The 285608-nt window shown below is 41.4% G+C and overlaps 1 protein-coding gene, 4 long non-coding RNA genes, 1 other non-coding gene and 2 pseudogenes across 21 annotated transcripts in view; 2 read left to right on the top strand and 6 right to left on the bottom strand.

Moving 5' to 3' along the window:
* Positions 1-2003: 2003 nt before the first annotated feature.
* LOC140628162 (ubiquitin-like protein FUBI pseudogene) lies at positions 2004-2342 on the bottom strand (annotated as a pseudogene).
* A 39753-nt stretch (positions 2343-42095) lies between these two features.
* On the bottom strand, positions 42096-76359 carry LOC140628107 (uncharacterized). Of its 2 annotated transcripts, none has more exons than XR_012026507.1 (2): positions 75820-76359; positions 42096-43037 (listed from the first exon to the last, which is right to left on the bottom strand). It is a non-coding gene; the product is annotated as an uncharacterized lncRNA (long non-coding RNA). The 2 variants fall into 2 exon arrangements; XR_012026508.1 differs by lacking the exon at positions 75820-76359 and adding an exon at positions 43179-43612.
* LOC140628864 (U6 spliceosomal RNA) lies at positions 61375-61477 on the bottom strand. Its single transcript, XR_012026797.1, has one exon. It is a non-coding gene; the product is annotated as a U6 spliceosomal RNA (small nuclear RNA).
* Positions 76359-167581, top strand: PLS3 (plastin 3). Of its 12 annotated transcripts, none has more exons than XM_072816998.1 (19): positions 76426-76513; positions 80083-80163; positions 100509-100651; positions 122169-122252; positions 125860-125940; positions 138182-138345; positions 146121-146250; positions 146752-146884; positions 148481-148562; positions 149509-149674; positions 152879-153021; positions 156143-156238; positions 161150-161345; positions 162315-162393; positions 163168-163282; positions 163491-163624; positions 164557-164680; positions 164899-165023; positions 166334-167581. In XM_072816998.1, the coding sequence occupies exons 5-19, from the start codon at positions 125868-125870 to the stop codon at positions 166464-166466; spliced, it is 1893 nt and encodes a 630-aa protein (XP_072673099.1). In that variant the 5' UTR covers positions 76426-76513; positions 80083-80163; positions 100509-100651; positions 122169-122252; positions 125860-125867; the 3' UTR covers positions 166467-167581. The 12 variants fall into 12 exon arrangements, with proteins under 12 accessions (XP_072673090.1, XP_072673093.1, XP_072673096.1 ...); XM_072816990.1 differs by lacking the exon at positions 100509-100651 and adding an exon at positions 155839-155865 and having other exon boundaries at positions 76437-76513; XM_072816989.1 differs by lacking the exons at positions 80083-80163; positions 100509-100651 and adding an exon at positions 155839-155865 and having other exon boundaries at positions 76359-76513.
* Positions 167582-206974: 39393 nt separating this feature from the next.
* LOC140628721 (uncharacterized) lies at positions 206975-217559 on the bottom strand. The gene is made up of 4 exons (XR_012026726.1): positions 217443-217559; positions 217028-217148; positions 209641-209745; positions 206975-207224 (listed from the first exon to the last, which is right to left on the bottom strand). It is a non-coding gene; the product is annotated as an uncharacterized lncRNA (long non-coding RNA).
* An 8864-nt stretch (positions 217560-226423) lies between these two features.
* LOC140628322 (uncharacterized) lies at positions 226424-278168 on the top strand. Of its 2 annotated transcripts, XR_012026615.1 has the most exons (4): positions 226424-226622; positions 254479-254599; positions 277119-277306; positions 277642-278168. It is a non-coding gene; the product is annotated as an uncharacterized lncRNA (long non-coding RNA). The 2 variants fall into 2 exon arrangements; XR_012026614.1 differs by lacking the exon at positions 226424-226622 and having other exon boundaries at positions 254341-254599.
* The window catches only part of LOC140628320 (uncharacterized), a 110769-nt gene continuing 63083 nt past the window's right edge, over positions 237923-285608 (bottom strand). The window contains exons 5-6 of one of the 3 annotated variants that reach the window (XR_012026609.1): positions 277759-277870; positions 237923-238122 (exon numbers count right to left, since the gene is read on the bottom strand). This is a non-coding gene — a long non-coding RNA (uncharacterized lncRNA). Of the gene's footprint in view, positions 238123-268330; positions 277871-285608 lie in introns of those variants that run through there. The other 2 variants (XR_012026611.1, XR_012026610.1) reach the window with 2 other exon arrangements.
* Positions 253687-254299, bottom strand: LOC140627799 (ferritin heavy chain pseudogene; annotated as a pseudogene).

Genomic DNA, 285608 nt, shown 5'->3' with positions numbered 1-285608 from the left:
TGTACTCTTTTGACACGAGGCCAAAAGCTGGATGTAAGGCTGGTCAGCCATGATTTGAGTAGGGATGGGGGCAGGAGGAGGGGATAGCTGAAATGTGGTTCATATTAATTCTGTACAAATGTGTTGTTAAAATGATGCTAAGGAGTAGCTGAGTTATATAATATCAAACTATTTTTAGGAGAGAGTCTAGATCAGAAAAAAAATACTCTTGCACGTGCCAGATTGCTTGCACAGGACCAAATGCATGCATGGCAAATTACAGATGGAAAATATCAGAAAAGCAAAAATGGAGGTTTGAAAGGTGCCCTTTTCAGGGAAGGACTGGTCAGTAGGGAGGCAGAGGAAGGGATGGAGCAGTTTATGCTGTGGGGACGGATTAATTTTTCTGTTGCGGAGGCTTGGGGGAATGAGACAGATTTGTCCTTCGGCTTGCAGATAAAAAAAGACTAAACAGTTCTGGGGAACAGAGCCAAGTGTCACAAAATACTTAAAACAGTCATAATCCTTGTTCTAGGGGAGCTAAGCTCATCATGTGGAAGGGAGAGAGATAGGGGTTTTGCTGCTTGATGGAGCTGTTAGAAGTCTAACTCAACAGCCAAAACGGTAGAAACAGCACAAATATTCATCAATAGATGAATGAATAAACAAAGTATGGTGTACACATGCCGTGGAATATGATTCGGCCACACAAAAGTAATAAAATACCGATAGATACCTGCTACAACATGGATGAACTTGATAACAGTGTTTAGTGAAAGAACCAGACACAAAAAGATCACATGTTGTAGGATTCCACTTCTATGAAATGTCTAGAATAGGCAAATCTGTACAAACAGAAACCAGATTAATAGTTGCGGTGTGGGGGGGATGGGAATTTGGGAGTGACCATTTAATGGGGATGGGATTTCCTTTGGGCTGATGGAAAAGTTTTGGAGATGGATAGCACCAATGGGTATACAGTATTGTAAACCACTTAATTGTTCATTCTCAAATGGCTAATTTTATGTGAATTTCCTCTCCGTAGAAAAAATTTTTAAATTTTGCTCAAACTCTAACATTCAATATTGAAGGTTAGTAAGTTCTTTTAAATTGGAGTTACATCAAAATCAGAAAAGAATATTGAAGTGTTAATGAGAACCATAGCTAATTGTTTTTATTTATTTATTATTTTTTTTACTTTAAATTCAGTATAGTTAACATACAACGTTACATAGGTTTCAAGTATACAACGTTGTGATTCAACAATTCTATACATGACTCAGTGCTCATTATGGTAAGTTTACTCTTAATCCCTTTCACCTGTTTCACCCATCCCCCTGCCTCCCGTCTGGTAACCACCAGTTTTTGTTCTGTGTAGTTGAGTCTGGTTTTGGTCTTTGTCTTTGTCTTTTTTTTTCTCTCTCTGTTCATTCTTTCTTAAATTCCACTTATAAGGGAAATCATAGGATATTTGTCTTTCTCTGATTTATTTCACTTATTATTATACTCTCTTTCCATTCATGTTGCAAATGGCAAGATTTCACTCTTTCTTGTGGCTGAGGAATATTCTATTGCATATATATACCACATCTTCATTATCCATTCACCTATCAATGGACAGACACTTGGGCTGCTTCCATATCTTAACTATTATAAATAATGCTGCAGTAGATATAGGGGTGCGTATGTATTTCTGAATTAGTGTTTTGTATTCGTTGGGTAAATACCCACTAGTGGAATTACTGGATCATGGGGTAATTCTTAATTTTCTGAGGAATCTGCATACTGTTTCCCATAGAGGCTATACCAGTTTGCATTCCCATCAACAGTGCACAAGTGTTCTTTTTTCCCCACATCCTTGCCAACACATGTTGTTTATCGTGTTTTTTATTTTAGCCATTATGACAACTGTGAGGGTACCTCATTGTGTGTGTGTGTGTGTGTGTGTGTGTGTGTGTGGTTTGGTTTGGTTTTTTTGACTGGACTAAGTGGCTTTACTGAGGAAAGCCAGGCTTATAATGGATTTAAGAGTTGGTATTGAGGTCTTTCTTGCCAAAGGTGGGCACAACAGTGACAAAGTGCCGGTGGTACTGAATCCACCGCTTGGCTCGGCCTGTCTTCTTTTTCTGTTTCTCCTGTTTGGCCACCTTGGGAGCCTGCCCTCGGACTTTCCCATGTGGAGCCTCCACTCCACACTGACCCAGGGTAGCCTCATCCTCTAGGGGTATGCCTGCCAGGAGCACTACTTGATCTTCTGGAGCGATGCCCTCCAGGGAGGCTACATGAGCCTTCATTTGGGCCACCATCTCCTGGCCAGTCACCTTGAGGGTGTGTAGCTCCTAGGTGTGGACAAAGAGCTGCATATCAGACACTGAGCAGCTGCTACCACCTCATAGTGGCTTTGATATGCATTTTCCTGATGAGGAGGGATGTTGAGCATCTTTGCATGTGTCTGTTGGCCATCTGGATGTCTTTGTTACAGGAATGTCTGTTCATGTTTTCTGTGCATTTTTAAATGGATTATTTGTGGGTTTGGTGTTGAATTCTAGAAGTTCTCTTTTTTTTTACTTTTTTTCAGTTTTGTTGGTTCTTTTTTTTAATATATTTTATTTATTTATTCATGAGAGAGAGAGAGAGAGAGAGGCAGAAACACAGGCAGAGGGAGAAGCAGGCCCCATGCAGGGAGCCTGACGTGGGACTGGATCCCGGGACTCCAGGATCAGGCCATGGGCCAAAGGCGGCGCTAAACCGCTGAGCCACCGGGGCTGCCCTAGAAGTTCTTTATACATTTTGGATACTAACCCTTTACCAGATATGTCATTTGCAAATATCTTCTCCCATTCGGTAGGTTACCTTTTAGTTTTGCTGATTGTTTCCTTGCTGTACAGAAATCTATTTTGAGGTAGTCCTGGTGTTTATTTTTGCTTTTGTTTCCCTTGCCTTGGGAGATCTATCTAGAAATATGTTGCAATGGCCAATGTCAGAGAGATTACTGCCTGGGCTCTCTTCTAAGATTTTTATGGTTTCAGGTCCCACATTTATGTCTTTAATCCATTTTGGTCCAGTTTCATTCTTTTGCATGTGGTTGTCCAGTTTTCCCAGCACCATTTATTGAAGAGCCTTTTTCCCATTGCATATTCTTGCCACCTTTGTGGCAGATTAATTGACTATATAATAGGAGGTTTATTCCTGGGCTTTCTATTCTGTTCTATTGATATGTGTGTCTATTTCTGTGCCAGTAGCACACCTGTTTTGATTACTACAGCTTTGTAGTACATCTTGAAATCTGGGATTGTGAGAATCTCCCATTTTTTCTTCTTTTTCAAGATTGCTTTGGCTGTTTGGGGTCTTCTGGGGTTTCATGAAAATTTTAGGATAATTTGTTCTAGTTCTGTGAAAAATGCTGTTGGCATTTTGATAAGGATTGCCTAAATCTTTAGATTGATTTGAGTAATATGGACATTTTAACAATATTTGTTCTTCCAATCCATGAGCATGGTAATATCTTTCCATTTGTTTGTGTCATCTTCAATTTCTTTCATCAGGGTTTTATAGTTTTCAAAGTACAAGTCTTCCACCTCCTTGGTTAAATTTATTCCAAGGTATTTTATTGATTTTTGGTACCATTTTAAATGGGATTGTTTTCTTAATTTTTCTCTCTGCTGCTTCATTATTAGTGTATAGAAATGCAATGGATTTCTGTATATTGATTTTATATTCTATGATCTTACTGAATTCATTTATCAGTTCTAGTTAATTATTTTTAAACCCTTCTACTTCTATAAAATTTGGTTAACTTTTCTGCTTCAGTGAAAAAAAAACATTTTACTTAATACAGAATATGTATAATCAGTAGTGATACTCAAAATATTTAACAACTTGTACAGCATGGACACTGACCAATGAGATACAATGCCAGCTATCAACCACCAAGGGACAAATGTCTTACTTTCTTTATCTCTAATAACCAAATGTGATTATTAATTTTATATGTCAACCTGATAGGATCATGGGGTGCCCACATATCTGGTTAAACGTTGTTTCTGGGTGTGTCTGTGAGGGTATTTCTGGATGAGATTAGCATTTGAATTGGTAGACTGAGTAAAATAGATTGCCCTCCCCAATCATTCAATCTGTTGAAGGCCTGAATAGAACAAAAAGCAGAGGAAAGGAGAGTTTACCCCTTCTCTGCCTGACTGCATGAACTAAGGTATGGGTCTTCTACCCTCAGACTAGGAATTAAACTGTTAGCAGCCCTGGTTCTCAAGCCTTCAGTCTTGGACTGACCTATGCCAATGGCTTTCCTGAATGTCCAGTGTGCAGAGGCAGATCATGGGACTTCTCAGCCTCCATAATCATGTGAGCTAATCTCTCCCACTAGTTGAATAGACAGACAGAAAGATAGAGACAGATAGATATCTCCTCTTGGTTCTGTTTCTCTGGGGAATTCTAACTAATACACTGAATTAATAGAAAGCTTAACTGAGCAAACAATGAAGACAGAACTACGGCTCTACTACATCCCCTATGACACTGCATCTGATTTACACACCTAGTACCAGGGGAAAATAAATAGTTTCATGAGCACTGGTTTTAAAAGCCAGTCATGATTGGATAACAATATGAGCACACTTAATACTATTAGCTATGCACTTAAAATGATTAGATAATAAATTTCAGGTTATGTCTTTTTTTCCACAATTAAAAGTGTTTGATTAAAAACTGCAAATGATCAGGCGCCTGGCCAACTCAGTGGAGCATGCAACTTTGATCTTGAGGTTGTGAGTTAGAGACCCACATTGGGTATAGAGGGTACATAAGAATAAAATCTTTATAAATAAATAAATAAATAAATAAATAAATAAATAAATAAATAAATACAAACAAACTACAAATGTTTTTAAAAGCCAGTCCTATGTTTGTAAAGTATAACAGACCAAATGTTTGTGGCCTCTCAAAATTTATATATAATGAAGCCCTAACCTCCACTGTAATGGTATTTGGAGAAGGGGCCCTTGGGAGATAATTAAGGTTCGATGAGGTCACAAGGGTAGGGGCCTGGTCTGATGGGATAAGTGCATTATTAGAGGAGACACCAGAGGACTTGCTCTACCTTCCCACACCCACTCTAACACAAAGAAATCCTGTGAGTGCAGAGTGAGAAAGTGACCATTGGCCTACCAAGAGAAGTAGACTCAAAACAAAACCTATCTTGTCAGTACCTTGATGTTGGACTTCCAGAACTGTGAGAAATAAATTCCTGTTGTTTAACCAAGTCTATGGTGTTTTGTTATGGAAGCCTGAACTAAGACATAAGGATTCCAGCTTTTAGGGGCACCTGAGCAGTTCAGTCAATTAAGTGTCTAACTTTTTTTTTTTTAAGATTTTATTTATTTGTTCATGAGAGACACACACACAGAGAGAGGCAGACACAGGCAGGGAGCCCGATGTGGGACTCGATCCCAGGACTCCAGGATCACAACCTGGGCCGAAGGCAGGCGCTAAACTGCTGAGCCATCCAGGGATCCCCAAGTGTCTAACTTTTTATTTCAATTCGGGCCAGGATCTCAGGATCATGAGATTGAGCCCCACATGGGGCTCCACATTGGGCATGGAGCCTGCTTGAGAGTTCTCTCTCTTCCTCTCTCCCCTTCCCCATTCCCCTTCCTTTCTTAAAAGAAAAAAAAATATTCCAGTTTTTAATTTTTTTTCATTTATATGAAGTCTTTATATTCCTTATGTTTAAGGAGGTCAAAGGAAGATTCATACCCCCATCCTGATGGCATTCTGTGTATGAGCCCCTTTTCTACAGTACTTTCATGGTTATTTTGAATATTGAGTACCCTGATGTGGTAACAAAACAGACCCTTGAGCATTTATCCAAAGAATGATAAGAAGATAAACTGATCTTCTCTTTCAATATTTTTGGAACTCTAAGTGACCATGTTAATATTTGTTACTGACAAGTTGTAGATAACATAGGGGCTTGTTTTGTCATTCCTAAAGTTATTTAGGAACTTTGAGGTCTTTATTTTTCAAGTACATTGCTTTGAAGAAGCTTGCTTTGACCTCTCTAACATATTAGTGAATAGTTTATTGCCTGATTTAAATGTTCTAGCGCTTTTCCTTGCATGGTCTGTAACAGAAACAATCACTGGGCTGTACATCATGCCCCACTTTGTATTGTCAAATACAGTCAACAAATGCCAGGCAAGGGCCTCCCCAGACTCCTATCTGAGATCAAAATATGCAGACATGCCACATAAGACTGAAGTGATAAATTTGGATGCCTTTTTAAAATCATCTTTTCTTTTGTTTTGCACTTGTCTCAGACAAAATACATTTATGCTATGATTCCCATGGTTGAGACTTGGATCGAGATGACCTGATTTGCAGCAATCTGACCAGGGACAGACAAATTCCATTTAATCTCTAGAGCTTAGAATCCTTTACCCTACAAAAATAAAAGAATGAAAGTCTTTATACTTGATTTGTCTCCTACATCTTCAAGACCCAATTCCCTTTCTGTAAGGAAGAAGCAAAATTTTGGCCAAAATCTGTAGAGGGTAGACTTGCTACATATAGAACAACATTAGTTTTGTATAGATTTCTGAAGTTAGCTTTCATCTAAAGTGCTTTAGGGGTGCCTGGGTGGCTCAGTTGGTTAAGTGTCTGCCTTCCCTCAGGTTGTGATGCTGGGGTCCCAGGATAGAGCCTGGCATCGAGTTCCCTGCTCATCAGAGAGTATGCTTTGCCCTCTGCTCCTCACCCCTCATGCTCTCTCTCATAAATAAATAAAATATTTAAAAACAATAAAATAAAAAATAAAAAAAGAAATCAAGGAGACATAGGGTGCATGGCTGGTTCCATCAGTAGATCATGTGATTCTTGATCTCAGGGTTGTGAGTTCAAGCCCAACGTTGGGTGTAGAGATGACTTTAAAAAAATAAAGTCTTAAAAAAAAAACAAAACAGGGAGTTGTGGGGCTCAGGTAAGTGATTTAACTTCTTCATTCCTCTATTTCTTCATCTGTAAAATGGAGATGATAATGGTACTACTACTACTACTACTAATAATAATAATAATCAGAAGTATCACTGGAGAATCTCAGTAATATTGTCGCGTTGTTTTTTATTTACCGTATTTGCCTTATGCTTTTCTCTGTACCACCCCCTTTATTTTTCTTATTCATCCTTTTAGTTCTTTTTAAAAATTTATTTATTTATTTATTTATTTATTTATTTATTTATTTATTTATTTTAGAAAAAGAGTGAGCAAGGGGAGGGGCAGAAGGAGACTAACTCACGTAGACTCCCCACTGAGTATGGAGCTGGACACAAGGCTCGATTCCAGGACCCTGAGATCATGACTTGAGCCAGAATCAAGAATTAGACACTTAACCGACTGAGCCACCCAGGTGCCCCTATCCTCTTAGTTCTTTTTAATGTATTATTTATTTACTAGTTTGATTTACCAATGTTATGTTTATCCTCAAGGGGTGTTGCTTCCTTTCTATTCCACCTTTCTCTTCATCCCCTCTCCTCCAATCTCCAGCCTTTCATCTGCTTTTACTCAAACCTGGATTATTCTAGGAGCTAGAGCCTCTGAGGCATGGTTAGTGTTTGATAGGTTCTTGTTCAGAAGCTAAAGCCCTTCAGAGGAAAGGCAATATATAAATGAGGTGAGACATGTACATTACTTTAGTGATGTGACTGGATTTTTTTTTAATTTTTTGGATTTTTTTTAAAAAACACACATGCCAGAACTTATGTTTTCAAATAAGTGTTGTTAGAGTCAAAGTAGTCAGTGTGGGATTTCATCCATTTGTCTGAAATGGTATAACTTATTAACAACGTGGGTCTTGGGCAGTAAGTATATCATGCTCTAGCAAATGTGTTGTGTACCCCAAGTCAGGAGAACCTTTTCAACCTTTACACTCCATCAATCAACTGCCTTATGGTCCCACTTCCCAAATTCCCCATTACAGGGACCAGTCATTATAATCACCTCCTCACATTCAAGCTGAACTAGCTTACCCCTTGCTTCGTCTTACACACTTGGAAAAGCCCCAGTTTCCGTTAAATCTAACTTTCTGCCTCTTCCACCCTTGCACCCCTGCTGCTGAATGTAGATGGAGAAAAAAAAAACCCACAACCACCCACCTCAAATAGATCCTCAATGCTGTTCCAGAATCAGATTACATTTCCTAGTGCGTTCGTTCTCTGCCTCTCGTGAATATTTCCCATTTGTACTCTCCTCAGACTGTCAACATTTCTTCCTGCCATCATTATTCTCACCAAAGAGAAAATGGAAAATAGAAAAGTAGACCCACAATCACCACCATCACATTGATGCAGCTACATGCTTTGGAACTGCGCTGAAGTTCCTATCTAATGACAACTCTTCCACTAGACCCCACCCCCATTCACTTACTCCAGGACATCACTGCAGCCATTCAGCCGTCTCTCTCCTACACCTTCCATTTTCTACTTTCTACTGAATCATTGCCATCATTATTTTTAAATCTATTCTTTCTCTCATCTGAAAAAAATTCTTTATTCCACATCTGCCTCTACCAACCCCTCCCCTCATTCTCTATTCTGTAGCAAAAAATAAAAACTGCCCATAGTCCTATTCTCTTTTGAGAAGCCACTGCAGAGAGAGAGAGAGAGAGAGAGAGAGAAACCACCGCAGTCAGTCCACCATCATTCCACAAAAACTATTCTTTTCAAAATCATCGATGGCCTTGACATTAACTGATTCGATGTTAAAATCTCAGTTTCAACCTTATTGGCCTTATAAGTAGTAATTGCTATAGTTGATCACTCACTCCTGAATGGCTCTCAGGACCCCACACTCCTCTGTTTCATTGGCCACTCATTTTTTCCTTTACTGTGTCCTCTTATTAACTCAACTTCTAGAATGCCTAGGGCTCAATCCTTGGTCCTAGTCTCTTCGTTATCTGTTGAACCCCAGAGCACTCTTTAGTAATCTCACTCATTCTTTAAATACTATCTGTATGCTGATGACTTCCAAATATATATAATCAGAAGTCTCTTCTGAACTCCAGACTCACATACCCAACTGTTTACCTACCCTCTGTACTTGGATGTCTAAGAGGCAACATGCCCTTCACAGACACAAAATCAAATTCCTAATATTTCCCCTCGAACCTGTTCTTCCCACATTTTTTCCTTATCTTAGTAAAAAGCAACTCCATCATTCCAGTTGTCCAAGCTAAAAAAAATCTGCTATCCTTATTCCTCCCTTTTTTCCACTACCCACATCTTATCTATCTACAAGCCCTGCCAACAATACTTTCAAAACATATCTAGAATGCAACCACTTCCACTGCCATTGTCTTAATGTAAACTATTATATTATTTGGTCTGGATTACTACAATAACCTCCTACCTGGTCTCCCTGCCTCCACTTTTGCTCACCACCCCACAGAGCCTACTTTCAACACAGCAGCCCACGTGATTCTGTTAAACATAAGTCAGATCACATAACTCATTTTCTCAAACACCAAATTTCTCAGAGTAAAATCCAAAGTTGTTATGATGACCTATAGGGCCCTACCGGATCTGATTCTGTTTTCTCTCTGAATTCATCTCCAGGCACTCATCCCTTGCTCTCAGGTCATCTACCCTGGTCTCTTATTTCTAAAACCCTCCAGTCATTTTCCTACCTCAGAGCCTCTCCCCTTGTTCTCTTTACTTGTAATATTCTTCCCACAGGCATCCACATGACTCACTCCCTCACTTCTTTCAAGTTTTTCAATGTGACTTTCTTTGTCCTCTGACTACCCTATCTAAATAGGATAGTCACCCTTTCAACCACACTTTTGCTGAATTATTTTTTTCTTTATCACGCTCTAACATACATTTTACTTATTTGTGTTGTTTAATGCCTACTCACCCACCCCCAACTATAATGTAACTTTATGAGGCAGAAATTTTGCCTGATTTGTTCATTGTTATATCTGCAGGATGTAGAACAGAGCCCAGCACATAGAAGGTGTTCAATACGTTTTGTTGGATACATGATTTCTGACCTAAAGACCCCCAACAGACAGCCCTCTGTTCTGAAATTTGGCATACTTATCTGAGATTCTAGGAAGGGCAATGTTAATTTTAAAACAACAAATAAAAAAATTGGAAGTAAGATAAAGGAAATAACAGAATGAGATTCCAAGTAGAAGGAACAGGGAGAAGAATAGGCAGTGAGGGATGAACAGCGTGAACCTTTGATAGGGATGTAATCAGTCATCAGGCTCCTAAGTCTTTGGTCTGTTTTCACTGGAGTGAACATAGTCCAGATTGACAACTGGGTGGGACCAGGAATACACTGATAAAGTTAGAAATATCTGGGAACGTATCCCAGTACCCACTTGAATATGAAGATTTCCTACTCTTAATTGTGAGTTCTTGGTTGGTGGAGCCATTGAAAAAGTTACAGACAATAGAGAGGGTCTGAGAGGATTGCATTGTACAGTGAGTAGAGAAATCATACCATCTTGGATTTGTCTTTGAATTCAGAGCTTTAGAAGCCCATTAAAAGCTATTTGAAGGAAAAAGAATAATTAGGTAGGAACCCATGAGAATGTCTCCAAGTGCAGGTTTGATGGTAGAAGAAGAGGTATTTGATTGGTAGATGTATGAATAATAAGCAATAATCTTAGGGCACCTGGGTGGCTCAGTCGGTGAAGCATCTGCCTTTGGCTCAGGTCATGATGTCTGGGTCCTGAGATCAAGCCCCGCATCAGGCCCTCTGCTCAGCAGGGAGTCTGCTTCTTTCTCTCCCTCTGTGTTCTCTCTCTCAAATAAATAAATATATAACCTTTTTTAAAAAGCAATAATCTCCCTCTCTCTTGTGCTACATAAATGGTGAGCAGAGCCAGCTTGTTTTGTATGACTCAGTTTTGGCCCCACACTACTAGATTCCTTCAGTGCCTGACACCTTATCTATTGTCTCTGGGTGAATGGTAACAATCCTCAAGAATCTTAGATTCTGGGCAAAAGGTCCAAAATCATTGCAGTGGAGAGTAGGGAGATAGGGGGCCAAAGGCCTTTTCTCAGCTGATGAGACTAATAAACTCATTAAAGCTAGGTGCTGTGGATACAGCAATGAATAAGATACAACCCCTGCACTTGAGTTCACACTCTAGCTGGAATTGGGGTTGGGAGATATGGTCATATAAATAGACCATAATAATACAATGTGTTAAGAGCAAAGACAAAATACAGGATGCTATAAAAGAACAACAAGGCGGGAAAATCTAGGTTGAGTGGGGTCAAATAAATCTTTCAGGAGGTAATGCCTGAACTGAGGCCCAAAGAATATGTAGGGGGCAACCCTGGTGGCGCAGCGGTTTAGGGCCACCTGCAGTCCAGGGAGTGATCCTGGAGACCCTGGATCGAGTCCCACGTCGGGCTCTCTGCATGGAGCCTGCTCCTCCCTCTGCCTGTGTCTCTGCCTCTCTCTCTGTGTGTGTCTCTATGAATAAATAAATAAAATCTTAAAAAAAAAGAATATGTAGGAAAACAGTATAGAAGGAGAAGGGGTATTTTAGGCAGAGAAGGCTATGAGCAAAGGAATGGAAGTGAATAATGGCATGGTGCATTCCAAGGAACTACATAGCATTCATGGTTGCTGGATAATGAAATTTGAGTCAGGGAGTGATGAGGTATGAGGCTGGAGAAGTAAGAGGGAGCCAGATCAAGGAAGCCCTGTGTTCCAGCTTAAAGATTTTCTACTGTAGGGTCACCTGGGTGGCTCAGTGGGTTAAGCGTCTGACTTCTGCTCAGGTCATGATCTCAGCCTCCTGGGATCAAGCCCTGAGTCAGGTTCCCTGCTCAGCAGAGTCTGCTTAAGGGTCTCTCTCTCTCCCTCTACTCCTTCCCCAGCTCTCTCTCTCTTAATATTTAAAAAGAAAAAGACATTCTCCTGTAAATAATGGCTGGGGGGCAAGGGTTTTGAGCATGGAAGTAATATGGTCAGCATTACAGAAAAATCTCTCACTAGAAAAGTTAGGCTGCATTGAAAATGGCAAGACAGGAGACAGGAAAAACAGCAAGAAAATAGTTACTGTAACTCGGGAGAGAGAAAGGTTATTTAAAATAGGATGATGATGGACTTAGAGGCTATTATGCTAAATGAAATAAGACTGAGAAAGACAAATACCATATGATCTTACTCATATGTGGAATCTAAACAAAACAAATGAATAAACAAACAAAACGCAGAATCAGACCATAAGTACAGAAGACCAACTGATAGTTGCCAGGGTCGGGGGGTATGGGTAAAATGAGTGAAGGGGAGCAGGAAATAGAGGCTTCCACTTATAGAATGAATTAGTCATGGGGCTAGAAGGCACAGCATAGGGAATATAGTCAATGGTATATTGTAATAGTGTTGTATGGCTACACTTGTGGTGAGCATAGCATAGGTATAGAGTTGAATCACTAGGTTGTACACCTGAAACTAATCTGTAATTTTTAAAAATTTATTTAAAAAAACAAAGTAGGATGACAGTGAGGTTGGAGAGAAGAATTGAAGAAACGTTTCAAAGTGAAAATAACAAGGTCTTTGATAATCGACTGGAAGTTAGAATGAGAAAAATGAAGCTAGGATAATTTCTAGCTGGGGCACCTGCTTTGGAAGGGGGTATCTTACTATGAAACAGAAAATAAAGGAAGAGGAGCCAGCTATCAAAGAAGGTGCTGAGAATTACTGGACTGGGACTAAGAGTAGGAGACTTCTATTAAGAAACTGTGAGAGCAGCTGAATCCAGGGGTCAATGAACAGTAAAAAGATGAGTGGTTGGGGCGCCTGGATAGTGCAGTCAATTCAAGTGAACAACTCTTGGTTTTGGCACAGGTCCTGATCTCAGGATTGTGAGATCAAGCCCTTCATCGGGCTCTGTGCTGGGCCCAGAGACTGAGTCTCTGTCTCCCTCTCCCCGTGCCCCTCCCCCTCTTCATGCTCTTTGTCTCTCTCAAATAAATAAATAAATAAATAAATGTTTTTTAAAAAAGATAAATGTTCAGGGGGTGGGAAAGATGAATAGGTAAAACACAGGTAAGATTTAAGGTAGTGAAACTATTCTGTGTGATACTGTAATGGTACATATATGTTATCACGCATTTGTCAAAACCCATAGAACTGAACACAAAGAGTGAATCTTTATGTAAACTATGGACTTTAATTAATAGTGAAGTATCAATATTGATCCATTAATTGTAACAAATGCACCTCACGAATTCAAGATTTTGATAATAGAAGGAATGGTGTATGTGTGTCAAAGTGTGTATATGGGGATTTTCTATATTCTTCGCTCAATATTTCAGTGTCACATACGCTAAAATGGCTATAGTTAAAAAGATATAATAACAGGTGCTGGTGAGGATGTGATAAAACTGGATCCTTCATAGATTGGTGATGAGAAGTCAAAATGGTGCAGCCATGTTGGAAAAGCTTGACATTCCCTCATAAAGTTAAACATAGATTCAATATAACACAGCAGTCCCACTCCTATAGATATATTCACAAGAACTAGAAATACATCCACTAAAAACCATGGCCACAAATGCTCATTGCAGCATTGTTCACAATAGCCAATAGTAAAAACAACCCAAATATCCATCACCTACTGATGAACAGGTAAGTAAAATTGGTATCTATTCCAATGAAATATTATTTGGCCATGAAAAGAAATGAAGTATTGATGCATGCTATGCTGCAACATGGATTGACCTTGGCAATACGCTAAATGAAAGAAGCCACTCACAAAGACTATATTGTATAATTCCATTTATTTGGTCATAAGCATGATCAAATGGGACCATTAAATGGAACTATTCTGCCTTGAAACACTTCCTCCCTTTCCCACTGCTCCTTCTTTCCCCTCTTTGGTGGCTTATCTTTCTCTTCCCATTCATGACTATAGATATTCCCCTGAGGGTTCAGTCCTTACTCTCTGTAATGGATGTGAATTTGTGAGGGAGAGCAGCAAAGGGAAGACTGCAGGGTGCTGAATAATGGGCTCCCCAAAAGATGTGTCCTCATCCTAATCCCCAAAACCTATGAATATTACCTTATATGGCACATGAGTGGATAGCAATATTATAAAGCAAAAGATTCCATTAAATGAAGGATCTTGAGAGGAGGAGTTATCCAGTATTATTTGGCTGGTCCCTAAAGGCAGTCACACTTATCTTGATAAGATGGAGGCAGACAGAAAAGAAAAGAAAAAAAAAGATAGAGGCAGACAGAGTTTGGGAGCAGAAGAAGAAGAAACACAAACATAGTAAGGCAGAAGAGACAGAGATTGGAGTGATGGGGTCATAAACCAATGAGCTTCTAGAGCCACCAGAAGCTAGAAGGGGCAAGGGCCGGATCCTCCCTGGGAATCTTAAGAGAGCAACTCTGTAAACTCCTTGATTTTGTACTTCTGCCATCCAGAACTGTGAGATAATAAATTCTTGTTGCTTCAAGCTACCCAGTTTGTGGTAATTTGTCACAATAACCAGAGAAAACTAATACGCTGCCTTTTGGAATTTTGTGGACTCATTCCCTTGCTGAAGATGTCATAGCTTATGGGCTCTAAGTCTCCAGGAGCCAGCAGAATTATGGCAAGGAGTCCTCAGATCCTTGCATGAAACAAGCCTGGTATTAGGTCATATACATGTACCTTGCATACACATCTAGTATTTTTTTTCAAACATGCCCATATATGGTGTTTAACAGACTGTTAACTCGTAATATATTACTAAAGTTCTAGCAGTGTTCTGTTATATAATGTCTCCAATAATGGACATTGAAAGTAATACCATTATGTAAGCTTATAAATATATTTTTATTTAAGTATTTTAAAAATATTTTATTTATTTGTTCATGAGAGACAGAGAGAAAGGGGCAGAGACACGGGCAGAGGGAGAAGCAGGCTCCCTGCAGGAGCCTGATGCAGGACTCGATCCTGGTACCCCAGGATCACAACCTGAGCCAAAGGCAATGCTCAACCACTGAGCCACCCAGGTGTCCCTTTTTATTTAAGTTTTATTATAAAACAAACAACATAAAATTTACCTTTTAAACCATTTAAAAATGTACACTTCAGTGGCATTAAAGTACATGCACAATGTAGTGCCATCATCCACCATCAAGTTCCAGAACTTTTTCATCACCCCAGAAAGAAACCCCTCACCCACTAAGCGGTCATTCCACAATACTTCTCCCCACAACACCTAGCAACCACCAATCTGCGTTCTATCTCTATGGATGTGCTTTTTCCAGATATCCCATTTCAGTGGAATTATACAATATATGTCCTTTTTTGTCTGGCTTCATTCACTTAGCATGTTTTCAAGATCTACCCATGTGGCAGCATGCATCGTAATTCTTCCTTTTCATGGCTGAGTAACAGTCCATTGCATGATGAAGGGAGGAAGAAATTTTCCTAGGTTGGAAATTTCCAAGAAATTGTCCAAGTTTCCTCTAGGTGGATTAAGAATTGAATTTACATGAGATTAACAGGAGAAAAAAAAAGTTTCGCTACTTGCGTACCAAGGCCCAATGATGAGAAATGACTAAGGCCTAAAGAAATAACTAAGGCAGGCAGTTCTTACTCTTTTTCAAGTAAAGAATTCTAAACAGAATTTGAGCTGGACTAGTAAATTAGTAAAAAGTAACAGGATGTGTTTTATACAGCCTTCTTGGCTCTAAATTCCTCATCTCTGGTAATAAGGATGTCTCTTTACCTCCTGGTACAGGGAGGGCACCTTTCACACGAGATGTATTTCCTTTCTTCAGGAGGACAGAGGAAGCTCTGAGTGTCCTCCTTGCACAGACTATTTTTTAAGTAGCTTTAATTCATAATAATCAAAATGCCATCATGGCACATTTGGGGGCGACCTGTGCTTGGCCCCTACAATGGATATACTAATTTTGTATATCCATTCATCCACTGATGAATCTTTGTGTCGTGTCCATGTTTTGCCAATTGTGAATAGTGCTGCTGCAAACTTGGGTATACATGTTTTTGTTTGAACACCTGCTCTCAATTCTTTTGGGGATTTATCTAGAAGTAGAATTCCTGGGTTATATGGGAATTCTATGTTGAATTTATTGAGAAACTTCCAAACTGGTTTTCATAGTAGCTGTGCCATTTTACATCCCCACAGTAATGTACCAAGTGTCTCAATTACTCCACATCTCTCCACATCCTTGTTAACACTTACTGTTTTCTGGGCTTTTCTTTATATTAGCCAATCTAATGGGAGCAAAGTGGTGTCTTAATGTGTTTTGATTTTCATTTCCTTAATGATTAGTGATGTTGAGTGTCTCTTTGTGTGCTTGTTGAGCATTTACATATGCTCTTTGGAGAAATGTATGTTCAAGTCTTATGCCCGTATTTTAATTGGGTTGTTCTTTTTGTTGTTGAATTATAGGAGGTCTTTATATATTCTGGATCCTCCTCTAATCAGGTATATGATTTTTGCAACTATTTCCTTCCATTCCGTGGATTGCCTTTTCACTCTCTTGATACTGCTCTTTGTTGCAGAACAGTTTTTAATGATGAAGTCCATTTTATTTATTTTTTCTTTTGTTGATTATGCATCTGGTATCATATCTAAGAAATCTGCCAAGTCCAAGGCCATGAAGTTTTACCCTTATGTTTCATTCTAAAAGCTGTATAATTTTAGCTCCTATATTTAGGCCTTTGATCCATTTAGAGTTAATTTTAGTACCCAGTGTGAGGTAGAGAAACAGTATCAATCTTTCTCAAGTAGATACCCAGTTGTTTCATTTTTTGTTTGATATTAGAAAGGGATCCTTAAAGAAATGATGTGTTCAGTGATATTCACTGCAATATTCTTTATGGTAGGAAAAAACTAGAAATACCATACATACTCAACAATAGATTAGTAAAATAAATTGTGATATGCTCTTGTAAGATAATATTACACAGAAATAAAAATAGTACTGTGGGTAAATATTATAATGGAAAGTTCATAAAAATATCATAAGTGAAAAATTAGAAGTGACTAAAATGCAGTAACTGCAAACATATATGTGTGTGTGTATGTGTACATATATCAACTGCATATGCATTGAAAATTTTTTTTTGAAAAATATTTTATGGGATATACCCCCAAGGACCCAGTTGTGGCATCTCTGGTGGTGATGTGTGTATTTTTTATTTTTAAAAGTTTTAGATAATGAACAATTTTTAAATTTTTTTCAGAAAGTTATTGTCTTATGAGTAATGAGTAGTTCTCATCCTCTAAAAGGTCAGATGATTATTCTAGTCTGTTCAAGCCTCCAGTACCAACCAGTTCTAGCCTGTGTTAGCTGACTTTTCAATCCCTGGCATCTTGCCTATCTGATCTCTAATTTCTCTCTGATGCTTCTCCTTAAAGCAAGGCTACACTGTCAAGTCAAGTTATTCTACCATACAGCTCTCTTTTTAAAGATTTTATTTACTTATTCATGAGAGACACAGAGAGAGAGGCAAAGACACAGGCTGAGGGAGAAGCAGACTTCCCACTGGGAGCCCGATGCAGGACTCGATCCCAGCACCCCGGGATCACATCCTGAGCCCAAGGCAGATGCTCCACCACTGAGCCACCCAGGTGCCCCACACAGCTCTTGTCTGTTGAATGTATCCAGCGAGAGGCGGTGTGGGGTGGGCTCCAACCGTGGCAGTGCCCATCCCCCAGCTTAGGTTAGCCCTCATTTCTCTTCTAGGTCTGTGGGTCAGAAGATCAGTCTTTTATTTTTTTAAGATTTTTATTTATTGGGATCCCTGAGTGGCGCAGCGGTTTGGCGCCTGCCTTTGGCCCAGGGCGTGATCCTGGAGACCTGGGATCGAATCCCACATCAGGCTCCCGGTGCATGGAGCCTGCTTCTCCCTCTGCCTGTGTCTCTGCCTCTCTCTCTCTCTCTCTCTCTCTCTCTGTGACTGTCATAAATAAATAAAAAAAATTTTTTTTTAAAGATTTTTATTTATTTATTCATGAGAGACACACACACAGAGAGAGGCAGAGACACAGACAGAGGGAGAAGCAGGCTCCATGCAGGGAGCATGAGGTGGGACTCGATCCAGGATCCCCAGTATCAGGCCCTGGGCTGAAGGCGGCGCTAAACCGCTGAGCCACCCGGGCTGCCTCCAGTCTTTTTCTGAGCACACCCTCACAAACTGTGGCATTGTGACTAGTGACTAGTGGAAGTATGGCAGAAACTTGCAGAAGCTGAAAGGCAAGAACAGAAGTAAAGCATAAATGTCCCACCAAGATCTTTGTTTCTGGTTAAGACTGACATATGAAATCCAACATATGTAGTAGCAACAGTTGCTCTCTAACCTAGCAAACTTCTGTTCTTGCTATTTTTATGAATGCTGATTATGAAATTTTATTGCTGGATCTGCTTGCTCTTAAACAGTTCTACTCAAATCTTTGGATATAGCATGCTGATCTGCAACCAACATTTAGATGCTTTTCTCCTTCTTTGTGTTTAATGGATTCCAGGAGGCCTGATCTCTTGCCAATGTTTTCTTTGTGATTCCATCCAGTAACTATCAAGCAGACACAGAGTCAATTTCTCAGAATCCCTCTCTCTCTTTCTCTCTCCCTTCCTCCCCTTCCCCCCCCCACCCTCATTCTCCTGCAAAAAGATTTTATTGATAGCATAGGCTTAGAAGTTCAACAGTGTGTAATTTTTTATTTGTTAAAAGAGATTTGTTTTTCTGAAATGGTATCTCTACTATTTGAATTCATAGCTGGGATGTCAGAGTACATTAATCAGCAGTTTGTATCTATTTGGCCCCTTTTCCATTTTTTTTTCCTTCTGTATTACCACGGGGTGCTTCTTCCTGTTATTCGCATCTGTCAGAATCTTAGTCACAACATTTCTAGAAAGTTCCTTTTTAGCTTAAGCTCTATTCAGCCAACATCCAGTTAACTCATTTGAAGTAAGCAAGATCATCTTTGATATCTGATCCTAAATGAACTTAAACTTGTATACAGCTTATACTCTTCATTGAGTTTCATATTCCCAGAAATCCACAAACTTTAGTTTTAGCTCAAGAACCATTTTTCCATTTTTTTCTACCCTTTGATCTTCTCCTGTGCCTGCTTGAAAATATAGACATAATATCTGTGTCCCTGTGGATATTTCCCTCCTGAAGTTATATTTCTCTCTCCTTTAAAAGAGAATCTAATTCTTTTTGTTGAGTCTCAGTGTGTTTGGCACATGTGGGCGCTAATAAATCATAAATAGGGAGCCTAATTCTCCTGTCTAAGAAAGGAAAATAGTTTGTCATATGCCTGTGGAAAATACCCAGGGCATTTCTCCATAACCTTTATTAGATTCGAGAAGAGAATAATCTTTCTCCACGTTGCCCCAGTTCTGTGGATGTAGCAGAGCCACCTTGCCAGTTTATTTACACTCTATAGTTCAGCTACAAGTGTAAGAGCATGAGGGGTTGCTGACTAGAGAAAATCTTATATGTGGCACCCTTTGGTCTTCATCTTAGAGGATCATAGTCTCCTTGAAACAGTCTTCCTGGGCTGCCTGGGTGGCTCAGTCAGAAGAGCACATAACTCTTGATCTCAGGGTCATGAGTTTGAGCTCCACATTTGGTGTAGAAATTACTTAAATAAATAAAACTCTGAGAAAAAAAAAGGAACACTCTTCCCTTCATTTCAACCCTCTTTCAGTTTTCTTCCTTTTATCTAGTCATTCCTCCAGTATCTTTGTTGGTGCTTTCATTATATTTATATTGTTGATTCTTCTGTTTTGATTGAACTTTAACTGTTGGAGGGCCTCAGAGAATGGCCCTTTCTCCTTAGATAATTTCACTCATTCCCAGAATTTCAGTGACACCATCCTACATTTTCATACTGAACTTAAAAGTTGCCTACCCCAGGTATCGACAGGCACCAAAAATATCTAATATATCTAGTGACTTTTTTAAAATAAATTTATTTGAGAGAGAGAGAGAGAGAAAAAAAAAACGAGTGCCTGCATGCGCATGTGCACAAGAGAGTACCAACAGGATGGTTGGGCAGAGGGTGAGGGAGAGAAGCAGACATTCCGCTGAGTGTGGAGCCCCATGTGCCCAACGAGGGCTCAATCTCAAGACCCTGAGATCATGACCTGAGCTGAAACCAGGAGTCAGATGCTTAACTGAGTCACTCAGGTGCCCCTTTAATGATCTTTTAAATATGTAAATCAGATTGATTCATTCTTGAACATGAAAACCTTTCAATGATTTCCTATGGCTCTTAGGGTAAAATCCAAATTTTCGCCCTTACTCACTATCCTTGAACTAGCCTGGCCTTCTTTTACATCCTCCAACATGCCAAGTTCCTTAGTAGCTTAGATTCCGTGCATATGCTCTTCTATTTGGAATATTCTTCTATACTATAAATTAATAGTTTAATTTTCAAATGAATGAATGAAAGAAGGAATGCCACTAGAACCGATAGTATATAAACTATGGATTATAGCAGTTCAGGAATTCTGTGGTTTACCTAGTAGCAAACACACCAAACAGAAAAATATAGAAGTCCTATAGAAAGTCCTTTCTGTTAGGCCTGCCTACCTTAGTATGAATTAACATAATCAAACCTCGTTGCTTTTTTCGGTATGGCAATAATCTCTTCTATACAGAGAAATGAATAACTGAAAAAGGATGTTTTTGCAGTGTCCACATGGCTACAGTTAAAATGTTGCATGAAAAATAGAAATTTTATTGTCATCATGTAGACATAAATCCAGATTTTTGACTGAATGTTTCTATTTTATTCTAAATATCTATGGTCGTCTGTACACATTATCTCTTTTATTAAGCTATCCACTTATTTTAAGGGATCTTTAAAATATGGTACTTAAGTTATCAAACTAGAGTCCTGTGGATCCTAAGCCATCTGTGAGGCTAAAGATGAAAGAATTGTTTTAGTAACATCTGGACAATAAGGTTTCTCGATATTATATTTAATGGCGAGACAGGACATCGCAAAAGGATAACAGTGAGATTGCATTTGAATTGGACAGTGAGCAACTCAATTTTCTTTTTTCTTACATTATTTACATTTCATACATATATTTTAAAAGATAACTTGCTTTTGCTTTGTGTTTATATATATAAAACTATATATATACATATATAAATATATTTCTTTGTCCAGTAATACAGAAAGGATATTGCCAATAGGAAATGTTAGAACAATGCCCCATCTCATCCAAATTTATCCCTAGATTTCTCAGAGTTTAAAATAAATAAGAGGCAAATTGTCCCAGGCATGTAACCGGATACTGTCCAAGGCCTGTCTCCTACTGTAACAGGTGTGCTTTCAATGGCCTTTTATTGCTCTTTTTATCCCTTTCTTGTTCTGTTGTCCCCTAGAGTCAACAGCTGTGACTACTGTTTCATCTCCATAGCACCAAGATTCCTTTCTCCTGTAGAGTTTCATCGATCTTATTTTCCTAATGTCTTTGTTTTACTATTGATTATGCCGCAGTGTATACTGCAGTGGCTATTCGACTCTGAAGCTCTATTTAAACCTAGTTTTAATACCAGTAACTCTAAGTGTGTGTAAATTACACTGAAGCTAACTCTTTCTGGGTATAGTTGAGAAATAACCTGGCTCCCTAAGTCATGTTCGATAGCCTTGTGGCCTCTTAGTTAAGAATGACCCAGGACACCAAATAAAACAGTTACCCTAAGCCTGCCCTAGGCCAGGCATACTTCTCCTCCTCAAACATTAATTCCTGACTCATTCGAAAACTATTCATTGAACAATGACTTTGGGCAAGGCATTGTGCTAGGAAATAGAGACAAGAGATGGTTAAGATATAGTTCATGCCCTTATAAGGCTTAAGTCTTGGGGAGCCTGGGTGGCTCAGTTGTTTGAGCATCTGACTCTTAATTTCGGCTCCAGTCATGATCTCAGAGTCATGAGATCAAGCCCCATGTTGGGCTCTGTTCTGGTTGTGGAGCCTGCTTAGGAGTCTCTCTCTCTCCCTCTGCCCCTACCCCTGCTCATGCTCACTCTCTCTCTCTCTCTCTCTAATAAAGAAATTTTTTTAAATAAAAGATTTTATTTATTTTAGTGAGAGAGTGTGAGTAGGGGGAGGGGCAAAGGAAGAGAAGAGATATCCTCAAGTAGACTCCCTACTGAGAGCAGAGCCTGATGTGAGGCTTGATCCCAGGACCCTGAGATCATAACCCAAGTTGAAATCAAGAGTTGGATGTTCAACCTACTGGGCCAGGCACCCCAAGACTTAAGACTTATGGTACAAACAGACAAGTAAAGATGGAAGAGAACTATAGGATCACAAAAAGAAAATAATTTAGTGTCAAGAAAGCTTCCCAGAGGAAGTAAAATCTAGGTGAGGGTCTAAAGGATCTACAGGAATTAACTTCACTAAATACTAGAGAACAGCTATCTCAAGTAGAAGAGGCAGCATTTACAAAGGCACAAAACCTTGAGATAACATGGCTTATGGGGTGAATTATCAGTAATTCCTCACAGCTGGACAGAATTTCCAAGGGAAGGGTAAAGGAAGTAAAGGAAGCTGAAGAAGAAACCAGGCACAACTTAGCTAGACCAAGAATCATGGGCTGTGTCATTTAGGGCAATGGAGATCCACAAAATGTTAGAAGTGGAGGCATGATAGAATCAGAATAGCACCTTAAGAATGGTAGAAATATAGAAAAATAGATAGGAGTCACAACTAGATGCTGTTGCAATGGTCCACATGAGAGATGAGGATAAACTGAACAAAGGCATCGGTAGAGGGAATGCAGAAGACACGTTCAGATAGTAATTAGAAAGTTGAATCACCAGTATATGTAATAATACAGCTATGATACAACATGGGAAGCTCTATAATAACAGTAAATACAAAATATTATCTAAAAGAGACAGCAAACATTCTCTGGAAGGGTTAGCTGAGACTCTAATAAGAAGATGAACTTTCATGTTCCCAGGCAGAAGAAATAACATGTGCAAGGGCACAAATGACTGAAAATTAAGTGTGTGTTCAGTGAATGGCTTGAGTGGTACACATGTATACACATACGTGTGTGTGTGTGTTCAGTAACAGCATTTTTTCCCAACTAAATCTTTCTCTAAACTTTAATATTTAAAATAGGCAGAAATGAGGAATCAATTCCTCAGGCAGTTTAAATATTTTGATAATAGGTCATAGTTTGCAGAACTCTGAAGCACGCCACCTTATCAATCCTCATGGAGCCCAGTGGAACGCTTGCTGGGGCAGAACTTAGACTACTGAAGCCCAGACCACTGAATAAAGCTTAATGTGGATCATTAGACTAGAGAAAGAGGAATTACACGAGCTGCCTCCTATAGGTCCGTTGTTCCCTAAATCCAAGTCCTGTGCCACATACTACCTAAAGCACTTCAAAGAGATGTATTCAAACCCTGTAGTTATGAAGAATCTTGGAAACCATGTAAATGGCCAACTTCATTTGTGGTATTCATCCTCTTTCCTGTACTGAGTTCCTTGGACCTTTAAAGGGTCAAATGCATTTCTGCAATCCTCCCCTACCTCTGTATCAGTCTTCTACACATTAGTCTGAATATAAGTAAACAAATGCCTTGTCCCAAGGATATGAGTAATGAATGCAGGCTGAGTTCTAGATTGAGTATGAGTTTTGGGGTCCTATATCACAATGACTCAACACTGACTCCTTTTTTAAAGATTGATTGATTTGAGAGAGAGAGAGAGGGGGGGGGGAGGGACAGAGAGAGAGGGAAAAGAGAAACTTTAGCAGACTCCACGCTCAGCATGGAACCTGACATGGGGCTTCATCTCGACCCTGAAATCACGACCTGAGCTGAAACCAAGAGTCAGATGCTTAACCAACTGAGCCTCCCAGGCGCCCCTCAACACTGACTCTTCTAAAAGTATATATTACAGTGTCTGCATGGGGTCAATATGGACAATGCCTTCCTCCCTACTGCAATCCCCTGCTTTTCATATTTTTCGGTTTTTTTTTTTTTTTTTTTTTTTCGGTTTTATGGATCAAAGTTTTTCAGAGTACACATACTTCTAGGAAACATGAAGACTTTAAAGAGACACAGAGGCAGGTCTTGTTTGTGTGTTTGATTTTAACCAATTACCAGATTTATAACTTGCATTGGTTCTCTTTCCTAAACTTGATCTGCATGAGAACATACCCGATGGTTCTGCTTTCCCACCGTCACTTGTCCCACTCTACAAAAGAAAGGCATGTCTCTAATTCATCTCAAGGCTCCCCCTGATATCCAAGGTGAAGAAACCCCCTGGGGACCAAACAAAGGCATCATTGGAAATATTGGCACTGAGAAAGTGCATTACTTTAATGATGAGATAACAAATACTTTGAAAAGTCTGGTAGTTTTTAATACCTTGCTATCAACAGAATCAGAGGAGGGCATAACCAAGTTGTCATTTGGTAGATACTTACATATAATTTTGATGATAGGTCACTAAAATAATTTTTTGGGATATTATTCAAAAAGTGCTCATTTGAATATTGTTTTAAATAAACGTGATTCATTCCCATCTAATTATATTAAAAATGATTTCTCAACACTTTTTTTCTCTTAAAAATGCTGATTTGGCATGGAGGGCACCTGGAAGGCTCAGTCAATTGAGCATCCAACTCTTGGTTTCAGTTCAGATCAGGATATCAGGGTTGTGGAATCGAGCCCCATTGGGCTCATGTTCAGTGCGGAGTCTATTTGAAATTCTTTCCTCCTCCCTCTCCTTATCCCTCTGGCCCTCTCCCCTCCCCCACTGACTCATGCTCTCTCTCTAAAATAAATAAATAAAATTTTTATTAAAAAATACTAAACTGGCAGCCCGGGTGGCTCAGCAGCTTAGCACCACCTTCAGCCTAGGGTGTGATCCTTAGACCCGGGATTGAGTCTCACAGCAGGCTCCCTGCATGGAGCCTGCTTCTCCCTCTGCCTGTGTCTCTGACTCTCTCTCTCTCTCTGTGTGTCTCTCATGAATAAATAAATAAAATCTTTAAAAAAACAAAAAAATACTAAACTGAATGCACTTGGGTAGCTCAGTGGTTGAGGGTCTGCCTTTGGCTCAGGTGGTGATCTCTGGGTCTCTAGGATTGAGTCCTACAACGGGCTTTCCACGGGGGTCTGCTTCTCCCTCTGCCTATGTCTCTGCCTCTCTCTCTGTGTCTCTCATGAGTAAATAAATAAAATGTTTTTAAAAATGCTGAACTGGGGCAGCCCCAGTGGCTCAGCGGTTTAGCACTGCCTTCAGTCCAGGGCGTCATCTCGGGGACCCAGGATCGAGTCCCACATCGGGCTCCCTGCATGGAGCCTGCTTCTCCCGCTGCCTGTGTCTCTGCCTCTCTCTCTCTCATGAATTAATAAATAAAATCTTTTTAAAAAATGCTGAACTGAAAATAAGCAACATTCATCCATACATAAACTACATTTTTTAAAAATCCTCTTCTACCAGGGTGCCTCGGTGGCTCAGTCGGTTAAGTGTCTAACTTTGGCTCAGGTCATGATCTCGGGGTGCTGGACTGGAGCCCGGCATCAGGCTCCCTGCTCAGAGGGGAGTCTGCTTCACCCTCTCTCTCTGCCCCTCCCCTACCACTTCTGTTCTCTCTCTCAAATAAAAAAATTTAAAAAATAAATCCTCTTCTACCACTTAAGTGATATATTCCCAACAATACTCTGTTTTATGTTTATTAATTATAAAGTTTTATTTCTGTGTTAGCTTAATCAGTTGTGTACTACTGGTTATAATGAAAACAGTCCCAAAGGCTCAAAAGCCTTACAGTCACAGGAAATGAGCATTTTTTTTTACAATGTGAGTTTATACATGTTTTTATGGTAGAAATTAGGTTGTGATGATCAAAGACTTCCAAGAATAAAAACATATTGCATTAGGATACAATTCTGTGGGGTAGAATGAAAAGGGTTCAAGAGAAAAAGGTAGGATATAAAATTTCTGACTGTTCTAAAGGAGTTTGTTCGTGTATCTTTTAAGTGGATCATGGTGGATATCAAACCACTATGGTATTTGGTTCCACTTAATACATTTCAAAGAGGGATGTGACAGTTTTATTTTCTTAATGTCAGTATTTGTTATATTTAAACTTTCATAAATCCCTCCATAAAAAGTTGTTAGTTGTAAAGTTAGGTTATGGGGCATATAGTTTTTCCAAAATTCCTTTAGAGGCTATGGAAGTGAAAACGTTTGAAGACCACTGTCAAAAATTAACTGGGGCTGCTTAAACCCACCTGCAGCTTGGGGGGGAGGTGGCTCTTGGCCCCAAGAGTTGCCGAATATGAAGCAAACTAGAGCCAATTGTGTCACTAATTTATTCCCTTTGCAAGTCAGGAACAGGGACTCTTTGCAGGCCAGGCACAGGACCACGTTTCCCACCCACTTCTCCAGGGTCTCTCCCCTTAACCTCCTCCTCGTCACCTGCTCCTTCACTGCCACTGAGCCCCATCCCACTGAGCCCCCTCTCAGCTCTGCCTGCCTCCCCTCTCCTAATTCGAACTTCCAACAGAGCCTTCCCTCCTCCCTTTGCCTGAATAAAAATGCGCCTATAGTTAGGCAGAGGACAAATTCAAAGAGCTATAAGTTGCCATCCCTGGAAACATTTACAAGCAGCTGCTGTGAGTGTGGGGGCTGAGGGCTCACAGCTGCCTCAGTTCTCTGGAGAATTGCCTGGGGCTGATAGGAGCCGCTGAAGAGGGTGGCCCACCCCCCCACCCACCCTCACACCCCCCCGCATTTGTAAGTGGCCCCTAGCCAGAGATTGGTAAGAGCTTCAAAAGGCTCTTCCTTCCCCTCTACAGCAAGCAGCAGTGCTGTGTGGTTTATGCTCCAGAATCTTCTGCCAAAGGTCAAGTCAGTGTGGGGCTGCCCTTCTCAGCTCAGAAACCAAACACACATGGCTCCTTGTTGTTGATATGTTCTATCAGGCATCTTTTCCCCAAACAGACCAGTTTTGAATACATTGGAAATCTGTTAAGATAAACAGCTTTTCCCCATGCCAAAACCCTATGATCTCAATAGTAGCTGCTGTCTCCAAGACCTCTAGCAACTGTGTTAGCTCTTCACCACCTGATCTTACTTTTGAGTGTAAATTCGAAGTCCTCAAGGGCGTCTGGGTGGCTCGGTCGGTTAGGTGTCGGACTCTTGACTTCGGCTCAGGTCATGATCTCAGGGTCCTGAGATCGAGCCCCCTGGGCTCCATGCTGGGAGTGGAGCCTGCTTAAAATTTCTCTCTCCCTCTCCCTCTGCACCCCCCTCTCTTTCTCCCTCTCAAATACACACACAAATACAGTACTATACATGTATTTTTTCTTTCTTATGATTCCCTTAATAACATTTTCTTTTCTCTAGCTTACTTCATCATAAGAACAGAGTAATATAATACATATACAAAATACATGTTAATGAACTGTTTATGTTATTGGTAAGGTCAACATTAGGCTATTACTTTTTTTATTTTATTTATTCATGAGAGACACAGAGAGAGAGAGAGGCAGGGACACAGGCAGAGGGAGAAGCAGGCTCCATGCAGGGAGCCCGATGTGGGACTTGATCCCAGGACTCCAGGATCAGGCTCTGGGCGTGAAAGGCAGGTGCTCAACCACTGAGCCACCCGGGTGCCCCATGGCTATGAGTAGTTTGGGGGGAGTATAAAGTTATTGGCAGATTTTCAACAACAGGGTGGGAGTGGGGGGTCAGTGCCTAACCCTTGAGTGGTTCAAGGGTCAACTGTACTCGGTATGTGTCAGAGACTGTTCCGAGCTCTTAGGATAGATATATCAGTGAACAAAGTAAAGATCCTTGCCCTCAAGGAGCTTATATTCTAGCAGAGGGGGAAGAGACAATCAACATTATAAATAGATAAATTATATATTGTAAGGAAATAAGTGCTATAGGAAAAGAAAAGATAGAGTAAGAGAGATTGGGAGCACCAGGTACGAGATAGGAGGTAGGAGCTGCAGTATCAAAATAGGTCATCATTTGAATCGATGCAAAAACAAACCTTTTCATCCACAGCATTTTTTGTATATTTTTTTATTGGAGTTCGATTTGTCAACATATAGCATATCACCCAGTGCTCATCCTGTCAAGTGCCCCTCTCAGTGCCCATCACCCAGTCACCCCAATCCCCCACCCACCTCCCCTTCCACTACCCCTGTTCATTTCCCAGAGTTAGGAGTCTCTCATGTTCTGTCACCCTCACTGATATTTCCCACTCATTTTCTCTCCTTTCCCCTATAATCCCTTTCACTAATTTTTTATATTCCCCAAGTGAATGAAACCATATAATGTTTGTCCTTCTCCGATTGACTTACCTCACTCAGCATAATACCCTCCAGTTCCATCCACATCAAAGCAAATGCTGGGTATTTGTCGTTTCTAATGGCTGAGGAATATTCCATTGTATACATAAACCACATCTTCTTTATCCATTCATCTTTCGATGGACACCGAGGCTCCTTCCACAGTTTGGCTATTGTGGACATGGCTGCTAGAAACACTGGAGTGCAGGTGCCTCAGCTCTTCATTGCATCTGTATCTTTGGGGTAAATCCCCAACAGTGCAATTGCTGGGTCGTAGGGCAGGTCTATTTTTAACTCTTTGAGGAACCTCCACACAGTTTTCCAGAGTGGCTGCACCAGTCCACATTCCCACCAACAGTGCAGAAGGGTTCCCCTTTCTCCGCATCCTCTCCAACATTTGTTGTTTCCTGGCTTGTTAATTTTCCCCATTCTCACTGGTGTGAGGGGGTATCTCATTGTGGTTTTGATTTGTATTTCTCTGATGGCAAGGGATGTGGAGCATTTTCTCATGTGCTTGTTGGCCACGTCTATGTCTTCTTTTACATTTTTTTTAATTTTTTTTATTTATGATAGGCCCACAGGGAGATAGAGAGAGAGAGAGAGAGAGAGAGATTGAGAGAGAGAGAGAGGCAGAGACACAGGCAGAGGGAGAAGCAGGCTCCATTCACCAGGAGCCCGATGTGGGATTCGATCCCGGGTCTCCAGGATCGCGCCCTGGGCCAAAGGCAGGCGCCAAACCGCTGCGCCACCCAGGGATCCCTGTCTATGTCTTCTTTGATGAAATTTCTGTTCCTGTCTTTTGCCTATTTCATGATTGGATTGTTTGTTTCTTTGCTGTTGAGTTTAGTAAGTTCTTTATAGATCTTGGAAACTAGCCCTTTATCTGATACGTCATTTGCAAATATCTTCTCCCATTCTGTAGGTTGTCTTTTAGTTGTGTTGACTGTTTCTTTTGCTGGACAGAAGCTTTTGATTTTGATTAAGTCCCAGTAGTTTATTTTTGCTTTTGTTTCCCTTGCCTTCATAGATGGATCTTGCAAAAGTTGCCATCCACAGCATTTTTACCATGATTAGCTTTTGAGTTTTTCAACAAACATCTAACCTAGCCTTCTCCTCAATTAATATTATACTAATAGGCACATGTCGCTGATGCTGGGCCCTCAGTCCTTTGTTCACAAGATTTCCATTTCCTCAATTAATTTGCGGCTCCTTAGGGCACCTGGCTGGCTCAGTCAGTGAAGCATCTGACTCTTGATTTCACCTCAGGTCATGATCTCAGGATCATAGGATCAGCTCCCCCATCAGCAGCACGCTCCATAGGGAGTCTGCTGGAGATTCTCTCCACCTCCCTCTGCCCCTCCCACAATGCACACTCCAGCCTTCTCTCCCTCTGTCAAATAAATAGTCTTTTTAAAAAATTGTAGCTCCTGGGCAGCCCGGGTGGCTCAGCGGTTTAGCACCACCTTCAGTCTAGGGTGTGATCCTGAAGACCCGGGATCAAGTCCCACGTTGGGCTCCCTGCATGGAGCCTGTTTCTCCCTCTGCCTGTGTCTCTGCCTCTCTCTCTGTCTCTCATAAATAAATTTTAAAAAATTTTAAAAAATTGTAGCTCCTCTCCCTGATTATTGTGGATCACAAAAGTGCAGAGCTTCTTACATCTGCCATTGTTTGCTCTTTATCACACACAATTGTTCCTATCACAGAAGTCATCCCATCACACACTGGTCATTTCTCACCAATTTCAAATTTTTTACTCTCCAACATTTTCAATTAATTAATTTTATTTTTAAATGTTTATTCTTGAAGTATAGTTGACAATGTTATGTTAGTTTCAGGTATACAACGTAGTGATTCAACAAATCTATACATTACTCAATGCTGATATGGTAGCCATCTGTCACCATTCAACATTATTACAATATTATTAACTATATTCCCTTATGCTGTACTTTTCATCTCTGTGACTTATTTATTTTATAACTGGAAGTGTGTACCTCTTAATTTCCTGCACCTATTTCATCCATCCCCTATCCCCCTCCCCTCTGACAACCACCCAGTTTGTTCCCTATGAGTCTGGTTTTTTTTTTTTTGTCTGTTTTGTTTTGTTTTTTAGATTACACATATAAGTGAAATTGTATGGTATTTGTCTTTATCTGATTTATCTTACTTAGCATAATACCATCTAGATCCATCCATGTCACAAATAGCAAGATCTTATTCTTTTTGATGGCTGAGTAATATTCCATTGCATACCACTTCTTTATTCATTCATCCATCAATGGACACTTGGGCTACTTCCATATCTTGGCTACTATAAATAATACCGCAGTATATGTAGAGATGCATACATCTTCAAATTAGTGTTTTCATTTTATTTGCGCAAATACCCAGTAGAGGAATTACTGGATCATATGGTATTTCTATTTTTAATTTTTTGAAGAACCTGCATACTGTTTCCCACAGTGGCTGCACCAGTTTTATTCCCACCAACCGTGCATGAGGGCTCCCTTTTCTCCATACCCTTGCTAGCACTTGTTATTTGTTGTTGTTTTCATTTTAGTCATTCTGGCAGGTATAGGATGATATCTCATTGTGGTTTTGATCTGCATTTGTCTGATGATTAGTGATGTTGAACATCTGTTCATGTGTCTTTTGGTCATCTGTATGTCTTTAGAAAAATGTCTATTCAAGTCTTCTGGCCATTTTTTTTTTCTGGCCATTTTTAAATTAGATTGTTTTTTGCTTTTTTGGAGTGCTGACTTGTATAAATTCTTTATATATTCTGGATATTAACCCATTATCAGATATATCATCTGGAAATATATTCTCCCATTCAGTAGGTTGCCTTTTCATTTTGTTGATGGCATTTGTTACTTTTATTTTCATCATGAATACACCAATCTTGACACTTAGAGCACTTTTTCTACATTTACACTTATGATGATATAGGATTTGCGTTGCCAGATTTAGCAAATACACTAAAATTATTTTTTTAAGATTTTATTTATTTATCCCAGAGAGACACAGAGAGAAGCAAAGACATAGGCAGAGGGAGAAGCAGGCTCCTCACAGGGAGCCCGAAGTGGGACTTGATCCCCGGACCAGGATCACACCCTGGGCCAAAGGCAGATGCTCAACCACTGAGCCACCAAGGCATCCCACAAATACACTAAAATTTAAATGGGAATTTCATATAAACAATAATTTTTTGTAGAAGTATGTCCTGTACAATATTTGGGACATATTTATACATACTTTGTATTTACATTATATTTATATTTACATATAGATATATATAACAGTTATATTGTATTTATACTACAAATGATTTTTTTATGAAATTAAAATTTAACTGGACATCCTAGATTTTATCTGGCAATTCTATGCAGGATTTAATTAAATGCAACAAGGTTGATTGAATGTCCATTATGAGACATTATTCTATATAGACCAGTGATTCACAAAGTGTGATCCTGAGACTAGAAGCATTGGCATTACCTGGGAACTTGGTAGGAATGCAAATTCTTGGGTTCACATCAGGCAAGTCAAATGAAGCAGAAACTCTGAGTCTGGGACACAGCAGTCTCTGATTTAACAAGCCCACAGGGTGATTCGGATAGATACTAAAGTTTGAAAACAACTGATATAGACAGCTCTGTTAGAGCCCCAGCCAAATCTCACCAGTGCACCCTATTGTGGCTGCTAAATAAAGAGTTGGCCGCTAACCTCTCACTGTTGGCCCCCTTGCTCTGTAGAACTGCCCTTTGCTTGTCAAGCGTTGCCTCTTCCAGGAAGTTATGTCCCCTGTGGGGGGGGGGGGGGTGTCCCCTTGCTTCTGAACCACTGATAGAGGTATAAAGGGATGACATCTTCACCAAAATGAGGACAGTTCTGCAGGGTACTTTATATTCCAGGGCCCTGACCTCATTGATCAGACCAAGACTGGACTTCTGAGACCACATCTTTTCCTAGTTCTCTCCCCTTCCCTGTCCTGCTTTTCTCACTTCCTTCCAGGTGTTTCCCAAAGAGCATACCCTCAACATCATCTGCAACCAAACCTCTGCTTCCACAGAATCTGACACAAGATAGATGGAGCTCATTAATAATGTATGTAAAATACTATAAAGTTACACCTAAACACAGCAAATTCAGCAAGCTGACTAAAATGATCACATGTAATCACTGACGCTCTTTGAAGACAAGGAAAAGCTATTACAATATCTTAAACACCAGATTTTAAAAGCCAGGATTTAGATAACAGAAAGTAGAAAAGATGATGAATCTAACACATTAAAAAAAAACATTGGCAATATTATAATTTATTGTTTTCTACATGCCTTCGTGTAAATCAGGTAACGGTACAACTCAGAATCTGGATATAGAGCCCTCAAAGAACTAGTACCCAGCCCTAGCACTGTGCACAGTATCTGGCTCATGGTAGATGCTGATCAATACATGTGCAATGGAAAAATGTTGCGTGTCCAAGATGACACCAAGATTTTGAGGTGGGAAACATAGATGAATACAATCAAGAGGAAGAGAAATCTGGGAAAACGATGAGTTTATCTTTAGCTAAAGGGTTCAAGGTGACCCAAATTTGAGAAACTCAAATAAAGACTGCTATAGACAGCTAAAAACACAGACCTGGCAAAAAAGTGAAAGGGCAGGGTCAAATATATATTTTAGAGAGTGGTTTTCTGTGATTACGTTGTCATTCATAAAAGCTCAGTCTTCATAATTTGGCATGAAGCCTAGGCATCTGATCACAGTTTCAAAATTCTAAAAGGAAAACTGCTAAACACAAACGTCTAGCTGCTTTTTCTTCTGAATGGTCTTTTAGAAATTTTATTTAAAGGAGGCTTTTTGGTAAAGCACTTCCAGTCTAACAAAAGATTCTTCAGTGTAGCAAGCCATTCAATGAAAGAAAGTCATTTTCACCGGGCTGCAACTTTGACAAGATTGCAACCAACCAGATAAGATGCCATTGGTATTCAACTTTTTCCCTTGGGAAAACTTTGTATTTCAATTACCCTGTGTTTTCACAACTTTTTTTTTTCTGACAAGTTAGGTTCCCAGTAATGATTTAAAACAATAACTTTATGAGCCCACCACACTGAATATTCGCACTTAAAAGTAAGATTTTCAATTCATTGCTTGAGATTTTTAATTTTTTTAATTTAAAAAATTTATTTATTTATTTATTTGCTTGAGATTTTTTTCAAAGTGCTGTTTTTAAGGCTAAGTTAGAAAAGAGACATTCCCTATAACACCCTTTCTCTCTTCTCAGGGTTTTAGTGCACATGTAAATGGTCTGAAACCTCAGAGGCTTGTTTCTTTGATATTATGTGCCAAGGACATTATGCGCTGATGTGATGACCCCTGCCTCCCAAAAGCCATCTGTATTGTCTATGGATCTCCATTTTATCCTAAGAAAAGCAATTTTTGTATGTTGAAGAAAATGCAAGCAATATAACTACTGGCTCATGGATGAAAAAATACAAATGTGTAAGCAATATAGAATTTAAGAGGATCCTGAGTCCGGTGTAAACCATTAAGAAGACAAGAAGAGAAAGGACTGAAGTGACAAGAACGGACTTGGAGAAAAAGCAAGATGGTAAAACTGAGCAGTTGACTCAAGAGCAGCTCATGTAACCAACCTGACCTAGGTCAAATGTTCAGGCTAAGGTTTTTTTCAGGGTGTTTGGAGGAAAGCAGTCCAACTGGCCTGTCAGGGCAACTGCTATGTTCTAACTGCTTTTGAATCTTAGGCTTATGCGTAAAGTCCAGTCACAAAGACCTGTTTTTCTGTAGTTACCAGGGGCTTAGTGGTTGCCTGGTTGGCTTGAGGGTGAAGGAGGTTGAAACTAAGAAGACAAGGGGGAGCCTGAGTGGTTCAGTCGGTTAAGCAATCAACTCTTGATTTCAGCTCAGGTCATGATCTCAGGGTCATGAGAGGGAGCTCTACATCAGGCTCCATGCCAGGCGTGGAACCTGCCTAAGATTCTCTCTCTCCGGGATCCCTGGGTGGCTCAGCGGTTTGGTGCCTGCCTTCGGCTCAGGGCGTGATCCTGGAATCCCAGGATGGAGTCCCGTGTCGGGCTCCCTGCATGGAGCCTGCTTCTCCCTCTGCCTGTGACTCTGCCTCTCTCTCATGAATGAATGAATAAAATCTTTTAAAAAAAATCTTTAAAAATCTCTTCCTCTGCCTCTGCCCTTCCCCCTTCTCTTTCTAAAGAAGAAAGAAGGAAAGAGGGAAAGAAAGAGAAGGAAGGAAGGAAGGAAGGAAGGAAGGAAGGAAGGAAGGAAGGAAGGAAGGAAGGAAGACAAACTTAGGCTTGGCTCTGGATTGATCTGGACAACTATCATTTGTTTCCCTGGGCATGGTTTGGAACCTGAGACTTTTCAGTGTGGCTGTTCATGCATCATTCATGGTGAGGCATAATGGTCAATTCTGAGAAGACATACTAACATCCAGAAGGAGAAAATCTTCATCCTTGATTTGCTGAGAGATGAGAGAGATGATGAGAAATGACAAAAAATGGGGACTGACTCTTCTGTTACTTGAGTAGTTCTGGCATTTTGGCCAAAGAAGTGTGTTAAAAGAAAAGTCTCAGACACCCTTCTAGTTAACATCTCCAATATTCTGCTCTTTAAAACTGTGAAGATCTCAAATTTTGTGAAGGGATTTGAAAAAGAATGATTAAAATAAATTTGCTATTCAAAGAACAGTTTCTTGAAGTAATCAAAAGTACACCCTTAAGAACACCAATTTTCAGGGTGCCTGGGTCGCTCAGTTGGTTAAGCGTCTGCCTTCACTTTCAGGGTCCTGGGATAGAGCCCCGCATCTGGCTCCCTGCTGAGCAGGGAGTCTGCTTCTCCCCCTCCCTCTACCTGCAGCTCCCCCTGCTTGTGCTCTGTCAAATAAATAAAATCTTAAGAACAAAACAAAACAAAACCACCAATTCTCTTTGCCTTCTCGTATTAGCTGCTAATGGCAAAGGATACATCATTTGGTGTCAACTGATGGTTTTAAATGAACCTCTGAGAGATGAGGAAGTATAGCTAATTACTGTAAACAAGCCCGAGGGAACAAGACGGCTGTTGCTCTGGTGTGCAAAGGAGTATTAATAGAAATACTCAGCTGAACATTTGTATTCATCAGCTCTTTGGTGTGACTGAATCCATACTCTTGAGGATATATTTTATACTGTCCACTTGTCATATATTCATGTTTTCTATTAGCAAGATTGTTCATAAGGGGAGGCAATAGACACAGTAGTTACTATCACAAACTTTGACATCCAGGATGCCAATTTGGTTTCTGTCACTTCCTGGTTGTGTGACCCTACTCAAGTCTCTGAATGTCTCGGAGCCTCCATCTTCATGACTGGCCGGGCACATCAGGTTTGCTAAGGTATAAAGCTTAACAAGCCTCCAGGGAAATAAGTCATCCAGAGTTAAAAAGATGCCACGTAATTTGATTGAAGGGCAATTGCACCAGTGTTAGGGTGTGGGCTAGATTTCTAGCACGGTGTCGGCCACAGAGATCATCTAGCCCAGGCCCGGAACTCATGCCCGAATCTTAGAGCAGAAGATCTCTAATAAAAGAACAAGTGAAAATGAAAGAACTTTATTGTAGTGTGGCAGCAACCTGAGTGCCAACAGTTTTGGCAGCACCCGAGATGATCGCACCACTGGCTTCTGCAGCTTTGGAAGACAGCACAATTTTTACTGGGCACTGACGGTGTGTGCATGGACACTGCTGGCCACGGTGCCTCCTTGGCACCACCAGGAGGAGACTTGCTTTTGATGGCCATTGGCCACAACAGCATGTATACCCAGAGCAGGCTATAGAAGAAAAGAAGAGAATGAGAGATATACAGCAACCCTGAGTACCAGAGCCCAGAAAACTTGTGAGATGTCTTCCTGGTTTCACAGAGCATCATTTTTTTTTTTCCCTGAAAGGGAAAGGAGCAGGAGAGAGGACATAAAGGAATGTGTGGGTATGGAATAAGGAGCGAAGTTCCTAGACAATGCATGAGATGGGAGCCCAAAAAACATTGACTTGTGACTTTCCCTTTCCTTACAAAGCTAGTATGATCATGGAAACCCAGGTGCAGAGCAGTAATATTTACTCTCCCTGAAGATGCTGTACTTCATTACCCTCTGACCTAGGGATGTGAATTTTTCTCCCAGCAGTATCTTTCCTCATGTGGCTTTCCTCCCTGAAGACTCCTCTTCGTGGCTTTTGTTTATCCAAAGGTTCACTTGTAGTCCAATTTTCTTCTAGTGTGTAGTATCTTGGATGCAGGCATAGGCTATGCTATACTAGGCTGGCAGTTCTCAAACTTCCTCAAGTGTCAGGAGGACTTGGAAGTCATGGTGCTCTCTGCAGGACGTTGACAAATGATATTTTTTCATTTGATTCCATCACTTAATGAGAAGAATAAACTAATAGCAGTATCCCAGCACCAGCCATCTAGGGGCACTTACTATGTACCAGGCACTCTGCTAATTCCTTTCCATGTATGGCCTTACTCACCTCTCCCTATAACCCTATTTCATGCGTGGTATGTGAAGATGGAGGCTCACAGACATTCAGAGACTTGATCCCCTGATCCAGGAAGTGATAGAAACCAAATTGGCATCCTGGATGTCAAATTTTGTGATCTTAACTACCATGTCTATTGCCTCCCCTTATGAACGATCTTGCTAATAGAAAACATAAATATATATGACAACAGCACCCCAGTTCAGGGCATTCCTAAACTGGGGCTGGTATTCATTTGCATGAGTTATTTTTCTGGGAATAGATCCACAGCTTTTATCGTATCAAAAAATAGTTGGGAATCACTAATTGAATTATTGTCAGACAGACATAAGGTTTAAGTCTAGCCTCAGGCACTGACCAGCTGTGTAATTTGGAGCAATTAGTTAAATTCTTGGAGGTTCTCATTTCTTATTTGTAAAATTTTTTATTTATTATAGACCATCTCTTGGGATCAGGTCATCCCCTGAATGTGTGACTCTACTTCCAATTTGAGATCACTGAGAGAGTCGTAGCCTCTGTTTTCTCCCTGTTCCCCTAAACCAAATGTAACCAACTTCTCATATTCTTAGACTGCATTTGTGCCTGGACCACAGGTGAAACAAACTGATACATCCATACAATGAAATAGAACCAGCAATAGGAAGGAACTGTTTATCCATGCACCATTGTGGCTAGATCTCAAGGGTCTTATGCTGAGTAAGAAAAAGCCAGACTCAAAAGACTACAGTATGTATTGCATGATTCTATCTATATGACATTTTGGAAATAAAACAATACGGACAGAAATCACATCATAGGTTAACAAAAGCTGAGATGGAACTAAGAGATGGAAACTCTAAGTTTCGAGAAACTGAATTTTGACTCCCATGACCTTCAACTTGGTTTGACACCCATGAATGTGTTCTGTTATATGGCAAAAAGGACTTTACAGATGTAATTTAGGTTACTAATCAGTTAACCTTAAAACAACAAGATAAATCTGGATTATCTAGGTAGGCCTAATGTGATCACATGAGCTCTTAAAAGCAGAAGAGGAAGAGAGATTCAAGGAACAAGAAGGATTCAGCATTCTGTTGCTGCCTTGAAGATGGAGAGAGTCAAATGCCAAAGAAATGAGGACCTCCACCCTAGACCCACGCTGGGAGGAATTATGCCAATCATCCAAATGTGCTTGAAAGTAGATGTTTGTACCCAGGCCTCCAAAAAGGAATTTAACCTGGACAACCCTTTGATATCAGCCTTGTGACACCCCGAGCAGAGTCCCCCACACCATGCTGGACTTCTGACACAGAAGTGTTAGAAAATAAGTGGGGTGTTGTTTTAACCACTAAGTTTGTGTTTATTTCTTTTGGCAACAATAGAGAACTAATACAAAAGAACATGAAGGAACTCTTTTGGATAGAGAAAATGCATTTTTTTCTGGCTTTACTGGAATACAATTAACATATATATTTAAAGAGTACAATGTGATGATTTGATGTATGTGTAGACAGCAAAATGACATGACAATAACAATGAGGTTAGTAGATACATTCATCATCTCACACAGTTACCTTTTTTTTTTTTTTTTTTGCCTTTTTTTGCCTGGTAAGAACTTTTAAGAGGTACTCTCTTAGCAAATTTCAAATACTCTAGATATTGATTGTGGGGGTGGTTCCATGACTGAGTAAGTTTGTCAAAATTTATAGGACTTAAAAAGCATGAAATTTAATGTATGTGAATGATACCTCAATAAGCCTATACAAATAAAATTAAAATTCATCAAATTGTATTTAAATGGGTAAGTTTTACTATATAGAAACTATACCTGTTTAAAGGTCATCTATTAGAGAACTTTTCCCTTATTGTCATCTTCCCCTGCTTTATTTTTTTTTTTTTAGATTTTATCTTTTAAGTAAGCTCTACACCCAACATGGGGCTCAAAGCTACAGCCTTTGAGACCAAGAGTTGCACACTCCACCGACTGAGCCAGCCAGGTGCTCCCTATCTTCCCCCACTTTAATCAACTCTGCTTCCCCTCCACACACTACAATTGTATTTTATTATTTATTTCTATTTTTCTTCTATTACTATATTGTCATTTTGAATTATACCTGTATTACTAGTAGACTCAGTTCAGGGACAGTGTCTTCAACTCTGTATCATGAGTTCCCTGAATATAGTAGGTGTTTTATCATTTTTATTTGATTTACATTACTGTACATGAACAGTAAAACATCTTTTTTTTCAAACATCTTTTTCAGAAATTTTCTGGCTAGATCTCTTCCTGGGAGTAATAAATTCCACATATTTGTTACTGGGTAAAGCTTTTCAATTAAAAAAAAAGCTTTTCGGGATCCCTGGGTGGCGCCGCGGTTTAGCGCCTGCCTTTGGCCCAGGGCGCGATCCTGGAGACCCAGGATCAAATCCCACGTCGGGCTCCCGGTGCATGGAGCCTGCTTCTCCCTCTGCGTGTGTCTCTGCCTCTCTCTCTCTCTCTCTCTCTCTCTGTGTGTGTGTGTGTGACCATCATAAATAAATAAAAATTAAAAAATAAATAAAAAAATAAAAAAAGCTTTTCAATTTTTAAAAAATTTCAAAACCACTTCTTTAAATTTCAAGGGAGTAGTCCCCTATTTCTGGTATTCTTGAGGATAGTGAAATAGTCTATGTGTATCTCATTTGTTCTCCATAGAGTTTGCTAACTTAGGTACAGTCTTTCTAGGAAATAATCCAGTTAAAAATGCCCTTTCAACAATATATATGTCCATCATAGTCGAGTTGCCAGATAAAATACATAAGTCCCCATTAAATTAGAATTTCAGGGACGCCGGAGTGGTTCAGTGGTTGAGCATCTGCCTTTGGCTCAGGGCATTGTCCCGGGGTCCTGGGATGGGGTCTTGCATTGGGCTCCCCTCGGGAAGCCTGCTTCTCCCTCTGCCTATGTCTCTGCCTCTCTCTTTGTGTCCCTCATGAATAAATAAATAAAATCTAAAAAATTAGAATTTTAGATAAACAACAAACAATTTTTATTATTATTATAAGTATGTTCCCTGCAGTATTTAACTGGACATCCTTTATTTGGGGGAAGGGTGGCTAAGTCGGACAAGCCTAATCATAGCGTACACCCACCTGTTGAAGCAAGAGTACAAGAGTAATGTTAATGTAAATTTGTGTTTTAAATACGCTGACATTTTACAAAGTGACAATCAGCTACATTATAGGCCTGGGAGACAAGATGTATGTATAGACTGCTTTGAGGAAAGGAATGAGGAGAAAAAGGAAATGTCAATAACTGGGTCTGGTAAGAAAAGGACTTCATGATCTAGGAGGGCTGCAAGAGTGGCCAGAAAATTGTACATTAAGGAAAGTAAGAGATTGCCACTTAGGAAAATTTGTTCAAGTGGATAGGACTTGGGGGAGAAATATTTCATGAGGGACCAGAAGGATTCCACAGGAAAGTAAAAAGTTCAAAGAGTTGGGGAAATGCCTCCAGAGAAAGTAGTTTTAATCCATTCAAAAAATATATCTTGAGCACCTAGTGCCAGACACTGTTCAAGAGAAAAGCCCCTACCTTCGTGGAGTTGACATTTCAGTTTAGGACAGGGATACCCACAGAATATTAAAAAAAAAAAATGAGGAAAACATATGTCACTTGATGGTTACTGGTATGGAGAAAAATTAAACAAGAAAGGAAGACGGGGGTGCCTGGGTGGCTCAGATGGTTGAGCATCTGCCTTAGGCTCAGGTCATGATTTCAGGGTCCTGGGATTAAGACCCCCATCGGGCTCCCTGCTCTGTGGGGAGCCTGCTTCTCCCTCTGCCCCTCCCGTCACTCGTGTTCTCTCACCATCAAATAAATAAATACATCTTTTAAAAAAGAAAGGAAGAGAAGAAATGAGGACAGGAGAAACTTAGACGATGCCTCAATGAGAAAGTGTCATTTGAGCAGGATCTTAAATAGGCAAGGAAGAAAGTCATGCTTATATCTGGTATCACGTAGTCCAGCAAAGGGAATATCTATGCAAAAGCCTCATTCTGTCTAGGAAAAGCAAGGTGGGGGCACCTGGGTGGTTCAGTCAGTTAAGCGTCTGCCTTTGGCTTGGGTCATGATCTCAAGGTCCTGGGATCGAGCCCCACATCTGGCTCCTTGCCCAGCTGGGAATCTGCTTCTCCCTCTCTCTGTTCATGCTATCTCTCTCTGTCTCTCTCGAATAAATAAATAAAATCTTAAAGAAAGAGAGAGAGAAGAAAGAAGAAAGAAGAAAGAAGAAAGAAAGAAAGAAAGAAAGAAAGAAAGAAGAAAGAAAAGGAAAGAAAGAAAGAAAGAAAGAAAGAAAGAAAGAAAGAAAGAAAGACAGACAAGCAAGGAGGTCAATGTGACTGAAGCTCAGTAGAACTAGCAGGAGAGAATGTCATGGGGAGAGAGATGCAGAGCCTTCTTATGAGGCCTTATAGAATAAGGTCAGGACTGTCTTTTTTTTTGGGGGGGGGGAGAGGATGGAGGGGAGAAGCAGAGGGAGAGAGAGAATCCCATGCAGGCTCCACGCCCAGCCTGGAGCCCAACTCAGGGCTCAATCTCACGACCCTGAGATCATGATCTGAGCCGAAATCAAGGTTCAGATGCTTAACCTGTTGAGCCACCCAGGCAGGTGCCCAGGACTTTGTCTTTTAACTTGAGTGTTAACCTCTAGAGATTTTTAAGCAAAAGTGTGGCTTTGTAAAAGGGTCACTTCGGCTGCCATATAGACAGTAGAATGTAAGGGGGCAAGGCCAGAAACAACATGATCAGTTTTTTTTAATTTTTTAAAAGATTTATTTATTTATGATAGACAGACAGAGAGAGAGAGACACAGAGAGAGAGAGGCAGAGACACAGGAGGAGGGAGAAGCAGGCTCCATGCCGGGAGCCTGACGTGGGACTCGATCCCAGGACTCTAGGATTGCGCCCTGGGCCAAAGGCAGGCGCTAAACCGCTGCACCACCCAGGGATCCCAACGCGATCAGTTTTAAGACTTCATGAGGAAGAGACTGAAGTTTCCTTCTTTGAATTGTGGTGAAAAGTGATTAAAAAAATAAGTTTTTATTAAACAGTAAATGAGGAGCACCTGGCTGGCTCACTCAAGCACTCGACTCGATCTCAGGGTTATAAGTTTGAGCCCCGTGTGGGGTATAGAAATTATTTAAAAATAAAATCTTAAAAAATTAAAATTAACAGTAAAATGACACCAAGATGCCATTCTTTTATTTAAGCAAGAAATGGTTTTGTACAGCAGAGTCCTCATGGAACAGTAGCTCAGCTACATGATTTATTACAGGGGTATTGCCAGCTAATCGCCTATAAATCATATAACTCGTCTAAGCCCACATTTCACCCCAGCTTCTGCCTAACCCGAGCCTCCTACCTCCTGAGGACTGAAGCCTGTAGTCCCTACAGAGCAAATCTCCAGCACACCTAGTGCCATTATCTCAACCCTGACAAATCAGAACTGCTTACAATACATTTCATCTGTTGAGCCTCAAAACAGCCTCAGAATCCTTCTCAACATCATGTTTTGTTTTGTTTTTTTGGACAGCCATGATCGGTTCATCGGCGCTGGCACAAGAATTCAGCTTATTTAGCTTCACTAGTCTCACAGCTGCTGTTATTCACGGCACCAGGGCACACTGAATGAGACGGGGCGGATTTCCAAATCCTGCTCTGTTCTTCAGGGGCTGGGCCTGTGGGCTGGGAGTGTCTTTTCTTAAATCACACGAAGGCACGGTATTGTATTAGGAGCAGCAGCTCTGTTTTCGGTGAATAAGCAGGGGGAGGGGGGGGTCACTGGTTATAATTGTTCACAGATAATAAGAGAATATTTAGACGGGTGACGAGAGATGAATGAAAGCATTCATCTTTGAAGAATGGCCAAGATGTCATTTTTTCTTTCTATTGTGTGTAGGCAGCGATTTGTATCATGACAAGGTTAGCGTGGAAAGGGACTAACTCAGCTACATGTTGTAAGTAGAGAGTCGCAGAAGCAGGATCGTAAACAGTGGGGGTTGGCCTTGCCCAATGCAGATGCTTACGTCAGCGGTTATTTGCCTCTGCCTCTTGGCAACCGACGGAAGCCAACCTTGGCCTCTGAGCACGTTCAACGACCGATGCCTTTCTGTCCAAGAAATCTAAAAGAACGTGAAAGCAAAAGCAGTTGTCTATTTACCGAGGCGTTTTCATTGCTTGTTCAATCGTGTTCCGTATTAAGGAAACACACAGATGACATTCTGATTTCACACAATAGATCAATTAAGCGCTAAATTACTCACAGCGCCACAGTTCCCCGGGTGACTCTGACGTATGGAACTTGGTTGAAACGCACGGAGCCTGCAAAGGCAGTCAACTGGCCTGGAGGGGGAATCCAACCAGAACCATTTATGGACGATAATGAGCGCCCCAGCCCATTAAATAAGCCGCTTCGCCTGCCCCCGTCACCGGTCCGTAAAGACGAGCGGCCGTTCCCCACCCTGTAATGAGAAACTCCTGCCAGGGGAGGCTGTGTCGGGGCGGGCGTTTCGGGGGAACAACACAGGGAAAATGGGAAGGACAAAACTTCAGCCCAAGGCTGAGGCCACGTGAGGGAGCAGCTTGAGCACGCACGCTCTGGCAGGATGCCACGCACGAGGATCGCCAGCCGCCAAGCTCCCGGGTGGCACTTCCCTGCGTCAGTTTCAGGAAGAAAACTTGTCATTTTCTGCGTGACCTGTCCCCGCCCCTGCCTTGCTCTCTATAATCCCCTCCGCTGGGGATCCCTGGGTGGCTCAGAGGTTGGGCGCCTGCCTTGGGCCCAGGGCGTGATCCTGGAGTCCCAGGATCGAGTCCCGCGTCGGGCTCCCGGTGCATGGAGCCTGCTTCTCCCTCTGCCTGTGTCTCTGCCTCTCTCTATGTCTATCATAAATAATAATAATAATAATCCCCTTTGCTGTAGGAGCTCCTTTCCTCTGCACCTTCTCCAGGCCTATTTCTCTGCTCTGCCCAGACCCGAACTACAAAAGCAGCCCAGGTGCAGACACCCCCATGGTGAACGAGTGGGATGACTGCCTACTGGGTCCCGCGTCCCGCCCCCCCCGCCCCCCCGCGCCCTGCTATTTTTCCTAAGGAAAACACTTGGGCAGCTGTCCTCGGGGGACTAGTGCCCAAGGCCTTTGGACCCCCTCTCCTTGGATGTGATGTGACAGCTCAGAAGTGATCATTTTCAAACATGCTTGAAGAGATGGGGAGAGGGAGGAAATTGGAGAGGTGGAAATACAGGTGTGCTTTGGACAACCAAGCGGAATAGAGACGATTTGTCGGGAACATTCCTTTGGGTGGCCATGTGGAGAAAACACTTCGGGTGTGTGTGATGCTTTATGGGTAAAACGGGTCTTTGGGGCAGTCCCGTTGGCGCAGTGGTTTAGCGGCCGCCTGCAGCCCGGGGTGTGATCCTGGGGACCCGGGATCAAATCCCACGTAGGGCTCCCGGTGCATGGAGCCTGCTTCTCCCTCTGCCTGTGTCTCTGCCTCTCTCTCTCTCTCTCTCTCTCTCTCTCTGTGACTATCATAAATGAATTAAAAAAAAAGAATCTTTTGAATGAATGAATAAATATTTTTAAAAATTAAAAAATTAAAATAAAAAGGGTCTTTCTCATATTTTGGCCCTTAGCCCTCGCAGTCACTCTGATCTGAAGGGTGAGAGGACTTTTCCAATCCTGCATAGTAATTGTGCAAGGAAGCCAGTAAATGTCTCCTTATTTCACACAAGGCTGCTTTATTATTTATTATTTGTGAGGATCCCTTGGGCTCCCTTGACCTCACAAAACAAACTGTACATTTTAGAGACATTTTTATTTGAAGGAAAAATATCTAAAAGTTGTAGGGTGACATTATAAAGAAATGTACTAGACGGAGGGTAACCAATGGAGTAGGCGTGATAGAATGCCCACCTCTCACCATCTGAAGAAATGTAGGGCTTTCTTTGTGACTGCCCCAATTGTAAATTTAATCATGTTTCAGGCTCTAAAACCATAATGGTCAAACATACTGCAAGGACCCAAGGGGATTTTTATTTAAGAAAACTGTCAAAAGCAGCTACAGATGGAGGCCTTCTATGATTCTACATCATCTATGATGAAAGATATTTTCATTTCAGGCTGGGAGCTGTTCTTTCTCCATCATTCAGATTACTTTATGAGCCATTTGCTTTGGAAGTAGGTATTTTTGCTCTTTTAATGGAATGAAATGGTATAATGTTAAGGCTCATTATCAAATTGGAATGCAGAAATAACATTGGCCCACAGTTTAAATTTGCCTCTGTAAAAAATTGTAAAGAAGAAGAAAAAAATACATCTATATAATAAAATGAAGTTTCTTACCCACAGAAAAACACTATGGAGACCTAGATACGTACAAAGCTGTCAACATGGGCAGCCCGGGCGGCTCAGCAGTTTAGCGCTGCCTTCAACCTAGGGCCTGATCCTGGAGTCCCGGGATTGAGTCCCACGTCCAGCTCCCTGCATGGAGGCTGCTTCTCCCTCTGCCTGTGTCTCTGCCCCTCTCTCTCTCTCTCTCTCTGTGTGTGTGTGTGTGTGTGTGTGTGTGTGTGCCTCATGAATAAATAAATAAAATCTTTAAAAGCAAACAAAAAACAAAGCTGTCAACACGAATGAAATATTCAAATTCACTAAAAACATGCAAGTGAAGCAACACACTTTGTATTTCATATTTCTTGAAACTTTAACTGTCCAAAAGGTTTTGATCAGGGGAACCTGGGTGGCTCAATGGTTGAGCATCTGCCTTTGCCTCAGGTCGCGATCCCAGTGTCCTGGGATCAAGTCCCGCATCGCGTTCCCCACAGGGAGGCTGCTTCTCCCTCTGCCTAGGTCTCTGCCTCTCTCTGTCTCTCATGAGTAAATAAATAAAATATTTTTTAAAAAAGTTTTGACCTCTCTGAATATAAATAATCTCCCTGTCTATAGGTGTCTATGAATATTAAATCACTTAGCATTAGCAAACTATATATAAGCAAAATTTTACCACCAGATACAAGTAGCTGAATGGGACAAATCAACCGATATGAGTAAATAAGAGGCTCATTCTAAATTTTAAAAAAAGAACAATTATGTAGCACATCACCAATTCCACGATTCATATTCTGTATGGAATAGTGCATGCTACGTCACTTTCTGTTCTTTTTTTGAATTTTTTTCATTTGAATGTAGTCGACCCACAGTGTTACATTAGTTTCAGCTACACAAAATCATGATTCAACTCCTCTATACATTACACTCTGCTCACCACCAGTGCAGCTCCCATCTGTCACCATACAACACTATTACAATACCATTGACTATATTCCCTATGCTGTGCTATTTATTCCCACGGCTTCATTCCATTACTGGAAGCCTGTATCTCCCGTTCCCTTTCACCCATTTTGCCCCTTCTCCAACTGCCTTTCCTCTGACAACCATCAGTTCTCTGTATTTACAGATCTGATTCTTGTTTTTAATTGTTTATCCGTTTGTTTTGCCATGGTATTTGTCTTTCTTGGTTTGACTTATTTAGCATAATACCCTCTTGGCCCATCCATGTTGTTGCAAATGACACACTCTCATCCTTTTTTAATGGCTGCACAAACTTCCATTAGATAGACAAATAGATGGATTGATATAGGGACAGATCTCACATCTTCCTCATGCATTCTTTTTTTAAAGATGTATTTATTTGAGAGAGAGAGCAAGCAAGCACATGAACAGAGGGAGGGGCGGAGGGAGAGGGAGAAAATCTCCAACAAACTCTGCTCCTCTCCACAGGGCATGGAGCCTGATACAGGGCTCCATCACACAACCCCGAGATCATGACCTGAGCTGAAACCAAGAGTCAGATGCTCAACTGACTGAGCCACCCAAGGGCCCCTCCATTCTCCTATTAATGGACACTTAGGTTGCTATCTTGGCTACTGTAAATAATACTGCAATAAACATAGGGGTGCATATATCTTTTCAAATTAGTGTTTTCATTTCCTTTGGATAAACGCCCACTAGTGGAATTATTGGATCCTATGGTGTTTCTATTTTTAAATTTTTGAGGAACACCCATACTATTTTCCACAGTGGCCGCACCAACTTACATTCCATACTCATGGATAGGAAGAACAAATATTGTTAAAATGTTCATACTACTCAAAGCAATCTACAGATTCAATGCAATCCCTATAAAAATATCAACAGTATTTTTTCACAGAACTAGAATAAATGGAACTAAAACTTGTATGGAACAAAAATTAAAACCCCGAATAACCACAGCAATCTGGAGAAAGCTGGAGGTTTCACAATTCCATATTTCAAGATCTACTACAAAGCTGTAGTAATCAAAAGAGTGTGATACTGGCCAGAAAAAAAATAGACACATTGATCAATAGAACAGAATAGGGAGCCCAGAAATAAACCTACACTTATATGGTAAATTAATCTATGACAGAGGGGGCAAGAAAATACAATGGGGAAAAGACAGTCTCTTCAATAAAGAGTGCTGGGAAAACTGGACGGCTACATGCAAAAGGATGAAATTGGACCACTTTCTAACACCATACACAAAAATGAAATCAAAATGGATTAAAGACCTGAATGTGAGACCTGAAACCATAAAAATCCTAGAAGAGAGCACAGACAATAATCTCTCTAACATTGGCCATAGCAACAGTTTTGTAGCTATGTCTCCTAAGGCAAGGGAAACAAAAGCAAAAATAAGCGATTGGGACTACATCAAAATAAAAAGCTTTTGCACAGTGAAGGGAACCATCAACAAAACTAAAAGTCAACCTACTGAATGGGAGAAGATATTTACAAATGATATATCTGATAAGAGGTTAATATCCAAAATATATAAAGAACTTACACAACTCAACTTCAAAAAAATCCAAAGAAGAGATACGTATGGTCAACGCACACATGAAAAGATGTTCAACATCACTCATCATCAGGAAAATGCAAATCAAAACCACAAGGAGATAGCACCTTATACCTGTCAGAATGGCTGAAATCAGAATGAAAAGAAATAACAAGTGTTGGTGAGAATGGGGAGACAAAGAAATCTTCAAGCACTGTTGGTGGGAACTTTTTGTTCTTTTGAAAAAATATAAACATATTCAAAGAAAAATATTGATTTTAGATTACAACACCTGAATGTGCTAAAGAAACCATTGTAGGGAAATAAAAATAACATTGTCTGGTAAAGCATATAAATTGGCAATTTGGCTATTTACTTGGTTATGTATAAAGCTGTGTGTGTCCTTGAAAGAGAGTCCAACGAGAGAAAAAACTGTATGCAGTTTTTTAAAATTGCTATTTTAAAGGCCTTGCAGTGATCAGTTTGTAGTCTGCCCTATGAAAGCCAGGAAATCTAATCAGACCATAGAAACTAGTACTTTTATTTTTCTTAATCATTTGATTTGGAAAAGTGCAAAATTTGGGGGATTTATTTGATTTTTAAAAACATTTTATTTGTTCATGAGAGAGACAGAGAGAGAGAGAGAGGCAGAGACACAGGCAGAGGGAGAAGCAGGCTCCATGCAGGGAGCCTGATGTGGGACTGGATCCCCGGTCTCCAGGATCACGCCCTGTGCTGAAGGCGGCGCTAAGCCGCTGAGCCATCCGGGCTGCCCTATTTGGTTTTTTTTGTGTGTGTGACTAACACACTGTGGATAGATCTATAAGACAATTAAGGCAATTATCTGAAATGATTCAGACAAAAAGCTCACTCCTGCCTACATTTATGAAGCATTTTACTCTGCTCTTTGACGTTGCTGTTTGCACTAGTATCCTAAGTTTTTTTTTAATTCATGAGAGACACAGAGCGAGAGCGAGAGCAAGAGAGGCAGAGACACAGACAGAGGGAGAAGCAGGCCCCGTGCAGGGAGCCCGATGTAGGACTCGATCCAGGGTCTCCAGGATCACACCCCAGCCTGCAGGCGGCACTAAACCGCTGCGCCACCAGGGCTGCCCGTATCCTAAGTTTTTTTTTTTTTTTTTTTTTTTTTTTCGTATCCTAAGTTTTTTATGATAATAAATTTAATGTTAAACTCTCTATGACTTAGATAATAAGTATTAGAAATGGGACAGGAGTATCTATTAACATTCTTACAGAGACTCTTATATAAGGAGACTCCTCCTAACTCAGGGAAACAAAGGGCTGCAGAAGCGGAGGAGGGTGAGGAGATGGGATAACTGGGTGAAGGGCACCGAGGAGAGCACTTCATTGGATGAGCACTGGGTATTATGCTATATGTAGGCAAATTGAATTTAAATAAAATATTTTTAAAAAAACATTCTTATTTCATGCGTGGGGAACTCAAGCCCAGAGAGGTGAAATGACTTGTTTAATATCACAAAACTAAATGCTGGCCAGTTGGAGCCCAAGTAGGTCTCCGTTTTCCAGTCTAGTGCACTTACGATTTCAAGAGACTGTCTCGTTTTAATTGGTTACTGCCAGAAGTATATAATGATCTCTGTTTTATAGAACTTTTTGATTTTCAAGTGATAGCAAGAATAACAACTCACTGAGTGCCTGGTAGGTGCCCTCTCTCCGCACTACCTTTATATTATTTGGGAGAATTGCTATCATGATACTATTGAGTCTTCCAACCAATGAAAATGGTATATCTCTCCATTTGTTGTTTTAGACAATATCTGACTTCCTTTTGCCAGCTAAGTAAAATAATTTCTCTCTGATGACAGATTCCTTGCCCTCAAACTATTCCAGCTTTTCAGAACACTTGCTAGGCCATTCTGCTCTCATTTTTTTTTTAATAAAATAAGATAAAAACAGAAAGGGAGGCAAACCATAAGAGACTCTTAACTCTAGGAAACAAACTAAGGGTTGCTGGAGAGGAGATGGGTGTGGGGAATGGGTAACAGGGAGATGGGTATTAAGGAGGGCATTTGATGGGATGAGCACTGGGTGTTATATGCAACTGATGAATCACTAAATTCTAATCCTGAAATTAATAATACGTGATATGTTAACTAAATTGAATTTAAATAAAATTTTTTAAAAGATGAAATAATAACCAGTAAAAATCAGGGAAAGTACAATGTGTTCATTCAGGGGAAGCCTTGTCATTTGGCTCCAAATTAACATAAAAATGCCAGCAAGACAGTTAAATGACATTCACTGTGAAAGCTTTTCAGGAAAAAATATCATAAGCTGATATTTTATTTTTCAGCAACTTTATTAGGATATAACTTGACAATCAATAAACTGAATACATTTAAATTGTACAATTTAGTAAGTTTTGACACATGCATATATACACAAAAATCATCATCACAATCAACATAGTGAACAAATCTACCACCCCCAAAAAGTTCCCTGTGCCCCATGGTAATCCTTTCCCCATGCTCAATCCTCATCTTCCACATTCCCAGGCAATCACTGATTTGCTTTCTGTCATTATAGATTCATTTGAACATTATAATCGTTTATGTATACATAGCATCATGTAGTCTGAACTCTTTTTTGTCTAGCATTATTATTTTCAGATTCATCCAAATTGTTATTGTGAGGCACCTGGATGGCTCAGTCAGTTAAGTGTCTGCCTTCGGCTCAGGTCATGATCCCAAGGCCCTGGGATGGAGCCCCGTGGCAGGCTCCCTGCTCAATGGGGAGTCTGCTTCTCTCTCTCCTTCTGCCCCTGCCTGCCCCCTGCCCCCAACCCCTCACTTGCATGCTCACTGTCTCAAATAAATGAATAAAATCTTTAAAATAATTTTTTGCATGTATCAAAAGTTCATTTCTTTTTAGTGCTGAGTAATATTCTATTGTATACATATTCCATAATTCACCGTTTTGCTGTCGATGGATATTTGGGAAGTTTCCTATTTGGGGCTATTTTACAAATAAAGATGTTTTCAACATTTGCATACAAATCTTTGGACATATACTTTGATATTTCTTAAATAATTACTTAGGATTTGAATAGGTGTATCATATAGTATGGGTATATTTAACTTTTTGAGAAGCTGCAAAACTGGTTGCCAAAGTGGTTGTACCATTTTACATTCCCACAAGCAGTATATGAGCATTCCAGTTCTTCCACATTCTTGCCAACATTTGGTATGGTCAGTCATTTCCATTTTATCCCTTTTAATAGATGTATAGTGGTATCTTATTGTTTTTAATTTTCATTTCTTTGATTACTAATGATAAACATCTTTTCATTTGTCTATTTGCCATTCATATATTTTCTTCGGTGAACTGTTCAAATTTTGCCCATGTTTAAATTGGGCTGTTTTATTATTCCGCATTGAGAGTTCTTTATGCATTCTGCATGAAAGTCTTTATCATCTACAATGCAAACATTTTCACCCAGTGACTTGTCTTTGCATTCTTTTAACAGTAACTTTCAAAGAGCAGGATTTTAAAATTTTGATGAAGTCCATTTTATCAATTTTTTGCTTTTATGGATTGTACTTTTGGTATCATGTCTAAGAAATCTTTGCCAAATCCAAGGACACAAGTATTTTCTCCCGTATTTTCTTCAAGGAGTTTTATAGATGTAGATTTTACATATAGATCTATGATCCATTTTGAGTGAATTTTCATATATAATAAGAGGTATGAACCTATATTCACATTTTTGCATATGGATATCTAATTGTTCTGGCACAGTTTGTGGAAAACACTATCCTTTCTCAACTGAATTGCATTTGATTGATTGTTGAAAATTAGCTGTCCACATAGATGTGGGCTTATTTCTGAACTCTCTATTCTGTTCCATTTATCTACACGTTTGTAAAAATATACTGCTGTAAAGACACTAGTATCATAGTTTTGATTACTATAGATTTATAATGAGTTCTGAAAACAGATATTCTTACTCCTCCAACTTTGTACTGTTTTTTTCAAGTTCTTTTAGCTCTTCTAGATCCTTTGTATTTCCATGTGAATTTGAATATATATGGATCTATATATCAACTTGGAGAAAATAGACATAATGACGAAACTGAGTCTTCTGATCTGTGAACACCATATATCTATTTGTGATTTATTTTTTCTCAGTAGTGTTTTACAGTTTTCAGTATTCTGGTCTTGAACATCTTTTGTTGGATTTACACCTATGTATTTTATGGGTTTTTTTTTTTAATGCTGTCAATGGTATTTTATTTAAATACAATTTTCAATTGTTAGTTGCCAGTATATAGAAAGAACATTGATGTTTCCATTTTTATCTTGTATCCTGCAAACTTGTTAAACTCCCTTATTATATCTGACATATTTTTTGTAGATTCCATAATCTTATGTGGATGATCACATTGTGTGTGAATAAATAGTCTTACTTCTTTCCTTACAGTCCGAATGCCTTTTCTTTCTTGCCTGATTACACTTGCTAGAACATCTAGTACATTGAAGGGAAGTAGAAAGAGCAGACCTCCTCATCTTGTTCCTGATCTTGAGCAAAGCATTCATTTTTTTACCACTGCACACGATGTTATCTACAGAGTTCGTACATGGCTTTTGTAAAATTGAGAGTTTCTTTTTACTCTTAGCATTCTAGTATTTTATAAGAAATGAACCTCTTTGTTGTTGAGTTGTAACAGGTTTTTTTTTTTTCTAATTTCTGATTACTGGACCCTTATCAGAAATGTGATTTGCAAATACATCTTCCCATTCTGTGGCCTGTCTTTTCAAACTCTTGATAGTTCCTTTGTTTTGTTTTTTTTGTTTTGTTTTTTAATTTTTATTTATGATAGTCACACAGAGAGAGAGAGAGAGAGAGGCAGAGACACAGGCAGAGGGAGAAGCAGGCTCCATGCACAGCCCGACGTGGGATTCGATCCTGGGTCTCCAGGATCACGCCCCGGGCCAAAGGCAGGTGCTGCGCCACCCAGGGATCCCCCTTTGTTTTTTTATAAAGATTTTATTTATTTTAGAGAGGAGAGAGAGAATGCATTGCAAGTGTGGGGGAAAGGCAGAGACAGAGGGAGAAGCAGACTCTCCCCTTATCATGGAGCCCATGCAGGGCTTGATCCCAGGACCCTGAGATCATGACCTGAGCTGAACCAAGAGTCAGACGCTTAACTGACTGAGCCACACAGGTGCCCCTGATAGTGTCCTCTGACGCATCAAAGATTTTAGTCTTGATGAAATCCAATTTATATGCTTTTCCATTTTGTTTCTTGTGCTTTTGGTGTCATATTTCAGAAACTACTGCCAAATCCAGGGTCATAAAGATTTCATTTGTTTTCTTCTCAAAGTTTTATAGTTTTATTTTTTACATTTAGGTCTTTGATCCATTTTGAAGTAATTGTTTAATGTGAGATGAGGATCCAATTTTATTATTTTACACGTGAATATCTAATTGCTCCAACACCATTTGTTCAAGACTCCTCTTTCTCCATTGAGTAGCATTCTTGGCATCCTTGTGGAAAATCAATTGACCATAAATGTGAGGGTTTACTTCTGGACCCTCTATTCTACAATTAATTTTATTTAGCATGTTGGCCTCATGTCCTGTAAGTTCGCTGAATTCACTTATTAACTTTAACTTTTTTGGTAGATTCTTTAGGATTTCCTACATATATAGTGATGTAATCTGGAAATACTGATAACTTTACTTTTACCTTTCCAATTTGGATGCATTTTATTTCTGTCACCCAATTGTTCTGACTAGAACTTCTGGTTTGTTAAAATATGTGTTTTTTTATGTTTGTTTTATTAAGTTAAACCAAGCTAATGAATTTTTCATGCAAAGCTCTGTCAAGATTTTTTTAACTGAAAAGAATATTCTATAATCAACATATTAATATGTAATGTGTGTGTTTAATATATTTAAAACCTTGTTAAGCTGTCTCAGGATTTCATAAAAAGATTTTCTTATGTTAGAATTAAGTAACTACTGGGACGCCTGGGTGGTTCAGCGGTTGAGCGTCTGCCTTGGGCTCAGGCCGTGATTCCAGGTCCAGGGATCAAGTCCTGCATCGGGATCCCTGCAAGGAGCCTGCTTCTCCCTCTGCCTATGTCTCTGACTCTCTCTTTATGTCTCTCATGAATAAATAAACAAAAATCTTAAAAAAAATGATTAAGCAACTACTGAAAGTCTATAATTTTTCTTACAGTTTTTGTTTAGTATTTGATGCCCTTCTCAAAACGTTATAAATCTAGAGAGGAGCCTACCTTATTCATATTCACTCAAACAACTTGTCTACTTAGAATCTGTCTTCAGTGATAGCCCAAGGTGCAGGGAACCAATCTCCCTTTTTTTTTTAAGTAAGCTCTATGCCCAAAGTGGGGCTTGAATTTACAACCCTGAGATCCAATCCCTCCAATCTCCTTTTGAGATAAGAAGCAATTAAGTAATCCTGGAAGCTGACATCCAGTATTCAACTGTGAAGAAGATATATCTTTATGTGTAAAATTAATAAGAGCTAAATGCAGAATTTTTCATACTTTTTTTTTTAACTCTCTGATGGAAGTGGGAATTGAATGTTCACTGAAATGATCAGACAAGAGTTACTATTTGGAGAAGTGAGAGTCTTTAGTTAAAGGAAAATCCCATGGTGAGCTCTACATTTTGGCCCACTGCAGGTTCCTTTTGGGTGTTTTCCAAATTCTCACTTAAAATAGTTCTACTGGGATCCCTGGGTGGCGCAGCGGTTTAGCGCCTGCCTTTGGCCCAGGGCGCAATCCTGGAGACCTGGGATCAAATCTCACGTCGGGCTCCCAGTGCATGGAGTCTGCTTCTCCCTCTGCCTATGTCTCTGCCTCTCTCTCTCTCTCTCTCTCTCTCTCTCTCTCTCTCTCTCTGTGACTATCATAAGTAAATAATAATAAAATAAAATAAAATAAAATAAAGTAAAGTAAAATAAAATAAAATAAAATAGTTCTACTTTAGGGCACCTGGATGGCTCAGTTGGAGGAGTACGCAGCTTTTGATCTCAGGGTTGTGAGTCTGAACCTCACGTGGGGTTTAGAGATTACTTAAAAATAAAATCTATTAAAAAATTTTAGGGATGTCTGGGTGGCTCAGTGTGGTTGAGCATCTGCCTTCAGCTCAGGGTGTGACCCCGGGGTCCTGGGATCAAAGTCCACCTCGGGCTCCCTGCATGGGGCCTGCTTCTCCCTCTGCCTATGTCTCTGCCTCTCTCTGTGTGTCTTTCATGGATAAATAAACATAATCTTTAAAAAAAATTTTTTTAATTAGTTCTACCTTTCTGACTCAGTTCCTAGGCTTCCCCCCTTCCCCACCTCAGCCTCATCTCCATCTGGCTGAGCCTTCAGACCAAGAGCAACAGAAAGTTGAGACTCATACTGGAGGCTCTACTCTAAATGATGGAACCCAGATCAACAGGTGAAGAGCAATTGGGACAACACAAAAAAGGGGACAAAAAGAGGCTTTTTGTCCACTTTTTTTTTTCAGAGTGGTGGAAGGCTTTAAAATTATTTATTTTATTTTTAAAGATTTTATTTATTTATTCATGAGAGACATACAGAGAGGGAGAGGCAGAGACACAGGCAGAGGGAGAAGCAGGCTCCATGTAGGGAGCCTGATGTGGGACTCAATCCTGGGTCTCCAGGATCACACGCTGGGCTAAAGGCGGCGCTAAACGGCTGAGCCACCCGGGCTGCCCTAAAATAATTTATTTATGAAATGAATAGTCTTCTTCAGAGAAGACCTTTCCATTCATTCAAAGAAATCTTGTATGTTGAGGAGACATGCAGAAATAGGGAAAGATGAAAACTGCATTTAAAAGCAAACCAGGGGGTGCCTGGGCAGCTGAGTTGGTTGCCCTGTCAGACTCTGTTTTGGCTCAGGTCATGATCTCAGGGACTTCAGATTGAGTCCTAAGTCAGGCTCCCCCCTCAGCAGGGAGGAGCTTGCTTGAAGATTCTCTCCCTCTGCCCCTCCTCACTCTCACTTACACACTCTCTTAAAAAAAAAAAAAAATACAGCCAACTTGCCTCCTAAAATTTCACCAGCTCACTGGAATATTATATAATCAAGCAGCAATGTCCCCTAAGGTTAGGATTGTAGGATATTACATGGGTCATAATTATACTAAAAAACTATTTGTTGTTTATCTCAAATTCAAATTTAACTGGGCATCCTATAGTTTTGTGGGGGTTTCTTTGTTTTTGCTAACTCTGGCAAACCTATTGAGGTGCTACTCCCTCACATCTGTGGCATTTAAAATTTAGAGTCAGGTTTTATAATTTAATATTCTTTAAAGAATAAATACTTTTGGGGCACCTGGATGGCTCAGTTGGTTAGGTGGGGAGCCTACTTCTCTCTCTGCCCCTCCCTTTGATCATGCATATGTTCTCTCTCCCTCTGTGTTTGTAGCAAATAAATAAAAAAGTCTTTTAAAAAAATAGACTTTTTACACAGTTAGGTGTAGGAAAAATAACTTGTTTCCTTTACTGTAAACAGAATTTGAAATCTAACTCTTCTATTGCTTTTCTAAAGGTTAAGACAGTAATGACTTCACCTACAAAACTAAGAGTCTAAGTTCTATGCAGTATGAATATCAGTGTCACAGTAAATCCTAGGTTTAAAAATTTTCTGGCTTTCCGTGGATTCCTGGCCTTCTCAATCAAGGCCTTATATCTATTGATACCAGACTTTGTTTCAGTGAACTTGGGAGACAGGGGAAAATTCAAGGAACACTCCCTTGCTATTTGTCCTGGCTCAGTGAGCACAATGTGGGTTCTATGTCTGCTTCATGCTTGCTGAGCAACAGAGAGTTAAAATCTTTTTCAACATTGCCACTCAAATTGCTGTTTACCATCTAAAGTACAGGGTACAGAGTGAGGAGAAAGGCCACAAGGGTCATTATGCTGTGGTGGCAAAAGACCTATCATTATTTTCATTCTATTCAATGCCAACAAACCATTTATTAAAGGACAAAATTGGAAATTCTCCACTTTGCTCTTTTTGAGGACTTTTTATTTTATTTCCACAACCTGAGGAAAAGAAAGAAGGCTTTACAGATGAAGCACTGCAATTGTCAGGGTCTTCTGATGCCCACAGGCTGTCCTCATCCAATGACACTATGCTCATTGTTGGGACAATCGAATTTCATTTTTTCCTTACATTGACTTGAAATATTTCAAAATCTTGTTACTAAAGCTCAGCTGGCTTCTTGAGCCTGAAATATTTGGTCAATCAGTGGGGGAAACGAATCACATGAGGTATTCAGCCTGGAGGAAACCCTCCCTTCTCTGAAGATACATTCTCTTTCATTAGTACCATGCACACAACACTCATCCCTTTATGCCACGTAGCAGGGGCTGCTTGTAGCTTCCCTTCCTGTCTCGACTCTGTCAGATCCCAGCGGGCTTTCATTTAATCAATTCAATTTCACTCATCTTAATCCTCTCATCAGAACTTTACATTGCATATCATAGGTTCTTGATGAATATCTGTTAAACAAATGAATGTGGGAACTGTTTTTAGGTTGTACTAACTCTCACACCTTCGTACCAGAAGTGTGGGGCTTAGAAAGGAGTTTCTTCCCTTTTCACCAGCTCAAAATAAAAGATGTTTACAGCTCTATTATTGACAGCTGCTTGGAGGCAGAGAGAAAGAGAAGAGAGGTTTTGGGATTTTTCCCTGCTGACCAAGTCTAAAAACTGAGTAGCGCTCAGCAGTAACTCCTTGGCCCCCTATGGGTCAATAGAGAGGTTTAGCTAAAGTGAGTATTGACCATAGCGCAGTGTATTCTAGAGTCTTAGAACAGGTCTTTTGTCATGGGCTCAAAATCAAGTGGTGAAAGCTCTAGCCTGGTTAGGATATCTTTCCTCATTAGTTAGATTTGAGGTCAGCGTGTTCTTTCACATCTGTAGGAAGACTTGAATGTAGCCAGAAGAGGATGACAAAACCTGGAGGGCTACAAAAAGTTACTCTGGAATAAGGAGGGCAGGAGACCTTAAAAAACCGGATATACAAAAGCAGAATAAATGATGCAAAATAAGCAAGCTTGAGGAAGGGCCAGGAAAAAAACGTGGGAGGCTAGTTGAAAGAGATTCCTGAGTAGAAGAATGGGAGAACATATTCAGTACTTAGGAGGCTGAGGACAGAATTTTCCATCTAGAGAGAAATGGCCCTAGATTCCCGAACAAAAAGAACCTCACTTCCTTAGAAGTCAAGGTCGGGGTGGGGGGACGCCTGGGTGGCTCAGTGGTTGAGCGTCTGCCATCGGCTCAGGGTGTGATCCCTGGGTCCCCGGATCAAGGCCTGCATCTGGCTCCCACAGGGAGCCTGCTTCTCCCTCTGCCTCTCTCTCTCTCTCTCTCTCTCTCTCTCTCTCTCTCTCTCTCTATATATATATATATATATATATATATATCTGTGTCTCTCATGAATAAATAAATAAAATCTTAAAAAAAAAAGTCAAGATGGGAAGGAGGAAAAAACACGAAAGAGAATGAGAAAAGCTGGGTGATGCAAGGAAAGCTGAAAACAAGAAAGAATTGTGGACCCCACAGGATGAGGACTAAAGCAAGGAGTTGAGGCACGATATGAGAAAATCAGATAAGAATTACTGAAATTGAAAAAAACAGTGATTGAAATTTGATTAACCAACTAAAAAAGGACACTGTGCACTTACTGTGTACCAGTCAATACATCAGGTTCTTTCCCTATTTATATCTGAGTCCTCAAATAACTATTCAAGTAGAAATTTTTATCTTCTGTTTCTAGATGTAAAAGATGGTGGCTCATAGACATCTTATTCAAGGTCAAACAGTAAGAAATTGAGAGGGAATTCCAACTCAGAAATAATTCAGGTGGTTCCCAACAGACTGAATCCCATGCTTTTTCCACTAGACTTAATGAATGGAGTTTGCATTAGGCTGGTTCAAATAACTATGTATATCGCTATTTACTGTGATGTAGTCTATTTATTACCCACTGAGATTTAATAACTCTGGAATTTATTAACTTTGCAAGAAAGGCAACTGAAATCCTATAGGGAAAAGAAGTCAAAAAGGAAATGAGATGGGACGTCTGGCTCAGCAGTTAAGCATCTGCCTTTGGCTCAGGGCCTGATCCCGGGGTCCTGGGATCGAGTCCCACATCGGGCTCCCTGCATGGGGCCTGCTTCTCCCTCTGCCTGTCTCTGTCTCTCTCTCTCTCTGTGTCTCTCATGAATACATAAATAAAATCTTTAAAAACAATAACAACAACAACAAAAAAGGAAGTGAGACTGTTCAGAAGACATACTTCTCATTTCCTGAGGTTGTAACAACAAAAAAAGGAGATACTTCTTGAATCCTTCCACTTTCTCTCAACCCCCATAGCTTCTAATCCTAATTCTATGAACCAGTTTAATGGTCACCTCCTCTGGGTGTACTTTCACCTCATACCCTGACAGGATCCTGGCTCTAAATGGGGAAGAGAGAGTGGAGAAGGAACTTGGTGGCTATTAGTCACATCACTCAGGAAGACGGAGACCCTTGAAAGAGCCTGACAGCTCTGGTCCTTCCAATGTGGGTCTGCCTATAACCTGTGCTCCTGCCAGAGCCTTCACTTGATGTCCTGCCCTCTCCCTCCCCTCACCAACCCCCACCCCCACTTCAAGTCCTTTCAGGGACAGGATTTCTTGACCCTGAACTCTATACCTGTCAACACTGAGTCTCTGATACCTGGTACCACATCATCCAGATGCTGACCACCACCCAGCACTTCCTCTGATTCTATTATTAACGACAAAACCTATGAACTTTACAAATGTTAAATTCATATTTCCCCTGGCCTTTACCATCTTGTATACTTGGGTACAAGTGTTTTTTCTCATTTTAAAGATAAGAAGCCTGAAGAGTTATGACTTGCCTGAGGACACAGAATATTAAGTGATTTTTTTTTTTTTCTGCTGAATGGGACCAGGCTTTCACCTATGCCCTGTTGCATTCCAACTGTCCCTTCTGCCTACTGGGTTCATATATGGGCTTGAGATCTGTGACTTTAAGGTCTCACATGCTTGCATTTTATTCTTTGCCTCCACAGATCCACTTCTATTTTTTTTAAGATTTTACTTATTTATTCATGAGAGACAGAGAGAGAGAGAGAGAGAGAGGCAGAGACACAGGCAGAGGGAGAAGAAGGCTTCCCCCAGGGAGACCAATGCGGGACTCGGTCCCAGGACCCCAGGATCACGACCTGAGCTGAAGGTAGACTCTCAACCACTGAGCCACTCAGGCGCTGCCCCCCCCCATCCACTTCTTAAAGGAATGCTCCTTCCTAGCCCAGAGATTCTCAAAGTTTAGAGTTCACAAGAATCACCTGGGATGCTTGTTAAAATGCAGATTCTGAGACCTCAGACACTACCACTCCCCAATGGATCAGATTTAGGATGTTTGGAGGGAGGACATAGGAATCTCCATTTTGAAAAGGAATATAAGTGATTGTGATGCAGGGAGTCCAAAGATCACCCTTTGAGAAATGCTGTTGTAGGTATTCTGAAATAAGAGAATCCTCAAAGTGAAAATTGCTGGGGGATTCTTCAGTTTAAGTGTTGTGTTGCCTTGAGTTACAGAGTTCTTACACAATGTGAAGTGAATAATGTGGAACATTCAATCAACACAATTGTTCACTGCCATAAAATGTCAACATTTCAGATCTTTTTTTTTTCCAAAAGACTTCTTAAGAATCCCTCTCTCCACACAGGGTCATGTTTAAAAGGAATTACAGCTGCTCCTACTTTTGTAACTAACACTTCCAAGTCTATGTAGAAAATATTTAAAAAGAACAAAGAGCAGCAAGAGCTATATTTGCAGTCATGTAGAACAAATCCATTGCCTTCAAAATTATAAATCTGACTAATTAAAGCTAACCAAAAAAATCTACTGCATAAGAGTGGAATTTTTAAGCATATAAGCAGTGGAAGAAACCGCAAATGGAAAAATCAATAGATTTGGACTACACGAAAATGGAAAAAAATTGAAGCTCAAAAGCCATTACTAAATAAGAAAACCTAAAAGACCAGCCACAGGCTAGGAAAAATAGTTGCAATAGACACTAAAAAGAAATGATAGATTTGAAATATTAAAAAGCTCACAAAAATCAAAATGGAAAATCCTAAAGAACAGGAACAGAGATAAACACAAACGATACAAGTTCAAGAACCTAGTGAATATATTTTTTAAATGTTCAATATTTTAGGGATGCCTGGGTGGTTCAGTGGTTGAGCATCTGCCTTGGGCTCAGGGCCTGATCCCGGAGTCCCAGGATGGAATCCCACATCGGGCTCCCCGCATGGAGCCTGCTTCTCCCTCTGCCTCTCTCTCTGCCTCTCCCTGTGTCTCTCATGAATAAATAAATAAAATCTTTTAAAAAAATGTTCAATATTTTAAAATACCAGTGATAAGGATGCCTGGCTGGGTCAGTCGGTAGAACATGGGACGTGCAGGGTCGTGAGTTGGAGCCTTGTGTTGAGCATAGAGCATACTTAAAATAACATACCAGTGATAAATACCATTTTTGTCCATTAAATTAAGAACTTTTAAATGATCATTTGGGTGTCATCCTTGCGTAGGGGTCATGCTAATCCTCTCTGTATCGTTCCAATTTTAGTTTACGTGCTGCTGAAGCGAGCACTTAAATGATCATTTGGGAGAGAATTCAGTGAAATGGACAGGCACATTCAAATACTGCTGGTGGGCAGGTAAATTAATAGAAACTTTCTTTAAATAATTTAAAAATTATTATCATGAGTGTATTTTTTTAAGTAAACTCTACCCCAGATGAGGGGCTCAATATTATGACTCCAAGATCAAGAGCTGTATGCTCTGCCCACTGAGCCAAACAGGTGCCCCTCTTGAGTGTTTTTTGAAAAAAAAAAATCATACACTTAGACCTAGTAAATCCCTTTGTAGGATTCTAGTCTAATGAAACAGATATTCAGACAAAGATTAAGCACAGAATTATTTTTAAGATGGAACAATTGGAATCATACCAAACGTCCAACAATAAAAGGATGTTCTTTTTAATAAACAACACATGGTATAGTCATGTGACAAAATGTTACATAGCAATTTAAAATGCTTTCAAATACTTAACGGTACTTGAAAATGTTTCAGATATAAGGACACTTTGAAAACCCAAGATATAGCATTTTTATATATAATATAATGCCAATAAAAATATTTCATAAGCACATTAGAAAGCTGTAAGTAAAAAAAAAATAAAATAAAATAATAAAAGAAAGCTGTAAATAAATACAACAAAATGCTAATAGCTGTTATCTCTAGGTGTTGAGATTTTTATTTCCCTCTTAGTACTTTTCTGTACTGTCAATTCTCTGTAATGATCACATTACTATTACAATCAGAAACTGCAACAAATGGTATTTCCAAAGTTCCTCTGAAAGCATAACATAAAGAAGGAAAAGTTGTCAACTTAATTAATTTATAGTTTGCAAGTGACAGAGAACACTCACCACTTGTTTCTGTGGCAGGCGCTGGAATCCACTTATGGAATGCCAGTGACCTTATATTCTCAAGACAACTGCTTATCTGTCTCCCTAATTGAAAGACGCGCGGATATGGAGTAGAGACGACAGTCTCTGGGAACAGATGTCCGAAGGGAGATAAAACAAGTATTGGGATAAAGTAAAAGGCAAATTTTACTAACAATCCTTAGTCTAACTACATTCTCATTTGGACTCTTAGACTAAAACCTTTCTCTTTGTACAATCTGATACATCATAACACCATTAATATTTATGAGGGTTTTTTTTTTTAACAGAAAAGGCTCTCCTTCAAGAATTGAAAATTGTAATCATAAGAGAAATGTCTTACTCCTTTCTTGATGACACATGCTAGGATACCTGACCCAATCAAACACCAGCTTTGCAGGAGACAATACTGAGGAATCTTAGGCATCCATCTTAATTTTGTATTGGTCACTGGTCAATTTTGTATGGATCAGATTGACAGACTGCTAAAACAGATAATTCTGGGACACTATTTGCTAGCTAAATACCCATCTAGAACACAAACTTCTTCATATTAAAATCAGTGTGTAAAATGATCCCTTCTTGGTTGCTGGGCGAACAAAAACAAAGTGGGGGTCACCTTAGGTAATCTGAAAGGAAGGTAGGACCAAGATTTTTCTCCTCGCTCCATAGGAGATTATTACTCGAGCATTCCCGAGCTCAGAGCAGGCAATTAGACTTGATGAGGTTAATTCTCTATATTTAAAAGGACAAGTTCAAAACCGAGAGATTTCACAGGTCGGTGCACTATCTCTAACTCACCACACCTCTCTGCCCAGGGCTAGACAGGCCAACTAACACACTGGATAGTCACCATATGCAATGTAATTTGAAAGATATTTTAAGGATTATGCATCCAAATTTCTGCTTCCTCCCAAACAGGCTGTCCTGAAGCCAGATATAACATCATTTGCTGGGACATTTACATTAGAGCTGGATTGAGGCACCGATTGGGAAGAGAGAGCAAGGAGTTAGCTAACGAAACTTAGCAGAGATGAGTTTACCTAATTCAGACCTATCTTTTGGTACTTAGCAAAAGAAAGCAGAAACTAAGAACAAACATGAAGAGACAGATATTTTAAGGATCCTGCAAGGTGGGAGGAGAGTTATTCAAATCAAGAATCCGTGAAAGAGCCCTAAAGGCAGATTTTCCCTGCATTAATGCAACAGACGTTTATTGAGTCAGGCCCCATTTCAGTGTTACAAATAAAAGGAAAGAGTCCTTCCCTTAGATTTCATGGTCTAGGGGGGTAAATATGTGAATTAAAAAGTATAGTCAAGGGGTGCCTGGCTGGCTTGGTTGGTAGAGCATGCAACTCTTGATCTTGAGTTCAAGCCCCGCCATTGGGTGTAGAGATTCCTTAAAATAAAAAAAGTCCAATCCTATGTTCTAACAAAGCTCTGTTAGACAACTCAGTCTCTTCATCTTTCAACAAACATTTAGTCAGTCGCTCTATCATATACCTGAAACTCTGTTAGAAAACAGAGACACAAAGCCCAATAAGGTGGAATCATGGCCCTAAGGGAATGGACACCTAGTTGAGGAAATGGACAGATTACAATGGCAACACAAGCTCTGAGAAGTAGGTGTAAGATGCTATGGAAATGCCAAGATAGAACCATTCAGTCTGCCTGGAGGGGCGGGAGAAATCATCTCCAAAGACACATCATTTGATGGGGGACTTGAAGAATGGTTAGGGATTTGCTAGTTTACAAAGGAACATGACAGCAGAACTCACGGGGGACAGAAGAGAAATGGTAAGAGGTACTATCTACCGATACTATTGTAAACATTATAGTTGATCCTTCATTCAGTAACAGTGATCTGAGCGCATGCTATATACCAAACACTGTGCAGAAGTACTAATTCTCTGAATTTTCATAAGAGGATACAAAGGCATACAGAGACTAAGTGATTTTTCCAAAGCCACACAGATAAGAAGAGGCAGATTCAAACCAAGTTCTGACTCTCTCCTAAACACACATGTTTTCCATTCCACCCCCAAAACTGGATTGTATAGGTATACAGGCATATTTGGGAAATGATGAAATTTCTGGTTTGGCTAGAATAAAAGAGAATGTGGGGAGGGGGTGGGAAGTGGCAGCAGAAAATTTGTGGAATGTTTCACTAATTTGCATGTTAAGGTTTACATATCTGATCATTTGCATTTGATTTTAGAAAAAGGGAAATCGTTCTTTTTTTTTTATGCCTTTCCAAGAAGGTCCTGGAACAGGTACAATAATAGCTTTTTAAAGTTTTTAGAAACTTATGACCCCATAATGTGGAGATGGAAAAAAAAAACAAGAAGGAATTAAAATTGATTCTTAATGCAACCATTTTTTACTTGCAATTACTTTAAAATAACATGAATATCTATCACTCAGCTTTCCAGACAATATGCCAGAACCCAAGCAATGATAAGGGAACAGCTATCTAAAGCACATACGGAGAAAAGTACCAAATAAAAATGGCAACCTTGACATTGTGTCATCACTGTATTGTGTTTATGTAGTTGCATGTTTACATATCCCAAAAACATTGTCAAGATCTGCATATACCTTGAAAACTTGTTTCTCACAAAATGAAATCTCATTACACAATCTAAAATTATGTTAAGTGGTGCTACCAAAGAAAATGGCAATAAAAATTGAGTTGCTGATAAAATACTATATGTTCATTAGTTGATTTTATTTTTTTAAAAGATTTTATTTATTCATGAGAGACACAGAGAGAGAGGCAGAGAGACAAAGGCAGAGGGAGAAGCAGGCTCCATGCAGGGAGCCCAATGTGGGACTCCATCCCAGGACTCCAGGATCACGCCCTGAGCCGAAGGAGGCACCAAACCACTGAGCCATCCAGGGATACCCTTTTAGTTGATTTTAAATAAATTTTTTTTAAAAGATTGAGTTGCTGAGTAGTGCAAACCTATAGTCACTTCATGAGACTTCTGTTTTGCCTTCAGAGCAATCATTGAAATGACCGATCTTAGTGGTCATGGTAAAGAATTGTACCCAGCACTGAGGCTTAAGATGTTGGCTTTAAGTTTGTAGACATTAATGTTTAAGCAAATATATCACTTCTGTGGTGCACCAAAGCATTATCATTAATTTAAGGGCTCTTAATAGGAATAACGGAAAACAGAGGAATTAGCTCCCAGCACTGCACTTTCATTTTAGATAAAGTAATTGAAAAAATCCTACTAATGGTTATGCATTTCTTGAATTTATATAATATTTCATGCTTTCATATGTGTCATACACATTGTTATAAATTATGCACCAATTTCCTTTTTAGAAATTGAATTTGTATTTCTACTTATTTATAAAATGCTATGAGACATTTGGGAAAAATTATACTATTACTGATAAGCATTCAATTAACCCAATTTTCTGACCTGCACGTTGAAAGCTGAGCTGTTCCATCCTTCAGAGGATTTTCTTTCCTCCACATACTCAAAAACTGGGTTGATATAAATATTAATGGCAGTATTGATTCATTTTTGAAAATTTTACATTTAATTCAAAATGGAAAATTAGGCATAGGAAAGACCTTAATGTTCTGAATCATTTCTGGTAAAAAGAATGATGTATATTACTTACTATTTTTAAATATTCCAAGACAAATTTTAAAGAAGAATCCCCAACAAGCAATTCTAGTCCTGCACATCCATTCTGTGCATCTGGGGAGCTCCAACACATAGTCATATGTTGCTGGCAGGTTGGAGAGGCTGGTATTCATATTTGGGTTTCATCTTTCCAATTCTTTCTTTTTTTTTTTTTTTTTTTCAATCTGTTACCTATACCTCGCTCCTTGGGATTTTCTGCTCCGCTGAAGTTGTACCCTACAATGAGACAGAATGATGAGTCCGTTTTCATGAGCAGTACATGCTTCCATCAAGGTAAAAAAAATAAATTGGAAAGAATGAAGAATCTCTTTTTCAGGTTTAATGAAGACACAGGGCTTCATTGTCCTTTTACAGAAGAGAGTCTTAGAGAGCCAACAATAAGGTAGGGGAGAGAAGAGAATGAAGGAAGCCAACTAGATGAAGTCCCTCCATTGTGTGGCAGAATGACCTGACCAGTGACCTCTTTGCAGACACGGACTTGCTGCTAATGATATAAATACTTTCCTCCAGCTTCCCAAGGAAAAATGTACTTCCTTCCATGCCTCTCAAATCAGGGTAATTAACTAGAGGACACAAATATCAGTCCAAACTATCTCTCTGCTTAGTTACAACTCAGGTTTTCTTTACCTTTACCCAGCCTTCTCGTCAAGCACTCAGATTATTAGGTCCTGGGATCCCTGGGTGGCACAGCGGTTTGGCGCCTGTCTTTGGCCCAGGGCGCGATCCTGGAGACCTGGGATGGAGTCCCACATCGGGCTCCCGGTGCATGGAGCCTGCTTCTCCCTCTGCCTGTGTCTCTGCCTCTCTCTCTCTCTCTCTCTCTGTGACTATCATAAAAAAAAAAAAAAAAGATTATTAGGTCCTTAACGCTTGGATTTTGCATTTGTTTTGGTTAACTGAGTGCCTGGCCTTGGTCAGTCCTGGCTCTAGGTTTGCTCTGCAAGGTGCAAGGCTTTGGAGACCCACTTACAGCCTGCATGCTGTTTGACTACAGCCAGTACCCTCTTGTTGACTTCCTTTCTCCAGGAAACGAATAGCTGGAAAGGACCTCACCCTGCTACATGGCCCAAGTGATGGCACTGTCACTGCAATGCATCTTTATTTAGCATATTTGCAAATCCACACTTGAAGTTGAGTTACATAGAAAGAAAAGTATAATCCTCAAAAAGCCACCCTAGCTCTTTCGTCTGGGTTGCCGACATGCCATCCAAACTAAGGAAGGCCCAGAACCATTGGGGCCACGGGAGCCATGGCACTGCCTCACAGGCAAGCACCAGAAGCCCCCAGAGGGCCAAGGTAATGTTGGTGGCATGCATCACCACGGGATCAACATTGACAAACATCACCCAGGCTACTGTGGAAAAGTCGGTATGAGGCATGACCACTTAAAGAGGAACCAGAGCTTCTGCCCAACTGTCAACCTTGATAAACTGTGGACCTCGGTCAGTGAGCAGACACAGGTAAATGTTGTCAAAAACAGGACTGGAGCTGCTCTTCCCATTGATGTGGTGCGACGGGCTACTACAAAGTTTTGGAAAGAGAAGCTCCCAGAACAGCCTGTCATGGTGAAAGCCACGTTCTTCCTTCAGTAGACACATTGAGAAGATTAAGCATGTGGGAGGTGGGGGTGCCTGTGTCCTGGTAGCTTGAAGCCAAGGAGAGGGAGGTTCATTAAATGCCAACAAGTGCTTTTCTCTTCTAAAAAGAAAAGTGCCGCCCTAAGGGAACTTTATAAAAGAACTTTGAAAGAACCAAAACTTAGGGCCAGTCATTTTGCTTCTGTGGACCTCAGTTTTCCTAATCTGTAAAGTGAGGGAGATGGTCTATAATATTTCTTCTGGGCAGCCCAGGTGGCTCAACGGTTTAGTGCTGACTTCAGCCTAGGGCCTGATCCTGAAGACCTGGGATCGAGTCCCACGTCAGATTGCCTGCATGGAGCCTGCTTCTCCCTCTGCCTGCGTCTGTGCCTCTTTCTCTGTGTGTGTCTCTCATGAATAAATAAATAAAATCTTAAAAAATAAAAATAAATAAAATATAATGTTTCTTCTAATACAAAAATTCTATATTAATGATCAAATTATTTTGGTACTTAAATGTGATACTTCAAGAGGCCCTATGTTAAATAAAATGTCAGCTCTATGCTATGGGAGATTTTTTTTTTTAAGATTTATTTATTTTAGAGAAAGAGAGAGAGCACATGCACACAAGAAGGTGAGAGGTAGAGAGGGGAGAGAAACCCAAGCAGATTCCACACTGAGAGTGAAGCCAGGCGATCTCATGACCCTGAAATCACGACCTGAGCTGAAACCAAGAGTCGGATGCTTAATGAGCTCTGCCACCAAGATGCTCTTATGCGATGGGTGTTTTTTTTTTTTTATCAACACTTATCTTAGAATATGCTTCAGCTGCTTAAAACTACCCCCCATAAACACAATGATTTGTGTGACCTGTAGTTCAGAGTTCATAAGGTAAGACAACTTGGGCTGTTAATAGTGTATTTGGGGGATCCCTGGGTGGCGCAGCGGTTTGGGGCCTGCCTTTGGCCCAGGGCTCGATCCAATCCCACGTCAGGATCGAATCCCACGTCAGGCTCCCGGTGCATGGAGCCTGCTTCTCCCTCTACCTGTGTCTCTGCCTCTCTCTCTCTCTGTGTGACTATCATAAATAAATAAAAATTTTAAAAAAATAGTATATTTGGGGGAAAATTTGATAAATTATGCCTCTGTCTTTATCCTGCCTAGCAGATAAACTGAAAATCTGCTGTTGTTTTGTGTTTGTAACAAACAACTAGTTTGATAAACTTTTCACTAAAATTACCCTAGATTTTAAAACCCTGTAGAATATAGACTCAAAACACCCTTTGCTTCCAGTCTTCATAATATTAAAACATCTTTTTAAAAATTTTTTTATTTATTTGAGAGAGAGAGAGAAAGCATGAGCAGGGGCAGGGGCAGAGAGAGAAGCAGACTCTGCTGAGCTGGGAGTCCGATACAGGGCCCGATCCCATGACCCTGGGATCATGATCTGAGCCAAAGGCAGAAGCTTAACCCACGGAGCCACCCAGGTGCCCCATAAAAATATTTATTATTAGTCCTAGACATCACCTACAAATATTACAAAAGACGAAGATAGGATTATATTCTTCCTGCTGCCATCGGCATACATTGCTATTACATGGATCCACTGACCTACTCTTTAAACTTGACAGTGCCATTTGGTGGAAAGAAAACACCTTGTATAGAATTATGAAAATAAATGCATGCCTAACATTAGATTAGGCATTACTGTAATAAACATGCCTGCTTACCTGTGAGATTTACTCCTACTGGGCTAGCCACTTTTCCATAGAAATGAGAAGAAGGGTGAAATACTCAGTAGTGCTCTTGTGCTTTATTTCTTGGGATAAAGCAGGGAACATTGCCTGTAACACTGTGGTTCTGATCACAGGCTGCAAAGATAGAACACTCTCCTGCCTACTCTCACACCTGCACCCCACTCCTGCATTACAAGCCAGGTGACCTGTGTAAAAGTTTACTTATTCTGTAAGCCTTAGCTTTCTCGTCTTAAAATGGGGATATATGCCCATTTGTGGAAGTTATTAGCATTAAATGAGGCAATATACGTAAAGTTCCTAGTACAAATCCCGCCACGTTGAAGAACTTAATAAGGGGTAACTGTAGATATTGTCATTTTTCCCCTTGGTGAAATTTTGTCATTGTGTTTACATTCGAATTTGAAAAGTGGAAAAGAAATGACAGTAGGATATAACCATCTGTCTATTGCTTAGTATTAAGATTGTGAAGATCTAAGATTGTGCTGAGGGAAGGGTGCTAATTTCCGTTTTAACTTGTTTCGTATCTCCAGCTGTGAACCAACTGGGTTTTTTTTTTTTTTTTACAGATTTTATTTATGTATGTATTTATTTGAGAGAGAGAGAGCACAAGTGGAAGAGAAGAGGGAAAAGAACAAGCAGACTCTGCACTGAGCACAGAGCCCAAAACAGGGCTCAATCCCACAAACCTGAGATCATGACTGAAGCAGAAACCAAGAGTCAGACGCTCAACCTATGAGCCATCCAAGTGCTCCATCAACTAACTCTTACTTAAATACCCCTTTAAGAACACAAATACACCCAGATGCCAAATCCCTATTGAAGCAAACACAGGAAACTAGCCAGGGGTCCATTGGCAAACTACAGCAGCAAACCTAATCTATTGCTGCTTATTCTTAAAAATAAAGTTTTACTGGCACACCACCATGCCTGTTTATTTAGTGTCTGTGGTTCCTCTTGTACTACAACAGCAGAGTTGAGTATTTGCAACAAAGACTGTATGATCTGTATGCCAAAAATATTTACTATCTGGCCCTTTTAAGATAATGTTTGCTGACACCTGAGCCAGAATAGTCCTTAAGAGTCTGATCTCATTTCACATAATGTTCTTTCCAAAGGACTCCCAAATATTTAAACCTTTTTAAAAAGCTTAGTTTAGTTAGATGCCTACTTCATTCCATCTACTAAATGAGATGTTGTTTATACGACCCTATGGCATTGATAAAGAAACACACAGGTGAAAGCATTCTTGGTCTTGAATTATCCAAGAAATGTTTGTTGATTCAAAATGAAACTTCTGTGACACTTTCTAAGGAACCCTTTGGTTATTTAGACCAGATCTTCTAACTGCAATTAGTTATTAAAACCTTGTCATGGTTTAAATCTTTAAAGCAATATAGTCATGTACTTAAACTTTTCTAAAAGTATCAGAAAAGGTATATATCATCTTTTGCTATCTGGGTTCTGTTTCTGGCTTGTTTAAAATGTTTTTTGCAACATGTAACTCTCTTTTGTGGTATATTGACAAAGTACTTTGTCCTTTTTCTATGAAAGTGGCAAACAAGGGCTCACGCTTGACCAGGACATAGAATCCTTTATGGTCCAAAACCCTTTTGATTTCTGAGGGTAGTTTGTCTCTTCCAATACAGATCCTTATAACAACTTTTTTCTGCCATCGCATGTCATATCCTCATTAGTATGAGTTTCCTGTGTTTAAACAGCCTGTGTCAATCTCTCTTTTAATACAGCTTTACTGAGATATAATTCACAGTCATTATTCAAGTCACCTGCTTAAATAATACCGATCAGTGGTTTTTAGTATATTTAGAGTTGTGCAACCATTATTGCAATCTATTTTAGAACATTTTCATGACCCCAAGAAGGACCCCTGTTAGCAGGAACCTCCCCCATTTTCCTCCATGGATGTCTCTACGGATGTTCCTTTCTTGTGCATTTCATATAAATGGAATCACATAAATGTCCGGATTCTTTCATTTAGCATGTTTTCAAAGTTCGTTCATCTTGCAATACTGTCAATTACTTTTCAAAGCCACATTTTGCATATTTAGTAGACACCCAAATATTTATAGCATTTTAAAATCTGATTATATTCTCTACACACACACACACACACACACACAACCAGACACACAAACACATGCACACATGCACTCACACACTCCTAAATTCACCAAAATCTAGCCTAACATTTGAGCATCAAACAACCAAACATAATAGGCTAGACATGACTGTTTCTTTTAGGAGCCTGATTAGTGGTGTGGAAAATTATGGATAATCCTTATGAATTTTGAAATATGCTCTACAATTTATTCTGAAAGCTCTCTAGTATATCTCTAAAAGACCCTTCTCATAGGAAACTTTCAGTGTTTGGAATTATATTCTGATGCAGATTGAATATTCCATCCAAAAGAATGCTCTTATAACCCAGACACACAAAATAGTGAAGCCAAGATATGCATGGGAGCTAGTGCACTCACCTACCTGCCCTGTAATTTACAGGCGTGTTTTTCCTTCCAAACCAAAAATGTGACATGTGCTAATTAGTTATGTAAACTTCATGGGAGGGACTAACATAGCAGTATCTAAAGCAACTGTCAAAATTGCTGTAACCAAAAGCAAGACCTCCTGTAATTTGCAATTTAATCACTGTAAAACAAGGTTCAGAAGTCTGTTCTATCTCTAGAACAGGAAGTATAACAGATATTTTATCTTCGAAGTGGATTAAATAGATGTCAAGCCACTTTCTGATTGATGTTATCACTGGACCTTTATAATGGGCAAATTCAAAGCTTTTGTTTTGCAGATAGGGAAGTGGAAGCCTGTAAAGGAAGTCCAATCCCAGAAACTCACCCAAATTTCTTTTGCTTTCCTCCTTGAAATGGAATGCCTTTCATTTCCACTTAGCCTTATCACGTTTTATGCATCTTTTAAAGCCTAACTCAAGTACCATTGCACAAAAGATGCCTTCTCTGACTGCTTCAGCCTAATCATTCCCATTCCAGAGCATCCAGAGTTACTATAGCATCCCTTGTATATTCTATCTTGTTGTCTCAGTATTTCACCTACATTGGTTTTGCTATTGAATTATTCAACTATTAATTCCATGTGTGTTGAGACCATACTTTTTCTACGTTGCATATAATTGATTTTTAAAAGATGATTTATTTGAGGGAGGAGGGGCAGAGGGAGAGGAAGAGAGAAACTCAAGCAGACTGACCAGAGTCCAACATCCCACAACCCTGAGATCACAACCTGAGCCAAAAATCAAGAGTCAGATGCTTAACCCCAGCGTGCCGTATTATTTAATTCAATGCCCAAAACATAATAGGTGCTTAAAAGAATATTGTCCATTAATGATTTGACAGGAAACCTGAGGGTAACAGTTTAATTCTGAGCATTTCCTGTGATGGAATAGTGACCTTCATTGGATCTACATAATAGAAGTTTACTGTTGATCAAATATATCCTAATCCTAGTAAAGACATTTCATTGGACTTTTTTTGGCCTTTTGTTTTTCTTTTTAACAAATGAAAATATGTGGGGCACCTGGGTGGCTCAGCCGTTGAGCTTCTGCCTTCAGCTCAGGCCCTGATCCTGGAGACCCGGGATCAAGTCCCATATCGGGCTCCCTGCATGGAGCCTGCCTCTCTGTGTGTGTTTTTCATGAATAAATAAATTTTTTTAAAAATGAGGTAATCCCTGGGTGGCGCAGCGGTTTGGCGCCTGCCTTTGGCCCAGGGTGCGATCCTGGAGACCCGGGATCGAATCCCACGTCGGGCTCCCGGTGCATGGAGCCTGCTTCTCTCTCTGCCTCTCTTTCTCTCTCTCTGTGTGACTATCATAAATAAATAAAAATTTATTTTAAAAAAATGAAAATGTGAAAACACTCTTGGACATGTCACAATAATTTCTTTATGAAAATATGCTTATAAGATCATTGGCAAGGGCACCTGGGTGGCTCAGGGGTTGAGCATCTGCCTTTGGCTCAGGTTGTGATCCCAGGGTCCTGGGATCAAGTCCCACATCGGGCTCCCCATGGGGAGCCTGCTTCTCCCTCTGCCTATGTTTCTGCCTCTCCCTCTGTGTCTCTCAGGAATAAATAAATAAAATCTTAAAAAAAAAAAAAGATAATCGGCAGGTTTTAGCAGTCATTCAAATTGATAGTAACTGCTAAGACTTGAGAAATATTTTAACACGCCTATCCAAAGAGTTAACATTCATGTGTTATACATGCATACATTTTGAGTTGGCAACTTGAAAACCACCTTCACTTAGTAAACAATGGAAATAACTTTGCAATTATTATATTCTGGGTCAAAAATTTTTAAGACGTTTCCAGGTCTACCAAGATCACCCTCATGCTTTAATATTTAAGGATAAGAGAAATCTTTAAAATCACATTTTTTTAAATCACAATTGAAAAGTTGTATGTCACTATTTGCTATGGATATTATCATATGAGCTATATTTTTAACCACATATAACATGTTGAATAAAAAAAAGGAATCAAGGATCAATCCAAGAACATAAAAATATCATAACATGAAATAGAATTATCATACTAAAACATAAGATGAAAGCAAAATATATTGGTTCCTGGAAATTAACTGATAAATCATAAAGCAATTAATTAAAATAGATTGGTACACAATTACACATTTAGACAGTGAAGAGACCTTTTAGATTTGGGGCAACACAAAGGTAGCTTAGTTACATCAAAATGCCTATTTTAATAATATCCATCAAAATGCAGTTCTACCTGGATTATACTGTTGAGTTTGTTACATAGGAATCTCAACTAGCAGGTTCCTGGGTGGCTGAGTTGGTTAACTGTCTGCCTTTGGCTCAGGTCATGATCCCAGAGTCCTGGGATAGAGCCCCTGCATCTGGCTCCATGCTCATTGGGGAGTCTGTGTCTCCCTCTGCCTCTGTGTTCTAACAAATAAATAAATCTTAAAAAAAAAAAAAAAAGTAGGGGGAATCTCAACTAGATCCAAATAGGTGGTTCCATGTTTAAGGTATATTTTTTCTGTTGGAGACTCTTGAGGCCATGAGTAGTGCCACCACTTGGGCACCCTGCAGCTTTGAAACTATAGACCACTGCGCTTCCATTAAAGTGACACTTCTCACCAACAAACTCAGAATTCTACATCCTCACTGTTAGTGGTGAACAAAGACTTTTATTAAACTTTCAACATAAGCTTTTCTGATTAAAAAAGAAAGCAAAAGTAGCCTATGCATAGGATTCTTAATATTTTGACATCCTCTAAATTCCAAAACTTGAAAAATAAACTGAAGTCGAAAATTAACTGAGACAAATATATCTATCCTCGAAAACTTAGCTTGCCGAGTTCCTTCACACTATTGCTAAGTCTGTCAGTTTAAGTCGGAAAGCAGGTGGAAGCTTTTCCGGGGTGACTTACAGGCAAAAGGTAGAAAACCAAAGTACCATATTTAGCGTGTCTAGAAATTCTGTGCAAAGCATTCCAGAAACCATACCAAAACGCGGGACAACTACTGGAAGCCAGAGATCTCCTTCTGGAGCCTATTGTAAATGTGTGTGGCAGTGCACGGCTGCCCAGTCACCCTAACAGCAATGCGTTGAAATCCATATTTTTGTGGTGACCCCAACCTGACCCAGTATGAAATCTTATAACAGAAATGTAATGTTTCTGAAAGCATGATTGCCCTCTCATTTCTTTTTCACCTTCCTGTGCCTTTCATAAGTCCTTCTGGTTGGTTAATCATTAATAAATATTTAACAAGTCTTTTTTTCCCCAGTGCCAAGTCCTTCTCTGCTTATCTACCTTTTGGGCAGTCTCTGGACTCCCCTACACCTTCCCATTTAAGAAGTCCTGGCACCCACTACAGATTAATTTCTCCAAGGGAATTCATAATAGCAGATCAAATGGGGGTCTCTTTACAAGAGCGTTCAATCTTTCAGGCCACTCTTAATTTAGCATTTTTCCTAAAACACATGGAAAATGGGATGGAACTGAACCAATTTTGTTTGTAAAAAAAAAAAAAAAAATCAAGGACACAGTTCTGGAACCAGATGGTTGCCACTCGAACGGGAAAGGGCTAAAACTTTCCCTTCGACAGCTGTCCCACAAGCCAATCACTTGACCTGACCCTGGAGAGTGCCCTCAGATTCCGGCCCTCCGAGCTGATTTTGGATCTGGAGTGAGCCATAGGATCGGAATGCAGATACGGAGGGAAACCTCCCAGTGTATTAATGGAAGAAGCCAGCTCTGACCTGGAGGCAATCTCATGGGCAAAGAAGAAAAGCTACTCTGGCAAACAGAAGAGGTACTCTGGGAAGTAGTAGCACGTCTGCAAGCTTTCTCTGGTGGAAAGAGATTGATGAGAATTGACATCCATTTCCAGTCGAACGAGTGGAAGGACGTTACTTCCACCATCCCGAACCACCGCGACCTCTCACCCCTTTCCGCATGGACAAACCTACCAGACAGGTGGTCTTGCTCCACGACTAATTCACTTGGCACGAAACCAGACTTGAGAGCCTTGTCCTGGTCCATATTCTGATCCCTGGACCCCGGAAGGGAAAAGGGAAGATCGCTAAGGTCTCACACCTGGGCTCATCCGCGCGGACGAAACTACGAGTAACGTCCCTCCTTGCGCCGGGCTTATCTTCGCCGTTCCAGGGGTGGGGGGAACGGTTCCCTCGGGCTTAAATAGGGGCTTGGTGACTCTCAATCTCCCATTCCCAACATTCCCATTTATCTCTTCCACTTTTTTTTTATTTTAATTTTTACTTTTTTTGCATATGACTGAGCCAGGCACCGTGGGCTTCTAATGCCTTGGTAGCCGGGGAGAGGGAGCTGCGGCGCGAGGGACCACTCTCCGCTCCGGCCGCGGGGTTAGAGTCCCCATCCCGCCAGGGTGCCCATCCCGGGGAGCCTTCTCCCGGCTCCCCACCCAGTTGATGTGACAGGCTCGTGGCCCAATCCCCTTCCAGGTTCCCAGGCCGACTGTTAGCACCACCCGAGCCAATGGCGGCGGCCGAGGGGCGGAGGGGGCAGGCGGGGGGAGGGAGCGCTGCCTTTAGAGCCGCCGCCGCCAAGATTCCAAGAGGCAGAAGTTGTCTGAGCGCGTCGGTCGGAGGCTGCCGTGCCGGGGCCGGGACTCTGCGACTCCTCGTAAGTGCTCTGGGGGCACGCAGGGCCCGGCGGGAGCGGGCGCCCGGGGCGCGGGCAGGCGTGCGTCCAGGGGAGAGCATCTCCCGGAACTTGGGCTGGAACGTGCCCAGCGCGGGGGGACGCGGGGCGGAGAGGGGGCTGCGGACATTTCCGTCCTGGACCTTGGGCGCCGAAGCGGTCCTCGCACCCAGGATGGGTGGGAGTGACAGCGTTCCCACGACCGCCCGCCGCAAACACGTTTTCTGCTCTTAACGATCGGGGTGGTGGTGTTTCGCTAGTTGCTCCCAACTTGTTGCCTACCTGGGGCCGCGGTCCTTGACGCCCACCCTTGCCCTTCTCCCCGCCGTGGCGGCGGCCCCGAAGTGGGAACGGGGCGGCTAACTTCCCTTCGCCGTCCTCCCCCGGCCCCTGCCCCTGCCCCCCCGCCCGGGCCTCGGGAAATCCCGGAGCCCGCAGCCTGCGACGCCTCCGGCCCCCGCTCGCCCGCCCCGGGTGACCTCCGGGCTCAAGCCAGTTCCGGGTCCCCGAGCGGCTGCCTTGGCCCAGGGAAGGAGCCGGGTTCCGACTGCCGGCCGCCCGCTCGCTTCCCTGGCCACTGGCGAGAGCGCCGCTACCGCGCCGCGTCTCCTATGAGTAAGCACTTTTTTCTCTTCAGTAGCACAAGCTCCGCGGGCCGTGGGGGCCGAACCCCTCGGTCCTCCTCTCCCCGGACCCCGCGCCTCCCGTGCGCTCCTTGCCCGGCTCCTCCGGTTCTGCAGCCGCGAGCGCGCGCGGCCCGGGCGGCGGCAGCCGGGACCTCCCGCGGCTCCTGGGGAGGCTGAGCGTCGGGCGGAGCCCGAGGGGGGTGATCTCCCCTCCCCCGCCCCCCAGCTGCACTTGCCGCTGTTTACTTTCCTCCGCCGCAGCACTTAAGCGCGCTAATACGAGGCGGGGGGACGCTGAGCACCCCCGCCCTGGCTTCTCGCCAGTCCCAGAGCTGCAGCCGCTGCTACCGCTCTAGCGCGCGGGCGGCTCCAACCGCTCGGCTCCGGGACAGCGGCTGGTCCCAGGCGGGGGGCGGGGGGGGGGAGTGGGGTCACTGCTGTCTGACACTTGCCCGACGCGGTGCTTCTTGCCGCTCCCCGGATCTGCACCCCACCCGCAGGGGCGCAGGCTGAGCCTAGAACTGTTGGCGAGCCTCGCCTTTTAGGATCCGACGGACGGGATGCTGGCGGGGGCGGGGGGATGGGGCCGAGCGCCTGGCTGGCCTCGACGTAGGTTGAAAACGTCAAGTGAAATGACAGACTCCTGAGAGAGAAGCACTTAGCGCCACTTTATTGATGTCACAATGTGTCTTGGGAGCCTCAACTTGATCCTGGAGACGCGATTTACAGTGAATTCCAGCGAAGTGGCCGAAGTCCCACACTTGCTGATTGGCATCACGTGCCCCAAGTCTCTGATGCCCCTAGGGTAATGGTCACATGACTTCTTTTGCCTTGAAAACTGGAATGTAATGGCTGAAGCCCATTTTCCAAAACTACCACGACAAAAAAGGAGAGGGGGAGTGTGAACTAGCCTCTACTCCAGGGAATTCTACTTGGATTTGGAGGAGGGGAACAGAAAGGGAATTTGGTGCTCCGATTTTATCCGAAGTAAAAACGGGAGCTGTTTTTAAAATAACTATTTGAAATATGTTTGTGCTGGGATATATATCTCCCCAGTGGCTCTCCTAAATTTAAAAAAATCTTACTAATTATTTGGTAGGGAAGCCGTCCATTAGTTCACACCCACTTCATCCCTAAATGATAGTTTTGAAGCCATATTCCGTAAGATAGTGTCACAAAAAATTAGGATTTACCCATATTCCTGGTTCTGGCCTATATTCTAATTGAACTGTTCTCTTTAATAGACATCTACGTGAAGGTGGTGGTTCATTTCTTGACTAAAATTAACCACCAGTAATTTGTAGTTTGGAATTAATTGGATCAGAAATCAGCTACAAAAACAGTGGATTCTAAATCTGATAAATCGAGTTGGTTGGGTTTTTGCCTGTTAGTATCTAGATGGAATGATGAGAAGCCCCTGAAACAACTCGGGTGACGACCAGTACTCGCCCATGTGGCCCAAGTTAAGATTGCTGTTGGAAAAACGTGGCAGTTCTGATATTCAGATTATATTGTGCTGAGTATAGAAATGGGCAGGGCGGGGTGGGGGAGAGAAAAATGGGCAGAGGAGTCTCTGAGGTTAGGAGTTTAAAAACTTATTTACAAAAGTGGATCCAGTTGATACATATTCAGCCTTGAAACTAGGGCAGCTATAAATGAAAGTGGGAACATTTAAGAGATTTTTTGGCTTTGTAGGCATTAGCCAAAAAAAACCCTCTGTCTACTGCAGCAACCTCGGAATGACTGGAGCACTCCATTTTTGTGCTGTGCCTGGGTTTCTGAGCCTAAAAACTAGAACTACTTAAAGCAGGGCTAGCCTTGTGGCACAGATTTGCTCAAAGTGGGATTAAGCCACACCTGAGTCGTTGGAGTTAACTACACTGGTAGATAGACCCCCCTAGTGGAAGTGAGGTGATCATATATTTTAGATTGAACTCCTAATACGTATCTTAACCTCAAAGAGAGAATACAATTATCCAACCAGGTTAAAGTGATGGGGACATAAGCTCTTTTTAAAATATTAACACATCAAAATAGTATCATCGCTAGGCTCTCAGTCGACCAAGCATTTCATTTCATTGTCTTCAAATGTACACTCCTTTAAAACCACTGACTCTGTTACTGACTTAATGTGGGGGGGGGGGGTATCATTTAATGAACTCAGGTTTTTCTTAAGATTAGGAGGTTGTGAGTCTAATTCTTAATGTCTACTGTTAGATCTAGCAATTTATCAACCACTCTCTTTCCCCGGGGTGGGGAAGCCAAACAAATTATGCTCTGCCTTGACTTAGTGCAGACAGTCAGCGCTGAAGTTGAAGGGTCTCCAGTCTGATGCCATCATTTAGATTCCATAGCTAAAAACGTCTGGGCTTATGGCATTTGGGGTAGAAGGATTAATTATAACTGGTGAGTAATATTTTGGTTGAGATTACATCTCTTCTACAAATGGTTACATGCACATTAGACTTGACTATTTATACTGGCAGACTGTCAGTATCCAGGGCACTATCAGAAACCAACTGAAATTTTGCTCCTAGGCAAACCGCATGACTGTTACTAAAAAGAAGGGGGTAGCTTGGCCATGGTACTCGAGAACTAAAGTGATTCTTTTTGGTGAAACCGACAGGGGTGAAAAGGAAGAAAGTCCGCTTTCCATTGGCTTTAGGCATCATTTCTCCTTGCCTTTCCAAGAAATTTACTGATATGATATTTTTACCACATATGATAAATTCAGGAATCCGCTCTTCTGTTTCATGGAGCTCAGCCTAGGCAAAATGCGAACACTAAACTTTTTGCTGGTCAGTACAGATTCCAAAAGTAGCTGGTATAAAATTAAAAACCATCATCTATCAATATACAATTCAGGTATCTCTTTTTAAAATTGTTTCATATTTGCTCACGTGATCGTTTTTCTTTTGGTTGAAGGTAATCCAGGGAGGGAAAAATTTGATCTGTGAAACTAATAAAACACAGTTTGGATGAAAACAGATCGTGTTTTGAGTCTGTGTAAGTATTCTAGAAAGTGATCTGCCATATATATGTACATTCAGTGTGTTGGGAGGTTTCAAAAGCTTTTTGGATACATTATACTGTTGGAAGTTCTCAGACACCAATGGTCAGGACTAGCTGTTTTTTGTTATACAGCTTTGGTTACAGTTATGGCTTAGAAATACAAAAAACTGTCTAATCATGAAATGTCAGGCTCAGAAGGTCATAACTCTTGGGCCAACTTACTGTAGTTATGAAGGTAAGGCACTGTCAAAAAAATTCAGTATGTTTAATAATACCTAATTTGCCTTAATCTTGGCACTTGAAAAAAAAAATCTTGGCACTTGAAAGACAAATGTCAGTATTTGATGTTTTAGGGATGAAAAAAAAACATGCTTTTAAGTGAAAATTGAAATACTAAGGGAAAAATATATCTACCTTCAGAAGAGCTCAATTTTATACGTCTCAGCTACTGACTGACTCCTAGTTTGACCTGGGGAAAGTTACTTAAAATTACTATATTGAGGGGTGCATGGGTGGCTCAGTTGGTTAAGTGGCTGCCTTCAGCTCAGGTGGTGATCACAGAGTTCTGGGATCTCAAGCCCCTACCCCCGCCCCCCATGGGGCTCTCTGCTCAGTGGGGAGTCTGCTCCTCCCTCTCCCTCTGACCCTCCCTCCTAGCTGGTGTTCTATCTCAAATGAATAAATAATCTTTAAAATATTACTGTATTGATAATGCACATCGAGTACATTATATATCTTCTCATTTATACAATTGTGGGCATGGCTCAAGGTTTTGGGTTTGCCGGGGATTTTTCCCCCCCAAATAGTTGTAGTCTGGCTTATTTCAGTTTTATTAGTTGATTTTTCAAGTTTTAATGCCCCCATACAGAACCAAACTAACTACCTCGTTGGCACTTTGGTAGCTATTCAGGAAGATGGTCACCAGTGGCCCATTCTATGACTCGTGTTAGCTCTTTAAAATATAGAGGTACTGTTAACATCATTCTGAGCAAGGATTTTGGCACATTAAACCCTACTGATTTTGTATTACGAGAAAGCTTAATTTTTCTTACTGTTTGAGGAAAGGAGGTGGTGTCGTTTATTGGCAAAGGCAGTGAGCATGGAACCCAAGGGCTCTTAGTCCTCTACAGTTTGGACATAAAGGCCATTGTAGGTAAATCACACACATTCTCTGTGTTCATATTTGGATTTTACTTTATTAAAGCCATCTGTTTCCAATCTGTCACAGCCATGCTGAAAGGATAAGTGAGCTATGGATAAGTGAGCCTTGGCTCTTCAGCAGACAGGTGCTATATAAAATCAAAGTACTGTAGTAGTAGGTCACAGGCACACTAAAACTTTTAACAAGAGTCTACGGAAATGGTAGACTCCTCATCACTTCAGTCTCCGCCCCATTTTTGCTTGCCGGCAAATGTTCTCCGGCCATCCAGTTTTACGAGCATAGGAGAAATAGAGCCAGGCATAATCTAATGCAAAATAAGGAGAAACGGCAGATAACAAGAGAACCAAAACCTATATGTAATGCTGGAAGCAATTACTGTGATCGTTTTTTTTGTTTGCTTGGTTTTTTTTTTCTTCTCCTTCTCAAGTAACTACTGAGCAGTATCGTAGTGTTTGTTGGTAATCTTACGGAATCCAATGGCTTATCCAACTTCATAGTTTTGTGACTGCCCATAATGGAGGGGCCCCAGCTGCTCCCGAAAAAGCCAATGCTTCTCCTTAAATTGCCCTTTAGAGGAGTACAGGTTTGCAAAAGCTTCTAATGGAGGAGATAATCTGTGGTATGTTCCTGGTAAGCCCTCATGAACACGGAAAGGGACGTTAATGTAGATCTGCATTTGAGAAGCCCGTTGGATAGCCGGCTGCTGAGGGGTCAGAGTTAATGCCCACCCTCAAAACCATTAACCTTGAATTAATTTTCAGTGTTTATTGTCATCTTGCCAATTACAAGACAGTGTTAACTCTGTCATTCTTTGAGCTACCATGCATTTTTATTTCGTCGGTTTTACTTCTGAATTCCAGTATGTTTAACATACAGTGTTACACTAGTTTTGGCTGTACAATATAGTGATCCAGCAGTTGCTCAGTGCTCATCACCATCAATGTACTTTTAACCCCCTTCACCTATTCCGCCCCCCCCACCAGGTTGTTGTCTATATTTAAGAGACTTCTTTTTCGTTTTTCTCTTTTTTCTTTGTTCACTTGTTTCTTAAATTTTCTTAAATTCCACACATGAGTGAAATCATAGGGTATTTGATATTATTTGTTCAAATATCATTGGTAAAGTGATAGTACTGAATTAAAATGAAATAAGCAGAAACCTCTGAGTTAAAGGGCTTTTGAAATAACCTGGTATCATGTGACTGGTTCTGAAGAGTGGATTCTTTTTGTTCATGGTGGTCAATTTCTTTTATAAAGTCTGATCTCTTGTTTCTACTATCTTTGGTTTAAAAGATTCAATAGCAAGTTATTTTTGTAAGCCATTTATTGAAAATCTAACTCAGATCTTTTAAGCTGCTTATATTATGTGTGTGTATAATAATTTGCATAGAATACATATTTTTCTCTACAATAAAATTTGTGAGGTCAGTGTAATAGCTTTGAATATTTATTATATGCTCTAATTACATAGTGTTGCACTCAGATTGACATTTCTGCTATTGACACTGAATAATACACTATCTTTCATAAACTAATGTAATTTGTAAGCTTTTTTCCTGTATTTAACTAGCTTGTTGTGTATTTCTGGTTTTGTCCTTTCTTATTCTTTTTTGATATTTTGGGGCTTGTATTTCAGGTCAGAGAGAATTAGCATTATAGACTGCATAGTGTTTTCTAGAAGTGATCACGATAGGAAATGCTACAATAGTCAATATGTATGATTTAGTTAATCTACTAGAAACCTATCTTAAGTAGTGAATACTTAAAATATTTTTAACCACTTTGGGTTAAAAAGTTCAAAGTAATCATAAAAATTTTAGAGGAAAATATAAAAGGATTTATAATGAAGAAAATAAAAATTACTCATAATTGTACCACCTGTTCATATTTTTAATCTATTTCCAGTATAGAAAGTTATATATTTTAAAAATTGGAATCATCCTGTATATATAGTTTGTATTCCATTCTTTTCACTTACTTACTATGTTTTCTTGTAATCAAGTATTTTTTTTTTTAGAGATTTTTATTTATTTGAGAGAGGGAGAGCACAAGCAGGGGGAGGGGCAGAGGAGGGAGAGGGAGAGGGTCAAGCAAACTCTATGCTGAGTATGGAGCCAGAAGCTGGGCTGGATCACAGGATCCTGAGATCATGACCTGAGCTGAAGGCAGACACTTAATGGACTGAGCCACCCAGGCACCCGTGTAATCAAACATTTTTGAAAATTTTTAAAATTACTATGATATTCCATATAATGGGTATTTCATAACTTTCACTAATTCCAGGTTGTTGCAAGTTTATGGTGTTCCCATATTTTGTAGATAATGCTTCACTGAACATCCTTGAGCAAAAACCGTTTTGCAACTCTGATTATTTCCTTGAGATAAATATTGAGAGGAGAAATTGCAAAGATTTTTCTCTTTAAAGTCCTCTGCCAATCGCTGAAATTTAAACATTGGCTTAAGCAAAAAGAGGCCTTGATTTCAAACAGTGGTATTCCAACACAAAAAAAGGACTGTTCTTTATATAGTGTATGGTATTTGACTCTAAACTGAAGCTGATTTAGGTAAAGTATATGTCTTGGAAATATTTTGGTTTCCTCTGATCTACTTAACAGGTGCAAAGCAGGATAAAGGAGAATCGTGTGGGGCATACAATCATAGGAAGTCTATTTTTAAAACGGAACTGTTAATGGGGGAAGGGAGACAGGTTTGTTTTTAACTTGCCCTTAGATTTCAGGTTGCTATAAAACTCAGTTCAAGTATCCAGAGCTTATTTGTGACCATAAACCTTCAGTATCGTAAAGGAACTTTTATTTTTTTTATTTTCTTAAGATTTTATTTATTTATTCATGAGAGACCCAGAGAGAGAGGCAGAGACATAGGCAGAGGCTCCCCATGGGGTGCCTGATGCAAGCCGAAGGCAGATGCTCAACCACTGAGCCACCTGGGCATCCCTGTAAAGGAACTTGTAATCCTGGAGTTGGTTAAGTATATTTGTTGATAGGCTTTTCTCCGTCTCAGGCTGGCTGTCCCTTAAATTACCTTGAGATCACTCAATAAATTCGAAGTTTTGTATTTCATTCACATTGCTTAGATAACTCTGCAGAGATTTCAATAGTGGTGGAAACTGATGCTACTACTTAATTTGTTCTAGTATATGGTGACTCCCCAGATTACAAACACTTGATTTAAGAAATAATTCGTATATTTGAATGGGTCATTGTACACTGCATGTACCTCTCAAAACTTGTCCCGTGCTGTTTCACAGACCCTTCCCTAATGTTTTTCTCCTTCCCCCAGGTCGCCAGTCTCACTAGGGACCATATTGGTCTGGGTGTAGCAAGATGACCCAGAAGTGATAGAGAAAATTTGACTGACCTGGGGGTGCCTGGGTGGCTCAGTCAGTTGAGCATCCGACTCTTGGTCTCGGCTCAGGTCATGATTTCAGGGTCCTTAGATTTAGCCCCACGCCAGGCTCTGCCCTCAGTGGGGAGCCTGCGTGAGATTCTCTCCCCCCTCTCCTTCTACCCCTACCTCTACTCACACGTGAATGCTCTTTCTCTCTCTTTAATAAATCTTAAAAAAAAATTTTTGTCTGACCTGACAACTCATTCCTACCATCTCCATTATTTTTTCTTTTCAGAGAGATCATCTACAACTATACTTCATAGTCAGAATGGATGTTAGCATAAAATATGGGTTCCAAGGGCTTTGCTATTTTATGTCTCTGTGACATTAGAGAAGTTCTGTAACTGCTTCAAACCTCAGTTTCACCATCTGTAAAATGGGGCTAATACCCCTTGTTTTCAGTGTTGTCCGTAAAATGAAATGAGAACATTAACAATGAAGCTAGCCAGTAGTAGGTACTCAATAAATACTTCCCTTTTACAGGTGAATGTTTCCCCTTAGATGACCTTGTCAGATATCTTTATCCACCTGTTCATTTTCCTCTGATTCAGACACTTTTTCTTTAAGTATCACTATTCTAGATAAACCAGATAGTTTATTTTTTTCTGCTTTATTTAATGGTGTTGTGAAAATATTGCCTTCCATTGCTTTTTATTGTGGATAGGTAAGATTTTAACAATGTTCCAGGTTGAAAAAGATTCTTGACTTAGCTAGGAAACCTGCTTACCATTTAATTTATTCTTTTGTGACAATATTGCCACCTAACAGTTTAAAAAATTCGCCTTCAAAGGAAAATTGGAAATGTGACTCTATACATACATTACAGAAACCATTATTAAGCCCATTGTGGCTAACAAATACAGCTTAGGGGTGCCTGGGTTGCCCAGTTGGTTAAGCGTCTGCCTTTGGTTCAGAGGGTCTTGATCCCGGGGTCCTGGGATCAAGCCCCGCATGGGGCTGGGAGCCTGCTTCTCCCCCTCCTTCCTGCTTGTGCTCTGTCACTATCTCTGTCTCTCAAATAAAATCTTTTTAAAAAAATACAGCTTAGATCAGAGTGAAAGGTAATGATAGGTAATGTTGATGCTTGATGGGGAGGTGGGGAGGGAAAAAAGCTTCAGCGTCTTCAGTGCTTCTGCAGTAGGAGGAATAGAAATGTGAATGTTGGGAAGTTTACCTTTGTAAAAATAGGAGACAAGAAAATAGTGAAAACTTAGTGTTGGGGAATGCAGAGAGGCAAAGGGTTATAAACGAAATCAGCATCTTTCCAAGATGACATGTAGCCTTTGGAAAATGGGTGAATCCAAAACATGTTAATCTTAAATTTATGATGCCCCTTGTTTCCTCTAGTGGAAGTTTTCAAAAGCAAAAACCAGGAAATGATGAAGGACACTGACGCATTCAACAAATATTTTGAGCACTTTGTGGGTCTCCAGTTTAAAGCTACAGTTGGAATCATTTTTACATGTGACCATGAATAATTCAAATTTATATCTTATGATTAAAAAACAAATATAACCAAATTAGTTAGTGTATATAGATCACCAAAAAGTAATACTGACAGATTTACATGTTTAAAAATATAAGCCAGCCCACACATTTGGTGTCTGATCCTAAATCAAAGCGTTCCAGCATTTGTTGGCCCTCTGGGGGGAGGGGGGGGGAGAAAAAAAGAAAGAAAAGGCAAACTAGAATCTATTCATAGGTGCAAGCCAAAGATGGGAAACTTCCCTAACCAGAGATTTGTGTAAAGAGGAAGGGAAGGAGGATTTGTCAAGTCCCTCAAGATATCTAAGAATTACATAAAAGAAGGCCTCTAGGCCAGTTATTTGTTATTTTTCAAAGATGTTATTTATATATTTGACGAGAGAGAGAGAGCACGAGCAGAGGGGAGGGGTGGGGGGGGAGAAGCGGACTCCCTGCTGAGCAGAGAGCCTGATGTGGGGCTTGATCCCAGGACCCTGAGATCATGACCTAAGCCCAAGACACACGCTTAACCCACTGAGCCACCCAAGCGCCCCCTAGGCCATTTATAAATAGATGTAAACTCAGGAAAACTTTAAAATGTGCCCATAGTTCCCAAATATATATTGAGAATAGTATAAACTCCAGATGAAGTACTAGTTAACCAGGGATAGTAACATAGATGATGCCTTAATTACTGAGTTTGTGGGATGGTTTCATCATTCAACAACAACAAAAATATGTAACAAAGACTTTTAGATGCCATCACTGTAAAGGTGGGTAAGATACACCTGCAGCCTAGTAGAAGCAAAAAATACAAAATATTGGATTTCATGAAAGCTAAAAATATTCTTCCATGTAGAAAATGAACTTAAATATGGCCCTTTCTCTCAACATAAAATAATTTCTAAATTTAAACCTTGTGTGAACAAAGACATTCATTTATAACCCAATATAATCAAATCTAAACTAAGAACAAATCAAATTTAAACATTGTTATTTCTTTGCAATAATTATTGCATCCTAAAAAACAGTGCCCACTATGAGTTAATTTTACTTAAATAGAACATTGCTCAGCCTATAAATGAAGGTCAGCAGACAGCAGTGTCTTGGAATAAAATAGCCCTTTGGCAAGAAAATGAGCCACACCCCATTTAGTTTTTACAAAAATAAAATTCTTTCCAGCTTTACTAAATTGTAGATGTTGTGCACAGCATGGAGCTCTGCTGTCGTTGGAGCCACAGCTGTGGAAACAGCCATGTGTGCAGAAGCCCCGAGAAACATTGATAAGCCGTTAGTTGTACCTGCAGTTCTTGGGCTTTCTGTAGTACAGTATTCTGTTAAGTTTTATCTGACTCCAGAAGAGTAGTGAGTACCTACACCTTAATTTCCTTCCTTGAACTTCTTGATTGTCACAGACTTTACAATGAGCAGGAAAAGCCCGAATTCCAAATCTCATCATCATTTCATTTTGGTGGGAGAGCATCAGATGCTCTGTGGACTATGTCTGGGTGTACCATGGAAAGAACTGTGTTTCTAGAGAGAAAGGAAGAGGAACTCTGAGGGGAAGCCCCATTCTTCTAGTTCTTTCACTGTACCTAGCACAAGGCAGATCTCCATACATACATAACATTTAAAAGGACAAAAAAGATGGGATGCCTGGGTGGCTCAGCGGTTGAGCATCTGCCTTCAGCCCAGGGCGTGATCCCAGGGTCCTGGGATTGAGTCCCGCATCAGGCTCCTTGCAGGGAGCCTGCTTCTCCCTCTGCTCCGCTCTCTCTCATGAATAAATAAATCTTTTTTTAAAAAAACAAAAAAGAAATGGCTGTGAATGACCTTTACAGATGAAGATTAAATTTGAAAACCTAACCAGCATAATTTGTAACTTAGGAAACACACCAAATAAAATACATAATCGGGGATCCCTGGGTGGCGCAGCGGTTTAGCGCCTGCCTTTGGCCCAGGGCGCGATCCTGGAGACCCGGGATCGAGTCCCACGTCGGGCTCCTGGTGCATGGAGCCTGCTTCTTCCTCTGCCTGTGTCTCTGCCTCTCTCTCTCTCTCTCTCTGTGTGAATATCATAAATAAATAAATAAAATTAAAAAAAAATAAAATACATAATCATGTGAACCTACAAGAAGACTAAGCCAATGGTTTCCTTGGTTTTCTTTCTCATTCAGTTGTTTTAAACAAATAGGAGTTAATGTTATGGCTGGCATTTGCATTGTGATAACTGCTTAATTTTTGACTCAAAGAAGAAAATGGGACATACTAATTTTTTATTTTATTTTATTTTTTACATTTTGAAGTGGTTTTATTGAGTAAAGTGTACAGCTTCAGCGGATTTTGGCATATTCAGAGATACGGATAATCATCACCATGGTCAATTCTTAAACATTTTCCTCCCCTCAGAAAGAAACTTCATGCTCTTGAGTTATTACTCTCCCCCGCCCTCTATGTCCCTAGCTTCCCCCTCCTTATTCTTCAGCAACCGCTAATCTACTTTCTGTCTCCATCAGTATCCACATTCTGACTTTCATACGAATGGAACATAGAGCCACATGGTCTTTTGTGACTGGCTTCTTTCACTTGGTATAGTGTTTTCAAGGTTTAGTCACACTGTAGCATGTACCAGTACTTCATTCCGTTTTATGGCTGAAAAATATTCCATTGTATGGATGTACCACCTTTTGTTTGTCCATGTATCCATTTGATAGACATTTGGGTTGTTTCCACTTTTTGGCTATTAGGAATAATGGACAATGCTGATATTAAATGACTAACCACAGGTCAGCTAATGATGTAGAAGTGGTACTGACAAGATGCCGTTTCACTTCTCACTACTCTATTACTGTAAATCTTTGCTTTGATTGACTCTCAGCAGTACTGATTTTTACGTCTCAAGGTAGCTGAATTTTGGTTTCCTAATGTTTAGTTGCGTATTATCACCTTGTTGCCAATTCCTTTTTCTTTAGTAATATTTTCACTCGAATAATTGAAAGCCTGTGCAAGTTGTATAATCACCTTTTCTAAAACTCACTGTAAAATAAATAAAACTCACTGTATAATAGATCTATACAGAATTTCTTGTTTATACACATTTATTGAACACCTATTAAGTATTGAGCACAGTGGTTTCAGCTGATCTAAAGCATTATTGAACACATCTAATATATTTCTTTAATTTATTTTTCAAATATGAAACATTCACAGAACAAAATTCGAAAGCTATAAAAGGACATAAAAGAAAATGAGCCTTCTGCTCCAGACCTGAACCTCCATTTCCCTTTCCAAGAGCTGACCATTAGAACCTAGTTCCTTGTGTATCCATCCAGAAATAATATTGAGTACACTTAACGCTTGATGTTTTCGGAAGAGCATGGTGTTCCACATTTGGAACTGATGTTAAGGTTGAGGAATTCTTTACTTTCTGCCTTAAATATGAGAATGAGAGATTATCAAAGAATGATTAAAAGAATCGCCTTTAGTTTCAGATCCGTTTTTCTTTCAAGCACCCTTGACCACCTCCAATTCACCTGCATGGTATCAGGTCAAAATAGCTAATGATACTAGAACTGACTTCTGCCATTGTGTTCTGGATTCAACCCATAGAGACGTTTCTAGACCCAGTCTCCTTAGTCTTTTTTTTTTTTTTTTAAACATTTTATTTATTCACAAGAGACACAGGCAGAGATACAGGCAGGCAGAAGGAGAAGCAGGCTCCCCAGGGGGAGCCTGATGCGGGAGTCGATCCCAGGATCCCGGGATCACGACCTGAGCTGAAGGCAGACACTCAACCACTGAGCCATCCAGGCATCCCTTTTTTTTTTTTTTTCTTTTAAGTAGGCTGCAGGCCCAACGTGGAGCCCAGTGTGGGGCTTGAACTCACAACCCTGAGATCAAGACCTGAGCTGAAATCAAGATTCAGACGTTTAAAAAAAAAAAAAAAAAAAAGAGTCAGACGTTTAATCAACTGAGCCATGTAGCCCCCCCCCCCCCCAGTCTCCTTAGTCTTATGGATGGTGTATACCTAACATAAGGATAGCCCTCCCTGAGGGAGGAGGGTTGTAGTTCAGCTAAGAAAAGCTATAATTTCCGGGAAAGCCATTTAGAACTTGCTAGATAATTACTTAATTCATTTAACAGGCCTTTATTAATTATAAACAGTGTGCCAGGCACTGGTATCACCAAGAGAAATCAAACAATGGCACATTGTTTGAAGAGCTCAGAGTCTAATCTGGCCACTGATTTTTACAGATGAGGTGACAGGTTTAGTTGATTTTGACTTGCCCCAGCATCCAGTGGTCGAGGACAGGGATGGAATGTAGAATGTAGAGTTGCCTGTTACCTAATTCATCACATTTCTCACCATGAATTCAAACACCACATCCAGAATCCAACTTTGTTTACTAGGAAAGCCTCTTCCTCTCTGAATTAGCTTATACTAAAGGGCGTTTTCCTTCAAGTGTTAAGAAAATGGCAGATGCCAAGTCATTCAACTTGACAGGAACTGAGATACACTTCACCTATAACTTAAGCAGCTTGGTTTAACTCGGCCAGCGCTTTGTCACTAATGGAAATTCATTAGAAATGGCTTTACAGTGGTGGATTATTTTTCTAGGTCATACATTTAGTCCAGACTACTCTTACACTAACAAAACTGCAGTCCTGATTACTGATCTTAAGAGAGTTTCCTATATTGTGATGTATCCAAAAGATTTTGAAAACTCTAGTGTCAATATATTGGATATACATTATGAGATTGATCACTCTTGATTTCTTTTGAAGTGGTTTTTGTCACTCTCTGAGAGCTGGTATTTCCTCTTTGTCTTATTACACACACACACACACACACACACACAAACAATTCCATTTCATTCATTTATACAAATATTTACTGAGTGCCTTCTATAGGTCAGGGGATGTCCTAGGACACTGGCAATGATAACTTTGAATGAAACAAACAAAGGTTACCATCCTTATGAGGCTTACATCCTACTAGGGAAAGATAGAAAATAAACGATAATATAGTGTATTTGTTGGTAGTGTGTTGTGAAGAAAATTGCAGCAGGATTAAAGATCCAGGGAGTGGTGATGGGCACTGAGGGGGGGCACTTGATGGGATAAGCACTGGGTGTTATGCTCTATGTTGGCAAATTGAACTCCAATTAAAAAAAAAAAAAAAAAAAAAAGATCCAGGGAGTGGGAAGAGGGGCATTGCTATCTCCAAGTCAGGTGGTCACAGAGGCTTCACTGACAGGAAGATATGTGGGGCAGGACATGAAGGAGATCAAGGAAGGAGCCATGATCAGTTCCTGATCTGGGGCGAAGTGCCAGTTAACTAAATAATTCCAATAACGGGGGATCCCTGGGTGGCGCAGCGGTTTAGCACCTGCCTTTGGCCCAGGGCGTGATCCTGGAGACCCGGGATCGAATCCCACGTCGGGCTCCCGGTGCATGGAGCCTGCTTCTCCCTCTGCCTATGTCTCTGCCTCTCTCTCTCTCTCTCTCTCTGTGTGTGTGTGTATGTGTGACTATCATAAATAAATAAAAATTTTAAAAAACTAAAAAAAAATAATAATTCCAATAAAGGGTACCTAAATTATCATATACTGATGGGTTTCAGCCCTGAAATTCTCCTTTATTTCAGCTTCTTATTTTGGTATTGAACAGAAAAAGAAAGTATCTTTTACCCAGATCAGATACTCTAATAGAGTCATGAATTGACTGTCTATGGTAAAGCTGTTAATAGTTATGTCAATAATGTTTTGGAAAGATTAGTGGGAATAATGTTGAAAACGGAATATGGTATTATTGCAAGTAGATTTTATTCTCTTTTCCTTATCAATTTAATTATACTATATTCTGTGTTTGTCTGAATTCGATTTTTTAAAAATGTTTACTTTGCCATAATCATAGACTGTACCTGTAAGAAAGAACCTGGAGGGATGCCTGGATGGCTCAGTGGTTGAGCATCTGCCTTCCACCCAGGGCGTGATCCTGGAGGTCCCGGATCAAGTCCCACATTGGGCTCCCTGCAGGGAGCCTGCTTCTCCCTCTGCCGGTGTCTCTGCCTCTCTCTGTGTGTATCTCTCATGAATAAATAAATATAATCTTTAAAAAAAAAATGAAAGCACTTGGAAAGATCTTGTATACCCTTTACCCAGTTTCCCCCAATGGGAACCTCTTGTAAGACCATAGTGCAGAATCAAAGTGAAGTTCCATCAGTGCTAGAATCCCTTTTGTTAACCTTTTAGAACAACACATACCTCCTTACCCCTGCCCCTGTCTCTACCCCTGGAAACCATTCATCTGTTCTGCATTTCTATAATTTTGTCATTTCAAAAGTACTATATAAATGAAATCACAAGGGCACCTGGGTGGCGCAGTTGGTTGAGCAACTAGCTTGGTTTCGGCACAGGTCATGATCTCAGGGTTGTGAGATCGAGCCCTGCATCAGGCTCTGCTCAGTGTGGAGTCTGCTTGAGATTCTTTCTCCCTCTCCTTCTGCACCTCTTGCTTGTGCTCACTCTTAATCTCTCTCTCAAATTAATAAATCTTTTTAAAAAATTAATGAAATCACAGAATTTGTAAAATCTTGGGATTTTTTTTCACTCAGCATAAGTTTCTGGAGATTCACCCAAGCTGTCTATATCAACACTTCCTTTTTATTGCTGAGTAGTGTTCAGTGGTGTAGATGTACTACAGTTTTGTGAACCATTCACCCACTGGAGAACTTCTGAGCCATTTCTAGTTTTGGCTATTACAAATAAAGCTGCTGTAAACATGTGTGTACAGGTTTTTGTGTGAATGTTAAGTTTTTATTTCTTTAGGATTCGTGCCCAAAAAGTGCAATTTCTGAGTTGTAGGAGAGTTGCATATTTAGTTTTGTAAGACACTGCCAAAACATTTTTCCAGAGTGACTGTGCCATTTAATCTCCCACCAGCAGTGTATGAGTGGTACAGTTTTTCCACATCTCTGCCAGCATTTGGTGTTGTCACTTTTTTTTTTTTAAAGCCATTCTGATAGGTGTGTAGTGATTTCTCATTGTGGTTTTATTTTACATCTCCCAGTGGTTAATGATGTTGAACATCTTTTTATGTGCTTCTTTCCTATCCATGTATCCTCTTGGGTGTAATATCTGTTCATGTCTTTTGCCTATTTTTCTTAATGGGACTTTTTTAAATGTTGAGTTGTAAGAGGTCTTTTATATTCTAGATAGTAATCCTTTGTCCAATATGTGGTATACAGCTATTTTCTCTTAGTCTGTAACTTGTCTTTCCATCCTCTGAACCAAAGGCGTTCAGAGAACAAAGGTATTTATTTTGACGAAGCCAAATTTGTCACTATTTCTTTTTATGAATTGGCTTTTTGATGTCATGTCATGTCTAACACCCCTTCACTAAACATGGTTCTGAAAGAGTTTTTCTAAGTTGTTTTCTAAAGTTGTATGGTGTTATGTTTCACATTTAAGTCTGTGACCCATTTTGAGTTAATTTTTGTGTAAAAGTGTGAGGTTTAGATTGAAGTTCTTTTTTTTTTTTTTTTTAATGGTTGTCCAATTGCCCCAGCACCACTACTTCACTGATGCACTTCTACACCCTTGTCACAAATTGGTTGAGTATACTCGTGTAGGTCTCCTTCTGGGTTCCTTGACCTGTTCCATTGTTCTGTGTCTGTTGCTCTGCCAACCCCACATTGTTTTGATTCCTGCAGCCACAAGATAGGATTTGACACCAGACAGACCCACTTTATTTTTCAATATATTTTACCTGTGGCAAGACCTGCTTGTTTCCACATAAGTTTTTAGACTAAGTTGGTCTGTGACTACATAAAACTATGCTAGGATATTGATAGAAATTGCATTAATGAATTAGAATTTTGAGATTGCATACGTAATGTTAAGTTAAAAATTGTAATTCCAATAAGGAAGGCAATTTAATTTTTTCCGTGGTCTCATGCTAGGTCTTACTTTCTACAGTGGTCCCAATTTTTATGATTTTAATTTTTTATCTTTTTTACAGATTTATTTATTCATTTAAGCAATCTCCACACCCAATGTGGGGTTCAAACTCACGACACTGAGATCAAGAGCCACATACTCCACGGACTGAGCTAGCCAGGCACCCCAACTGCTATGATTTTTAAATCATTGAAAGAATATTAGTTGGTCATTTCTTTCCAGACATAACTTAGATGCCTTTTTTTGATTGCCAAAGTTAGAAGTTTCCTTTTTTTTCAAATGAATGTCACATTGATATATCTTGATTTAGATATATAACTTTCAGGTTCTAAATCATTGATCTAATTTTCAGTTTAAAACTTTTTTGAAGGCTTACTTCCAGATTTTTTTTTTTAAGATTTTTTAATTTATTCATGACAGACACAGAGAGGCAGAGACACAGGCAGAGGGAGAAGCAGGCTCCATGCAGAGAGCCAAATGTGGGACACCATCTCGGGTCTCCAGGATCACACCCCATGCTGAAGGCGGCACTAAACCCCTGGGCTACTGGGGCTGCCCTTCCAGAATTTTTAAACCCCCCCCCCCACATTAGATTTTTGTGTACAAGTTTCCTAAACCTATCGTTCTACCTTAAGGAGATTATGGTTTACCTTTCCTGTTGTTTTAAACAAATGCGTTTCCTCAAATAGCAAAACAGAATATGCCACTAAAGCAATGGGATTTAGGGTATTGAAGTTTGGAATGTGCTTGTTATTCACAAATAGTAAACCAAGTTTTAAAACTTTTGGTCATTCTCATGTTTTGATTTTTGATTCTGCAAAATAAAATCTTAAAAATTACAAAAAGAACCTGGTAAACTTCTTAGTTTAAATAGGACACTTGGAAACTTATTCTTAGGTGTAAAAAAAAAAAAAAGAGGACTGTTAAATTGATTAGGGCTGAAGAAGAATGGAAGAGAAAATGTCACCTTGTTGCTTTTGGGTAAGGGAAAGTGAATGAGATCATGCTCTCATTTCTGTCTTGCTTTCTCAAGATAAAATTTTTCCACTCTTCTTTCTGCTTAATGAGGGTGGAGGCACCAAAAAACCTCTGGCTATCTTTCCTATCCTGTTTATATTCTAGATTGGCTTTTATTGCTTTAACAGAATGTATCACTGGTGGCCTATAACATTATGTATGTGGTATTAAGTAGTTAGGCTTAGACAGGAACTTGAAAATCACAGTCCAAGGATACTACCTTGATAAGTACAGTTAGCAGAATTAATTTCCCAATAATGAAAACTTCCCTAAGTTAGAGCCTATGGCTCAGTTTTAGTATAATCATCATAGTGAAATTTACTACCACTGATTTCACCCATTGTTTCTCCCCCCGCCTCACCTATAACTAACTTTGTTTAGGTAATGGTCAAGCTACCCCATAATCTTCCCTATAATTGGGGAAAAAAGTGTAATTTAAGGAAGAATGCAATAAAATAGTGCTTATCATAAACAGATATTCCAATTTCTTATTTTCACATGTAGGTTATCTGCATTTGTTTTTATTTATTTGGTCTAATGAGAGACTTAAAAGTACCTTCTTTAAAGCAGTGAATTCTCAGAATCATTAAGCCTATGACAGTCTACCCCATCAAAAGAACACTGCTAATGGCTTTAGCCAACCTCTAAGGTAACATAGTACCAGGGAGAGGGATAAACTCAGAGAAGGAGGAAGTTACTCTGGTGTGGGTGACTTTTTGCTAACAATACGATTTTTAGCAAGTGAAAGCCACACAAGCTATTTGCTTTGTGGCAGAATTATAATGAGACTTTTTAGTTTAACCAGGTAACAGATTGCCAAATAAAATACTGAGCAAGCAACACTGGTCAGTTAGAATTCAGGCTCTAAAAACCGGAGCCAGTGTAGTGTAATGTTTACAGATTCAACTTCATTTTCAAAGAAATAAAATTGGGGCATCTCAGCAAAACTATAATTAATAACATTTATGGGGCATCTCCCACATGTTTGAGCAGTATGGGCAGATAACACTTTATGAGCCCACAGTATTTTTGCACCCAATCTTAAGGATAACCCTACATTGTGTTCAGGATTCTGTATTGGGCTAAATTTAACAAATGACCATTATGTGTGGAAAATAGCAACCATTGTTGTTGAACTAAACTCTCTCTGGAGGGCAGCCTTTGTGGCTCAGCGGTTTAGCGCTACCTTCAGCCCAGGGCCTGATCCTGGGGGACCGGGGATCGAGTCCCACGTCCCGCTCCCTGCATTGAGCTTGTTTCTCCCTCTGCCTGTGTCTCTGCCTCCCTCTCTCTTTCTCTCTCCTCTCTCTCTCTCTCTCTGTGTGTCTCTCATGAATAAATAAATAAAATCTTAAAAAAACAGCTCTGAAGATCAAAAAATCTTTTAATTAAGCTACTAAAAATTAATGACAACATAACCAAAGAAATTAATCATAAAAGAATGGATAGAAGCAGAAAACCTCGTGCAATTGTTGAATGATACCTAGTAAAGGAACTCTAAGCTGGGGGCTGTTTACTTATCTAAAAAGTTCCAAAGGTATATATATACAGAAAAATTTTTAAGCTTAGACCTTCAAGCTGGCTGTTCATGACAAACTCCCAGTGAACCGAAAGTAATTTGTGTTGTATTTCGAAAATGTATATATGTGCTTGCAAGAATTACATGGGAGAATTAGATTTACCTAGAGTACCTGGTGGTTCTTATAGGAAATATTGGCAGTCTTAAAGACGTTTTGTTAGACAATGAGGCAACAATTTTTTTTTCTCTGGGAATGTGTCTCCACAGTAATAGCGGAAGTCAGAAATTATTTCACATGCAAATATATCTGAACCTCTTCATGAATGCATTTAACACTTTGAAGTGATGGCAACATCTGGTAACAAGTAGAAACCAGCGTCTTATAAACTAGAGGTTCATGTTACCACTTCATCTGAATTAGTCATTTAAAGGGGTTTTATATGTCTTCCTAAGAACTGACAAGGTTAATCTTGTTCTAGGGCAGGCAGGCAGGAAATGCTAAAGCCGCTCTTTCTTTTGAAGATTTCAGTATTCCTTGTGAGGTCGAAATGTACTCGTTTTAAAGTTTAGAGAACTAGAAGCAGTGGTATCTTGACAGCTAAGTGAGATTTTTCTTTCTCTCTTTGTGTGGTAAATTTGAGGGAAAAAATAAAATTCAGAGTTCTTTATACTTTCCATTTTACTTCTTTTCTCTGAAGTGCCTTGATTTTCTCAAAGTGGAGAATTTTAAGAATCCTTCCCTTCATATTTCACTCAAATGTGATCATAGATTCAGTGCCACTAGGAAGATGTAACCTACGATTTGTGTTGCTAGATTGGCTCTCAGGAATCCTCTTATTTGGGATCCCTGAGTGGCTCAGTGGTTTGGCGCCTGCCTTTGGCCCAGGGCGTAATCCTGGAGACCCGGGATCGAGTCCCACGTCGGGCTCCCGACATGGAGCCTGCTTCTCCCTCTGCCTGTGTCTCCGCCTCCCTCTCTCTCTCTATCATAAATAAATAAATAAATCTTTAAAAAAAAAAAAAAGGAATCCTCTTATTTTGTAGAGTTACCCAGTGTGATAAGAAAAGACACCTTTTGTGTTTATATTTATTTGGTACGTATTACAAGCACTAAAAGTTTGCCCTTGGTTATGTAATAACCCACTATAGCAAATGAGTTTAATTCCCTTTGGATGCAATGTCATTATCATATATTATGTGTGCCAGGCACTGTTCTAGATGCTTGAGATAGATCGGTAAACAAAGCAGACCAACCACTGCCTTCATAGACATTAGCTAATATTAAATATTGAAGCAGTTGAGCAATTTTAAATCATTTAATGCTCTCAGCTTTTTTTTTTTAAGATTTTGTTTATTTATTCATGAAAGATAGATAGAGAGAGAGAGAGACAGAGACAGAGACAGAGACAGGCAGAGGGAGAAGCAGGCTCCATGCAGGAAGCCTGATGTGGAACTCAATCCCTGGACTCTGGGATCATGCACTGAGCCAAAGGCAGGTGCTCAACTGCTGAGCCACCCAGGGATCCCCACTCTCAGCTTTTAAAGACTTTCATTGCATGAGCTTTGAGAACTCTTATACATTTTATCTGAAGTTTGAATAGGGAAAAATTGACAATTTGTTTGGAATATATGGCACTAAGCTGGAACCTGATAAGTAAATAATTGATTTTTTGGTTATCGCTTTTATTTTTCATTTATTAATGTTATAATCAGAACACTTTAGTAACTGAGGACTGTTACCAGTCGAACATGTGGATTTGTTCTTCAGGATGGGCTTAGTTTGTGTGGAGGGAGGTGGTGAAAAAGACACAGTAGCCCTAGAAATTAACGTATGCTAACGTATGGCATTTATAAATGTTGCCTTCAGTCATTTGAAGGATTCTAGAATTCTTAGTGTTCACCATGGAAAATGAATGTATCACTCAGTTATTTTTGCCTATGTGAGTAGTACAAGAGCTGACTCAAAGGATATGACATGATGGTTCCTGTCCTGCAGTGAAATAAGATGATGGCTTGTGGTGGAAACATGATGTGGTCATGCCCATATTCGTTCACATCCCTTGTTCGTTTCCTTTTAGAGAGGAACATCAGAGAGACTTTCTCGTTTCTTAGTTTCTTGGTTTCTTTTTTGTATTTTCTTTTTCTGCCGTTTGTCCTTTCTCTTTTCTGAAAATTGCATTGTGATGACTGGCAATTCAGTTGGCCCAGTGTGTGCTTTGCAATAGTGTAAGTACCCCTGAGGATGGTCGTGGCAGAGGCATTATACCCATTTTAGGGAATTCATGACATATATGGGCACAGACACTCTGAGCCCTTTGGGTGTGATAGGCATGTTTCATAACCTTTGTATTTCCTGATGCCATCTAGGACAGTGCCTTTTACAGAGTGGATGCTCATTCGGTATTTGTCTAAGTGAATTAGTAGAAGCCAGGAATTTATTTTTGCTTGCCAGTGTACTAAATACTCTCTTATAAGCACATGGAGTTTTTTAAAACTTATTTTCATGGAAATTCTCAAACATATGAAGTAAAATAGGATCGTGAAACCCCCCCTCCCCCGGCTTCAACAATTATCAATATTTGATGTTCTTTTTTTTATAGTAATTTCTTTTTAATTTATTCATTCATGAGAGACAGAGAGGCAGAGACACAGGCAGAGGGAGAAGCAGGCTCCATGCAGGGAGCCCGGCGTGGGACTCGATCCCGGGCCTCCAGGATCACACCCTGGACCAAAGGTGGCACTAAACCGCTGAGCCACCCAGGCTGCCCCAATATTTGATATTCTTATTTTATCTTTTTTCTCCCCTTTTTATTTGTTGTTTGGGATTTGCTTTAAAATATGCCGTATATTACCCATAAGTACTATAGCACACCCAGTTTTTGTTTTTATTAATTTATGTTACAGAGAGACAGTATGCACACATGCGAGTGAGGGGAGGGACAGGAGAGAATGAATCCTCAAGTAGACTTCCCTTTGAGCCTGGAGCCAGCATGGGGGCTTGATCCCCACCCACGAGGTCACAACCTGAGCTGAAATCAAGAGTTGAAACTTAGCTGACTGAGCCACCCGGTGCCCCATAGCACACCTAGTTGTCTTTGGTTTTTTTCAAGATTTTATTCATGAGAGACACAGACCAGTAGAGACATAGGCAGACTTCCCGGAGGGAGCCCAATATGGTACTCAATCCCAGGACTCTGGGAGCATGTGCTGAGCGGAAAGCAGACACTCAACCACTGAGCCACTCAAGTGTCCCCACACTTAGTTTTTAATATTTTATTTTTTTATTTGTATTTTTTTAAAGTAAACTCTAGGTCCATTGTGGGGCTTGAACTCGCGATCTTGAGATCAAGAGTCACATGCTCCACTGACTGAGCCAGCCAGGTGCCCCTAGTTTTTAATATTTTAAAATAGTAATAATGTCTGCACTTCACACAGACTTTTTTAACTTTCAAACCCTTTCTATTTTAGTTTATATCTGAGAAACACTGTTAATCTGATTTGCTACCCATGAGCTGGATATTTTGAAACAGTTTTTAACAAATATATTGCCATTAATCTTTTTATTTTTAAAAAAATGTTATTTATTCATGAGAGACACACAAAGAGAGAGGCAGAGACACAGGCAGAGGGAGAAGCAGGCTCCATGCAGGGAGCCTGATGTGGGACTCAACATCGGGTCTCCAGGATCATGCCCTGGGCCAAAGGCAGGTGCTAAACCGCTGAGCCACCCAGGTGTCCCTGCCATTAATCTTTTAAAAAAATTTATTAAAAGTTTCTGAACTACACTATCATAAATTTATGTCTTTCAGACATGAACCTGATTCTGCAAAATGTGCCTTGGAATGGATAAGCTGTATAATGGTCCTCTCAGAATTGATATCAATGCATTAAGTTTTCTTTTCATAATTCAATAGCCACAGAACTCCCATGAAAACCTACCTATGCAATTCTGGTAATTGTATTCTCAGTTTTGAAATTTCTTGTCAAAACCTACATACCTGGGGCACCTGGGGTGGCACAGTCAGTTGAGAGTCTGACTTTTGGTTTCAGCTCAGGTCGTGATCTCAGGGTCGTAAGATGGAGCCCCGCGTTGGGCTCCATGCTCTGCACGGAGTCTGCTTCAAATTCTCTCTCCCTCCCTCTCTCTCTCTGCTTGCTCCTCCCACTCATGTTCTCTAAAATAAATAAATAAATAAATAAATCTTTAAAAACAAAACAAAACCTACACACCTTATGTGTTTTATCTCTCAGAAATTCGATGACTCCATGATAAATGTTAATAAATAAAGCACCAGTTCTCAAAAAAAATGTTGACCTATAAGCCTTTGGGGATCAAAATGACTTGGATACTGACACTAGGATGTTATTTGCTTTTTTATCTGTGTTGACATTTGTACCAGTGGTGCCAAAGCAATGGTAGTAAAACTACTGGTGCTTCTTAGCAAGAAGCAAGGCAGCACCACCACCACCCTGTATTAGTAGTCATTGTATGCAACCCCACATACCCTTACAGTTAGATAAAAACCTACAATGTGTGTTTCATTTATGAGTGTCCTTAATGAAGCAGGAAAAAATAATTTTATTAAGTCTGAAGTCTTGGGCACACATCTTTTAATATTCTGTATGATGAGATGGGAAACATACATAAAGCTTTTCTACTGTATATACATGTACACAGGTTATCCTGAGGAAAAGTACATGTGCAGTTGTTTGAGTTGCAAGCTAAATTAGCCGCATTTTTTAAAAATAGAAAACTGTCTTTAGGGCAGCCCCGGTGGCGCAGCGGTTTAGCGCCGCCTGCAGCCCGGGGCGTGATCCTGGAGACCCTGGATCGAGTCCTGCGTCGGGCTCTCTGCGTGGAGCCTGCTTCTCCCTCTGCCTGTGTCTCTGCCTCTTTCTCACTCTGTGTCTCTATGAATAAATAAATAAAATCTTAAAAAAAAAAAAACTGTCTTTACTTCAAAGATTGAATGACATGTTACCTGATTATCCAGACCTGAGTATTTGGGAGATATGTCATCAAAAATGAACCAAGTGAGCCTCACTGGCTCGGTCAGGAGAACATGTGACTCTTGATCTTGATGTCGTGAGTTCAAACCCATGTTGGATGTAGAGATTACTTTAAAACTTCTAAAAACGAACCAAGTGTTCCTGTTACTACAAGGCAACCACTGAGAGTATTTGTTGCCAGTGATAAAATTGGAGCTTTCAGGCAAAAATTCAAAATCTTGAAAACTTGCATCAGCCATTAAGTGTCAATACTTAGATTTTTCTGAGATTGGTGGTGTTTTTAGTGAAAGTGATTTGTTAGGGACGCCTTGGTGGCTCAGTGGTTGAGCATCTGCCTTCAGTTCAGGGCGGGATCCCACGGGGAGCCTGCTTCTCCCTCTGCCTATGTCTCTGCCTCTCTCTCTGTGTGTCTCATGAATAAATAAAATCTGTTTTTAAAAAGTTATTTGTTAGATATTGTAAAACGAAGTGGGACATTTGGAAGATCTGTATTAGTCAAACAATATTGTTCCAGGTGACCAATGCTTGATTGTTACATTTGATGTGCAAGGTAGTCCAGGGAGTTTTAATGTAACAGGGTAGGAAAAATTCATCTGTATGATACCAGATTCCACACTGCAACCAACATTTAAGAAGCTACTAATTCTCAAGTTTTGCTGTAGCATTATAAGGAAGAATATCCATAATTATCTGAAAGGGCTCTTAAAATACTTCTTTCAACAGTGTATCTGCAAGGCCATATTTTCTGAAGACGCTTGAACCTAAAACAACATTGAATGCAGAGGCAGACATGAAAATCCACCTGTCTTTCTATTAAGTTAAATGATAAAGCTGTTTGCAAAAATATAAACAATACACTGCCCATTTTGGGGGGAAAATTTAGTGATTTTCATTAAAAATGTTACTTATGTTAGCATGTAATGGTTTATTGTTACTTTAAATAAATGCCTTAAAATTTTCCCAGTTGTAGTTTCTAACATGATAAATGCATTCGTAGATCTACCCTCATATCAAAAAGCTCTTTGGTGTCTTCAGGTCCTGAGGCCAAAAATTGAGGAATTGCTGAGTTGAATTTTTCTTGTTTCTAGTCCTTTCCTTTTTCCTCTCCCATTTCCTTTTCTTTCCTCTTTCCTTCTTTTTTTGAATGAGAGACCCTCAGGATAGAAAAGCGTAGAGGATCTGAGTTGTTCCTTTGTATGGTTTTACTAGCTGTGAACAGAACACAGATGGCTTTTTTTCCCCAGTGTTATTGAGATGTAATTGACATTAACATTGCATTAGTTTCAGGGGTACCACATAATGACTCGATATATGTATATATTGTAAACTGATCACAATAAAAAGACTAGTTAACCTCCAACACCTCATTTCTTATGATGAGAACTTTTAGGATTTACTCTCTTAGCAAACTTCACATACACTATTCAGTATTAACTGTAGTCACGACAGCTGTCTTTTAAATCTGTTCCTTGCCCTGTCTGTAGTTCAACTATTTCTGGAAGACTCGAATGCTTCAAACTACCTTCTATTTATGTCAACCTTTTTGTTTTAGTGCATTAGGACAAGGTATATAATGTATAATAGGACATTCTATTTTAAGATTCTGATTACTTTGTTACACAAACACTGAGCTAATAAATCCTTACTATTGAGGAGACTTCCCTTGGAATTAAGATATATTTGTGGGTTATTTCTGCCTCAAATATGAAAAGAATGATAACATAAACCAGACACGCTTGATTGTTAAAACGGACATATCCATGCTGCAGGAAGACCATGCACCTACTACTACTCCTGGTATAAATATCCTAAACTTTGAAATATAGTCCAAAAGACAGTAGCAGTTGCCTATATGTTAATTTCTGGACGATCCCCTTGCTGTGATGCTTCACTCACTGTGGAAGTTGTTATTTATTTGTTTGCTTTATAAGTCACGCAGGTGGGTAGAAATCCTGTTTCATTAGAGGACAATAGGTCAGTGTTACCGAGGTGTGGGAGGGGCACAGTGGGAGGGGCCCTGGTGTATATGTCACACATGGAAAGAATATACCCGGTATGGGTGCGGTGGGGAGCACAGTGTTTCAATGAGAGTCACCCTGATACATTGGTGAAACTCTCAGGAAACTTCGGGTGTGCCTCTTTCCTTCCTTTCCACTCTTAGGGGTGTGTGTGTGTGTGTGTGTGTGTGTGTGTGTTCAGAGGTGCGTGTGTGTGAACTTTTACTTTACAGATTTGTTTGTACCACCTGAACATTCATCATGATGAATTTTGGAATACAGCAGCAGAGTAGGTTTTCATCCTGTGACCTGCTGAGAAAAGACATGACCTGTCTTCCACAACTCCTGCCACCATGTCCTATTCCCACACCAACTTTCAGCAGGTTCTGTTCCCACGCGGCGTCACACAGAGGCGCTCACAGCAACCTGCACACCCACACATACTCAGATGAGGAGACATGTAGGTTACAAAATGGGCCGCAGACTAAAACTGGTTCAACGACTGATGCGGTAGAGCAGTCTTTTAGAAAATGGCCTCGTATCTCCTAAGGAGAAGATGTGCATTTTTGAAGGGAGTAGCCATCCATTCCTGGCACTTTCACAACCTCACGAGGTTTCGCAGTTTACAAAGTTCTATTATGCTGTGAGTGGACTTTAAAACCAATGACCGGGGCGCCTGGAAGCGTCTGCCTTCGGTTGAGCCTCGCCTTCAGCCCAGGGCATGATCCTGGAGTCCTGAGATCGAGTCCCACATCGGGCTCCCAGCGTGGATTTCTGCTTCTTCCCTGCCTGTGTCTCTGCCTCTCTCTGTGTCTCTCATGAATAAATGAATAAAATCTTTAAAAAAAAAAAATAATGACCAGCTGTTGATGGGATTTCCCTGTGATCAAAGATTAGTCGTGGAGTTCACGAAGCTAGCAAGGAGATGCACTCCATCTGATAGCTTCTGAAGGGAAGGTCAAGAGAAGCTGATTCCAGGTACCATCATTGAAGAGATTAATAGCACTTGAGGCAGACCCTTCTAAGTGGTTGGAAGTGACAAGGATGGCGCAGAAAAGGTAAGGCTGGGAAAACCCAACACTTTTTTCTTTTTTAAGATTTTATTTATTTATTCATGAGAAACACAGAGAAAGGGGGAGAAGCAGGCTCCCTATGGGGGAGCCCGATGCAGGACTCGATCCCAGGACCCCAGGATCATGACCTGAGCCAAAGGGAGAAGCTCAACCACTGAACCACCCAGGTGCCCCAAAAGCCAACATTTCTGGTCTAATAGTGATCCTGTCCTCTTACTGAGGCGATAGTCTGCACCCTTATTTCCTCCTATCTGTATGATGCACGATAACATATACGAGTATCTCCTTCTTTCCAGTTAGCTTAAAGTGTTCGGAAAGTACTTACTGTCATATATTCCCTGGCAGGCCACAGGCAGATAGTGCTGTACTTATTTTTTACAAACAGTGAAATTGAGACTCTGGAAAGTTGAAGGGGCTTCACAGAGTGAGTCAGCAACAGAGACAGATGGAAAAACACATCGTCTGGCTCCTGCCGCTATATTCTTTCTGTTCCGGATTTGTTGCCTTTTGATATTTCATGCAGTTTTTGTGATTAATGAAATAAAGTGCTTCCATTAAGGAGACAAAATGTTATGCAGAGTATACTAATGGTGGTTAGTGATGAGGACAGGAGAACACTCTGTCTCATGACGTGGACCATCCTGAACCCTTTTACAAGCGAGTGCAGTAAGAGTTGCCTCCTTATTTTAAGAATTCAATATGTTGTCAGAACATGCCTCGGTTTGCTTTCTATTATTTACAAGGGACTGGAGTTTCTCTTCTCTCACTTTCATTCATATTAGGTAGATAGGGCAGATGGTAGTAGGCATGTTGTATCCCAGAAAGATTATAATAAGGTCTGCCGCTTAGCACCTTGCTGGAGCCAAACACTCTTATGTATTTCTGTCATCTCCTTTAATCATTATAGTAACCCAGTGAAGTATGTGGAGTTAGCTCGATTTTACAGATACAAACCTAGGGCTCAGAGAAGCTAAGTAGTTGTTCGAAGTCAAACAATTCAAGTCTGGCAGACTCCTAAGACCCTAATGCTTGCACCATGCTCCATTTCCTTTCAAATGATCGACTTGCCCCATGTCAGTATTGGAAATGATCTCTTAAGGTGCGCCTGGGTGGCTCAGTCGGTTAAGCGCCTGCCTTTGGCTCAGGTCATGAGCTCAATGTCCTGGGATCAAGCCCCGCATTGGGCTCCCTACTCAGCGGGGAGTCTGCTTCTCCCTCTCCCTCTCTCTCTATCCCTCCACCCACTTGTGCTCTCTTTGTCAAATAAATAAAATCTAAAGAAGTGGTCTCTTAAGCCTAGCACAGTACCTCTATGAATTTTCTGTTCTCTCTCCTAAAAGGCACCCCACAGAGAACCAGTTGCTTCATTTAGCAATTGACTGGTTAGAATTGCTTGATTGGTTTAAAAGCAAATTTCAATAGGAAGAATTCCAGTGATCCGCGTATCTAACGCCTGCCACTGGCCGGGATATGATCTCAAGTTATGTAGAGGCACAGGAGCTGAGGCAACTCTCGCCCAAGGACTCACACAGCCCTGAACTACTCTGCGATACTGCCTCTGAGTAGAAGATTATTCAGTTCAGCCAAGTATTGGCTTAGTTCCTATGCGCTGTGCCTGTAGAAAATATAATTCCCACACTTAACAGCTGACTTTTCCAAAGAGAACAAGACCTAGATCCTCAGTGATAAATGCTACATAACGCCTAGCATAGGGAGCATAAATGTATGAATAGGTATAAATTGAATTGAACAATAGAGAAACGTAAGTGGTCTGAGACACTTTATTTGCCTTTCTAAGTAATGTACTTTCCTATGGACGAGTGACTTGGGCACTTGGGAGAAGCTGGTTCCATGTGTTCTAAAATAAGCAGGTTACTTGGCTAATGTTCAAGCTCTAAATAGGTATGTGGGTTGTAGCTATTTGACCTGAACCAACTTTTAAATTCCCTTGTGGTCTCGCAGGATTTCAGTGGAGCCGGAATCTTTAAAAATTAACTTTTCACTGAATCTTGTAAAATTAGAATTTATTAATATTTGGCAAAATACCGTAAGGCTGTCAGGAAGAGGATTCATAAGTATTGTATCATTCCTTTGTCAGGGTGTTCTCTTTTTCTAGCAGGAAGTGTTATGACTTGCTCTCTAAAGTTGCAATTGTAAGAAGAATGTTGGGTTTCCAGATTGGCTTTCTGGGCGTGGGAGGTTCCTTCTATTAGTGCTGGGAGAGAGAAAGAAACAGGTTTGCTCTCGTCGCAGAAGGGTAACTATTTTATTATTATTTTGTTAGGCTCTAGCTTCTAGGTGACTGAATATTTAAGCAGAAATTTATTTAAAAACCTTGAAATTCTTACTGTGTGTTTGGGTAGTTAAACATTTGGAGATGCATTCTAAACCTTATTCAAAGAGAACCAAATAAGAGAGAAAAGTTTTGAAGTTTTAGAATCTAAAATTTTGTCTTTATATTCTACCTTTTTTTATTATTTGAGGAATATTCTAGGAACTTTGTACTTTCTAAAAATTGGTTTTGAAATCTTAATTATATACCTGTATCTATCAAATGAGAGGCCCGAGGTTTAAATGACAGAAGCTATTACTTTATATCTTGTCAGGGTGGAGGGGAGTGGAATTTCAAATGCATTTGATGCCTTTGATCCATAAATGGTTTTTCAAAATTCTGTGGAAAAGATGAGGTAGCTGTCATGATAGAATAGGTTATGATTAGGCCAGTATTCTGCTCATATAAAATGACTTATGACAAATGTTGTGTTACTATTTATATTTTACAAGATACATGAAAATCAGTGATGAAATTTTGGTGCTGTTATTGTAACGCGGTGGTGATAGTGCATTCCAATGCCCACAAAAAGTCCTTTGGGATTTCCACCCATTGGTTATCATATATTTCTCCTTATTTCAGCAGAGCTAGCTATCTGCCTCTGATAGGCGTATGAAGTAAGAAGTGTTTTCTCCGTTAACAAGTACTATATCTCAGAACATATAAGCAGGGTATGCAACACTGTAGGAGGCACTTTGAGTACGTTTTCAGTTTTTCAGCGTAGCTCAAAGCCTAAGCTAAAATTGTATCTCTAGTGACTTCTGAGTTGTACATCATAATATTTTGGTTTGAATTGAAGCATGGTAACTAGTCTGACCTTGTCTTGTGATGTGTGTGTATGTGTGTATATATATGTGTGTGTGTGTGTATGCACAGAAGCCCCTGAAGGTTGTCCTTGACTTCCATGTTAATTTTCATAGGAAAGGACAATGGAGGGCAGCCCAGGTGGCTCAGTGGTTTAGCACTGCCTTCAGCCCAGGGTGTGATCCTAGAGACCCAGGATCGAGTCCCACGTCAGGCTCCCTGCATGGAGCCTGCTTCTCCCTCTGCCTGTGTCTCTGCCTCTCTTTCTCTCTGTGTGTCTCTCATGAATAAATAAATAAAATATATTTTTTTAAAAAAGGAAAGGACAATGGAAATACCCCTCGGATGTGAAGCTTAATTAATTTCATTAGCAGCAAATGTATTTTTTCATGAGTTAACTCAGATATCTGAAGAAAGTGTCAGTGTTCACTTAGGCAATATAGACAAGCTTAGATTTTTGCAAAGGAGAATGTGCTGTGTTGTTTTTTTTTTTTTTTTTAAGATTTTATTTATTCATGAGAGGACACAGAGGCAGAGAGAGAAGCAGGCTTCCTGTGGTGAACCCGATGAGGGTACTCGATCCCAGGACCCCGGGATCACGACTTGAGCTGAAGGCAGATGCTCAGCCACTTAGCCACCCAGGTACCCCAAGAGGGTGCTGATTCAGTCCAAGGAATTAATACAAGCTTAGCTTTGTAAAGGTGGGAGGAGGAGAGGGGCTACTTTGTTGTTTGATCTTTGGCTTTGTTATAGTATTCTTCATCACATCAAGAGGGGCTTTTAGAATATGATGAGGACATACCTTAAATATCTGTAAACTCTTGACTGGTAAGAATGTAAAGAATGTCTTCAATCTGACTAGATTGAATTGAATGTTTCCATTATTGGAAAAGTAACCAACTTATTTTTAAATAGCCACTACTTTAAGGTCTTATCTCTCTCTCTTTTTTTATTAAGTACACAAAAGAAAAAACATTTACTTTAAATGGAAGTATTTGATATTCCTCCAGGAAATGACACAGGATTGGGCACCCTTTAGGGTTTAAGTGACTCATAAATATTGGTACTTGAAAAAAAAAAAGATCAATTAGAATCTAGCTTATGCCGGATTCTAGAATACAATAGAGGTATTTCCAGAAAATGAACTCATTTCTTAAGAGAGCTATGTAGGGCAAAACCATGAGATGTCTGGGGTTTGCTTTAAAATAATTCAAGAGAGAAAGAGACAGAAAAGGGAAGGGGGTGGGAGGGGAAGAGGAGAAGGGGTGAAGCAGGGTGCGGGGAAATCCTGATCAATGTACAGTCTGGGTGAGGGTTTATGAGTGTTTATAGTACTATTTTCCCTTTTGTGTATATGGAAAATTTTCATAATAGAACATTCAAGTGGGCAGCCCTGGTGGCGCAGCGGTTTAGCACCGCCTGCAGTCTAGGGCGTGATCCTGGGGTCACCGGATCGAGTCCCACATCGGGCTCCCTGCATGGAGCCTGCTTCTCCCTCTGCCTGTGTCTCTGCTTCTCTCTCTCTGTCTCTATGAATGAATAAATAAAATTAAAAAAAAAAAAAGAACATTCAAGTATAGCTTTATTTACGTTTATTTCCAAACATTACTTTTACCTATGACTTATGGATTTGTCAAAGCATGATTGGTGCCCGGTATGTATTATTAGAAAGGTGAAATGTGCTGCTTGGTTGTCAAAATTGTAGCAAGTAAAAACTGTTCCTGGGGAAAAAAAGAGAAAAACCTTTCTGTTTGACTTCCAGCTAAATTCAAAGGACAGGCTGCAAACATCTTGAGTAGTTTTGTAGTATCTTGAAGCAGTAAACAAGAGTAAATAGCTAAATGCTAATAGGCTAATTGCATGTGAAGAATATGGGAACATTATTTTGTCTTGACTATTTTGTTCACAGCTTTCTCTAATAGATTATGCATTTTTAAAACCAAGGAGACAACTATTTAGCCTACTTTATGTTTAAGTATGCTTGCTTTCCCTTCTTGCCTCCATCGGAGTTCATTTATTCAACACACATTTTTTAGTAGGGGCTTATTACAAGATACAAGATACAGATATAAAGATATATAAAGATACAAAGATATACAAGATACAAAGTCAAATAAGATACCAGCCTTGCTTTCAAGGAGCTCCCAGACTGGCGGAAGAAATAGAGAAGTAAGTGGTCATCCTATAGTGAGAGGGGACGGGGCTACAGGAATTGGGGTGGGGGAGTTAGTGGTTAGCAACTAGGGCTCTGTGGTGCATCTCTTTTAAAACGATGGAAAGAAGAGGCTCCTGGGTGGCTCAGTGGGTTTAGTATAGTCTGCCTTCTACTCAGTTCAGGTCATTCTGGAGTCCTGGAATGGAACCCCCCACCCCCTGCTCAGTGGAGAATCTCTCCTCCCTCTGCCCCACCCCCGCCTCACACGTGTGCACTCTAAATAAATAAATAGAATCTTTTTTTTTTTTTTTTTTTTTTAAGATTTTGTTTAGGGATCCCTGGGTGGTGCAGCGGTTTAGCGCCTGCCTTTGGCCCAGGGCGCGATCCTGGAGACCCGGGATCGAATCCCACGTCGGGCTCCCAGTGCATGGAGCCTGCTTCTCCCTCTGTCTGTGTCTCTGCCTCTCTCTCTGTGTGACTATCATAAAAAAAAAAAAAGATTTTATGTATTCATTCATGAGAGACAGAGAGCCATCTCTGCTTCCTTGCACTTCTTAATAAAGCCTTTATACTTCTCTCCTACATCTCAAGGGTTGTTGGAGCAGCGTACCTGCAGGAGATAGCAATCTCTTCCTCACATTAAATAGTAAGCTAATGTTTAAGTCCTTAAACATTCAAGGGTACATCCAAGGCAGAGTTGCACTTGTGTAGGTGGGCCACTATGTGGGGTGGGGTAGAGTTAGCCTCTGGTCACTGATGAGGCTTCTAAAGTTCATTTCTCCATCGATTTGGAGTTTGAAACCCGTTGTGTCATGGAAGTAGTAGGTAAGGTTTTTCAGGTCACTTCACAAATGTTCCTGAAATGATCTACTTTGTTACCCGAAGTAATATATTGTTGTGTTCATGTTATTTTAATCTAAATGAATTATAGAAGCATAGTTTCTAAATATAGCCAGATTTATGTTCCATCAGCCAGTTGCTTTAGTCTGGAGTCCTCAATCCTGTATGACCTAATACCATCTACAACACTGCCTCATGGGAAAATGCTGTCAGTTTTATTTGGGGTCATCTAGCCGTGTCCTCTGTTCAGTTTGACCAGTTTGTGGCAGAAATATCAAGTAGAATTAGCAGCAGATCTAGGCCTGACAAACAACCTCACTGAATCAAGTATGCTGTACTTGTTGAATGTTGCTTTCGTAGAACTTTGCTCTCCACATCGGCTATCGGAAGCAATTTGTCATAATGCTGAGGTGCTGGGACAATCGACAGTAAAATCTGTCACCACTTTCTTTCTGCTCTGACCTTTCCCAAACTCTCAGGACTAGGACCCTGTGATGGGGGAGGGCATTTAGAGTTCAACTCCCTTGTTTTGACTTTCAGAGCAACAAATCATTAAACTGAGAAAGATGCACGTAACCACTTAAGCTCTCACAATTAATTATTCCTATACCAAGATTCCACCGAAATTTTCTTTTTTAAAAAGGATTTTGGGGCAGCCCAGGTGGCTCAGCAGTTTAGCTCTGCCTTCAGCCCAGGGCCTGATCCTGGAGACCCAGGATCGAGTCCCATGTCGGGCTTCCCTGCATGGAGCCTGATTCTCCCTCTGCCTGTGTCTCTGCCTCTCTCTGTGTGTCTGTCGTGAATAAATAAATAAAATCTTTAAAAAAAAAAAAAAAGATTTTATTTGAGAGAGAAAAAGTAGAAGTGTGGGGAGGAGGTGGGGGGGTGCAGAGGGAAAAAGTGAAGCAGACTCCCTGCTGAGCAGGTAGCCTAGAGATGTGGGGGTCAATCCACAAACCCCCAGATCGGATCATGACCTGAGCTGCAGGTAGATGCTTAACCGACTGAACTACCTTGGCGCCTCTCTGCTGAAATTTTCTAAAAGAAAGCACACAAAACTCCAAACTGCTTGCCCCTTGAGAAAAATCAATTGTTCAGTTTAAGAACAAATCACACAAAACAAAGAAACCGACTATGGGTGCCGTAGTGATGACTTACATATAAAAAAAGATCCTTAAAATAAAAAGTAAATCCCGTAGATACTTGAGTCTTTGGTTATGTTTGTACTAAGTTATTAGCACTGATACAGTGGGAGTGGTTGTTCACAGTACTTAGCATTTAAGAGGGTGAAATGAAGTATTAAATCCAGTGAAGCATGAGCCTATCTTATAGAGGAATGAATGGGCCACAAGAGAAAGTAAGCATTGGTGTCCTTACTTCTTAAAAGTATGGTGTGGTTTTGTTTTTTTGTTTGTTTGTTTTTGTTTTTAAGATTTATTTATTCATGATAGACACAGGGAGAGAGAAAGGCAGAGACACAGGCAGAGGGAGAAGCAGGCTCCATGCCGGGAGCCCGACGCGGGACTCGATCCCGGGACTCCAAGATCGCGCCCTGGGCCAAAGGCAGGCGCCAAACCTCTGAGCCACCCAGGGATCCCCAAAAGTATGGTGTGTTTTATTGTCGGTACCCATTTAACATGAATGTTTTGAAGAAAGAACTTGTAGAATTCCATAGTATATAGTGTTTACTGAACCTGTGTCCTGTCTGTATTCTGTATGTTTCCATAATAGGTTTTAGTGATTTCAATTCAAGTTGAATTGAATTCAAAGTTACCCTTTAACGAAAACAAGTTAGTATTGGCTAGGGAGTCATTGTCTACGTTTTCTGGTAACTGCATATTTTTCACTACCATGGTCACATTTGTTAAGAAACTTTCGGTGATCTTGGGTAGCCACTATAAGGGCATGAGCCTTCTTTTCAAAAGCAGTGTGTAGCCCCTTTGTTTTTGCTTTTACAGTAAGAGTACTTCGTTACCTTCACTCACACACACTCTTCTAATTTTACACTTGTGGTACAGCTTTGCATCTTGGGTAAAATCATGTAACTACCCTAGGCTCTGCTTTCTTAAGACGGTTTCAGTAGTGGTTGGATATTGAGCATGCTGGGAATCCTCACTACCCTCAAAACCCTGCAGTCAGTTGAAATATTTTTTTTGAGCCACGCCTCTACTCAGGATCCGACAGTGGATCATTATGGTGGGAGTATGGAAGAGGAAGATGGAATTAAGACTCTGTTCTTGAGATATAAACAATCTTTGAAATGAGACTAGCAGAGCAAGTAGTTAGACAAGTATTTGTGTGCTTTTATCGAAAGAAGGAATCCCTTTTATTGGGGAAGAATATTCTCGAAGCGAGTTGGAGGAGCTATATGGAGGAGGGGGCAGGTGAAATGAATCAACTAAGATGACAGATGTCCCAGCCAGATGGGCCTCATATGCACTTTTGTAACTAAGGGAGGAAGGCTGTAATGAAATTGCCAGATTTTGCTATAAGATTTGAAAGCCTGTAGGATTTGAAGAGGAAGGGCTACAGAGGGCAGAGTCACTGGGAAACATGCTCTGGAAGAGGGTGAGGCTTCTGCTAAACTATGAAGGCTGAGTACGATTTGGATAGGGAGAGGAGGAAAGTGACGAGGGCATTCTAAGTGTGAGAGGTGGACACAGAAGAGAGCCTTAGTGGGAGAGAGGGAAAGAGGAAGGGGCAGGATAAAACAAAAGGTACTTATGTAGGAGTTAACAGGACACATTCAGGAGGATAGTTTTGATCAAAAAGCTAACTGAGTGTTGCTGAAATGTAAACCTGGTGAGGTATGTCCGGTAGGACCATTCCAGAGGACCTGAATATCAGGCAGAGATTAGACAAGCTCTTTTATTTTTTTTTTAAAGATTTTATTTGGGATCCCTGGGTGGCGCAGCGGTTTGGCGCCTGCCTTTGGCCCAGGGCGCGATCCTGGAGACCCGGGATCGAATCCCACGTCGGGCTCCCAGTGCGTGGAGCCTGCTTCTCCCTCTGCCTGTGTCTCTGCCTCTCTCTCTCTCTCTGTGTGTGTGTGTGTGTGTGTGACTATCATAAAAAAAATAAATAAATAAATAAATAAATAAATAAATAAATAAATAAATAAGATTTTATTTATTTATTCATGAGAGACACAGAGAGAGGCAGAGACACAGGCAGAGGGTGAAGCAGGCTCCATGCAGGGAGCCCGACGTGGGACTCGAACCCGGGTCTCCAGGATCATGCCCTGGGCTGAAGGCGGTGCTAAACCGCTGAGCCACCCAGGCTACCCTAGACAAGCTCTTTTAAACATAAGCAATTATAGCTTCCTAGAAGGGGACAGGCATGATCAAAATGATTGTGGGCACTAGCTGTGGGACATATTTTTATTCAGAAGATATTTATTGAAAATGCGCTGTGGAGGCACCTGGGTGGCTCAGTCGGTTAAGAGTCTGACCCTTGATTTCAGCTTAGGTCACGATCTCAGGGTCATGAGATCAAGCCCCACGTCAGGCTCCATGCTGGGCATGTAGCCTACTTGAAATTCTCTCCCTCTCCCTCTGCCCACCCCCTCCACTTGGATGCTCTCTCTCTAAAAAAAGAGAAAGAAAATGCACTGTGTTTATGCATTTTTCTAAGTGCCATGGTGAATACAGAGATAAGTAAGCCGTATCTTCACTCTAATAAGGTTATAGTCTTTTTGGGGAAATAAATTCATTCAAAAAGCTGTTATTCAGTAGGCTGCATAGCAAAATGGTTGAGAATACCATTTTGCTGCTTACCGCTTTAGTGGCAAGCAGACCTAGGTTTGAGACCTGGCTCTACCTCTCAAGAGCTGTGTGACTTTGGGAAAGTGACTCAACCTCTCTGAGCTCGTTTGCTCTTTTGTAAAATGAGAATAACCGTATCACCCGGTTTATAGAGTTTCTTCTGAGACGTAACTTTCATAATGCATATAAAGCATTTAGCAGAATGCACCTACATAATAAGTCCTCTGTAAATGTCAGCTGTAATGTAAACTTACAATAATATATTATTATATTATCTTAATTATTATTATTATCTACTCTGTAGGCACTGTGATCAGGGCTGGGAGTATGAAGATGAATGGGATATGGTCCCTTCCATCAAAGAGCTTTGTTATAAATGCTATCCTTGTGGTGACTGCATTTTCCCATTCAAACATTGGTGTACCTAGGCTCTGACAAGGTATTTAAAATTGGAGCTGTCTGAAAAAAATCCTGCGCTGGCTGTTATAGAAGAAAACATAGCCAGTACTGGGCAGAGGATTGTCATCTCAGGTGGGTTCAATCTGAAGAGACATCCTCAAAGATGTGTTTGAAGAGCAGAAAGGAGGGACAACTGGGTGGCTCAGCGGTTGAGCGCCTGCCTTTGGCTCAGCACGTGATTCCCCGTCCAGGGATCAAGTCCCACATCGGGCTCCCTGTGGGGAGCCTTCTTCTCCCTCTGCCTATGTCTCTGCCTCTCTGTGTCTCTCATGAATAAATAAATAAAATCTTAAAAAAAAAAGGAAGAGCAGATAGGAGATTGTGGAGAGCATTCCACTACAGAAAAAGCACAGGAGAGAAGGAATAGGGGAGGGGTAAGAAACGGTGGCCTGCTTGGGAAATGGACTTTTTCTTGAGTGTGAGTCAAGGGTGGCAAGCATGTGATGGGAAGTGACATTGGAAATTTACACAAGTATCAATACAGAAACATGTAGGGCCTTGAGTGTCACGCGTGAAAGGTGGGATTTTGTGTTTTGCAGAATCGATTGTAGATCTCTTCAGAGAGCTGGCAGGGTAGAGATTACATTGGAGGGACACCAGACTGGAGCTAGACCAGCTAAAAGGCTTTCGGAATAGGCCAGACATGAAGTGATCAGGGGCATGATGGAAGAATCCAGACTGCTTGTTTACTTCACCCCTCCCTGTGTTTGTTGTGGCCAGGCTTCAGTTTCAAATTTGTAAACCTGCAGAACATGAAAGGGAAACCTGATTTGGCCGGGGAGATAGCTGAAAAGGGGAACTAATGCAGCAGGAAGTTTAGTATAGACGAGATGCTGCCACTTTCCTGACCAGAAGCCTCCTCGCTGAGCTTCCTTCTCCCTTGGCCAGAGGGTCAAGTCCAGATTCTGAGTGTAGCCCTTCGAAAGTGGATCGTGACCTTCGGCTCCCCGTTGTGTGGGTCCTAAACCCGAGGCACAGTGCTCCAACCACCCTGCGTGTCTCCGCCTCCAGAATAGAATCTTCTCTTCACATCTCTGTGTCTAGAATGCCTTTACCAGTGATGTATGTCTGAGGAATTCCTACTAACGTTCCAAGATAAGGTTCAAAAGTCCTTCTGGGCTAACCTCCCATGACCCCCGCCACTGCTCTCACCCCACCACTCGGGAGATAGGACTCGGAGCGCGTGACAGCGCTACTATTATGTCTCGGTTTCTCTGTTTCTCCCACTAGATGGTAAGCTCTTGGAGAGAAGGGGACTTGGGGTCCTAATTCCCCATAGAGCACAGCACCCAACACAGTGCCTGGTGCCTGGGGAGCCTTCAGTTATGGACCAGATATAAATGAATAAGGGAGTGAATACGGTAGACAGTCAAGTTGAAATCATCTAGAAAGTCTTTTGGAAATACAGGTCAGGAGCTTGAATAATCATGGCAAGAGTAGGTGAGCTTCAGCTCAGTGTTGAGCACCCATGTGACCCGGGGCTGGTGCTGTTATCTTCCCTAACTAGGGAGGAGACAGGGCGGCAGTTTCTGTTGGTGCAGGTGAGTATGTGAAGTGTGGGTGTTCCAAAGCGCTGCCCGGTTTGGACAAAGGAGGGTGACACATACACCTCTTTCTGTTGACCTCTGTTGAATTATTCACACAGCGGTGGCACTGGTGTTTTTGGCTGTTTTTTTTTTTTCTTCATTGTGAAAGAATGTGGTTTTCCACGTTTTGCCCACCTTTTGTTGCTCTCTCCTTCGTGATGCGAGCTTAAATATGTGTTGCAAATCTCTGATTTAAGTAACCTGCCTCGCTTTCCCAATCATTATTTACCTGGCCTGCTAGTTAGTGGCTGGACCAGGTCTCTGGTTGAATGGCCCCCTGCCTTTGTCTCCTAGCTCCCTTTCAGTGGCCAGAAAAAGGAATGCAGAGTTCGTCACCAACTCCCGATTATCCACTGATGGGATTCCCAGAGTGTGGGCCCTGCCTCCCGCCCCAGTGCTGCTGCTGAACACAAAGATTAGCAAATAGGTCATTCAGTGGCTGCATTCCTCCAGTGAATCGCTGTAGGGGGTGAAAACTGGCACCCCTCCTCCCCTCCATCAAATACCTTTCAGAACTTGACTAATAGTTTCAGGTAGTTAGTTGTAGGTACACCTTCCTCAGCAAAAGATTTGTGTTCAGGATCTGAGTGTAGTTAAATGAGCCGGTGGAGTGGTTTCATAATTGCTGCATTGTTAGTCAAACTCTGTAATTAGGGATGACTTCACTGGCCTAAGATTTCTCTATGGGTGACGCCCTGAATTCAGACCCAGTCGGTCTGTCATACACCATATCCTTTTATGAAGAAACCGACAAAACAAGGGTTTTTGTTTCTGCTTTTTTTGAAAATCTGTTTTCCTTTGTCTCAGATGTTTAGGGAGAGGATCTGTGTTGGTTTTGTTGTTTTTTGTTTTGGGGGGTTTTATTGTTTTGTTTTCTGCAGCTTTCCCTTTATAGAGGCAGCCAGCAGAAGACCTAGGGAGGAAACAGAATTTGGGACAGATCAAAGTGCTTTGCAGATGAGAATTCAGAAAAATGCAGGGACCCTGGGAACTTTTACTTTTGATTAGTATTTCATTTGGCTACATTGAAATGAAAGGAAAATATTTCTATTTTCTTGAATATCAGCGTGCACACTTCCACCCCACCCCACCCCCACCCACCTCTCTCCCGTGTAAGAAAAAAATCACTTCTGTGGGAAGACAGGCTGGGGACTAAAAAATAAAAATAAATAAATAAAAGTCAGACTTTTCTTTTGGCCTGCCAATCACATACTGTGAACCTGAGGTTAAACTTTTTCTTCAGCAGGTGAATTTACGTTTCACCTCTTTACCTGTTACTTTTCATCACTGATAGAAAAAAAACTGTGCAGACTGGGAGGAATAGGACACTATTGACAAGCTGATAGGGATTTTTTTTAAAAGATTTTATTTATTTATTCATGAGAGAGACAGAGAGGCAGAGATACAGGCAGAGAGAAGCAGGATCCACGCAAGGAGCCCGACGTGGGACTTGATCCTGGGACTCCGGGATCATGCCCTGAGCTGAAATTGGTGCTAAACCGCTGAGCCACCCGGGCTGCCCAGATAGGGATTTTTTTAAGTGGTCCTGAAATGTTGAAAGTCAAATCTGCATTTTCAAATATATCTCCTGGACACTCTTCAAGTTGGAGTTAGAAACTAGCCTTGATGAAGGAGCCAAATTGAGTCATGGGTGAAGAGTGGCTGACAGGTTTCATGGGGCCCATCCTTCTTAAATTACTTTGACTAAAGGCTTCTAATTTTTATGTATGAAGGACATCTTTATACTCCGTAGTCAATAATTATAGGGCAAGTGGAAAAACTTTTCACAGACCCCATTTAAAAAGGTCTTACTAGGACTTATGTCTATTTTTATAAAGCCTCTCACTACTTCGACATTCACTTATTCCACCATTTTCTTTCACCAAGGATTTGCAGTTACTGTATTAATATTTTTTTTACAGGGTAATTTCACATATGCCATCCTTAATCTGCATGAGGACCCTGGGGAAGGAGGTATTTATTGCTATTTTCAAATGGGGAGACTGGGAGCCAGACAAACTCGCTCTTAGACACCCTGCTAGGAAAGAGCAGAACTGTGCTCCCACTTGGTGTTTACTGATTCCACATTCCAAGTCGTTCTATCTTTCTGTTATAACACTCTACGACCCCGGGTGGGAACGACTATCACGGTGTTTAGGGCAATAATGAGGTTAAATCCCCGGTTTTGCTTCATAAGCCCCAGCCTAGGATGTTTTAGTCACTTTGAGAGAAAAAGACCCTAAAGTGCAGTGAAAAGGAATAGAGTTTCTGTAATTTGAATGTGTAAGATTTTCATTTTTAAAATCTTAATTGTAGGGGCACCTGGGTGGTTGAGCATCTGCCTTTGGCTCAGGTCATGATCCTGGGGCCCTGGGATTGAGTCCTGCATCGGGCTCCCTGCGTGAAGCCTGCTTCTCCCTCTGCCTGTGTCTCTGCCTCTCTCTGTGTGTCTCATGAATAAATAAATATCTAAAATCTTCATTTTAAAAACCTACCCGACAAGCTTTCCTGAATTATTTAAATGTGCTGTTTTTCTCCCAAGATAGGACTTAATGGCTTCATTTCCTTAAAGATAACATCAAATACCTATAAGTAGTCTTGAGGAAAAAAACTTCTTTTTAATCCATCATGGGAAAAGGCCTGCATTACATAAATTACTTTAAAAACTGACTTTGGGATACCTGGATGGCTCAGTCGGTTAAGCTTAAGCATCTGACTTCTGCTCTGGTCATGATCCCAGGGTCATGGAGCCCCAGCATCAGTCTCTCTGCTCAGGGGGGAGCCTGCTTCTTTCCTCTCCCACTGAGCCTCTGCTCTGCTCTGCTCTCCCGCTTTCTCTCTCTCTCAAATAAATTAAAAATTTTTTTGTTGGGCAGCCCAGGTGGCCCAGCAGTTTGGCGCCCCCTTCAGCCCAGGGCGTGATCCTGGAGTCCTGGGATCGAGTTCCACATCAAGCTCCCTGCATGGAGCCTGCTTCTCCTTCTGCCTGTGTCTCTGCCTCTCTCTCTCTCTCTCTCTCTCTCTCTGTCTCTCATGAATAAATAAATAAAATCTTTAAAAAATAAAAAAATTTTATTGTGACTTTTATCACTAAAGCATCTATTGTGAGCCTTTTATTTTTTTATTTTTATTTATTTTTTTTTGTGAGCCTTTTAAATTTGACTTTGGGGGCACCTGGGTGGCACAGTCCATTAAGTGTCTACCTTCCGCTTAGGACATGATCCCAGCGTCCTGGGAAGAAGCCCTGCATCAGACTCCCTGCTCAGCAAGGAGCTTGCTTCTCCTTCTCTCGCTCCCCCTGCTTGTGCTCTCTCTCTCTGTCAAATAAATAAAATCTTTTTAAAAATTGATTTTGTATTTCCTGGTTTTAGCTCTGGTGCTTCAGGGTAGCATTTATTTCATATAATTATAAATAAATGAAATTGGGTTTATTTAAGTGAGAGAGTCCTAAATTCAACTATTCTGTTATCCTGGACCAACTTGCCTGGAAATGTTTTGGGGATAAATGCATATTCCAGTTCTTTTTATTCATGTTCCAATGTGCCTCCTGAAGTCTCCTGTGAATCATAGGTGTTTTGGGGGAAGAAAACAATTTTTATTCTGCCCTTCTAGGTTCTTTGGCTGATCTAATGATATTGACATAAGACAGATTAACAAGAGAAAAACAACAGTTTAATGACCTGCATACCTCCTGTATCCAAGGGAGAGACCCAGGAAAACTGAGTAACTCCCTAAAATGGCTGAAGTCACCATCTTAAATACCACTTTCAGCTAAAGACAAAAGAAAATGCTGGGGGTGGAGAGTCAGTTACGGGAGGTGACCAGGAAAAGCATGGTAAACAACAGTAAGCTTGTTATGCAGATTTAAGACTACGCCTTCCCCCACTAGTAAGAGTTTCTAGAGATTTAGATATTCTCTTCCTGTAGAACAGGGAGACGCTCTGACAAATGGAGATTTCCTGTATGAATATAAATATTTCATACAAAAGGTTAACTTCTTTTCAGAGCTTCACTGCTGTTTGCTATTTCTTAAAACTAACCAGGTTAAAATAATCAATATGTCAAGGAGACATATTTCGGGATGGTATATTTTGCTCCCCTTCAGTGTAAAAGTAGTCACTTTAGGCTTTCGTTAAGACGGGAGGATGCCTGGGTGGCTCAGTCTCTTAAGCATCTGACTTCAGGTCATGACTCTAGGGTTGTGGGATCGAGTCCCCCCCCCTCCCCCCATTCATTGCAGCACACCGCCCCTCCATTGCATTGCATTGGGCTCCCCACTCAGTGGGGAGTCTGCTTATCCATTTCCCTCTGCCCTCCTCATGTGCACATAAATGTGCACTTCCTCTCAAATCTAAAAAAAGACAATTAGAAATAAGAAATGAGAAAACTTGAAAGTATATTTTATTAATGCTGTGTTATATTTAAATTTACACTTTTGAAGTATAGTTGACATACAATGATTATTTTCAGCTATACAGCATAGTGAGTCAACAACGCTATACATTGCTCAGTACTCACCACCATAAGTGTAGTTACCATCTGCATTAATTTTTTTAAATGTTGCCTTGAAATCATTTCCGTGAGATCTAACTATTTCCTAATTTTGTAGGAAGGACAAAAGTACTTATGTCCTGGTCCATCTGAAAAGAAATTAATAATCTGAAAGTCTCCAGAGCCTTTTCCCTTCTATACCCTTATTGCAGCCACTAATTCCCTTTGTGTCAAATTATAATTATTTATGTGTTACCTTCCCCAGATTGTAAATTCCTTGAGGGCAGGAACTAGGCATACAAAAAAAAAAAAAAAAAAAAACAGATGCCTAAAATATTGGTAAAATGGTGTGAGGATGGAGGCCTTGTGTCTGTGTTGGGGATGAATATGAAGAAGAGGGAAAGAGATTTCTGCCCTGGTCAGCCTTGCTGCCTGCAACGGGAAGAAGGGTTTAGTCAGGGTTGAAGAGTCAGACAGGAGGGGTAGCTGTGTCTACAACCATCTCTGTCTAATGTGCTTTTTCATAAAGAAGGGATATGGTAGTATGAGAATAAAATCATTTGTCTTTTTTTTTAACTCACATAGTTTAGATCATTACTGATGTACAAACTGCCCAAACTGTAAAGGACCTTTAGAGACAACGGAGAGGCCACATATTTTAGATTTTCTGAGATGGTCTCACTTTCAAACTTTGTGGGCCATTGTTCTACATGGTATATAGTTCATGGAGATGGTTAATAATTTTGTATTGAAAACATGACTACTTAAAACTTGCATAAAGAAAATTGGAGTAAATCCTATATAGTATTTTTGTAATCAGAGTATTAACACCATAATAGTAAAATAAAGGATACAAATACTACCATTAGATTACAGTTTAACATATGAAAAAATAGCTTTTTACTCTTATTTTTTAAAATGCCTACTTCATATCTAACTGAAGATCTTTACTTTCTAGAGCCTCAGACTACTCTGGAAGGTGATTTACCTAATTTATCTACTGAGAAGTTTGTCCCTCTTCAGTGACATTTTAACATCATAGGTAAGAAAAGTTCATGCAGAAGTAAGTTTTGTTTTCTGTTTTTTAAAAGTATGGTTATGGGGGGCACCTGGGTGGCTCGATTGTCAGGCATCTGCCTTATGCTCAGGTCATGATCTCAGGGTTCTGGCATCAAGTGGCATCCAGCTCCCTGCTCCGAGGGGAGTCTGCTTCTCCCTCTCTTTCTTCCTCTCCCCACCCCCTCATGCTCACTTGCGCTCTCTCTCTCTCTCAAATAAATAAAATCTTTTTTAAAAATAAAATAAATAAAAAGTCTGTTTTTAGGGCACCTGGCTAGCTCTGCCAGTGGAGCATATGACTCTTGATCTCAGGGTCATGAGTTCGAGCCCCATATTGAGGGTAGAGTTTGCTTAATAAAAAAAAAATAATAAAATGGTTTAAAATAAATAAGTAAATAAAAGTCTGTTTCTATTTATTTTTTTAAGATTTTATTCATTTATTCATGAGAAACAGAGAGAGAGAGAATGAGAGAGGCAGAGACACAGGCAGAGGGAGAAGCAGGCTCCATGCAGGGAGCCCGATGTGGGGACTCAATCCCAGATCCTGGGATCACGCCTTGAGCCAAAGGTAGAGGCTCAACCGCTGAGCTACCCAGGCGTCCCAATGAGTTGGGGAGTAGTTTAATTGTTAACAAAAATGGGGTGGCTGGGTGGCTCAATTGGTTAAGTGGCTGCCTTCTGCTCAGGTCATGATCTCAGGGTCCTGGGATACAGCCCCACATCGGGCTCCTTTCTTAACAGGGAGCCTGCCTCTGCTTCAGGGACCCTGGGATCACAACCCGAGCCAAAGGATGCTCAACCACTGAGCCACCCAGGTGCCCCTAACATATACTTTTTTGAAAGGGTAACATCTTTAGGGCCATGAAACTATTTTGTTTGATACTGTAATGGGGGATACATGTCATTATGTATTTGTCCAAGCCCAGAGAAGGTATAGAGCAAGAATGAACTCTAAGGTTCTAAGATAAACCATGGACTTTGGTGAGTATGATGAGTCAGTGTAGGCTCATTGATTGTAGGGAAAGAGCCATCTGGGGGGTGGATGTTGATAACAGGATTGACTGTGCAGGCGAAGGCAGGGGGTGGATGAGGACTGAAATCTGTACATCTGGCTGTTTTGCTGTGAACCTAAAAGTGTCTTATAAAAGTAAAGTCCTTAAAAAAGACTGAGGAAAAAAAAGAAACAACAACAACAACAACAAAAAAAACCAAACCCAGAGCAACACATAATCATTTTCATGCCTTTCTGTCTTAGTATAAGTGCTGCCAAAGTGAGCACTTCATGCCTTTCTGTCTAAAAGTTGTTGGTAAGTTTGTATTTGGGGATTACCCATTGTGAAACAGACCTCCTTTCTCTATTTACAGGGCTTAGTAAAGTTTGTCTATAAAGGGCCAGATCATAAATGTTGTGGGCCAAGAGGCAAAATCAAGAATATTACATTCTTGGGATGCCTGAGTAGCCCAGCCGTTGAGCGTCTGCCTTTGGTTAAGTGTCTGCCTTCAGCCCAGGCGTGAACCTGGAGTCCTGGGCTCCCTGCAGGGAGCCTGCTTCTCCCTCTGCCTGTGTCTCTGCCTCTCTCTGTGTGTCTCTCATGAATAAATAAATAAAATCTTTTTTTTTTTTTTTTAATTACATTCTTGGGCAGCCCCAGTGGCGCAGTGGTTTAGCGCCGCTTGCAGCCCAGGCCGTGATCCTGGAGACCCTGGATCGAGTCCCACGTCTGACTCTGTGCATGGAATCTGCTTCTCCCTCTGCCTGTGTCTGCCTCCCTCTCTCTCTCTCTCTCTCTCTGTCTCTATGAATAAATAAATAAAATCTTTTAAAAAAATTACATACTTAATATCAAGGATATAATAACAATATTTCCATGAATTTTTGCTAACAACATTCAAAATATAACAATAGAGTACATTTTTTTGGAACACAGATCTACTGGTGAGAAAAATGGAATTCTTTCTTGGGAGGGGGACAGCCTTTCCCTTAATTGGGGTTCAGAGTTAACATGCCATGTCAAAATCGGCTGCAGGGATGCCTGAGTGGCTCAGTGGTTGAGTATATGCCTTCAGTTCGGGTTGTAATCCCAGGGTCCTGGGATTGAGTCCTTCATGAGGCTCCATGCAGGGAGCCTGCTTCTCTGTGTCTCTCATGAATAAATAAGTAAATTCTTTTTTTTTTTAATTTTTTTATTTATTTATGATAGGCACACAGTGAGAGAGAGAGAGAGGCAGAGACACAGGCAGAGGGAGAAACAGGCTCCATGCACCGGGAGCCCGACGTGGGATTCAATCCCGGGTCTCCAGGATCACGCCCTGGGCCAAAGGCAGGCGCTAAACCGCTGCGCCACCCAGGGATCCCAATAAGTAAATTCTTAAAAAAAAATCTACAGAATCAGCTGCAAGTGTTTATTTTTAAACACCATACTTAGCTGGGGGGCCATACAGAAATAAGCAGTGGTCCAGATTTGTCCCACAGGCCATAATTTGCCAACCTCAGCTCTGTCAGATAAATAGATAAAATAGGGCCAAATCGGAAAGGGTGTAAACCCAAATAAAAGAAGTTATATGAACAAGAATGGGTTTATTAGCACACATTTGTGTGTATTTCTTTATCAAAGTGAAATTCAATTTGCTTTAGTTGACTCCTTTAATAGGAGTGATTGATGGGTGTTAGTATACTATTTGAAAATCAGTGTTTTCAAGAACCGAGAATGGCCTTCCCTGGGGGGTCCAGAGGTGCAGCTTTACAGCTTGTCCTTATTTACACAATTTTGTTCAAAATACTCTGTTTGATTATGTAGGCATGCCATTTAAGGAGGCTTTGAAAGGTACAAAAGAATTGTCTCATTTTTTAATTAAAAAGATAACTGTATCAGCATTAAGTAATTAAAAGCATTCTTCATTTGAATATGTTAAAAAAAAAAGAAAATCAGTGTTTTCACATTGAATGATTTTTTTTATTTATTCATGAGAGACACAGAGAGAGAGAGAGAGAGGCAGAGACACAGGCAGAGGGAGAAGCAGGCTCCATGCAGGGAGCCCGACGCGGGACTCGATCCCAGGTCTCCAGGATCACGCCCTGGGCTGCAAGCGGCGCCAAACCGCTGCGCCACCAGGGCTGCCCACATTGAATGATTTTTTAAGTGACTTAATGGGAAAAAATGGTTGCAATGTGAGGTGATGGATGTGCTAACTAACCTTATTGTAGTAATCATTTCATAATGTATTAGTATATCAAATCATCATGGTATACACCTTAAACTCACACAATATTACATGTCAATTATATCTCAATAAAGCAGGAAAAAATGGAAGTAGCCAGGAAGAAAGAGAGAGAGATAAGGGCTTAATAAATCAATTACATATTCCCTGAATTTTTGGCCACATAATTTTTTTTTCCTGAATAACTTTTAGTAAATAATGACTTCTCATGTGGTTTTTCTTTACTGTGGCTTTACCTATAAATATGGGTATGTATTAGGATAGTTTTAGCAGTTTGCAGTTTAAGTTGTCTCTAAGATGAAAATTTCATGGGAATGCTTATATTCATCATAACAATCTTTCAGTCTTAAACTTTTTTTGTTTCTCTTTAGATCTTTAAATGGAGGAGATGGCTACTACTCAGATTTCCAAAGATGAGCTTGATGAACTCAAAGAGGCCTTTGCAAAAGTTGGTAAGTATTTTTTATAGCTTTAGTTGTAGCAAAGCCATCTTTATTTGGCCCTAGTGAAGGTTAATTCTCTAAAAAATTATATGAATGGTTGATCGTGAATCTTAGTATCATATTTTTGTGAGGTGAGGATTTGGAGCTTTCACCATATTCTCAGAGGGATGTATGACCCCCGAAAACATTAGATGATGTTTTACCTTTGCCTCATTTGCTTGGCTTTAGTGCCTTTTTTCATGGCTCTTCTGTGCCTTTGGATAATGCAGCCCATTGTGCCTTCTCACGTTACATTTAGTATCAGTAGAAGGTGGGAAGACCTAGCATGCCATTTGGTTTTTCCTTAAGCCTCATAGAACATGTCTTAGAATTTAGCAGGTATGGAAGCAGTTTATAGTATTTACAGTCCAAATTTTAGTGCTCAGGTCAAATCAGTAGAAGATAGTGGGAAAACAGGGTAAGAACTGATTATTGATGTATGCACTCACACGAGTCAACTTGGGCTTAGAGAGGTAAACTACTACTATTGGGTATTTCCTTGATGAAAGGGTATAAAGTCAGATCATAATGATTTGTCATTTAAATCAGGCTTGATTCTTTGACCTGTGTTGCAAATCTCATTAATGAAAAGTAAGGAAGTATACGTCTCTATCTATTCCCATACATTCATGACCAGAATTTTCTGTGAAGGCATTTAGTAAGCATGCCTTGGGAAGGATAATGACCGCCTCCCCACCAAAGTGACTATTCATAATCTCATCAGAATTCTAAGTAGAAAAAATGGTTAGGCCTGAATTTAACACATTTTCTGTGTGTATGAAAAACAAAAAAAGCAGTCTGTTGGCTGGCCATAGATACTACTTGCTGTAAGAAGAGTACTACCCAGTCTGATACGAGATTGATTACAAGAAAACAGCAGATGAATTCCTAGCTGCAAGGCTTTTAAAATCTCATTACTCTGTAGAAATAGCCTTATAATTGTTTTAGGGTTGCATATCCTTTGAACCTTCTTTTTTCCTTCTACTCCTCTTTCAGTGTTAGGGACAGCCTAATTTATCTCTTTATGACTAGAAGTTTGGAGTAAGGACCAGGACTTATTATTGCCATTATTGAATCTCCAAGGCCTTGCTTCCTAAAAAAAAATAAAATAAAATAAAAAAATAAAAAAAAGTCTATTGTTGAATACAGACCTTGTTCTCATGTGAAGCATCTTGGCCATAATTGTGTGCAATACCTTTTTTAAAATTTAAAGCAGGGGATCCCTGGGTGGCGCAGTGGTTTAGCGCCTGCCTTTGGCCCAGGGCGCGATCCTGGAGACCTGGGATCGAATCCCACGTCGGGCTCCCGGTGCTTGGAGCCTGCTTCTCCCTCTGCCTATGTCTCTGCTGCCTCTCTCTCTCTCTCTCTCTGTGTGTGTGACTATCATAAATAAATAAAAATTTAAAAAAAATTTAAAATTTAAAGCTATTCATGTATGATTGACTTGATGGAACTGGAATACTGTTATCAGTAAAGGAGTTTCATTACTCCTTCAAAGCTTTAATGAAATGAAGAGGGTTGACCAGTTGTCTCCATGGAGGAACCAGGGTTAAATTGCAGGAAGTGAGGGATCAGTTAGAGCTTAGACTGCAAGAGAGGGTCATCATAGAACTACTGTCTTATTTTAAATCCTACATCTGGGCAACCTGGGTGGCTCAGCGGTCTAGCGCCACCTTCAGCCCGGGGTGTGATACTGGAGACCCAGGATCGAGCCCCAAATCGGATTCCTTGCGGGGAGCCTACTTCTCCCTTTGCCTATGTTTCTGCCTCTCTCTCTGTGTGTCTTCCATGAACAAATAAATAAAATCTTTAAAAAATAAAAATAAAATAAATCCTACATCTTGGAGGGGTTAGGGTAGACAAAGAGATTCCCAAAGGCACAAGATTGGACCATACATCTTACTGATGTCCCTAACAGGCACATGTTCATTCCTGAGAGATGCAGACTCTTATTGTTGTATATGCCGTAAATCAAAATCCTGGATTCCATTATTCTACCTGCTCTGCATATTATTCTTTTGTATCCCCTGCTCAGCATCTAGCTCAGTGTTGCACGCATACTAGGTTCTCAATCAGTATTTAATTGACTGAATCCCAAGGAATTACACGTACTATTTACATGTTCTGAGACTTTGTCATTATCAACTGTAAACTAAAAGGGCCTCTGTTATGAAGATTTTCATCATGGTGGAATTTATTGCTAGAGGTTTTGGCCATGACATTGTAGCACATAAAAAAATTTTTTTTCGGCATAATAAAGGCTTGTGTGTAGTCTGCCTTTTAGAAAAGTGTTTAAAGACCCGGCTGAATCTTTTTATTTTCCTTTAAAATTTTTGTAGTTTGTAGTTCTTTCTTATGGAGCCCTCAGGCAACTGTCAAAGGTGTTATGGAAATCTTTTTTTCCTTTTTTTTTTTTTTTTTTCATTCAGGGAAACCTGATTTGAAAAACAAGCTCTAGAACTTATTTTCCTGTCAAGGACAATTCTTTCTTATTGGTGGGGGGAGGACAGGGAGGACCACTTTGTCTCTGTTTAGTTGTGACAAAATATGGAAATCATTATGTGATTTTTCCCATCTATTAACAATAATAGCCTTGATTATCTCTTTAGAAATTCAGCAAAATCATAGTGTGTGAGGAAAATCTCTGTAATTACCACTAACTATAGGTTTTGTCCAATCAATTAATAGTGCTTTGAAATTCTCTTTACTAGCAGTAAATCCAGTATTAAGATTTAAAGTTCTTCTTTCGCTCACTTTCTGCACCTGCTTAGTGTTAAGCTCCAAGCAGTATATTTTCATTTAATTATTTTAATTTTCTCAACATTTGTTTCCAGTGTTTCCCACTGGGATAGTAGAAGCCTTGGCTCTGTCCCCCGCCCCCCCCATAATGTTTCCGTTTTAGCTTAAATGCGTAAGTTCTTTCTACAGAAGAATAAATAAAACTTTCAGAACACTTAAGAAGTAAATATTTTTCCAACTAGAAAATGTCTTTTACCTTCTGAGAATTTAATCTTGTTATAGAAGCTAGAAGTCATTTGGATGATTACTTGTCATAAAGATAAATTCATGTAATGTAAATCTTTTCAGATTGACCTTACTCCTGAAACACTGACATCTTTTTCCTCTCCTAAGCAATTGCTACTGAGCTTTAAAAAAACAAAGACACAAATTCAGCACTTTTGAAATAAAAGAATAACGGGGTTTTGTAAATGGCTAGGAATACCACGGGTATATTCCTTTGTGGCTGCCCACCAAACGAAGTCAAAAAATTCTGGTTATGGTGATTTTCTCCTCTCAGGAAGTTGAGTTGTTTCAAATTACTTGATATTCTTTAGTACATAAAAACCACATCAGGATGATGCCACAAGAAGCACAGTGGTTTAATTTACTTTTAGTATTCAATAAAACTACACCAGTGCATATTTGTTTAATTATGACTTGAAAAATAAGACCTATAGGCCAACCAAAAAGATAACTAACTAGTGCTATTTCACTGAGCCATCTACTTAATCATCAGTGGAATACTATAGATGAAGTCTTGGGATGGCAGGGAAACCATGTTTTGATGGTGTGGAAGATAGGAGAACTAATATGTGGATGGGTAGGCTTCAGAGCAAGAGCACACGTGTTTGTGTGTGTGTGTGTGTGTGTGTGTGTGTGTGTGTGTGTGAACGTGCTCATGTCAGTTTGTGTGGACGCGTGTGTGTATTTTTTAAGTCGGAGAGTGGCAGCAGGTGGGAACTGATGGCCAAACTGCTGGAAATTTTGAGTTGGGAAAGGATAGATAGACAACATGTATGATCGCCTGCGTTCAGCCTTCCAATCTTGCCCAGCCTTCAGCTCCACTTGACCTCCACCTTTGAGGATCCACCATTAGTGGAAGTAGTGACCTCTCTTCTACCCTTAACTGGGACTCATTATACTTCTCTTTATTTGCTGGAATGAGCTACCTCAAAAGGTATAAGCTGTGAAAGGCAAAACTCATGCTTAGTTAAGCATCTGGAGATAGTTTAGCAGCTGCCTTTTCTAAAGTTTTAATGCCTAATGAAAGCTCGACTTTGCTGCTTAGATCTTAGGATGGAATATAACCTAAATTCTTCTGCACAAGTCTTTTGGCTGAGTCTCCTAAGTCATTATGTAAGGGCATTCAGGATCGCGTATGTGCATACCACACGTGTGTAGATCCATTACTATTAGACACCTAAATTCTTTTTGCCCTTTCTTTTTTAGCGCGAAAATTTTGTGGAATATATTGGTTGAACTAAATGGAACTTTTTAGATCCCAGCTTTTCGAAAGGATGTGCATCTGTACTTGATTGGATTTCTTCTTTAGGTTCTAATGAGCACTGTCCGTGATGGGTTAGTAAAGAGGTTGCATGTGTGTTACAGATGAGGGCACACATATGCAACCTCTTCTAGATTTAGACAGATTCAAAGATGGTTAAAGCAACACAGACATACCCACAACCTGGGAGTCAAAGGAAATCCCGGTTTTTCTTACAGTCAGGTTGGTAAGATGAAGCAGCACCCCAAAAGATGCATTTGAAGTAATGGATTGCGCCACATACCACCTGGACATGGGCAGTGTAAAACAGCAGCTAAAATCAAAACCACTTGAATTCTGGCTCAGCTTTCCCCAGACGACTACTTAAAATAGCTTAAATAACAGGATGCAAGGGGAGGGAAAACATTTCCTTTTAAGGATATGCATTCTTGGTGTGATTCAAACTTCTGCAGGAACATGGCTGTATAATAAGTTTATTTACTTTGAGGTTACTTGGGGGAGGGTGTTGAGAGTTAACTGGCATTTAAAATAATACTTGGTACAAGAGCATGATGGGGTTTCTTTTAAGACAGAATGCAGATGTGAAGCTACATGTGTCATCAGAGAGACACACACACAGAGACAGAGCGACAGACAGAATCTGTTGTTACAAATGGTCGGTTCCTTTCTGATGAATCCAGCAGCCAATACGAAAGACAGGCTTCTCTGGTGCAGCACTGGGAGCCTGTTAGTGATTTTTTTTTTTTTTAAGTGTAGTGATTTCTCTTTATTTTTTTTTTATTTTTTTTTATTTATTTTTTTTTTGTGATTTCTCTTTAAAAATAAGAACACTTGGTCAATTGACTGAAATTTTGGCTGTTTACTTTCTGCGGGAACTTTGTTCAGTGGAGAGGTGTGCAGTTTCTTTTTTCCTGCCGTTCATTAATGTCGACTCCTACCCACTATATTTTCTGAACCCAAAGGTTGAGACCTGCTTGCCCAGAAAGATTAAGGACGCTCTAGATAATACAGGCTGTGATAGTATCTACCTTATCAGGCAGTTGAAAACAGGATGCTGAAACAGAGGCGTCTTCGAAATGGCAAAACCCGTTCGACCCCATGCCAATGTGTAGTTAAAGAAGACGTGGCAAACGAGCCAGAAGGAGGTTCCAGATTATTGGCAGCTTTTATGAGAAAATACAGGGCTGCCACTATGCCGAAGGTTGTGATGTTAGTTTCCAGTTGTTAAAACTGTTTTCAATCTAGGTCTATGTTTTTTGGGTCAGTTTGTTATTAGATTCTCATGTTTGTGTCAAAACTCAGAATAGAAAAAGATCACCACCAAACAGTTTTGGGCTCCTGGTTAATAATGTCGCCAGTAGGGGCGCCTGGGTGGCTCAGTGGTTGAGCGTCTGCCTTCGGCTCAGGTTGTGATCCTGGGGTCATGGGATCAAGTCCTGCATCGGGCTCCTCACAGGGAGCCTGCTTCTTTCTCCCTCTGCCTGTCTCTCTCTCTCTCTCTCTCTCTCTCTCTCTCTCTCTCATGAATAAATAAATGAAATCTTTAAAAAACAATAATGTCACCAATAAGATGGAAGCTTTCTAAAATGCCATTGTGCTATCTCATTTTCTGGCTTTCCAAAGCACAGCATAATAGATCTCTGATAATAGTTTAAGGATGTGTGTGTGCGCGCGCGCACATGCACACGCGTGTGTGTTTTGGCGGGGGATAGGAAATAAAATTAGCATAAAACTCTTTAAAAATAATTGCACCCTATTTTGTCTTTCAAGTACTTTTCCAGCTGGGAGATTTTGTAAAATTAATTGCAAGCTGCCTTTTTAGGCTCCCTCTGCCTTTTTATTGAAATTGAAATTGTTGTCTTCAAAAAGATATGATTTAGGAGTTCTAAGAAAGGCTTGCTATAATTTACTAGTACTTAACACTAAAATGTCTTTGATGACAGGAGGTAGTACGAGCTAGATCTGCCGATAAAATATGGGAGAATTGCAGAGTAGGTAAAACTTCTAAAATATGTAAAACTAGATGTATATAATCGATGATTCTTTTCCCATCTTGGGAAGGATAGAGGATAGCTAGATATTCCAAGTGTCTCCTATTTTCACAAAGATTTTAAAGCCACAGTTTCGGGCAAACCCGGTGGCTCAGTGGTTTGGTGCCACCTTCAGTCCAAGGCCTGATTCTGGAGACCTTGGATCGAGTCCCACGTCGGACTCCCTGCATGGAGCCTGCTTCTCCCTCTGCCTGTGTCTCTGCTTCCCTTTCTCTGTGTCTCTCATGAATAAATAAATAAAATCTTTATAAAAAAAAAAATAACGCCACAGTTTCAAGGAAGAACCTATTTTCACAAGGATTTTAAAGCCACAGTTTCAAGTAAGAACCAGAGAGAGTCGCTCTGATTAATTTCTCTCTCTTTGGTATCTAACTCTGCCTGCCACAGAGTAGGTACCCTGCTTGGTCTGGAGGCTCACTTATGCCAAACAAGTGCACACGGTATTTCTTAATACAGTCAGAGCAGGTCTCTACATTTAGGACAGGAGAAGTCCTGACCTGACAACCAGCATGGGTTGTCTACTTGGGTACTCCTTAGTGGGTGTGTTCACTTAGAAAACCAAATTACAGATCTGAAGGCTGCCGGGTGGGGACAGGATTAGAACAAAGGGAATGAGATTGAATGTTATTTAAGGGATATTTCTGTCATTATGGTTTCCTGGTGAATTGCCATTCGGTCTCTTAGTGCTATTTCTGTGTTTTTTTTTTTTCTTATTGTTTGTTTAATTCTGTTTCTAAAATGCTCATTAGATTAGAGCATTCTTTTCCTGGTTAATAGTTGAGAAGCAGAATTTTTTTCCCAAAAATTTTTTTCCCATTGCTTGTTATATGCAAGGTACTGTGCAGTGGATTGAGGTAGAGATAAAAAGATTTAGAAGCGTCTCTGTTAAGAAATTTGCAACCTAATAAAGTAGATGGCTGTGTTATGACAAAGTCTTACTCCAGCAAGCCCCTTTAAAATGTTCCTGTCACTAACAGCATCTGTTTATTACTACTCTTACTTCAGAATGGAGTTTCCACATGTGGTTATTTTATATTACTTATATTTTAGGGTGGGTACTTCCTGACATCTTTTAGTCACATCAGTGAACTGTCTTCTAATTAATGGCCAACAGAGGTTATTTCAGAGAGGGCTCACGCAAATGCTGATTCTCACCCTCCCCCCCACCCCCCCTTGAACACCTCCGTTCTACCCTCAGGCTAAGAAACTGCCAAATGGACTAGACTCTGGGAAGTCTAGTCTGGAGGGGAACCTTGGTCAGTTTCATGCAGTTTTGAATTCACAGTTCTCCGATATTTATTTTAAAACATCTCTGCCTTCTGCTTCTGTTATATCACTGAAAATATAAAAGGAACAATTAACCACCTGTTATATGCTCAGTCAAAACTGGAGCCAATCAGGGATGCCTGGGTGGCTCAGTGGTTGAGCATCTGCCTTCGGCTCAGGTTGTGATCTCAGGTCGTGATCTCGGTGTCTTGAGATCAAGCCCTGCATCGGGCTCCTCGCAGGGAGCCTGCTTCTCTGTCTGTGTCTCTGCCTCTCTCTGTCTCTCAGGAATAAATAAGATCTTAAAAAAAAAAAAAAAAAAACTGGAGCCAATCACAGATTAAATTATCCTCAGATAAGTCATTTCAGGTGTAAAATAGAATACATTGTGAAATTTTTTTAAAGATCAATTTATTTAAGTTAGAGTGCATGAGCGGGAGAGGAAGAGGGAGAGAATCCTCAAGTAGACTCCCCACTGAGCACAGAGCCTGACAGGGCTCAATCTCAGGACCCTGAGATCATGACCCAAGCCAAAGTCAAAATATCTTAAAAATATCTTTTGATCGGAAATTGCCAAATGGACAAAGTTTTGACAGTGGCAAGGAATAAGCTAGCTTTCCCTAAAAGTTAGAAACACGAAGGACTGTTCTATTGAGATGATGTGATATAATAGTGATCAGAATGTTAGTACTGTATATCTGTTTTTTTTTTAATATCTATTATGATTTTACCTCATATTTTTGGAAAGAATGTGTGTATATGTGTGGTTTGTGAAGTCTTGGCTACTCAAATTTAGAATCAGAGTGTGTTAGAGTCAAAAAAGGGAACTTGGAGGCCATTTGATCCAAAGGACTCCTTTTACAGATGGGAAAATGAAGGCCTAGAGAGGTGACTTATGCAAATCCTATGTCCCATTACTCACACTTGAATCCCTTCAACTATGCTGTGTATCTTTCACTATGTCACATTTACACCCTAGTACCGAGGTCTATTTTAACTTTTTTAATTTATATTATTTTATTGGGGGGGAGGTGGGGGAGGAAGAGAATCTTAAACAGGCTTAAACACACCCAGCATGGAGCCCAACACGGGCTCAAGATCCCAAGATCATGACCTGAGCCAAAACCAAGAGTCAGTCAGTCACTCAATCAACTGAGCCACCCAGGCACCCCTCTAATTTTAACTTTTTAAAGAAAATGGAAGTGGGATGCCTGAGTGGCTCAGCGGTTGAGCCTTTGGCTCAGGGTGTGATCCCGGAGTCCCAGGATCGAGTCCCACATCAGGCTCCCTGCATGGAGCCTGCTTCTCCCTCTGCCTGTGTCTCTGCCTCTCTCTCTCACTCTCTCTCTCTCTCATGAATAAATAAATTAAATCTTTTTAAAAAAATAAAATGGGAGAAACAAATTGGTTTATGCATGGGGAAAAATAGTGTATTTAAACTCAAGAATTTCATTCATCAAAAGTTGCTAAAATCCTGCCATAGTATCATGTGGATTACTTTGTTCTTTATAGCAACTGCAGATGTTGTTGCTAGATTGATTTCTACATAAACACTTAGTAAAGTGTTTGATATATGGCCTTTTATTAATTCAAACAAAGAAAGTAAAGATGTGCCCTAGGGAGATTAAGTGCTCTTTGTCGAAGGAAATATTCGTGATTTTCAGAAGTTTGAGGTAGTTTGAGGATGATGTTTTAGAAGTACAGATACTCTGATAGATTTAAACGTACCAGTTAGGTTTCAGAGTATTTGTTTGACTCTAGAAGTGTACTTCATTAAAATTAAACCTGGAATTTCATCAGCCGTCAAAGTATTGGGGAAATGGTTTCACATAGGATATTTAATATTAGAATAGTGGACAGGGCCGTCCGGGTGGCTCAGCGGTTTAGCGCCACTTTCAGCCCAGGGCGTGATCCCGGGGTTCGGGGATCAAGTCCCATTTTGGGCTCCCTGAATGGAGCCTGCTTCTCCCTCTGCCTGTGTCTCTGCCTCTCTCTCTTTCTGTGTGTCTCTCATGAATGAATGAATTAATGAATTAATTAATTCTAAAAAAAAATGGTTGACAAAAATTGACTACTATGAATGACACTTAGATCACACTGAGAATAAGGTCCAAAGTACTTTCCATGGCCTGTCTGCGTGTACATGATCAGCTCCCTGACCTCATCCCTCACCTTCTCCATTGTTCACGCCACTCAATTCATACTGGATTTTTGCTCTTCTCAAAACATACCAGACACTCTTCCATATCACAGACTTTGCATTTGCTCTTTCCTCTACTTGAAATCTCTTCTCCCAGATATCTACTACATGATTTGCTCCCTCACCTCCAATAAGTCTTCATTCAAATACAACTTCGTCAAAGCAACCATCCTTGACCACACTGACATTTTGAGCTTCATAATTCTGTATTGTGGAAGGAGGTCATATGTGTTATAGGGTATTTGGCAGCTCTGCACACGGGATGCCAGGAGCATCCTCCCTCACACCAGCCCTCACCCTAGCCTGCAGTTGTGGCAACCAAAAATGTCTCCAGACATTTCTGAACGTTCCCTAGGGGAGGGGGGCAAAACATCCCCCAGTATGATTCCTTTCCCTGCCTTTCAACACATCACTTATGTTATATTGCATTATATATATATTTTATAGTCCTGTCTCACCGTATATGGGTTTTTTTTGTGTTTTTTTTTTTTAAGATTTTTATTTATTTATTCATGAGAGACACAGAGAGAGGCAGAGATGTAGACAGAGAGAGAAGCAGGCTCCATGCAGGGAGCCCGATGCAGGACTCGATCCGGGGACTCCAGGATCATGCCCTGGGCTGAACGCAGGCGCTAAACCGCTGAGCCACCCAGGCGTCCCTGTCTCACTGTATATGTTATTTGCTTAGTAGTTGTTATTAGAATGTGAACTCTGGGACACCAGGACTTTTCTTTTGTTGGTGGCAGCATCCCCAATTCCCAGAACAGTACCCAGTATGGTTTTAAAGGAACATATCAAATAGATTAATTTCACAGTACATTTTCTTGAGTAGTGCTGTGGTCCTCTCGAGTCATTTCTCTATTGAGATTGCATCCTTTTGGGGATCCCTGAGTGGCTCAGCGGTTTAGCGCCTGCCGTCAGCCCAGGGCCTAATCCTGGAGACCCGGGATCTAGTCCCACATTGGGCTCCCTGGATGGAGCCTGCTTCTCCCTCTGCCTGTGTCTCTGCTTCTCTCTCTCTGTGTCTCTCATGAATTTAAAAAAAAAAAAAAAAAAAAAACTTAAAAAAAAAAAGAGATTGCATCCTTTTATCATAAGAATTCAATTTATGTGGGAAATTCAGTGGGGGCCTAAGGAGTAAAAAGCATTGTTGAGCAGTAGGTATTTGAAATTGCTGGTGAAAGTCCAGTTTTCTTTATTTAAAAAAATATGCCCAAGTGACTACATCCCTCAGGACATTAACCCTCTTTTCCAGTAAATTAACTTTTGGTTACCGATTGTTTTTTTCCTGTCTTTAACAGTTTCAGACTAAGCATCATCAACACTTAAGATATATGCTCCATTAGAACTGTCCTAGCACAAAAATAAAAAGATTATTTATAGAGTCATAGTAAACATTTATATTACTCAGGGCTGCATTTACTTTTATGAACTCTGTATTTGTCTTAGATTAATGTTTATTTACATTAGCTCTTTAAAAAATGGCACTGAATATGGTAGCTTAATCTCAGGTGTGCTTTGTAATATAATCAGCATCAATTCATAAAATATTCTACTAGACTAATGGAAGGATGAGGGACATAAAACTCCTAAATAGATACGGTAGAAATTGTTTTATACCATGGCAGTGTTTTATTGGTATATCGTCTATTAAACATTTTTTAAAAGACCTGTCAGCTTTGTGATTTAAAAATAATTTATTAGACAACTCTACTTTGTTAGTATTAGGAATGCTATTTTAAGGGAAGCTACTTATACACTGTTTAAAATACAGGAAACGTGATGTAAAAGCATGCTCTTTAAGTTAAAATTTGTGTTTCCCTTTTAAACAACCTTAGGAGAAAAAAAAACAACAACCTTAGATCCCAGATAGTAAGAAGAACAAATGGTGGGGCGCCAAGGTGGCTCAGTGGTTGAGCATCTGCCTCGGCTCAGGTCATGACCCCAGGGTCCTGGGATTGAATCCCACGTCGGGCTCCCCACAGAGAGCCTGCTTCCCCCTCTGCTGCTCCCTCTGCTTCTCTCCACGTCTTTCATGAATAAACTAAAATCTTAATTTAAAAAAAAGAAGAAGAGCAAATGCTGTATTCAGGCAGGCTTTAGGAATGGAGTCTCAAATGAAGAAAAATGCTCCCATTATAAAAATACTCTAAGGGGGGGATCCCTGGTGGCGCAGTGGTTTAGCGCCTGCCTTTGGCCCAGGGCGCGATCCTGGAGACCCGGGATCGAATCCCACGTCAGGCTCCCGGTGCATGGAGCCTGCTTCTCCCTCTGCCTATGTCTCTGCCTCTCTCTCTCTGTGTGACTATCATAAATTTAAAAAAAAAAAATTAAAAAAAAATACTCTAAGAGGTTAACTGATTTCACCTAAACTTTTTCCTTTTTTGCCTGTTCTCCTTTTGTACAAAGATCTCAACAGCAATGGATTCATCTGTGACTATGAACTTCATGAGCTTTTCAAGGAAGCCAATATGCCATTACCAGGATATAAAGTGAGAGAAATCATTCAAAAACTCATGCTGGATGGTGACAGGAATAAAGATGGGAAGATAAGTTTCGATGAATTTGTCTATGTAAGTATTGAAACTCCACCGTTATTAGGAGTCAGGGTGGTTCCTTTGTCTAGTAGGATCTTACAGTAACAAGTCCTATTAAGTTCCTAAATGTATCATATTAATACTGTTACAACTAATAAAATTTCTCTCATCCCACCGAATGCAGTTAGTTCTTTTAGCCATTAGAGTATCTTGGCAAACGGACTGAGGAAGAGAACACTGCCCCAATCAAAACTAGAATACACTAGAACCCACTACCTGTGTTGAAAGGTGAACCATTTCCCCCCGGGGCTTCATTCAGGGGCATTTTTTTCAAGGTGCTAAGTGCCATGCTTGAGGTGCTCTTTCCCTGTCCCTTGGTGATTAGGGTGCTCCCAGATTTTAGTGCTGCACCCTTACTCACGGCTTTGGAAGCTTCCCCAGTTGAACTTTCTGATTAAAAAGATGTTATGACTCTCACGGTCGTATTATTTAACTCGACCATTTCCCCTAGAATGATAATTTTGATAATTAAAAGGTAGAAACACATCTTTGTAGTCCATTCGAAGAGGCATTTAAAATTTTCATCTTCCTCCCTAGTATCATCAAACACTCCTCGAGGCCCAGGGCTGACTTCATTCTACCACTTTCAGGCACCGGGTTCATAGCACACTCGGTGCCTGCAGAGCAGAGGCCTAGCACTCCTTACCGAAGCCTGATTCTTTCCCCTCTACTGAGCTGGGGTGACCTGCCCCATTTCAGCCCATAGTCACTGATGGAGTATTTGAGATGTATGTTAAGGAGTAGCCATTGCCTCTTCCCTCAGTTGACAACACCCTTACGATTGTAGTGGTTTTATCTATTAATTGAAGACTGAGTTTGACTAGATCTGATTAAGCATTCCTTTTACTGTATTACAAACAGGTAATTAGTAGCTTGTCTTTATCACAAACTTCCTAGCACTCTTACCCTCCTTTTCCATGGTAACTGAAGCTCTCACTATAGCCAGGGAAATTCTGGAATGTTCTCTCCCATTACAGTTTTAACTCCTTTAGAACACTGTTAAGAATTGCAGAAACAAATGGACTAAATAATGATGTCTAGTGAGCTGAGAGCATTTGGTGGCGTTGGCGGGAGAGGGAACAGGAGCGGGGAGGGCTACTGTTTTAAAAATGTAGACATGTGTCATAATTGTAATGGTGTCATTCCTGCTGGCTTCTTTTGAAATACTGATTTCCTCCCCACTGTTTTTGTCTTCAGTTATTGGCAAAGCCTTTTGTTTTGAATTCTGTGTTCAATAGTAAGTTGCAATTGACTTGCAATATGAGCACTTGCATGTCCTCTGATGTATGATGTGTTCCCCTTGTAAGTGCATGTTGAATTGTGAATATAAAGCAGCTTAGAGAGGAAGTTTAACTATGATTGGTTATTTTTGATATAATTTACTGCCCAGAATTTTAATCTGCTAGAAAGAATGGGCCTAAATCATTATGATTTTGCAGTGTTGCCAGTATTATTAAGGACAAAATTATGAGAGTGTCTTTGAGAAAAATGATCTTGGGAAATATTTCATTTTGTAGATCTTGAAATGTCGCAGAATCTTCAGAGTCCTTTGAGGCTTTTAAGTGAGAAGGTTTGATTACTTTAGTATATTCTTAAAAAGTAAATGACATGCCTCATCATTTTGGCATCACTAGGAATCTTTAAAAAATATTAAGGAAGATGTTTTAGGTTAAAATGTACATTTTAAGATTGAAAGGAATCGATATGCTTGTACTCTTTCATTTTTCCAATTGAAAATAAAATCCTGGATTCCTAAAAAAAGGAAGTAGTCTCCCTGACATTACACAGGGGACTAGTGCCTTTTTCCAGTTAGCTCCCTTCTATTCAAGAAATGTTATATATGAAGGACAGGAATGCCTGTGTGGCCCAGTGGTTGAGCATCTGCCTTCAGCCTGAGTCGTGATCCTGGGGACCCGGGATGGAATACCACATGGGGTCCCCGCAGGGAGCCTGCTTCACCCCTCTGCCTGTGTCTCTGCCTCTCTCTGTGTCTCTCATGAATAAATAAATAAAATTTAAGGTAAAAAAAAAAAAAAGGAGATATGAAGGACAGTAAAATAACCTGTCTGAGGTTCCAGAATGATACCACCATGACCAAATAGAAAGATGGGTGTCTGACCAAATGTCTGTCCACTTCTGTCTGCTTTGTCACCAGTGAGACATCTTAAAAATAGTCAAAATATGAGTAGGTCTGAGTTATCTGTGAGAAAGGAAGGGAGTTAGTCCTACCAGGTATTTTTTTTTTTTTATTGGTGTTCAATTTACTAACATACAGAATAACCCCCAGTGCCCGTCACCCATTCACTCCCACCCCCCGCCCTCCTCCCCTTCCACCACCCCTAGTTCGTTTCCCAGAGTTAGCAGTCTTTACGTTCTGTCTCCCTTTCTGATATTTCCCACACATTTCTTCTCCCTTCCCTTATATTCCCTTTCACTATTATTTACATTCCCCAAATGAATGAGAACATATAATGTTTGTCCTTCTCCGACTGACTTACTTCACTCAGCATAATACCCTCCAGTTCCATCCACGTTGAAGCAAATGGTGGGTATTTGTCATTTCTAATAGCTGAGTAATATTCCATTGTATACACAGACCACATCTTCTTTATCCATTCATCTTTCGTTGGACACCGAGGCTCCTTCCACAGTTTGGCTATTGTGGCCATTGCTGCTAGAAACATCAGGGTGCAGGTGTCCCGGCGTTTCATTGCATCTGAATCTTTGGGGTAAATCCCCAACAGTGCAATTGCTGGGTCATAGGGCAGGTCTATTTTTAACTCTTTGAGGAACCTCCACACAGTTTTCCAGAGTGGCTGCACCAGTTCACATTCCCACCAACAGTGTAAGAGGGTTCCCTTTTCTCCGCATCCTCTCCAACATTTGTTGTTTCCTGCCTTGTTAATTTTCCCCATTCTCACTGGTGTGAGGTGGTATCTCATTGTGGTTTTGATTTGTAAGTCCTACCAGGAATTAACAGGAAGTAGAAATAAACCTGCTCTTGCATCTTGGGTTTTTTGTTTTTTGTTTTTTTTTTATTTAAATTGCTTCATAAGAGGTGTTAATTGCAAAGCAGCCTACAGACAAAATCAGTTTATGTTAATTATTGAGAAAAATATGTATAGGGCAGAAAGGAGTCCCTAAATTAAATGTAAACTTCAAACGTTAAAGTTAAATGTAATACCCTGATTTTGTTTCTTCTAAGTATTTCAAAATGAAATGACTGGACTTTTTTTCCTACAATGTAATAGTGGGGTGTTTTCCTGCATCTTTAAAAAGACTGGTATGGCACTTTCGTTCAGCAGAGATATCTGCATTAAAGTCTTAACTTTCACAGTGAGAAATTTGCTCTTGCACGATGGTTCTAAGTTGTTGACCTGTTTGAGGACTTTTGCTAGTAGCACCAATGTCATCAGATTAAATAACTTCACATAAGTAAAGTGCTTAGAACAGTGCCAGGCATATAGCAAATGCTATGTGGATGTTGTTGGGGGTAGTAATTTCTGTTTGTTTGTTTGTTTGTTTGTTTGTTTGTTTAAGTAGTGTTCTTTTCCTATTATTAATAAGCTCAGGCCTACAACAGATTAAAAAAAAAAGGAAAAATTCGAAAAGTACTACTTTGGAAACACTTTGGAAAGCAAAAGCCTCAAACCCTGGAAGCCAGTCAATATTTTGCAATTCTTTCTGAAATCTTTCCTTCCTCTTAAGTCATTATGCCTCCAGATTGCTTTCATCTGGCCACTAGTCCTGTACTGAGCTGGAAAGTTGATGAAGCTTTAAAAAAGAAAAAGAAACATGTATATGTATATGTGTATATATTCCATAAGAGACCAGAAAAGATGTCGATAGAGAGCCAGAGTGAGCAGTGTATGCCAGGAATTTGTTCGCGCATGACAAAGCCAGCCCTTCCTCATCGAGGGAAAACAGCATGAAACAGTGAGCTCATTAGTATCACAACGGGCAGCTCTGAAAAGATTCATTGAGAAGACTTCAGCACGGCGGTTGGCCTTGTGTTATCTCTGATTTCAGAGATGCTTGTTAAGCCAGGGCTTCTACTCAAATAGCTTTATCATCCACTGTTGCAATTTCTGCTCCAAAGTAGAAAATAAAATGCAAATTTTCCTTCAGTGAATCTATTGAAGATACATAAATCTTCAGTTATTTCTTTTTTTTTTTTAATCTAAAGAACAGAGGAAAATACCATGAACCTGAAAACTTGAGCTGGAATAATTTATTTAAAAATATTTAGAGGGGAGCCTGGGTGGCTCAGTTGGTTAAGCTGACTGCCTTCTGCTCAGGTCGTGATCCCTGCATCCTGGGATCCAGCCCGCACAGGCCCCCTGCTCAGTGGGGAGTCTGCTTCTCCCTCTGCCTCTGACCTTCCCCCAGCTCTTTCTCTCTCACTCACTCACTCTCTCAAATAAATAAATAAAATCTTTTTAAAAATAATAAAAATATTTAGAAAATGAAGATCGGGGATCCCTAAGTGGCTCAGCGGTTTGGCACCTGCCTTCGGCCCAGGACATGATCCTGGAGACCTGGGATCGAATCCCACATCCAGCTCCTTGCATGGAGCCTGCTTCTCCCTCTGCCTGTGTCCCTGTCTCTCTCTCTCTCTCTCTCTCTCTCTCTCTCTGGATCTCATGAATAAATGAATAAAATCTTTAAAAAGAGAAAATGAAGATCATATAACCTTTGTAACACAATTAAAAATAAACTAATTTAATTGCAACTCTGCTTTCGTTCCCAGGAATGAGCTTAACTAGAACGACAGAAGTCACTGTATTAGGATATTATACAGCAGACATTACTTTTTTAAATTTTTACTTATTATTTTTATTATTCCTCTTTTCCATGCTGTATATAAATTTGCATTTATTTTTCACCTGCAGTTGTGATTGTAGAAACCAACCTAATTTTGTATTTTTTATTTTTTTAAAGATTTTATTTATTCATTCATGAGAGAGACAGAGAAAGAGGCAGAGACACGGGCAGAGGGAGAAGCAGGCTCCATGCAGGGAGCCCGACGTGGGACCCAATCCCGGGTCCCCAGGATCAGGCCCTGGGCCGAAGGCGGCGCTAAACCGCTGAGCCACCTGGGCTGACCCCAACCTAATTTTTAGAAGGAAAAGATCATGAGGCAAAAAAGTCCTAATAAAAAAAAAAAATGACTTTTCATAGGTCATTTCTGAAGCAGTAACATTTTGGATGCCTTTTTTTTTTAATGTATACCATGCCAGTGATTTATGTATTCCAGTCATGAGGGAAAACACACATTTCAGATTTTAATTTACTAGACAATGTCTTACTAAATGGAGTTCCAAATGAGGTAGAATAGTGAATATTGCATTTTTACTGAGCAGAGATATAGTTATCGAAGGGAGAGCTATGGTGACAAAAATCCATCCCAGTGAAGACTGCTATATTTGCTGGTTGCCATTTTGTTGTATGATCTTGGCTCAGAAGTTAAAGTAAATTAAATGAAATCAGAATTGGACTTTAAAAATCAGTGTATGTAAAAATAATGTCGATAATTCAGAAATTACCCAGAGTACATGAGTAGTCAGCTCTACACCATTTGATACTTGACTGGAGTCAGTATAATGGCCATAAAGGAGAAAAAGTCCTTTCGTTGGTCATGTGCAATATTTAGAGTAGTCTGTGTGTATGCAAATATATACGTATACAGACATAGACACATGCACACCCATTCTAAAATTCTACCTCTGAAATTACAGTGAGAGCAGAGAAAAATCACAGCTGTAGAAATTGAGTAAGCTTGATTTTGTGGAACTTAACTGCTATTTTCCGAAATAAAATTGGATCTCTAAGTCCTAGGAAAGTCAAAATTTTAGAAAGGTAAGAGGAAACCATGACTTCAGGAGAGGCTACCAGCAACACCTACAGTTACAAAGTGGATTAATGACAAAAAGGTTCTCTTCTGTGAAATCTAAATATCAAAAGGCCATCTCTGCTTTTGGCCTGATCTGGTCTTAATGCAGAATCCAGGGCTGGGTTAATGGCACATGGGGCTGAATTTCAAGCTTCTCTGTGCTGGGTCTCTGGTCTCGCATATACAACCTGAACTGCTAGGTATTGTGACCCTGGTCTATGAACTTCAAACATAGGCTGCACCTCCTGAGATGTCTGTGTGTGTGTACCTGTCAATAATGCCAAAAGCCTTTGACTCCTTTCTGTTTGTTAGCAACTCTTCCATTAGGGTCATACGTTTCCTTCTGTAAGCCCACTTAATGTGTTTTAAGCACCTTTTTTAAAAAAAGATTTTATTTATTTGAGAGAGAGCAAGCACTTATTTGTGCACGTGTGAGTTGGGGGGCTATGGGCAGAGGGAGAGGGAGACAGAATCCCAAGCAGACTCTGTGCTGAGCACAGAGCCCAGCGCGGGGCTCAATCTCAATACCCTGAGGTCATGACCTGAGCCTAAATCAAGAATCAGGCACTTAACCGACTGAGCCACCCAGGTGTAACTTTTAGAGAAATTTTTTTATGAAGATGCTACATCTTGCTCTTATTTTACTGGAGGTAGCTACTTTAGATCAGAAACAAGTTTGGGCTTAGATCATTTCCAGTATTTAAAAATATATAGGGGGGATCCCTGTGTGGCTCAGCGGTTTAGCACCTGCCTTTGGCCCAGGGCCTGATCCTGGAGATCTGAGATCGAGTCCCACGTCGGGCTCCCTGCATGGAGCCTGCTTCTCCCTCTGCCTGTGTCTGCCTGCCCACCCCCTCTGTCTCTCATGAATAAATTTTTAAAATCTTTAATAAATAAAAATATATAGATAGTCCTGGGGCACCTGGGTAGCTCAGTCAGTTAGGCGTCGGACTCTGGATTTCAGCTCAGCTCATGATCTCAGGGTCCTGGGATCCAGCCCCACCTTGGGCTCTGTGCTCAGTGGGCAGTCTACTTGAGGATTCTCTCTCTCTCTCTCTCTCTCTCTCTCTCTCCCCCTCCCTCTACCCCTCCCAACCTGTGCATTCTCTCTCTCTAAAAAATCTTTAAAAAATACAGAGAGATAGCTAGTACTTTAGAATGTCCATTCATTCAACCAGGCAGTTAGGGTAGGATATTAAATTTGCTTTGTTACCACCTGCTCTTGAACAATTAGAATGTACATGTTAATTTTGTTAGCCATGTTCTTCAGTGTGAAGAGAAGCTGGATTTCATAAACAAACAAGTCAATCACTGAAAAATCTCTTCTTTGTGTTTATTCTCCATAGTTTTCTTTCTTTGCCAACTTAATCCATTTTTCACCTTATTATTCTGTAAATTTTGATTAAACAAACTCTTAACCATTGTACTCCTTCAAAAAGGTTTTTTTGATTGAGTCATAAATTTTCATCTTTCTTTGTGCTAAGAATTGTGGTTAAAGAAGGAGGATCCTTTAGCCTTTTCTCTCCAGGGAACAAAGCCTTACTTGTTGGCAGAAAATTAGCAGATTTACCTATGCCTTTGGACCACACTAGTTTTCAGCTTAAAGCAGATTTGATGCATGTGGCACTTAACGTTTTTGACAAGTGTGTGCAATTGACTGTCTGGCTTCATTTTCAGTAGCAATATTGTAGTACTTAGTTAGCATCTTAAAAACTCGAGCCCAGTTTTCCATCTCCTTTAACACTCACCACCCGTGTGGGGAAATGTAGGTGAGTGGAGTATAAAAGAAGATAGAAGGGCTTATCCTTGCGCCTGATGTAAAATGAAACGTGAATTAACAATGTATTTTCATTAATAGATTTTCCAAGAGGTAAAAAGCAGTGACATTGCCAAAACCTTCCGCAAAGCAATCAACAGGAAAGAAGGGATTTGTGCTCTGGGAGGCACTTCAGAGCTGTCCAGTGAAGGAACACAGCATTCTTACTCAGGTAATAGTAAGAGTTTCACGTATGTTAACACAATGACCTAATTAGAGTGCCTGCTATAATGTCAAGGAGGGGCACTAGAAAAATACTGCTTCCTAGTTAAGAATACAGTTAGAAGCTCATTGCGGAGTATTTAGACTTGGGCCTAATACTTGACATAATAGCATTAGAAGTATTTATTGTATGGTTTTGTTAGCTTGCAAGAGATATTATACAGTATGTACAAAGATAGACTTTGTTGTAATAGAGCTCTACAATAATGTAAGTAATAATTTTTGAAAGAATTCAGTAACTTCTCTAAGGATCAGTTAACCTTTGATCTGTTTTCTTGTTATTACTTTTGTACTTCATAATAGCCATGTTGTATTTAAGTGTCTGGGTTTCCAAAGAGGAGAACCCCATGTTTGTGACACATTAACTTTCAGCACTACTGTACAAATTATTTTAGGCTTTAGAGTCAATCTAGAGTGTGAACTAATTTCTTGTTATTCAACATGACTTTAGAGGAAGAAAAATATGCTTTCGTTAACTGGATAAACAAGGCTTTGGAAAATGATCCTGACTGCAGACATGTTATACCCATGAACCCAAATACCGATGACCTGTTCAAAGCTGTTGGTGATGGAATTGTGCTTTGGTAAGACGTTGGTTGATTTTGTGTCCAGGCTTCCAAAACAGCCTTCTACATAATTGATATATTGGTTTCTGAGTGCTTGACAGCTTCAGCTGGGGAAATAATTAGAATTGAAAGTCATCTGAAAAAAAAAAAAAAAGAAAAAAAAAAGTCATCTGAGTGTGTCTGAGAAAGTACCACCAAATACAAATCTAAAACTCAGTCATTTACACTGGGGACTGCTTTATAAGGACACTGAGAGCTTCCAATTTCTTCTCATCCCTTGAGCAAGCAGAACATGACAACTATGTTGGACATAACATATGTCAGTGTCTCCTTATTTCTAAAGCACCATAGCTTCAAAATATGAAGACTCTCCTCTTCAGTTCTCACCCTCCAATTATTTCTGAAAAATGTGTTTGTCCTTGCTACTGCCCCAGAGCTAACAGTATCTTGGCAGAAAAGATGTAAGATCATCAACACTTTGTCAGTTGATGGGCTATCTGTTGAGGCAGTATAACACGATGGCCAAGAGCATGCTCCATCATCAGTCTGCCTGGATTTGTCTTCAGCCTCTGTCACTCAGAAACTCTATCAGATGAACAGTCAGGATATTCCAACCCCTTTGCATTTCATTTTCCATCTACTGTGATCCCTGTTAAAAAGCATAAGCTATCCCATTTTGTCCATGTATAGACACTAAAGAATTCCCCCCTGTGTTTTAATACAGAGAGATAATCACATGATGCTACTGATTTGATATTTAAATTTGACATGGGGGGGGGGGATCCCTGAGTGGCTCAGTGGTTTGGCGCTGGCCTTTGGCCCAGGGCGTGATCCTGGAGTCCTGGGATCAAATCCCATGTCGGGCTCCCTGCATGGAGCCTGCTTCTCCCTCTGCCTGTGTCTCTGCCTCTCTCTGTGTCTCTCATGAATAAATAAATAAAATCTTTAAAAAAAAAATTTTGACATGGAAAGAAGCATGGTTTTCCCTGTGCAGAATCCCATATTTGGGGGGCAGTATTATAAACACCTAAAATGTTACCATCTAAGTCCAAATTTTACCAAATGAGATTCTTCCAAATAAATCACAGATTCTAGTTTAATTACTAGAACCTTTCTTCCTCTTACCACTGAATTAGCAGCACCAAATATGCCTAGCTCATCATTTAGGCTCTCAATAAATATGATGAATGAAAGAATCTCACACTCAATGAATTCACCTCCTTGTAAATAAATGGTCATTCTTACTTGCAAATTGTATAATCGAGAAGAGATACAATTTCAGTGTGGGATTTTTTTTGTTTTTAAAATTTATTCGTGAGGTTTTTTTCATTATCCAAATTATTGCTTCTTATAAAATAATGAGAAAATACCAAAAATTAAAACTAGGAAGTATTGCCCCAACCCACAACTCAGAAATACCCAACTACTGCAAACATTTTTGTCTTTTTATTTGCATTTTTCATGCATATAGTTTTTTTGTGATCAACATGATAAAAGTCATATATTGCATTGAGTTTTCAGATTACATTAGACATGTCATGAGCCTTCAAATATTTGTGAATACTCGCAGGCTCTTTAAAAGTAAACCAGCTCCTTGTTTAATTATTGTTTCAGTAAAATGATCAACCTTTCAGTCCCCGACACAATTGATGAAAGAGCAATCAACAAGAAGAAACTTACACCCTTCATCATTCAGGTACGCATACAGTGATCTTGCACTTTCCCGGGAAATTGCCTAGTGAGTGCCTATTCCGTAGACCATCAGTTCTGCCCTTCATTAGCTTCCCATTTAATTCTTACAACAACTCTTAAGTTGTTGAGTTTAGAACTATTATCCAGATTTGACAGAGGAGAACTGGAACTCAGAAAGGCTCCTGAGCTTGCCCAAGGTTAGCAGTGGAAATGAAGTTCAAATCCAGGTCTAGCTCCAAAGCCCTATGTTCTTTTCATTACACACTGTGTTCAAGCATGCAGAAATGAGCAAAACTATTTAAGCTCTTAACTAATTAGCATGCTTAAGCAGTGGAGCATTTTTCTTTTCCATCAAGTGAATATTATACTCTGAGATAGCAAACTTCCCTCGGGCAAGAGCACCTCTTACGATGTGGAGATTGCAACTTCTAGAAATTTTTTGGACATGTGGAATAGACCTCTCATTTAGGCATTTTAAGAAATATGACTCTTGGGGCACCCGGTTGGCTCAGTCAGTAAAGCATGTGACTCTTGATTTCAGGGTTGTAAGTACAAGTCCCATGTGGGGTATAGAGATTGCTTAAAAGTAAAATCTTTAAAAAGAAAAAAAGAACTACAACACTTAACCCACATGGATATCCTGACTCGAGTCACTCTCAGCCTTTTCTTTTCATGACAGTGTCAGTGTACTTCAAAAGAAACCACATAAAAATACCAATTTAATTCCCACGGAATTCTGGAAAAGACAGTAACAATAATAAGGCTGAGACTTGTTTTAACTATGCTTTTGACACCAAAGTCTGGAGTTTGTTGTCTGGAATTTGTTTTCTGTGGATCATGTATGGCTGAAATTAATTTCCTCATTGAGCATTATTTTCAGTAAAAGGAGTCGACTCCTAAAAAAAAATGGAAAGGTCAAGAAGCAAATGTGTACATTGGCTGTCTTGCAGGAAAACTTGAACTTGGCCCTGAACTCCGCTTCTGCCATTGGGTGTCACGTTGTGAACATCGGTGCAGAAGATTTGCGGGCTGGGAAACCCCATCTGGTTCTGGGACTCCTCTGGCAGATCATTAAGATCGGTTTGTTCGCCGACATTGAATTAAGCAGGAATGAAGGTAATGGAACACAGTCATCTTGAAAGATGTTTATTGGTTATTTTTTCCTGGTCATGCAGGCTGTCATGCTTTCACTTAATTGAGGTGATTAGATGATAACTAGAATTAAAAGAAGGTAATGCTATAGTGTTATCCTGGAAAACAGTCTAATTATGACTTTTCTTCTTTAGTAGTAATTCACATTTGCCTGGTACTTTAGAATTCGTTTTACAATAAAGACACAAAAGCACACGCAGAGAGTTTGTGGAACATTCTCGAGGCCCCCAGACTGGGTATCTGTTCTTTCCTAATCTGCCTCCACAACTCCCACCCCATCCTCCACCCCCAGCTCTACCAATGTGCACCATCTCCTATTATTTTGAATATCTTTTATATTCTATCACAGATTGAAACCTCTTCAAACTATTCTAACCCACCCTTGATGGTCACAAGATTTCCTCAACTTCTTACAGCATGGGGTTTTATATCACATCATGGATTTGTAGAATGTATAGCAATACACAGTATGATTGTTGTGTGTCCTAGGTGCTACTACATGATCCTCTGCCTATAAAGCTTAAAAACAGTAAACACTGCTCCAGATATTCCTATTTTATTCCAGAAATCACTCTCTCAATCCTAGTTACCTCTGGGGAACATCTATTTGGGGTTCTCAGGACTCCCAAGGCCCCAGAATGTCCATCAGCAGTCTTATTTTGCACATTTATCCATGATAAGACTTTTATGCACTTTTGAGACTATCACTCTTGCTCTTTGCGTCTGCTCACAGGTACCTGTTTGGACAAATACTGTGACTCTCATTGCTATCCTTCTTCACGGTGGTGTTTGTCTTGTTAAAGAACTTGAAGTCTGTTCAAAGAGGAAAAGGGGACAGCAAAATGACATTACATTGGCTTGTGTAATACATCAAATGGCTTGTCTTTGACAAGGTCTCAGATACATAGATGTCAGGCTATTCGATCCTTTCTAGCCTTTGACTTGGTGGAGATGGGGAGCAAAAGGAAGGGTCCTGGACAAGCGACCTGCTGGCCCTGCCCTCGCTTAAATCCCTCAGGGTCAAAATGATGTGGCATAAGGCAGAGTCTGCGAAAGATGAAATTTGCCTGATGAAGGTGTTAGGGTTTTTTTTGTTGTTTTTGTTTTTAAGATTTTATTTATTTATTCGTGAGAGACACAGAGAAAGGCAGAAACACAGGCAGAAGGAGAAGCAGGCTCCATGCAGGGAGCCCGACATGGGACTCGATCTCCAGTCTCCAGGATCAGGCCCTGGACTGAAGGCGGCGCTAAACTGCTGAGCCACCTGGGCTGCCCTGAAGGTGTTAGACCTCTTCAGAAATCAGACAGTGTCAGTGTTCTCATTCAATCTAGACCTCCTTTTATTTCACAGGAGGTAATTATAGCATCAGGACCACACAACTCATTCCTGAAACAGTGCTAAAATTTAGATAGTTCGCTATGCAGGCACCTCCACTTCTACCTATTACCTGAGGGAATAACTTACCTGAAATGCTTGGCTACTCCTACACATTCAATTCAGCATAATTGAGCAGCTTTTACATGTTAGGTGCTATAGAAAATGTAAAGTAGGGGCACCTGGTGGCTCAGTGGTTGAGCATCTGCCTTTGGCTCAGGTCTTGATCCTGGGGTCCTGGGATCGAGTCCCACATCGCACTCCCCACAGGGAGCCTGCTTCTCCCTCTGCCTATGTCTCTGCTTTTCTCTGTGTGTCTCTCATGAATAAATAAATAAATCTTTAAAAAAATAAAAAAGAAACTGTAAAGTAAAATTATATCCCTTTAAAAAAGAGATTTATTTATTTATTTTTTTTTCATTTATTTATGATAGTCACACACACAGAGAGAGGCAGAGACACAGGCAGAGGGAGAAGCAGGCTCCATGCACCGGGAGCCTGACGTGGGATTCGATCCCGGGTCTCCAGGATCGCGCCCTGGGCCAAAGGCAGGCGCTAAACCGCTGCGCCACCCAGGGATCCCTAAAAAAGAGATTTAACCCAGGACACCTGGCTGGCTCAGTCAGTGGAATGTGGGACTGTTGATCTCAGGGTTGAGAGTTTGAGCCCCACGTTGGAGGAGAGATTAAAAAATAAAAATACTGGGCAGCCCCAGTGGCGCAGGGATTTGGCGCAGCCTGCAGCCTGGGGTGTGATCCTGGAGACCCGAGATGGAGTCCCACATTGGGCTCCCTGCATGGAGCCTGCTTCTCCCTCTGTGTCTCTGCCTCTCTCTCTCTCTCTCTCTGTGTGTGTGTGTGTGTGTGTGTGTGTGTCTATGAATAAATAAATAAAATCTTTAAAAAAAATAAAAATACTTTAAAAAATAGATTTACCCCTTCGAGTCAATTAATTATACTTAAATATTACCGTAGTGTCTCTATACTCCTTTAGTCAAAAAGTGAGGTATAAAGGCTCTACCATTTTAAACATTCTCTCCCAAATCTCTGATTTTAATATGATTTAAAAAGGACAATTTAGGGGGCACCTGGATGGCTCAGTCGGTTGAGCATCCGACTGGATTTCAGCTCAGGTCATGATCTCAGGGTCATGGGACTAAGCCTCAAGACAGGCTTTGCACTCAGTGGGGAGTCCACTTGTCCCTCTCCCTCTACTCTTCCCCCTGCTTACTCTCTCTCTCTCAAATAAATAAAATCTTTAAAAAAAAAAAAAGACAATTTAGGTAAACATCTGACATAAAATGTTTAAAAACTGTAATTCTTTTTTAAAGATTTTATTTATTTATTCATGAGAAACAGACTGAGACATAGGTAGAGGAGGTAGAGGGAAAAGCAGGCTTCTAGTAGGGAGCCTGATGCAGGACTCGATGTGGGACTTGATCCCTGGACCCGGGATCATGCCCTGAGCTGAATGAAGGCAGACACTCAACCGCTGAGCCACCCGGGCGTCCCTAAAAACTGTAACTTAATTACCATTTGGAACGTGAAGACCAATAAAGAAATAAATTATAATGTGATAATATTTGCTGTGCATTCTCATGACATAGTGTCTTTATCAAATCATTGTATGATTATCTACTAATATATGTCTGTTGTTAGACTATCAGCACCTAAAAACGAGGAACTAGGTCATACGTGTTACTGCACCTCTGTTACCTAACAGAATGTCAAAAGACCGAATGAACTTGTAATGACCATTGTCATATATTATGGTGGTTGTTTTTTTTCTTATAGCCTTAGCTGCCTTACTTCGAGATGGTGAGACTTTGGAGGAGCTTATGAAATTGTCTCCGGAAGAGCTTCTGCTCAGATGGGCAAACTTTCACTTGGAAAACTCGGGCTGGCAAAAAATCAACAACTTTAGTGCTGACATCAAGGTAACAGGGCAAGGAACCATCAAGCTTTCGGGGGTGGGGTATGGTGGATGCCGTGGGTGACTTCCTCCCCGCTGACAGAGGGAACATCCTGCCAGTTTATCACCAGGCCTTGCTGGCCCTCGGCCCTGATGTAGATTTTCAGGAGAGATGAAACCTTAGGAATACGAGCACCAAGCCTAGCTTTCCTTCTGGGGGAAGGGAGCAAAGTATTACAGTCCTAACACTTTATTCTGTCACCTGTTAACCATGGAGTATCTAAGGGTGGGCCACGGCCGTTCCCTTCCTACTTGCCTTCCTTTCCCAGACCTCAGGGTACCTGTTAGTAAATCCTAGAAGACCAAGAAAGGGCCCCAAGATTCCCCTTCCCCTTTCTTATTTGGCTTTGCTTCTATTGTTTGCTCCCACCTTTAGACATTGAGTTCATGAGGGTGGCGATGAGCTCTTATATACACATGGCTGCTTCTCCTACCTCAGCCCCGGCCCTAGTGCCCTCCTACTAAAGCCCCCCTCTAGCCACAATACCTGTCACATCAAAGACCTGCAAATATTTCTTGTGTTACATTTACTGCACACGAGCAATAAGGAAAAAACGAGCAGAGGAAGGAGGCGTTGGCAACATTCCTTTGCCACAGGTTGCTCTAACTTCCCAGAGAGAGGGGGCCGAAATTATCATAGCAAAAACCTCACAGAGTTCTCATTAACTGACTCGACTCTCTCCAAAATCCCAAGTGTTGGGACACAGGGAGCAAATTGAAGGATCTTCACCGGATGTCACTGACCCACAGGGCTATGGAAACAGCAGTCCATGATCCTATCAATGTGTTCAGCAGTGAGAGGAAGTCGTGGGATATTTGCATTACTGATTTCCTCAGGGAAAATTAAGGATAGCTCCCAAATTATGAGACCAGTAGGTCCCCACCCACCCCATCTTTTAACCTACACAATATGCTTGGCCAGGTATGTTTCTGCTTTATGCACTAGATGTGTTCTTGAAAGCCAGTCTTAAATGGATTTTCAGTTCTGGAACCTATTTGGAATGTACAAAAGAAAATAATTGTTTAAAAAAAAATGGAGCCTGTCTTGAATCTTTTTAAAAAGCAAACGATTGTACAGTAATTTGAAAAAAAGGCTTCCAATTTATCTATGCTTCAAGTTCAATTTCACCTCTGAAGCCCTTTTCAGGGTAGTAAAGACACTGCTGGGTCTGCTCTTTACCCATCCTTCTCAAGTGCATAGGATTTGATTATGAGTTGCTTATGTACCATTAGGAAGAGATCATAAGCGAAAGCATTTTCTCGATGGTAATGCCCCATTATAGGGAGGCAGATCCTGTGCTGGCCAATGATGGGATCTGGGTTTGCATTTCATGAATTGCTCTGAAGTGAATTTCACTCACCTGCTTTTCCCCGTTCTTAGAATCATTTCTGGCATTATGTATCAAACTCACTCAGAAAGCTTATATAAGATGCATCTCCCAGAGATTCATATTTGATAGGTTTGGGGCTGGACCGGGTGGTGTGCATATTGAACGACTTCCCCCAGGGGATTGGGACACGCACATAATCTACAGAGCTTACTAGGAGGAACATTCCTTTATAGCCCATCTGGACTGCCAAGGTTCAGTAATAGAAACGGACTGCCGCTAGGAAGGTCATCTTCCAATATAACAGGATTAAGGAGTCAAAGCCTCCAGTTTCAGCCCCCTAAAGGCAGAAGCTTACTTGACATGTGTGTTGAAGACTCTTCTTAAGTGTTTGCACTGGTGCAGTCGAGTGTCCACACAGCCTGAATTCACCCAGCCTACCCCCATATGAGTAGCACCACTTCTAGGTATTGGGATCCCAAGTAAAAACATTCAAACAATGAATGAGTTCAGGAGCTTAAAAAATCTTCAGGGGTGCCTGGGTGGCTCAGTCAGTTAAGCGTCCAACTCTTGATCTTAGCTCAGGTCTTGATCTCAGGGTCATGAGATTGAGCCCCACCTGGGACTCCATGCTGAGCAGACAACCAAACTTGTTTGGTTAACTATATTCAGGTTATACAGAGTTAAATGTTATCTCACCAGCTCAAGTGTTACTCATTTTAAAAATGTCATTTAAATTTACAATTAGGGATCCCTGGGTGGCGCAGCGGTTTGGCGCCTGCCTTTGGCCCAGGGCGCGATCCTGGAGACCTGGGATCGAATCCCACGTCGGGCTCCCGGTGCATGGAGCCTGCCTGCTTCTCCCTCTGCCTGTGTCTCTGCCTCTCTCTCTCTCTCTGATGTGACTATCATAAATAAATTTAAAAAATTTAAAAAAAAAAAAAAAAGGACTCTATCCTCACTTTAAATAAATAAATAAATAAATAAATAAATAAATAAATTAATTAATTAATTTACAATTAGCTGAGTGAAGTAAGTCAGTAGGAGAAGGACAAACATTATATGTTCTCATTCATTTGGGGAATATAAATAATAGTGAAAGGGAATATAAGGGAAGGGAGAAGAAATGTGTGGGAAATATCAGAAAGGGAGACAGAACGTAGACTCCTAACTCTGGGAAACGAATTAGGGGTGGTAGAAGGGGAGGAGGGCGGGGGGTGGGAGTGAATGGGTGACGGGCACTGGGGGTTATTCTGTATGTTGGTAAATTGAACACCAATAAATAAATTTAAAAAAAATTACAATTAAATACATCTTTAAGATAACTAATCTCTTCTCCATAGGTTGTGGTATATACCGTGTTTTGTAATGACATAACCTGTTTATTTTCTCTTTCCCTATGCTTCCTGGATTTCTGCTCCTACCTTCTTTTCTTGCCTGTTTTATCTACCAAGCTTATTGACTTCAGTAATTCAGTGAAGGTACAGAACTAGTTACCTGTTTACGAGCATCATTGTATTGGTAATGTTAATCAATTGTAGAGTCATGATAAAATCCAGTTATCTGTATTTGAGGCAGACATTAGGCCAGATAGATGGACTTTTCTGGGGGGAAGATCTGTTAGATTAGAAGACAGAGATTTGTGCCATGTATATATTCTCACAAAATCTAATGCAAATATCCTTCCACACATAGGACAATGGGATATATTCATTCTTTGTCAATGTGATCTCACTGAGATTTTCAATTCATTTGTAGGATTCCAAAGCCTATTTCCATCTTCTCAATCAAATTGCACCAAAAGGACAAAAGGAAGGTGAACCGCGGATAGATATTAACATGTCAGGTTTCAACGTAAGTATAGGTGTTCACTTGAATTCTACAGTCTTGCAAAAATAGTGCCAATTTCTTCTAAATAACAAGCATTTTTGTAATTGCACGTAATGGTGTTGAAAATTTTGAGCATTATTTTAAAATTTATTGTTGTGGGTATAAATCAAAGGCAGAAAGATTAGCTTTGGTTTGATAGTTTATTAGTGAGTTCTATAATAATGGCTCTGTTGGGATCCCTGGGTGGCGCAGCGGTTTGGCGCCTGCCTTTGGCTCAGGGCGTGATCCTGGAGACCCGGGATCGAATCCCACATCGGGCTCCTGGTGCATGGAGCCTGCTTCTCCCTCTGCCTGTGTCTCTGCCTCTCTTTCTCTCTCTGTGACTATCATAAATAAATAAAAATTAAAAAAAAAAAAAGGGTCATGTCCCAAAAAAAAAAAAAAAAAAAAAATAATGGCTCTGTTGGCTTCTATTGATTGCATAGAATATTCAAAGCAAGGGTGGGGAAATAAGTGGTGAGAACTAACCTTTTCCAAGTGTTTGGATTATAATCACAGTGAAAGATTTAATGACTAGATATGCATATATGCATCTCTAATGTTCCTGTGTTGAGAGTAACGTGAATATGTGTTTACAAACTGCTGATCCCTGAAATCCAATTTGGGGACTCACTCATGGACCATGTTCCCTGGTCACATCATTCATTTGTTCAGTGACCTTGGACAGATTTCTTCCCCAAATTGGATCTCACTCTGCTCATCCATAAAGTAAGGAGTTGGACTAGACAATCTAGTCTCAGGTTTCTAGGATCCACTGGTTTGTTCTTTGGACCCGTTAGTTACAGAATGCACTGTACTAATTTAGAAAATCCATATTTCTAGACTATTATGCAGTCAGATTGAGTAGATTACACTGGCTAAACCACTTACACTGCCCTTACCAGAACTGAACTCTTTGTTTGGGTCACTTGGTATGGATGAGGAGCCATCCTGTGCACTCAGGAGCTGTCTGGGAAGGCTAGCCGGGTGACCTCATGCCCGCGTAAATGGCACCAGTATACTAACTGATTCTGATTTTGATACGCCTCTTCTTCATTCAGTCTTCCCTGGTTGATCATGAAACATTCTTGTTGAGGCAAAAAATGATGGTTAATTTTGTCTGTCTCGGAGCACCTGGTGATTCAATCATCTGCCTTCGGCTCAGGCCATGATCCTGGAATTCTGAGACGAGCCTCACATTGGGCTCTCTGCTCAGCAGGGACCTTTTTTTCGGACTTTTTCCTTATTGGTCAGTGTCCTTCATCTTTTTCAGCCTTATTACCTTCCTTAGGGCCTGATTGATGATTGATTTTTATATATCCAGTATCACGTCAGGTTTTCTCATGGTCCTTTGTAATGCCTTCCTGCCCCCATCCCATACTTCCCCATCCCAAGCAACCATTGATTTGCTTTCTTTCCCCTTACATTAGTTTGAATTTTTGCGAGTTTTATGTAAACAGACCCCTACAGTATGTATTCCTTTTGCATCTAGCTTCTTTCACTCAGCATAATTATTTTGAGATTAATTCATGTTGTCACATGTATCATAAAATGCTTTCCTTTTTCATTTGTGAATTCTATTCTGGTGAATGGATATACCACAATTTGTTTACACATACACGTGTTGATGAACATTTGGATTGTTTACAGTTTGGGGCTATTACAAATATAGCTGCTATGAACATTCAAATAGAACTCTATGTATAAATATATGCATTTGTTTCTCCTTGGTAAATACCCAAGAGTGAAATGGCTGAGTAGTAAGGTATGTGTATGTTTAACTTTTTTAGGAAGTGGCCAATTCACTTTCCAAAGTGGTTGCACCACTTTATGTTGCTATCGGCAGTATGTAAAAGTCCCAGTCCATCCACACCCTCACTAACACTGTAGTATGGTTAGTCCTTTTAACTTTGAATCATTCTATCAGGTGCGGAATGATCTGGCATTGTGGTTTTAATTTGTATTTCCATGATGACATGTGATGTTGAACATTTTTTATGTGGTTATTTGCCATCTATGTTTTGTTGCTGTTCAAACATTTTGCCCACTTTTAATTGCATTATTTGTTTTCTTATTAGCAAGTTTTGAGTGTTTTTACATATTTTTGACATGAGTCCTTGATTGGATATGTGACTTGCAAATATTTTCTCTCAAATGTTTTTCAAAGAACAGACGTTCTTAATTTTAGCCAAGTCAGATTTAGTCATTTTTTTTCTTTTATGGATCATGCTTTGATCTTGTGTCTAAGAAATTTTAGCCTAAAAAGGTCACAAATATTTCTTCCTACGTTTTTTCCTAGAGGTTTTATAGTTAGAGGCTTTACATTTAGAAATATAGTATGTTTGGGGTTAACTTCAGATGTGGTGTGGGGTAGGGGCTGAAGTAAGTTCTTTTGGCATATACATATTTTTGATTTGATTATTTTTTATTTCACTATTTTATATTTGACTATTTAAAATATTTTTATTCCTATTTTAAAGCTTCCTTATATTCCAGTATTACCCATGCTTTGTTAGGAATGCCAAGATGATCAATAAAGAAAGGATTTTTTTTTTAAGATTTTATTTATTTATTCATGAGAGAGAGAGAGAGAGGCAGAGACACAGGCAGAGGGAGCAGCAGGCTCCATGCAGGGAGCCCGAAGTGGGACTCGATCCCGGATCCCCAGGAACAGGCCCTGGACTGAAGGCAGCGCTGAACCACTGAGCCACCCGGCCTGCCCTAAAGAAAGGATTTTAAAATAAGCTGGCAAATAGCATAAAGCAAACAATATGAAAGTAATAACGGACAGGTTACAAGAAATAAAATAGGCTCTATGAGAGGAAATCACTGTGCTCAGAGAGAACCCTGAAGAAAGGGTTGAATACAACTCAATTGCCCAGCTGCTGGAGGCTTATGGATTGTTCTGCAGAAGGTAACAAGCATAGCACAATAAATACACATTGTTCTGGAGTCCTCTACAACCAAGGCACCTCACTGGAGGTTAAAAAACGTAATTAAAGGGGCGCCTGGGTGGCTTAGTTGGTTAAGCATCTCCCTTTAGCTAAGAGTCATGATCTCAGGGTCCTGGGATGGAGCCCACATCAGGCTCCTTGCTCAGGGGGGAGTCGGCTTCTCCCTCTCTCTCTGCCCCTCCCCCTGCTTGAGCTCTCGCACTCTCTCTCTCTCTTAAATAAATATAATCTTTTTTTAAATGGCGGGGGGTGTTCTTAAACTGATTGAAGATAGCATCACCCATTGAAGACAAAGTTAAGACTGTCAAATTGTACATGCTGGACAGGTTTAATTTAAAAGTAACATTCAGAGGCGCCTGGGTGGCTCAGTCGGTTAAGCCTCTGCTTCCAGCTCAGGTCATGGTTCTGGGGTCCTGGGATCAAGCCCCACATCAGGCTCCTTGCTCAGCAGGAAGCTTGCTTCTCCCTCTCCTCCCTGCTTGTGAGCTCTCTTGCTATCTCTCTCATTATCTCTCTCTCAAATAAATAAAATCTTTAAAAATAAATAATAAATAAATAAATGTAACATTCCTCAAGCTTCATTTACCTTTATTTCTCCTTTCCCCACAAGATTATAAACCCCTTTCTCGTGTGACACTGTTCCACAGAAGTGCTTATGTTTGTCCTGGGGCAAAACTGTAGCGTGTAGATGTAGTAACGTCCCAGTGTGCCACTCTGTTCTTTTATAAGTGTAGGTCACCAGAAACAGAAGATCCAAAAGCCACTGTTCTTCCTGCGGCTCCAGATTTTTCACTTGTAGCCTTGGGAGGTGGGAGTAGTGGGTGCCTGAGAAACTGTGTTTTTGACATTGGGCTGAAATGATTAGATAACTTAAATTCTTCACCAACCCCTGTTAATCCAGAGTGGGAGGTGGGGTAGGGACACCCCGGTGGCTCAGTGGTCGAGCATCTGCCTTTTGCTCAGGTCATGATCCCGGGGTCCTGGGATCGAGTCCCACATGGGGCTCCCCATGGGGAGCCTGCCTCTCCCTCTGCCTGCGTCTCTGCCTCTCTCTGGGTCTCTCATGAATAAATAAAACCTTTAAAAAGAAAAATCCAGAACTGGGCACTTGACTTTCCAGAGGGGAGAAAATAGAATGGGGTAAGGATAGAGAAGGTTACAAGTGAGGAGTCATAGGAATTAGTTGGAGGTAAGTATTCTTTACAGAAATGAGCAACTCTGCATCTGCCTGGGTGGAAAAGTTAAACAGTGACCAGGGACGCCTCAGTGGCTCAGTGGTTGAGTATCTGCCTTTGGCTCTGGGTGTGATCCTGGAGTCCTGGGTATTGAGTCCCACATCAGGCTCCCGGAGCCTGCTTCTCCTCTGCCTATGTCTCTGCTTCTCTCTCTGTGTCTTTCATGAATGAATAAACAAAATCTTTAAAAATAAAGAATATTTCAATGTATAACATTTAGTATCCTTCGCTGACAAACAAACAGTGACCAGAAAAACAAAAATTCTTTGCAAAGGAAAACTACTATTTGAAATATGCATTTTAAACCTGAAATTAAATTCTTGGAAACTGCTATTCTTGATTTTTATTTTTAAAATATTTTCTCACAATTTCTCTTTTTCTGTCTCCCACCCTCTTTAGGGTCCAATTGAAACGTTAAACAGTTTTAGCTTTTTGAGGAGTTATTGCAAGAGCGACGTAATAATCCCAATTCAATGAAAGGTTTTATACTGAGCTAAGCGATCTGGTGCCACCTAGGGTGTTTTTGAGGTACTGCAGTCAAATTCGGCCAACTTTTTTTGCTGTTGCATTCAAAACAATTTTATAATAAGCACCATATGTTGGCTAAGAGAAAGTCGAATTGTATATCCAGCCTATCATTGTAGGGAAACATTTCTATATTTTTAGTATAGCCTTTTAAAAGATGCCTTCTTATTTTACTTCAACAGGAAACAGATGATTTGAAGAGAGCCGAGAGTATGCTTCAACAGGCTGACAAGTTAGGTTGCAGACAGTTTGTTACCCCTGCTGATGTGGTCAGTGGAAACCCCAAACTGAACTTAGCCTTTGTGGCTAACCTGTTTAATAAATACCCGGCACTAACCAAGCCGGAGAACCAGGATATTGACTGGACTCTACTGGAAGGTAATTGAAGGTTTCTCACATTCTAATGTGCGGGTCTACAGACTAGAAATACAGAGGACGTGGTGATTCCAGGATTTTGACTGAATAAGTTTCCTTCTCCACTTTCCTTTAGCAAATATCTGCTGGAAGTAGACCCAAGGGCTGAGTAAAAAGTGGCAGCTGACAGAAAGGGATGATACCAGTATGATTATATATGCATGAAGTAGAAGGTTCAAAATGAACAAATATAACAGTCATTCCTTGGCATCCCTGGCAGTACTATAAAATCTTTAAATGTTATGCTTTCAGGTTTCATGCAATTTGTTCCTTTAATATAGGCATGGAAAAGGAGTACTCATGTGTAGCTTAGAATTTATAAATGTGTAGAGGGAAGACATAAGTAAATTCATGAGTATAGAGAGTTCATATGACCACCCCTCCCCAAAAAATTTTTTAATGTAAAACTGATAACATCAGTTGCTTTTGAGGTATAAGGATTTGGGGAAATATTGGGGAAGCATTAGAAGGGGGAAGAGATCATAAAAAATTCATAAACCGGAGCAGCCCGGGTGGCTCAACAGTTTAGTGCCGCCTTTAGCCCAGGGCCTGATCCTGGAGACCCAAGATTGAGTCCCACGTCGGGCTCCCTGCATGGAGCCTGCTTCTCCCTCTGCCTGTGTCTCTGCCTCTCTCTGTCTCTCTTTCTGTGTCTCTCATGAATAAATAAATTTTTTAAAAATTCATAGACCTCTAAATTGTGTAGCTGGTTATAATGTATTCTTCGATTTTAAAATAAATTCAAAAAATATTTTAAAAATAAGCCTGTATCTAGAGAGAACATATTTAGAGAGAATGTTTAGAGATTCATACTGGAGAAAACCTCTAGATCTGTACCAAAGGAAATGAAATAATCTTACCCACGAATTGATATTATATGCACATATACAAGGTGTTTAATTAATATATAAATTTTGTGAATATTCTTAATAGGAGAAACTCGTGAAGAAAGAACCTTCCGTAACTGGATGAATTCTCTTGGAGTTAATCCCCATGTAAACCATCTCTATGCGTAAGCCTTTTATACTATTATCTTAAGCAGTCAGGAACATTGTGAATGGATGTCCCAGAAAGAACTAAGGCTCTGAACATTTTCCAGATGTCAGTTTACACTGGTTACTTTGACTGGAAGTGCTGAATGGTGACATCCATTATCATTTTCCAAATACACAGAAGCCCAGCTTCTTTCTTTACATGATCGTTAAGTGAAAGAATGTATGAATGTCTTTCTAGCCCCCTACGGAACAGATCCTTCTTATCTTTAAACAGAGACTGGGAATGCCTTAAGTAGACCATCCATGATGTCTTGAGGCCGTTGTACTCAACTGTTCTCTCAGCCTGGAATATTCTTTTCTGCCTTTAATGCCTTACTCCCTTACTATATTCAAGCCACTAATTCAGACCCTGACCACCACCTAACACTCTGCCACCCTAACCCTGGTTCTTGTTATCTTCATAGCAGTTATATATACCCCCGAATCAAATTATCTATTTATCCATATACTTGTTTATTGTCTCTCTCTGTGTCTGACTCTAGTGTAAGGCCAGGGATTTTTGTCCTGTGTGCCCAGCTTCTAGAATAGTACCTTGCCAACCAGAAGCCCTCAATAAGTATTTTAAGCGAATGAGATTGTGTTAGCTCTATCTTTAGGACAAACTGTTAGAAAATATGAGCCTTGGGTATTATCTGTGATTTTATGTTTTAGTTGGCATACTGTTATTGTTTTTAAGGAAACAAAGGCCCAGCTGTCTGAAAACACTGATTAAATGATTTTTAAATCTTTAGTGACCTGCAGGATGCCCTGGTAATCTTACAGTTGTATGAACGAATTAAAGTTCCTGTCGACTGGAGTAAGGTTAATAAGCCTCCATACCCAAAACTCGGAGCCAACATGAAAAAGGTAGATCGTTAAGTTGCTGCATACATTTGTTACAGGCCGTTTTTATGCTCCGTTTGTTTCTTTTGTCGGAAAAACTCGTGAATCTGAGCTTCTGGAGAATAGGAACCATCTCTTACTGATTTTGATGGGTCAAGCTCAGGGCACCGCCTGCGCGTGCAGCTGAAACACACGAAAAATCCTCACCGGTTTACTCTCTGTGGGTTTCCAGCTAGAAAACTGCAACTATGCTGTTGAACTGGGGAAGCATCCTGCCAAATTCTCCCTGGTTGGGATCGGAGGGCAAGACCTGAATGATGGAAACCAAACGCTGACGTTAGCTTTAGTCTGGCAGCTGATGAGAAGGTAGGTGCACAGCAGGACCTGCTGAAGCCCCACGGGCCTAACAGTCTATGACTCAGTCTGTGTTAGTGTCTGGCAGGCGTGTCGGAGACCACGAGAGGTTTGCAGTTGGAGAGATGCTGGATGTTCGCGGGGATGCGGGGGGGGGGGGTGCCTCCTGGAAAGTCAGGCCGCAGAGCCGTGAACGTTTCCTGGCTTTTTTTTTATTATTACCTTTTTTATTTATTCATGATAGACATAGAGAGAGAGAAAGGCAGAGACACAGGCAGAGGGTGAAGCAGGCTCCATGCAGGGAGCCCCACGTGGAACTCGATCCTGGGTCTCCAGGATCACGCCCTGGGCTGAAGGCAGCGCTAAATCGCTGAGCCACCCGGGCTGCCCATTTCCTGACTTTAATAGGAAGCCTGGCCCGTAAACGTGAGCCCCGTTTAGTGTCAGCCAATAAAAATACAGCAAAAAATTCTGAACAGCCCATGTATCCATTTGAAAAAGATCTCTCAACTGGAATGCCGAAAAGCATTCATTATGGTCGAGGACCAGCCAAAGCACGGCTGCTTTGCAGTCATTGCCACTGTTGGACTAGTACAGAGAAGGTACCTGCTAGACTGCTGAGCTCACTCGGGAAAGCTCTGAAACCCCCCCACCAGCACCACCTGCAAAGGGCCAATCAGTGGTGAGCCACTGCTACTTGAATGATTTTATATATTTTTTTTAAATTTATATATAATATATATATATATATATATATATATATATATATATATATATATATATATATATATGAGAGAGAGAGAATGAATTTCTTCTCCTGAAATCTTTAGTCTTTCAAACCTGAGGATGGAAGAAAAGAAATTGAAGGGAAAGCACCTTTCTATTGTTCGCATTTCTTTTCTCATGAAGTAGATTCAAACCTCATCTTCCCTTTCTTTGTTTAGATACACCCTCAATGTTCTGGAAGACCTTGGGGATGGGCAGAAAGCTAATGATGACATCATCGTAAGCTGGGTGAACAGAACATTGGCTGAAGCTGGAAAATCAACTTCCATTCAGAGTTTCAAGGTAAGAGTTGCACATTTGACTCTTAACCATTATGGTTGCTAGGAAGTGTCAGTCATTTGGAAGGAGAGCCTTTGGTTGGTTTGTCGGCGTGAATTTGCATTGTGCTGATGGCAAGACCCCTGTCACTCACGGGCGGGGTGTATGGCAACTTTATATGAGTAACCCCGCGCCAGTCTGTACAAACTGAAACTCTCGGATGTATTGTCCTTTGACACTAGGACAAGACGATCAGCTCCAGTTTGGCAGTTGTGGACTTAATTGACGCCATCCAGCCGGGCTGCATAAACTATGACCTTGTTAAGAGCGGCAACCTGACAGAGGATGACAAGCACAATAATGCCAAGTAAGAGACACCGATGATACTGACAATGTCCTGGCAAGAGCACAGGCTTTGTAGCCAGGCAGGTCTGCGTTCTCGCTCAGGTCCTACCATGTAAGAACGGTATCACCTGAGGGAAACCTCTTGGAGCCCCAGACTCGTCATCAGTAAAGATGTGAGCAGTAATACTTAGCTGAGAGATTTGGCAATGAATTAAATATCTAAGAGCCTAGCATCGTGTCTGACATAGTAGGGGCTCAATCAGCTGTTGCTTTAGGGAATTACCGAAATACTACAGTTTGTGTTTTAATGCAGCTCAGCTACACAAACTTCCAACAAGGAGAAAATTAGCTAAGAATATTCTTCTGCCTCACGCTTTCTTTTGAAACACATTATTTATGGCTGTCCTTTTTTTTTTTTTTTTTTTTTTTTTTTTTTACCATGCACAGATCACCTTTCCTACATATGTTGAGTTTATTATCTTGCTCCCTAAATGAGCAGGATGCTTAACCTGCCACTGACACTGTGCTTTGGAAGTTGTCTGCATTTCAGCAATATGGAGAAGGGCCTTTCCACCTGTCACTTCCCTTCTTCACCAAAGACCTAGACTGTGAGACCTGGTTTTCTAGGCAACCCATGAAAGCTTGATTAGCATACATTGAAGATCAGCCCACTGAAAAACTTCCTTTTTCAGAAACTTGATCATCTTTACAAATTTGTGTTACAAAACCCCTAGAAATGTCTTGTGTATTAATTGTAGTATGCTCCTGCCGATTTCCTGAGCTGGACACAAAAGTTCTTTCCTCCCTTATTTTGTGGACCTTTTGTCTTCTTTGTTCTGACCACTCTGTCCACATACCTTCCAAATTCTCTCCCCTCCTTTGACTGTGTGGAAGATTGCACTGCATCTCCCAGAGCAGCTTGGAATCAGACATGTGACATAGTCTTCCACCCCTCATCTTTAAGATCACATGAGAGCATCCATTATCCTGTTATGTGCTCAATGAACATATCAACACTGACCGTACAGCCGATCTGGATAATTATATATATTTTTTCTCATCTTCATATCATGTCAGTGCTCCAAAAGTAATTCTCCTTGCAGAAGAGGGGTGAATAAAATCAGTCCCAAACATCAGAGCTTAGAAATGGGATGTCACTCAAGAGTGACCGCCAAAACAAAACAGAAACCAACAAAACGTAAAGCCATCCCAATTTGAAGTTTCAATGTGAAAGTTTCACATCCCAGCCAAATGCTTTTATAAGAGGAAACAGATGTCTCATCTCCTGTCCTTGGCTAGTAAGGGGTTCATCTTGATTTTTGTTGCCAATAGGTACGCCGTGTCCATGGCTAGAAGAATTGGAGCCAGGGTGTACGCTCTCCCCGAAGACCTTGTGGAAGTAAAGCCCAAGATGGTCATGACCGTGTTTGCATGCTTGATGGGCAGGGGGATGAAGAGGGTGTAAAAATCACCCGTGGGAATAAAAAACAACCTTGCTCCCAGGTGTATGATTAGCAGGTCAGCTCTTCCCAGGTGCAGTGCTCATGGCTTAAGGAACCGTTGGTCATTCAAAGGACTCCTAGTTGTGATTCACAAGACTCCTCATCTTGAGAACTCACAGGGGAAAGAGTTTTAATGGAAACACCTCCTCTTTCCTGGAGTCAAAGTCGGATTTGTCAGGCACACCTGAAATGCACTCATGGCCAAATCATTTACTCCCACCTCCTACATCGCTAGCCTTGACTTTTCCCATTGCTGTATTGTCGTTTCTGTGTATCTTCCCCCCACCCCTTAGAATGTCCACCTCTTGGGACTTGCTTAGATGATTCGATATGAATATCATTAGACCATAAGTTTGCTTTCCATCCAGGATGCTAGTTCTTGTTTGAGAGCTGTGGCCAGAGGATATTTGGACAGGAGTATCCTTCGCTTATCTTTGTAGTACTGAAAATTGGCAGAAGTAACTGGCTGTGCAGAATGTAATAGAAGCTTTTCGTATTCTTTTATTCTTAAAATCAGTATCTTTTTACAGTATTCTTTCTACGTGATCTTTTTTGTACATTTAAGGATATTTTGATTACATTAAATAAGACTGCTGATTTTGCTACTTTTTTTAAGGGGTCTTCAAGTACGTAAAAACCATACATTATAGGTAGAGGAAAAGTGTTCCTTGATTTTGCATCTACCCTCTCACACCCAAGCTGTAAACAGTTGACATATTTTGTCTTAAAAGACTTGGTTCAATATATGCTTATTTGTTTTAAAACTTGTATCATCAAACTCTCTCTTTAGATTGAAAATGCTGTTGAATATGACACTTTTGAGGAGAGAGTGTGCTCAGAACGTGGACAGGATACAGTAGGCCAAGCATGCTAAGCATACCATAAATTTTCTAATTTTACACCTAAAACAAGGAGATGAGGTCACTAAAAAATAAAAATACATATGTAAGACTTAATGTACTCTTGCTTTGTCAAGCTGTTTGCTGTACTTTCTGAGATCATAATGTTACGCTAACTCTGAAAAGTGATGTAATCTGGTAGCAATGCATTAGTTCAAATAAAGGCATTTACATAATCATTAGTCTCTGCATGTTTCTACCCCTTCGTGGTTTGCCAGTAATGTCTGCCAGATTCCTCCCCCCCACCCCACCCCCGCCCAGTATTCTCTTTTTCTGGTGTACTGTACAAAGTGACGGTTGTTCAATTTAGGCTTTTGGAGCTGAATTACAGGGACCGAATTAAGGAGAGTCCCAGTGGGCTTCAGAGGGTTTTCTCCAATTTACCAGAATTTCCTTATCCGTTCCTCCCTTTTTCCTTCGTTCCCATCTCACTCAATCTTTTCACTGTTCTGTGATATACAGAAGACCTAAACAATGAGGGATCCAAATAACCAGTGAGGGGAGATTGTTTATGGCAGGTTTTCTTAACCTTCTCGCCATCACCATTTGGAGCTAGATCATTCCTTGCTGGAGCCGGAAGGGGCTGTCCTGTGTATTGCAGGTGGTTTAGCTGGGCTCCGTGGCCTCTACCCCTTAGGTGTCAGTAGCACAGCCCCAGTATGTGGAACAAATATGTCTCTAGACGTGGCCAAATGTCCCCTGTGGGGCAGAATCACCCCTAGTTGACAGCAAGTGGTTCATGGTACCATTTTAAGGATTTGTGTAAATGAGTAATGTGTAATACAGTCCTTTGATGAACTGCATGGTGATAGTGTAAAATACTGTATAGCTCAAGTAAGAAAGATTTTTCTGAGTATAATACAAACTCCAAAGACATAAAAGAATAAAAAATGTGGGACACCTGGGTGGCTCAGCGGTTGAGCGCCTGCCTTTGGCCCAGGGCATGATCCTGGAGTCCCGGGATCGAGTCCCGCGTCGGGCTCCCTGCATGGAGCCTGCTTCTCCCTCTGCCTGTGTCTCTGCCTCTCTCTCTCTCTGAATCTCATGAATAAATAAAATATTTTTTAAAAAATAAAAATGTGACAATTCTTTTGCAAAAAAAAAAAAACTTGTACAAATAAATACAATAAGTACAGTCAAACTATAGATGACCAGGTGGAGGGGGCCAGTTTAGTCCCATTGCCTTAGTCCCTTTGGGCTACTAAAACAAAATACAGACTAGATAGCCTATAGACAACAAATTTATTTCTCACAGTTGTGCAATCTGGGAAGGTAAAGATTGAGGTGCCAGCAGATTGGCAGCGTGTAAGGGCCTGTCTCCTGGTTCATAGAAGGCATCTTCTAGCTGTAATGTCACATGGGGTTGGTGAGAGAGCTCTGTGGGGTCTTTAAGAAGGGCACTAATCCATTCACGAGGGCTGCACTCTCATGACCTAAGCACCTCCTAAGGGCCCCACCTCCTAATACTATCACCTGGGAGATAAGATTTGGGGGAGACAAACATTTGGTCCATACTACCCATATGATAGGTTAATTTTCTTAATATAAAAACAGCTTTAATGAATAAATAAACGGCAAGTCTTCTGCAAACATATACCAGAGTACCTGGTAAGGATAAACCCGGCTTAAGACCTGTCTTCTGCTAAAGAAAAGATTTAATTAGAAAATGGGTAGGGGTGCCTGGCTGGCTCAGTCAGTAGAGTGTGCAACTTTCGATCTTGGGTTGGGTTTTTTCTTTATTTTTTTTTAAGATTTTATTTATTTATTCATGAGAGACACAGAGAGAGAGGCAGAGACACAGGCAGAGGGAGAAGCAGGCTCCATGGAGGGAGCCTGACGTGGGACTCGATCCTGAAACTCCAGGATCACATCCTGAGCTGAAGGCAGACGCTCAACCCCTGAGCCACCCAGGGATCCCGTCGATCTTGGGTTGTGAGTTTGAGCCCCACTCTGGGTGTCAAGATTACTTAAAAATAAAATATTAAAAAGAAAAATGGGCAAAAGAATTGATTATCCAATTCAAAAACTGATTAGCCAATGAACATTAAAAGGGAATGCTGATTCTCAAATTAATGAGGGTTATGCAATTGAAACCAAGAACTGCTTTTCTTGTCTTTTAAAGATTATTCATTTATTCTCTGTGTCTCTACACAGAGAGAGAGGCAGAGACACAGGACAAGCAGACGGAGAAGCAGGCTTCCCGTGGGGAGCCCGATGTGGGACTCAATCCCAGAACCCCAGAATCATGCCCTGGGCTGAAGGAAGATGCTCAACCCCTGAGCCACCCAGGCACCCCAAGTCCATACACTTAAAGTTTATACCTAAGTATTTCCTTTGATTTGGAGTGGGGTTTTTGGTAAATTCTTTGGGATTTTCTACAATCACGTATGTCATCTGCAAATGTTTTCTTCCAATCTAAAAATTTATTAAGAGGGTAGATCTTGGACAGCCCAGGTGGCCCAGTGGTTTAGCACCACCTTCAGCCCAGGGTCTGATCTTGGAGTCCCGGGATTGAGTCCTGCGCCGAGCTCCCTGCATGGAGCCTGCTTCTCCCTCTGCCTGTGTCTGCCTCTCTCACGGTGTCTCTCATGAATGAATGAATGAATGAATGAATGAATGAATAAATAAATAAAAGAATGAATAAATAAATAAATAAATAAATAATATCCCCAATGTGAAATGATGATTAGTTTCTGACAAGTTTGGAGATAAAAGAGCCAGGTAGGTGTTAAAAAAAAAAAAAAAATCCTGTGTATTCCTTTTTGAGGTCCAGATGTGACCCATCCTTATTTCCTGGTTTCAAAGTCCCATTTCAAAACTGTGCAGCGGGGGCACCTGGGTGGCTCAGTTTGTTAAGCGTCCGCCTTCAGCTCAGGCCATGATCCCGGGGCCCTGGGATTGAGCCCCACATGGGGCTCCCTGCTCAGTGGGGAATATGCTTCTCCCTCTCCCCCCTACTTCTGCACGCTTGCCCTCTCTCTCTCAAAAAAATAAAAATCTTAAAAAATAAAAAACTGCTGTGTTCATTAGATTTCATGGAAGGGGCCCCTTGTAAGGCTTGGCAGCTTAGACTTATAAGTCTTCTCAGTCCAGTATCACTGATGAAAAACGGAAATAGCCCCTCACGTAAGGGAGCTGGCCTGGCCCTCCTAAGCCTCGTTCTCGGTGAGCTTGGGCCAACGCGTGGGCCGCCAGCATGGGGGGGGGGGGGGGGCGCTGGACCGCGGGCCGCATCCTGAAGTGAACGAACGTCTCCCTCTCCTGGCGAACATGCGACGCTGCCGCTGCTTTCGCCCCTGCCGCTTTCCACCTCGCTCTCCTCTAGGACGGTTTCGCAGGGTTGGCGAAACATTTCCTGTCTTTAGATACTTGAACCTTGTCTCCAACAGCGATTCTTGATTTCGCCTTTCCCAAATCCGGGCTCCAGATTCAGAATACATTATAGATTTTTAAGATGTCCTTTGTGTGCAGCCCTGGTGGCTCAGCGGTGAGCGCCGCCTTGGGCCCGCGGTGTGACCCTGGAGTCCCGGGATCGAGTCCCGCATCAGGCTCCCTGCATGGAGCCTGCTTCTCCCTCTGTCTCTGCCTCTCTCTGTGTGTGTCTCTCATAAATAAATACATGAAATCTTTAAAAAAAAAAAAAAAAGGACAATAAGAGTACATTTTTCTGACTTTTAATTAAGTCAAAACCGCTGTAAGAGCTTTTTCCTGTCAAATGTCGTAATGATGATGATAAATGTGACAAAAGAGTTTCACGTCCTCTGTGAGTTATGCATAGATAGAATATGACAGTTCTTTTTACTTCAAAGATTGTATTTGAGAGAAGCAGAGCAAGAACAGGGGCAGGGGCAGAGGGAGAGGGAGAAGCAGGCTCCCCACTGAGCAGGGGACCCCAAGCGCAACTCAATCCCAGGACCCCAGGATCATGACCTGAGCTGAAGGCAGACGCTTAACCCACTGAACCACCCAGGCGCCCCTAGAATATGGTGGTTCTATCTTTCACTGACCAAATACATTTCAAGTTAAAACATACTCGGTTTCAGCACAAAGACTGATGCGGTGACTGTCTGCCAAAAATGTTTCCAGGATCCTGGATTCAAAATCAGCTCTTCTTTTTTGCTCCAAATATGCATAGAGAGGCATTGTGGGTATGGATTCAGGTACACAGGACTCACCAGGGGCCTATTGCTTAGATCCAGCCACCAGGACATAGCCACTTTGTCAACTATGACAGCAATAGCAAAATATGTCAAACTTTAGTAAGCTTCTAAAATCTTCACTAAATGTAATACTTCTTGGTGCTGTATAACAACCTCAATGGAAGAAAAGTGCTCACTAGCTTTCGGCTAGTCACCTGGCCCCCTTAGAAATGCCACTGCCTTCTACTTGGCACAACACCATCAATGCTAGCAATGCTCCAAACCCAGTTATGCTTTTTCCTTTACCTGAAACAGGAAAACCCCTTGATTGCTTATCTCTTTTAGGAAATCACCCGTGCTCTGGACGGGCCTTCTAAAGACTCGCAAATAACTCTGCTGTAGTTCTGTTTGTTAATTGTTCAAACACAAAAGGGAAAACTAAGAATTGCTAAACAGGATATGTGATCAGAGACTTAAATTTCTCCTTCAAATATAAGCTTCTCGTGGAACTTAAATCGGTTCAGATGGCTAAATGCAGCCCTTGCCTGCACTTACCATCTGACAAAATATAAAACAGGATATTGGGATGCCTCAGTGGCTCAGTGGTTGGGCATCTGCCTTTGGCTCAGGTTGTGATCCTGGGGTCTTGGGATCAAGTTTTGCATCAGGCTCCCTGCAGGGAGCCTGCTTCTCCCTCTGCCTCTCTCTGTGTCTCTCATGAATAATTAAATTAAATCTTTAAAAAATAAATAAAAGAGGATATTTTACATCAATAGTAAGTAGGTGATTTCAGGTTAGTCCATGATGGCTTAGAAAGAAAGAGATGTCCTGACCTCTCCAGGAACCTGGTGAGTTAAAAGACCTTGAGATGTGTTGCCATTGTCTAAGAAGATAACCATGATAAAAATGGATTTTACCAAAAATGCTCCATGAGATCATCCTCAATGGCAGAGATGATTCGGCCACAACACTCTGTTGACAGAGACACACACACATTTTGCTGGTATTGACATTTTAAAATATTAAATATGTTTTTAATTCTATTTATTCATGAGAGACACAGGCAGAGACATAGGCAGAGGAGAAGCAGGCTCCCTATGGGGAGCCCGATGTAGGACTCAATTACAACCTGAGCCAAAGGCAGATGCTCAACCACTGAGCCACCCAGGTGCCCCTAAAATCCTTTAAAGTAGTGCACTGGGGGATCCCTGGGTGGCTCAGCGCTTTAGCGCCACCTTCAGCCCAGGGTGTGATCCTGGAGACCTGGGATTGAGTCCCACATCAGACTCCCTGCATGGAGCCTGCTTCTCCCTCTGCCTGTGTCTCTGCCACCACCCCCTCTCTCTGCACCTCTCATGAATAAATAAATAAAATCTTTTTTAAAAAATAAAAAAATAAAGTGCATTGTACTCAGAAATCCCTCTGTGTTTATCACATTCTAATTCAAAAAAATGAAGAAAACTAATAGAATTCTAAAATTATCATAAGCAAAGCTCTAAAAACCCTCGAACTTCCCAGACCCAGAGTATTGCCAGTAGGCCTTGACAGCAATAAAATCAAACCTCTCAGGGATCCATGTTATCTCCCAATATGTTAATAAAAAGCTGCCTCATGCATTTGGGAATTGTACTTCCAATCCCAGATTCTACTCCATTACAGCTAATGTGACTGAATATTCCTAGAGACTCACAAAACATCTCCAGCTTTCTGACCATTGGATATAAGATACATTTTCAAAATACACACCTAGATATTCTCTGCATGATCTGCCAGCTGGAGATTTGGTATTCTGAAACAGGCAACAGAAATAAAACTTCCAGGGCACCTGGGTGGCTCAATCAGTTAAACACCTACATTTGGCTCGTATCATAATCTCCGGGTCCTGGGATGGAGTCCATGTTGGGCTCCCCACTACGTGGGGAGTCTGCTTCTCCCTCTCCCATGGCCCCTCTCCACTGCTTGTGCTCTCTCTTTTATTTATTTGTTTGAGAGAGAGCATGCATGAGTGGGGACGGGGGGGGGGGTGTAGAGGGAGAGGGAGACAACCTCCAGCAGACCCCACTGAACCCAGAGCCCAACACAGGGCTCAATCCCAGGACCCCAAGATCATGACCTGAGCCAAAATCAAAAGTTGGTAGCTTAAAGGACTGAGCCACCCAGGTGCCCCCCTCTATGGTCTTCTGGAACTTGAGGGGAAAAAAATATTCTATACATTTTCTTCCCAGGCCATAGCAACTGCTCTGAATTTAACTAATGGCTATCCAACATCCTCCACCAGCACCTGCTGACAGTAATTTAATATCAATCCCTTTAAACATCTCAGAAGGCAGATTACCGTTTTTAATTTTTTTTCATTTATTCATTCATGAGAGACACAAGAGAGAGACAGAGACATAGGCAGCGGGAGAAGCAGGCTCCATCTCCAGATCGGGATCACATCCTGAGCAGAAGGCAGAGCCACCCAGGCAGCCCCAGATTCCCTTTTATAGTATAGGCTCCTTCTGGTACTTAATAAACTTCCCTCATATCATTAATCCTGACCTTTGGTCTTTTTTTTTTTTTTAACCTTTTTTTTTTTTTAACCTTTTTTTTTTTTTTTTTTTTTATTTATGATAGTCACACACACAGAGAGAGAGGCAGAGACACAGGCAGAGAGAGAAGCAGGCTCCATGCCCCGGGAGCCCGACGTGGGATTCGATCCCGGGTCTCCAGGATCGCGCCCTGGGCCAAAGGCAGGCGCCAAACCGCTGCGCCACCCAGGGATCCCCTGACCTTTGGTCTTAAAAAAAAAATAGACCTTGACCTCACATTATCAGAATGCTGCTAAGGCTATTCTAATACTATCAGCAAAACCAAGCCAATCAGTAGTACACAATATTAATGAGGCTCTCCTGACCACGATAATCAGCTCATCTTCAGAAAACACATAATTCCCTGCTTTGCTGAATTTTTAGCTTCACTCAAGAAATTTACCACTAGGGACACCAAACTGCCTTACTCCTGTTGCGATAAATGATACTTATATTCCCAATACAGCTTACCCACAATTAGGCTACGACATTTTATGTGGGGAGGCTTTTACTGGTCTGGCGTACGCTAATTTATCCTATGTATTCAGGGTAATTGTGATATTAGATACTCTGTGTACTTTCAGATAATTGTGTACTTTTGGATATTGAACCATGCCATCCCTCCAGTGGATAATGTTTCTCTGGAAAACATACTCCCGGAAACTTCCAAACACATGAGCTTATTTTATGTTTTAAGATTTCTATTTACATTAGAGAGAGAAAGAGCATGGGTGGGAGGGGTTGAGGGAGAGGGAGAGAGAATCTTGAGCAGACTCCCTGCTGAGTGTGGGGGCCTACTTTGGGGTTCGATCTCAAGTCCCTGAGATTATGACCTGAGCCAAAACCAAGAGTCTGACGCTTAACCAACTGTGCCACCCAGATGCCCCATAAGATTATTCAAAAAAAAAAAAAAAACTCCCAGAAGGCATAACTGACTGGTTTTATACACACTGTGTAAGTGGCAGTTCGCCCCCATTAGGGACAGTATCACTGGCAAACATGGCCCAAAACTTGCCTCGACCCTAACCAAAACTGTAAGTAGCACAACTTCAACTCTGAAAGACAATTAGTCTAAATTCATTGGATTGTTATGGGCAACCACAGACGTAGTAGTCCTCGATTACCTCTTAACTAGTCAAGGGGGGATTTATGCTATAGCAAACACTCCTTGCTCTACCCACTGATAAGGTTAATTTGTACATCAGCACCCACAAAATGAAGGCTGCCCCAGTGGTCTGGCCCCCATCACAAATTTAAATCTAAGTCAGCCTGCACTAATGGGAAACACCTGTCAAGGAAACCCAACACACTCCCATCGCAATCCTCCAACTCAGCTTTAGCTACTTTACCTTACCCTAGAAAACAGGACCTGCTGGCCTTTATAAGGACATCCCCCACCTCCTACCCAATCACATCCTGGGTTGGAGGGTTGCCTCTTTTAACGCTCTATATAGATTTACTCTTGCCCAAAATCCTCAGAAGGAGTGCTAGTCTACCTTGGAGCACCGCACCCCCCAAACCATGCACCCTTTTCCCTTGAATAAAGAACTTCAGACTCATTGCTAAATTGTTTTAGTTTTGTCATTCGACGGTTTTGGCAATGAGGTGGCACCTGAGGACAGCTGCTGAAGATTCCAGGGAAGGCTCCTAGATGCCAGTGAAGGTACCCATGGAGCCCTTTCAGTTTGCTGACTCTGGGATCTCTGGTAAGCTTCTCTCAAATGAAGCTCTGCTTATTCTGCATTCTGAGCTCCTCTAGTTTGTCCTCATCCTGCTTGGTGGAAGATTGGGGTGTGAGAGACTCCAGATGTTTCACAGGGTATGAAAAATTGGGTGTATGAGAGACTCCAGATATTTCCCAGGTGAGACTTTGTGGGCCACAACATTTGAGTTTGTGGCTGAGCTCATCCTCAAAGTAAGGAGCTTTGGAAGGTCCTTATGAGTCTCAGGAATTGTGCACAGTGTCCAGAAACAGTTAAGTCTGATTGAAATAAGAAGGATTATTTCAACAAGGGAAAACAATACATATCCCTCAATCTAAGAGCAAGATGGCAACCATTAGGGGATTCACAAAGCCTTGAGGTAAGTCCACAGCATAAACTGCTGGGGGACTTGAGGAAATGAATTTGGGCAAGAAATTCAGACTGTTTTGACCAAAGGCACATCAAAATCTCAGCAGGCACAGTTAGTCTAGAAAAGCCATAGGACATCTGCCACTGCAAAGAAATCTTTCCAGGCTGCCTCAGTCAGCAGAGCACGTGACTTTTGATCTTGGGGTTGTGACTTTGAGCCCATGTTGGGTGTGGAGATTACATGAATGAATGAGAATAGGTTCTCTGATTTAAAAACAACCGTGCATAATTGCTGTGAATAAACTTTGGATCAGTTCTTCATGTTTGAAATCACATGAGCTCAGGAAATTTGCTTGAGGATTCCTAGAGACTTCTTTTGAAAAACATTTTTCCACAAAAGTGGAGTTTCTGTCTTTGCCTTATGTTTCCATTAAAAAAAAAATCTGCGATTTCCTTTGCTAATTAAAGTGGTTTTCCTTAGAGGAGGTTCTTAAATGTGGAGATAGGATGTAGACAGGGTAGACTTACCAGTGTGGGAACCATCTGGATCAGAATTACACCTGCTAACGCCATTATCAAGGTAAGGATAGACGTGGGAGGACCCATACATGAAGAATTCCTTTCACTAAACCTAGGTAAATTCCTCTTGCTTGGCCTGGGACTCGCCAGAGCGACCACTTGGGGGTGTTCTGAGCCAGTTTCTTGTTATGCTCATATTGAACACTCCTGCCATCTAGTGGCCAAATTGCACGGTGCTACTTGCTTATCTAAAATTGAACAGATCGTTTCACAGAGCCCACCAAGTTCACCATACTCATGGTGCTTGGATGAAATAACAACAAAGCCTCCTCTACTTCAAGATGCAATGAACACTTTAAAATTTTGGAAATAGGGGATCCCTGGGTGGCTCAGTGGTTTAGCACCTGCCTTCGGCCCAGGGCGTGATCCTGGAGTCCCAGGATTGAGTCCCACATCAGGCTCCCTACATGGAACCTGCTTCTCCCTCTGCCTGTATCTCTGCCTCTCTCTTTCTCTGTGTGTGTGTGTCTCATGAATGAATAAATAAAATCTTTAAAAAAATAGATAAAATTTTAGAAATAGTCTGCCTGTAATGGGAAAACAAAAGTCTTCATCTGGGAAAAATTGTGATTTGACCTTGAGGCTGAGATTCCTTTGACCCCAATCATGCATGACTATATGTGTGGGTATTTGTCCTGAAATCACAATGGGATACATTTAGGCAACCGAATTCTGAAAGCACAATAGGTGGGCATGCAGATTTCAGGCACAGTCTGCCACACTAGCCTCTCCTACCCACCCCAAGGGTGCAGCCAAGGAGTGGGGTGCAGGATCTGTATCCCAGAAGGCCAGACAGAATTGTGAAGTTAAAGGGGATGCAGGGGCCGGGGAAGTGAGCTTGGCACACTGAGTATTGAATTTGAAAACCAAAATCTGTCCACATGGTGCAGGGTTACCAAGTGCAATGGTCAAGAAAAATTCTTGAGATGTTTTATGGTACAAAAAGGTGCTTTTATTATAGCACGGGGACAGGGTCCATGGGCAGAAAGAGCTGCCCTGTGATTGCGAGGAGTGACTGTATACTTTTAAGTGTGTGGAGGGAGGGGGTTAGAAGTAATATTAATTTCTAAGGAATTTCTCTATGTTGAACAAGAGGTGTACAGAACCTTGGAGATTGGGCTATTAAGATATGGTTGCGGTTTTAAGATTTTATTTATTCATAAGAGACACAGAGAGGCAGAGACATAAGCAGAGGGAGAAGCAGACTGCCTGCAGGGAGGCCAATATGGGTCTCGACCCCAGGATCATGCCCTGAGCCAAAGGCAACACTGAACCACTGAGCCACCCAGGCGCCCCAAGATACGGTTGTTTTAGTCTCTAATAAAACATCAACATAGGACGCTTGGGTGGCTCAGTTGGTTAATCATCCTGCTCTTGATTTCGGCTCAGGTCAGGATCTTAGGGTTGTTAGATCAAGCCCCCCAGTTGGGATCTGTCCTCAGTGCAGAGTCGGCTTATACCTCTTCCCTCTGCTCCTCCCCCCTACTTGCTCATGTGCGCTCTCTCTCTCTCTCCCTCTCCCTATCTCTAAATAAAATCTTTTTAAAAACTTTTAAAAAATCAACATTAAGGCAGATATGAGTTCCATTCACTCTCTGAATGTCTCAGGTATTTATCAGTGAGCTGCAAGTTGTAAGGAGATTTAAGCTATGTTTCTCTTGCTTTTGTTCTCATCATTTTCCCCCCTGAACAATTTTGACCCTTTAGTCTTTAAGGTTGCCGACAGTGGAAGGTCTTATCTTGTATAACTTCTTTCTGCTGAATAGAGGTGTAGAAATGTCCCTCCGTGTGGGTCAACATTTATGAGAGGCAGAGGCAGCCGAGTCCAAGGTAGATAATGTATGTGAATCTCCTGGAGTAGAATGGATCGTCTGTTGGCTTGAAGTTATGGCAGTGAAGGAGTCTCCACAGCAGGCATAGAGGCATCAGACACAACAAAATAAGATTAATATTATTATAAGAAAAAGAAGCCCAGTAGAAAGATTCTCGACAGTTCACCAAAATCCTCCTCCAGTCCTGATCATTAAGAGAGGGAAAGACAGTTTAGCACCAATTTGAGCATTCATATCTTTTAGCAATCCTGTTACATTTTTATGATTATGATTTTTAAAAATTGGTGCTAAACACCATCATATAGACTCTATTTTGTTGAGCGAGCACTCAGGTAGCAATCAGAAGCACTTTCATGGAAACAAAAGAAAAATACAGGTTAATGTTTGGAGCAAACTACAAACCCCGTGCCTGATTCTCGAGTCCTGCCAGTGAGAAGATTTTTTTAGATGTCAGGCCTTGAAGCATCCTCAGATGGAGTGGGAACAAGCAGCTGGAATCAGATGGATTTGTCTGGTTTGTAATTCAAATGTCTCCCTCTGGTGATCCTTTTGAATGGCCCATAGAGCAACAGTCTATACAGGAGTTTTATGGCAATTTATCAGAAGCTGACCTCCAGCTGTCTGGCATTAGTTTTCAGGGCTTTAGAGAAAGGAGCAGTTTTAGTTTTTAATGGCTTTAAGTCTAGAGAATGGAAGAAGACTGGAAACCTGAGTTTGGAGACCATGACCAGATATTTGAGGGAGCCAGGAGAATTCAGAATCTAGTCTGGTGTATAATAAATAACATTAAAATCTATTATCTACAAAGATGTGTTACCAAAACACATTGTCCCTCTGTAACTGCTCTCATTTTCATCAATGATAGCTGAACCAAGACTCGTTTGTTCATGAATCAGGTCCAGCTTTAACAAACTTGGCCTAATTATATATAGAAACTCAGCAACAATAGTGATTGGCCAGCTAGAGCTTTTTTTTTTTTTTAAGATTTTATTCATTTATTCACAAGAGACACAGGGAGAGAGAGAGAGAGAGAGAGAGAGAGAGACAGACAGACAGACAGACAGAGGGAGAAGCAGGCTCCATGCAGGGAGCCTGAGGTGGGACTCGATCCCGGGACTCCAGGATCACGCCCCGGGCCGAAGTTGGTGCTAAACCGCTAAGCTACCGGGGCTGCCCCAGCCAGATCTCTTAAAATCAGCTTTGCTGGAACTTTTATTTATTTTTTTAATTGCTTCATTTGTTTGTTATTTATTCCTAAGAGACACAGAAAGAGAGGCAGAGACACAGGCAGAAGCAGGCCCTGTAGGGAGTCTGATGTGGGAGTAGATCCAGGGTCTCCAGGATCACGCCCTGGGCCAAAGGAGGCGCTAAACCGCTGAGCCACCCGGGCTGCCCTAGAGATTTCTTTTTACAAGTTCCAGCAAAGGGCAGCCCGGGTGACTCAGCGGTTTAGCGCCTCCTTTGGCCCAGGGCGTGATCCTGGGGACCCGGGTCAGGCTCTCTGCATGGAACCTGCTTCTCCCTCTGCCTGTGTCTCTGTCTCTCTCTCTCTCATGAATAAATAAATAAAATCTTTAAAAGAAAAAAAAAAAGAACATAAACTTGTATTTGTCAAAAGTCCTTTTCATGACTCTCCTTGAGGACAAAACACATTTTGCAAGGGCAGCAGAACAATAACTAGAAATGACCAAAGATTTTTTTTAAAGTGGTCACAGTTAAAAATCTAATATGAGGGGCACCTGGGTGGCTCAGTTGGTTAAGCATCTGCCTTCTGCTCAGGTCATGATCTCAGGGTCCCAGGATCGAGCCCCACATCAGGCTCCCTGTTCAGTGGGGAGCCTGCTTCTTCCTCTCCCTCTGCTCCACCCCACCACTCTCTCTCTCTCAAATAAATAAAATCTTTTTTAAAAAAAATCTGAGTTCAATATAATATAGCCAACAAGGAAATCTGGTTATTTATGTGACACATGACACTTCAGTAATTAGAATGTCAGTTAATAACGTTATACCAAAACATACAAAAACTTTAGGAATTTTGGTGTGCCTGACTGGCTCAGTGGGTGGAGCATGCAACTCTTGATCTCCGGGTTGTGAGTTCAAGCCCCATGTTGGATGTAGAGATTACTTAAAAATAAAATCTTAAAAAAAAATTTAGGGGGATGACTGGGCTGCTCACTGGTTGAGCGTCTCCATGATCCCCCTGGGATCAGATCCCACATGGGGCTCCCCGCATGGAGCCTGCTTCTCCCTCTGCCTATGTCTCTGCCCCTCTCTCTGTCTCTCATGAATTAAACAAATAAAATCTTAAAATAAAATGAAATTGAAAAAAATTGAAATAACAAAATAAAATAAACTTTAGGAATATTATATAATTTCTAGAATAGTTGTAGCATTTATCCAAAAAACACAATGTAAGGGTTATCATTAGTTGTTTGACAGTGCTTCCAGAGTAACCTAACGTACCAAATAAACATGCCTAATGAGTCCAAAAAGATTTTATTTATAATTCATCTCTCAGGGAAGTTTCTCAAAACCCTCAGAAAGTTTTTTTTTATTTTTTTAAAGGTTTTATTTATTTATTCATGAGAGACAGAGAGAGGTGCAGAGACACAGAGGGAGAAGCAGGCCTCATGCAGGGAGCCCGACATGGGACTCGATCCTGGGTCTCCAGGATCAGGCGCTGGGCTGAAGGCAGCGCTAAACCGCTGAGCCACCGGGGCTGCCCCCCTCAGAAAGTTTTAAAGCACATGCCTAAATAGGATTACAGATTATTATGAATATTTACATTTACCAAGGTGGCAATAAGGGATTCTACAGGAATCTATATAGTTGTTAGGAAAACTTAGCTCCTTTAACATTGAGAAGTTTTAACTTTCTCAAATAATCAAAGACCTGATAAAGACAAAACAGAGATGCTTGGTTTTCTTGGGCAGATAAAAGAGGGGGAAAAAAAGACCCTTTATTTACATTTTCTTATCAAGAGCAGACCAACAACCCAAGACAACCTTGTCTTTTTAACAGAAAGAAATGCAGAAGTTGAATTTTATACCAGTGTACTTTAAAAATCCATTCAACTGTTTTATTTATTAAACATACTTGTATTTTTTTTTAACAATTACCCATGAAAACTTTGAGACAAAAAAGTTTTTTAAAGATTTTATTTGAGAGAGAGAGAACAGAGGGAGGGGGAGAAGCAGGCTCCCCACTGAGCATGGAGCCCCATGTCGGGCTCGATCCCAAGACCCCGAGATCATGACCTGAGCTGAAGGCAGATGCTCAACCGCTGAGCCATCCAGGCATCCCTGGACTGCAAGATTTAAAGAAAGGACATGGGATGCCTGGGTGGCTCAGCGGTTGAGCGTCTGCCTTTGGCTCAGGGCATGACCACAGGTCCGGGGATGGAGTCTCGCATCGGGCTTTCTGCATGGAGCCTGCTTCTCCCTCTGCTGATTTTTTTTTTGAATTTTTATTTTTTTTTTTAATTTTTTATTGGAGTTCGATTTGCCAACATATAGCATAACACCCAGTGCTCATCCCATCAAGTGCCCCCCTCAGTGCCCATCACCCAGTCACTCCAACTCCCCGCCGGTCTCCCTTTCCACCACCCCTTGTTCGTTTCTCCTCTCCCTCTGCTTATGTCTCTGCCTCTGTGTATTTCTCGTGAATAAATAAAATCTTAAAAAAAAAAAAAGGTCCCTACAGGCAGCCATGAGTTCCCTGGGGAATCCTATCCCGAGGACTCACATCTCAGGTGTTTGTCCGGAGGTTGCAAGTTGCAAGGGGATTTATATTTAGCTGCATTTCTCTTGCCTTTCTTGTCCTCATCACACAAACCAGGAGCCGGGGCACCCAAGTTAATGAATCCTTAGGGACCAGAGCAGAGGCAAAACCGGAGCAAACAGGAGCAAATCAGCACCAGGTCAGGATGGTCCTGACTATGCCCAAGATTGTGAATCCGAGAAACCACCAAGGAGCCAACACTGATGCAAGTACACGAGGGTTTATTTACAAGCTCGAGCTTGGGTCCAAGTATACTCCACACAGCAGGGCAGGGGTTTGGACCCTGAAGTGGGTTACAGCTGGGTTTCTTATGGGCTGGTCTAGGGGATCTTCAAAAGGGTGGAGGAATTTTTCCATTCCAATATGGGGGAAAGGGTGGGGGAGTTTCTTAAGATCTGATATGAGATTCTCTGCCGAGGGCATTCTGAATCCCTTACGGGATTCCCTGCCTAGGACAATCTGCAGTTTTTCCCATAAAGTTCAGCTCTTATTGCCAGGGGCCTAAGATGGCTGTACTTGTGCTAATGCTGAACTTGAGGTGGAATGGCCTTAATTTTCTCAGCCTCCACATTTCCTCCTCTCAGAGGAACCTAAGGAAGGACCCAATCATGGGTCCAGGCTGGTCTCAGAGTGAGCCAGTGGGGATGATTAAATCATGATTCAAACCAACCTTGTTGCTATTCTCGCTCCCATTTACGTCTAGCCAAACCTTTTCTGACTTTTGCCATAGATTCCGGGACTATTCCTGAGTGTTCAGTAAAGAAGCAACACTCCTCATTTGGGGCAGGCATAACCCCCCTTGCTTGCAAAAGCCTCTCTACAGTTAAGATGCTCCTATCTTTTTATTTTTTCTTTTTTTTGCTTTTTTTTTTTAATTTTTATTTATTTATGATAGTCACACACACACAGAGAGAGAGGCAGAGACATAGGCAGAGGGAGAAGCAGGCTCCATGTACCGGGAGCCCGTCATGGGATTTGATCCCGGGTCTCCAGAATCACGCCCTGGGCCAAAGGCAGGCACTAAACCTCTGCGCCACCCAGGGATCCCTTTTTTTTTTTTTTCTTTTTTTTTTGCTCCTATCTTTTTAAACCTTAAAAGACTTTAAAAGCAAGGCTGGGGATCCCTGGGTGGCGCAGCGGTTTGGCGCCTGCCTTTGGCCCAGGGCGCGATCCTGGAGACCCGGGATCGAATCCCACATCGGGCTCCCAGCATAGAGCCTGCTTCTCTCTCTGCCTCTCTGTCTCTCTGTGACTATCATGAATAAATAAATAAAATCTTTAAAAAAATAAAAAATAAAAGCAAGGCTGAATTAGGTGCACTTTTTTTTTAGGTGCACATTTTTAAAAAAATTTTATTTATTCATGAGAGACAGAGAGGCAGAGACACAGGCAGAGGGAGAAGCAGGCTCCCTGGGAGGATCATGATATGGGACTCGATCCCCAGACTCCAGGGTAATGCCCTGAGCCAAAGGCAGATGCCCAACCACTGAGCCACCCAGGTGTCCCTAGGTGCACATTTTTAGATGGCTAATGGGGATTGGTTCTGGCACGAAGAGGACAGAGCATAAGCAACATTAGTGGGGTAAGTGAGAACGACGCAGTCTTAGCTTTAGGGGATTGTCCTTGTCTGGTTGGCCTTTCCATTCTGGAACAAAATCTCTGAGAACGGCGTGTGGGTCAGCTGGCCGGACCTGTGTGTAGTGGACCCAGGAGTAATCCCGTCCACCTTGAGAGTGGTGGGAGTGGTCAGGATCACGAGGTAGGGTCCTTTCCAGCGAGGTTGAAGTGTCTGGTGTTGGTATCTCCGCACATATACCCAGTCACCTGGCCGATATCGATGGGGGTCTGGGGGTGGCCCAGTCTCATAGAGGGACCTCAGCTTAGGCCACACCTGCTCATGGGTTCGTTGTAACATTTGGAGGGAGAAAAGGAGTTGGTGATCATCAAATTCAGCAAGCACCTCAGGTTTTAAATTGGGGATAACAGGTGGAGGAAGACCGAACCTGATCTCGTAGGGGGTCAGTCCCATCTCATATGGGGAGTTCCTCACCCTATATAGGGCGAAGGGGAGGAGAGTCACCCAGTCCCCGCCAGGCTCCAGGGCTAATTTAGTTAAGGTCTCCTTTAATGTTCTGTTCATCCTGTCTACCTGTCCTGAGCTCTGGGGCCTACATGCACAATGTAATTTCCAATCTGCCCCAAGTACTAGTGCCACTCCCCGTGTTACCTTAGAGACGAATCCTGGTCCATTGTCTGATCCAATCTTAACAGGAAAACCATACCTCGGTAAGAGGTCTTCCAGCAGTTTCTTGGTCACGGTCTGTGCTGCTTCATGTTTGGTGGGAAATGCCTCCGTCCATCCTGACAAGGTATCTACAGACACTAGTAAATACTTGTGCCGTATTTTCCAGGTTTCACCTCAGTGACGTGCACTTCCCAGTAGGCTCCTGGGCGGTCCCCCCGGAGCCGGGTGCCCGGTTAGATCCATGGGCGGTGGCGTTAGTTAACCGGCATGCGTGGCCGCCTGCCACAATCCGCTCCGTCCTTGCTCGAGAGTCTTTAATAGTGATCTTTGCATGTCGTACGAGGCCTCCCATCTCCCTTGTCCCCACGGGAGCGCTCCGACGCATTTTGGACAGGCCCCGCCGTCCCGGTTCCTCTGGCAGGATGATGCCGGAGTCTGCGGCCCTCCCCCAGCCACGCGAGCACTGGGTCAGAGGCAAGCGTTTGATCCGGCGTAAGCCAGTGTCAGGACAGTTGGGGGTGTCGGCCGGGTGGGAGCCCCCGGATGAGGATCAGGCCGCGTGGTTGTTAAAACCTGGGTCGCCGTAAGGGCCGCCTCCTGAGCTTCTGAGTCGGCTCCCGGCGCCCCGGCTCCTGGCGGGTCCAGACAGCGGATGACGGCCGGGGCCGCGGGCAGCCGGGGGGCCCTCGGGAGTTGGAGGAGCTGTTGGGCGCTTCACAGTCTTTCCCTCCGCTGCCAGGAGCCCTCTCTCCGTCAGGGCTCCGGGGGGGGGGGGGGGGGTGAGCGGTGGCGGAGGCGGAGGCGGACCTGCGTCGGCGTAGGTGTTGATCCGTTCACCTGCCCCCGTGGTCAGCGCCTTGGCCCGGGCCTCGCTCTGCCCGTTGAGCCGACGCTCCGGCTGCCAGTGGCCCTGCCCCGACGGCCTCCGGCTCCGTGGTTACGGCTGCCCCCGCCTACCTGACCCCTTCTCGGACAAAACTGCTGCTCTTATCAAGAGCAGACCAACAAATCAGGGAAACTTTTGAACACAAAGTAGACTTTTAATTTTATACTCTTGTACTTTAAAATCCATTTACTTTGATCTTAGTCTGTCCTGACCACATCTAAAATTCCTTTCCAAGGATTTCCCTTCACAACCCTTTTACACCTTCCTCTGCATTTGGAATTTGTCCCAAGCCATTGCTTTCCAGTCAGTCTCCTTTGGGACAAAATTACTTTCTTTTACCTTGAACAAAAATATATTCCCAGTCCTTACAGTTTTCTTACATATCTCCTCTTCTACATACAGAGTTGCTTTCTTTATCAGTCATCAGTCTTATTTTAGCAGAGTTTTTCCATTCCTAGGAACCTCAGTCTCCAGTGAAAACTAAGGAGTAACCGATTTTTGAACACCAGAACTCTTTAGACGGCAAATTTATTTTTTTTAATTTATTTTTTATTGGTGTTCAATTTACTAACATACACAATAACCCCCAGTGCCCGTCACCCATTCACTCCCACCCCCCGCCCTCCTCCCCTTCCACCACCCCTAGTTCGTTTCCCAGAGTTAGGAGTCTTTATGTTCTGTCTCCCTTTCTGATATTTCCCACACATTTCTTCTCCCTTCCCTTATTTTCCCTTTCACTATTATTTACATTCCCCAAATGAATGAGAACATATAATGTTTGTCCTTCTCCGACTGACTTACTTCACACAGCATAATACCCTCCAGTTCCATCCACGTTGAAGCAAATGGTGGGTATTTGTCATTTCTAATAGCTGAGTAATATTCCATTGTATACATAAACCACATCTTCTTTATCCATTCATCTTTCGTTGGACACCGAGGCTCCTTCCACAGTTTGGCTATCGTGGCCATTGCTGCTAGAAACATCGGGGTGCAGGTGTCCCGGCGTTTCATTGCATTTGTATCTTTGGGGTAAATCCCCAACAGTGCAATTGCTGGGTCGTAGGGCAGGTCTATTTTTAACTGTTTGAGGAACCTCCACACAGTTTTCCAGAGTGGCTGCACCAGTTCACATTCCCACCAACAGTGTAAGAGGGTTCCCTTTTCTCCGCATCCTCTCCAACATTTGTTGTTTCCTGCCTTGTTAATTTCACCATTCTCACTGGTGTGAGGTGGGATCTCATTGTGGTTTTGATTTGTATTTCCCTGATGGCAAGTGATACAGAGCATTTTCTCATATGCATGTTGGCCATGTCTATGTCTTCCTCTGTGAGATTTCTGTTCATGTCTTTTGCCCATTTCATGATTGGATTGTTTGTTTCTTTGGTGTTGAGTTTAATAAGTTCTTTATAGATCTTGGAAACTAGCCCTTTATCTGATATGTCATTTGCAAATATCTTCCCATTCTGTAGGTTGTCTTTGAGTTTTGTTGACTGTATCCTTTGCTGTGCAAAAGCTTCTTATCTTGATGAAGTCCCAATAGTTCATTTTTGCTTTTGTTTCTTTTGTCTTCGTGGATGTATCTTGCAAGAAGTTACTATGGCCGAGTTCAAAAAGGGTGTTGCCTGTGTTCTTCTCTAGGATTTTGATGGAATCTTGTCTCACATTTAGATCTTTCATCCATTTTGAGTTTATCTTTGTGTATGGTGAAAGAGAGTGGTCTAGTTTCATTCTTCTGCATGTGGATGTCCAATTTTCCCAGCACCATTTATTGAAGAGACTGTCTTTCTTCCAATGGATAGTCTTTCCTCCTTTATCGAATATTAGTTGCCCATAAAGTTCAGGGTCCACTTCTGGATTCTCTATTCTGTTCCACTGATCTATGTGTCTGTTTTTGTGCCAGTACCACACTGTCTTGACGACCACAGCTTTGTAGTACAACCTGAAATCTGGCATTGTGATGCCCCCAGATATGGTTTTCTTTTTTAAAATTCCCCTGGCTTTTCGGGGTCTTTTCTGATTCCACACAAATCTTAAAATAATTTGTTCTAACTCTCTGAAGAAAGTCCATGGTATTTTGATAGGGATTGCATTAAACGTGTATATTGCCCTGGGTAACATTGACATTTTCACAATATTAATTCTGCCAATCCATGAGCATGGAATATTTTTCCATCTCTTTGTGTCTTCCTCAATTTCTTTCAGAAGTGTTCTATAGTTTTGAGGGTATAGATCCTTTACATCTTTGGTTAGGTTTATTCCTAGGTATCTTATGCTTTTGGGTGCAATTGTAAATGGGATTGACTCCTTCATTTCTCTTTCTTCAGTCTCATTGTTAGTGTATAGAAATGCCACTGATTTCTGGGCATTGATTTTGTATCCTGCCACGCTACCGAATTGCTGTATGAGTTCTAGCAATCTTGGGGTGGAGACTTTTGGTTTTTCTATGTAGAGTATCATGTCATCAGCGAAGAGGGAGAGTTTGACTTCTTCTTTGCCAAGTTGAATGACTTAAATGTCTTTTTGTTGTCTGATTGCTGAGGCTAGGACTTCCAGTACTATGTTGAACAGCAGTGGTGAGAGTGGACATCCCTGTCTTGTTCCTGATCTTAGGGGAAAGGCTCCTAGTGCTTCCCCATTGAGAATGATATTTGCTGTGGGCTTTTCATAGATGGCTTTTAAGATGCTGAGGAATGTTCCCTCTATCCCTACACTCTGAAGAGTTTTGATCAGGAATGGATGCTGTATTTTGTCAAATGCTTTCTCTGCATCCAATGAGAGGATCATATGGTTCTTGGTTTTTCTCTTGCTGATATGATGAATCACATTGATTGTTTTACGGGTGTTGAACCAGCCTTGTGTCCCAGGGATAAATCCTACTTGGTCATGGTGAATAATTTTTTTAATGTACTGTTGGATCCTATTGGCCAGTATCTTGTTGAGAATTTTTGCATCCATGTTCATCAGGGATATTGGTCTGTAATTCTCCTTTTTGGTGGGGTCTTTGTCTGGCTTTGGAATTAAGGTGATGCTGGCTTCATAGAACGAATTTGGAAGTACTCCATCTCTTTCTATCTTTCCAAACAGCTTTAGGAGAATAGGTATGGTTTCTTCTTTAAACGTTTGATAAAATTCCCCTGGGAAGCCATCTGGCCCTGGACTCTTGTGTCTTGGGAGGTTTTTGATGACTGCTTCAATTTCCTCCCTGGTTATTGGCCTGTTCAGGTTTTCTATTTCTTCCTGTTCCAGTTTTGGTAGTTTGTGGCTTTCCAGGAATGCGTCCATTTCTTCTAGATTGCCTAATTTATTGGCGTATAGCTGTTCATAATATGTTTTTAAAATTGTTTGTATTTCCTTGGTGTTGGTAGTGATCTCTCCTTTCTCATTCATGATTTTATTAATTTGAGTCTTCTCTCTCTTCTTTTTAATAAGGCTGGCTAATGGTTTATCTATCTTATTAATTCTCTCAAAGAACCAACTCCTGGTTCTGTTGATCTGTTCCACAGTTCTTCTGGTCTCGATTTCGTTGAGTTCTGCTCGAATCTTTATTAACTCCCTTCTTCTCTTGGGTGTAGGATCTATTTGCTGTTTTTTCTCTAGCTCCTTTATGTGTAAGGTTAGCTTTTGTATTTGAGTTCTTTCCAGTTTTTGAATGGATGCTTGTATTGCGATGTATTTCCCCCTTAGGACTGCTTTTGCTGCATCCCAAAGATTTTGAACGGTTGTATCTTCATTCTCATTAGTTTCCATTAATCTTTTTAATTCTTCCTTAATTTCCTGGTTGACCCTTTTATCTTTTAGCAGGATGGTCCTTAACCTCCACGTGTTTGAGGTCCTTCCAAACTTCTTGTTGTGATTTAGTTCTAATTTCAAGGCATTATGGTCCGAGAATATGCAGGGGACAATCCCAATCTTTTGGTATCGGTTCAGACCCGATTTGTGTCCCAATATGTGGTCTATTCTGGAGAAAGTTCCATGTGCGCTTGAGAAGAATGTGTATTCAGTTGAGTTTGGATGTAAAGTTCTGTAGATATCTGTGAAATCCATCTGGTCCAGTGTATCATTTAAAGCTCTCGTTTCTTTGGAGATGTTTTGCTTAGAAGACCTATCGAGTATAGAAAGAGCTAGATTGAAGTCACCAAGTATAAGTGTATTATTATCTAAGTATTTCTTCACTTTGGTTAATAATTGATTTATATATTTGGCAGCTCCCACATTCGGAGCATATATATTGAGGATTGTTAAGTCCTCTTGTTGAATAGATCCTTTAAGTATGATATAGTGTCCCTCTTCATCTCTCACTACAGTCTTTGGGGTAAATTTTAGTTTATCTGATATAAGGATGGCTACCCCTGCTTTCTTTTGAGGACCATTCGAATGGTAAATGGTTCTCCAACCTTTTATTTTCAGGCTGTAGGTGTCCTTCTGTCTAAAATGAGTCTCTTGTAGACAGCAAATAGATGGGTCCTGCTTTTTTATCCAGTCTGAAACCCTGCGCCTTTTGATGGGGTCATTAAGCCCGTTCACATTCAGAGTTACTATTGAGAGATAGGAGTTTAGTGTCATCATGATATCTATTCAGTCTTTGTTTTTGTGGACTGTTCCACTGAACTTCTTCTTAAAGGGGAATTTTAAGAGTCCCCCTTAAAATTTCTTGCAGAGCTGGTTTGGAGGTCACATATTCTTTTAGTTGCTGCCTGTCTTGGAAGCTCTTTATCTCTCCTTCCATTTTGAATGAGAGCCTTGCTGGATAAAGTATTCTTGGTTGCATGTTCTTCTCATTTAGGACCCTGAATATATCCTACCAGCCCTTTCTAGCCTGCCAGGTCTCTGTGGAGAGGTCTGCTGTTACCCTCATACTCCTCCCCATAAAAGTCAGGGATTTCTTGTCTCTTGCTGCTTTAAGGATCTTCTCCTTATCTTTGGAATTTGCAAGCTTCACAATTAAATGTCGAGGTGTTGAACGGTTTTTATTGATTTTAGGGGGGGATCTCTCTATTTCCTGGATCTGAATGCCTGTTTCCCTTCCCAGATTCGGAAAGTTTTCAGCTAGAATTTGTTCAAATACATATTCTGGCCCTCTGTCCCTTTCGGCGCCCTCGGGAACCCCAATTAAACGTAGGTTTTTCTTCCTCAGGCTGTCGTTTATTTCCCTTAATCTATCTTCATGGTCTTTTAATTGTTTGTCTCTTTTTTCCTCAGTTTCCCTCTTTGCTATCAACTTGTCTTCTAGGTCACTCACTCGTTCTTCCACCTCGTTAACCCTCGTCGTTAGGACTTCTAGTTTGGATTGCATCTCATTCAATTGATTTTTAATTTCTGCCTGATTAGCTCTAAATTCTGCAGTCATGAAGTCTCTTGAGTCCTTTATACTTTTTTCTAGAGCCACCAGTAGCTGTATAATAGTGCTTCTGAATTGGCTTTCTGACATTGAATTGTAATCCAGATTTTGTAACTCTGTGGGAGAGAGGACTGTTTCTGATTCTTTCTTTTGAGGTGAGGTTTTCCTTCTAGTCATTTTGCTCAGTGCAGAGTGGCCAAAAGCAAGTTGTATTGGGAAAAAGAGAAAAAGAGAGGAGAGAAAGAAGGAAAGAAAAGAGAAAGAGAAAAAAAAGGGAAGAAAAAAAACGAAAAAAGAAGAAAAGATAAAGAAAGGAGAAAAAAAGGGGGTGGGGGAAGGAAACAAATGAAAAAGCAAAACAAAACAAAAACAAAAACAAACAAACAAACAAACAAAAAAGAACCACAGGGGAGTATCTTCTGATTCTGTGTTCTTTAAGTCCCTTGGCTTCTCCTGGAAGTTGTCAGTCTAGCTGGTCTTCTGGGGGAGGGGCCTGCTGTGCTGATTTTCAAGTGTTAGCAGTTGGGGGAGCTGCTGTGCCCCTGCCTGGTGCAGGGCTCAGTGGGGGTTGTTTACCCCGTGAGGCCGCAGGAGGAACAGCCCCAGTGTCGGGGCAGCTCTGGAAACCTGGATTCAGCTCCGGCAGGAACTCTGTCTGCAGGGCCTGGAGGCTCCGGGGCGGGGCCGCTGATCTGCTCAGCTGGGGCAGGAGCGTCCTCGCTGTCCTGGGCCCTCCCGGCCTCTGCCTGTCCCGGGGGCAGGCCGGATCCTGGGCTGTGTCCCGGCGCCCTGTGCTCCGGAGCCTGCGCTGTTGGATTCGCGCTCCCGGGCCGCGCAGCCCCCTCCGCGGAGCCGCCGCCCAAGCCCCTCCGAGCTGCTCCTGGAATCGCACAGGCCCCTCTGCATGGAGCCTCTTCCTCTGCCCGAGCCCCTCCGAGCTGCTCCGGGTCCGCCGTGCGCGCTGCAGCCCTTAGGGAGCTCAGTGCACTCTCCTGGGTGCGCAGGTGTCTGTTAGTGTCCCGGGGAGCCCGAGGGCATCCCCGCCCTCCTGGGTCCTGCTCTAACTCCCTGCGAGCCCCTTTCCGCCCGGGAAGGTCGGTGCAGCTCCTGCTCCTCCGGGACGGGACGGGGCTCTCCTGTCCTGGGGACACTCGCCCCGGCCTCAGCCCGGCTCCTCGCGGGCCCCTCCCCCCTGGATGCCTTTTGTTTATTTCTTTTCCCCGTTTTCCTACCTTGATAGATGCGCGAACTCTTCTCACTGTAGCATTCCAGCTGGTCTCTCTTTAAATCTCAGGCCGAATTCATAGATTTTCAGGATAATTTGAAGGTTTTCTAGGTAGTTTGGTGGAGACAGGTGATTTGGGGACCCTACTCTCCCGCCATCTTGCCCCTCCCCCAAGATTCTAGACGGCAAATTTACGAAACAGTTAAGTACAAAGCATGTTCACCAACAGATTCAAATCAACGTTTCAGCACTTTTTCCCGTTTGGAAAATACCTAGATGTCCGATGAATTTAATTCCATTTATCATCAAAGTGTAACTAAGATTTCAGGTTACCAAGGACTTTGAAAGGTATCTTAATAATTACTTACGAAAACTTGGAAACAGACAATTAACCATCAATTTAGCCAATTTTTTACTAACAAATTGCAAAAAGATAACAGAACTTACGTGACCTTCAGGAAACCTCAATAGAATAAAAGTTTCAGGCTTAGTAGTGATAATTTTCAAGACCTATTTGCTATGTCCCATCTGGAGCCATTTAAAGTCAATCAATTTGCTCCCCATCGTCAATTTTTATCTGAGACACTGGTGGGGGAATCTGGAGGGGGCAGTGTTAAGTAATTGGTGGTCTTCTTGCTATTCGTCTTCTAAACTCAGGACAAGCACCTGAATTGGGTGCCCCTCCTTGTTTAAGATTTTTGCCCCTTCGGGGTGGAAGCGAATTTGTGCCCCCATCTTGGTGAGCAAGTCCCGATCCAACAACGGGTAGGGGCACTCAGGGATGACCGTGAAGGAATGGGATACCCAGCCCATGCCGAGATCCACAGTTCTTCGGGTAGTCCATGAGTACTGTCTGGTGCCCGTGGCCCCTTGCACCCATGAAGTCTTGCTTGCCAATTTCCCTTGGGTCTGTAATAGAACCGAGTGTTGTGCCCCAATGTCCACTAGGAATTCAACAGGTTGCCCCTCCACTCTGAGAGATACCCTGGGCTCGGGGAGGGGTGCCAAACCCCAACTCCCCTAGTAGTCCAGGTCTTCCATCTCCAAGATCTTGGCAGGGGCCTTAGGTCTTTTGTTAAGACAGTCTTTCACCCAGTGGCCCTCTTCCTTGCAATGGGCACATTGGTTTTTGTTCAGTTTAGGGCACTCCCGACCCGGACCCAGGGCCATCCTCCTTACCTGTCCCTGCTTCTTGAGGTGCCTCCGTTTTTAGCTGTGGGTCATCCATGGTTGTGGCCAGCAGGATCTTGGCCAGGTTTTAGGTCTGCTGGTTACTTTGGTTTCCTGCTCTTCCAGACTTTCTCTATTACTATAGACTCTTTCTGCTACTAAGTCCTGCAAGCTCTTCTCTCCTAGTCTCTCTACTCTTTGCAGTTTCTTTTATTTTTTTTATTTTTATTTTTTTGCAATTTCTTTTTAATGTTCAGAGCAGCCTGATGAACAAAAGCCATGATAATTGCAGCCTTTGTTTCCGGGGCTTCTGGGTTCATAGGGTGTACTGCCTAGAAGCCCCCATGATTCTAAGAAGGCCGCTGGACTCTCATCTTTACCCTGTCTTACACCATAGACCTTGGCCAGATTGGGAGGCTTGCCTGCGGCAGCCTGGAGACCTGCCCCTAGAGTCTGGCGGTGGACCCGGAGTCTCTCCTTACCTTCAGCCGAGTTGTAGTCCCAGGTGGGGTGGAATAAGGGGAAGGCAGCGTTTATGAGGTCTGGGTTTTGAGTCGGCTGTCTGTCCTCTCCCAGGACAGACTTCCGGGCTTCCACCTGCATTCGTTCTCTCTCTTCAGTGGTGAAGAGAACCTGCAAGAGCTGTCGGCAGTCATCCCAAGTAGGCTGGTGGGTAAAGAGAACAGTATCTAAAAGCCCGATTAGATCTCTCGGGTTATCAGAGAACTTTGCATTTTGGGTTTTCCAATTATAGAAATCACTGGTGGAGAACGACCAGTACAACATTAGCTATCTGCCAGTCTCGTGGGGGGGGGGGGGGTCCCATGGCCTGGAGGGGAGGGGCGGTGGAGTCCACAGCCCCGCGGTAGGGCGTGAGGCCGCCTGGTGGGTCCCTCAGCACATCCCCGCCGCTGGCCCACGCACCGGGACTCCCTCGTCAGGGAGGGGTGGCGCCCCTTCTGCAGCCCCCGGTGCCTCCAATGGAGGGGCGGAAGGGCAAGTGGGTGCCCAGTAGGGCCGCGGGAGTATCAGGTCCTCTAGAGAGGAATCCTGAAAACTGGATAAAGAGGCGCTTTTGTCTTACAGTCAGTCTCCTTCTCAGCCTTTCCACAGGGTTAGAATCTTGGTAGGTCCTGCTTTGGGGGGTAAAAATGGTTTTAGCCAAGGAGGGGGATTCTCGATCATGTCCTGCCAGGCCAGGATGTAGGGCACCTGGTCATGTGGCCATCCGGTTTGTCCCTGAAGATCACGGCCTTAACCTGTAAGATAATAGGTAGGTGGAAAGTTCCTTCTCGGGGCCATCCCACGCCAAAGGTTGGCCATTCTGACATGCAGTAAGTCTGAAATTTCCCTTTCCATATGTCTGTGCTCAGATTGTGAGCTCTTTCCTTAATGTTCGAGAAGTGGGAGAGCATAATGGATGGGGGGTGGTTTGTGTTTGCACCATTATGTCCCCCGTCCACACCAAGGCACAGTTATGACAGTTAACAAAGAACACGGTCAAACGCAAAACAGTTAACAGTGAACACAGTAACACAGACAAACGTTCCAGTGCAGCCACAGAGACAAAACAGAAAGTAACCTGAAGGGCTGGCAGCGGGCCCTCCTTACAGATGAGGACCCTGTCCTCCAGGCGGGGACAAGGGATGTCTCCTTGAGAACCCTGGTTGATGGCCCACCAGCGCGTCCACCTAAGCCAATGTCGACCCAATCCAGATTGGAATTCCTACAGGTAAAAGTACAGTTTAGAGCTCTCAAAGAATATGCGTGCAAAAGATGGAAAAAGTTGAGTGCACTCACCACACGTGGGACCCTCCAGATGGGGTCCTGGAGGTTTCTTGGATCCCAGACAAGCCCCTAGATGTTGTGCCCAAGATTGTGAATCCGAGAAACCACCAAGGAGCCGACACCGATGCAAACACACGAGGGTTTATTTACAAGCTTGATCTTGGGTCCAAGTATACCGACACAGTGGAGCAGGGGCTTCGACCCCGAAGTGGGTTACAGCTGGGTTTCTTTTTTCTTTTTATTTTTTATTGGTGTTCAATTTGTCAACATATAGAATAACACCCAGTGCTCATCCCATCAAGTGCCCCCCTCAGTGCCCGTCACCCAGTCACCCCCACCCCCGGCCCACCTCCCCTTCCACCTCCCCCTAGTTCATTTCCCAGAGTTAGGAGTCTCTCATGTTCTGTCTCCCTTTCTGATATTTCTCACTCATTTTTTCTCCTTTTCCCTTTATTCCCTTTCACTATTTTTTATATTCCCCAAATGAATGAGACCATATAATGTTTGTCCTTCTCAGACTGATTTATTTCACTCAGCATAATACCCTCCAGTTCCATCCACGTCGAAGCAAATGGTGGGTATTTGTCGTTTCTTTTTTTTTATATATATAGATTTTTAAATTTATTTATTCATGAGAGACACAGAGAGAGAGAGGGGCAGAGACACAGGCAGAAGGAGAAGCAGGCTCCATGCAGGGAAACGCTTTGACTTGTGCATCTGCATGAGGAAATGGCCACCGCTCCCTAACGTGAAGAATGTTATGAAAAACTGTATGCCAACAAACTGGACAAACTATAAGAAATAAATTTTTAGAAACATACAACCTCCAAAACAATCAGGAAGAAGTAGAAAATTCAAACAGAGCAATTATCAGCAAGGAAATTGAATCAGTAAAAAAAAAAAAAAAAAAAAAAAGAAATTGAATCAGTAATCAAAAAACTCCCAACAAATCCTGCCATAAAAGCCCAGGAGCAGATGGCTTCACAGGTGAATTCTATTGATGTGGGAAAAGAAGGTGGAAGGAAATATAGATTAAAAGTAAATGTCCTTAATAACCTGTAGCCCATTGACAAATACTTGAGGCAGGCCGACTAGAACTTTCCCCCAGGATGCTCCCAACTGTCTTAATGTTAATGTCTTGTTAGAGGGAAAAACAACCTCAATCTGACAATAGTAAGGCCTCCGGCATCCTGTGGGTCTTCTTTAGCATATGAAAGTCCTTTTGAAACTTCTCTTATCTTTACCTCCGCCAACCCAAAGTATATAATCAGTTGCTCCTCGCTTTCCCAGGGCAGCAGCTCTTTCTGCCCAGAGGTCCTGTCCCCCTGCTTTAATATAACCACCTTTTTGGGGCACCTGGATGACTCAGTGGTTGAGTGTCTACCTTCAACTCAGGTGGTCATCCCAGGGTCCTGGAATCGAGTCCTGCATTGGGCTCTCCATGGAGAGCTTGCTTCTCCCTCTGCCTATGTCTCTGCCTCTCTCTGTGTCTCTCTCTTTTTTTTAAAGATTTTATTTATTCATGAGACATGCACAGAGAGAGAGGCAGAGGGAGAAACAGACTCCCTGCAGGGAGCCTGATGTGGGACTAGATCCCGGGTCTCCAGGATCAGGACCTGAGCCCAAGGCAGACACTCCACCGCTGAGCCATCCAGGTGCCCTCTCTCTGTGTCTCTCATGAATAAGTAAATAAAATATTAAAAAGGAAAAAGAAAATTGAAAATATATCTGCGCAGAAACTTGTACAGGAATGGTCATAGCATCATTACTCATAAGAGCCAAAAAGTGGAAACAACCAAGTGTCTATCAACTGATGCACTGATAAATAAAACTTGAGGGACGCCTCTGTGTCTCTGCCTCTCTGTGTATCTCTCATGAATTAATAAATAAATACATACATACCAACACTGATAGGTGGCTGTTCCTTATCAGACTGGCAAAGGTTAAAACAGATCATTCTTACTGTTGTGAGGCTGCATTCAAATGGGAACTTTTTTTTTTTGCAAATGAAAGATGTGTTTTATTAGTTTCAGGCGTACAATATAGTGATTCGACAATTCCGTACATCACCTGGTGCTCATCAGGACAAGTGCACTTCTTAATCCCCATCACCTATTTCACCCATCCCCCCACCACCTCTCCTCTGGAAACCATCAGTTTATCATCTATAATTAAGAGTCTGTTGGGGACACCTGGGTGGCTCAGTGGTTGAGTGGCGCCTTCAGCTCCGGGCATGGTTCCGGGGCGTGGTCCCGGAGTCCCAAGATCGGGCTTCCTGCCGAGACCCTGCTTCTCCCTCTGCCTGCGTCTCTGCCCCTTTCTCTCATGCTCTGTGTCTCTCATGAATAAATAAATAAAATCTTTAAAAAAAATAGAGTCTGCTTCTTTTAAAAATAATAAGATTTATGTATTTATTTTTAGAGACAGGGCACGAGTACAAATGGAGGGAAGGGGCAGAGGGAAAGGGAAAGAGAATCCCAAGCCAACTCTATGCTGAACCTGGAGCCTTTCACGGGGCCTGACCCCACGACCCATGAGATCGTGACCTGAGCCAAAATCAGGAATCAGATACTCAACCAAGTGAGCCACCCAGGTACCCCAAGAGTCTTTTTCTTGATTTCTCTCTTCCCGTTTCTCATTTGTTTCTTAAATTCCACATGTGAGTGAAATAATATGGTATTTATCTTTCTCTGAATGACTTATTTTGCTTAGCATTATACTAACTCCATCTTTGCAGTCACATATGGTAAGATTTCATTCATTTTTATGGCTGAATAATATTCCATATATACATATATATATCACCTCTTCTTTATCCATTTCTCTATCAGTAGACACTTGGGCTGCTTCCATAATTTGGCTATTCTAAATTATGCTAATAAAAACAGAGGATGCATGTAACCTTTGAACTAGTGTTTCTGTATACTTTGGGTAAATACTAGGTAGTAAAATTGCTGGATCTTAGGTAGTTCTATATCTAACTTTTCGAGGAAACTCCATGCTATTTTTCACAGAGCATCATCAGTTTGTATTCCCACCAATAGTGTACAAGTGTTCCTTTTTTCTCCACATCCTTCCCAACATCTGTTGTTTCTTGTGTTGTTGATGTTAGCCATTCTGTCAGATGTGAGGTGATACCTCATTGTAGTTTTGATTTGCATTTTCCTGATAGTAAGTTATGATGAACATCTTTTCATGGGTCTGTTGGCCACCTGTATGTCTTATTTGGAAAAATGTCTGCTCATGTCTTCTGCCCATTTTTTTCATTGGATTATTTGTTTTTGAGGTATTGAGTTGTATAAGTTCTTTATATATCATGGATACGAATCCTTTATGCCTTTATTCTCTAGGATTTTTATGGTTTCAGGTCTTACATTTAGGTCTTAAATCCATTTTGAATTTATTTTTGCATATGGTAGAAGAAAGTGGTCCAGTTTCCTTCTTTACCATGTTGCTGTCCAGTTTTCCCAACACCATTTGTTGAGGAGACTGTCTTTTTCCCATTGGATAGTCTTGCCTGCTTTGTGGCAGATTAATTGAGTGTATAATGGGGGATTTATTCATGGCCTTTCTATTCTGTTCTACTGATATGTGTGCCTATTTTTGTTCTAGCAGCATACTGTTTTGATTACTACAGCATTGTAACATAACTCAAAATCCAGAATTGTGATACCTCTGGCTTTGCTTTGCTTTTCAAGATAGCTTAGGCTAATTGGGATCTTTTGTGGCTCCATACACATTTGAGGATTGTTTGTTCTAGTTCTGTGAAAAATGCTCCTGGTATTTTGATAGAGATTGCATTAAATGTGTAGATTGTTTTGGGTAGCATAGACATTTTAACAATGTTTGTACTTCCGGTCCATGAGCATGGAATGACTTTTTTAAAAAAAAATTTATTTATTTATTAATGAGGGACACACAGAGAGAGGCAGACACATAGGCAGAGGGAGAAGCAGGCTCCATGCAGGGAGCCCAATGCGGAACTCAATCCCAGGACCCTAGGGTCATGACCTGAGCTGAAGGCAGATGCTCAAACACTGAACCATACAGGTGCCCCAGTATATTTCTATTTCTTTGTGTCATCTTCAATTTCTTTCATCAGCATTTTATAGTTTTCAGAGTACAGGTCTTTCACCTCTTTGCTTAGGTTTATTCCTAGGTATCTTATTGTTTGCGTGCAGTTGTAAATGGGATTATTTTCTAAATTGCCTTTCTGCTGTTTCACTATTAGTATATAAGAATGCAAGAGATTCCTGTACACTCATTTTTATTCTGTGACTTAACTGAGTTCATGTATCAGTTCTATTATTTATTTGGTAAAGTCTTTCCGTTTTTTTCTTTTTTTTTTTTTTGCTTTGTTTTGTTTGTTTTTAAAGATTTTGTTTATTTATTCAAGAGGGACAGAGAGAGGCAGAGACATAGGCAGAGAGAGAAGCAGGCTTCACGCAGGGAGACCAATGCAAGACTCAATTCCAGGGCCCCGGGATCATGACCTGAGCTGAAGGCAGACACTCAACCATTGAGCCACCCAGGTTTTCTGTATATAGTATCACGAAAGTTGAACTTCTTCCTTGCCAATTTGGATGCCTTTTATTTCTTTTTGTTGCCTGCTTACTATGGCTAGGACTTCTAGTACTATATTGAATAAAAGTGGTGAGAGCAGACATCCTTGTCTTTTTTTTTTCTGAACTTAAAGGAAAAGCCATCAGTTTTTCCCCATTAAAAAAAGATGGGCAGCCCGGTGGCTCAGCGGTTTAGTGCCGCCTTCGGCCCAGGGCCAGATCCTGGAGACCCGGGATCGAGTCCCATGTCGGGCTCCCTGCATGGAGCCTGCTTCTCCCTCTGCCTGTGCCTCTCTTCCTTGCTCTGTGGATCTCTCATGATTAAATAAATAAAATCTTAAAAAAAAAATTATGTTAGTGGGGCGGCCCCGGTGGCTCAGCACTTTAGCTCTTCCTTCAGCCCAGGGTGTAATCCTGGAGACCCGGGTTCGAGTCCCACGTCGGGCTCCCTCCATGGAGCCTACTTCTCCCTCTGTCTCTGTCTCTCTCTCTTGTGTCTCTCATGAGTAAATAAATAAAATCCAAAAAAAAAATGATGTTAGTGGGACACCTGGGTGGCTCAGTGGTTGAGTGTCTGCTGTCAGCTCAGGACATGACCCCGGGATCCAGGATCGAGTCCCACATCAGGCTCCTTGCAGGGAGCCTGCTTCTCCTTCTGCCTATGTCTCTGCCTCTCTGTGACTCTCATGAATAAATAAATAAAATCTTAAAAAAAATTTGTTAGCTGTGGGTTTTTCATATATTGCCATTATTATGTTACAGTGTGTTCCCTTTAAACCTATTTTGTTTTTTAATCGTGAATGGATATTGTACTTTGTTAAATGCTTTTCCTGTATCTATTGAAATGATCATATAGTTGTTACCCTTTCTCTTGTTGATGTGATGTACCACATTGATTTCCAAATGTTGAAATACTCTTGCAACACAGGAATAAATCTTAATCACAGGGAATGATTTTTTTAATGTATTGTTGGATTTGTTTTGCTAGTATTTTGTTTGTTTTGTTTTGCTAGTATTTTATTGAGGAGTTCTGCTTCTATATTCATCAGGGATATTGACATAAAGTTCTCTTTTTTTAGTGGTGTCTTTATTTGGTTTTGGTATCAGGGTAATGCTGGCCTCATAGAATGAATTTGGAAGTTTTCCTTCTTCTTCATTGAATAATCTGAGAATAGCAATACCTATTCTTCATAGAATTCACCTGGGAAGCCATGTGGCCCTGGGCTTTTGTTTGTTGGGAGTGTTTTGATTACTGGTTTAATGTATTTTCTGGCTATTAGTCTGTTCAAATTTTCTATTTCTTTCTGTTTCAGTTTTGATAGCTTATATGTTTCCAGGAATTTGTCCATTTCTTCCAGGTTGTCCAATTTGTTGACATACAATTTTTCATAATATTCTCTTATCATTGTTTGTATCTCTGTGGTGTTGGTTGTTAATTAACCTCTCTTGTTTGTGATTTTATTTGATTCCTTTCTCTTTTTTTCCTGATTAGTCTGGCTAGACATTTATCAATTATACTGATTTCTTTTTCAAAGAATCAGCTCCTGATTTCATTGACCTATTCTATTGGTTTTTAAAAAATTTTTTTTAGTTTCCGTATCATTCACTTCTGCTCTAATCTTTATTATTTCTATTCTTGTGCTGGTACTAAGTTTTGTTTATTGTTTTCTTTCTAGCACCTTTAGATTTAAGCTTAGGTTGTTTATTTGAAGTTTTTCTTGCTTTTTGAGCTAGGCCTACTATAGTTACATACTTCCCTCATATAGTGCGTCTTAAAGGTTTTGGACAGTCGTGTTTTCATTTTCATTTTTTTCCATGTAGATTTTTTTATGTCTTCTTTTATTTTCCTGGTTGACCCATTCATTGTTTAGTAAGATGTTCTTTTTTTTTTTTTTTTTTTTTTTTTTTAAGATTCTATTTGCTTATTCATGAGAGACACAGAGAGAGAGAGGCAGAGACACAGGCAGAGGGAGAAGCAGGCATCATACAGAGAGCCTGACGTGGGACTCGATCCAGGGTCTCCAGGATCACGCCCTGGACTGCAAGCGGCGCTAAACCGCTGCGCCACAGGGGCTGCCCCTGTTGAGACTTGTTTTGTAGCCTAGTATGTGATCTAATCTGGAGAATATTCCATGTGTCCTTGAGAAGAATTGTATTCTGATGTTTTAGGGTGGAATGTTCTGCATATATCTAGTAAATCCATATGGTCCAGTGTGTCATTCAAAGCCATTGTTTCCTTGTTGATTTTCTATTTGGACGATTAGTCCATTTTTGTAAGTGGGGTGTTAAAGTCCTCTACAATTATTGTATTATTACTGATTAGTTCCTTTATGTTTGTTATTGATTGTTTTATGTATTTGGGTTCCCATATTGGGTACATAAATATTTATAATTGTCATATCTTCTTATTGGATTATCCCCTTTATTTACATTGTGTCCTTGTTTGTCTCTTATAATGGTCTTTGTTTTCTTGTTTTTTTTTTTTTTAAGATTTTATTTATTTATTCATGAGAGACACAGAGAGAGAGAGAGAGAGGCAGAGAAACAGGCAGAGGGAGAAGCAGGCCCCATGCAGGGAGCCTGACGTGGGACTCGATCAGGGTCTCCAGGATCAGGCCCTGGGCTGAAGGCGGCGCCAAACCGCTGAGCCACCCGGGCTGCCCTGGTCTTTGTTTTAATATCTAGTGTTTCCAATATAAGTATTGCTACTCTGGCTTTCTTTTGACATTCATTTGCATGATAGATGTTTCTCCATCCCCTCACTTTCAATCTGAAGATGTCCTTAGATCTAAAATGAGTCTCCTGTAGGCAGCATATAGATGGGTCTTGTTTTTTTACCCATTCTGTCACCCTATGTCTTTTGATTAGAGCATTTAGTCCATTTACATTCAAAGTAATTATTGATAGACATGTATTTATTGTCATGTTAATGTTTGTTTTGTGGTTGTTTCTGAAGATTTTCTCTGATTTTTTCTGGTTTTCTCTCGTTCATGGTTTGCTGGTTCTTTTTACTGATATATTTGGACTTCTTTCTTCTTATTCTTTGCATATTTATTAATATGGTTACCAGTAGGTCTATGTATAATCTTTTCTGCATACAGTAGTCCGTGTTGATTGTAGTTTAAGTTTGAATTCATTCTTTATTCGTCTCCTCCCAAAACATTAGGTATATGTTATATTTTATATCATTTTGTGAGTCCTTAATTTTTTACAGAAATATTCAAATTTACTGCTTTTGTGTTTTGTACCTTCATACTGTCTCTTTTGTTCTCTCCTTTCCACTTAAAGTGTCCCCTCTAATATTTCTTGCAGGGCTGGGTTAGTGGTCATAAACTCCTTTAGTTTTTGTTTGCCTGGGAAACTATTTCTATCTACTTCTATTCTGAGTGATACCTTGCTGGATAGAGGATTCTTGGCTGAAGATTTTACCCATTCACTATTTTGAATATTTATAATGCCACTCCCTTTTGGCTTGGAATGTTTCTACTAAAAAATATCCCCTGCTAGCCTTGTGGGTTTTCTCTTGTAAGTTAAAGGTCTTTTTTTGTCTTGATGTTTTCAGATCTTTTTCTTTATCCCTGTATTTTACCAATATAATTATAATATATATATTTTTTAAAAGTTTATTTATGTATTCATGAGACACATGGAGAGAATGGCAGAGACATAGGCAGAGGGAGAAGCAGGCTCCTCACAAGGAGCCTGACATGAGACTTGATCCCAGATCCTGGGATCACGACCTGAGCCAAAGGCAGATGCTCAACCGCTGAGCCACCCAGGCAACCCATATAATTATGATGTATCTTGATTTGGGTCTACTTTTGTTGATTTTGTTGGGGGTTCTCTGTATCTCCTGGATCTGGATATGTGTTTCCTTCTACAGCTTTTGAAAGTTTTCAGCTATTATTTCTTCAAATAAAATTTTTGCCCCCTTTTTTCTCTTCTTCTGGGACTCCTATAATATGTATGTTATTATAACATTTGGTGGAGTCACTGAGTTCCCTAAACCTATTCTCATTTTGTATAATTCTTTTTTCTCTCTTTTGTTCACCTTGATGACCTTCCATTACTCTGTCCTCTAGGCCATGAATTCATTCCTCTGATTCTTCTAGCCTGTTGTTCATTCCATTAAGTGTGTTTCTCATTTCATTTATTCAGCCCTTTGACTCTGCTATGCTATTCTTTATCTCTGTGTTAAAGGTCTCATTCATGTCTTCCACCCTTTTCTCAAGTCCAGTGAGTAAATTTATGATCATTACTTTCAATACGCCATCAGGCATGTTACTTGTATCTCTTCCACTTAGATCTCTGGCTGTAGTCTTGTCCTATTCTTTCATTTGGGATAAATTTCTGTCTTCTAATTTTGTCTAAGTCTCTATACCTATTTCTGCATGTTAGCAAATTTAGCTACATCTCCTAGGGTAACGGTCTTATGAAGAAGAGATCCTATAGTGCCTTGCCATGTAGTGTCCACTGCTCCTCAGGGCCTGGTGCTTCTGGGATTGTCTCCAATGTGTGCTGTGTGTGCTCTTCTCTTTTGTCCTGGTCCCTTTATCCTATGGGCCAGTTGTCTACAGAGGCTTTCTGTACCTGTTGTGGGCAGTGTTTGGTCTCTGGCCGGAATGTGGTGCATTTTAACTAGGTGTGCTTTTGTCTGCTTATGAAATGAGACCTGTCACCATTGCCACTAGAACTGAGGCTTTGCAAAACTCCCAGGTTGGGAGATGTGCTGTGAGCAGGGGTTTGGGCTGGTCTTCTAGAGGGGGGAGCATGTAGCACTGGGACAGAGCCAAGAAAGACTGGGAAGGACAGTTCCATCAGAGTGCAGGGAGGTGGGGCTTGGTGCAAGCAAGTTAGGTAGTGACTGAATGCTGTGTTGGTTCCCATGGGTGGACCTGGGTTTTTTTTTTTTTAGATGTATATTTTTTTATTTATTTATTTATTTATTTTTTTATTTATGATAGGCACACAGTGAGAGAGAGAGAGGCAGAGACACAGGCAGAGGGAGAAGCAGGCTCCATGCACCGGGAGCCCGACGTGGGATTCGATCCCGGGTCTCCAGGATCGCGCCCTGGGCCAAAGGCAGGCGCCAAACCGCTGCGCCACCCAGGGATCCCCTGGACCTGGGTTTATGCTGAAGAGTTGGGGAGGAAAATGATGCTGGCCAGTTCCTTTGTTACTGGAAGGGTCTCTCTATGAATGCTGCCTCTCTGGGACATGCTCCAAAATGAGCAAATAACCTCTCCAGTGGGTACCCTATGAATTCTTAAGATCCTTATTTCCATGCTGTACGTCCATAGGTTGTTTGCCTGCCTTCTCTCCAAGAGTAGTGAAGTGCCCTCTGGGTTCTATCCCAGCCAAGCTTGCTGACCAATTTCTTTTTTTTTTTTTTTTTTTTTTTTTGCTGACCATTTAAACCAGGCTTGGGGCACCTGGGTGTCTCAGTCAGTTAAACATCTGCTTTCAGCTTTGGTCATGATCCCCGGATTCTGGGACTGAGCCCCCTACTGGGTTCCCAGCTCAGTGGAGAGAGGCTGCTTCTCCCTCTCTCTCTGCCCCCGCCCCACTTGTGTGCTCTCTCTCTCTCTCTTTCTCTCTCTGTAGCTTGCTCTCTGAAATAAATAAAATCTTAAAAAATAAAATCCCAGGCTTCAAGCCCCACTGGTTGCTAGAAGTCATAAAATGTGGCCTTGCGTGCTTTCCAAGCCAGTTGCTATGGGGATTCATTTTTCCCATGCTCCCCTGTATGTTAGTCTGCCTCTCATCCTTCTCCATGAACACAGGTTCTCCCTACCACAGTGACCATGATCCATTTCTCTCTCAAATCATGTCTCTACACTTCCTACCTTCTTCCATTTGGCCTCTTCTCTACCTTTAGTTGTGGAATTTGTTCTCAGTCTTTAGGTCAATTTCTGGGGTATTGAGGCAAATGGAAAATTTCATACAATGTTGAAGAGATTGCACATTGTGATCGAATATTTAAAGTTCATTTTGGAAAATACGTATTTTACTAGAGGGGAGGTGGGTAGGGCAATGTGTGCAATAGGTGACAGGGATCAAGAGTACACTCATCTTGGGACGCCTGGGTGGCTCAGCGGTTGAGCGTCTGCCTTCGGCTTGGGGTGTGATCCTGGAGTCCTGGATCGAGTCCTGCATCAGGCTTCCTATGTGGAGCCTGCTTCTCCCTCTGCCTGTGTCTCTGCCTCTCCTGAGAGGAAGGAGAGGTTTACAAACAGACACAGAAGGAATGGCCATGTGAACATGGAGCAGAGAAAGACGTAGCCACAAGACAAGGAATACTATGAGCCACCAGAAACTATAGGAGGCAAGAAAGAAATTGTCTCCTAGAGCCTCCAAGGGGAGCATGGCCCTGCCAACACCTTGATTTTGGACTCTTGGCCTTTAAAATTGACATAAAAGATTGTTTTTAGAAGCCATCCTGCTGGGCAGCCCAAGTGGCTCAGCAGTTTAGCGCTGCCTTCCGCCCAGGGCGTGATCCTGGAGACCTGGAATCGAGTCCCATGTCGGGCTCCCTGCATGGAGCCTGCTTCTCCCTCTGCCTGTGTCTCTGCCTCTCTCTCTCTGTGTCTCTCATGAATAAATTAAAAAAATATTAAAAAGAAGAAGCTATCCTGTTTGTAGGTATTTATTATGGCTGCCTTAGGAAATTAATGCATTTATGCTTATACCACTTTATTAATTCTCCTTTCCTTTCTTTCTTTTTTTAAAATTTATTTATTCATGAGAGACACAGAGAGAGAGAGAGGCAGAGACACAGGCAGAGGGAGAAGCAGGCTCCATGCAGGGAGCCGGATGTGGGACTCGATCCCGGGTCTCCAGGATCACATCCTGGGCTGAAGGCAGTGTTAAACTGCTGAGCCACTCGGGCTGCCCTCTCCTTTCCTTTCTATATGAATTTTATATCTCTATGGAGTTAGAGTTTCCAATTGAGATACTGTCTGATGGAGAAATATAAGATGATGAGCTCAGGAGGGATAGCAAGAGTCAGTAGTCTTATTCTCTAATCTTATATAATACCCACAGGTACACAGTTTTCATACATTGTTGACCAGAAGATGCTCAAGAACATTCTGTAGTCAAAGTTTTCCCTTTGATGAGTTGATTCTTACAAAGAAGAGTCAAGTCATGCAGTTCAAGAATTAATACATGGGGGATGCCTGGGTGTCTCAGCAGTTGAGTGTGTGCCTTTGGCTCAGGTCATGATCCTGTGGTCCCAGGATCGAGTCCCACATCGGGCTCCCTGCGTGGAGCCTGCTTCTCCCTCTGCCTGTGTCTCTGCCTCTCTCTCTCTCTCTCTCTCTCTCTCTCTGTCTCTCATGAATGAATAAATAAAATCTTTTTAAAAAAGAATTAATTCTTGGATACATTTATTTCTGCTTTATTCCATAAGAGAAAGCAAGTGGTGATTTTGGAGAAGGAGGTCCTCCCACAAAGGTGATAGTGGTGGTGATGGTTTGCCACTTATTCTAGGTAAAGAAGTTGGAGAAGGAGGAGCAACTCCTCTGAGTAGAGAGGATGTGGGTAGAGATGGTGGTGGGCATGGCCCTCCATCTGCCTGTGAATGCGTTGAAAGAGCTCCTGAAATTTAAGGGCAACCTGTGGGCTCATGTTCCTGTAATATAAAGAATCCAGTGTTTAAATGCTGGCAATATAAAATGTAGCAAATAATTTATAACAGTAGACATTTATATTTTCTTATACATTCAAGGTGATTAAAGCATTTTATCATGTTTTTTGGTATTTACCACCAGTCAAGGATTTAGAATATGCACAAGACTTTACAGATATTTGATCAGCATTTTAAGCTCTGCACAATGACTGCTTCTGCTAACACTAATGCTCTATGAAGCAGTACTCCCAAATAATGCAAACTTAGATTTCATGATGAATGAATATACAGAAGAATTAACTTACACAGCCTGGGCCTGTTAGGCTAGTTGGTTCAAATATGGATTATTAGGGGCACCTGGGTGGCTCAGTGGTTAAGCGTCTGCCTTTGGCTTAGGTGGTGATCCTGGGGTCCTGGGATCGAGTCTTGCATCAGGCTTCCTGCAGGGAGCCTGCCTCTCCCTCTGTATCTCTTATGAATAAATAAATAAAATCTTTTAAAAATATATGGATAATTAATATAGGGTCTCAAAATATAGGTGATTCATATAAGGTCATGGTTTGATCCCCTTGGGAGCCAATTAGCTTCAAACAGAGTCTGTCTCACAGTGCCAATGACCTAGCTGTCTTCTTCTTCTTTTTTTTAAGATTTTATTTATTTATTCATGAGAGACACACAGAGAGAGAGGCAGAGACACAGGCAGAGGGAGAAGCAGGCTCCATGCAGGAAGCCTGATGTGGGACTTGATCCAGGATCATGCTCTGGGCTAAAGGCAGCACTAAACTGCTGAGCCACCCGGGCTGCCCTAGCTGTCTTCTAATAATGCAAGTAATATCCATTTGCATAGTACTATGCTTATCAAACTTTTTACATCTATTATCCCTCTTGATCCTCATTATAACTTTGTACCATAGGTAGGGCAAGTTTCCTCTCACTTCTTCTGGATGCAGTAACTGAGACTCCCAAGATTTAAGTGACTGAACAATGTTCATGCTGTTACTATGACACATGATTAGGACTTGAGTGCAGGTTTTCACATGCCTAATTTAGCTCTCTTTCTTTTTTTTTTTTTTAAAGATTTATTTACCGGGGCCCTGGGTAGCTCAGTGGTTGAGCGTCTGCCTTAGGCTCAGGTCATGATCCTGGGATGGAGTCCTGCATTAGGCTCCCCATAGGGAGCTGGCTTCTCTCTCTGCCTCTCTCTGTCTCTCATGAATAAATAAATAAAATCTTATTAAATAAAATCTTTATAATAAAGACTTTATTTATTTATCTGAGAGAGAGAATGGAGGGGAAGGGGCAGAGAGGGAGAGGATCTCAAGCAGACTCCCCGCTAAGGTGCAGAGCCTGACCTGGGCTCAATCTCATGACCCATGAGATCACTAGCTGAGCCCAAAGCAAGATTTGAAGGCTTAACTGACTGAGCAACCTAGGTGCCTGTCAGCTCCCTTCCTAGTACAGTAGCAGATTATCTCCTATGAATGCGTGTCATTTGTCAGGAGCTGAGGACAGAACCCTGGGGAACATCCCCCTTGGGGTGAAAAAAGAGAGAGTAACTGACTTCTCAGAGATGTGAAAAAGGAAGAAGAGGGATAGGAAAAATAAATGTAGTGGAGAATTATAAAATATTACAATGAAACAGGATAGAGCTGGGAAAAGGCCACTAGACTGGGTCATTTGGAGTTCACTGGCAACTTTTGACATAACTTTTTAGTAGAATGGTAACAAGAGACAAATTAAAAAAAAACAAACACTGGGCAGCCCTGGTGGTGTAGCGGTTTGGTGCTGCCTACAGCCCAGGGTGTGATCCTGGGGACCCGGGATCGAGTCCCACGTCGGGTTCCCTGAGTGGAGCCTGCTTCTCCCTCTGTCTGTGTCTCTGCCTCTCTCTCTCTGTGTCTCTCATGAATAAATAAATAAAGTCTTAAAAATGTTTAAAAAAATAAAATAAAAATAAAAAACAAACACCTAGTGAGCTTAGGAGTTTAGACACTCTTAGGAAGATGTTAAGTATACATGGAAGCTTTTGTCAAGGTGGGTAGATAAGTCCATGGGTTATTAATAAATGATGGTCAAGAGGTCTAAAGAGGGCTTGGGTAATCATTAAATTGTGGATTTTCCTTTTGCAGGGTTTCTTGTAGACCCAGTTATTCAAGTCATCATGAAAATTTCCTCCCGAAAGCAGTTTTGCTTGTGTAATATATTGTCACAAAACATTTAGTGTGGTTTAAGAAACTGATACCTGAGTCTTTTCCACGCATGAACATGGTTCTTAGAAAATCAAACCTGTATAGTTATATAAATGAAAATGTTAATTCACCAGAAAGTCTGCTTCTGGTCACATGTTCCTTTCACCTAACAAAATAATCGCCTGCCTTAGAACTCACTGACATGACACAATATTATCTACTTTTATTACCCAGGTTCACTGCTGCCAGAATTCTGTTCCAAGCTCTTTGATTTTTTTTTCCTTTTTTTGCATCTTGTCTTAAACTTGGGTTTAGGCTCTGAATTCTTCATTTACCTGCAATGATACCCAGCATAAATGTCCACTTGATAATATAGTTTCAAATAATATTATGTGTGAAATACAGCATTACATTTCAGATCATTAGGATTATTTTCACGACATTAAGGACCAATGTGGGGATGTGGCTAGTGCTGCTGCTCCTGGTGCCTGTAGTGGAAGTGATAAAGAAAGAGATCTCCAAGTAAAGGCAAACAAACTCATTTTCACTTCTGGAAAAGAAAAGGAGTTTTGCATGATTTATCATGGATATCTTTACTGTTTTAATTGTATTATTCATCCCTACCTGAGTCCTGGAAAATGTCCCACACTGGCTCATTCAAAACTTTTCTAGTCTATTTAAATTTCAAACCCACCCAAGGGCCTTCATGGACAGGAAATGAACTTCTCAGAAGGTGGAGGACTTCCAGTAGGATTTCTCTGAAAATCAGAGAGGATGACAAAACATGAGAGACTCCTAACTCTGGGAAACGAACAAGGGGTAGTGGAAAGGGAGGTGGGCGGGGGGATGGGGTAACTGGGTGATAGGCACTGAGGGGGGCACTTGACAGGATGAGCACTGGGTGTTACATGTTGGCAAATCGAACTCCAATAAAAAAATCTACAAAGAAAAATAAGATTTCTCTGAATCCACACTCTCATCCCCCCCTCAAAAGTTATCTTCTCCCCACCCTGTGTTTCTTTCCCCCCCAGCTTGGTGCCTATACACACACACACTGTCCACAAAATTTCCTTTTTTATGTAAATGATTCATTTGTACATTTTCAGAAAGGCACTGAATCTTTCTGCTTATAACTTATTATTACTATTATTTTAAAGATTTTATTTATTTATTCATGAGAAATGCATAGAGAGAGGCAGAGACAGACACAGGCAGAGGGAGAAGCAGGCTCCTCACAGGGCATCTGATATGGAACTTGATCACCGGACCAGGATCAGCCCTGAGCCAAAGCAGATGCTCAACTGCTGAGCAACCAGGTGTCCTGTTATTTATTATTTATTATTTTTTAATTATTATTTTTTAAAACTAGTCTTTTTTTAAAGACTTATTTATTTATTAATGAGAGAGAGAGAGAGAGAGAGAGAGAGGCAGAGACACAGGCAGAGGGAGAAGCAGGCTCCATGCAGGGAGCCCGAAATGGGACTCCATCCCGGGTCTCCAGGAGCAGGCCCTGGGCTGAAGGCGGTGCTAAACCGCTGAGCCACCCGGGCTGCCCAATTTATTATTTTTTAAGATTAATTAATTTATTTGAGAGAGAGAGAGAGAAAGAGAGAGCACAGCTGGGGGAGGGGCAGAAGGAGAGGGAGAAGCAGGGTCCCCACTGAGTGGAGAGGCTAATGGCTGGATCCTAGGACCCCCAGATCATGACCCTAGTGGAAGGCAGCCTTTTAACCAACTGAACCACTCAGGTGCCCCTCTGCTGGTAATATAAATTGGCCAAACAATCTGGAACCACACATAAAATTGGAATCCCGGGCAGCCCTTTATGTTGCTATTAGAGGCTGAAAACTACAAACCTTTTATACCTTGCTCCTTTCTTAGACCAGCAAGAGAGAAATACTATACTGAAGTTTCATAGGATCTAGGAGAAAAAGAAATGAAATCTTTTTTGCCTGAAGATTTTATTTATTTATTTAAGAGAAAGCACGAGCAGGGGGAAAGGCAGAAGCAGACTCCCTGCTGAGCAGAGAGGACACAGGACTGGATCCTAGGACCCCAAGATCATGACCTGAGCCAAAGGCAGACTCTTAATCAACTGAAAATCAAGATGTTTTATTTTATTTATTTGAGAGACAGAGTACAAGCAAGGGGAGCGGCAGGCAGAGGGAAAGGGAGAAGCAGGCTCCTGGGTGAGCAGAGAGCCTGAAGTGGGGCTCCGATCCCAGGATTCTGGGGTCATGACCTAAGCCGAAGGCAGATGCTTAACTGACTGAGCCACCCAGGCACTCCTAAAAAGGAGTTTTTTAAAAAAGATTTTATTTAGTTATTTATGTAAAGAGAGAGAATGTGAGCAAGGGAAGGAGGAGGAGAGAGGGAGAATGTCAAGTGTGGAGCCAGACACAGGGCTTGATCTCAGGACCCCAACATCATGATGTGAGCCAAAATCAAGAGTCAGTTGCTTAACCAATGGAGCCACCCAGAGTCCCTAAATATACTTTTTAAGATTTTATTTATTTATTCATGAGAGACACAGAGAGAGAGGCAGAGACAGGCCGAGGGAGAAGCAGGATCCATGCCAGGAGCTAGATGTGGGACTCCATCCCAGATCCCAGGATCACACCCTGGGCCAAAGGCAGATGCTCAACCACTGAGCCACCCAGGTGTCCCATACTATCTTATAGTTCTATAAAGAATCACCTATTGAAAGGAAGTGAAACCTGCAGGAATGCAATGCAGCTTAGCCTCAACAGCAAGGCACACATAACACACATAGGCGACACCCCTGGAGTGCCCTTCTTCTGGTGAACAAGGACATTGCCCTATAAGGTATTACAGGACCTCTACTTCACAAGGCCATTACTTTCAAGATCAGGAGATGTAGCTGATTTTCCTCATACATAGAAACAGACAAAATGAGGAGACAGATGAGTATGTCCCAAATAAAAGAAAAGGACAGAATCATAGTAAAAGAGCTAAATGGAATGAGAAATTCAGATAAATAAAAGCTGATAGGAATTCACTACCACTAAATCTGCCCTGCAAGAAATACAAAAAGAAATCCTTTAGGCTGAAATAAAAAGATTCTAGACTGTAACTCAAACACACATGTTCTAAAAGTTCTAAAAGTTCTCCCATAAGGCTTTTCAGAAACTCTAAATTCTGGAAACAATTTGAATGTCCAGCAACAGGTGAATAAATAAAATATATCCACATGATGAAATACTCAATGATAAAAATGAATGAATTCATTGATGAGAATACACCATGGATGAATCTGGAAAGCGTTGTGCTATGTGAAAGAAGCCAGAAACAAAAGGATTATTGCTCTATGGTTCCATGTATATGACTTTAAAAGAAGACAGAACTATATGGACAGAAATTAGATCAGTAGTTGCCAAGGACTGGAAGTAAAATGATATCACAGATTACAAAGGAACCTGAGAAAACTTTCTGGAGTCATAGAAGTATTTCATATCTTGACTGTGATAGTGGGTACATGGTTATATACCTCTGTCAAAACTTGTACAATTTTATACAATTTGAAAGTGAATTTTACAATAGGTAAATTATGCCTCAATAGAAACGAAGGCATATGAAATGAAAGTTCACACAGAGACCTACATACATAGGTACCTAACTTTATTTATAATGGTCAAAAGCTGGAAACAGTCCAAATGACCATCAACAGATGAGTGGACATACTATGGAATATCCATACAATGGAACCCCCTGCAATTCAGCAACAAAAAGAATGAACCATTGATACAAAGAGTAGGGATGAATCTCACAACAACTATTCTGAGTTTAAAAGGCCAAGAAAAGAAAAAAAAGAGTATATACTCCATGATTTCATTTCTATAAAACTCCAGAAAGTGTAAAATTTTGTATGGTGATATACAGCAGATCAATGACTTTTAGGAGATGGTAGGCACAGAGGTGTGTGAGGGAAAGATGACAAAGGGGAAAAGGTAATTTTGGAGGATAGTGACTATGTTCCTTATGTTGCTTTGGTCATGTTATCACAGATATGCATATACATCAAAATTCATTAAAGTATATGTGTTATTTTCATGATTTATTAATATTTATAATTTCTAATTATAAAGCTATGTACAAATAACTTCATACTTCATGGTTGAGAAGATTGAATCATATATTTCTTTAATCACTTGTCAGTTGACAGGTATTTTACTTATTTACAGTGCTTCACTATCATGCTACCAAAAAAAAAAAAAAATCAGTATCTGTGGTTATGTGTCGGTGTTTTTTAAAGATTTAATCTATTCATTTGGGAGTGAGAGCACAAGCAGGGGGAGGGACAAGCAGACTCCCAGCTGAGCAGGGAGCCAGACTGGATCCCAGGACTCCAGGATCATGACCTGGGCTGAAGGCAGACACTTAAAGGACTGAGCCATGCAGGAACTCCCTAAGTCCAGGTGCTCTTAAGAATGTCAAAGGTTGGGATCCCTGGGTGGCGCAGCGGTTTGGCGCCTGCCTTTGGCCCAGGGAGCGATCCTGGAGACCAGGGATCGAGTCCCACGTTGGGCTCCGGTGCATGGAGCCTGCTTCTCCCTCTGCCTGCGTCTCTGCCTCTCTCTCTCTCTCTCTCTCTCTCTGTATGACTATCATAAATAAATAAATAAAAAATTAAAAAAAAAAAAAAGAATGTCAAAGTTTGGGCAGCCCGGGTGGCTCAATGGTTTAGTGCTGCCTTCAGCCCAGGGCCTGATCCTGTAGACCCAGGATCGAGTCCCACGTAGGGCTCCCTGCATGGAGCCTGCTTCTCCCTCTGCCTGTGTCTCTGCCTCTCTCTGTGTGTGTCTCTCGTGAATAAATAAATAAAATCTTTAAAAAAAAATGTCAAAGGTTTCCTTAAAGTTCCTGAAATATCTGCTAATTTGCTTTTTTTCTTTTAAAGATTTTATTTATTTGACACACAGAGAGAGAAAATGAGCAGGGGGAGCAGCAGGCAGAGGGAGAGTGAGAAGCAGATTTCCCACTGAGCAGGGAGCCTGACAGGGGCTGGATCCCAGGACCCTGAGATCATGACCTGAGCAGAAGGCAGATGCTTAATGGACTGGGCCACCTAGGTGCCCCAACTAATTTGTGTATGTATATGTACATGTGTATTTTAATTTTTTATTAAAGTATAATTGACATATGATATATTAGTTTCTGGTGTACAATATATTGATTGGACAATTCTATACGTTACTCAGTGCTCGTGATGATTAGTTACTGTCACTATACAACATTAATACAATATTATTTTTTAAAAGATTATTTATTCATGAGACACACAGACAGAGAGAGAGGCAGAGACACAAGCAGAGGGAGAAGCAGGTCCCACGCAGGGAACCCAATGTGGGACTCAATCCCGGATCCGGGGATCATGACCTGAGCCGAAGGCAGGCTCCCAACCGCCGAGCCACCCAGGCGTCCCTTAATATGATATTATTGACTACACTTTCTATGCTGTACTTTTTATCACTGTGCCTTATTTATTTAGTAACTGGAAGTCTGCAGCTTTTCATCTCCTTCTATTTTGCCTATTCCATCAACCACCTCCCCTCTGGCAACCACCAGTTTGTCTCTGTATGTAAGTCTATCTTTCTGTTTATTCATTTTTTCCCCCGGATTCCACATATAAGTAAAATCATATGGTATTTATCTTTCCCCACTAATTTCACTTAGCACAATACCTTCTAGGTCCGTCCAAGTTGTTGCAAATGACAAGATCTCATTATTTTTTAAGAGTAATATTCCAGTGTTTGTGTGTGTACACACACAGACACCACATATTCTTTATCCATTCATCTATTGATGGATAATTGGGTTGCTTCCAAATCCTGGCTGTTGTAAATAAGGCTGAAATAAACATAGGGGTGCATGTATCTTTTTTTTTTAAGATTTTATTTATTTATTCATGAGAGACACACACACAGAGAGAGAGAGAGAGAGAAGCAGAGACACAGGCAGAGGGAGAAGCAGGCTCCATGCAGGGAGCCCGATGTGGGACTCGATCCCGGGTCTCCAGGATCAGGCCCTGGGCCGAAGGAGGCACTAAACCACTGAGCCACCCAGGGATCCCCATATATCTTTTTTGAATTAGGGTTTCCATTTTTGGGGGTAAATACTCAGTAGTGGAGTGATTGGATCATATGGTATTTCTATTTTTTAAGTTTTTGAGGAACCTCTATACTGTTTTCCATAGTTTTTGCTATCAATTTATGATCCAACCAACAGTACAAGGGGTCCCTTTTCTCTACACCCTTGCCAACACTTGTTATTTGTTGTCTCTTTAGTCATTCTGATAGGCATGAGGCCATATCTCATTGCAGTTTTGATTTGCATTTCTCTCATGATTAGCACTGCTACATCAAAATAAAAAGCTATTGCGCAGTAAAAGAACCCATCAACAAAACAAAAAAGCAACCTACTGAGTGAGAGAAGACATTTATAAATAAAATAGCCAATAAAGGCTTTATATCCAAAATATATAAAGAACTTATACAACTCAACACAGAAAAATGAATAATCTTGATCCCCCTGGATCAGGTTCCTCACTCGGTGGGGAGTCTATTTCTCCCTATTCTTCTCCCCCTACTCATGCTTTCCCTTTCTCTCAAATAAATAAATAAAAGAGAGAGGCAGAGGGAGAGGCAGGCTCCCTCTGGGGAGCCTGATGTGGGACCTGAGCCAAAGGCAGGGGCTCAATCACTGAGCCACCCAGGTGCCCCGAATTAATAAAATCTTATTTTTTTTAAATCACAAAAGAATACATCATCAAAATAAGCTATTCGTCTTTCACTATTATTCTAAGCCTGCCCTGTGCCACAGACCAAAAGAATAACGTAGAACTGGCATTTGACAAGTGTAGTTTTCGTCTTAGAAAGAAATGACAAGCAACTTCATGCTTGATCCTCCCCAACAGAGATTCTGATTATGTATAAACAAAACGGCTAAGTAGAAGGCCCTCTAGCAGACTACATTTCACAAGGGAAGTTTCAGCATTATCCTTTAGATCCAACATACAGTAACAAGTTCTGTTCCTCAGCAGTCTAGGGAGACCAACAGGATCACCTCAAATCTTTCCTAGTTCTCAGGTTAATCAAACGAGCAGGCTACTCTGACGGCTTTAAAAGGTCTCAAGTTACTGAAATAATACTGCCTTTCTTTGCTCAGTCTTGAGCACTGAAAATCTAGCTACACTATTACTGGAAGTCTAATGTACACGTGATTTCTAGGAAACCTCCACGGCACCAGTATAAACTGGATTAAAACATTGCAGAAAGTCATGCATGTAAATATCACGGGATAAAACACAAGGTGCAACTTACATTGCACACCTATCAGACGCATGAAATCAACTCTAGTCAAATCATGGCCTTTTCTGGGCTTTGAGTTTGAAATTACCAGAAGGGATCATACTATTTCCAATCCCCGAGGCGGAGCTCTCATGATCATCATGATGAACCATTAGGGAGACCGAGCATACACGGCCACAGTGCTAACCAGATATATACAGAGGAAGCTCAGGGAGAGGCCTACTTTGAAAAAGGAGCCTATGGACAGAAGAGGGTAGCACAGAATCCGAGTACAACTGAGCTAACTTACCTATCAGAAGTATGAAATCACTGCCTGCCCTTTGTCTGTGCTTGAACTCTGCGTCCACACCCCTGGCAAGCGCAGCATGCTCCGTAGACCACACTCTTCGGCTTTCTTCTAAAACTGTGGGCTGAGAAGGAAAGAAAGCATTTTTTATTACCCTTGCTGCGGATACAAATCAATTTCTCTAAGTAAAGATTCTGCATGAAAAAGAGAAAACTGGGATCCCTTGGTGGCTCAGCGGTTTGGTGCCTGCCTTTGGCCCAGGGCGTGATCCTGGAGTCCTGGGATCGAGTCCCGCATGGGGTTCCCTGCATGGAGCCTCCTTGTCCCTCTGCCTGTGTCTCTGCCTCTCCCTCTCTCTCTCTCTCTATGTCTATCATAAAAAAAAAAAAAAAAAAGAGAGAGAGAGAGAAAACTATACCAGTGTTGACTAGCTGCTCCGTAACAGAAATCCTTCCTGCCACTACATTCCCTTAGGAGAAATAAACCTAGGCCTAAAGATGGTCTGGGCTTTATATGCTGCAAACCCATTGTGATGTAATCAACTGTGACCATTTAGTGACTTCACACTGTGATTTGCTGGGATTCAGTGACCAAGGATACTGATCAGCCTTTCTGCTTACTTAAGCTACTGTCCCTGAGGTTAATGAAAGAAATATCCTGTTAGCTCTACATCCACGGATATAGAAATGTTCCCCACTCACTACTTAATGATTCCAATGAGGGATGAGTATCCTGGAGCTAGGTGGCAAGGGACAGTTTGGATTTTGTACAGCACTGTCACTCAAGCAGCTGTGAACAGCCTGTATAAAAGTGGACTGAGTCCCTTAAGATGCTAAGCAAGGAACAATTTATACATGTATTCAAGAAAGATCCAATTTATGGAAGCATACATGCCTAGTACACGTGGCTAGAGCCTCCATTTATTCAAAGTGGCAAAGGTCTTGAACCATATCTTGATTATGTAAACCATCAAGGTAATCCTGGCCCTAAACCTGACTGCTTGCATCCTGCCAAAGTACAACATGGCACCTGTTGCCTCAAAACTGGTGGGAAAATGACTGTCGGTCAGTGGCTGAAAAGATTTAACAGAGTAACAGTAGAAAGAGGTACAGGATATTCCCTCTTGTTGCAACTTTCATCCCCAGATCTCCATGGGGCTCTCCCCCTATTTCCTTCAGGTATTATGTCACCTTCTCAGTGAGGCCTTCACTGTACAACCTACCGAAAGTGCAGGTCCTCCAGCCTCCCTGTGGCTGACTCCGTCCCCTGCCTTTGTGTGCTGCATAGGACGGATCATATATAATCAATCTTATTTTTTCATTCTCTCCCACTAGAATGTGAGCCCCATGTGAGCTGGAACTTTTTTTCTTTGTCTCTTTCATGGCTGTATTTCAAGCATTAAGAACAGTGTCTGGCACATAGTATATGCTCAGCAAAAATGAGTCATCTTGACCTTCTGCCCTAATGTTCATACCATTCCTAGTGGTGAACTGTTAACAATATAGTGTGTGTTCTTCAGAATTTCCTTCTATATATTTACATTTTAATACAAGGGCCCATTAGATACCATTCACCTCAATTAAGCCCTTGAATATTTCCATAATAGAGTAGTCCCCCCCACCCTTATCTGCAGGAGACATGATCCACGACCCCCAGTCTATGCTTGAAACCATGGATAGTACCAAATCCTGTATATGCCATGTTTTTTTCCCGGACATACATATCTATGAGAAAGTTTAATTTATAAACTAGTTACAGTAGGAGATGATTAACAATAAGAATTAAATAGAACAAAAAAAAGCAAAACAAAACAAAAAAGAATGAAATAGAATCATTGTAAAAATGTACTGTAATAAAAGTTATGTGAATGTGGTCTCTCTCAAAATACCTTATGGTACTATACTCATTCTTCCTCTTCCTATGATGTTGTGAGATGATAAAATACCTACCTGATAAGATGGTGAGGAATGACAGTAGGCATTGTGACATAGCGTTAGGCTACTATTGATCTTACACTATGTCAGAAGGAACATCTGCTTCTGAACTACAATTGTCTGTGGATAACAAACTGTGGAAAATGAAATTGTTGATAATAAGGGACTACTGTACTTAAAATCATCTGGGGGTGCCTGACTGGCTCAGTGCACCATGTGACTCTTGATCTTGAGGTTGTGAGTTCAAGTCCCATGTGTAGAGTGGAGTTTACTTAAAATTTAAAAACAAATTAAAAAAAAAAATCACCTGTCTTCAGTCCTAACTAGAAATGTAACCAATTACAGATCTGTAAATATAACCATAATCAACACTTTCATTTCAGTATTTTATCCATATATCTCAATAACATACTCAAAACATGATGATTCAGCAGTTTTGGTTGGTATAGTTGTTTTTGTATACCTTTTTAGCTTTATTTTTTAATATTTTATTTATTTATTCATGAGAGACACAGAGAGAGAGGAAGAGACACAGGCAGAGGGAGAAGCAGGCTCCATGCAGGGATCCCGTTGCGGGGACTCCATCCTGGGACCCTGGGATCAGGCCCTGAGCTGAAGGCAGACACTCAATAACTGAGCCATCCAGGCGTCCCCCAAATAAATAAAATCTTTAAGAAAAAAAGGATCATTTCAAACAAAGCAGATATAACAATATAACAAATATTGTATGTACCAACCAGCTTCAACAAACACCAATATTTTGCCAATTATGTTTTATTTAATTTTTTGCTCACATATTTTAAAGCATATTCCAGATTCATATGTCTTCATGCATAAATTCAAGGAAGGTATTTCCTCTGACCACAAATTCTAACAAATAAGGCTTTAAAAAAACATAACCAAAATACCATCATTATATCTAACAAAAATTACAGTTACTCTCTGATGCTACATGAAAACATCCATCTGCAATGAACCCGTTGGACCTGAATGTGTCTTTTAAATTTGATTTGTTCTTACTGGGATGCAAACAACGGTCATACATGGCATTAGCTGAAATATGGTTTAATCCTCTTTTTAAATGGATAACCACCCCCACCCCTTTGTTTTCTTGCCATGCGCTTGATGAAAAGACTGAATTATTTGTCCTATAGAATTACTCATATTCTAGATTTTTCTGTATACATTTTGTGCTGGCCATTTTCCATGAGAAATAGAATTTCCTGTAGTGACATCTATGAACTTGGTTAGATTTAGGCTCAATTACTTTAGCAAGAACATTTTATTATAGTCAACACTTTGTACTACTACTACATTATATCACAACACACATGATATCTGTTGCTCACATTTTTGGTGATGTGAACACTGATCAGTGGATTGCAGTATTCTTATCTTAATTCACCAACACTGTAAAATTTTCCACCAATCTTTCACCTATATCTTATTGAGTTTATGTGCTGGTTTACATTTTTTAAAAATACTTTATTTATTTATTCATGAGAGACACACAGAGAGAGGCAGAGACTCAGGCAGAGGGAGAAGCAGGCTCCATGCAGTGAGCCCGATATGGGACTCGATCCTGAAACTCCAGGATCACACCCTGGTCCAAAGGCAGATGCTCAACCACTGAGCCACCCAGGGATCCCCTGGTTTACATTTTTTTTATTGATATGCCATTTGCATAACATGTAATTTGCCACATTAAAGTGTACCAGTCACTGTTTTTTAGAATACACAGAAAATTGTGCAGCAGTCATCATAATAAATTTTAGGACATTTTCATCACCCCAAAAGGAAAGTCCATACTTAGTAGCAGTCATTCCTCATTCTCTTGATGGGACTGATAACCCACCTGAATGGTATAAAGATAGCTTCAAAGTGAAAACATCTGAGATACAAGAGTTGCAGAAGCCTTATCTAAATTCCTCTTACCTGGGCAGCCTGGGTGGCTCAGCGGTTTAGCGCCGCCTTCAGCCTAGGACCTGACCCTGGAGACCCGGGATCAAGTCCCACATTTGGCTCCCTGCATGGAGCCTGCTTCTCCCTCTGCCTGTGTCTCTGCCCCTCTCTCTCTGTCTCTCATGCATAAATAATCTTAAAAAATTCCTCTTATCTGAAAAAAATAAATCCATCTTATCTGGTTAAAGCAGAGTTTTATAAGGGATAGCTGCCACAACCTCCCCTCCCCCATTCATGGGGTTCTCTAATTAGGGAGGCCTGATCTTGAGCATTAAAACCTTCCAAAAGATTGCATAAGCAAACCTCATAAGAAATTTCCATCCTTTGAAGTGCACCCCTCCCTTGTGAAGTTGGTATATAAACCCTTATCTCAAATTCTTTAGGGAGTCTCTTCATCTAAAAGCTCCCACATAGTAAATAAACGTTTCTTTTTTTTAATATTTTATTTAAATATTTAAAAGAGGGAGAAGCAGGCTCCATGCAGGGAGCCCTACGTGGGACTCGATCCCTGGACTCCAGGATCACGCCCTGGGCCGAAGGCAGGCGCTAAACCACTGAGCCACCCAGGGATCTCCAATAAACGTTTCTTTTTTTTTACAAATATTTTGTTTATTGTTGCATGCACTGCGGCAACACGATCAGGGTCCTGAGGATAAGGGGATGAGGAAAATAAAAGAAAAGTAAAGAGATGGGGACAGGAGGGACACAGTGGATGATGTCCAAGCAGTGCCAGCTTTATTCAAGGTTTTACAACATTTTATAGCATGAGCAAAACAAAGCCAAGAAGGTGTTTATTTTTAGCAGGTTTGTGAAACTTTCCAAAGTTCCCCTTACTCAGCATGCAAGACAGACTCACGGGTGCCAGAAGACCTTGGTAAATAGATAAGCTTGTTGCTCCAGATGTGCATACTTCAAAGGAATATTAGGTATGGTAAACAGACCGGCAAGGACAGACAGACCCTTATTTACATTGATGACCACGTCAGAATAAGTTGTATCTATTGTGTTATGTGGGCGATCACATACAAGCGAGCCCTGAGAACCATTGCTCAAGCCCTTTCTCAAGCGTCTACCAACTATTCACCCTTTAGGCTCCCGAGCCTTTTGAGTGAATGAGGGACGCAAGTCCGGGTCTGGTTTGGTTCAGTTACTCCAGCTAGTTCGTGGTCGCCCACAGTTTATTTAAATGAAGCTGGTACAGACAACATCCATTTAAAACCCACATCCCTGGGATCCCTGGGTGGCGCCGCGGTTTGGCGCCTGCCTTTGGCCCAGGGCGCGATCCTGGAGACCCGGAATCGAATCCCACGTCGGGCTCCCGGTGCATGGAGCCTGCTTCTCCCTCTGCCTGTGTCTCTGCCTCCCTCTCTCTGTATGACTATCATAAGTAAATTAAAAAAAAAAAAAAAAAAACATATCCCAGGCCAAAAAGTACAAAGTAAAAAAAAAAAGAGCAGTGTTCTGTTGAATTCACTTCTGCATGAATAACTTTATTAACTGCTAATGAAAATTAGAACTTTTCTGGGAGCTTCTGACAAGAGTTTTATCTTAAAATGCTTTCTCTTCAGTGAAGCCATCTTTGGAGTTAGTCATTTACTCTCACCATCTCTGTCTTCTCGACTCCAGCCTGATATTTCTCTTCTTTTGGTCCAGACGCTCAAATTTTAAAAGAAGCTTCAAGTTAAGGAAAGGTCATTTTTCCATAGTTCTGTTCTCTGAAAAACTTCCATCTCCCACAGAAAGTCATAGTCCAGGAGTGAAGCAATCACTGCTAATACTTCAGGGCTAATTGGAAAGTCATCATGAACACTTGTATTGGTCGATCTTATTTATCACAAGCCTGAAAATGCACAGTCCTGGAAAAGGTGGCCTCTCTGTGCACATATGCAATTTTTAAAAAGGAAAGGGCAATATGAAGGGGGCTGAGGTTTGATCACCAAAAATCAACACAATGAAAACAAGTGATAATGAATAATGGGCACTAGAATTCAAATTACCAGATGTTTTATTTATTTTTATTTTTTTAAAGATTTTATTTATTTATTCATAGAGACACACACACACACAGAGGCAGAGACACAGGCAGAGGGAGAAGCAGGCTCCATGCAGGGAGCCCGATGTGGGACTCGATCCCGGGTCTCCAGGGTCAGGCCCTGGACCGAAGGTGGTGCTAAACTGCTGAGCCACCGGGGCTGCCCTACCAGATGTTTTAAAGAGATGGGGTGCCAGTTTTCAATTCTGTTTTGAACACTACATTACAAAACAACTATTTTTAAAAATAAAAAAGGATTGAGGGTAAAGAAAAAAATAAAAAGAATATCTAAATCGTTGAATGGCCCCCTGTTTGTTCCTGACAAACTTCAATAACGTCTTCTTCCTCCCTTCCCAGTTCCTTTGGAGTGTGGTTATCAGCAATTCTCTGACCTTCAAAGAGAAACATGAGTGATTTCACTGGAACTCTTCCATCTCTCTTCTCCCAACGTTTCTCTTGTTCATTTACTGTTAATTCGCAGGCCCCCGTTACTGAGCTAAAATGGTAGAAGAAAAGTTTTTCTTCCAACATCTCCCTCCCATTAGCCCTTGGCAACCAATAATGACTTTCTATCTCTAGATATGCCTGTTCTAGACATTTCTAGTGAATGAAATGAGATCTTACAATGTATAATATTCTTTGATGTCTATCTTTTTTCATGTATCATAATGTTTTCAAGGTTCATCTATGTTTTAGCATGTATCAGTACTTCATTTCATATTATGGCTAAACAAAAATGCATGGTATGGGGATACCCGGGTGGATCAGTGGGTTAAGCATCTGCCTTTGGCTCAGGTCATGATCCTGAGGTCCTGGGATGAACCCCAAATCGGGCCACCTGTTCAGTGAGGAGTCAGCTTCTCCCTCTCCCTCTGCTCCTGCTTTCCCCCTCCCTACTCTCAAATAAATAAATAAATAAATAATCTTTAAAAAAAAACCCATATGGATATAGCACATTTTTGTTTAAACATTCATCAGTTGATGGACATTTGGGTTGTTTCCCTCTTGGCTTTATGAAAAATGTAGCCATAAACGTTCGTGTACAAGTTTTTGTTTGAATATCTGTTTTCAGTTCCCTGTTACATATAACTAGGAGTGGAATTGCTGATCATGTGGTCACTCCACATGTAACTTTTGGTGGAGGTGCTTTTCAGTCTCTGTACAGTTTTATATTCTCACCAGCAGTGTATGAGGGTCCTGATTTCTCCACATCTTTATTTCCCTTGTTATCTTCCAGTTTTTCATTATAGTTGTCCTGGTAGGTGTGAAGTGATACCGCCTATGATTTTGATTTCCCTAATGATGCTGAGAATCTTTTTTTTTTTTTTTCTGAGAATCTTTTTTATATGTGTTTTGGCCATTTGCAAGGAGAGAGCAATGGATTTTGCAACATGAGAGCCCCGTGTGTGTGTGAATCGTCCTGTGCAACCCTTGTTCACGATGGCAAAGCCATTTAGACCTTGGTTCCCTGATACAATGAGTAGGTAATAGTTACTGAATCTGTGTCTATCCAGGGAATGGGGACAGAAGAAAATGCTTTGACTTGTGCATCTGCGTGAGGAAATGGCCACCGCTCCGTAAAGTGAAGAACAAGAAACACCGGGAGGAATGCGGAGGGGCAGCTGAGATCCAGAGCCCAGGTCAGGTAATTCCACCAGAGGAAGTGGAAGCTTTCACGTTCCACTCTACCTGGTGGGGAAGGAGTGGCAGGGAATTTACCCCTCCCTGCACCCCCTGGGAGTGGAAGGCAGCTGGGTTTTGTGAGATTTCCTGTTGACCTGAAATGCAAAAAGGCAGCTGCCCCACCAGGACAAAGACCCTCAGGGTCCTCATTGTCTTCCTTCCGCCTTAGAAATTCCCACCACTTCTGTCCCAACAACCAGGAAATGAGTGAGAAAAAGGGTCTGGGAGTCAGAGCCTGAGCCAGGCTGGGATTAGCAGGACAGCAGGTGATCTTTGAGGGGACAATACAGGTGTGGGCAGGGGTGACTTCAGTTCGCCGCTGAAATTGTATTCATGAAGATACTTAAAAAATATATAATAAAAGCAAAGATTGCATTTGTCAATGGAAACAAGAGTCCACAAATTTCATTGTTTAGTCACCAAATAGTTAAGGTTACCCATGAACTTAGGGAGCTCCTTAGAAGACTTTTATTTATTTATTTATTTTTTTAAAAGATTTTATTTATTTATTTATTTATTCATAGACACACACACACACAGAGGCAGAGACACAGGCAGAGGGAGAAGCAGGCTCCATGCAGGGAGCCCCATGTGGGACTAGATCCCCGGTCTCCAGGATCACACCCCAGACTGCAGGCGGCGCCAAACCGCTGCGCCACTGGGGCTGCCCTATTTTTTTTTTTTTTAAAGATTTTATTAATTTATTTTGAGAGACACACAGAGAGAGGCAGAGACATAGGCAGAGGGAGAAGCAGGCTCCCTCTACTGAGCCCTACGTGGGACTCCATCCCAGGACCCCAAAATGACGCCCTGAGCCATCTGGGCGTCCCCACTTAGAAGACTTAAAAGATCTGTATTTGCATGGATCTTTCTGTCTCCTTAGATTACTCTTGGAGGATACACACACCAAATTAACACCCCTCATCTCTGAGTGGCTGCATCACCTGTTAGGTTCGTTTTCTTCTGGTGATCTACCCGTGTCTCCATTGTGGGAGCGTTTGTTTTGCAAGAGCGTTGTGTTCCTCTTTCAATAGTTAGCAAGAAATAAATCAAGACATCGGTCAGGCAGGAGCAACCTGCCAGGCTCTGTGAGATTCCTTTGGACCCAGCACATCCCCATCCACCCAAGCGGTGTGGACATCACCTGCAGCAGCCCCGTAAAGGCCATGCAAGGAGCGCTGGTTCCCTGGCAGGTCCTTGGCAAAGAGCCTGAGCGAGGTGATGGGGCACCAGGAGTTCCTGCTTTTTGGATCCTGACTCGCACCTGGGGAGGGAGCAATTAAAGTCTTTATAACCTCAGGCACATTAATGATGCAAACTTCTAACCTCATTTTTAAGTGTATTTATTTAAACTCCCCCCACCAATAGTTTTGTTACTGTTGGATGGTAAATTTTCAGGTGGTTTTTTTTTTTTTAAGATTTTATTTATTTATTCATGAGAGACAGAGAGAGAAAGAGACACAGGCAGAGGGAGAAGCAGGCTCCATGCAGGGAGCCCGACATGGGACTCGATCCCAGGTCTCCAGGGTCACGCCCTTGGCCGAAGGCGGCGCTAAACCGCTGAGCCACCAGGGCTGCCCTAAATTTTCGGTTTTATGGTACCAGCGCATTCATCACTTACTGTCCTGCTGGCAGGGATACTACAAGGGGGACAAAACCGGTACTCCTTTGCAAATGGCATTTAGGCAGGTTTCCCCTCTTTCTCCCCTGCCTCTCCCCGCTCCTTCTCCTACGGGGACCTTCTCAGGAGGCCCCACCTCTCCCTAGGGCGGGGCCGGCAGTGTGGACACTAGATTTGTCTTACTCCTGCAGCCAGATTGTTTCAACTCCCCCCCACCCCCCAGGAACAATGAGGTGAAGCTCGGGCTTGAAGGCAAGTGGTGGCTGCCTATTCCGGATGTGAGGTGCCGCGGCGGCCCCGAGGTGCCCCAAGACTGCACGATGGAGGGTGACTGGGTCTGTCCCTCCGGCGCGCGGCCTCCGCCAGGTGGGTCCTTCGGCCTCTGTCCCGCTGCCTTTCCTTCCCTTCCTCGGCCGCGAGGGGCCCCGGGGCTGGGGGCCAGGCTTGGGCGGCCCTTGCGAGCCCGGGGGCCTTCCCGATCCCCCAGCGTGCTGGCAGCCTGTGCCCGGCGCGCGACCTCGGCCGGTGGCGGCGGCCGCGGGGACTGGCATTTCGGCGAGGCGGGTCGGGCGTGGGCGCCGGGAACGGACCGCCGCCTAAGTTCTAAGTTGTGCGCCCTGGCGCGGCCCGGGGAGAGCCCGGCAGCGGCTCTCCCGGACCGACGCCCCCCTCCCCCGCCCCGCCCGGCCCAGGGCCCGGGAGCGTTTCCCTGTGGCTGCTGGGGGCGGGGGGGTCCCCCGGACCCCTTCTCTCTCCCCTGTCCTTCCTCCCCATTTGCGTGGCCGCGGGAGGCTCGGCTTGGTCGGTTTGGATGGAGGGCTCCTCGGGACGTATCCTGAGAGAAGTAACATTTCCTTGAATGAGTTTTTGACCTAAAAGAAAATGCAGCTCTATTCCCACGTGTGCATTTAACCACTTGGAAGAAAAAAGCTCAAGTTTTCAGGAATTCTCCCCAAGTGATAGAAATCCGGGAGTTTCTTCATCCAGTTACAGTTTCGAGAAGTAGAGGTTATCTGAAAGGAGGATGCCTTCTATTAAGGAAATAGTGAAGCTTTATAAAGAAATAGTTTCATGTTAGTAGAGATAATAAAGGGTAATTGTAATATATAAATTCTGAGTAAGGCAAAGAAATTACATGTGGATTTTATTTTATTTTTTTTTTAAATTTTTATTTTTATTTGTGATAGTCACAGGGAGAGAGAGAGAGAATGAGGCAGAAACACAGGCAGAGGGAGAAGCAGGCTCCATGCACCGGGAGCCCGACGTGGGATTCGATCCCGGGTCTCCAGGATCGCGCCCTGGGCCAAAGGCAGGCGCCAAGCCGCTGCGCCACCCAGGGATCCCTACATGTGGATTTTAAAAGTCCAAAAGCAAAACAATCAACCTACTTTTAGACGCCCTGATAGGGATCCCTGGGTGGCGCAGTGGTTTAGCGCCTGCCTTTGGCCCAGGGCGCGATCTTGGAGACACGGGATCGAATCCCACGTCGGGCTCCCAGTGCATGGAGCCTGCTTCTCCCTCTGCCTGCGTCTCTGCCTCTCTCTCTCTCTATGTGTGCGACTATCATAAATAAATAAAAGTTAAAAAAAAAAAGATTTAGACCGCCCTAATACGGTTGGGGGGTATGTGTGTGTATGTGCATGGGCACACACTTGTTTCTTGTTGGTGATAGTGAGGCAGAGGATTGTCTTTATTTCCAAAACTGAAAAATTCAGATACCTTCTGCAGAGAAATTGTGATGGCAAGACAAGGCAATCGAGATGGGAAGGTCAGAGCATACAAAGGACACTGCTTTGTTTACATGGGGATTATAACAATTTCTTGGGTAAAAGGGACTTTGGGACCACTTGAAACCATGCAGACCCATGGGAGGTCAGGAAATGGCAGGTAATACAGCCCCCTCAGATGGGCAGGTCTCGGCTGGGAACTCATAATATGTAAGAAATTATACAGAATTGTAGTTTTTGCTTGTATTTCCCTTATATGAGTGCCTGAAGAATCGTTTTGTATATTTAGGAGCCCTGTCTTTCAGTGAACTGTTAACGTCTTTCAATTTGCTTAGTTGCTAATCATTCTCTTAAACGATAGCTAGAAGCTTACACTAAATATTAGATAGACTACTAATGTGAATGGAAAATGTTTCCTGTCTATCAGTGCTTTTCTTTTCTTTTTTTTTTTTTTTTTTTTTAGATTTTTATTTATTTATTCATGAGAAACAGAGAGAGGCAGAGACACAGGCAGAGGGAGAAGCAGGCTCCATGCAGAAAAGCCTGATACCGGACTGGATCCCGGGACCCCAGGATCACGCCTTGGGCCAAAGGCAGGCTCTAAACTGCTGAGCCACCCAGGGATCCCCCTCATTGTATACTAAATTCTCGTGAGACTTCATGTCTATTCATGGATTTTGTGTTCTATTATATATATTCACATGTAGTAAGACCAGTTCTCACACAACATGACTGTTAGTCGTCCTAACTCTCCCAAATATTCCTGCCTGTTTATTTTCCCTTACAAACAATGGAAAATAACAACAAAGCATTCAAAACTCTTTTGCATTTTCCTTAGGATTAGAATAGATTGATAACTACCTGATGAAGAATGGAAATGTTCATCAGGTAAAAGCTATTTATTCAAAAATAAAATACAAATTTACTTAAAGTCTACTTTTCTCTCAGTCAGGAATTTTAAGGTTGCCCTTGAGTAGATTTTCATGTAACTTTTAGTTTATGCCTAAGCATGTAATCTTTGATTATTGGTACATTAAAATCCTGTCCATTTTATTTTTAACGACATTTATTTATGGAAGTGGCTTTTAAAAATTAGTAAAAAAAAAAAAAAAAAAAAAGGGCAGAGACGGTGGCGCAGCGGTTTAGCGCTGCCTTCAGCCCAGGGCGTGATCCTGGAGACCTAGGATCGAGTCCCACGTCGGGCTCCCTGCATGGAGCCTGCTTCTCCCTCTGCCTGTGTCTCTGCCTCTCTCTGTATCTCTCATGAATAAAAAAAATAAAAATAAAATAAAATTAGTAAATCCATTGCTTACCAAGATAATGGTTAAATTTTTCAATATCAGTGAATGGTGTATTCTCCATAATATAATCAACTCTTCAAAAGGTTAAAACATTTTGAAGCATACCTCTCTGATTATCAGATTTTTGAGCATTGAATGGGTAAAGTGGGCGAAAAGAAGTCATAAATCAAGGTCTTAAATGTTTGGTCTTATACTATTCATTATTGTGTAGTTGAAATATCACTACATTATTAATACCTCATTGGATGTGTACTGAAAACTCTGAATATATTGGTTTTTACATCCTTCTGTGAAAGTAAAAATTTTGAAAGATAAGTAGAGAAGGATGCTACGACCTTATTTATTAAGTGAGCAATAAATTCCTGATCCAGGGGCACCTGGGTAACTCAATCAGTTAAGAATCTGTGTTCCTTTCATCAGGGCCTTTGGCTCATTTCTTGATCCCAGAGTCCTGGGATCTAGTCTTTCATCAGGCTCCCTGCTCAGCGAAGACTCCACTTCGCTCTCCCTCCACCCTCCTCGGGCACTTGCACTCAGTGTGTCTCTCTCTCAAATAAATCTTTTTATAAGAGATTTTACTTATTTATTCATGAAAGACCGAGAGACAGACAGAGACACAGGCAGAGGGAAAAGTAGGCTCCATGCAGGGAGCCAGATGTGGGATTCCATGTGGTCTCCAGGACCACGCCCTGGGCAAAAGGCAGGCGCTAAACCACTGAGCAAACCCAGGGATCCCTCTCTCAAATAAATCTTGAAGCAAATGAACTCATAATATCTACCTAACTCAGTGAGCAAGATATTGTCAATATGGCCTTTCACCAAAATTAAGAGTATGATGAAGATAGACAATGTAGACCAGATACTCAAGTTCCCAGGTAAATTCTAAACAGGAGGAATTTGAAACAGATTGGAACCACGGAAAGAGGCGCTAAATAGAATATTCTTGACAAAGAAACATGGTGAAAGACTTCGATTCAAAGACTGCAGAAGATAAATATATCAATTCAAATTGAAAGAATGAAAAAAAAAAAGAAAAAAATGAAAGGATGTGGCTCCCCTTATTGACATAAAAAGACCCATTGAAAAATGGAATGTATAATCTACACATTACTAAAGGTGATCATTAAAAACGAGCCTTAGGGGCAGCCCGGGTAGCTCAACGGTTTTGTGAGCTTTCAGCCCAGGGCCTGATCCTGGAGACCCGGGATCCAGTCCCACATTAGGCTCCCTGCATGGGGCCTGCTTCTCCCTCTGTCTGCTTCTCTGCCTCTCTCTCTCTCTGTGTGTCTGTCATGAATAAATAAATAAAATGTTAAAAAAAAAAAAACTTACTACACTGCAATTATGATTATAATTCATGGACTAATTAAAGGCAAGTATTCTCTATTATAAAAAGGAAACTACTAAAAAAAAGGAAACTACTACTAAATATTCTATTGTTTTCAAATGGTATTGACAGTATGATGATAAACATTTAACTAGTATTAAAAATAAATACTTGAAGAATATTGTAACGTATATATTTCTATTTATATGTATATAAATCTATGTATCTATATCTTTAAAGGAGACCGGCAGTTTTAATATGGCCAAAAAAAGGCTCTTGAATACTGAAATGAGGTGCATATATTAAACCTAACCTTGGGTAAAATGAAGAATGCACAATGAACGTTAACCCAGCAAAATCAATTATATCTCAGATAAATAAATGATTCCTGATAGAACTATCCATACAAACTGAAAATGACCATTGGTAACTTTGCAAAGCCTTTAAGAAGATTCAACAACAGTACAGAGAATCAGAAATAGCTCAATCACCCTCACCAAATGTGACAGTTGACGGCTCCGCCAGAACTTCTATATGAAGATAGACGCATAATAGATTCATGGACAAGGACAGAAAATTCTCCCTGGTTGTGAAAACCTAGGCCAAGCAATGATCCACTGGGAGCGGCTGCAGCAGTGTGCCAGAAACCACGCCGGTGTGTCTCCCCAGGGCTGCCGGAGGCCCCGCCCGACCGTTGTGATCCCCGAAGCCGGCCGAGGGGAGGCCGAGGGCACCGAGGCTCCGCCGGGCTCCGCTCCAGCGGGCCTCAGATGAAGCCTCCGAAGCCTCCGAAGCCTCCGAAGCCGGAGCGCTCCCCGAAAGCGAAAGCGGCCCAGGCACGGGAGCCGCCATGTTGGAGCCCCGGCGGCCAGCGCTTGGCCTTTTTTCTTCGGCAAAGGGCGGAGGGAGAGGCCCTGGGGGAAGGGCCGGTGGGCATTGCCGGTGCAACACTGCCATCAAGCGGAACGCGTTGGCGATCCCCGGAGCCGCCGCCCGCTGGCTTCCAGGGCAGGACGGGCCCGGGGGTGAAGTCCCAGCGTCCCGGCGGGACCGGGACCGAAGGGGCCGTTGGCAGTCCCATCCCGAGGCGCCTGGCGCTTCTGGCACGCGCTCCACGCTGGTCCCTTGATGACCAGCTCGGGAGCAGGCGTTGGCTTTGGGATGCAGGGGCGGGAGTCACCCAGCCGTTCCTCGACTGTGCTTGCCCTGAGGGCTGTGGTGGGACGTTGGAGAAGGTGGCCCAGAAAGGGGAACGGGGCGAGCTGAGAGGCCTGGCTGGCCCGGGGCGCGGGGTGGAGGGGGAGTGATGGCGGCGGCTTGGCCTCGACTTGGCTGAGGGAAGAGGGAAATGGGGGCACTGGGACCAGGCCTCCGCCAGAGAGGGGAAAGCCGCGGGACGAGGCAGTGCCGCTGCCCGGTGTGTGTGTCCCCCCCCCCCCCCCGGGTGTCAGGCAACAGCCTCTTGGTGGGCCCGGGCCGGGTTTTGGGCGGGGGGCGCGGGGCACGGGGCGCGGGGCCCGGCCGAGGAGGAGGAGGAGGAGGAGGAGGAGGAGGAGGCGGCCGCGGCTGGCTGGTGCTGCTGCTGCTCCCACCGGGGGCCTGTCCGACCCGGACTCTCTGCTCCTCCTGGTGAGCTCCGCCACCGCCTCCTCCCCAGCCCCTACCCCTCCGCCTCCCAAGACCCCCTCACGCTCAAGGCCCCCCCTTTGACGCCGGGTGGCCCGGCTCCACACCCGTTCCCCTTCCCGGGATCCGGGATCCGGACACGGGCACAGCAGGGTCCCCGCCCCCGTCCGCACCAGCAGTGGCGGCAGCCCTCCAGGTTCCCGTGCGGGTCCCTCCAGGTTCCCGTGCGGGTCGTTGGCGGGGCTGCAGGGGGCACGCGGCCAAAGGGCCAAAGGCCGCACGGATCCTGCTCTAGCTCCCGGGGGAAGGGGCACGCGGCCAAAGGCCCGGCGCCCCCTGGCCCGGCCCGCGTGGCTGTCACCCCGCTCCAGTCCCGCCCAGACGTGGCGGCCACCAGAGCCTCGCGGTGTGCTGTCACTGGTAGTAGGCTTTGGGAGACCAAGGCTGACCGCAGTTGGACCCCCTCAAGTTCCCCTAGGTTTGGAGCTCTTCCAGGAAAGCTGGGAGACTCCAGAAACCGCTACGGGGACCGATTGCGACTCTTCTCGGTTGCCCTGCAGCTTGGGACTGGAAGCCCAGGCCTCGCCCCCTGGCGTGTGTCTTGTCTTGTTGAGAGTAGAGCTCTGGAAGGCCTCGTGCATCTGGCCCTTGGGCATTTGGCCTGGGGCTCCTTCCTGTAGGAGCTAGAGCAGCATGGGAGGCCTGGGCTGGTCCCAATCAGGGCCCTGGAAGCTGGACGAAGACTGGCGCAGGTGGGGACTGCGGCACACGGAGGGACGGCTGCTGCCTTTGTGGGGGGTCTGACGGGGTACCCCGATGATGTCCCTCTGTCCGGTGCGCACCTTGGCCACCCGGTCAAGGGGCCCTTAGGTTGTCTTGGGAGGATGGGAGGGGCGGGGTGGGCCGGTGCGGCTCGTTCCTGGGTGCAGAGCCAAGTACAGAAGGGACAGTGCCCTCCTGGGACGAGCCAAAGTGGAAGCATCAGTAGCAGCAGCCACCTGTGCCTCCTTCTCCTGCTCCTCCTGTTGCTTCCGTGCTCCCCAGGCTGCTCACCCTCACCCCCCACCCTATTACCACCATCACAACCAGGGATCCGCCTAAGAAGCGGTGGCCTGACACAAAACAGGGCAGGCAATGGCATCACGGTGCAATCTCACGGGGGCTTCCCCCTTTCTGGCGGAGACGTGGCCCCAGTTCGCCCCCACACAAGTCTAGTAGGCAGAGTCGTCCCTCCACTGCGGCCTCTGTGTTTGCACACTTGACTTTCTGCGGCACCTTCTCTAACATCCCAACAGTGTGTTCAGGGCAATGACAAGGAATGGCCCTTGGCTCTGGGTCCCAATGCCTCGGCTGCTTTGGAGCTGGTCATCAACAGACTAGTGTGCAGAGTCTGCCAGAAGGGTCAGGCAACCGATGGGTTGTGGTCCCTGGGCAGCGTGGCCAGCGCCCTTGGGCCCCATGTACCCAAGTCATGCGTCCGGGTGCTGATGCCCCGAAGGAGGCTCAGGTTCTGGCTCACTGGGACCCGCTTTAGTGTGGAGGCCCCGGCTGTTCCAGTAGCCCACACCCGGGTGGAAGAAGGTCCGCGTTGGGTCGAGCCTTCCCCTCCCCGCACGTGCATGTGCGTCCAGGCTCCCGCCCCTCATTTCCACCCTCCTCCCCTCCTCTGCCACCCCCACACACACCACTACCTACGGCCCCATCCCAGTGCTGAAGGTAGCCAGTTGCCCCTTGTCCTCACATGAAGTCAGCCTCCAGAAAGCTCTGTGGGAATCCTGTGATCCCATTGGGGAGGAGCCCGGGCGGGGCGTTGTGTCAGGTTGGTGGGTCCGTGGGTCGTGGAGCAAGACGCCTGAGCTCCCTCACTTCCTTCTTGGCCAACCCCATCCCACCCCCTACCCCTGCCTCGCCCTGATCACTGAAGTGTTGACCGCCGGGATCTCTTTGTCCGCTCACCCGTTTCCCGAGAGCCAGGCGGTGTCCTCGCGCCCTTCCGGCCCCCGGTACCGTGGACAGCCCCTCTTGCCGTCTCCAGTGCCTGCCCAGAGGGTTGGAACCGGGTCACCCTGGCCCCGAGGCCGAGGAACAGGAGGGCTTCGCTGGCCTCCTCGCGTCTCTGGGTCGCGTGTATGGGAGGGGTGCAGGGTGCGGGTAGTTTTATTGAACAGTTTTCTGTAGCTTGGTCGCATATACTAATCCGTTTTCAAAAAACTAAGGTTTTTGTATTTTTGGTCTTTAAAGTTCAAAAATTTTGTGTTGTTGTGACATCATTTATAGGATTAGGAAATAGGATATTTCCTGCATTTCTTCCTGAATACCTGATAGTCTTATTGCAATAATGTCATTTTCCAGCAGTGATTTGTCAAGCAATTGAAGTTGTGCCCTGTGAATAGTGTGTGTTTCAGAACAAGGTTCTGGTGTTAAATTACCATCTATAGTTTAAATGGTCTTGTCAGCTCTCACACATAATGGGAGATATTGGTTATTCATGGATCATGGACACCATCTTTTGTGAATTGTCCGCGTTGTCTTTGTCATGTGGTCGTATCACAAAAACAATAGGGTCATTTCTGGGCACCAATTCTCACACATCACTGGGAATGAAAAAGAAGGGTTAATTTTTATTAATTGAAATGGGATGTTATCTCACACTTGATTTTTAATTTCCTTCAAATGTTCTTGAGGCCAGTAGCTGCTTCAACACTCAGTTTGTGTAACAGCTGAACCATGAGGTCACAAAAATAGTAAAAGTTTCTGGGGTTCATGTCTGGGGGTGGTGCACCTCATTCAGGCCAGTCTTCTGTGGTGGCTATGAAGTAACACACACAGCTTGGTTCAGGGTAGTCTGTCAGCATCAGGAGAGTCTGGTGAGCCATGTGCCATCACTCTTCCCCAGGGTCCCATCCATTCTTTTTTTAAATTTTTTAATTTTTTAAATTGGAATTCGATTTGCCAACATATAGCGTATCACCCAGTGCTCAGTCCGTCAAGTGCCCCCCTCAGTGCCCGTCACCCAGTCACCCCATCCCCCACCCACCTTCCCTTCCACTACCCCTTGTTTGTTTCCCAGAATTAGGTGTCTCTCATGTTCTGTCATCCTCTCTGATATTTCCCACTCATCTTCTCTCCTGGTCCCATGCATTCTTAACACATGCTTGTATTTGTTACAGTTTAGTAGCCTACATGTCTTCCCTACTTTGATGGTCTCCAGACTCAGTCTTCATCATTTATTCTTGCTTCCTGCCCCAAGTATGGGCCACTTCGGCACCCTAAAATGATTTCTATTATACTGTAAGTATAGCTGGTTTTGCTTCCTGAGAATTTATAAGACTCATAACTTCATTGGGTGAACATGCCATCAAATCTTCACTACAGAAAATGATAGTTGAATTTTAAATTTTAGGGAAAAAATGAAACTTTTCATCAGTGAATTCAGACAAAAAGGGATTATTCTTGTACCCACACAACCTTAATCTTATCATTAAGTATCATTATTGGGTTTGTTTTTTTTTTTTTCTCTTTGGAGTTTCTTTATCTAAATTCTTTTTTTTTAAGATTTTATTTATTTATTCACGACAGACACACAAAGAGAGAGAGAGAGAGAGAGAGAGGGAGGCAGAGGCAGGCAGAGGGAGGCAGAGGGAGAAGCAGGCTTCATGCAGAGAGCCTGATGTGGGACTCGATCCAGGGTCTCCAGGATCATGCCCTGGGCTGCAGGGGGCGCTAAGCCGCTGCGCCACCGGGGCTGCCCCTCTTTTTCTGAATTCTAATTAGTTTACCTACAACATGTCTCTGTTTTCTCTCCTCTCCCATGTCCATTTGCCATTCTGCTTTTTTTTGTGTGTGTGTGTGAATTTAACCACTTTAATTTGCCATATACATATGGAATCAGCATGATTTTGTTTTTGTTTATTTTTAAGAATAACTATGTTAATGTGTATAAGGTAGTATCTGAGTTTGGTTTTGATTTATTCTCTTTTTTTAAAGATGTTATTTATTTATTCATGAGAGACACAGATAGAGAGAGGCAGAGACACAGGCAGAGGGAGAAGCAGGCCCCATGCAGGGAGCCTGATGTGGGACTCGATCCTGGGACTCCAGGATCACACGGTGACCCAAAGGCAGACGCTCAACCTCTGAGCCACCAGGGCATCCCATTCCTTGATTTATTCTCTAAAGTTTAGTGATGTTAACCATCTTTTTATATTTTGGTTGGCCATTTATTTGTATGTCATCTTGAGAGAAATGTACTTTGAAAATTTTACTCCTTTGTTCATCAGGTTGTTTTTTGTTGTTTTTTTTTAATTTATTTTTTATTGGTGTTCAATTTACTAACATACAGAATAACCCCCAGTGCCCGTCACCCATTCACTCCCACCCCCTGCCCTCCTCCCCTTCTACCACCCCTAGTTCGTTTCCCAGAGTTAGCAGTCTTTACGTTCTGTCTCCCTTTCTGATATTTCCCACACATTTCTTCTCCCTTCCCTTATATTCCCTTTCACTATTATTTATATTCCCCAAATGAATGAGACCATATAATGTTTGTCCTTCTCCGACTGACTTACTTCACTCAGCATAATACCCTCCAGTTCCATCCACGTTGAAGCAAATGGTGGGTATTTGTCATTTCTAATAGCTGAGTAATATTCCATTGTATACATAAACCACATGCTTTTTGTTGTTTTGATGTAGGAGTTCTTTACATATTTTAGGTATTATCACCTTATCAAGTATTTTTTCTGCAAGTATTTTCTGCCATTCTGTACATTGTATCTTCACTCTTGTTTATATCCTTTGACTCAAAACGGTTTTTATTTTATTTTTTTAATTTATTTTATTTTATTTTATTTATGATAGGCACACAGTGAGAGAGAAAGAGAGGCAGAGACACAGGCAGAGGGAGAAGCAGGCTCCATGCACCAGGAGCCCGACGTGGGATTCGATCCCGGGTCTCCAGGATCGCGCCCTGGGCCAAAGGCAGGCGCTAAACCGCTGCGCCACCCAGGGATCCCCAAAACGGTTTTTAGGTTGTAGTCTCACTTGTTTATTTTTGTTTTTTGCCTTTTGTTTTCATGTCATATCCAAGAAATCACTGCGAAATCCAGTGTCAAAAATATTTTAACTATGTTTTCTTCTAGCTATTTTATAGTTTTGCATTTTGCATCTAGGTCTTAAACATCATTTGTGTTAATTTTTGTATATGGTGTAATATAACTGTCCAACTTCTTCCTTTTGTATGTGGATATCCAGTTGGCCAAACACTTTGTTGACGAGAGTATGTTTCACCATTGGGAGGTATTGGCATCCTTGTTGAAAATAACTTGATCATCATATACATGATAATTTGTTTCTGGCTCTCTAGTCTTCTCCACTGGCATATGTATCTGTCTTCATGGTGATACCATGTGTTCTGATGAGTGTGCAGCAATTTTCTAGCAAATTTTGAAATCAGGGTGTGAGTTCTCCACTTTTGTTGTTTTGCAGATTGTTCTGAGTTTTTGGTGGACTTTGAAATTCCTTTGAGTTTTAGGATGATGTTTTCTACTTCTGCAAGAAACATCATTGGTATTTTAATAGGGTTTGCACTGAATCTGAAGATAGCTTTGGGTACTGCTGACATCTTACCACGGTATGTCTTTCCATACATCTGTATATTCTTTGCTGGTTTTCATCAATATTTTCTAGTTTTTGGCTTATGCGTTTTCACTTCCTTGGTTAGGTTTATTCATCAGTATTTTATTCATTTTCATTGTATTGTACATAGACTTCTCTTCATAATTTCCTTCATAGATTCTTTAGCTTAACGTTTAATTTCTTTAGCAAGCTTCACTGTTTCATTAATTTATAAAGGGCATCCTCATTTCAGATCCTCCTATTTCATAGAGCTGTAAAATATGAAAACATAAACCACTATTATTGTCGTTATTTGTGGAAAGACCCAGAGAATTCAAAGGTTTTCATATGTTATTGCTACACATGGGAAGGAAGCTATTATTATTATTATTATTTTATTTTTAAAAGATTTTTATTTATTTATTTGAGAGACAGCACAAGCAGGGGAGGAACAGAGGGAGAAGCAGGGTCTCCACTGAGCAGGGAACCCAACTTGGTGCTTGATTCCAGGACCCCAGGATCATGACCTGAGCCGAAGTCTGATGCTTAATCCACTGAGCCACACAGGTACCTCGCTATAATAATTTTTTTCTGTTTTTTTAAAAAAATATTTTATTTATTTATTCATGAGAGATGCAGAGACAAGGCAGAGGGGGAAGCAGGTTCCCTGCAGGTGGCCTGATGCTGAACTGGATCCCAGGACCCGGGATTACGACCTGAGCCAAAGGAGGACACTCAACCACTGAGCCACCCAGGTGCCCCTATAATTATTTTTAATCAAATATTCATTTCTGTGCTATACGGTATTAGGCAACCATCAATTTTTTGAAACAATACTACATTTGAGGGTGACGGGCACTGGGGGTTATTCTGTATGTTAGTAAATTGAACACCAATAAAAAATAAATTAAAAAAAAACAAAAAAAAAACAATACTACATTTGAAAGTCATGTTTGAAATTCTCCATTTGTCTACCAAAAAAAGTATTCCAGTACAGAGATGATTGCAAGAGCTTCCTCAAAATCCCATTGTCCAGCAGTAGTCATAATGCAGTCTCTTCAGTTAAGCCTTTTTAAATCATGTGTAAATGAACAACAGAACACAGGTATCAGGTATACATGTAGGAAACAAATATATGCATATATAGTAGACTTTGGTCCTTTGTTTATTCATACAAATGTAATGATGTAACCTGTATTTTCTTCAGATTTGTTCAGGGTTTGAAGTGAACATGGAATTTCTCATACAGAACCAAATATACACAGAATGGATTTGTAGTCAAGGGCAGCAGAACATGCAAGCTCCCAGCTTTATCAGGAGAAAAAGGTATTCCCTGGAGAAAACATTAGTCCCCTAACCTGGAAGAGGGTACTAGAGAGATCTACATAACACATTTTACTAGCTAACCCGAATCTACCATTAGTTTCCCATATATTTGCCTCCTCACAATTTATTGCCCTGGAGACTCAAGGTGTTTTTCTTTTGTCATGTAGTTATTCTAAAAGTTTACTGTTCCGCTGCTAAAATACTACATAAACTAAAGTTGAAACCAAACTTTTGTGTTGCTTACTGTGTCATAGCGAAGATACACAGGTTAATTAACTTCTGTTTAGTCCTGTTAATCAGTCTTTTGTGGGCAGTCCCAGTGGCCCAGTGGTTTAGCACCGCCTTCAGCCCAGGGTGTGATCCTGGAGACCCGGGATCATGTCCCGCATCGGGCTCCACCTTGGGAGCCTGCTCTTCCCTCTGCCTGTGTCTCTGCCTCTCTCTCTCTGTGTCTGTCATGAATAAATAAATAAAATCTTTTAAAAAAATCAGTCTTTTGTACAGTGGCCCTTGCAAGAACTTAGAACAGTGAGAAGAAAATTATTTTCCTTCCTTATAGTGGGCAAATAATGTCTGTCATGGAACAATAAAGTGGGAAATTTAATATTGGCAATTTACAAAACTTTTTACAATTGAACGAATTGTTTAAACAAATAGTGTCAAAAATATTAAGTGTGCATCATTCATAAGCGTGAAGTTATGATAGCCTTAGTTGCTCCCTTCCCAGATGAGAGAACAGAGGTTTCCAAGAACAGGTACTTCTTGAACTACATCACCTTGTGCACTTTGCTAAGGACCTGCTCCGGCACCAGTGCTTCTTCCAGGGCTTTCCTGGGGCTGCTGCAAGTGGCATCCATAATGCCTAGGTGAGTGGGGATGTGCTGAGTCACAGTGAATTTATTTAAAATATTTCTTTATTTAGGAAGAAAAAGAACATGTTTTTATAAAGTAAGGTGTGCATAAACAGGCAATGTAGTATAGAGAGGAAAGGAAGACAACCACTTATGCCATCACTCAGAGATGAAGACTGTTAATTTGGGTTATGTGTTCTTCATGCATTTTGTTCCCTAAAAGAGATGCAAATAAGATCCTTTAAAAACAACAGTCTTAGGGTACCTGGGTGGCATAGTGCAGATCAGTAAGCATCCTGACCCTTGGTTTCAGTTTACCTGGTGAACTCCCGGTCCTGAGATAGAGCCCTACATAAGGAGTTTGCTTTGATTCTTTCTCTGCCCCTCCTCCTCACTCTTTGTTTCTTTCTCTCTCAAATAAATAAATCTTTTTAAAAATTAAAAAATGAAAACAATAGCTTAAGGAGCTTCCTAGGTTCATGGGTAACTTCCAGCTATTGTAACTAAACAATTGACTGTGAAGATAGGTTTGTTTTAATTCTATTGATAAGTGTAATCCTTACTTCATTATTTTTAAGAAAAAAAATCCTCACAAATACTGAAATGTTTCAAGGGAAAACTAAAGTAACCCCTGCCATATCCACTCCCAGTGTAATTATCCTTAAAATAAACTTTTTTTTTTTTTTACAGATTTTATTTATTTATTTATTTATGAGAGACACACACAGAGAGAGGCAGAGACACAGGCAGAGGAAGAAGAAGGCTCCATGCAGGGAGCCTGATGTGGGACTCAATCCCGGGTCTCCAGGATCACGCCGTGAGCCGAAGGCAGATGCTTAACTGCTGAGCCACCCTGGTGTCCCTAAAATAAACTCTTTAAAAGGAATCCATAGAGAAATTTTAAAAGATACTCTTTCAGGTGCCTGGGTTAAGCATCTGCCTTTGGCTCGGGTCATGATCCTGGTGTCCCAGGATCAAGCCCCACATTGGGCTCCCCCGCTCAGTGAGGGGTCTGCTTCTCCCTCTGCCCCTCACCCTGCCTGTGCTCTCCCTCCTCTCTCTCTCTCTCTCAAATAAATAAATAAATTTTTTAAAAAATAAAGATATTCTTTCCAAAGTAATCCATAGCTAAGAAGGAAAGAATTATTGGAAACAAAGCTGGAGGTATCACAGTCCCATATTTGAAGCTATGATACAAAGCTCTTATTTTATTTATGGTACTGGCATAAAAATAGATAGATCAGTGGAACAGAATAGAGAGCCCAGAGATAAATCCATGCTTATATAGTCCATTAGCCTATGACCACCGAGGCAAGAATATACAGTGGGGAAAAGACCATCTCTTCAATAGATGACGTTGGGATAGACCAATTTTACACGAAAAACAAATATAAACTGTAAATGAATTAAGGATCTAAATGTGAACTCTGACCCCATAAAACTCCTAGAAGAAAACATAGGCAGTAATTTCTTTGACATTTGTGGTAGAAACATTTTCCTAGATATGTTTCCTTAGGCAAGAGAAATAAGCACAAATAAAATCTTGAGACTGTACTTGGAAAAAAAAAAAAAGCTTCTGGGGCACTGGGCTGGTAGAGCATAAAACTCTTGATCTCAGGGTCATGAATTTGAGCCCAATGTTGGGGTAGAGTTTACTTAAAAATCAAAGAAACCAACAAAATGCCATGGCAACATACTGAATGGGAGAAGATATTTTCAAATGATATATCTGATAAAGCATTAATATCTAAAATGTATAAAGAACTTCCACAACAACACCAAAAACACAAATAATCTGATTAATAATTAAGACCTGACTAGATATTTTTCCAAAGAAGACATATAAATGGCCTATAGACCCATGAAACGATGATGAACATTACTCATCATCAGGGAAATGCAAATCAAAATCACAATGAAATATCACCATAAACCTGTAAGAATGGCTACAGTTAAAAACACAACAAATGACAAGTGCTGTTGAGGATATGGAGAAAAAGGAACCCTGTTGCACCCTTGGTGGGAATGCAAACTGGTGTACCCACTGTGGAGTGTGCTTAAAAAATTAAATCTAGAAATTCTATATGATCCAATAACACCACTACTGTGTATTTATCTAGAGGAAACAAAAACACTAACTTGAAAATATATGTACAATGCTATATTTATTGCAGCATTACTTACAAAAGCCATGATATGGAAGCAACCCACATGTCCATCCACAGACAAATGAATACAGAAAATGTGGGATATATATACAATGTAATATTAGTCATAAAAAATGAGATCTTGCAATTTGGACCAAAATGGATAGGCCTAGAGGATACAATATTAAGTGAAATAAGTTAGAGAAAGAGAAATACCGTATGATTTCATTCATGTAGTATGTAATGTGGTATTTAAGAAACAAATGAAAAAAAAAGTGAGGGACACCTGGATGGCTCAGCGGTTGAGTATCTGCCTTTGGCCCAGGGCATGATCCTAGAGACCTAGGATCAAGTCCCACATCGGGCTCATTGCATGGAGCCTGCTTCTCTCTCAGCCTGTGTCTCTGCCTCTCTGAGTCTCTCTCTCATGAGTAAATAAATAAAAATAAAATCTTTAAAAAAAAAAAAGAAAAAAAAAGTGAAACCAAAAAAACAGACTTTAAACATAAACATCAAACAGGTGGTTGCCAAGGGGTTGAGTGGGGGGATGGGTGAAATAGAAAAAAGGGATTAAAAGAGATAGATGGACACAGAGTAGGAGGACCCTAGGCTTGCCTTATCCCATGAACACATAGATAACTACCAAATCATCCTAAATAACCCAGAAAACGGGGATCCCTGGGTGGCGCAGCGGTTTGGCGCCTGCCTTTGGCCCAGGGCGCGATCCTGGAGACCCGGGATGGAGTCCCACATCGGGCTCCCGGTGCATGGAGCCTGCTTCTCCCTCTGCCTGTGTCTCTGCCTCTCTCTCTCTCTCTCTGTGACTATCATAAATAAATAAAATAAAAATATAAAAAAATATAAAAAAAAAACCAGAAAACAACCTGAAGACTGACAGAACAAACTGCAACTGAAGGGAGAGAAGAGGCCACGTTGAAGAAGGTAGGAAGTACAAAGACATGGTTTTAGGGGAAGAAATAGATCCTGGCTGCTGTGGAGAGGAGGGAGCTGTGGTTGTGGAAAAGGGCAAGAGAGAGGAACACACGGAATGCACAAGGAGAACGATACCCCAAAGCCTTTGGCTTGGAAAATAAAGGAGACTGAACTTTGTGAGTTCTTGAAACCAGTATGACTTAAAGCTTGTTGTTATAAAGGTCAGGGGGGTCGGCTAGGTTAGAGCCCAGACTGCAGTATGCTGCTCTTTGAGAGAAGGCAGGCAAACAACCCAGGGGCACACAGTGTGGAAACAGTGATCTGAGGAGTGTCTGGGGCACACAGTGGGGAGATTATTTCCTCTTCTCTGAGCCTGTCCCTGATAGTGTTCACAAAGACACCTCTCCTGGAACAAAGAAGCTGGCTAGTGCCATTTCCTTCCTCTCTCTCTTAGCATAAACACAGAGCCTCAAGTGGGAAGCAGTGCAACAGGACAGTGGCTGCCTAACAGGCTTACACTAAGCTCTACCTTCCTGCAGTCTGGCAGGACTGTCCCTCTCAGACATGCTTACCCAGCATGGCAGGTTCTTCTCTCAGAAAACCAGAACAGGCCACTGCCCACACAATGTCTCCCAACCAGAGTTCTGCAGGGCCTCAGTTCTGGTGGGGGTAGTGACAGGCCTCATTTCACAAGCAGACCAGAGCACATCTAGCTAAAACTTGACACATTTAGGTCAGGGACCAAAAACTGCCCCCACCAGGTAAGGAAAGCACCAGCAGATGACTGGCATGAAGAATAGAGCAGCCTGAACACAAAAGCAGGGAAGCCTGGGTGGCTCAGTATTTGAGAATCTGCCTTTGCCTCAGGACATGATCCTGGAGTCTCAGGATTGAGTCCCATATTGGGCTCCCTTGCAGGGAGCCTACTTCTCCCTCTGCCTGTGTCTCTGCCTCTCTCTGTGTCTCTCATGAATAAATAAATAAAATCTTAAAAAAAAAAAAACAATCACAAAAGCAGAGCACATGCAAAACATACTGGAAACACTACCTGAAGCACCAGGCCCCAGGCACTACATGACCTCTTCTTTATAAGGCCATTACTTTCAGAAGCAGAAAACATGACTGGCTTTTCTAACACAGAGAAGGAAGCAGAGACTTAGAGAGAGAGAGAGAAGTATTTATCCCAAATGAAAGAACAAGATAAGGCCATGGCCAGAGATCTGAGCAAAACATACAAGTAACATTCCTCATGGAGAATTTAAAATAATGATCATAAGGAACTTGAGAAAAGAATGGAAGACATTACCACAGACAAAGGAGTTAAGAATCAGTCACAGATGAAGAGTGCAGTAAACAAGATTAGAAACAGGCTTGAGGGGATCCCTGGGTGGCTCAGTGGTTTAGCGCCAGCCATTGGCCCAGGGCGCGATCCTGGAGTCCCGGGATCGAGTCCCACATTGGGCTCCCGGCATGGAGCCTGCTTCTGCCTCCTGTGTCTCTGCCTCTCTCTGTGTGTCTCTCTCTATCATAAATAAATAAATAATCTTAAAAAAAAAAAAAAAAGAAACAGGCTTGAAAATGACAAATACCCACCATTTTCTTCGACGGGAATGGAACTGGAGGGTATTATGCTGTGTGAAATAAGTCCATAAGCGAAGGATAAACATTGTATGGTCTCATTCATTTGGGGAATATAAAGGATAGTGAAAGGGAATAAAGGGGAAAGGAGAAAAGATGAGTGGGAAATATCAGAAAGGGAGACAACATGAGAGACTCCTAACTCTGGGAAACGAACTAGGGGTGGTGGAAGGGGAGGTGGGCAGGGGGTGGGGGTGACTGGGTGATGGGCACTGAGGAGGGCACTTGATGGGATGAGCACTGGGTGTTATTCTATATGTTGGCAAATTGAACACCAAAAAAAAATTGATTTATTTAAAAAAAAGAAAGAAACAGGCTTGATGCAATGAACAGGTCAATGACCTAGAAGACAATGTAAGGGAAAGCAATGAAGCTGGAGAAAAGAGGAAAAAAAAGCATTATGCAAAATGAAAATAGACTTAGGGAACTCAGTGACTGCATCAAACATAAAAACATTTGTATTGTAGGAGTCCCAGAAGAAAGAGAAAAGAAGGGAGAAAATTTATTTGAAGAGGGCAGCCCCGGTGGCACAGTGGGTTTAGCCGCCACCTGCAGCCCGGGGTGTGATCCTGGAGACCGGGGATCAAGTCCCACATCGGGCTCCCTGCATGAAGCCTGCTTCTCCCTCTGCCTGTGTTTCTGCCTCTCTCTCTCTGTGTCTCTCATGAATAAATAAATAAAATCTTAAAAAAAATTTATTTGAAGAAATAATAGCTGAAAACTTCCCTAACCTGGAGAAGGAAACAGACATTCAGATCCAGGAGGCACAGAGAATTCCCATCAAAATCCACAAGAGCAGGCCCACAGCAAGACATTGTAATTAAATTCACAAAATATAATGATACAGAAATATTTTTTAATAAAGAAAAAAAAATAAAAAAAAATTAAAGTAGGAAGATGAAATAAGTCCGTAACTTACAAGGGAAAACCCATAAGGCTAGCAGATTTTGTTTTTGGTTTTTTGTACATTTTTTTATTGGAGTTCAATTTGCCAACAGATAGTGTAACACCCAGTGCTCATCCTGTCAAGTGGCCCCCTCAGTGCCCGTCACCCAGTCACCCCATCACCCCGTCCCCCTGCCCACCTCTCCTTCTACTACCCCTTGTTCATTTCCCAGTGGAGTCTCTCATGTTCTGTCAAACTCCGATTTTTCCCACTCCTTTTCTATCCTCTCCCCTTTAATCCCTTTCACTAATTTTTTATATTCCCCGAGTGGATCAAACCATATAATGTTTGGCCTTCTCTGATTGACTTACCTCACTCAGCTTAATACCCTTCCAGTTCCATCCACGTTGAAGCCAGTGGTGGGTATTCATTGTTTCTAAAGGCTGAGTAATATTCCATTGTATACATAGGCCATATCTTCTTTATCCATTCATCTTTCGATGGGCACCAAGGCTCCTTCCACAGTTTGGCTATTGTGGGCATTGCTGCTATAAACATTGGGATGCAGGTATTTTGGTTTTTCACTGCATCTGTATCTTTGGGGTAAATCCCCAGTAGTGCGATTGCTGGGTCGTAGGGTAGTTCTATTTTTAACTCTTTGAGAAACCTCCACACAGTTTTCCAGAGTGGCTGTTCACATTCCCACCAACAGTGCAAGACAGTTCCCAATTAGGAGATTTTTAAAACAAATTTTGCAAGCCACAAAGCAGTGCCATGACATATTCAAAGTGCTGAATGGGAAAAATCTGCAGCTAAGAATACTACGTCAGCAAAGCTATCATTGAGAATAAAAGGACAGTTTCCCAGATAAACAAAAACTAAAGGAGTTTGTGATCCCTAAGCTAGCCCTGCAAGAAATTTTAAAGGGTACTCTTTGAGTGGAAAGGAGACCAAATATGACCGTATAAATGTAAGAAATACAAATTCAGTAAAAAATGAAAATTTCTGTAAAAAGTCAAGGAACTCACAAAAAAGGATATAAAATAAAACTTATACCTAAAACATGGGGAAGAGGAGAAAAGAATGGGTTCAAACTTAAACCATCATCAACTTAATAGATTACCATATGCAGAAAAGATTATATACAAACCTAATGTTAACCATATACCAAAAACTACCAAAAGACATGCAAAGAATAGAGAAAAAAATCCAAATAGATTACTACAGAAGATCAGCAAAAGAGAGAAAACACAAAAAAGGATCAGAGAAAATACTCAGAAACAACTAGTAATAAAATGGCAATAAATACATATATATCAATAATTATATTGAATGCAAATGGATTAAACACTCCAATCAAAGACAATGGGTGAAAAGACAACGAGTGTCAGAATAGATAAACAAGACCCATCTATATGCTGCCTACAAGAGACTCATTTTAGAACTAAAGACACTTGTAGATTGAAAGGGGATGGATGGAGAAACATGAGTCATGCAAATAAATGTCAAAAAAAAAAAAAAAAAACCAGAGTAGCAATGCTTACATGGGACAAGCTAGACTTTAAAACAAAGACTGTAGCAAGAGACAAGGTAGGGCATTATATAATAAGAGGGGGCGGTCCACTTAGAAAATACAGCAATTGTAAACATAAAACAATAATAAACATAAAAGAACTTAGAACTCAGTGATAATACCATAATAGTAGAGGACTTTACTACCCCACTTACATCAATGTACAGATCATCTAAGCAGAAAATCTACAAGGAAACGATGCCTTTGAGTAACACACTGGATCAGATGGACTTAACAGATATATTTAGACCATTATATCCTAAAACATCAGAATACACATTCTTTTTAAGTGTACATGGAACATTCACTAGAATAGATCACATATTAGGTCACAAAACAGGTCTCAACAAATACAAAAAGACTGAAATCATTCCATGCACCTTTTCTGACCACAACACTATGAAACTAGAAATCAACCACAAAAAATCTGGAAAGACCAAAAATACATGCAGGTTAAGCAACATGCTACTAAACCATGAATTGGTCAACCAGGAAATCAAAGAAAAAAAAATTATGAAACACATAGAAATAAGTGAAAATGAAAGCATAATGGACCAAAACCATGGAGATGCAGGAAAAGCCGTCCTAAGAGGAGAGTATATGGTAGTACAAGCCTTCCGTCAAGAAGCAAGAAAAATCTCAAACAACCTGATTGTACACCTAGAAAAAGAACAAATGAAGCCTAAAGCCCGTAGAAGGAAGGATGTACAATAAAGATTAGAGCAGAAATAAATGATACAGAAATTTAAAAAAATAGGAACAGATCAATGAAACCAGGAGCTGGTTCTTTGAAAAAATAAAATTTTGAAAAATAAAATAAAAACAAACACAAAATTCTAAGAGAATATTATGAAAAGCTGTATGACAACAAATTGGACCACCTAAAAGAAATGGATAAATTCCTAGAAATACAAAAATCACCAAAACTGAAACAGGAAGCAGTAGAAAATGTAAACAGACTGAGAACCAGCAAAGAAATTGAATCAGTAATCAAAATCTCCCCACAAATCAAAATCTGAGCCAGATGGCTTCACAGGCAAATTCTACGAAACATTTAAAGAAGAGTTAATACTGGGCAGCCTGGGTGGCTCAGTGGTTTAGCATCGCCTTCAGCCCAGGGCATGATCCTGGAGACCTGGGATCCAATCCTGCATCGGGCTCCCTGCAGGAGCCTGCTTCTCCCTCTGCCTGGGTCTCTGCCTCTCTCTCTCTCTCTCTGTCTCTCATGAATAAATAAAGTCTTTAAAAAAACAAAGAAGAGTTAGTACCTATTTTTCTCAAACTATTCCAAAAAATAAAAAAGGAAGGAAAACTTCCAAATTCATTTTATCTGTTAACCCTGATCCCAAAGATAGACACCACAAAAAAGAGAACTACAGGCCAACAGCTCTGGTGAACATAGATGCAAATGTTCTCAATAAAATACTAGGAAACCAAATGTAACAACACATTTAAAAAAATTCATTATCAAATGGGATTTACTCCTTGATTGCACGAGTGCCTCAATATTTGCAAATCAGGGATGCCTGGGTGTCTCAGTCATTAAGTGTCTGGCTTAGGTCCTGATTCTATGGTCCTGGGATCAAGGGCCATGTTGGGCTCCCTGCTAAGCAGAGTCTGCTACTCTCTGTCCCAGCCCTCCCTATGCACACGCATGCACACACGTGCACATGCTCTCTCTCTCTCAAATAAGTAAAATCTTTTAAAAAATATTTGCAAATCAATCAATGTAACAGATACACAAATAAGAGAAAGGACAAGAACCATATGATCATTTCAATAGATGTAGAAATAGTATTTCCAAAGTACAACATTCATTTGTGATAAAAACCCTCAAGAAAGTAGGTTTGGAGGAAACATACTTCAACGTAATAAAGGCCATATATGAAAAACCCACTGGTAACATCATCCTAAATGGGGAAAAACAGCATTTCTTTTATGGTCAGGAATAAGGTAATGGGTATCCACCCTCACCACTTTTATTCAACATAGTAAAGGAAGTCCTAGCAATGGCAGTCACACAACAAAAAGAAAAAAGGCATCCAAACGGACAAGGACAAAATAAACCTTTAGCTATTTGCATATGTCATGATATTATATACAGAAAAATCCAACCTCTCACCAAGAAACTGCTAGAACTTATAAACGAATTCAGTAAATTTGCAGGATACAAATCAATGTACAGAATCTGTTGCATTTCTATACACCAACAATGAAGCAGCAGCAAAAGCAATTAAGTAATGAATGTCATTTACAATTGCACCAAAAGCAAGGGGAGTTGATATTTGTAAATGACCTATCTGATTAGGTTAGGTTCCAAAATATATAAAGAACTTAAGGGATCCCTGGGTGGCGCAGCGGTTTAGTGCCTGCCTTTGGCCCAGGGCGCGATCCTGGAGACTCGGGATCGAATCCCACGTCGGGCTCCCGGTGCATGGAGCCTGCTTCTCCCTCTGCCTATGTCTCTGCCTCTCTCTCTCTCTCTGTGACTATCATAAATAAATAAAAATTAAAAAAAAAAGAACTTAAAAACTCAACACACAGAAAATGAATAATCCAATTCAAAAATGGGCAGAAGACATGAATAGACATTTTCCAAAGACCGATGGCCAAAAGACACCTAGAAAGATGGTAAACATCACTCATCTGGGAAATACAAATCAATACAACAATAAGGTATCACCTCACACCTGTCAGAATGGCTAAAATCAACAGCATAAGAAACAACAGGGACAGCCCAGGTGGCTCAGCAGTTTAGTGCCGCCTTGAGCCCAGGGCGTGATCCTGGAGACCCAGGATCGAGTCCCGCATCAGGCTCCCTGCATGGAGCCTGCTTCTCTCTCTGCCTGTGTCTGCCTCTCTATGTCTCTCATGAATAAATAAAATCTTTAAAAAAAAAAAAAAAAAAGAAACAACAGGTGTTGGCAAGGATATGGAGAAAGGAGATCCCTCTTGCACTGTTGGTAGGATTGCAAACTGGTGCAGCCACTCTGGAAAACAGTATGGAGGTTCCTCAAAAAGTTAAAAATAGAAATACCCTATGATCCAGCAGTTGCACTACTAGGTATTTACCCAACGAATACAAAAATACTAATTCAAAGGTATACACACATTTTAATATTTATAGCAGCATTACCTACAAGAGCCAAATTACGGAAACAGCCCAAGTGTCCACTGACTGATGAGTGAATAAAGAATATGTGGTATATATACATCATGGAATATTACTCAGCCATAAAAACTAATGAAATCTTTCCATTTGCAATGACATGGATGGAGCTAGAGAGTGTTATGCTAAATGAAATAAATCAACAGAGAAGACAAATACCACATGATTTTACTCATGTAATTTAAGAAAACAAATGAGCTGGGGGTTCCCTTTGTGGCTCAGCGGTTTAGTGCCTGCCTTTGACCCAGGGCATGATCTTGGAGACCTGCCATTGAGTCCCACATCCGGCTCCCTGCATGGAGCCTGCTTCTCCCTCTGCCTGTGTCTCTGCCTCTCTCTCTCTCTCTCTCTCTCTCTCTCTCTCTCTGACTGTCATAAAAACAAAAACAACAACAACAACAACAAAAAACAAACTGCTGGGGTCTCAGAGCAAGTGAGTTTGTGCATCTGCCTTTTAAAAGCACTCTCGGGGCAGCCCCGGTGGCGAAGCGGTTTAGCGCCGCCTGCAGACCAGGGCGCGATCTTGGAGACCCAGGATCGAGTCCCACGTCAGGCTCTCTGCATGGTGCCTGCTTCTCCTCTGCCTGTGTCTCTGCCTCTCTCTCTGTGTCTCGATGAATAAATAAATAAATAAATAAATAAATAAATAAATAAAAGCAGACTCTCGGTTTCCTATCGCCCCCTGGCTCTCCCAGAGTGAAGTCCCATGCCTGGACTTAAGCACAGCTGATTTCAAAGACAGACATTATGGGGCTTCATCTTTTTGGTGCAGGTCCCCAGGGTTGGGGGCATGCCTGATGTGGACCTTAATACCCTTGTTCCTCAGGGAAGATCATGTGCATCAGTTATTTCCCACTCAGTGATAAGGAGCGTAGTTCCTGAAAAGACTGCATTTCACCTCTCCCACCCTTCTTGATGTGGCTTCTTCTATATATATTTAGGTCTGAATAGTTCTGCTAGTATTCAGGTTGTTCTCAGAGAGATACCCTATATATACTTGTAGCCTTGGTGGTGTATCCACAGGAAGAAGTAAGTGCAGGATCTTCCTACTCTACCATCTTGATTGAGATTCCCAACCAAAATTGACCAAAGAAATCATGATTGAGTATTTATCTGAGAAATACGGGAGAAAATACAAAAACCAAGAGTTGATTATAGTTAGATTTATAAAGCTGTAGTTGCTTCTATCTTTAGTTAGAACTGGAAGCAGGTAATTATTTGTATAACATGTTGAAGACATTCAGAATCTTTTTTAAGACTTTATTTGAGAGAGAGAGAGAGAGAGAGAGAGAGAGAATGAACAGGGAGAGGGACAGAGGGAGAAGCAGACTCCCTGCTGAGGATCTCAGAACTGTGGGATATGACCTGAGCCTAAGGCAGATGCTTAACTGATTGAGCCACCCAGGCAACCAAGAAATATTCAAAATCTTAATTAAAGTGAATGTATCTATATTTAATGGACTTTTTGTAGGAGATTGCAAATATAGGGTAGGATATCCTGAAAGGTGTAGACTACACAATTAACAGGGTCAACTCTGGGAATGGCAGGAAGTTTAGGACTCAGGGTCATAAGTGAATCCTCATTTGCTAATCTAATGTGTGCCAGACACTTCTTTTTTTTTTAAAGATTTATTTATTTATTAGAGAGAGAGAGAGAGAGAGAGAGAGACAGGCAGAGGGAGAAGCAGGCTCCATGCAGGGAGCCTGATGTGGGACTCGATCCAGGATCTCCAGGATCACACCCCGGGCTGAAGGCGCTAAACCGCTAAGCCACTGGGGCTGCCCGACACTGTTCTTAATAATGGAAACACAGCCTTTAAAGATACAAAAATTATCTCTGCTCACATGGGGCTCACTTTCTGGTGGGGGAAATTGAAAAAATAAGATTGATGAGACAGGTATATACCATAATGGATAATGATCCGTCCTATGCAGCACATAAAGGCAGGGGACTGGAGTCAGCCACAGGGAGGCTTGGGGACCTGCACTTTCGGTAGGTTGTACAGTGAAGGCCTCACTGAGAAGGTGACATAATACCTGAAGGAAGTAGGGGGAGAGCCCCATGGAGATCTGGGGATGAAAGTTGCATCAAGAGGGAATATCCTGTGCCTCTTCCTGTTGTTACTCTGTCAAATCTTTTAGCCACTGACCGACAGTCATTTTCCCTCCATTTCTGATGCAACAGGTCCTATGTTATACTTTGGTAAGATGCAAGTGGTCAGTTTTAGGGCCAGGATTGACTACATCATTAGGATATGGTTGAAGACCTTTTCCACTTTTTTATTTTATTTTATTTTATTTTTTTAAAGATTTATTTATTTATTTATGATAGACAGAGAGGGAGAGAGAGAGAGGCAGAGACGCAGGAGGGAGAAGCAGTCTCCATGCCGGGAGCCCGACGCAGGACTCGATCCCGGGACTCCAGGACCGCACCCTGGGCCAAAGGCAGGCGCTAAACCGCTGAGCCACCCAGGGATCCCCCCTTTTCCACTTTTAATAATTTGAGGCTTTAGTGACAGACACTAAGTGTGTATGCTTCTATAAAATGGATCACTTTGGAATACATGTAAAAATTGTTCCTTTTTTTAACATCTGTGGCTTTTTTTTTTTTTAAAGTAAGTTCTAGGAGCAATGCAGGCCTTGAACTCACGACCCTGATATTGAGTCACATGCTCTACTGACTGAGCCAGCCAGGTGCCCCCCAACCTTGCTTACCATCTTAAGAGGCTCAAAAAAAAAAAAAAAAAGAGGCTCAGTCCACTTTTGTAAGGTGTTACCTGAGTCACAGTGCTTGTACAAAATCCAAAGTGTCCCTTGCCACCTAGTGCTAGGATACTCATCTCTCATCAGAATTATTAAGCTACAAGTGGAAAAACATTTCTACATTCATGGATATAGGGCTAGTAAGTGATTCAATTCAATGCAGGGACAGTAGTTTAAGTAAGCAAAAATGGTTGATCAGTATGTTTGTCCATAAGCCTGAATCCTACCAAATTAGTGTGAAGTCACTAAATGGTCACAGTTGATTACATCACAATGGGTTTGCAGCATATAAAGCCCAGACCATCTGTAGGCCTAGGCTTATTTCTCCTAACGGTGTGTGGTGGCAGGAAGGATTTCTGTTTCGGAGCTAGTAAAACATGTAGTTTTTTCTCTCTCTCTCTTTCTTTTTGAGTACCAAATTACTTTATTTGAAGGAATGATACAAATGAAAGAAGTAGATGTTTTGGTACAACTTATAGAAAAGGTAAAGGTAACCCCAACATGCAGGCACTGCCTCGGTGACCAGGGAAGTCCCCCTTGTGGCTATGGGAAGACAGCCTAAGGCTTAGCTCTCACTATCACTGTTTCCCAAGGTGTGCTTCAAAGAGATCTCTGCCATGCCAGATTCGGGAGCCCCCATCTTGCGCAGGTTGGTTACATGGTCACCCAACGCTTTGATGGATTTCACCTGCTCGTTCAGGTAATGAATGAGTCTCAATGAAGTCACACAAGTGGGGATCCTTTTTATCAGTGGCCAGTTTGTGCAGTTCCAGTAGTGACTGATTCACGCTCTTTTCCAAATATAACGCACACTCCATTGCATTCAGCCCGTTCTCCCAATCGTCATGGCCTGGTTTCTTAATATCCTGAAGGAAGATTCCACCACCTCGTCGGTTCTGCAGCTTCATCAGTTTCTCAGCATGTTCCCTCTCCTCATGAGACTGGTGAAGAAAATATTTGGCAAAGTTCTTCAAAGCCACATCATCGCGATCAAAGTAATAAGACATGGACAAGTAGACGTAGGACGCATAGAGCTCCGGGTTGATCTGGCGGTGGATGGCGGCCTCTGAGTCCTGGCGGTAGTTGGGGCGCACCTGCGAGGGGGACGCGGTCGTCAGGGCGGCTGGAGCGGTCCGAGAGCGCTGCGTGGGGATGGCAGCTGGGGGGGGGGGCGGGGGGGGGGGCGAGCGCCGGTTGCGTCCAAGCACCATTGAAGCAGGAAACCGCGGCGACTCTCGGCGGAGACTGGCCAGTTTTCTCTTTTTCATGCAGAATCCTTGCTTAGAGAAATTGATTTGTATCCGCAGCAAGGGTAATAAAAAATGCTTTCTTTCCTTCTCAGCCCACAGTTTTAGAAGAAAGCCGAAGAGTGTGGTCTACGGAGCATGCTGCGCTTGCCAGGGGTGTGGATGCAGAGTTCAAGCACAGACAAAGGGCAGGCAGTGATTTCATACTTCTGATAGGTAAGTTAGCTCAGTTGTACTCGGATTCTGTGCTACCCTCTTCTGTCCATAGGCTCCTTTTTCAAAGTAGGCCTCTCCCTGAGCTTCCTCTGTATATATCTGGTTAGCACTGTGGCCGTGTATGCTCGGTCTCCCTAATGGTTCATCATGATGATCATGAGAGCTCCGCCTCGGGGATTGGAAATAGTATGATCCCTTCTGGTAATTTCAAACTCAAAGCCCAGAAAAGGCCATGATTTGACTAGAGTTGATTTCATGCGTCTGATAGGTGTGCAATGTAAGTTGCACCTTGTGTTTTATCCCGTGATATTTACATGCATGACTTTCTGCAATGTTTTAATCCAGTTTATACTGGTGCCGTGGAGGTTTCCTAGAAATCACGTGTACATTAGACTTCCAGTAATAGTGTAGCTAGATTTTCAGTGCTCAAGACTGAGCAAAGAAAGGCAGTATTATTTCAGTAACTTGAGACCTTTTAAAGCCGTCAGAGTAGCCTGCTCGTTTGATTAACCTGAGAACTAGGAAAGATTTGAGGTGATCCTGTTGGTCTCCCTAGACTGCTGAGGAACAGAACTTGTTACTGTATGTTGGATCTAAAGGATAATGCTGAAACTTCCCTTGTGAAATGTAGTCTGCTAGAGGGCCTTCTACTTAGCCGTTTTGTTTATACATAATCAGAATCTCTGTTGGGGAGGATCAAGCATGAAGTTGCTTGTCATTTCTTTCTAAGACGAAAACTACACTTGTCAAATGCCAGTTCTACGTTATTCTTTTGGTCTGTGGCACAGGGCAGGCTTAGAATAATAGTGAAAGACGAATAGCTTATTTTGATGATGTATTCTTTTGTGATTTAAAAAAAATAAGATTTTATTAATTCGGGGCACCTGGGTGGCTCAGTGATTGAGCCCCTGCCTTTGGCTCAGGTCCCACATCAGGCTCCCCAGAGGGAGCCTGCCTCTCCCTCTGCCTCTCTCTTTTATTTATTTATTTGAGAGAAAGGGAAAGCATGAGTAGGGGGAGAAGAATAGGGAGAAATAGACTCCCCACCGAGTGAGGAACCTGATCCAGGGGGATCAAGATTATTCATTTTTCTGTGTTGAGTTGTATAAGTTCTTTATATATTTTGGATATAAAGCCTTTATTGGCTATTTTATTTATAAATGTCTTCTCTCACTCAGTAGGTTGCTTTTTTGTTTTGTTGATGGGTTCTTTTACTGCGCAATAGCTTTTTATTTTGATGTAGCAGTGCTAATCATGAGAGAAATGCAAATCAAAACTGCAATGAGATATGGCCTCATGCCTATCAGAATGACTAAAGAGACAACAAATAACAAGTGTTGGCATGGGTGTAGAGAAAAGGGACCCCTTGTACTGTTGGTTGGATCATAAATTGATAGCAAAAACTATGGAAAACAGTATAGAGGTTCCTCAAAAACTTAAAAAATAGAAATACCATATGATCCAATCACTCCACTACTGAGTATTTACCCCCAAAAATGGAAACCCTAATTCAAAAAAGATATATGGGGATCCCTGGGTGGCTCAGTGGTTTAGTGCCTCCTTCGGCCCAGGGCCTGATCCTGGAGACCCGGGATCGAGTCCCACATCGGGCTCCCTGCATGGAGCCTGCTTCTCCCTCTGCCTGTGTCTCTGCTTCTCTCTCTCTCTCTCTCTCTGTGTGTGTGTGTGTGTCTCTCATGAATAAATAAATAAAATCTTAAAAAAAAAAGATACATGCACCCCTATGTTTATTTCAGCCTTATTTACAACAGCCAGGATTTGGAAGCAACCCAATTATCCATCAATAGATGAATGGATAAAGAATATGTGGTGTCTGTGTGTGTACACACACAAACACTGGAATATTACTCTTAAAAAATAATGAGATCTTGTCGTTTGCAACAACTTGGACGGACCTAGAAGGTATTGTGCTAAGTGAAATTAGTGGGGAAAGATAAATACCATATGATTTTACTTATATGTGGAATCCGGGGGAAAAAATGAATAAACAGAAAGATAGACTTACATACAGAGACAAACTGGTGGTTGCCAGAGGGGAGGTGGTTGATGGAATAGGCAAAATAGAAGGAGATGAAAAGCTGCAGACTTCCAGTTACTAAATAAATAAGGCACAGTGATAAAAAGTACAGCATAGAAAGTGTAGTCAATAATATCATATTAAGGGACGCCTGGGTGGCTCGGCGGTTGGGAGCCTGCCTTCGGCTCAGGTCATGATCCCCGGATCCGGGATTGAGTCCCACATTGGGTTCCCTGCGTGGGACCTGCTTCTCCCTCTGCTTGTGTCTCTGCCTCTCTCTCTGTCTGTGTGTCTCATGAATAAATAATCTTTTAAAAAATAATATTGTATTAATGTTGTATAGTGACAGTAACTAATCATCACGAGCACTGAGTAACGTATAGAATTGTCCAATCAATATATTGTACACCAGAAACTAATATATCATATGTCAATTATACTTTAATAAAAAATTAAAATACACATGTACATATACATACACAAATTAGTTGGGGCACCTAGGTGGCCCAGTCCATTAAGCATCTGCCTTCTGCTCAGGTCATGATCTCAGGGTCCTGGGATCCAGCCCCTGTCAGGCTCCCTGCTCAGTGGGAAATCTGCTTCTCACTCTCCCTCTGCCTGCTGCTCCCCCTGCTCATTTTCTCTCTCTGTGTGTCAAATAAATAAAATCTTTAAAAGAAAAAAAGCAAATTAGCAGATATTTCAGGAACTTTAAGGAAACCTTTGACATTTTTTTTTAAAGATTTTATTTATTTATTCACGAGAGACACACACAGAGAGAGGCAGAGACACAGGCAGAGGGAGAAGCAGGCTCCCTGCAGGGAGCCGACGTGGGACTTGATCCCAGAACCCCAGGATCACAATCTGAGTCAAAGACAGACAATCAACCACTTGTCAAATCCCAGTTCTACGTTATTCTTTTGGTCTGTGGCACAGGGCAGGCTTAGAATAATAGTGAAAGACGAATAGCTTATTTTGATGATGTATTCTTTTATGATTTTAACAGTAACACACATAAGTGTTTTACAACTTTTTGTTTTGAAGAATTTATTTGAGATAGAGCACCAGCAAGGGGAGGGACAGAGGGAGAGGGATCAGCAGGCTCCCTGCTGAGTAGAGAGCCTACTCCATCCTGGGACCCTGGGATTGTGACCTCTGGCAAAGGCAAATGCTTAACTAACTGAGTCACCAAGGTACCCCTTGTTATACAGGTTTGATGAAGGAGTCCTAAGAGACTCTTTTCTAATGGTTATACTGGCTTATTGCCTCTTATGGACCATATCCTTGGCACACTCCCTCCTGTTGATATGGTTAGTGGGCCAAGGTTCAGGAGATACTGGCTTTGTGCACTGCGTGCCAGCTCCTAAGTTCTGTGAATCAGTGGTTAGAGCAGGGAAAGAGGAGAGCAGGTAGAGAGGGTAGGCAGTACCAAAACACCCCTGTGATCTCATCAACCTGCTATCTGATTTTGAACAGATCTCTTTTCTTCTTTAGGTTTTGATCTTCAACTAATACGTGGGTCAGTTAAGTGAAAATTTCTTTAAAATGCCTGGTCAAGGACATTTTCAAGAAGGTGATGTATAGTGTGGAAATTAATTTTTATTTGTATTTATTTATTTTTAAAAGATTTTTATTTATTTATTTATTCATTTGAGACACAGAGAGGGAGAGAGAGAGGCAGAGACACAGGCAGAGGGAGAAGCAGGCTCCATGCAGGAGCCCGACGTGGGACTGGATCCCGGGTCTCCAGGATCAGGCCCTGGGCTGAAGGCGACGCTAAACCGCTGAGCCACCTGGGCTGCCTGGAAATTAATTTTTAAAAACGAACAGTGCAGAATTTAGTAGATACCACAGGAAGTATACAGAAAACTCTACATCTTTTTAAGAAATTTTTTATTGTATAATTAAAATACAGTGTTGTATTAACCTCAGGTACACAATATAGTGATTCAACAATTTTATACATTACTCAGTGCTCAGCATAATGAAGTCACCATCTTCACCAATTATTATTTAACTCTTAGTGATTACATCCTCTATGCTGTACTTTCATTGCTGTGACTTAGTTATTTAGAAGTTTATCCCTCTCAATCCCCCTTATCTGTTTCTCCCACCCCCACTCAACTCCCTTATTGCAATCACCAGTTTTTTTTCTCTTAAGAGTCTGTTTTTTCTTTTTTCATTTGTTGTTTCTTAAATTATACATATGATTAAAAGTCATATGGTATTTGTCTTTGTCTTATCTAAGCATAATACCCTCTAGGTCCATCAATGTTGCTACAAATGGATTGATCCCATTTTATAATGGCTGTATAATAATTCATGTATGTATATATACATACACCACATCTTTATCCTTTCATCTATATATGGACACTTGGTTTGTTTCCATATTGTGGCTACTACAAATAATGCTGCAATAAACATAGCAGTGTATATATCTTTTCAAATTACTGTTTTTGTTTTCTCTGGGTAAATACCCAGTAGTGGTATTATTGGATCCTATGGTATTTGTATTTTTAATTTTTTGAGAAAACTCCATACTGTTTTCCACCGTAGGTACACCAATTTGCATTCTCATCGATAGTGCAAAAGGATTCTTTTTCTCTATAGCCTCGACAGTACTTTGTCATTTGTTGTGTTTTTGATCGTAGGCATTCTGACAAGTGTAGGGTGTTATTTCATTGTGATTTTGATTTGCCTTTCCCTGATAAGTGATGGTGAGCATCTTTTTATGTGTCTGTTGGCTATTTGTATGTCTTCTTTGGAAAAATGTCTTTTCAGAGCTTCTGCCCATTTTTTAATTGGATTACTTGTGGGCTTTTTTTTTAATTTTTATTTATTTATGATAGTCACAGAGAGAGAGAGGCGCAGAGACACAGGCAGAGGGAGAAGCAGGCTCCATGCACCGGGAGCCCGATGTGGGATTCGATCCCGGGTCTCCAGGATCGCGCCCTGGGCCAAAGGCAGGCGCCAAACCGCTGCGCCACCCAGGGATCCCTTGTGGGGGGTTTTTTGGTGCTGTTAGTTCTTTATATATTTTAGATATTAACCCTTTATCAGAAAAGTCATTTGCAAATATCTCCTCCCAGTCTGTAGGTCGTCTTTTCATTTTGTTGATGGTCTCCTTGGTCATGCAAAAGTTTTTTTGTTTGTCTTAAGTCTAGTCCCAAGAGTTTATTTTTGCTTATTTTCCTTGTCTTAGGAGATATACCTGGAAAAATGTTTCTACCTCTGATGTTAAAGAAATTACTGACTATATTTTCTTCTAGGAGTTTTATGGTTTCAGGTTTAAAATTTAGGTCTTTAATCCAGTTTGAGTTTATTTTTATGCTGTTAAGAAAGTGGTAAAGTTTCATTCTTTAGCACATAGCTGTCCAGTTTTCTCAACAGCATTAGTTTGAAGAGACTATCTTTTCACCATTTGTGGGGAACCAGCTGTGGAGCTTATCTGAGAACTGAATCTGATTCCTTGGCACACTGGGGATATGTGAGGTCCTGAGTCGGCAGATGGACTCTTGACCACATTGTTCTCCAGATACAGCTCCTCTGCTTCCCTTCCTTGAGTTAATAGCCTATTCTTTTACCTTTGAAGTAAACATGTTTTTCTCTGCCTCCCAAAGTTAATTATTCCTATAGCCAATCTGCTAGCTCTCTTAATAAAAGCTGAGTGAGACAGCCAATGAGACTGAGACCAAGTCCCAGCCCTGCCCCCCTGTCCCCTATATTAAAATTCAGTGAGATTCCAGTCTTTCTTCATATCGTGGCCTCCAACTATCCTGGCTCTGTGGCAACCATTGTACATTTTGCCTCCTTTATTAGGTTATTTGGCCACATATGCATGGGTTTATTTCTGAGCTCTCTATTATGTTCCATTGGTCTATGTGTCTGTTTTTGTGCCAGTACCATAGTGTTTTGGCTAGCAAAGCTTTGTAATAAATCTTGAAATCTGGGATGTTGATATCCTTAGCTTTATGCCTCATTAAGATTGTGTTGGCTATTCAAGGTCTTTTGTTGTTCCATACAAACTTTCGTATTATTTGTAATAGTTCTGTGGAAAATGCTGTTGGTAATTTGATAGCAATTGCATTAAATCTGTAGATTCCTTTGGGTAGGATGGACATTTCGACAATATTGGTTCTTAAAATCCACAAGCATGGTATACCTTTATGTTTGTTTCAGTCGTCTTCAATTCCTTTCTTTGATATAGTTTTCGAAGTACAGGATTTTCTCCTCTTAAGTTTGCTCCTAGGTATTTCATTCTTTGTAGTACAACTATAAGTGGGATTATTTTCTCAATTTTTCTTTCTGCTGAATTCTGAAGAATTTATTTGAGATAGAGCACCAGCAAGGGGAGGGACAGAGGGAGAGGGATCAGCATATTTTGTTTTTCTTTCTGCTGCTTCATTTTTAGCATATAGAAATCCTACCATTTTCTGGGTATTCATTTTTTTTAATCCAGCAAATTTACTGGATTATTACTTCTAGTAGTTTTTTGGGTGAGTCTTTAGGATTTTCTGTGTATATTATCATGTTGTTTGCAAATAGTGGCACTTTTTTTGGTTTGTTTTACCAGTATGGATGCCTACTTCTTTTTGTCTGATTTCTTCAGCTAGTACTATGTTGAATAAAAGTAGCTAGGTGGACATCCTTGTCTTATTCCTGATATTAGTGGAAAATCTGTTTTTCTCTGTTGAGTATGATGTTAGCTGTGAGTTTTTCATATATAGCCTTTATCATGTTATGTTCCCTCTAGCCCCACTTTGTTGAGTTTTATTATGAATGGATGATGAACTTTGTCAAGTGCTTTTCTGCATCTATTGATGATTTTTAGTCTTCATTTTATTGATGTATCGTGTTGATTGACTTGTGAATATTGAACCATCTGTGCATTCCTGAAATAAATCCTAATTGATTGTGGTGAATGATCCTTTTAATGTAGTATAGGCAATTTGCTAATAGACCATTTTTCCATCTATGTTCATCAGAGATATTGGCCTATAGTTTTCTTTTTTGTAGTGTCTGTCTATGCTTTTAGTATCACAGCAATGCTGGCCTTGTAAAATGAATTTGGAAGCTTTCTTTCCTATTTTCACTTATGAAATTGTTTACAAAGAAGAGGTGTTAACTCTTCTTTAAATGTATGGAAGAGGGATCCCTGGGTGGCGCAGCGGTTTGGCGCCTGCCTTTGGCCCAGGGCGCGATCCTGGAGACCCGGGATTGAATCCCACGTCGGGCTCCCGGTGCATGGAGCCTGCTTCTCCCTCTGCCTGTGTCTCTGCCTCTCTCTCTCTCTGTGACTATCATAAATAAATAAAAATTAAAAAAAATGTATGGAAGAATTCATTTGTGAATCAATGTGATCCTGGGCTTTTATTTTTTGTTAAGGCTTTTTTTTTAAAGATTTTATTGGGGGATCCCTGAGTGGTTCTGAAGATTTTATTTATTTATTCATGAGAGACAGAGAGACAGACAGACAGAGAGGCAGAGACACAGGCAGAGGGAGAGGCAGGCTCCATGCAGGGAGACCAACATGGGACTCGATCCTGGGTCTCCAGGATCACGCCTTGGGCTGAAGGGTGCGCTAAACCGCTGAGCCACCTGGGCTGCCCCTGTGTTTTTTAAAATTTCTTTGATTGCATCACTGGTCTTTTGGTTATTTAGTTTCATGTTATTTAGTCTCCATATGTTTATTTCTTACAATTTTTTCCTTGTAATTTCTTGTTTTAATACTGCTGTGATCAGAAAAAAATGCATGGTATGATTTCAATCTTTTTAACTTTACTGAGGATTGTTTTGTGGCCTCATACTTTATCTATTCTGGATCATGTGCACTTGGAAAGAAAGTGTATTCTGTTGTTTTTGGATGGAATGTTCCGTATGTCTGTTGACCAAGGTGTCCTTAATAGACATTGATTATTGATTTTCTGCCAAATGATTTATCTAGTGATGTAAGTGTAGTGTTACATTGTATTACCATCAATTTCTTTATGTCTATTAGGTGATTAGGTATTTAAGTGTTCTGTTGAGTGTATAGATAACTGTTATATCCTCATGTTGGGTTGATCCTTTTATCATTATGTAATGCCCTTCTTTGTCTCCTGTTATGGAATTTGTTTTAAAGTACATTTTGTCTGATACAAGCATTGCTACCCAGCTTTTTGTTTCCATTTGCATGATGAATATTTTTCCATCTCTTGAATTTCAGTCTGTATGCATCTTTAGGTCTGAGGTGAGCCTCCTGTAGGCTGTATATAGATGGGTCATGTTTTTTCTTCCATTCATACCATCCTTTGTCTTTTGATTGGAGTATTTAGGTAATTTCACTTAAAGTTAGTTATGTACTTATTGCCATTTTGTTACTTGTTTTCTGGCTGTAGTTCTTCTTTGTTCTCTTCGTGATTGATGGGTTCTATAGTGTTGTTTGGCTTTTTTTGTGTGTGTTTCTATTACAGAATTTGGTTTGTGGTTACCATGAGGCTCCTATATAACATCATAAGCACACTGGAGTCCATATTAATTTGAAAGTCATTTAAAAACATTCTTAGTTGGAGCAGCTCGGGTGGCTCAGTGGTTTAGCGCAGCCTTCAGCCCAGGGCCTGATCCTGGAAACCCGGGATCGAGTCCCACGTAGGTCTCCCTGCATGGAGCTTGCTTCTTCCTCTGCCTGTGTCTCTGCTGCACTCTCACTCTCTGTATCTCTCATTAATAAATAAATAAAATCTTTAAAAAAATAAAAAAAATAAAAACATTCTTGGGGCAGCCCGGGTGGCTCAGCGGTTTAGCGCTGCCTTCAACCCAGGGCGTGATCCTGGAAACCCGGGATCGAGTCCCATGTCGGGCTCCCTGCATGGAGCCTGCTTCTCCCTCTGCCTGTGTCTCTGCTTCTCTCTCTCTCTCTCTCTCTCTTTGTGTCTCTCATGAATAAATAGGTCTTTAAAAAAATTCTTAAAACCAAAGAATCTTTTATTTTTCCCCTTCCTCTTGTTTTTACTCCTTCCTTCACATTTTATGTACATGTTATAATATTTTATATTTTTATTCATCATTTTCTTGTGTCTAATTATGGCTATTTATTTTCCACTTAAAGAAGTCCCTTTAGAAAAATAAATTTAGATGAAATCAGAGGGGGAGAGAAACCATAAGATACTCTTAACTACAGGAAACAAATTGAGGGTTGCTGGAGGGGAAGTGGGTTTGGGGAAGGGATAATTGTGTAATGGGCATTAAGGAGGGTATTTGATAGAATGAGCACTGGGTGTTATATGCAACTGATGAATCACTAAATCCTACCTCTGAGACTAATAATACACTGTATGTTGATTTAATTGAATTTAAATTTAAAAATACCAAAAAAGAAGTCCCTTTAACATCCCTAAAGCTGGTTTAGTGGTGTTTATCTTTAGTCTGGGAAACATTCTCTCTCCTTTAAATCTAAATGATTACCTTGCTTGTAGAGTATTCCTGGTTGTAGTTCTTTTCCTTTTAGTACTTTGAATATATCCTGCTACTGCCTTCTGGTCTGCAAAGTTTCTGGTGAAAAATCAGCTGGCAGGATTCTGGGATTTCTTTTGTATGTAATTTGTTTTCTTTTGCTGCTTTTAAAATTCTCTATCATTACTTTTTGTCATTTTATGTGCCATGATGTGGACCTCTTTAGACTCATTTTGTTTGGAACTATCTGTGCTTCTTGGATTTGGATGTCTACTGACTTCCCCTGGGTTACGGAGGTTTTCAGTTATTTCTTGAAATACATTTTTTACACCTTCCTCTCTTCTTGTGGGACACCTATAATGCAGTTTGTTTTATGGTGTCCAAGAGATCTCTTAACCTATCCTCATTTGCTGAGTGAAGTAAGTCAGTCGGAGAAGGACAAACATTATATGTTCTCATTCATTTGGGGAATATAAATAATAGTGAAAGGGAAAATAAGGGAAGGGAGAAGAAATGTGTGGGAAATATCAGAAAGGGAGACAGAACGTAAAGACTGCTAACTCTGGGAAACGAACTAGGGGTGGTAGAAGGGGAGGAGGGCGGGGGGTGGGAGTGAATGGGTGACGGGCACTGGGTGTTATTCTGTATGTTAGTAAATTGAACACCAATAAAAAAAAAAAAAAACCTATCCTCATTTAAAAATTTGTTTTCCTCTTTGCTGTTGAACTAGTGTGCTTTCCATTGCCTACCTTCCAAATGGCTGATACATTCTTCTGCAGTAGCTAATCTGTTATTGATTCTTTCCAGTGTTTTTTTGTTTTTCTATGCTTAAACCCTGACTGGTGCATTTTTGTATTTTCTACCTATTTTGAGGGTCTCACTTAGTTCCTCCACTCTTTTCTCCAGTCCAGTATCTTTACAATCATTACTTTTTTTAAAGATTTTTTTTATTTATTCATGAGAGACATAGAGACAGAGGCAGAGGGAGAACAGGCTCCATGCATGGAGCCTGATGCAGGACTAGATCTTGGGACTCCGGGATAGTGCCCTGAGCCAAAGGCAGATGCTCAACCACTGAGCCACCCAGGTGTCCCTACTTTAAATTCTTTTTATCAGGTATATTACTTATCTCTGCTTCATTTAGTTCTTTTCTGAGATTTTTCTTTTCTAGAGCATATTCCTCTGTCTCCCCATTTTGCTTGACTTTATGTATTTGTACAGATTACATGGAACAGCTACTTCTCCTAAAATTGAAGGAATGGTCTTTTTTTTTTTAAGATTTTATTTATTTATGAGAGAGAGAGAGGAAGACATACACAGAGGGAGAAGCAGGCTCCCCATTGGGAGCTCGATGCGGGACTCGATCCCAGGACACCGGGATCATGACCTGAGCCCAAGGCAGACACTCAACCAACCACTGAGCCACCCAAGTGTCCCTGAAGGAATAGTCTCGAATGGACACTGCCTGGTGAATTTTGCTGGCTGACTGGAATTGTGGCTATATATGCTAGTTGTTCTAAACCACAGCTTCTTACTGAAAGTAATTATAATAAAAATACAATTTGAGAAAAAAATGAAAAAAGAGTAAAGACAAAAAATAAGAAGAGAAATGAAAATGAGAAATTAAAAAAAACTGTGGCTTACTTTCAGTACCCCAGCACTATGGGGGCTAGTGTGGGCTTGTGGACTGTGGACTCACTGAGGTCGCAAGCTCCTTGCCAGCCAGGTCCTGTTCTGGTCTCCGGTTTTAAGGTAGAGGGGAAGAAAGTGTTCCTGCAGCTCTTCAGGCCTTTTATTTATTTTTAAGTTTTTATTTATTTGTCCAAGAGAGATCACAAGCAGAGGGAGGAGCAAGGAGAGAGAGGAGAATAGGCTTAATCCCAGGTCCTGGGATCACGCCCTGAGCTGAAGGTAGACGCTTAACCAAGTGAGCCACCCAGGCACCCCTTTTTCAGGCCTTTTAAAAATTGTAGCTTTTTTGCATGTGTGTCACAGTGTCACTGGGACTGGTGTTTGGCTTATGAACCAAGACTTGCCAAGCTCACAAAATCACTGTACTAGATCTTCCTGTTACGGCATCTGGACCCTGTTCCTGTCTGGGCTTTTAAGGCGGAGGGGTAGAGTATGTTTTATGTCTCTTTGTTTAAGGTCTCACTGAGATCCTCCACGCTCAAGTCCAGTATGTTTATGACCCTTACACTTGGAATTCTTTATTAGGCACACTGCTTATCTCCATTTCAGAATTTAGTTGTGCTGTGATTCTGTCTCCCTCTTTCATTTGGGACATATTCTTCTGTCTCCTTATTTTGTATGTTTTTGTTTCTATATATTAGGAATATCTGCTGTCTCCTGATCTTGAGAGTAGCAACCTTATGAAGAAGTGGTCCTGTGGTGCCCTGTAGCACATTGCCCATGGTCACCAGAGCCAGGTGCTCCATTGGGGTCTCTTATATGGGTTGAGTGTGCCCTATTGTTGTGGCTGAGCCATGTTTGCGGTTTGTGGAGCTGGCTGCAATGGCCTGCTTTGCACACTATGGGTGCACCTGGCAGGGTTGTCCAGTGCTGTTGAGGGGCCTGAGGCCACCACAGGCTTGTGATTTGGCAGTGTCAGCATTCATGTTAGCTCTCTGCACTTAAATCCTTGTGCTACAGTTGAATGCACACTGAAATGCAGTGTACTCCCCCTAAGCAGCTTCCGTTGGTGGGCGTGGCCAACAGACCAGGTAACTTACCCCAGTCCTTTTGCTAGGGCTGTAGTTGCACCTAAAAGCAGGACACTCTCCTTGTGCTGTCAGCTAAGACTTGGCTGTTGGAACTCAAGGCCTGCTGGTTTGTGTGGTTATCTTTCCCCCTTACCCAGGACAGGAGTCACTTTTGGAGTGGCATTAGTTCCTGCAGAAGCTGCATGCAGGGTGTCCCCGAGCAGAAGCCTATTTGGAAAGATGCTTGAGAATTTGGGTGGATTTTAATGGGGCTGGTCCGCAAGGGAACATGGGGACAGGGTGTGTAGTCCTAAGATAGGTAGAGTGTTTGTGCTGGTTTGAAAGAATCCAGCTATCTAGGATGGGGTAAGGGAAGAGAAATAGTGCCTGCCAGAAGTTTTGTTCTTGGAGAAGTCTCCTGAAGATTCCTGTCCCTCTAGCACATTTTATTTTCTTTTTCTAGCACATTTTAGTAAATAAATATTCAACAGGTATACTCCAAGTGTATTTTAAAAGATTTTATGTATTTATTTGAAAGCAAGTGAGCAAGCATGAGTAGGGGGAAAGGCAGAGGGAGAGGGAGAAACGGACTCCCTGCTGAGCAGGAAGCCTGACACGGTGCTCGATTCCAGGACTCTGAGATCATGATCTGAGCTGAAGGCAGATGCTTAACCAACTGAGCCACCTCTCCAAGTGCTTTTCGAACTCCTGCTTCAATGTATGTCTTGGTCGTGTTGTTAAAGGTGGCTCTTTGAAGGAAGGGACTGTTTCCTTTTGCCCTCTGGCTCTCTAGGAGCTAAGCCCGATAATTAAAACACATGGATTAAAATAGGTTAAGGCCCCCTGATTTTCAAAGCCCAATGTTATAAGGACTTGTTTTCCCAGCATGGGTCTGTCATGCCTGGGGCACTTGTGTGGGGTCCCATCCTCACTCTTCTGTGCTCATGGTGTCCCTCTCATTTGTGGTCAGTCTTACCAGTGCTCTGGTTTCTATGTCTCTGCCCTCCTACCCTGTTTTGATGTGGGCTCCTATGATTGACTGTGGAAGATCTGTTGTGCCAGTCTTCAGGTTGTTCTCACATATCTTCTGTTATCCCAATTTGTCATGGGATGAAGTGAGCTCATCCTTTGCATCTTGGACATTTCTAGAGCACTTGTACTTAGTGTGCTTGATTGCTCTTCCAATTTTACATACATGTGACTCTCATGTCTTCCATCACTCAAATCATATAGGTCCCTGCCTGAAACTCTGCAACAATTTCCCACTGAAATTAGAGTAACAGTAACACCTAAGCATAGACAGCAATGAACAGGATCTGGCTGATGGGGAACTTGTGACCTCAGTGAGCCCACAGTCCACAAATCCACACCAGCCCTTGTAGTGCTGGGGCACAGAAAGTAAGCCATAATTGTTTTTTTTTTAATTTGTCTTTGCCCTGATCACTTGCTAGTTGGTTGCTCTGCCCCAGACACATAGGTTTTGGGATTTTATTTTAAATATTATCAAAAGGCATATCATTTACAAAACATAAACTGCTCCATTTATTTAATTTTTAAAAAATATTTTATTTATTTATTCATGAGAAACAGAGAGAGGCAGAGACACAGGCAGAGGGAGAAGCAGGCTCCATGTGGGGAGCCCGATGTGGGACTCAATCCCGGGTCTCCAGGATCACGCCCTGGGCTGAAGGTGGTGCTAAACTGCTGAGCTACCCAGGCTGCCTGAAACTGCTCCATTTACATGTACAATTGAGAAATACTGACATTACACTCAAGAAATGATCACTACAATCAAAATAAGGAGTACATCCAGGACACAGGAGCCTTCTGTAAGGAAATAAAGACGTGAATAAATGGTTAGAGCTGTGTATATATTTTTTAGAGCTGTGTATTTTTATGCTGGGTTTATCAAAAATATGATATTACAGGTCAAAGAGCATGAGTTATTTGTAATAAACAGGGGTAATTTTAGCAAGGCCTGTTTGTTCAGATTCTTTTCGGCATCCCTTCTTATTTAGAGTTAAGGATGCTTTTCTCTTCCAGCTAGAGGGAGGGCACCTATCAATCACATGGCAGTTTTACAACATGTTTCAGGGAAGTAAGGCAAGGGATGTAGGGGAGGTCAGAGACCAACCTGTTTCTGCCATTTTCTCAAACTCTTTCAGCCTCAAATATTCAACATGCCAGGATTCCATATTTTGGGGTAACATGTTTTGTTTTAAATTCCATCAGTATACTGTATTACAATAAAGTAATATCCTGCATAGCAGAATCACAGGGATGGAGGCTACCTAATGCATGGAATCTGATGTGATTGTAATCACTTTTGTTTAATTTAGATCAATTCTTGTGTGGACTAGGCAAAAGGTAAAGTAAGCAAGCAATAGTAGCAGTTGGAATTTCAAGAGTGACAAGGCTTATTAAATGTCAGATAAAATAGCTTTAATCACATATCCTCTTTCTCTTTTGCAAAATTTTTTAAATATTGTTTCTATTATAATAAGCTTACTATAATAATCTACCATTCCTTCCTCATCACCTCTAATACATATGGAAGAAAAACACTGGCCCACTAATGAAATTAGGTTGCAGGAGGGATCTGGCTAGAAGCAATGAGCTTCAGTAAATCCCCACTGCCTTCCTTCAGCCTTCACTTCCTGGTAACAGGGCATGGGATGGCTGGTTTTGTTCTATGCTTTATGGTCTCTAAAGTCAGTCTTCTTGATAGCAACAAAAACCAAGTAGCAATCACACACGTTCTCTGCTTAGAGTGAGCTTTAATTAGTTTCTTTGAATTTTCTACCTCACTTTTAAAAAATGATACTCCTCCTTCATAGAGGCTTGGTGAAACATGAGATTGACTTTGCATACTGTGTTAATGTCTTAGGTAAACGGCTTTGAGGAAATGTCAGCTTTATGAGTATCTTAATGTTACTTACATTTATATTGTCGCTTGCTTGTTTCACATAAGCTGCAATTAGGTAAGTTTCATTCTTTTGCATTGTATATTCTATAACACTTTGGTATAGTTATTTCTTTTCTGTTGGTGGGAGGGATGAAGGATTGAAGCACAAATCAAAACTCTAGTTTTTTTTAGTCTTATGACAGGAAGGAAGATAAAGTACTTACATACTTACATACAGGAAGTTCAAGTACTATCTCTTCAAAATGGATTTTTCTTCTTCTTTTTTTTTTTTAAACCAAACTCCACTTGAGTTTGTTCTTTTTTTTTTTTTTTTAATTTTTATTTATTCATGATAGACACACAGTGAGAGAGAGAGAGGCAGAGACACAGGCAGAGGGAGAAGCAGGCTCCATGCACCGGGAGCCTGACGTGGGATTCGATCCCGGATCTCCAGGATCGCGCCCTGGGCCAAAGGCAGGCGCCAAACCGCTGCACCACCCAGGGATCCCCAAAATGGATTTTTCATGGAGAGGAGATAATCACCTTTCCTATGTCACTTCTTACATTACAGAGCATCACAGAAATTACTTCAGGGCTTCTATAGAAATGTCTTAGCTCTTCCTGTTACTGGAATAGATTTTAAGACCTTGAACATAAAATGTTTGTGGGAAGCTGTCACTTTCATTGGTGGAAAAAATGTGTATCTAATGTTCTTGTTGTAAGCAGTAGCACATTCAAAATTTCCTTTGAGAATTCAGAATCCACTTAATTTTTTTTTTTATTTATGATAGTCACACACACAGAGAGAGAGAGAGGCAGAGACACAGGCAGAGGGAGAAGCAGGCTCCATGCACCGGGAGCCCGACATGGGATTCGATCCCGGGTCTCCAGGATCGCGCCCTGGGCCAAAGGTAGGCGCCAAACCACTGCGCCACCCAGGGATCCCAGAATCCACTTAATTTTGGGCTGGCATTTTCACCAGATAATCACAATTTGATCCACTTGTATGTATCTATCCACCAAAGCTTTCTATAAACATATTTTGGCAAAAGCAACACTTTTAAAAATAATAAAGACATTTCAGTACCCTCCTCACCAACATTTAGAATGTGTTGATCAGTGAAGGGCAAAACCACAGTCTACAAAAGAAGATGTGTCTGTTCTATTTGGGGGTCTTGGGGATTCCAATTTGGGAGAGACAGAGTCAACTGAAATCAAGAGTGTGCTCTGGAGAGACCCAGGAGGTCAAGGTTCTTAAAGCAAGAAAGTTTTAAAGTTGTTTTAAACAAACAAAATGTGACTGGTGCTGGTATAGCTACAGTTAGAATGTATTCTGATTGGTTGTTAGAACTAGTGCTAGGCAGAAAGTCCCCTTATGACCATTCCACCATGTTGTGGATACCTTGGCTTTTAGCTGAGGACAGCAACAATTCTGAGAATTTGAGACCGGAGACGTAAATCCTACTTCCTCAATGTCTTCCTGGTTCCATTATTAAATAACCCTCTTATCAATGCTTGCTCCTAATTTATTCTCTTCATTATCATTCCCCCTTTCTAATCAAGATCTTTCTCTATAATCAACCTTAGCTTTGTAGTCCCAATGTGATGCCTGAGTGGCCAACAGCCTCCTCCAGGTGCATCAAGTCCCGGGGTGGGGGGGGGGAGGGCAGTGAGAGTGGAGAGAGTCTCCTGGTTGGTAGATCTTTGTGTGAGAGTCTTAAGGCTACATCTGAGCAACAAGGAGGTTTAAGGAAGTGGATCTTAGGCTATGTCAACTGAAGTTTCACTTGTCACTGTCAGTGAGTAGGCCTGATGAATATTTTCAAATCTTTTAGCAACTATTATGTTGACATTTTGAGTAGAACAACACTGGGAAATGTATGACATAATTTGAAAATAATAAGTAGGGTACAAATTAAAATAACAATAATACAATTTATAGACTTATTCTAGTTAAATTCTACAATGTGATCTTATGCTGGAAAATACCAAGCCCCAGCCAGAAAAAGAAACTTCAAAGGAGAGACAGTAGTCACTGATAATTGACAGAAAACCCTGCAGGGCAGCTATTATCTTCATAATCAGAAGGATCTTCATCAGATAATCTATTATGGATAAGTCCCTTTTCTTCATGTGATGGGAGATCAGATGGGATCTGAGAATTTTAAGGGGGGAAATAAGGTGGCCCAAAAGGCCTTGGCTACTAATTCTCCAGCTATCTAAACAAGTGTCCAAAGAGTACTGGTATATGCACAAAGATATATACTGTGGGGGTGCATGGAATGCCAAGCTCTCAGTTTTATAAAGGAGAAGGGGGATAGCATCTAAGCAGGGATCAGAGAGCTTTGAATGTCCAGTTGTTTGGTTAAAAGAGCACCACTGAGTTTTTGAAAGATAGTATCAGGTTTGATGGATGATGCGTTGTTACATTCAAGTAGTGATATCCAAAAGACTTGGCATAATGGAGATGGACAGGTGAAAAGATTTCTATGTTAGAACAGGTGGGAGATACACAACTTGTATAGAGGAAATCATAGGAAGGGAAGGAGTGGATTTCCATTTTTTGCTAATCAAAGTTCCGTTGACCCAGGAGGTGGTCTTTAATTTAGGGGGGGTGAGCATAAAACATCGAAGGTTTTCTTAAGGCAAGAATATCTTGACATGAATAGTGATGGAGGAAGGTGTTTTGCTATAACTAATGGAAATATTTGGGACCATGGAGAAATTGTATATAGGTAACATTATGGGGTCATTATTATCAATAACCCAGTAGGAGTATGATGACAAATCCAATAGAAAGGTTTCCAAAAGTAGCAAGGGACTCTGATAATTAAATTACAGCATTGTTTTCCCAATCAAAAGTGAAAATGAAAGGGAAGAGAAATAAGCCTCATAAGAATTGATGTGAAGTATCTTATGAACATAATAGTGATCTGACCCTGAATCTTGTGAGGTAGTGTACACAGATGTCATCTGCTTCCTTTTCCAAGAAAGGGTTAGTTTGAGGACTCTGGTCGGTTTGGTGGTCCAGTTAGATGCTGAAGCCTTTTTAAACTGAGAAATATGAATCAATGAGTACATGCCTTCTAATTTAGCAGCACCATGACTGGTCAATAATATCTGGCATGCTCCCCTCTAGCAAGGCTGGAAGGAATCTTTCTGGAGGTCTTTTCCAATCAACCATGTCTCCAGGTTGAAGGCCATGATGTTTGAGGTCTTTATCTCCTAGGAGCACAGTGTGAAAAGACTGTTCTACCAATTTCTCATTTCTCTGAAGGATCTATATCAATCCCTTACAACAAGTCATCACCTTACCTTTAAAAGCTGGGTTCGTATGCACCTTGATCTAATCTCATTGGTCTTCCAGTTATTATATCAAAGGGCGAGAGTATCTCCCATTGGGAGTGAATCTAAGATCTAGTAGTACAGCCACTCTGGAAAACTGTGTGGAGGTTCCTCAGAGTTAAAAATATAACTACCCTACAACCCAGCAATTGCACTACTGGGGATTTACCCCAAAGATACAGTTGCAGTGAAAACTTAAATACCGGGCAGCCCCGGTGGCGCAGCGGTTTAGCGCCGCCTGCAGCCCAGGGCGTGATCCTGGAGACCCAGGATCGAGTCCCACGTCAGGCTCTCTGTGTGGTGCCTGCTTCTCCCTCTGCCTGTGTCTCTGCCTCTCTCTCTCTCTCTCTCTCTCTCTCTCTCTCTGTCTCTATGAATAAATAAAATAAAAATCTTAAAAAAAAAAGAAAACTTAAATACCTGCACCCCAATGTTTATAGCAGTCATGTCCACAATAGCCAAACTGTGGAAGGAGCCTCAGTGTCAATCGAAAGATGCATGGATAAAGAAGATGTGGTCTATATATATAATGGAATATTACTCAGCCATTAGAAATGACAAATATAATATCAGAAAGGGAGACAGAACATGAGACTCCTAACTCTGGGAAACGAACTAGGGGTGGTGGAAGGGGACGAGGGCGGGGGGTGGGGGTGACTGGGTGATGGGCACTGAGGGGAGGCACTTGATGGGATGAGCACTGGGTGTTATTCTATATGTTGGCAAATTGAACACCAATAAAAAATAAATTTATATGAAAAAGAAAAGTAAAAAGAAAAGTAAAAAAAAAAAGTAAAAAAAAAAAAAAAAGAAAGAAACGACAAATATGGGCAGCCTGGGTGGCTCAGCAGTTTGGGGCCGCCTTCGGCCCAGAGCGTGAACCTGGAGACCCGGGATGGAGTCTCACGTCAGGCTCCCTGCATGGAGCCTGCTTCTCCCTCTGCCTGTGTCTCTGCCCCCCCCCCCGTGTCTCTCATGAATAAATAAATTAAAAATCTGTATATATATAAAAAGGAACGACAAATACCCACCATTTGCTTCGACGTGGATGGAACTAGAGGGTATTATGCTGAGTGAAATAAATCAGTCTGAGAAGGACAAACATATGGTCTCATTCATTTGGGGAATATAAAAAATAGTGAAAGGGAATAAAGGGGAAAGGAGAGAAAATGAGTGGGAAATATCAGTGAGGGTGACAGAACAGGAGAGACTCCTAACTCTGGGAAACGAACAAGGGGTGGTGGAAACGGAGGTGAGCAGGGGGTTGGGGTGACTGGGTGATGGTCACTGAGGGGGGTACTTAACGGATGAGCACTGGGTGTTATGCTATATGTTGGCAAATTGAACTCCAATAAAAAATATATACAAAAAAATACAAGAGTAATAGGGTGATTGTTATTATACATTTCAAGTATTTTGAGGAAAAGGGGATAGAAGACACTGGTTGGGTCTAAAATTGATAAGCAAAGCCTGAACAGAGACACATGAGATTTTTTCTTTCCTCCGAACCAATACTTTGGGGGAAACTGATCAAATCATAGAGGGTGGAAATGAAGTTGCCTCTATAAGCCCTCAGAGCAGCTCTACTGTTGAGATGGGTGAAAGAATCCTTTCACTGGGGTACTTGAAATGGAGACTGGGAAGGTTGACTTAACCCTTGTCTTGGGTCAATATTCTCAGTTTTAGGCAATCTTTTTTAAATGTCCCAGTTTTTTATAGTAATGACAGGTACCTCTTGGAATAGTGCCATAAACCTGAAATGGGGATTGGTTAGCTCTTAACTTTTGAAGGTTCATAATCTAGGTGGCTTTCTTTTTATTAGACTTTGATTAAGTTCAAGCTAGTAGACTAGCAGATTAAAGAGATCAGCATAGCCTGCCAATTTTAAATGAGTTCTCTTTATGAGTAATGATAGTTCTTCAACTAAGCCATCGATAAAGATGGAATTAAAAATGGCAATAGCAGAAAGGGCAGAGTTTTTGGCAAAGATTGTCTCTAGTTGTACTAGTTACAATAATTGAGAACAGATTCTTGAGGTTTTTTTGGGAAAAAAATTCAACAATGTAGTCCATCTATGGATTTTGGGAAAGTCTTAGGAATAGTTTGAGTCTCTTTCTCAGTTTAAGGACATTAGTTCTGCAGTAGCTCTCCATTTGGAGAATTCATCTAGTATTATCCCAATGGGCTAGATGCATGTAGTTCCTAGCCTGTCCTCTATCAACTACCATTATAATTGGTTGATATAAACCAGAAAAAAAAAAAAACAGGCTCATATGTTTGGATCACAATGGCAAATTCCTCAGCATATAATTTATGAAGGTCTTCAGTGGCTTTAGGGAATTCTTTAGCTATGGGGTGTAATTCAGCCTTTGACCAGGGAGTGAAGGAAGTCTAGGCAACTCTTGCTTCCCCAGGCTTAACCCTCCCCACCTTCTTGTCCCACTGAAGGTTAAGGGAGCTTTAGGTCCTGTAGGATCTGAAGAGGGTTGAGGGTCTGCAGCATAGGAGGAGAGCTGAGCTAAGGATGGATATAGAGGAAAAGGAGATGGAGTAGTGGGGTGAGTGTGAAGGAAGGGGTTATGAAGATTTGGCCTAGTTTTTTTTCTTTGATAGTCTATCATAAGTTTTATTTTATTTTATATAAATTTATTTTTTATTGGTGTTCAATTTGCCAACATATAGAAGAACACTCAGTGCTTATCCCATCAAGTGCCTCCCTTCAGTGCCCATCACCCACTCACCCCCACCCCCCGCCCACCTTCCCTTCCACCACCCCTAGTTTGTTTCCCAGAGTTAGGAGTCTCTCGTGTTCTGTCTCCCTTTCTGATATTTCCCACTCATTTTTTCTCCTTTCCCCTTTATTCCCTTTCACTATTTTTTATATTCCCCAAATGAATGAGACCATATAATGTTTGTCCTTCTCCGATTGACTTATTTCACTCAGCATAATACCCTCCAGTTCCATTCCGGTCGAAGCAAATGGGGGGTATTTGTCATTTCTAATGGCTGAGTAATATTCCATTGTATTCATAGACCACATCTTCTTTATCCATTCATCTTTTGATGGACACTGAGGCTCCTTCCACAGTTTGGCTATTGTGGACATTGCTGCTATAAACACCGGGGTGCAGGTGTCCCGGTGTTTCATTGCATCTGTATCTTTGGGGTAAATCCCCAGTGCAATTGCTGGGTCATAGGGCAGATCTATTTTTAACTCTTTGAGGAACCTCCACACAGTTTTCCAGAGTGGCTGCACCAGTTCACATTCCCACCAACAGTGTAAGAGGGTTCCCCTTTCTCCACATCCTCTCCAACATTTGTGGTTTCCTGCCTTGTTAATTTTCCCCATTCTTACTGGTGTGAGGTGGTATCTCATCGTGGTTTTGATTTGTATTTCCCTGATGGCAAGTGATGCGGAGCATTTTCTCATGGGCATGTTGGCCGTGTCTATGTCTTCCACTGTGAGATTTCTCTTCATGTCTTTTGCCCATTTCATGATTGGATTGTTTGTTTCTTTGCTGTTGAGTTTAATAGGTTCTTTATAGATCTTGGAAACTAGCCCTTTATCTGATACGTCATTTGCAAATATCCTCTCCCATTCTGTAGGCTGTCTTTTAGTTTTGTTGACTGTATCTTTTGCTGTGCAGAAGCTTCATATCTTGATGAAGTCCCAATAGTTCATTTTTGCTTTTGTTTCTCTTGCCTTCATGGATGTATCTTGCAAGAAGTTACTGTGGCCGAGTTCAAAAAGGGTGTTGCCTGTGTTCTCCTCTAGGATTTTGATGGAATCTTGTCTCACATTTTGAGTTTATCTTTGTGTATGGTGCAAGAGAGTGGTCTAGTTTCATTCTTCTGCATGTGGATGTCCAATTTTCCCAGCACCATTTATTGAAGAGACTGTCTTTTTTCCAGTGGATAGTCTTTCCTCCTTTGTCAAATATTAGTTGACCATAAAGTTGAGGGTCCACTTCTGGATTCTCTATTTTGTTCCATTGATCTATGTGTCTGCTTTTGTTTGGCCTAGTTTTCTAATTCTGAAAGCCTCTTGGAAAGATCTGAATTAACTCTAAACTTTTGTTTTTTTCTTTTTTAAAGATTTTTTTATTCATGAGAGAGAGAGAGCAGAGACACAGGCAGAGGGAGAAGCAGGCTCCCCACAGGGAGCCCGATGTGGGACTCAATCCTGGACCCTAGGATCCTGCCCTGAGCCAAAGGCAGGCACTCAACCACTGAGCCACCCAGGCGTCCCTAACTCAAAACTTTAGGAAGCTAACTGGCTAAAGGTAAGCAAACTTCTCAGTTTTTTTTTTTTTTTTTGAGGCCTCTAAGATACCGATTAAAAGAAGCTTTCCACTGGCTTTGTTTGGTTTTACAGCCTTTTTTCCAATTGTGCACAGAAGTGAACTGATTTTTGCCCCATCATAGCCAGTGGAGTTTTCATTCATCCCAGGTAATAGGAGTCCAACAGGGCAAAAATTTACAGCAGGAAGGACCATATTCTTTAAACAGAAAACTGTAGGAGTCCCAGAAGATGTTGGCACATAAGAACCCTTCTTAGAAGCAGAGTTTCCCAAGAATTAGTACTCAGAAGGCTACTAAAACTAGAATCTTCCACTAGGAAACATGAAGACAGAATCCTCTCCTTGAATGTGAGGACAGAAGCCAGCAAGACAGAACACCCAACTATAGGCCGAGAGGACTTAACTGCCATGACCCAAAGCCAGTCTTGCAATACCTTACTCAAATCCATGGCAGTGCTGGAGATGGCAGCAAGTGCTGGAGATGACTGCTGGTCACTTTGAATCCCACTCCTGATACCATGTAATATTGAAAGGCAGAACTGCAATCTGTAAAATAAAATTTGTACATTTATTGGGGGTCTTAGGGTTTGCAATCTGGGAGACATAGAGTCACTAATATCAGGTGTGCTCTGGAGAGACAAAGGGCATTTACATAAGTTGTTTTGAATGAAATGTGATTGGTTGCTAGTAGTGCCAGGTGGAAAGTCCATTTATGTTAAATTCTTCTTAAAAAGATTTTATTTATTCATTTATTTTATAGAGTGTGTGTACACCTGTGTGTAGGGATGGGGGTGGAGTTAGAGGAAGAGAGATTTTTTTTTAAAGATTTTATTTATTTATTCAGAGAGAGAGAGAGAGAAAAAGAGAGAGAGAATGGCATAATAGTACCTATCTGAAAGGGCAAGGCTGAGGATGAAGAGCATCTAGTCCCGTTCCTGGCATCTAGTAAACTCTATATAAATGGCAACTTCCATGGTTACTCACACTGGGGTATCCATGAACAGAATATCTTTTTTTTCCCAAAGATTTTATTTATTTATTCATGAGAGAGACAGAGAGAGAGGCAGAGACACAGGCAGAGGGAGAAGCAGGCTCCATGCAGCCTGACGTGGGACTCGATCCTGGGTCTCCAGGATCATGCCCTGGGCTTGAAGGCAGAGCTAAACCACTGAGCCACCAGGGCTGCCCAAGGAAGAGAGATTCTTAAGTAGACTCCCTGTTGAGGGCAGGGCTCAATCTTAGAACCCTGAGATCATGACCTGAGCTGAAATCAAGAGACACTTAACGATTGAGGCATCCAGACACCCCCATTTATGTTCAATTCTAACATGCAGCAGATGCCTTGGCTTTTAGCTGAGGTCAGCAATAATTCTGGGAATTTGAGACAGGAAACATTAAGTCCCACTTTTTCATTGTCCTCCTGGCTCCATTTTAAATAATCTTCTTAGCAATGTTTACTGTATTTTATTTTCTCTTATCAAATGGAAGAACTTCTGGTTCTTCTAGTGACCATCTGTATTCCTTCTTTTATTCTGAGTCCTTTTAAGAGGCAATCTAAACTAGTAAAAAAGAAGTCATAAAATGATGGGAATTCATTGTAAGATCTGAGCCACCAATTTGGTTGTGGTTTTAAAAGTCACTTATATTTCTTGGATCTTAGCTTCATTAAGAAGAGGGGATAAGACTGGTGGACTTTTAAAAGAAGACCTCTTCTCACATACCTCGAATCTGACTGTGTGATTAATTTTAAATTACAAGTAGATTATACACCTCCCTGCAAATAAACCATTTACAGAAGGAAATTGTGGACAGTATTCTTGTGTGGGCACTACGCTCAAAAAGCACAGGAGAAGCTAATTTTAGGAGGGGAGATGGGAATATGATATGGATTTAGAGAAATCTTAATACAGATAACTGAAGCTGCTGAACAAGCTCACATCTTCTTCACTGACCATGAAGACCTCAGAGTGCTTGAAATTTAAATATACTAGAGAAGATTTGGATAAACCAAAGTGGGATATTTTCCAGGGACTCAAATATGAATGGATGAAACAATTATATTTTAGGTTTGACTCCCAACCATTATTATTATCCATATTGCTCACCCAATCTTTCTTTAGAGTTGGATCTCAATGACTTTTTATAATTACAGACTCTACAGACAATTCAACCTACAAAGATGTATCACTTTTAGAAACAGAAATCACATCACTGGCATGTGTGTATAGCCTTCCAAAATGACCCAGGGTGACGTCTAACACAAAGGGGAAAAAGATGGAAGAATTCTATTTATATAGCTAGGCTTAGGGTGTGTTCACTCTAAGTTTTCAGGCTTCTTTGAACCGATTCAGAAGCCTGATGAGGAAGGGTCGGGATAGGATGCAACAGATCAATGTCCCTCGTGGAGGAAAATCTTAAGACAAAAACAAATAGAACTTTGTTAACATGTTCATTGCATGTGTAACATGTAATAACATAAGTGCACATTGGGAATACCCAGCAATGAGTAACCCAAAGGGGTGGTTCAAATTTGGGCTTATAAACCATCCTAGGCTAAACAAGGAAAAGGAATTTTGAGTTTCTGGTGAGGGGCAAAGGAGTGGAGGCAAGGTATGGGTAGGTAACCAGGAAAAGTATGGTAAACAAGGGTTGTTTAGTAAAGTTTGTTAATATAGATTGAAGTCATGCTGTCTGCATTGATAAAAGCTGATAAAAGAGGTCTATTAAGTGTTGGCAAGGATGTAGAGAAAAGAGACCCCTTACATGTTGTTGGTGGGAACGTAAATTGGTACAGCACTAGGGAAAACAGTACGGAAGTTCCTCAAAAAATTAAATAATAAAGCTACCATCTGATTCAGTGCTCCTACTGGGTATTTATCTGAAGAAAATAAAATCACTATCTTGAAGAGATTATTCGCAATAGCCAAAGCATGGGAACAACTTAGGTGTCCAATGTAGAGGAATCGATAAAGAAAATGTGATCTGGATATCACAACTGGATGGTACTGATAGAATACTCAAATGAATGGACATTAATGAAAATTAGAATCTTCTATAGCCTTCATTTTCTAATATCCAAAGAGGTGCTTCTTAGCGTAAAATGTGATATATATGTATACTATACCCACAATAGAATATTATTCAATCCTAGAAAAGAACAAAATGTGACCACTTAAAACACGGATGAAGTTTGAAGGCATTTTGCTAAGTGAAATAAGTCCGAGAAAGACAAATACCATATGACCTTTCTTATATGTGGATTCTAAAAAACTAATTCAGGGCAGCCCCCGTGGCACAGCGGTTTGGCACCGCCTGCAGCCTGGGGTGTGATTCTGGAGACCTGGGATCGAGTCCCACGTCGGGTTCCCTGCGTGCAGCCTGCTTCTCCCTCTGCCTGTGTGTCTCTCATGAATAAATAAATAAAATCTTTAAAAAATAAAAATAAAAAACTAATTCAAAGAAACAGAGTAGACTGGTGATTACCAGGGGCAGGGGTGGGGGAAATAAGTAAAGGTGGTCCAAGGGTACAAACTTACAATTATATAATGAGTAAGTCCTAGAGATCTAATGTACAGCATGGTGACTATAGTTGATGGTAGTTGTCAAAAGATCTTAAAAGTTCTCACCACAGGGCAGCCCCGGTGGCACAGCGGTTTAGCGCCGCCTGCAGCCCAGGGCGTGATCCTGGAGACCCTGGATCGAGTCCGTCAGGCTCTCTGTGTGGAGCCTGCTTCTCCCTCTGCCTGTGTCTCTGCCTCTCTCTCTGTGTGTCTCTATGAATAAATAGATAAAATCTTAAAAAAAAAAAAAGTTCTCACCACACACAAAAAAGCTAACTACATGGTGGTGACTGATGTGTTAACTAACCTGTGGTAATCATTTCATGAGATGTTACATTTATCTTTGATATATGTATATTAAATCATGTGGTACACCTTAAAGTTACACCATGTTAAATGTCAATTGTATCTCAATAAAGCTGGGGAAAAATATAGTAATAGCCCTCCTCTTCCTGGAAAGGGAAAGAGAGATTGATTGACTGATTATTTATTTATTTATTTATTTATTTATTTATTTATTTATTTATTTATTTATGACAGAGAGAGAGAGAGAGGAGAGAGAGAGAGAGGCAGAGACACAGGCAGAAGGAGAAGCAGGCTCCATGCAGGGAGCTTGATGTGGGACTCGATCCCCGGTCTCCAGGATCAGGCCCTGGGCTGAAGGCAGTGCTAAACCTCTCGGCCACCTGGGCTGCCCCCTTGAGAGACACTTTTTAACCAATGGAAATTTCCTTTAAGAAGGAAAGCTCAAGCTCGTGCTGTTTTGAAAACTTTCTTATGTTGGCTGGTTCACAATGGCCTTTAGCTTAAAATAGTCCCTCTTCCAAAGAGGCATACTTTGGGGTGGTATATTCTGGAATCAGTCACTCCCATCACATGGTCTCTCTGGCTTAGTATTATAGTATTATACTTTAACCTTCTACCTTTATTCTTAAAACATTTTATTCAAGTGGTTTGCCTTAGCCATCTGAGAAGACATTATTTTACACTAAGAAGCACCTGTTTTTGGATTAATGCCCATTCATTTAAGCATTTTATCAGTACAATCTCTTTTCAAAGCTATACAGTTAAGAAATTGAACTGCTTGATAGCTTTTTAAAAAAATAATGGACTATTTTCTGAGTAGTTTTAGGTTTACAAAGAAATGACTAGAAAGTACCAAGTTCATATATAATCTCTTGCCTACTCCCTCCTTTTTTCTATTACTAACACTTTGCATTACTGTGGTACACTTGTTACAATTGGTAATGAGGTCTATAGCTTACATTTAAGTTCAACATTGTATCGTATTTCTGTGGGTTTCACATCACAAATACATAAAGATATGTATCCACCATTACATTACCATACAGTACTACTGCCCTAAAAAAAAAAAAAAATCACCTGTGTTCCACCTATTCATCTCATCCCTTCTGTGGAATCCCTGGAAACTACTGATTTTTTTTTTTTTTTTTTACTATCCACACAGTTTTTGCCTACTTGCCAATGGCATATAGTTGGAATCCTACAATATGCATTTTTTTTTAACACTGGCTTCTTTCACTTAACAACATGCATGTAAGGGTTTTCCATGTCTTTTTGTAGCTTGACGATTCATTTCTTTTATTCCAAACATTCCATTGTCTGGAGGTACCACCATTCATTTATCCATTCATCTACTGAGACATTTTGGTTGCTTCCATGTTTTGGCAATCACAAATGAAGCTGCTGTAAACATTCATGTGTACGAACATGTTTTCAACTCACTTTGGTAAATACCAACAAGGGCAACTGCTGAATCTTATGTTAACAGTATGTTTACTTTTGTATGAAAGTGCTAAACTATCTCCTAAAGTGACATTTTGCATTGCCCCTGAGAATGAATGAGAGTTCCTGCTGTGATTTGGCGTTAATGGGTTATTAGGAGGATTCAGTTTCTAATTGATTGTACTTCTAAGACTTAACTTTCAACAGCAAAACAAAAAATGTGTTTGTGATATATTAAGAAAAACTACTGTCCTTTCATTTTTTTGTTTTTATTTTCCAGAAGTGAGAAGTATTTTTTTTTTACCTTAGGTCAGGGGCATATTTCGTCATGTTACCACTGTCTCCACAGAGAACTTAACTGTTACAAAAATAATCAAGAATTCTGAACTTCTGAGTGTTGAGAATTCAGCAAGCAAAAAAAATCCTACACTTATTTAATATATAATATTATCTGACGCTTTCCTGAAACTATGTGTACATTCATAGTAGTGATTTTTGCAGAGAAATGAAGAATTCAGAACCTGGTCACAAGTTCAAGATGAGCTTCAAGGAATAAAAATTCAAAGACGTTAGAACAGAATTCCAGCATCACCAGACCAAGGTAATGAAGCTACATAGATTTTTTTGTCCTGTCACATTGAGTTCAAGGGTAGAAAATAATCTATGGGCACCTGGGTGGCTCAGTAGGTTAAGCATCTGACTTGGTTTTGGCTTTGGTCATGATCTCAGGGTCATTGAGATGGAATCCCTAGTAGGGGCTATGCACTCAGCATGGAGTCTGAGATTCTTGTGCACCCATGTGCTCTCTCTCACTCTAAAAATAAATCTTTAGGGATCCCTGGGTGGCGCAGCGGTTTGGCGCCTGCCTTTGGCCCAGGGCGCGATCCTGGAGACCCGGGATTGAGTCCCACGTCGGGCTCCCGGTGCATGGAGCCTGCTTCTCCCTCTGCCTGTGTCTCTGCCTCTCTCTCTCTCTGTGACTATCATAAATAAATTTAAAAAAATTAAAAATAAATCTTTAAAGAAAAAGATCTTGTCAGATGGAAGGAAAATGTGACCACAAACAGACTTAGTAGCAATTACACATTTTACGGACAATAAATCTACAAATAAGATTTTTCAAAACAACATATCTTTTTCAGGTGGGGAAAAAGCTCATTAAATTGCTCTAGATGTTGTAACAGAATATGTTACAGAAGCAAAACTGCTGAGAGGAAATTTTGATGATTTGAAAAATTGGGTCCATGGTATTTCCTTACAAAAAGGAATTCTTCAATAATTTTAATAATTCCAGAAGCTTTTTACACCTCTTTAAATCTTGACTACCATCATTTCAAAAAAGAAAAGATAGGTGGATCTGTGAAGTTATCTATGCCAAAAGATCCCATTACACTTAAAATCTTTATTAGAAGCTCTAAGCTTTAGAACTGATTAAGTCCAAGACATTTTATCAGTCACTTAAATTTCTGGAGTCTGGTAACTCTTGTGTAAGTAGTGAGACGAAAGTACCTTACCCTGACCATATTGTGGGTTTCTAATGAGAATCAAAAGTGAGGAAAAATTTTCGATAAGCACTGTTCTTATGTAAATAGATATCACTTATTATTAGTTATTGGTATTGGAAAACAGTTCAGACTCTGCTGCTTGGTGGACCCAGAATCTTGGTGCTCGTCTCCCTTAGGGATCAACCCATGACCTTGTATTATCCATATGGAACCAACTAGTCTAAGGGTCCAATCTAGATAGAGGAATCTCCTTTGCATAGGTTTATCGTGAAATCTAGGTTTTCATTATTTTGGACTACTATTTCACAAGGTCTCTAATAAGGATGCCCAGTCTCCTAGTATCTGAGTGTTAGCAGAAATAGTCATTGTATACTGTTTAAAGTGCTCATCAAATATCTAATCAAGTCCTTTGCACATACTGTTCCATCACTGAACACTGATAAATAAGCAGTATATAATCTATAAAAAGTCACAAGTGTCTATTGCTATGCATTCTGAGCTGCATATTCTGTATTTATATTATGGGAACATGGACTTGGACTTGCAGGTTGCTCATAAATTCCAGGACTGCTCCACCACATCCATAGGCAGATAGAGGGCCATCCCCAGCACCAGCTCTACCCATAGGAATTGCTCCTCTTCCTCCAACTACTTGACCTCTACTAAATGGTATCCTATATCCACCACCATTAACTTTGTTTGAGGATCTCCTGCTCCATAATCATATTATCTGCTCTAAATTATGAAATGAAGCAGAAATAAATGTATAAACCTGAGCCTACATATTGGTTCCTGAATAGCAGTACTACATTCTCCACAGAAAGTCAAATAATCCAAGGCAGAAACCCTAACTATGGGTTTCTGGCATCTTCTAGCCACTGGTAGTCATTAATGTGCAAATAACTGCATAACTCTGTACAAGTACGGTATTATATTAGAGAATACGATTGCTGACTCTTTCCCTTTCCTTTGTGAACTCACCATTTTATGTTTCTATTTCAGTACAGTATCTAAATAATTGGAAACTCCACAAAGATTATGAAATTGACAGAGAAGGTAAAAGGGAATTAAAGTGGTGTAAGGATAATTGTATTAGTTCTTTAAGGCTGCCATAACAAATTACCACAAACTGAGTGGTTTGTAATAATAAAAATTTCTCACAGTTCCAGAGGGCAGAAGTCCACAATCAAGGAGTTGTTAGGGCCACACTCCCTAGAGGCTATAGGAGACAATTTCTTCTGCACCTTCCAGAACTTTTGGCATCCCTTGGTTCATTGCCACATATCTCTGTTCTGTCTTTGCATTGCCTTCTTTTCCTAGTGTCTGCGTGTAAACTTCCCTCTGCCACAAGTAGATATAAGTGGTTGCATTTATGGCTGGCACAACTGATGTTTGCATATTGATCTTACGCTTTGCACCTTTGCCAAATTCATTTTTTATTTATTTATTTATTTTTTCAAATTCATTTTTTAG

The sequence above is a fragment of the Canis lupus genome, chromosome X (genome assembly GCF_048164855.1).
Source record: "Canis lupus baileyi chromosome X, mCanLup2.hap1, whole genome shotgun sequence".
NCBI lineage: Eukaryota > Metazoa > Chordata > Mammalia > Carnivora > Canidae > Canis > Canis lupus.
This window is presented reverse-complemented; position numbering and strand designations above follow the sequence as displayed.

What these genes read in the sequence shown, in the direction of transcription:
- PLS3 (XM_072816989.1), top strand. Translation starts at nt 125,868, where the DNA reads ATGGAGGAGATGGCTACTACTCAGATTTCCAAAGATGAGCTTGATGAA. An exon ending in AACACAGCATTCTTACTCAG is followed by an intron (nt 146,251 to 146,751) that starts GTAATAGTAAGA and finishes ACATGACTTTAG; the next exon opens with AGGAAGAAAAATATGCTTTC. An exon ending in TTACACCCTTCATCATTCAG is followed by an intron (nt 148,563 to 149,508) that starts GTACGCATACAG and finishes GCTGTCTTGCAG; the next exon opens with GAAAACTTGAACTTGGCCCT.